The 288,358-nt window shown below is 38.6% G+C and overlaps 9 protein-coding genes across 14 annotated transcripts in view; 5 read left to right on the forward strand and 4 right to left on the reverse strand.

Annotated features, from left to right (window-relative positions):
• Positions 1–1,799: 1,799 nt before the first annotated feature.
• si:ch73-236j9.2 (solute carrier family 35 member E2A) lies at positions 1,800–16,475 on the reverse strand. Of its 2 annotated transcripts, none has more exons than XM_067395559.1 (9): positions 16,153–16,475; positions 13,007–13,382; positions 8,661–8,796; positions 8,319–8,446; positions 5,702–5,822; positions 5,572–5,625; positions 5,103–5,175; positions 3,484–3,629; positions 1,800–3,407 (listed from the first exon to the last, which is right to left on the reverse strand). In XM_067395559.1, the coding sequence occupies exons 2-9, from the start codon at positions 13,284–13,286 to the stop codon at positions 3,173–3,175; spliced, it is 1,173 nt and encodes a 390-aa protein (XP_067251660.1). In that variant the 5' UTR covers positions 13,287–13,382; positions 16,153–16,475; the 3' UTR covers positions 1,800–3,172. The 2 variants fall into 2 exon arrangements, with proteins under 2 accessions (XP_067251660.1, XP_067251659.1); XM_067395558.1 differs by having other exon boundaries at positions 1,801–3,407; positions 16,157–16,475.
• Positions 16,476–19,794: 3,319 nt separating this feature from the next.
• On the reverse strand, positions 19,795–108,194 carry LOC137027392 (serine/threonine-protein kinase WNK2-like). Of its 2 annotated transcripts, XM_067395543.1 has the most exons (30): positions 108,132–108,194; positions 106,416–106,471; positions 83,788–84,470; positions 69,453–69,625; positions 68,712–68,932; positions 67,413–67,570; positions 66,604–66,692; positions 64,992–65,211; positions 62,437–62,683; positions 62,187–62,293; positions 60,097–60,729; positions 58,481–59,035; positions 56,824–56,934; positions 55,200–55,598; positions 54,624–54,878; positions 54,104–54,153; positions 53,844–54,003; positions 52,475–52,591; positions 47,679–47,849; positions 46,024–46,075; positions 45,874–45,948; positions 45,093–45,685; positions 43,584–43,641; positions 42,036–42,109; positions 41,826–41,957; positions 39,961–40,334; positions 37,883–38,100; positions 35,206–35,400; positions 25,291–25,565; positions 19,795–21,951 (listed from the first exon to the last, which is right to left on the reverse strand). In XM_067395543.1, exons 3-30 carry the CDS (start codon positions 84,406–84,408, stop codon positions 21,610–21,612), a joined length of 6,675 nt encoding a protein of 2,224 aa, XP_067251644.1. In that variant the 5' UTR covers positions 84,409–84,470; positions 106,416–106,471; positions 108,132–108,194; the 3' UTR covers positions 19,795–21,609. The 2 variants fall into 2 exon arrangements, with proteins under 2 accessions (XP_067251644.1, XP_067251645.1); XM_067395544.1 differs by lacking the exon at positions 55,200–55,598.
• Positions 93,788–98,482, forward strand: LOC137026504 (ninjurin-1-like). The gene is made up of 2 exons (XM_067393858.1): positions 93,788–94,103; positions 98,334–98,482. Exons 1-2 carry the CDS (start codon positions 93,890–93,892, stop codon positions 98,480–98,482), a joined length of 363 nt encoding a protein of 120 aa, XP_067249959.1. The 5' UTR covers positions 93,788–93,889.
• On the reverse strand, positions 107,718–117,007 carry LOC137027400 (sushi domain-containing protein 3). The gene is made up of 5 exons (XM_067395564.1): positions 116,866–117,007; positions 114,175–114,363; positions 112,868–113,015; positions 112,348–112,542; positions 107,718–108,463 (listed from the first exon to the last, which is right to left on the reverse strand). Exons 1-5 carry the CDS (start codon positions 116,930–116,932, stop codon positions 108,244–108,246), a joined length of 819 nt encoding a protein of 272 aa, XP_067251665.1. The 5' UTR covers positions 116,933–117,007; the 3' UTR covers positions 107,718–108,243.
• Positions 117,008–124,032: 7,025 nt separating this feature from the next.
• fgd (faciogenital dysplasia) lies at positions 124,033–174,243 on the reverse strand. The gene is given in 20 exon segments (XM_067395565.1): positions 124,033–124,871; positions 125,692–125,785; positions 126,894–126,956; positions 126,958–127,019; positions 127,122–127,223; positions 127,333–127,386; positions 127,503–127,604; positions 130,909–130,939; positions 131,148–131,227; positions 131,313–131,405; positions 133,788–133,934; positions 134,173–134,231; positions 136,259–136,397; positions 136,486–136,642; positions 137,042–137,178; positions 137,734–137,829; positions 146,684–147,224; positions 150,873–151,005; positions 151,618–151,752; positions 174,090–174,243. Coding segments are annotated over 20 exon segments (2,556 nt in total). The 5' UTR covers positions 174,112–174,243; the 3' UTR covers positions 124,033–124,562.
• Positions 174,244–191,851: 17,608 nt separating this feature from the next.
• brpf1 (bromodomain and PHD finger containing, 1) lies at positions 191,852–217,737 on the forward strand. 3 transcript variants are annotated; one of them, XM_067394140.1, is made up of 16 exons: positions 191,852–192,020; positions 193,811–194,567; positions 197,436–197,625; positions 199,106–199,393; positions 199,498–200,012; positions 200,232–200,400; positions 202,805–202,936; positions 203,209–203,337; positions 203,492–203,867; positions 204,088–204,390; positions 207,021–207,293; positions 210,254–210,401; positions 210,486–210,619; positions 210,695–210,810; positions 214,116–214,270; positions 216,611–217,737. In XM_067394140.1, exons 2-16 carry the CDS (start codon positions 193,864–193,866, stop codon positions 216,792–216,794), a joined length of 3,816 nt encoding a protein of 1,271 aa, XP_067250241.1. In that variant the 5' UTR covers positions 191,852–192,020; positions 193,811–193,863; the 3' UTR covers positions 216,795–217,737. The 3 variants fall into 3 exon arrangements, with proteins under 3 accessions (XP_067250241.1, XP_067250240.1, XP_067250242.1); XM_067394139.1 differs by having other exon boundaries at positions 193,831–194,567; XM_067394141.1 differs by having other exon boundaries at positions 191,907–191,987.
• A 16,442-nt stretch (positions 217,738–234,179) lies between these two features.
• LOC137027402 (interleukin-17 receptor C) lies at positions 234,180–254,503 on the forward strand. Of its 2 annotated transcripts, none has more exons than XM_067395566.1 (17): positions 234,180–234,361; positions 237,581–237,596; positions 241,050–241,136; positions 241,223–241,320; positions 242,502–242,594; positions 245,008–245,119; positions 245,197–245,351; positions 245,467–245,535; positions 245,625–245,691; positions 246,026–246,201; positions 246,409–246,459; positions 246,542–246,587; positions 246,661–246,815; positions 249,357–249,425; positions 249,851–249,896; positions 249,978–250,082; positions 250,527–254,503. In XM_067395566.1, the coding sequence occupies exons 1-17, from the start codon at positions 234,257–234,259 to the stop codon at positions 251,411–251,413; spliced, it is 2,337 nt and encodes a 778-aa protein (XP_067251667.1). In that variant the 5' UTR covers positions 234,180–234,256; the 3' UTR covers positions 251,414–254,503. The 2 variants fall into 2 exon arrangements, with proteins under 2 accessions (XP_067251667.1, XP_067251668.1); XM_067395567.1 differs by having other exon boundaries at positions 245,200–245,351.
• Positions 254,504–259,868: 5,365 nt separating this feature from the next.
• Positions 259,869–271,044, forward strand: wu:fl23c11 (uncharacterized). Its single transcript, XM_067394142.1, is given in 12 exon segments — positions 259,869–259,973; positions 261,415–261,442; positions 261,530–261,658; positions 261,737–261,897; positions 263,558–263,666; positions 263,750–263,797; positions 264,096–264,235; positions 264,326–264,388; positions 264,647–264,698; positions 265,590–265,841; positions 267,337–267,375; positions 270,290–271,044. Coding segments are annotated over 12 exon segments (1,881 nt in total).
• A 1,706-nt stretch (positions 271,045–272,750) lies between these two features.
• Positions 272,751–288,358, forward strand: part of LOC137026707 (protein disulfide isomerase Creld1) — a 17,395-nt gene continuing 1,787 nt past the window's right edge. The window contains exons 1-10 of the mRNA XM_067394143.1: positions 272,751–272,889; positions 274,495–274,617; positions 276,905–276,987; positions 278,230–278,340; positions 278,799–278,890; positions 279,659–279,838; positions 279,965–280,060; positions 282,178–282,261; positions 282,330–282,425; positions 282,514–282,654. Of these exons, the coding sequence (XP_067250244.1) occupies positions 274,501–274,617; positions 276,905–276,987; positions 278,230–278,340; positions 278,799–278,890; positions 279,659–279,838; positions 279,965–280,060; positions 282,178–282,261; positions 282,330–282,425; positions 282,514–282,654 (1,000 nt within the window). The 5' untranslated portion in view covers positions 272,751–272,889; positions 274,495–274,500. The remainder of the gene's footprint in view (positions 272,890–274,494; positions 274,618–276,904; positions 276,988–278,229; positions 278,341–278,798; positions 278,891–279,658; positions 279,839–279,964; positions 280,061–282,177; positions 282,262–282,329; positions 282,426–282,513; positions 282,655–288,358) is intronic.

Consider the following 288,358-nt stretch of genomic DNA (forward strand, 5'->3'; position numbering starts at 1 on the left):
CTCACCAGCGCTGAGAAAATTAACATATACCACCTGACCACAGTTCGCGCGTCAGACACTTTTTGATCTTTATCATTTTTAATGTTTATTTCTTTAGTTACTTGTTTGAATTTCTTGTTTCTCAGATTATGTAAAACAATAATACATATTAATCATCATCATAAGACGGGGTCGATCAAAATGTAACTGGCCTAGCTAAAATATCACAATTATGGCCGTGTGTGAAAGTTATAATATATAGCCTATGGGCCATTCTACATGCCAACTGCTGTCCCACTACCAAAAAAAAAAAAAAAAAAACACATTTAAAAAGCATTTAAGTATTCAAATCCACAATATTTAAAATATCAGTAAGCTTTATATAAAATCATTATTTATTACTTTCAGTGAGGTGTCTGTCCTGAACATTAACCCCTAAATTTCAACCTGAGAAAATTATATTGAAATAATTGTTGTGATTTTTTTTCCATTGTTATATTTATTTTATTTTTAAATCATGAAACTTTATGTGGAAAAAAAGTGTGTCCCTCATGTTCATGTCATTACCGAAACAGAGTGTGTTTGAGTCTGAGACTGATTTTAACTCACTTCTACATTTCTGATCAGGAAATATTCCTCTCATATCCTCTCTTTCACAGCAGATAGATCATCATTCTGAGTTAAATGTGTTCAGAAGTCTGAAAATCTGTGCGGAGCTTTAAGGAACGTCACTAACAAACACCCTTTTCTGCAATTAAGCAAACTTTTTGGGGTGTTATTCCATTAAATGTAGTTTTTTATGTTTGTTCAGCTGTTCAGAACTGTGCTAGCTAACCATGTGCTGATTAGCATCTTTGAGCTAGACTCAAAAATGTCTAAAATTGTCACTACCGAAACGTCATCATTGTTTTTTGGGGGTTATTTGATAAAATGTAGTTTTTATGTGTGTACAACTGTTCAGAACTGTGCTAGCTAACCATGTGCTGATTAGCATCTTTGAGCTAGACTCAAAAGTGTCTAAAATTGTCACTACCGAAACGTCATCATTTTTTTTTTCTGTTCAGAACTGTGCTAGCTAACCATGCGAGCTAGGCTTAAAAGTATCTAAAATTGTCAGTACCGAAACTTCAGTCATGACTGTTTCGGTAGTGACTAAAAGGGAACACCTCATCGTTTATTTGCGGGAATACAGTTATGTAACTGTATTTTAGTACAGTTATACAAATCGTTACAATTTTAGTGTTTTATGATGCAAATCATTAGTGTTTTAGTATGAGAGTTAAAATTGTGTCATGTGATGTAGTCACTACCAACACATTATTAGCATGATCGACCGTGCAACTGCGTCTATGTCCAACTGCGTTCAGCACTCGGTTAGTGAGGTCTGATCGTGCTCTGACAACGGCAGTGATGTCTGACACTCATTGAAGTATAAGCACGAGACATCACTGCCGTTGTCAGAGCGCGATCAGACCTCACTAACCGAGTGCTGAACGCAGTTGGACATAGTGGTGTATTAGAGGTAAAAAATGATATAAAAACTGTTCGGTTTCTCACACAAACCGATCGTTTCGTGTCTTAGGACATCAATGTGTCGTCACGAGCCACAGGGTTTAATTTGGATTTGTCTTTGCATGTTTTTTTTACTCTTATTGTTCGAGTTCCCATTCACTCCCATTATTTGACTGACAGACGGCAACTGTTGGAGTTAAAAATCATCATTTGTGTTCTACTGAAGAAAAAGTCACCTAAATCCTGGATGCACTAGGGGTAAGCAGATAAACATCACATTTTCATTTTTGGGTGAACTACCCCTTTAATAGCTCAATGTAACCCTTCTTATTAAATTACTTCTGTTTCGGCATTGACAAATTTTGGAAGAGGAAAAATATTCCAAAACTTTCTGAAAATACAATATGAGAATTAACTGCACAATTACTAGAAATGTGTACCTTGAATATTATACAATTTGCATACATACAACATTTGTGGATAAAAACATTTCGCCCCACCAAGATGTTTTACAACTCCGTTTGCTCCAGTTCTGTAGAATGACCCGTATAACGTAATGAAACTGCATTATTTAAACCAGGCCGCTTGTGTTCAGCGATCATGTAAAAGCTTTTGACAGCTAAACAAAAGCATGAAAATGCACAAATGTTGCACTGTATACATTTAATAAAGAAATGCAAAATTCATTTGAATCAAAATGTTTTCAATGCACAAATAAACACCAAATTATACAAACAATTCCCATTAATGGTTATTGTACATTAAACGTACAGTACATCATTTTATATCAAGCCACCACAGTTTTTTAAACCAATGGTTAGACATACATACCTTGCCATTTCATCAAGTATTTGACAAATTAGTTTCTGCTGCTCAGTCACAATAACAGAGAAAATTCAAACAAACCACAAAGAGAACAAGTGGAATAATCCCTCTCAAGACCTCTGTAAGGCAGAAAAACACAGGGAAACTTCAAGTCATCTGATATTCTGGGCACAATCTTTAAAAGGTTCAAAAAAGTCAATCCTAGATCCAAAACAAGTGACAACAAGGGAAATAATTCTGTCAGTTTCTGTAACAAAACACAAACAAGATCAAACACAGGCTGGACGAAGATTGTGGTTTGCTACAATCATTGCATTTAGTGCACAAGAAATATACAAAACCTGCTTGTCTTTCCCTGTGAGGTTTGTGAAATGAGTGACCAGTACATGAACTCGGCCTTTGCAAAATACTCTCGAGGAATGTCCATCATGTCATATTTCATCCTAAAATCAAATTAATTAATCTTTTTTTTTTTTTTGGCGCAAAACTACATTGAAATATTTTCGCGACAATGTCACAAATCATAAATAATGGCCCTAAAAACAGGCTTTATTGTCTATTTTTTGATTTTAGGGTCATGATATTTGCTGGTGAGAGTCAGTCGCTCATGTAGAAACACCGTACAATATTGCAACACTTAAACGTTTCTTTAAGTCTCTTTTGGTTGTCAGTAAACCTACAAAAGCAGAATTATTGGGTCCCAAAACCACAGTTATATAAGGCATGATCCCTGTGAAACCTGACGCCCACATCACTGAGCTTTGATTATTTTCCGATTCTCACAGGATTACCCTGCGTTTGGACCCAAGGCTAGCGAACAGTGTTCAGCTTAAAGGAACGCAGATCCGGCGCGGTGTTATTTGGTAGACGTGACGTCACCGTCGTGAATCATGTGCTTCTGCTCGGCTTCGGCCGATTGGTTGAGAGCGTGCTGGACGAGAGTGTCCCTCTGCATCTGTTTGGCCTTGTTGTAGAGCAGAACTCCCACAAACACCAGGACCGTCCCGACCGCCGACACCACAGTGATGGGGTTACTGAACACGATGATGCTCAGCCAGATGGACAGCGCGTGTTTCACCGTGCTCGCGACACTAAACAGAGCGGACACACACCGTCAGAACACTCACAGCACAGCATCACAGACAGAAGAAGGAGGAGACGCGGCACCTGAACGTGACGGGCGAGATGCGGCCCATGAGCGCGTACGCCGTGACGCTCTGTAAGTGGAACAGGACGCCGTCGAACAGCAGCAGCAGAACCACGTCCTGAGACAGACTGAAGCTCCGTTCACTCTTCCCGATCACGGGTAAATCCTATGGGACACACCGTGACATCATCAGTCTGCCACATGTGATCGTCCTCGTGCGAGGATACATACTGACATGTATAAAGATTACTACTGTGAAAAAATGATTTTACAAATGTAAAAAGTATTCAGTTTGTATGACATTAGTGCGTTATTTATTTTAATCAAATTATTTCAATCGTGTATATTAAATTTAATTTAATCAAGTTTCATTTATTTTAGTCAATTTGTTTAGTTTCCTAATTTAATTTAATTTTTACACTGTTTTCTATTTATTTATTTTTATTTATTTATTTATTTTAATTAATTTAATTATTTTATTTAATTAATTATTTTAATTTAATTTTATATCTCTTTTTTAATTATTTATTTAATCTTTTTTTATTGAATAATTTTATTTATGTAGTTATTTTCTTTTGTATTTATTTTAATTAAATGTTTTTTAATTGTGTGGTTATTTATTTTGTATTTAAATCAAAATGTAATTAATTTAATCAAACGTATTAATGTATTACTTATTTTTAAATGGAATTTTATTTACTTGTATTATCTTACATTTATTTCATATTTTTACATATTTACACTGCTTTTGATGTATTTAAAATCAATACATTTTTTTACTTATTTAGTTTAATGAAAATGTTTTATTTATGTAAATCGAATTTGATTATTTTAATCATTTATTTATGTAGTTAAATGCAGTTATTTTTTATTTAAATCAAACCTTATTTAAATACTTTATTTTAATTAAATGTTTTTAAATGTGGCAATTTATCTTTTATTTAAATTAAATCGCATTTAATAATTTATTCAATCACATTAAATTTATTTTGATTGAAATCTAATTTATTTATTTATTCAATTTATTTTAGTCTATTGTATTAATTTATTATATATTAATTGAAATAAAAATATATAAATTTATTAATTTACTTTTTTGATCATATTTTTTAATACATACATTTTTTTTTACAAAGCTTCGAATTTTATACATTTAGTTTTATTAAATGTTTTTATTTTATTTATTTTAATAATTTATTTTAATTAAATGTTTTTATTTATATAGTTATATTTATTTTAATCAAATATTTATTTTAATTAATTTTTGTTTATTTTAATGAAATGTTATTTATGTGGTTATTTATTTTTATTTAAATCAAACTATTTAATTTATTTCAATTATATGCTATAATTATTTATTTTTATTGAAAATATTTAAATACATTTATGTAAATATTTATTTTAATCAATTTATTTTAGTCTGTTGTATTAATTTATTATTTTATTTTATATTTTTATATACACATTTAGTGTAATCTTATTTGTATTTATTTTTACATTTTACATTATTGCCATTTATCTGCTACTAAAGGGATAGTTTACAGGTTAATATTATACTGACAATGTGTGTTCTTATCATGTGATGTGGTCAGCGTTTCATAAACGCAGTATCTCAGATGGTGTGTTTTCACGGACTGACCATCAGGAAGATCCAGGCAGGAATGAGCATGATCACAGCGGCGGCACTGGTGTAAAACTGCAGCTCTGGAGGACTAGAAACAAACAGCAGAGCATCACAGTCTTACAACACTTCTATCGCTTGATTCTGCTTCTTCTTCACCTGTGTTTTGATCTGGAGTGTACTTTGATCTGTACTCAGAAGAGGCGTAACAGCGCCCCCTACCGTATAACAGTGAAAACATGGATTGCCAATAAATTCCGTCAATGGCGGAAAGAGTTAACAGCTTTATAAACACTTCAGAGGTTTTTTTCATTATTAGTTCATCTTATGTAGATAACTAATGGAACCTTACTGTAAAGTGTTAGCTTTTTTTTCTTATGCAATTTTGTTTAAAAAAGTATTCATATTTGAAAAACTTTGTCAAATTTAAGTACATTTAAGAACACAATCCGGGTTTGGACCAGGCAATGGAAGCGACAGCACTCACCTGAACTTATACTTGTCCCCACTTAAGAGCTTCTTGGAAAACACGTTCTGTAAGCTGAGACAGGGAAACTGAGCATTAGATCAGGGTTACGGAGAAGAGTCGGTGTGAAGCGTGTGTGTGAGAGCAGCACCAGTCCATGATGTTGGTGGAGAGCGCGGCGGAGAAGCCCAGCATGTTGAAGCTGATCTCAGTGGCGGTGCAGAGCGCCAGACCCGCCATCACGGGAATCAGAGACATGTTCACCCAGAAACCTGCCACACACACACACACACACACACTCTACATCAGCCATCTAGGTGATTAATTACTGGCTCAAGTCAAAGGAACACACCCTTAAGAAATGTCTGTCACAATATATTGTGTGTGACACATGATGTTTCACAACAGAAAAATGTCACAATAGGTATTGTGTATAGTTGACTCAAAATTAACTTTCAGACAGATATGGTAAACCCAGGAGGTCATGCATTTGAGCGTCCATGTTTATTAATAATTTATAATAAATTAAAAGGGTGATAGTTAACAGGTTAATAAAATCAATATTTAAAACTTTAAATGTATGTACAGTAGTGGCCAAAAGTGATTCCCAGGCTGGGAAAAATGACATTTCCATCCTTTATTCAAATATTATTAAAAACGTTTTAAAGAATTTGTAATCATATTGCGTAGTTGTGCTTTGACTTAATTTGTGATGATAATTTTGTGTTGTTTTTTTTTATACATTTGTTTATCATAGTTAAATCAAACCTGTAGCTGTAGTTTGCCTTTTTTTGTCAAATATATTTGTCAGATAAATACATTAACCAAGTTTAATGTTTTGTTCTTCCTTCATATTTAAAATATATATATTTTTAAAAAATCCATCCAAGTCCAATTCCAAGCCCATCATTCCTGATGTATTAGAAAATTTAGCTTTTTAATGAACTGTTCTTAGAAGTAAACATTTTTTTTCCAAATAGTACCATTTTAACTCTGTAGGGTTTGTTCAAAGTATGGTGAGATCAGTATTGTGTATTGATCGTGACATGAGTGTATCGTTACACCCCTGCTAGACTGACCCGAGAACGGACACTCGTTTCGCCACAGAATAAAATATAAAAGAGGTAACTGACTTTTTTCCTCACAATTCTGACATTTTTTACATTGCGTAATTCTTTAAAACTTGCAGTTTGTGTTTATGCTTTTCAATTCTGAGAAAAAAAGTTAGAACTGTGAGAAAGACAAATGCAAAAAAAGTAAATCAAGATAAAAGTCAGAATTGCGAGAAAAAAGAAACGCAGAAAAGTAAAATCGCAAGATATAAATTCAGAATTGCAAGGAAAAAAAATCTGAATTGCGAGAAAAGTCAGAACTTGAAATGGCAAGAAATAAATTTAGAATTTTCGAGAAAGAAAATCAGAATTGTGAAAAAAAAATCAGAATTGGGATAAAAAGTCAGAATTGCGAGAAAGAAAATCAGAATTGCGAGAAAAAAATCTGAAATGTGAGAGAAAAAAATCAGAATTGCGAGAAAAAAAATCTGAATTGCGAGAAAAAAATCTGAAATGTGAGAGAAAAAAATCAGAATTGCGAGAAAAAAAAAATCTGAATTGCGAGAAAAGTCAGAATTTGAAAAAAAAAATTGCAAAAAAAGTAAATAAGATATAAAAGAATTGCGAGAAAAAAATCTGAATTGCGAGAAAGAAAATCAGAATTGTGAGAAAAAAAAAATCTGAATTGCGAGAAAAGTCAGAATTTGAAAAAAAAAAGAATTGCAAAAAGAGTAAATAACGAGATATAAATTTAGAATTGCGAGAAAAAAGTCAGAATTGGGATAAAAAGTCAGAATTGCAAGAAAAGTCAGAATTTGAAAAAAAAAATTGCAAAAAAAGTAAATGGCAAGATATAAATTTAGAATTGCGAGAAAAAAAATCAGAATTGCGAGAAAGAAAATCAGAATTGCGAGAAAAAAAACTGAATTGCAAGAAAGAAAATCAGAATTGCGAGAAAAAAAAAAATCAGAATTGTGAGAAAAGTCAGAATTTGAAAAAAAAAGAAGATATTAATTTAGAATTGCGAGAAAAAAGCCAGAATTGGGATAAAAAGTCAGAATTGCAAGAAAAGTCAGAATTTGAGAAAAAAAATTGCAAAAAAAGTATATGGCAAGATATAAATTTAGAATTGGGAGAAAAAAGTCAGAATTGCGAGAAAAAAAATCAGAATTGCGAGAAAAGTTTGAAAATTTGAAAAAAAAAAAAAAAGAGTAAATAGCAAGATATAAATTTAGAATTGTGAGAAAAAAATCAGAATTGCGAGATCAAAAGTCAGAATTGGGATAAAAAGTCAGAAATGCGAGAAGTCAGAATTTGAAAAAAAAAAAAAAAAGTAAATCGCAAGATATAAATTCAGAATTGCAAGATAAAAAGTGAATTGCAAGAAACAAGAATTGCGCGATGCATCAGGGCTGAGAGAAAAATTTTAGAATTGCGAGAAAACTCATGATTGCGAGAAAGTCAGAATTGTGAGAAAGAAAAAAAATCTGAATTGTTAGTTTATATCAATTCTGACAGGGAAAAAAAGACAATTGCGATTAATAATAAATAATATATATTATACGAAATAATAAATTACGTTTTTATTTTATTTTTACAAGCTTCCATACTCTGGTCCATTCACTCAGACACACGTTACAGCAGCGGCATGTACAGTATTTGAGCTGTCATTCATGTGCATTAGTACGACAGGATCTTGTGAAATGCAGTCAGCACCTGTGTATTCTCCCAGTATGAGACGGGACATGATCACAGTGAAGATGGGCGCGGAGCTCTTCACCGTCTCGGCGAACGACACGGCCACATTCTTCAGACTGACCAATCCCAGCACCACAGTGGTGAACCTGACAGCACACAGAAAGAGCAGAAGAATGAGCCCACCGTGCCTGTAAAACCAGTTCCACCGCTTTCATGGCCTGAATTCATGGAGCGACAGCAGATCTGAAGCAGTTAGCTGTTGATCTACTTTCACCATTATTGAAACATGCTTTTGATTTGTGAAATTCTCCTTCATCCAATTTACAGTCAAACACTTTCATGTTATTTATGCAAACGCACCTCATCAGTCCCACGAACAGCATGATCATGAGGAAGTTGGAGGGGTATTCGGTGCGGGACTTGTGATGGTACAGCGGACACGGCACGAACATTTTAACACAGCCGATGATAGTCGTGGAAACCATCTGGACGGCACCTACACCACAGATACAAACACACACATGCATTCAGGACTAATAAATGATGTTTATTATGTGCACAAATAAAATGACGTCAATTAGGATCCCCCACTGTGATAAATTCTCATCACTGAAAAAGTCATTCTCATTATTGTAACATCTTAAGCATTTTTCAGCAACACTTTATTTTGATAGATCCCTTCAGACATTCTACTGATTATAAGTAACTTTGCAACTAGGGCTGGCAGTATATCGAGTTTGTACGATATATCAATATGTTAATAAATCATATAGGATGAGGCGATGCCATTTATAATGACAGTAGTTAGATATGACAAGTGCATGTGAAAAGGATTGTTAAAGCATTGAAACACACACCATCATACACACACAAATCAATGGGTGTGGCTGTAACAATATGGCAAATTTGAGCCAAAAGACTCAAATAAAAATAAAGCATTCCTGTTCATTTCTGTTGAACTTTGATGTGTAACAAAATCTCTTTGTGTTCAGGTTTGACTGTAGTAAAATTAATGCAAAAACTGACATTTCAAATCAACATTTAAATAGAAAAATGTAAAAAAGTAGTCTTTGAGAATGTATAAATATATAGCCAAATGCACAACTTAATAAAAATAAGTATTCATGTATAAAAAACAACCAGAGAATTTATAAGCCTCTTTATGTATAAGAATCTAATCGTCACACCACGGCATTAAGATTTTTCTTTTTTACTCCCACCAGATGGCAGTAATCTACCTTCAAAAATATGATTTTAAAGGCATTGTTCCTATTTTAACATGAAATACTGCTTTAATTTAAAAGTAATTAACAAAAAAATTAGAATTTTTTTTTTTTGTATTTTCAATAGGAAAAAATATTGATCGTAATTATTTTATAAATATTAATTAGTACCATGAAATTATCTCAAAATACAAAAGAAAAAAAGAAAACATTATAGAACAAAAATATATTACATTGATTTTACTGAAAATAAAATAAAAAGTTACATTTCAGGTGTTCAGTCAATTTTGACCGCAAACAACACAAGTGTGATTCCCAAATGAACAACACCAGAGGGTTAATGCGTTTTCCTCAGTGCATAACTTAGATTTCACAGGTATATTCTGCATCTGTAAATATTAGAAATATTTCTATTTTGCTGTCAAGAGCAGATAAACAAGCGAGTCTCTGCTAAACTTCAGTGAACAAACAGACGGAGCGCAGTATAATAGGAGCGCCATAATCCTGACTAAAATGTACATTTTGCTAAAATGTTTTGCTGTTGGATATTAAAAGTGCCATATGTAGAGTTTGAAGTGTACAAGCAGTGTTGGGCATAATGCATTACAAGTAACCAGAGTTACGAAATCAGATTACTTTTTCCAAGTACAGTGCACAGCATAAATGAGTACACCCCCTCTGAAACTTCTGAAAGTCAGCAATTACTCAATTACTCAGAAGACATGTTCGGGTTCTTTAGAGATATAATGTTCCAGCAAATCTGCTTAATCAATTACCAAAGAAGCATGTCAAAATTATTCAGGGAAATAAGATTTTCTTATCAAGGTGATAAAATGTTGTCTAGTAAAAATGAGTACACCCTCCTAAAAGTTACTAAATAAAACTAAATAAAAATGTTCTGGTGTAAGTTTAAGGCAATGTTTGATCAACAGGTAAGTATGTTGAACCAAAACATTTAACGAGAAGTCATTTCTTGATAATTAAAAGTGGTATATAGCCCACTGACTTAATGCTGACAACAATGGAAGCACTTGGGAGAGAACTGTCAGGAGAATAATTTCTTAGCACAGAAGAGGACAGTGCTACAAGAGGATTACCAAATCATTGTTTTAAGTGTGAAAATACAGCAAAAGTAACACAGAAATAAAAAAAAACAATGGACTTGTGACAATAATCAGGCCTTGATTTTAAGCTTTCATTTAGGGATGAGGGATTTTTTTTGCTAGACAAAGAGCAGGAGAAATACCAAGCGAGTGTCTCAGAGCCAGCAAAAGCTCTGAAAGAGTGACTGTTTATCTCACAGAGTAAGACTCAGCCTGCAGAAATGACATGCACTGGAACTTCCTACTGTAGCCAAAGCACAATAAAGTCAGTTAGCCATTTTCAAAGCCCATATTTACAAAAATATATCAATACTCTGGTCTCATGAGACTAAATCAATCATTTTGGATCTAACAGCATCCAGAATGTTGTGGTGTTGCTAGAGGAGGAGTACAGTGAGAAGTGCCTGGTTCCCACAGTAAAGTTCAGCGGTAGTAAAGCTCTTATATAGGGATGTGTGAGTGCTGAAGGAGTGAGGAAGTTGTGCTTTATCAATGCTGTCATGATGAATTCACACACCACTGTGTAATACACAAACTTGAAACAGAAGATGTTACCCTTTCCTCATTCCCTGCATTGTTGGGCATGACAATGAAGATATGCATTCTCCCAAGCGGACACTCTTGAGCGCCTGTGGGTGATTCTGTAGAGACGTGTTGAGCAACACGCCCCATTAAAGATCAGGGCATTTAAGGAGCTCATCGTCCAGGAGTTAAACAGGACAGATTTGTCATGAACTTGTTCACTCCGTGCCAAGAAGTGTCAGAGCGGTATATTCAAAATTATGGAGGGCATACTAAATGCTAGAATATTATACATTTGTTGAATTGAATCTCATTTCTGCAATCCTTCATTTAAACAAAATTGACTAATTTACTTAATTTATGGATATTAATGACATATATTTCTCAGTTTTTATTATGTATATGTTTAATACATACATTTAATACATTTTAGTTTTGCCATCTTTCCATGAATCGTGTTAATGATCATAAAGAAATACATCTATTTGTCTGTATCTGTATTTGTTCAGAGGGGTGTACTCATTTATGCTGTGCACTGTACCTAGTAAAGTAATGCATTACTTTTCAATTTACAACAAAATATCTAAGTTACTTTTTCACATGTATTGCCTGACAGCTCTCCTGTCCTCATGTTGAGAGAAATAAAGCTCAGAGTTGTTGTGTGCGCTGTGTGAACATGATGTCATAGTTCTAAATAGACTAAATGTGAACATGCATTTACTCATCGCACTTGCACGAAAACATTATATTTCTCAAAATGAATAAAAACGGTGAAATGCAATCTCAGAATTTTATGCAAACCTGTAATAATTAGCTATGTTTAATTACAGAATATACTTTATGTATTTAATCTCACTTTATTAACCAATGTCTTTGCTGCTGACCTTCAATGATCTAATTCAACCATAATAAGAAAAAAAAATCTAAGACTTTAGATTAGATTTAGAAATAAGAGCATTGAACTTCCTTCTCCTGTTTCCTATTTTTGTTTGAGCTGCGCCCTCTACTGTACAGACGTGAATTTGCATTTCCTACAGCCTGAGGCTTATTCATCTCACTTTGAGTGTAAAAGGGTCTTAACAATTGCCAAAAATATAACTTTTTTTTGTTGTTATTAAAAAACAAACAAGCAAGCCCAGGTGAGAAAACAATGCAAATGTAACTTTTACATTTAATAAAAAGTAACTAAAGCAAACTAATACAATTAGTTACTTTTTTTTTTTTTAGGGAGTAACGCAATATTGTAATGCATCACTTTTAGAAATAACTTTCCCCAACACTGCCTACAAGTGTATTTTTATGATAGCAGTACCTGTAAAGTACCTTAAAAAGCATTATTTTTCTTTTTAGATTATAGTGTTGTTACAATGTTAGAATGAAATGTGACTACATGGTTACATTCACTATATTTGTTTTCATAGCCTTCGTTGTTTGTAGGACAACACTGGGTAGGATGTGAAATTTTTTTTTTTTTTTTAATGATTACAGAAAAAAAAAAAAAAAAGAAAAAAATCAAATATAAAAAAAGTACAGAAATATCCCAGACAGCAAATTGGTATTGGGCTGAATCTTGCTGAATGTACTATCGTGTATATCGCCATTCAGCCAAAAAACAGATTTTTGATTTTCTGTCCATATGTATGGGAGTATGGGTGTAAAATATCATTAATATAATGTCATAGAAATATCATTTTTCTCTGTTTATTTATTTTATCATGTTCCTGGCAGGGTCACCCATCAGTGAAATGGAGGCCAATTTAACTTAATTCCTTTGTTTGCCAAGACAGTATTATATTGCTCTTATCTTTGTTTGAAAATCTATGTTAACAAACAGCCGGCTAAATCAGAGCACACCTACCCAGCATGCTCGGCTCTCCCTCCAGCAGAGAGAGGATGTACTTGTTGAGGAAGAGCGTGCAGAAGCTGAAGAAGTACCAGAGTGCCAGGAAGGTCAGAGCCCTGGAGTTCCACACGCCCGCGTCGGCCTCGATCACCGTGGTCTCGGTGATGGTGATCTTCAGGACCGGCTCTCCCGGCGTGCTCTCGCTGCGGGACAGCATCACCCGCTCCTGACGCGGCCTGAAGCTGCCGAACGAGGGCCAGAAGGAGGATTTCCCTGAGCGATCATTGCCGGTCATGGTGCAGGAAGACGGTGGCAGCGGGGCAAACTCCAGGAGTAATAAAGCAAAGAGACTTTACATGCTACAACACGCAGCAGGAGCACAGACAGATATCTGCAGATACAGGAAAATAAGACGAGTTTAAAAGGAGTCATGAATTGAGAAATCAACTTTTCCTTGAGCTTTTGATATATAAGAGATCATCGTACAATAAGAATATCCTGTAAGTTTCAATAAAAGCTTTTATTGACATGAGCCCCAGTGAATGACTCGTCCCGTCATAGATAAGTGAAACTCCGCCTCCGCAGAAGAAATCAACGCCCACTTCATCATTGCATCATTAGCCCCGCCCACTGGTGTGTTAGTGAGTGATACAGCATTAAAATAACATTACTTTTCAAAGGATCCTAATGCAGGAATATGGTTATTTATTCTCAACAATGTGAATGTCTCAGTTGAGCGTTATTTATTTGTATTCGGTTCATTTCACTGTGGATTCTTTGGTAAATCAATCACATTTTGGTGCAAAACATTAAAGGGATAGTTCACCCAAAAATGAAAATTTGATGTTTATCTGCTTACCCCCAGTGCATCCAAGATGAAGGTCACTTTGTTTCTTCAGTAGAACACAAATGATGATTTTTAACTCCAGCCGTTGCCGTCTATCAGTCGTATAATGCATGTCAATGGGAACTCCATCTATAAGAGTCAAAAAAACATGTACAGACAAATCCAAATTAAACCCTGCGGCTCGTGACGACACATTGATGTCCTAAGACACGAAACGATCGGTTTGTGCGAGAAACCGAACATTATCTATATAATTTTTTACCTCTAATACACCACTATGTCCAACTGCGTTCAGCACTCGGTTAGTGAGGTCTGATCGCGCTCTGACAGCGGCAGTGATGTCTCGCTCTCAATGAAGTATATGCGCGAGACATCACTGCCGCTGTCAGAGCGCGATCAGACCTCACTATGAGTAAAATACTGAACGCAGACATAGTGGTATAAGAGGTAAAAAATGATATAAATACCGTTCGGTTTCTTGCACAAACGATCGTTTCGTGTTTTAGGACATCAATGCGTCGTCACGAGCCGCAGGGTTTAATTTGGATTTGTCTGTGCATGTTTTTTTTTACTCTTATAGATTGTGTTCCCATTGACACACATTATAAGACTGACAGACGGCAACTGTTGGAGTTAAAAATCATCATTTGTGTTCTACTGAAGAAACAAAGTCACCTTCATCTTGGATGCACTGGGGGTAAGCAGATAAACATCACATTTTCATTTTCGGGTGAACTATCCCTAAAGCAGGTGTGTATGAATACAACAGCATGTGGATATATCATGTACGCCCATTAATAAAGACAGAAAGCATGCATTGTGTGTTCACAGAGACCTGTTTGTATCTAGAGTGTCATGTCAGGTATTCTTACAATGTAAAACATGTAGTTACACAATACAAATAGTGTGGCTTAAGTGTCCAATCACTTTTTAAAGTATTTATGAACGTTATATATTCAAGAATGTGTACTCTGTGTTGCTTTATTTACTTTTTGTTTTGTTTAATTGGGATTTTTTATTATTTAATGACCTAAAAGCCTATAATGTTTATGCTATTATGTCTTTAAAACAATAAATTACAAATAAAGAACTGTAATAAAGATCGGTTAATGATTACACATGACCATCTGCGGCATGCAGAATATCTGCTCATACAAGCAACACAGGAAAAGATATTGTTAGGGTCATTCTACAGAAACGTCCACTTTTGGTATGGCAAAATGTCTTAAAATGTATTTCTTTTTCTAACATTTAAACGTAGACGACATTATTATATTACACTTTGATTTTATGAATACACATAATTGACAGCTTAATGATTTTTTTATTTTTTTTGTGTGCATTTATTTAAAGACTGCATGTACCATGTTTTTGTCACTGGTGTTACCTTACTTCTCTGCCATTTTTAAACATCCATAAGTGACGTTAAAATCAGATACTTTAAGACTTTTACTCAAGTCATATTGGAATTGGTGACTTGTAACTTGTAATGGAGTCATTTTCACTGTAAGGTATCTGTACTTTTACTCAAGTATGGTTTTCAGGTACTCTTTACACCTCTGCCAAAGGAGGATTAACAATGAGAAAGAAAAGTTAGAATCATGTAATCTTAGTGCTATTTTATGCAAAATAACTTAATAGCTTTAAATAAAGTTTATCTATAAAGTTGATCAATTTTCATGAAAAATGCATTTTACAAAATGGCTGCTGCAAGATATCAATGCACATGTTGTCAATCATGATATATATTAACTAAATTAAGTAATTTAATCCATTTGTATTCTAGTTTTTTTTTAATTCCCTAAGAATAAAGTAGGTCACACCAGTGACTTCAACTAAAAGCTTCATATGAAATTATGATTTTCTAATTAAAATAGGAACTCACGTGATGTCATCAGTGTGATTTATTATTTCAAAATAAGAGACTTTTGTTAAAGGTAACACCAGTGACAACACCAAAGGACCACTACATTCATTATATATTTTATAATATTTATTCAGCATTTGATTTTGTTTTTTTATGTCACTTACATTATATATTTGATAGTTATGCATAAATTATTGTATTTTAAACGGTAGAAAAATCTGTTTGTGAGCTCAAAATAAAGCGCATTCCCTCTGTTCACGAGCACTTCTGTGGTGTTTGGCATTTAATTATAATGAATTAAAACACAAATAATGCCACATTGATGCTCAAGAAGGTTTTAATTGTTCAAATAACATTGTTTCATATTAAAATATAAAAAAATATATTTCTGTAAAGTCTAGGAGGTTTCTGTAGAATGACCCGTAAAATGAAAACGTGATGCTCTACCCACTGCGTTCATCCTCGGAGCTCTTTCACATGCTTTCGTGGAGGCAGCGGCTGAAGTTCAGGTGAAATCATGAGTGTGATCGGATCTGTTGACACGTCTTCACCGCGCTGATACTCCTCGATGCGCTGATTGTTTGTCTTTCGCGACTCTGCGCACTGTAGCAATTGTTTTCAGGCGCTCTGCGCAACTGCAGCGCAGCTTTGACTGGAAAAACTACATGAACGTGAAGTTGCGGAAGTTTAAAAAACACTAATATATAAAAAAACGTTGAAAGGTTCCCTGAAAAGGTGGAGTCTAGCGATGGGAGCTTGCTTCCTGAAGCTTCGAATCTTTTGTTTCGAATCAGTGATTCAGAGCGTGAATCAAACTGCGAAAGTCACGTGATTTCAGCAAACGAGGCTTTGTTACGTCATTACGTTTAGAAATTTCACTGGTTTTTACCTGATCTCTGATCAGTTTTATACATTTGTAGATGTTTTAATGAGACATTAGTATAATTAAAGGAATAATAGTAGTTAATAGTCTCTTATTGGCCTGTTTAGCTGAGCCATCCATGAAACAAACCCTGAAAATTGATAAAAGAACACGTATTATACAGACACTTGATATTTAATCTTATTAGATGATTGGTTAATTGCATTTAAAATATTTTACTTTTAATAAAAACATTTGCAATGTGTTTGTAAAAGGTGTTTTTATGCATGTGTTTGTAAATGGTTCTGACCAGCAGGGGTCACCGCTTTGAACGCTTCCAAACAGTGAATCATTTTGCAAAGCAATTGGTTCAATTGATTCGAAGCTTTGAAAAGATTCGTTTCTCCCATTGTTGCCCGGAAGCCCAGACACGTCACGTGATACACGTTACTTTTCTCATTTAAAATGTACAAACTCAAGTAGGGAACTTGCATATGAAAACACAACAAATACACATATGCACAAATAATTAATATATATATATATATATATATCATTAGTGTAGGCCTACACAGACTACAAGTGTTAGCTATTAAACAATATCAGTATTTCAGACATTTAAGAACAGGCTGAACTCGTCGTAGTCTATTTCTGTTCATTTGTCAGGTACATATTAGAGCACAGATGCCATCATTTACTGCAAGTGATGCAAGTGCTTTTCTCTAGATACATATAAATAAAAAGAAATGAAGAATGAAGAATCATGGATATACAGAGCTGGGTAGATTACTTATGAACTGTAATCAGTTACTTATTTTTGATAATGTAATCGGACTACTTTTGGATTACATTTAGATTACTTTTGTGCATATATTGTAGGATAATCTTATATTTTTTGACAGATACAAAGAAAAAATATATTCCAAAACATTTATTTTATTCACCAACAAGAGCCTAGATTGTTTTTAAAGTGCAATGTGTGGACAGTTAATACTTCAAAACACTACCACTGAATAAAACAAAATCACATCTTATGATTTTAAAACATACTTAAAATTAAATAAATTTAGTAAACAGCAACATTACAAAACACAAATATTGAAAAACATGAAATTCACAGCAATATCACTGCTACATCAATTATTTCATCTAGATTTCATATATATATTTTTTTCATCTATATTTCAAATACATATATTTCATCCATATTTCATATATTATTATTATTATTATTATTATTTCATATATATTTAATGTATATTTCATCTATATTTCCCCCTCACCACTGGAAAAACTCAAAGAATCATGAACATATATAAGCGGCAGATTTATTATGAAAAATAATATAAACGTAAAAAAAAAAAAGAAACATTAGGAGAATCAATGAATTGTGAACAACTTACTGCATTGTATAAATAATATGTAATCATGTAATCCATAAAAAAGTAACTGTACTCTAATTACAAGTACTTGATTTGTGAAATCTGATTACATAATCCAGATCGCATGTAATCTGTTACTACCCAGCTCTGGGTGTATATATATATATATATATATATATATATATATATATATATATATATATATATATATATATATATATATATATATATATATATATATATATATATATATATATATATATTAGACAACACATAACCTAATACAACAAATTCAAGTTTATTCAGTTTCATTCATTTTTTTATCCTCTTTATGAATTCTAGATTCTTTTTATGCCTTAAGTTGCATGATTATTATTTTACATGTTATTGATTTCTTTAATAATTTACATTATATTCTACCATATTCTCTGATATGTTTGATTATTCTGAAGTGTTTCTTTTCTCTCTCTGGTGGCCGGGTGTGTTTTACATCAGAGATGATCATGTGATATACCTTGGTATCACATGGTAATACAGGTAATATGTCTGTTTCCATCTCTGCAGACATGAGATAATGCAATATTCTCTTAAAGGTGTTAAAACCACAGCTGCTTATGAAGTTATTCTGTGTTTTACCAGGACCGTAGTGACTGAATCAGACCTGCTAGGGAACAGTTTGTGTTGAGTTCATCATTAAACGGCTGCAAAGAAACTCAAAGAACTTCAGCAGGTATTCCTCCGGTCACTGAGGCCCGGCGTATAAAGTGTGAGTTTCAGAAGACTCTCAGCTTCTTTCTTTTCTATCCTTTCATTCTGCACATCCATCTCTTATACTTCTTCTGGGTCTTTCTTTCTCTCTGATCTTCACAATCTTCATCTGTTAGAAACAATACTTTGGATATTAATAGTTAGATTTACTGTATTTCAAAACTTCTCACTGCATTGTTTTTTTTTATAATTTAATACAGTAACTCATTTATCCTAAAATGCTTATTTTAATATTTTTTTTTTATTTACATCATTTTATTTTTTATCATCAATTTATTAATTTTAATGAAATGTATTAATCATTTAAATAAAATTTCATTTTTAAAAATATATTTCAATCAAATTTAATTAGTTAGTTAAATCTTATTTTATTATAGATTAATTTTATAATGTTTCCGACACCTGCTCTAGTATGCTGTTCACGACATTTTACCAAAAGATCCATTTAAGACATTTTGATTAAAAAAACAAAAAAAAAAACAAAAAAAACACATACATGGATGAATCGTCAACAGTATGATCCATAACATGCATTCACAAAATTTTTATTCCATGACAAAAATGGACACAAAAGTCCAATTCCCTTTTCTTGTTCATTTTGTCAGGACAGTCCGATTGAAATAGGATCCAAATAACAATTTGTGCCATGTTTCAGTGAGGTTTAGAGTCCATTTTTAATGAAAATGCATATCTTGCATGCATGAATCTATTATATCAGGCAGCATATTGGTACGAGCCAATATTAGGGTTTATTCTGTTAATGATCGCCACCCGACTGATATTTTTCTGTTCCTATTCAAACAGTATAAATGTGTCTGTGGCCGATTTCACAAGTGTGAATCCATCCTTTCCACTGAAATGTGGTTTTCTCCACATCTTTCTCTTTACAGCTGTGACTTTAAGGTTTATATTAAACATACAAAACACATTCTTTTCTGTAAAAACATGATTTTTCCTCAAAATCACTGGCTATGCCTGTGAAAAACGACACAAGAACACAGTAGCTATTAAGCACAAAATATTTATTTATTCTTAATTAAACTTGAACACAGTCTTTGTGTTGTGAGTGCATTTCATTTGTATCTGAGCGGAGCAAAGTAACGCGAAGAGGATGAAGCAATCATTCACAGTCCATAACCAATGAAATCCACATCAGATCAGTGAGTCACAAACATGGCAAAGTGGAGTAATTATTGCCAGATATATCATCAGCAAGAACAGAATATCAGGAACCTCTCGGAAACGTTTCTCCTGCAGCAGATCATCGATTAACATCCTGTACAAATCCAGCCGAACGGATGGAAAACACATTACAGGACAGAAGCTGCATCAAAACAATTCTGAGAAAATAAATACTAGAGGACTGTACAGTTCACAGCTTGGCAGTTGCGTGAGTCAGGGTGAAATCAGGAAGAAATATAACCCTGACTAAAGTTTAACGACAGAACGGAAATATTAAATCATACAAACATACAAATAAAACCAGAGTTTATGTTGGGATGTCGATTTTGGATACAAGTGTATTTGTGTGAGCAAGAACTCAAATGGTTGAATCACTTTTATGAAAAACAACAATAAATATGAGTCACAACTAACAATTGCACTGCCCTCTAAAAAGAAATTAAAACTCATCATTAACACTGTGCAAGAAGGAATAAACTCAGCCACTATGCAAAGCAAATAAAATGATGCTTTTGATAAAATGGTCAAACGTAAAGTAGTTTTTCAACAATGGCTAGCGTTCACATTATGGGTTGGGCTGATGCAGCACGTAACAGGGAGGTCGAATCGCATGCAATGTCAATCTGACACACTGATTCAAAGTCAAACCTGCATTCAGTCCCTGCGTTACGCACTTTGAGCACATAAATGCACATTTAGGTTTCCGCGACGCTTCGATGGCATGCATCGTTCATCAGATCATCGCGATGTAAACCAGTCGTTCCTCAAATCCGTTTGAGACTCTGTGCTTAGTGCAGTATTGCTTATGAATCGACTATAACCGATCAGATCAACCGCATTCATTCATCAATCTGCGCAGACTAACTAGTAGTATATAATTCAAATGATTGTGTTTATTGAATGCAAACTCGCTTTAACTGAAAGCGGGCTGCAAAAAAAGGATTATGAAAATAATAAACCACACCATTGCAATAGGAACAGAAGAGGAATGTTTTTTTCTTCTTCTTTAGAACGGATTCATACCTTTCGAGGGAAAACTGGTGACCGATCAAGGCACTACATCATCCTGAATTGTGGGGATTTGGTCCTGTGGTCGCAGGATATTTCTGTAAACGGCCAATGAAAGACACTCAAAAGTGCTGCAAATGCATTTTAAACTGAGTATTATTGGAAAGCAGGACTTATTTCTGACCACAATCAATGCTGAGCACTGGGACTCTTTCATAAAACACGAGCGGAATTCAATTTCCATTTAGGTAAGAACAACTACCTTTATTCTGCTCGTGTTTCAATAATTAGGCCCAATATGCCCGTTCATGCGTCCCTAAGTTAGTCAATCAGCAAAACGATTCTTTATGGCAGTAGAATTGAAGGCCATTACTCTCTTAACACTAACACACCTCAATTCAGATTCAATTCAGACGTCAAAACAAACAAACGTGCAAGCGGTGCCCACAGGACTGATCTGAGATAAACACTCCTCATGCCCAAATTCACACACACAAACTCACACCTCATATTTACAGGCTCAGACGTGTGTACGTCCAACAGCGAACTAAAGCACACACACAGAGGGGAGATTGTGGTTTGATCCTGAAGCAGAGTTAAAAACATGTTGCAGAACTCGTCCAGAAGAAAACGTTTGCGTGATTATCCATCTGCATTGATTAGCCTTACGCAAAACAGTGTTCGAAGCGCAGGGCGCCGCTCTCATGCAGTCCTGGCTTTGCTGGGGCACATCGGGGCGTCTGGGCTTTTGACCACCAGAGGAAACGTCTGCAGTGCCGGGCTGGCCATGGTCGGATACGGGACCATCGTGGCCGTGCCAAACATGCCTACTGGACTGGGCAAACCGGACCACTGGTGTGGATACACAGGGGCGGGCATCATCCCAGCGAAGGGGGTGACGGGCATCAGATATCCGCCCCGCTGGAGGACGGGCGACGGGGTGCTGGTGATGCCGTGAGGCATGATAGGACCCAGAGCGGCTGACAGAGGACAGGACAGGGGTAGATGGAGCTTCACAGCCGCCGGAGGGATTGAGCCTTTTATCTAGAAGAGATGAGAGAGAGAGGTAGAAAGAGAGAAAATAACATTTAAAAAGGTGAGCCGATTAAAACTAGTTTATTCACTTTGCTTTGGACATCCGCATTTCACATCGTTATTCGTAGTGAAGGGCTCTTTCGAAACACTGATTCATGAAGCTACCATTACAAATCTTTTGTTTCGAATAAGTGGTTCAGAGCGCGTATTGGAACTGCAAAAGTCACATGATATCAGTAAAAGAGGCTTCATTACGTCATAACTTCACAAAACATTTTGAAATTTCAGTGGTTCACCACTGGGGGGCGATGATCTCTGTGAACCCATGAATCATGCGTCTATGGTTTTTACCTGATCTCTGGTCAGTTTATATATTTGTAGACGTTTTAATGAGACATTAGTATAATTAAAATGAATAATAGTAGTTAATAGTAGTTGATTGCATTTGATAAGATTTCACTTTCAATAAAACATTTGCAATGGGTTTGTAAAAGGTGTTTTTATGCATGTTTGGCCTAAGTTTCCCTTTCGAATGGGAACTCGCACTGCATTCTAGGATGCTAATAGGGAATGCCTCCGGCATGACTGGTGTCTGAAGTATGTGCAAAAACAACAATAGCATTGGTCGGTGACAGCCCATGACGTCACTACTGGGGTGACCAGAGTATAAATAGGGTGCCTGTAGTACAGGTCATCCTCTTTCTTGTCTTCAGGATCCGTTTGTTTATGTACATGTGAAGACGATCGCTCTGTTTTGATACTCTGTATCAAAGATGACACTACACGACCTGTGCTTTATGTGTTTGGGTAAGGAGCATGTGCATTCAGCTCTCCAGGGAACTGAATGCACTCATTGTGAGGTGTACTTTATGATGCATTCGTGAGACTTACTGAAAGAGACTGAAAGTTTTCTTCATTCTCACCTGAGGGACAGTAGTCTGTGTTTGCTTGAGCATGTTCGGCTCTCAAGGGAGTCAAAGGCACTCATAGTGATGTGTTTGTGACTGTTATATGCATGATTCCTGATTAGTGATAGAGTCTGGCTTTTGAACGGATAACATTCTGCTCGAGGGAATCGAACATGCTCTTTATGATATTCAAGAGAGGGATGAGAATAGAGTGCCTGCACCCCGCAGTTCGGGTCCTGCGACCGACATAGCAGTAGGTGGGTTCAATCACAGAGCAAAAGTGGGTGGAGCAAAAGGAGAGTCTTATGAGATTCCTTCCCTTTCTGTTCTGCTCTGGTGATCTCTGAAACCTGACAGGAAGTGTTTTTTGCCCTAGTTGTGAACCCTTCCTAGTTGTAGGCACCTTTGTGAGTGTTGGAGTCTAGAGAACTTGTTTACGCCTCGGGTTTGACTGAAGAGTAAAATCCTCCCCCTGAGTCAGGTCTTAAAACAGGGTCCTACAGTTCCTGGGATCAGCTCTTTCAATCTCGAGAACCCGATAGGAAGTCATTTTTTCACCCCAGTTTTGAAACCTTCTTTGTTGTAAGGCACCTTCGGGAGTGTGTGGACTTTTGAGATCCTAAAAAGACATTTGTTTCTGAGTGGTTGCAGCTAGCGCTTAGCTTTCCCCTTAATGGCAATGTTTTCATGGTTGAATATAAGTGGTACCCTTAGCTTGGTTTGTTGCTGGAGACTCAGTTGAGCATTTATAATGGCACTGTTAGCATTTTTGCCTAGCCCCCTTATACTTTCTTGTGATCTGCCGACCAAGGAAGGCTTGGAGCTCTTTTGGGCTCCAACAGGAAGTGGTCTGTTCACCTTTGACAAACACCTCATGTTGTACAGCACCTCTTGAGTGCTGAAGCCTAGAGACCAAATCATATTACAGGTTGTACAATGGATGTAGCTAGCCTTAGCTGGTACCTCCCATTGGTCATTTAGGATGAGCATGGAGTAGAACCTTCCTGGTTATGGGCAAGGTCCTCCACTCCCTGTAATGAGCTCGTTCTGACTTCAGCATCTTTCTGCTATAGACAGTGGTATGGCAACCAGTCTGTCCTCCTTGGCAGAAATCTCTTTGAGGTGGAGTGTTGTTAGTCTCTGGATCAGTTCTATTGAAGTCACGGACTTCCTTCAGCATGGTAGAATGGGCATTTGTTCCCCATTAGCATCCTAGTATGCAGTGCAAGTTCCCATTCAATAGGAAACATCTCGGATTACAAATGTAACCATGGTACCCTGAGAAAGGGAACGAGACACTGCTTTGATTTGCCATGCTGCAGGCCTGCCTGCCCACGTCTCCTTCAGACAAGTGGATGACGTACTAAAGGTGCCCTTTTTATACTCTGGTCACACCAGTAGTGAAGTCATAGGTTGTTGCTGACAAATGTTATTCACATGTTATTACACGTACTTCAGACACCAGTCATGTTGGAGGCATTCCCCATTGGCATCCTAGGATGCAGTGTCTCATTCCCCTTCTCAGGGAACCATGGTTACATTCGTAACCAGAGATGTTTTGTTGTATTTACACTGTTCTGATGAGCAGGGGTCACCAGCGTGTGGCCTTTTGAAAGCTTTTTTGCGAAACAACTGGTTCAATTGAAAAAAGGTCCACTGTCAATAGCTTAGAGATGTATGAAACACCAAGCAGCTTTCTCTTGGTCAGCGTGGCGAATTTGCATGACATGATTGAAATCGAAGTGGCAAACTCTTCCACCTTAACCCGAAATTCTGATTGGAATAACTGGATATCGGTTGTAAAATTTTGCAGAGAAACTTTAAAATTCTGACCACATTTTAAGAGCATGGTCCCCGTCTACCTGGAGTTAATGTTTGTAGTTAGCTGTCTCAATAACAACACATCTGGTTAATAAAACACAACATATACTAATTGTAAAAAATGATTTGTTGGCTTAATTTAAAGTAACCTGCAGCTCCTCTCTTCCCAGTTTCTCAGTAACACTCTGTTTAGATCCTGTCTCTATGAAGCCCCTCCTTCTGAAAAGCACAATGTGCTCTGATTGGTTGGCTAGACAAGTGTGATGTGATTGGTCAAACGCTCTGAGCGTGCTTGGGTAATATCCCGCCCCTTGCCATAAACGCTAGTTTCAACACACTACTAACTCAATCAGGCCCTGTCCCTTTATTTTGCATATGCCTTGGCCATGAATTATATAAATATTGTGACGTGTTCGTTCCTGAAAGAAAACTGGAGACTACAATGGAGGCATTTCTGGGAGCAGAAACAGTACGTCCTGATATAGAGAATAACTCCTGCTGGAAGGACTTTGAGCATTAAAAAGCCCTGCAAAGTTACAAAGCACAAACAGCAGAATTTCACACTAAAGAAAGATAATAATAGCATAATAGGTTCTGGATGACAAACAGAATATAGTACCTGATTGGGGACTCTGGCCATTGGAGTGTGGTTGGTGTGGAAATTGTGATGAGATCTCTGCGGTCTTATCTGACACACAGAGGGGCGGGGCTGAGGGGCTGAGGCAAGAGTCTCTTTCGCCCAATCATCAACCAGCTTGTGTAGGTCATCTGTAAATGTGCCAGTCTTATTGTTGCTGTTGTTGGCTTGAGCCTGAACGAGCGCAGTGATTGGCCGGGGCGATGAAGCCGGCATGACCGTGGATGATGATGATGAAGCACCAGGATTATGAGACCCTGAGAAAGAGACAGAGAAAGACCTTAAGCTCAGAAAATTCACCCCGAAGTTCTCTGTAACCAATCTGCTGCTCATTGACAGATGATGTGATTTGTCAATTTTATGCAGTTAAGTGTGGTTAATGTAATGGTCAACTGTTACTCATTACTAGAGGTGTAAATATTTGCTCAAAAATGACTTTATTCAATAATTTTAAAGTTAATTAAATTTTCAACATGTTTACACTATCTAAACGTTTGGGGTCAGACTTTTGAATAACACATGCACTTTAAGAGTCAAAACACCAATTAACCCAAATCAAGGTTTGTTCCCACCTCAGTAATGTACATGTAAGAACAGACACTGAGTATGTATTTGAAATGTGTGGATCTGATTGTATGTTTGTGTCTATTTCTTGTTGTGCACTTGTTTCTAGCCTAAAATCAAGCAGCCGGATGATTACAGAACCAAACAAAGAACAAAGCAAAACACATATGCACTTAAATGACCAGGAAAACAGAAATCATAAAAGTTTCAATAAGCACTTGACTGCATCAAACATGCACTAGAAAAAAAAACAAAAAACAATTCAAATGAATATAAAGAATCAAAATGGTGACACACATTTCACAATCTGCTGTTGCAAAAAGCTCTTATCACACAGGCGATTGCTCATGCCAACAAACGAAATTACAAGTAAAAAGAAAGAAAGAAAGGAGGAGGGACTAGGACCGAAGAAGAAAGGAGTGGGATATTTACTACTGCTGCGCTCTTTCCCTAGACATAGTCGTTTCAGAGTGGACCCTACAAGAGCAAAACAGCAAAGACAGAGACATTAGGAGGTGGGGAAAAGCACACGGCACAGCCCATTGGACAAGCTGCTGCACAGGAAAACATAGCGACCAATCAGTGAACAGATACAGAATCAGGTGCAGGGAGGCTTCATCTGTGATCTCATGAGATGTCAGTGGGTGATGTGTTTGAATGGCTCATGAGCTAAAAAGGCCTTTTGTATGAACAAACCAAGCATGGACTCTAAATGAGGCCAACACTCTTGTTTGACTAAAATGTTCTACTTTAAAGACCCCACGAACAGTCATGTGAAAAAGAAAGTACACCCTCTTTGAATTCTATGGTTTTACACATCAGGACAATAAAAAAAAACATCTGGTCTTTAAACGAGGTAAATAGAACCAATTTATTTAACCCATTTATTAATTTAACAAAAGATTAAATTAATTGAGAAGCCATGTGTGAAAAACTAAGTACACCCCACCATTCAATAGATTGTAGAACAACTTTAAACAGCAATAATTGTTATATGACTTAATCAGTCTCTCGCATTGATGGGGAGGAATATTGGCCCACTCTTCTTTACAATGTTTAATGAGTTTTGCAGGAATTCAAGGTCTCTTGAGGCCCCGGCACAGCATTTCAGTCGGGTTGAGGTCTGGACTTTGACTGGGCCATTGCAACACCTTGATTCTTTTCTTTTTCAGCCATTCTGTTGTAGATTTGCTGGTGTTCTTGGGATCACTGTCCTGTTGCGAGACCCAATTTCGTCCAAGCTTCAGTTGTCGGACAGATGGCCACACATTTGACTCTAGAATACTTTGGTATACAAAGGAGTTCATGGTTGACTCAGTGACTGAAGGTGCCCAGGTCCTGTGGCTGCAAAACAAGCCCAAATCATCATCCCTCCACCAGCGTGCTTGTGCTTACTTTTCTGTGTATTATGGCCATACATCTCCACTTTGGTCTTGTCTTGTTTCAGAAGTCTTCTGGTTTGTTCAGATGCAACTTTGCAAACCTAAGCCGTGCTGCTATGCTTTTTTTGCAACCCTTCCAAACATGCCATACTTGTCCCATCTTTTACCAATTGTATTATCATGAACTTTAACATTTAAATGAGGCCTGTAGAGTCTGAGGTGTTGCTGTTGGATGTTTTGTAGTTTCTCAGAGCATTGCACAGTCTGACCTTGGGGTGAATTGCTGAGATGTCCTCTCCTGGGAAGACTGGAAATAATGATACTGTGTAATGTGTTATGTGTTGTTGTTCATCTGAGGCAGTATTTACCTCATTTTAAGACCTGCTAAAGACAGGATGATACATAAAACCACTGAATTCAAAGAGGGTGTACTTTCTTTTTCACATGACTTTCACATAGAGCAAATAACCTCAGAGCTAAAAGATATGCACTAAAAGCCATGAAAATCTAATCTAATTTTGATCTCACAGGGTCTTTAAAAGTCAAGACTAACTAATTGAATCATTGCTCTGTTGCTTACAATCATATATAGTACACATTTGTGGCCGTGAGTGAAAATATTGAGCATGTAAGACTAAAACTGAACTGTTCTCCTCCTAAACCTCCACTTTTAACACTTTCCCCACCAATGATAAGTTTTTCTGAAAATTCGTTTTCACTGTTATATGGTAGGGGGCACTATTAAACAGCTTCTGAAAGGAGTACAGAATCTCCAGATCAAAACACAGATGAAGAAGCAGAAACAAGCAATAGAAGCATTGCTGACACAGATTTAAGATAATGCGATCATTAAACATTAAACAGATCTACTCCATCTGTGTTTCTGATCATCGTTCTGAATCCCATTCTGATGAAGTCTTTGACAAAGACTTGATTTTCTCAGCTTTTTGTTAAAAATGTTGCTTACACATATTCAACGTGTTGATAAAAAGAATCCCTGAATCTAGAATAAAATTGCTTTTTCATTTAAAAGCAGGAGTTCTGTTTTTTCTTTTGATATATTGCATGTTCATATATTCATACAACAAAATATAATGGGGGCCATGAAAGTTTTGTGAAAATGATCAAAAATGCTGCCGCTGGCTGGGAACTTTGGCTGGCGGGGAAAGAGTTAAATGCATCACCATTTAAAACCAAACAACAAACATCTGGATGCATAAAAAATACTTTATCCATCCCAGAGACGGCATGAGTTATTTATACAGTGGAATATTTTAAACAGAATTTCCATTAAGCTTTTTCAACAAAGGAAAACTACCGAAACATGAATACAACTAAAGTGCTGCATGCCGAATTTTAAATTTCACTAATAAATTACAAAAGCAGAAATAAAAGGAAATTTTCCACACAGTGAAGGTTAGAATAATGATTAAATCATAAGTTTGACAAGGAGGGAAACCAAGTATAAAAATAAACTGGCTTCCTAATCACAGCTATGATGTACTGGTGGGGAAATTCATGTTTTTGTCCAAAATGAACCCTCACCTAGAGGAACAAAACACTACAAGCCAAAAGTAACAGAAACACAGGGTAAATATAATATGCATCTGGGACAGTGTCATATTAGAATCATGCAGGTGACAGCCAAAGAACAGGAAGTGAGGTAAAAAATTCAAAATACAGCCCTGATGGTTTCCACAGCAACCTGCTTGTGCCCTTGGCATGCTCGTCTTCCGACTCCAAACATGAGACGGCACGTCAATCATCGTCTCATTGGGGTTTTACGTAGAGCGAAAGAAAAGAAGGCACATATACATAGAGACGATACAAAAGCTTTGGCAGACAAATCCATACACGCTCTCTGCTTTCAGTTAAATGTTGGGAATGGCCATGTTTGGGGGAAGACAGCTCACGTTATCGGTCAAAGCTGCAGCCCAGCACAAAGCGTTTGTAAAGAAGACAAATTGAAGGCCAGACGGGTAGACATCCAGCTCTTTCCAAGAATAGGATACACTTGGGTTGTAGAGGCACAAATTCCAAAATGGGAAATTTTTGACTTTTTATTAGTTGTGGTATATTGTACCATATTCATGGAAAGTGCCACCTGACATGAAGATGGAAATTAAATGGCTGAGAATGATCACTGAATGAGTGTGTGTTAGTGGATGGCAACATATGAGAAATGCAGTACAGAAAAACCAAAACAAATCACGAGAGAAGAGCAGAAAGAAACGGGGGAGAGGAATTATGAGTAATAGAAGAAAAGTAGAACAAATACAAACAGATGGACATAGACACGGGTCCACTGAGGAATCTAGTGCGCGGTTTGCTACTAGATTTATAGGTGATTCGCTCGGATGTTTGGTGGTAAACGGTCCAGCCTGTGGAGAAATGAATATAAGAGGGAGAGAGAGAAAGAGAGAAAGAGAGAGAGAGACAGGTGTAACAGCCGACACAGGCAGCGATCAGATCAGTACCCCATCAACAAGCATCATATCAGCAACACACCACAAAACGGGTCAAGCGTCTCAGAAAACAGTGGTTAATGTAGATGTGGAAGTGTGTACATGTGCCTGTGTGTTTCTAACAATGGGAATGCTTTTCTGGAATTGACATAAGTCTTATGTATCATTAGCCACTTTCACACATGAAACCCATTTACGTTTACAGAACTGTAAAATTGCCTCAATCACTCCAAGGGGTTTAGTTGGTTTAACTGGTAACTACATCAGTATGCTGGCAAAAGTTCGTTTTTTTTTTTTTTGTTTTTTTTTTGCATTGACAACCATTCCAAATAATCCATGTCTTTTGATGCAAATATTTCATTGGATGTTTTACCAACTGATATTTTCCCATCATTTCACTGCTCAAGAAAGACCCTGGTAAGAGCTGTGCATGTAAAACTCACTCCCTTGGCCTCAAGAGGAGCACTAGCGACTGTCGCTAGAGATTGCAGTCTTAGTATCCTTGTTAGCACACCCGCCTCCCATGCCGGAGACGGCATTTTGACTCCCGCTCGCACCGAGTCAAGTAGGATCAGTTACATAACACATTATGCGAACACCCTCCAAGTGTGCCGATTGTCTGAAACACATAGAATTACACCGATTCATTGGCTGATGGCACTACTGCTTCCCTCCATGGCGCGCATTGCTGGTGCCTCAAAAGGACGTGCCATCACCTCGCAGATTTCTCTTCTTCAAGATGCGATTTTTCTAGCGCAAGTTTGTTAGGAGTTTCGGACTGACGTTCTTCTCCAGAGTGGTCAGGAAGCCAGGCCCTCTTTGGCTTATTCTTAGCTTTGAGATGTGGTGACCACTGCAGCCCAGCCAGAAGCACAGTCTAAGTTAGAGGAATGCTTATTGGTCAGCCATAGTACGTGTCCGCCTTGCAGGTTGCTTCCATATTTCCAGGACCAGCAAAAGATTTTGAGGTCTTGGAAGCAGCCCATCACAAATCCGATCCCGACTTTACCAGTATCTCTGGTATGATGGAGAAGGGGTGTGTTGAAATGCCTGCGGTTGAAGAGGCACTTGCTACTCTTCTCTCACCGTCTTCGGCCCTATCTTGGAAATTGCGGCCATCTAAGCCCTGCAGGACTACATCAGCCCTTGATCGGTAATTCCTATATCACTGCCAGTCAGGCGGGTGAGGCATTGGATACCATGGTGGCTTTTCAGGCATACCAAGCTGATGTCTATAAGGATATGGATGAATTTGCTGACTTGACTCCAGAGACAGAGACAGTCAAGGAGCTCAGACGACCGACTGACTTGGTGCTTCAAGTATATGCCTCACACGATAAAGTCATTCTATGGCTTGGTTGGTGCCAACCGAGAGACATCCACGGTTCAACCTCATTGATGTACGTGAGAGAGAAGGTGGCTGGAATTCATAACCCATAAGCGCATCCGGAGCTGGCAACCAAGGCCTCCCAACCTGCTGTTCCTAATCGAGGGGTCCCCCTTCAGAGAATTGTGTCAAAACCGCTAAAGTTTATTTGACTTACTCCTCGTTGTTCTCGAGATGCTGTTCTGCTAGTTCCTCCACTCAGATGATGGCAGAAAAACACTGCGTCTTGATATATGATCTTCTCGCTTGTGTTACATGCAACAAAGCCTTTGGAGCACAGGAGTTGTGCCTCAAGTCACAGGTTCACGATGATGTGGTTAAATGGAGCATGCTGCTCAGCCACTTTAGGGTCCCCTTCAGGAAGGTCTACTACAGATAGAGGCACAGAACGATTCTATACCCCTCATATATCTTACACTGATCAGAGACATAGAAGGCTTTCATCGTTCTGCACACTGTCAAGGCAATTTGATCAGCTAATATGTGGCTAAATGGTCAACTGGTCAAGAAAGTCCTCTTTCACAGGCGTAAGTTTTAGAATTCCTGACTTGTCTTTCAGTTAATCTTAAAGGTTAGCAACTTCTGATAAGTGCGTTGAGATTAGTTCTGCGAACCATAGAAAAGGGGTATACCATCCTGCCATCATTTCAATGGACTACACCCCATAATGATAGGCATTGTGGTGGCTTTGATTTTATTGCAGGAAATGCACTCCCTGTTAGAGAAAGTAGCCATAGTGGAAATGCTTCAATCTCAGCGGGAATTCAGTATTTTCCAATGCCAAAAATGGACAGCTGTTTACAGCCAAACCTGGACCTGCATCTGCTGTGAACTTTATAATCAGAAAGTATAGTTTCAGGATGTTGATGCAGAGTCACAGGAACACAGGAAGTTCCTCAGGTTTGCATTTGGGGGCAAAGCTTAATATTTTCTGGGATCCTCCTTTCGGCCTGGCCCTCATACTTCCTCGTACATTCATGCATTAAATGGAATCTGCTCTGGAATCTGTTGCATCTTCAGGGCATACGCATTTTAAATTACCTCCACAATTGGCTGACTTTGAGTATTTGGTGAATTGGCATCTTGACATTATCCCTATGGGCAGATTCTGTCAGCACATGACTATTATGACATAATATAACACCTCATCAGTAGGTGGAACACATTTTACAAAGAACGTCAAGCTTATGGAGTCCTGAAGGGCAATCAACTCATGTGGCACTTAAATTGCCTGGAGATTAGAGGCATTCTCGCGTCCTAAAATCTGTACCCGACCCGAATCGCTTCTTTCCCGAACCCGACGTGCAAATTTTTTTTAAAGAAAAACCCAACCAGAGACAGACCCGATAAAATTAGACTCGAGTCCGACCCATCCAAAGGCATTTAGCCTTTTGAACCCGACTGGACCCGAACATAAACGGCATTGACGTGTCCACAGCCTGCAGCCCCGCAGTCAGTCACGAAAAACCCCGGTGTCCTGCTGACTGATTTGGCCGCTGCTCCATTACTTTCATTTATTTATTTACTGCCCAATGGATACTCATTATTTCTGAGTTTGGCTTTCAATTGTCACCAGTGGATTTGGATTTGTGTTTGTCTGCAACATTATTTACCTCATCTCTGGCGAAGGGCTTCTGCACACAAAGAAGAAAAGCCCTGCATGAACACACAGCGTAATGAAGCGAGTGGCTTCTCCTGATGGATCTCATAGCTATAAGATGGATTTCTGTGTGTGAGATTACAAACGTTTGTTCCTCTTCTACTGTATGTGCATTTCTCAAAAATGCACTTGATGTGAACACATCAATCATGTCAATCATTCATCACTGTAACCTCATTACATCCTATCACTTTAGGGCGTAATGTTATTTACCTGACCATAAGATGATTCAATTTTATTTTAATCCATGCTGACGCCACTCATTGAAATGGTAGGCAAAAATGTGGAGCTAAGTCTAAATGCGGATGCGTATGGAGCCCATTGCACGTAAGAGCACGGATTAAAAGAGAACTTAGAAAACTGTTGCCATAGAATTGTTTTAGATAAAAAAATAAAAAAAAAAACGTTAAATGCCTGACATAGTTTCTTGGATCCATTTGGAAAAAGCACATTTATTTTAAATTACCTGAGACCCCAGGCCACTGATACCGAATCCGATCCCTGTCCGAGACACTCAAAGTTTTGGACCCAAACCCCCTCGAGTCTTGGGTTTTCGGATCCAAGTGGACCCATGAAGACCTCTACTGGAGATGATGGCAGTTTTGCTACTTATAAACGATTTCTTTCCGGGCATTTGAGACTGTTATGTGATTGTCAGGACGGACAACATGTAAGTAGTTTCTTACATAAACCATCGGGGGAATGCGTTGGTGATCCATGTGGTGTTTAGTGGGCACATTCTTCTTTTGGCGCACTGAGGGCAGTGCATATCCCAGGTCAGTTGGGTGTGAGAGCAGGGTTAAGGCCAGAGAATGGAGGTTGCATTCTCATACCATGGGTCTGATTTGGCAAGACAGCCCAGTTCCCCTTTGGTTTGTCTCCTCCAACTCTTGGGATAAACACTCTGGCTCATGCGTGGTTCATGACCCACCTGTATGCCTTCCCACCGATAAGTCTGCTTCTGCCAGTTCTTATGAGAGTACGGGAACTGCGTCTTCTACTGGTGGCACCATTTTGGCCATTCTGCATATGATTGTTGGATCTGGTGTTTCTTCTGGATGAGAGTCCTTGGGAAAAGTCCGTTACAGATTTGAGTGGATTTACTTTCCCAGGCTAGGGGCATCCCCAGTTGGAAACTTGGAGTTTGGTTTTAGATAAAGGGCATCTAGGCTAACGGATCTTTTTCATTAGGTATTATAACAATAATTTGTTGGAAAATCTTTAACCAGCTACAATGGAAATATATAGAGCATTCACAAAATATACAGACTGCTTTGCATTTTACTCACTTTCTTGCACGGTATCCTGGTTTTACCAGGATACTTCCTCTATTTTTTCTCAATTTATTGAGAAATAAAATCCGTTAGATGTGTATTCAGACCCTATTCTCAGTCCTTGTTTTGATGCACATCTTGTTTTGAGGATTTTCTCCTATCCTTCTTTGTAGAACCTCTGAAGCTCTCAAGTTGAGAGTGTTGCTGTTCCACAATCATTCGGTCCTATGCAGACTCTTAGTGGGGTTAAAGTAATGGCACTGGTCAGGCCACTAAAGATCATCAGTTGGAAGGTGAACCTTCAACCCTACAGGAGGTCCTGAGCCCCGTTTCCTTAGTATCTTCCTTATATTTTATGAGTTACTTCAAGTGTAAAGGTGAAAGGAAACAATAGAGGAATCAGGAAATGACACCACCACAACATCAGAGTACAGTATGTGCAGTTTGTGCCACGTCTCTGGAACAAACTATTCATATGACAGATTTGTTCACACATAGCATCAATACAGAACTTTGTGTGGTAATAACTCCTTAATTTGGCAAAATACAAAAGATAATTTGCCGTCCCGCTCACAAGATTTCTAAATGGAGACATTTATGGCAAAGACCAAATGTGTGAAAGTGTCTACTGACCCGTAAGAATGTTTCATACACAGTTATGAGAATCATGCAATCTTTTAAACTTCCTTTGCTGTCCATGAAATCATGTGACAGAGCAATTAAGGAGCCGTTTAAATGTCACATTCTGGCTGACTCCATTTAAACGAAGTAAATGAGTTGAGCGCACATGAGACTGTGAAATAACCCCATGCGTGTGAGCGAGTGAGATATGTGACAAAAACAGAGAAGGAGAGAGATATGATAGTCACAGAGAGGCATCTCTGACACTTTTGTCTTCTGCATATCAGCTATAAATGACTGTCACGCTGCGTCTGAGCCAGGCGGTGTGCGTATCGAGTAATAAATCGTATGGTTTGGTTTCTGTGGGTTACTCCAAACACTAAAGTCCTGCTTCACATAATCTGTGATTGTTACTACATGTATTTTGCTGTCAGTGGGATGCTTGTTGCACCGTGGCTGGTTAAGGCAGACGCAGACGCATTTACAGCAAATATGCGCAGCAGCATATGATTGACAGGGCTAACAGCGGCGTGAGTGTGTTCACCTTGTCTGGATGGTGTGTGTGTGGTGGGGCCATAGATGTTGTCGGAGGACAGAGAGCCCTTGAGCGAGCAGGGCTGCTGAGTTTGGACCGGCTCCAGCGGTTCTGACACGGGACTGGCAGTGCTGGAACCCACAGAGCTGTTGCTCAGAACCGAGCTCTTGACCGGAGACCCCGACGCACTGGAGCCCGTCTCAGCTACAGGAGAACACAGATGGTTGATGGTGACAATCTGGGGTTTTACAGTGCGATAGTGAACGAATGGGTGGGAAATCCAACTAGGAGGAAGCTTTCAAAGTTAGGAAGAATCTAGACAAATTAAAAATTAAAGAAACTGGAATAGATATTGGAAAATGTTAATTTTGAAAATGTTACTATTTAAAGGGTTAGTTCACCCAAAACACCCAAAGTTAAGTATTAAACTTCAAAGTGCACCTCATGCTGTTTCAGATACGAATGATTCCACATGTCTTGTTGGGGAAAGTGTGCTGTTAATTTAAGCAATCAGATAAAACAATAAAACAGTTGACTGTGGTGCTGAGCTTTGCTGACCAAACTTGTACAATTTCTTTTGATTTGACACTTCACTGTCTTTGTCATTTGAGCCGAGCTAATAAATGGTCCGTGTGGCGCACGGTTCAAACGACTAGCACTGTTTTGTTCCACTTTTGACATTTAATTCATATTCTAATATGAAGTCTTCTTTCTGCCCTTCTGATGTTCGCATATTTTCAAAGAGGCTTTTCCAGCTTTAAATCTGGTCATTACCGCTATTATTAACGGCTCTCCAGTCAATGGGGAGGTTCCTGACACTTTTAAACATGCTATAGAACAACAACAAAAAAACAACAACATTATCTTGATCAGCAGGTCATGAATAATTACACACCCCTATCTTTTATTTGAAAAATCTTGAAAAAAAAGTTGTCTATTGTCAAAAAAAGTTGTCTATTGTGTTGTTGTTTTACGTCTGTCGTTATGAAATGATGTATGACCATCGTTACCAATCAAAATGCGTGTTCATTTAAATGCAATGCACCATCTGTCCTATTTTCATTTAGCAAAACTCATTTTTTATTAACGTTAGTTACCGTTAGTGATTTATAGTGCATATACACTATGAGCACATGCGTTCCCTGGGATCGAATCCACGATCGCACGATCACATGATTGCATATTGTTATATATTGCAATGCTCTGTCAATTGAGCTACGCAAAACCCGAAATATGACGCAGATAAAAGGGAACAATGCATTAAAATGAAAGTGTCCTGTTGTTGATAGGGGCGCACTCCTATGGGTCATATTTCAGGGAAGTGACAAACGACCTATATAGGCGTATTGGTTGGAGAACATGTTGCTTTATTATTATATTTAAGTGTAGACAGTAGATCATGATATCCTATACAAAGTCTCGATCATGTAGCTGGGTTTGTCTCTTATCTCAAGGAGAAAACCTTTTCTGTTAACGTAGGAAATCGTTTCTCATCCTGTGCTCAAATTTCCTATGGTGTTCCTCAGGGTTCCATTTTGGGTCCCCTTATTTTTTCTCTTTTAATAGGTTTCCTCAAGGTCATATTGTTGAAAGAAAATGTATCATATTTCTATGCCGATGACACTCAGCTTTATCTTCCCATTAAATATAATAGCTGTTCTGTGTCTAGTTTGTTTGATTGTCTGCATGACAAAAAATGCTGGATGGACATGAACTTTATACAGCTAAACAACGCTAAAACTGAAATAATCGCCTTTGGCCCAGCAGCTCTGACACTGTCAATCAGCTTGGTCTCCTCTCTACTAATGTGCACAACTGTGTCAAAAACCTTGGTGTCATTTTTATTCCACACTTTGTTTTGATAAGCAGATTAGAGCTGGTGTGAAAAACAGTTTCTTTCAGTTAAGATCCATTCCTAGAATCAAGATGATGCTTTCTAAGAAAGACCTTGAAACTGTTATTCATGCATTTATAACATCAAGGCTGGATTACTGGGATTCGCTCTATCTAGGTTTGCCTAAATCATCTGTAGATCGTTTGCAAATGGTACAAACATGGCAGCCAGATTACTGGCACTAGAAAACGTGAGCACATCACACCTTTAAAATTTTGCTTAAAGCTTTGCATGGACTTGCTCCTTAGTATATTTGTGATCTTCTCACCTCGTACACCGCTACAAAATCCCGTCGATCACCCAGTCAATTACTACTGTTGATGTTTTAAAGCTAGGGTTGTTCAGGCTTTCTCCTATAGTCTTCCTCTCCATATTAGATCTTCTCCTTCCGCTTCTATGTTTAAATCCTCTATTTGTTTTCAATGAGGGTGTAAATTTTCACTTGTGCATTTTGGTATTGTCTAATCTTTGAATTTGTTTAAATTTTGTTTTATATTTTCTTGTACAGCACTTTGGCTTCAACATCTGTATTTTTTAAATGTGCTTTATAAATCAAACGAAACTAAACAGAACGGCACGGCTGTGTACAACACGCATGCGCAGCATTATTTGCATAGTGTAAACATTATATCAAACATTTTTTTGTTATTTTGTCAAGAAAAATGATATTGTGATAATATCGTCTAATTGCCCAGCCATATTTACATTAAATGTAAATTGTTCTTTATCCAGAACAGCATTTTGTTGAGTATAAGCTTGTACTCCGACACACACACACGCCTGCATACATACTAGAGCTGTTGCTTCGGTTGCTCCTAAGCTGTTGCACCATGGGATTGAGCAGTCGGCTTCCCTTCAGCTTGTGTTTGGAGGCTCTGCGGCGGCGGCCTGAAGGCGGCACTGCATGCAGGAAGCCCACGCTGGGTGGAACAGGCCGACCTAACCGAGAATACAGCTGCTCGATCTCTCCTCTCTGAAGGGCCTGAAGCTCGGAGATCTCCTTCATGTGCCTGCAGGGAGAAAACATTGCGTTATGCGTTGCTTGTTTTCCACGAGGATGACTTTAGAGCGATGATTGCATGCAAGAAGAAACATGAAGAGTGATTCTGCTGGGTAATGCTCTGTTTGGCCGATGAAATTCACAGTTTCACAGGCTGGTGGGTGATAATTTTGATGTGAAAAACCTGCGTCAGAAACATCACTTCTGCTTATGTGTTTGTACGATAAAAGATGAAGCAAACTGCATTAACAAAAGGACACAAACCCAATTTATCTTGAACTTCAAAAGGCCGTTTGGTATGTTTAATAAGAGTTTAGTTTGAACAGATGCCGAAAGAGTTTTAATGCAATCAAGAGATGCTCATAGCTTACATTATAACTATGAGAATATCAATTTTGCAACAGTTTGCCATAACCATGTGTAACTGAACCAACTACATCAATAACGTGTGCATGTGTCAAACACGCTACAGAGAAATTAGCACAATCATTTATTTAGAGAAAACTATGCATTTTCATCAATCATAAAACTTATATTTATAACAGTAACTGTAATGGGGATTTAATTTAGGCCCTACAGGACAACTGCATTACAGCAATGCAAAAGCAAATTGTCTATATTTTCAGAGTTTTAATGTTAAAAGCATCTAATGTGAATTTTAATATATTGTGTGACCTTTATAGCTGTACTGAAAGTGATATTGGATAACTCGCTATTCAAACTGTTAACATAAAAGTGTGTTTTATGACTAGAGCTTGTTTCAGTCACTAAGTATGTATTTTTAATATTAAAATGGTGTAATATTTGTGAATTGATTATGTGCCCACACGCTTTTCTGATTGGTTGTGATTTGGGGTTGATTTGGTTGCGAGTGCAGCGCTCTTCAGAGAGACTCCGCCCACACGCTCTTCTGATTGGCTGTGATTATTGAGTGATTTGGTTGCGAGTGCAGTGCTCTTCAGAGAGACTCCGCCCACACGCTCTTCTGATTGGCTGTGATTTGGGATTGATTTGGTTGCGAGTGCAGCGCTCTTCAGAGAGACTCCGCCCACACACTCTTCTGATTGGCTGTGATTGAGTGATTTGGTTGCGAGTGCAGCGCTCTTCAGAGAGACTCCGCCCACACACTCTTCTGATTGGCTGTGATTATTGAGTGATTTGGTTGCGAGTGCAGCGCTCTTCAGAGAGACTCCGCCCACACACTCTTCTGATTGGCTGTGATTATTGAGTGATTTGGTTGCGAGTGCAGCGCTCTTCAGAGAGACTCCGCCCACACACTCTTCTGATTGGCTGTGATTATTGAGTGATTTGGTTACGAGTGCAGCGCTCTTCAGAGAGACTCCGCCCACACACTCTTCTGATTGGCTGTGATTTGGGATTGATTTGGTTGCGAGTGCAGCGCTCTTCAGAGAGACTCCGCCCACACGCTCTTCTGATTGGCTGTGATTTGGGATTGATTTGGTTGCGAGTGCAGTGCGCTTGCAAAGAGACTCCGCCCACACGCTCTTCTGATTGGCTGTGATTAGGGACAGATTTATTTGCTGCTTGTAGTCGTGTCGCATATCATTTTTACTTTAATATTAAAGTCAAGATGACACGCTGTTTGTTTTATGCAATATTTACCAGTTTAACGAGGGGGAAAAAAAGTAGGAGGGGACTTGATTTAAATAATTGGGAAATAAACATACGGTGAAAAGTGTTTCTATATGCTATGTGATGATGTTGTTGGCCAAAAAAGTCATTTCAGAAGTGAAGCAACTATTACAATGCGGTGAAAGATTACCAAGTTTAATTGTGTGCACTGATGAATTGTGCGTAAGACCAAGAACCTGTATTAAAAGTTTCCACTCTTCAATGTTTCTTTACTCACTTCTCTCTCAGCTTCTGTAGCTCTCGTTTCATGTCAGCGTCCTCAAATTCAGAGTCATTATCGCTGCTGACGTAAGCGGAGTGGGCGTGGCTGGTGACCGACGGGGCGTGTCCGTTCGCCACAGGACACGTGGGCGAATCGGAGCTCTGCACACTGCTGCTGTGACCCGAGCGCCGGAGGAAAGCCACCGCCCGCTTCATGAAGTCCGATGGGGCCGGAGCTGGAGACGAGGGCTTGGCGGACGGAGCCTCGCTCGGATCCTCCTCTCCTTCTCCTGTGTCTGAGGACAGGCACTGCATCGTCCCGTCAGCTGACAGAGAGCTCTGAGCGCAAGGCATTGTGGGTCTGGCCTCTGGAAAGGAAGCAGATGAGTCCTGAAAAAGAAACAAAAACAAATGTAAATGTGGGACATTGCTACGTTAGACTCCAAAACAAAGAACAACGTTTATGCAAATAACTCAAATTAAGTCTAAATAACCGAGAAAAAAAAAAAAAAAAAAAAATTACAGAAACTAAAGCAAGCAAACAAATAAATAAATGATGAATGAAGTAGTTATAAAAAATAAGACTAATAAATGAAGGAAAGAAAGAATGAATGAATGAATGAATTAATTAATTAATAAATATAACAACTACAAACATATACAATATACAAATAAATAAATAATGACAAATGAAGAAATGATAAAGGAATGAAGAATGAATGAATAAATATATAACTAAATAAAGATTAAAGGAATGAAGGAAACAATTAAATGAACAAATAAAACTAAGAATTCTAAATGAATGAACAAATATACATACAACTAAATAAATATACAAATAACTAAAGTAAATAAGTAAAAATGAGAATGAATGAAGGGATGATAAAGAAAGAAGGGATGAATTAATAAATTAATAAATAAATAAACATACAACTGAATAAATAAAAATAACAATGACAAATGAAGGAATAATAAATGAAGTAAAGAAGGAATGAATGGATGATGAATGAGCAAATAAATAAATAAATGATAAAGAATGAATGAATGAATGAATAAATAAATAAATATACATACAACTGAATGAATAAAAATACAAATAAGTATAGTAAATAAATAAAAATAAGTAATAATAATAATAAAAAAGTAATAAGTAATAATAATTAATTTATTAATTAAAAATAATTAATAAATAATGATAAATGAAGAAAAGAAGGAATAAATAAATAAATAAATAAATAAAATGAATGAATGAATGAATGAATGAATGAATGAATGAATGAAAAACTACATATACAAAAAATAAATAATGGTGAATGAAAGCATGATAAAGGAAAGAATGAATAGATGAATGAATAAATAAATAAAAAATAATGACAAATCAAGGAATGATAAATGAAGGAAAGGAATGAATGGATGGATGAATGAATAAATTACTGAATAAATAATGAAGAATGAATGAACAAATACATATACAACTAAATAAATATACAACTAAATAAAGTAAGAATGAATGAATGAATGAATGTGTTTGGGATTGAATAGCAAGCAGTGCATGTGAAACAGAGGCTAGTGTGCTACACTGCGGTCACATGACTTCATTATTCAGAGAGTGGATTACTATAAACACTTATTTTTCATTTATTCTCCAATTTCTGGCACAAACATCTAAACTTCTGACAGTTCGATCAAATAATGAGTCAAAAAAAGATATTAAGTCCCGACTACGGTTTCTCCCAGGTCACACTGGAAACGAGAGGTCAAGCGAGTTGCATTGTGGGATATTCTGTTGTGTACTACATATTCTGGCAGGCATGTGTACAGGTCATGAATGCCGTACACAATACACATCTCACACAAACATGACTCCAAACGCAGACGGACCTGAAATAAGTCCGGAGGGGCCGAGTAACGCTTGCTCGCCGACTTTGACCCGTGTCTGTTCTCAGATTCCAGATCCATCACATGATCTCCTCCGCCGTCACGAGCGGACGCGTCTGAATCGGTCGGCTCCGTCTACAGCACACAAACTCACAGCGTCAGTGAACTGAGCAGCAGAAGCACAGAAATAACAGTCGGGCACGGGCGGCTCACCTGGAAGTGGCTCTTGGACGCGTGTGTGCCTGACCCCGCGCCGGAGTCTGACCTGCTCAGGAGTCTTTTGAAGGCTGATGGAGAGAGAGAGAGACGTTTACAACTCTTTATTTAAACAATGTGCTCCAAAATACAAAAAAAAAAAAAAATTACAAACAAATTTAACACTGACAACACCAGGTGCACAATGTAGTCCCATCTTCACAGAGAGTCAATAAAGCAGCATTGAGCTCAAACTCAAGTAAACTCCTCGTGATTTGACTAGATTTATATTTCACTCTTCAGCTCTTCCACACGCTAATCTAGCATGGCCAGCTATAAAAGTACACTGTTCTCTGTGTTTTCCAATACTTGCATTTATCAATAAAAAGTGTTTATTAAAACCAAAAGCCAGATTTCCAAGTATTCTTTCCAATAAGTATGACATTTTCACGGTATGATAACAGTCTCAAATATCACGGTTTCATGGTATTAAACAATCAATTATTATTATTATTATTATTATTATTATCATCATCAGTTAAAATAACCAAAAAAAATTTATGAAAACATTCAGTTTTTTTATTTGTTTGTTTGTTTTTTGGGTTAAACAAATGCTTTATTATAACAAAGAAAAGCATTTGTTTGTTTTGTTTATTCAAATTTCAATAACCAAAAACATCTAATCAATTAAATTTAATAACTAATTATGGGTTAGATTAACTTATATTTATCATTAGTAATTTATTAAAATTCAGAAGAATTAAGTCAAACCAGAATTTCTGAATTTTATGATTTAATACAAATATACAATCAAAAATGGTGGTAATGAAATTAATGCATAAAACTTTAGCAATTGAATTAATGTTTTTTTTTTAATGTAATTAAACGAAAATGTAACTTTATCCTTTTACGTTTTGGAAAAGTGCTGCACAACAGATATTTACTAAATTAAAAATATATATTCCTTAAATAATGTTTAAATCAATTTTATTATTATTATTTTGAGAAGTACATTCTGTCAATCCCAAACTGGACTTTTATTTTGACAGGATGTGGTGAAGAGCTTTGAGTGTATGCTGAAATGCTCATTAAGCGTTCTCTCAGAGCAGCTCTGGATATTTTTGTGTATATTTTTGGATATTTTTGGGATATTTGTGTTTATGTGTTTGTGTCCTGCGATAGTGAGGCAGCAAACAGCATTGCGTGTATTGAGTGTGTAGTAGACCAAACGGCGGCACTCATTCACACAGAGACACAAAACAGATATTTCTACAGCAGTCTTTTAGCACTATAATATTCACAGACCCCAGACCATGTTGTGATTTGATCTATTGTACAGCTCTGTTTTAATTTGTTTCATAAATCCGTCAAATCGCACGGATGGTGTTCTAGAATACAGACGAACACATTCGATGTGTTTCCACCTTTTGCAGCTACTCTCTGCCCACATTTTTGGCAAACTGGATATCTGTCCTCGAGGACAACCACACGTTTGTTTTTTCTATATCCAAAGTACGGGTTGCAAGTCATTCAACCCCTAATACACACACACACACACACACTTACGGGCAACAGCAGAGTCACTCAAGGTCCCGAGACTGTCAGACCTCTCTGGAATCTGAGGCTAAAAGAGACACAATAACTGAAATTAAATCTGAGAAATACAACAAAAATACAACAAACAACATTTATACCAATCAGCTTAAAATAAAGGCTCATTGTTAAGAAAAGGCCTTATTTTTTAAGTGTATTAATTTAGCATTTGACTTTATCTAAAGCAAATAAAAATTGAGAACAAAAGCAAGTGATGATTTTGATGATGATTTTTATAGTTATGAAATGATCTGGCACACTGATCCGATGACTTTTTGTGAGCTATTAAGCTGTATTGTGCCATCAAGCAAAATGATTAAAAATTAAATATATATTATGTGCATATATAACTAATATGTACACTACCGGTCAAAACCTTGGAAACATTACTATTTTTTTTTATTTTTTATGTTTTTGAACAAAGTCTAAATTCTTCATAATATTTCATAATAAATACAGAAAAAACGCAATAATATTGTGAAATATTATTACAATTTAAAATAATGGTTTTCTATTATAATATACTTTAAAATAGAATTTATTCCTGTGATTAAAGCTGAATTTTCAGCATCATTACTCCAATCTTCAGTGTCACATGATCCTTCAGAAATCATGATGATTTATTATCAATGTTGGAAACAGTTGTGCTGCTTAATATTATTTTATAACCTGTGATGCTTTTTCATGATTCATTGATGAATAAATTGTTAAAAAGAATAGCATTTGTTCAAAATAGAAATGTTTTCTAACAATATAAATCTTTACTATCACTTTTTATCAATTGAACACATCCGTGCTGAATAAAAGTATTAATTTCTTTAAAAAAAAAAAAAGAAAAATTACTGACCCCAAACTTTTGAATGTTAGTGTATATCGTTACAAAAGATTTCTATTTTAAATAAATGCTGATATTTTTTAACTTTTTATTCATCAATGATCCTGAAAAAAGTATCACAGTTTCCAAAAAATATTTTCCAACATTGATAATAAATCATCATATTAGAATGATTTCTGAAGGATCATGTGACACTGAAGGCTGGAGTAATGATGCTGAAAATTCAGCTTTGATCACAGGAATAAATTATATTTTAAAGTATATTAAAATAGAAAACCATAATTTTAAATTGTAATAATATTTCACAATTTTACTGTTTTTTCTGTATTTATTATGAAATAAATGCACCCTTAATGAGCAGAAGAGACTTTGTTCAAAAACATAAAAAATAGTAATGTTTCCACACTTTTGACTGGTAGTGTGTATAACTAATAAATATGGAACTATTCCTTCAGAAAGTAACAGGATTGATGGGAACAGGATGACAGTTGTGCATTTCTACCCTTCATGACACGGACATATGAAATAAAATAAAAATTTGATTTTTCTGACTATTATTTTATTTTTTAAATCGCTCATATAGGATGATATAGTGAGAAAACAGGGGACCCTGTAAACAGAACTGTTGGTAGTGTTTTTGACGTTACCAGTTTCTCAGCTTTCCTCGCGGCCCCATCGCTGCCCTGGCTGTCTGACAGCGGCGGTGACCCGGGCGGCTCGGAGGCGGAGCTCGTGGTTTGCGAGGGGTGGTACTCCTGGTACAAAAGGTTTCGGAGTTTCTCGTCCAGAGTCTTTATGGTCCTGTCAGCGAACTCCAGCCGGGGCGGCCCCTCGCCGTCAGACTCGGCCGGCTGCACCTGCGCCGCTGTGGCGTGCTGCGGCTGATGGGTGGGGCTCTGAGGCTGTGATTGGCTGCTGCCGACGGCGGCTTGTGGAGTGGGCGTGGCAAAGGGCTGCTGCAGCACCACGGCTGCCGTCTGGCTGACGGGCGGCTCCGCGCTCGGGCTGCCGTCATGAGCCCCGGGCTGCTGAGGGGGTTCGTCGGCTTTCTGAGCCGTGACATCGAGAGAAGCAGGAGGCGCAATCGGGCAGCATGGGATATCAGAAACCATAGAAACACCCGGCGGACGGGCGGTCTGAGAGCTCTCAGAGAGACACACTTGTGGCATTGAGGGCTGTTTCTGCAGAGGTTTGGCACTCTTAACATCCTGCGCTTGAGATGAAGAGGAACTCTCTGGGTCTGGAGGAAAATAAGTAACCACATTGAATTTTTTTCTTGTTTGAATCATACATTTTAGTCATTTTGCTTCTCCAGTAAATGTGTCTTGATTTAAGAATGTTTAGATATCTGAACTAGAAATATCTAACATGATTTTTTGCAGTGACTATAACAGTGTGTGCAGTGTTAGTTGATGTGAGCTGTATTACTCGTCTCTTCTCGGTCAGGCGCGGCCGTCTCAGCCACAGGACAGATGATAAACCAGCGCTTTCCGGTGTGAAGCACTGTGAATCGAGGAAGACTGTGGGTTAAATACTCATACTACAGTCATTACAGAACATGACAAGTCTAAGTCTTACCGTTCTGTTTATAGACTAGCTGGTCAGACTGCGTGTGCTCAGGTTTTGACCCCTGAATACAGAAGACAACAAGTTCAGTTCTGTGTGTTGATGACAGAAATCACACACTTCATCTTTACATTTACACAGTAAAATACGACAGGGCTGAAGACACACCGAGGCAAAAGACAGATTTTATTCTCCTCTAAACCACTAGATGGCGATGGGAGAATTCGTTTTCAAAGTTTTTAATCAATTGCTTCGTAAAATGATTCACTGTTTGGAAGCGTTCGGAACGCCACACACTGTTGACCCCTGCTAGTCAGAACAGTGTAAATACAACAAACACATGCATAAAAACACCTTTTACAAACACATTGCACATGTTTTATTGAAAGTAAAATCTATCAAATGCATTTAAAGGGTTAGTTCACCCAAAAATGAAATTTCTGTCATTAATTACTCTCCCTCATGTCGTTCCACACCCTTAAGACCATTCATCTTCAGAACACAAATTAATGGCCGATTTCAAAACACTGTTTCAGGAAGCTTCGGAGCACAAATGAATCAGCGTGTCGAATCAGCAGTTCAAAGTCACGTGATTTCAGCAGTTTGGCGGGTTTGACACGCGATCCGAATCATGATTCGACACAAAGGATTCATAACGCTCCGAAGCTTCCTGAAGCAGTGTTTTGAAATCGGCATCACTATACAAGTCGTTATTTTGTTTTTTAGGCGCACCAAAAATATTCTCATGGCTTTATAATATTAATATTGAACCACTGTACTCACATGAACTGATTTAAATATGTTTTTAGTACATTAATGGATCTTGAGAGAGGAAGTGTCATTGCTGGCTATGCAGGCCTCACTGAGCCATCAGATTATCAAAAATATCTTAATTTATGTTCTGAAGATGAATAAAGGTCTTATGGGTGTGGAACGACATGAGGGAGAGTAATTAATGACATTATTTTCATTTCTGGGTGAACTAACCCTTTAACTATTAAGATTAAATATCATGTGTCTGTATAATACGTGTTCTTTTATCAATTTTCAGGGCTTGTTTCGATTGTTTCATGGATGGCTCACCTCAACAGGTCATTATTAAACTACTATTATTCCTTTAATTATACTAATGTCTCATTAAAGCATCTACAAATGTGTAAAACTGATCAGAGATCAGGTAAAAACCATAGACGCATGATTCATGGCTTCACAGAGATCATCGCCCCCCAGTGGTGAACCACTGAAATTTCTAAATGTTTAGAAACAGATATGACATAAAGTCTCATTTATTGAAATCATGTGACTTTTGCAGTTACACGCTCCGAACCACTGATTCGAAACAAAAGTTTCGTAAAGCTTCATGAGGCAGCGTTTCGAAAGCGCTCATCATAGCATCAGTCGACGCAGCGTTGAGTTCCCTCGAAAGGGAGCATATTACTTCAGCTGAAGTATTTGTGTTTTGCCTTTGCTTTCAAAGTCTCTCTCACCACCTCAAACACGTGATTTTTTAAACACACTTCAGAGATGTAGCAGTGAAAAGCACATTTTCCTTAAGGTGTGCCTTCAGCCCTGTTATGAGTGCAAATACAAGAACACAGTCGCGGTTTCCCCTTTAAAAGCTCTCAGTTAGGACAGGTGAGGAGAGAATCATATCTGTATTACTAAACCTGTGTGCCGGCGTCTGCGGTGACGGGCGTCTGACAGAGGGGTGATGTCTGGGCGTTGGCCTTCTCACCCTCAGCGTCCTCGCTCAGAATGTCCTCAGCTTTATCCATGATGTCCTTCAGCTGCTCGATGAACATCTCCCGCTCCAGCAACAGAATAAACTCATTCTCCACCTGGAGGAACATGAAGAACCAGCACTTTGAGCGCAGTCATCTGTGTTTCTCTCTTTAATAAAGTAATCAAATGTAAAATAACACTATAGTCTTCACTGTAAATTAAAAATACTTATTGATTAATCCTTATTAAAGTTACAAAAGTTATTCAGTCAAGAGCAGTGAGGGACTTTTTCTTTGTCATTTGTTGTTCGATTAACATTAAAAACACAGACAGCAGCAGGAATATTAGGCTGCTGTCACTTTAACCCTTAAATGCATGACTGTTTCGCCAATCATTCTTACATATTCGGGTCTTTATCGACCCGGATCAATATCTAACACGGAAGGATCTCTACCTGTCGCGACAATATAAAACTCCTCTGATATTAGAGTAACAATTACAGAAGAATAAAATAAAGCATATTTTGTTACCTTTTGAAGCTTGAAAGGGCTCATTCTGAGCAGATGTTTTATGCCATCATCACTGTCCTCATCAGAGCTCATTTCCCAGTACATTCAGCAAATAATGGGCTAGTTTTATGTTTGAGGTCACGAATATGAGCCCATTCGCGATCTCAAACATATTCTCAGAACTATATAATTTTCAACATTTTCAAAATCAATATTTCGATCGCTAACAGCTTCACCAGATCCATCCTGTAACAGTTACAGTCATATTTGATTGCGTTCAGTACTTGTTCTGCAGTAAATCGCTGAGCCATTTCATGTTTTGCTTATTATTTCGTTTTCTGTCTAAATGAGTCGTCACTTCAGCATTGTGTATCAGACATTGCCACCTTGTGGAATAAAAGTGAATTGCACTTATTCCGTCATCTAAGATTCAATTATTGTTGTGCAGAAAAAATATACGTATACTCATACACACCTCGGGTCGATAGCGACCCTATACAATTTTTACCAAAAAAAAAAAAAAAAATTCTTGTTATATTCCTTATAATGAATTGATTGAGGATTACCAAGAAGGTTAATGTCCAACTTTAAAAAATGAATGAGGAGGAGGGTAGTGAATGACATCCCGGGTCACTAAAGACCCGAGGTATGCATTTAAGGCAAGGCAAGGCAAGGCAAGGCAATTTTATTTGTATAGCACATTTCATACACAATGGTAATTCAAAGTGCTTTACATAAAGAAGAAGAATAAAAATAGAACATAAGGAATAGAAATAACAGTCTATTTGGATTTAAAATGCATTAAAAGTCAGAATCATGATGATACATAAAAGATATAAAAATACATTAAAAATGAAATAAAAACAGGAAAAAAATTTAAAGAATAAAAAGATAATACGTATAAAGTAAAGTGCAAACAGTTCGGACATAGCACAGTGCTCAATCAGCAAATGCATAGGTAAAAAGATGTGTTTTGAGTTTGGTTTTGAATGTGGCTACTGTTGGAGCACACCTGATCTCTTCTGGAAGCTGGTTCCAGCTGCGGCTGGCGTAACAGCTAAAAGCAGACTCTCCTTGCTTTGAGTGAACCCTGGGTATTTCTAAGTGACTTGATCCTGATGATCTGAGTGATCTGATCGGTTTATATTCTATGAGCATATCTGCAATGTATTGAGGTCCTAGGCCATTGAGTGATTTATAAACAAGTAACAGTACTTTAAAATCAATTCTAAATGCAACTGGAAGCCAGTGCAAGGACCTGAGGACTGGTGTGATGTGTTCATGTTTTCGGGTTCTGCTCAGAATCCTAGCAGCAGCGTTCTGTACGAGCTGCAGCTGTCTTATGGTCTTTTTGGGAAGACCAGTGAGGAGCCCATTACAATAATCCACCCGGCTGGTGATGAAAGCATGAACAAGTTTCTCTAAGTCTTGACTGGAGACAAAGCATCTAGTTCTTGCAATATTTTTGAGATCATAATATGCTGATTTAGTTATTGTCTTTACATGGCTACTGAAACTCAGGTCTGACTCCAAAATCACACCAAGATTCCTGACTTGATTTTTAGTTGTTTGACCCCTAGAGTTCATCTTTGTTTCCAAACACAAGGACTTCAGTTTTGTCTTTGTTTAACTGAAGGAAGTTTAGGCACATCCAATTTTTAATTTCATCAATGCATTGACACAGGGAGTCAATGGGGCTGTAGTCGTTAGGTGATAGGGCTAGGTAAATCTGGGTGTCATCTGCATAGCTGTGATATGCAATTTGGTTCTTTCTCATTATTTGGCTCAGTGGCAGCATATATAGGTTGAACAGGAGGGGTGCGAGTATTGAACCTTGAGGGACTCCGCATGTCATGGATGTCCACTTAGACTTATGGTCACCGATACTCACATAATAACCTCTCCCTTCTAAGTATGACCTGAACCATTTAAGGACCATCCCAGAAAGCCCAACCCAGTTTTCGAGCCTGTCAAGAAGAATGTTATGATCGACAGTGTCAAACGCAGCACTGAGGTCAAGTAGAACCAGCACTGATAATTTACCTGTATCTGTGTTAAGGCGAATATCATTTATTATCTTTATGAGTGCTGTCTCTGTGCTGTGATGCGGTCGGAAACCAGATTGAAAAGTTATCAAAGTATCCATTCAAGCTTAAGAACTTGTTCAGCTGATTGAAAACAACTTTTTCAATGATCTTGCCTATGAAAGGAAGATTTGAGATTGGTCTGTAGTTGCTCAATATGGTGTTATCCAGATTGCTCTTTTTCAGGAGGGGCTTAACAACTGCTGTTTTCAGGGATTTTGGAAAAGTCCCAGAGAGAAGGGAGGCATTTACCACTTCTAGGAGATCTGCTTCTAAACAGTTTAACACTCTTTTGAAAAAAGATGTGGGAAGTGTGTCAAGGGCGCATGTTGATGTTTTAAGGTGCTGTACTGTTTCTTCCAAAATGTTACCATCAATTGCTTCGAAATCAGACATAATAGCTACTTTCTGAGGTTGTGATCTGATCTGTTTTACCCCAGTGCAGCTCAAGGATGTGCTGATCGCCTTTCTGATATTATTAATTTTCTCAGAGAAGAAGGAAGCAAACTCACAGCATTTGCTGTCTGAGAGCATTTCACTGGGAATCTGACTTGGGGGGTTTGTTAGTCTCTCTACAGTAGCAAAAAGAGTGCGGGTGTTGTTTAAGTTTCTGTTTATAATATTTGAGAAGAAGGTCTGTCTAGCTTTGCCCAATTCCACATTGAAAGCATGAAGAATATCTTTATAGATGTTATAGTGGATTTCAAGTTTTGTCTTTCGCCACATGCGCTCAGCTTTTCTGCATTGTCTTTTCATATTTTGCACTGCTGTTGAGTTTCTCTATGGTGCTTTTTGTCTGCCACTTTTCTTCCTGACTTTCACAGGAGCAATGTTATCAATAACATTCTGTACTTTTGAGTTAAAAGAATCAAGGAGAAAATCAACAGCGTCTGCAGATATGCTTGGTGTTAAACATATAGCCTTCATAAACAGTGCACTAGTGTTCTCATTTAAGCATCGCTTTTTGACCGAGACAGATCTAGCTTCAACAGTCGGACAGATCAATATTTCAAAGGAAATACAGAAATGATCAGATAGCGCTGCATCCTTAATGACAATGGATGAAATGTTTAGACCCTTACTGATAATTAAATCTAGAGTGTGTCCACGATTGTGTGTAGGTCCATGTACATGCTAAGTCAGATCAAAAGTATTCAAAACAGTTATGATTTCTTTTGCCATATTGGATTCTGCATTTTCTATGTGGATGTTAAAGTCCCCAGTAATAGCAAAACAGTCAAACTCTGAGGAAATTGCTGATAACAGTTCTGTAAAGTCCTCCACAAAGGCTGGAGAGTATTTTGGAGGCCTGTAGATAACCATAAGTAGAATGCGAGGAGCACCTTTTAATACAATACCCAAGTATTCGAAAGACAAGAAATCACCAAATGACACTTGCTTGCATTGATAGACATCTTTAAATAGAGCAGCTACACCTCCACCTCTCCTAACAGCTCTGCAGACACTCATAAAAGTAAAGTTAGGAGGGGCTGTTTCATTCAGGATTGTTGCACTGCAGCTGTCTTCAAGCCATGTTTCATTTAGAAGCATAAAATCTAGGTTGTTTGTGGTTATTAAGTCATTGACTAGAAGTGATTTATTTTTAAGTGAGCGTATGTTTAGAAGTGCTAACTTAACAGTCTTACTTTCTGTCTCTACAGTAATCTTAGTTTGACGTGTAATAGGTAGCAGATTAAATGGGTTTGCCAAACGGTTTGAGAAGGCCTTAGGCTTTCTATAACGTAATAAAACAGAAACAGAGAAAGCTGCAGGCACACTGGGTTCCCACTTGTTCTGTAAACATTTGATAAAGTCACTGTTAAGGGTTAAGAGCGAACATACGGATCTAATATACTGATACTGAACACATGCGTTTACTTTCTCAACTGTTTATGTTCAAGACATAACCGACTATGCTTACTATGTGAAGACGACGTGAAAGAGCCTGTCTGAGACGTGGCTTTCTGGGCACGCAAGTAACAAAATGAGCTTCCTTTTGTGTAAATATTTAAATTGTCAGGGCATAAACTTTTTTGATGATGTGACACCTTTTCATATACTCACCAACGCAAGAGAAAAAAAAACGCTTCCAAAAAAGTTTAGCACAGGAGATTAACACACATCAGACAGCAAAGCTGAAGATCTCACCATATACGTGGCAATCTCCTCTGGAGCATCTCCATCAAGGTCGAATTTAAACGTCACCATCTTATGGTTATGAGTCTCCAGTTGGCATTCCACCATCTTGTCTCCTGTGTCACACACCTGTAACAGAGTTACGCAGAATATTTCAACAGGAACATCAAAAAAAACTATTTGCCTCTGAAAGAATATATTCACTGCCTAATAACCAATCAAATCCTGATAAAATCAAACAAGTCTGCATTTTCTCAGCTAAATACTCCATTTCACACAGAAATGTGTCAAATTATGTTAAGTTAAACATGTTTTCTAATGTCCAAACTGGTATGATGATGAGCTTTGACCCGTGAACCACTCAAAGGTTTGGATGTAATCGTCTCTCACAGGGATGTAAGGTATTTTCAACATTTACAGGAGTTAGTCAGTCCTTTTATTGCCCACAACCAGCATTAAAAAAATCTTATTCAAATTAACTACTGTTTATTTTGACGAACATGATGATTTAATTGCTGCCTGAGTCCACATTTCTGATTTTACAAGAAGGTTTCAATCCAAAATCATTGTGTGAATCCTTTTTGACCACTGCCGAGCACCATACCGTAACTATTGCGCTTCGTGATAATGTTTTAAACATGGACACTTATTACTGAAATGCTGGAAACTGTTTACAAAAATAATATTACAAATCAGAGTGAGAACTGTTAAGAAAAAAAAGGGAAAATCATGTAAACTTTTGATACTATTACTACTAATTACCTAATTTTTAAAAAGACCAGCCATCATTTTGAGAGATAAAATGCTACACAGAAAACCATTTAGTACATAATTTTTTCCATTTTTAACTTTAATATTTAAAGCTGACATATTATGCTCTTTCTCAAAGTCTTGATGTTGTTTTTGGGCTCTACTAGATTGAATGTAGATTATTTTCCTCATATTCTCCATTGTTGCAGCTCCTCTCTTCCCAGTCTGTCAGTAACGCTCTGTTTAGTTCCTGTCTCTATGAAGCCCCTCCTTCTGAAAAGCACAATGTGCTCTGATTGGTCGCCTGGAGCAGCGTGTTGTGATTGGTGTTTGGGAAATGACCCGCCAGTTTCAACACACTACTAACTAACTCAAGCAGGCCCCGCCCCTTTATTCTGTGTATGAATGATTTAAATGAGGAATATTGTGACGTGTTCATTCCTGAAGAACGCATGAGTTTATCACTGAGGTGCCGCGCAGATTTATTTTTTACAGACATGCCGATGAGCAACAATATCTGTCCAAACAGGTCTAAACCGTTCTTCACAAATCACTTTATATTTCTGAAAGCTACTATCTAAGCATCATGTCTGGACAGCTTCATTAGTTTGACAGCAAGCTCTGGACTCACTTTGATCATGGTGAGTTTGGGTCGGTTCATCTTGTCTTGTCGGGAGCGTGTGCGCGACGATTTGCGAAGGTTCTTTCGGACTCGTGATTCACTGCGAGCTCGGTTGGAGCCCTCGTTCCCATCACTCATCTCTTTACCGGACGTGGCGTCTGAGTTTATACTGCAAAAGAGCAGAGATCCAGTCATAGAGCTTCTGTAAGCACGAAGTTTGGAATTCAAAACATGCAAGATGAAATGATTTCTATGCCAATGATCTGCACCTGTCATAAGCGGATGCAGCCGGTGCTGCCTGTTTATCAGCAACATGATCCTAAAGTGCACAGAAGACAATGAAATCAATGCCAGTGACAATAGAGCTAAAAACTGCAAAACTTTAACAAGCATTAAAAACACACAATACAGTCTATTTATAAATTGAACCGAACCTTTTATGTGATTCTTTCTGGCTCTGAATGCATTTTATTTATAATCTACAATATCTCCCGGTGCACCCTACACAAATCCATGCATTACTGCACTTCATTTCAAAACAGAATATTACCTTAATAATGTACCATCAAAACAGTTTATAGCTGTAAAGATTAAATAAAACATCTGATAAAAAGGATCATTTCTGCTGATAGACCAATTGAGGGATTTCAAATCTCAAGAAAAATCTTCTCAGGTTTCACAATGTACTGTGAGAAAGCGCAATTTCGCAAGTGAAAACTGCATGTAGTGCACACGTCACTCCTATTCATGTGGTCACTGTACTGATGCACAGACTGTGGTTAGCATCACCTCAGTTAACACTTCAGCGGGACCCGGAGGAGCTGATCCACATACACTGCTGGCACCGGCTCCTGCACTGGGAACGGTGGGTAAAGACGCTTGGCTCATGTGGTGAGGAACCTGGCTTGGGTCCACAGGCACAGCAGAGCAGAACGTGTCGAGGATGGGTCTAAAAGTCGAGAGCTGTGGGATTGTGGGAGGCAGAGGTGCATTATGGGTGCTGGACGAGTTGGCATTGGTTTGGCATTGGCTGGTCAGGGATGCCTGAAAAATAAAGATTTTTCAAAAAACAAAAGAATGCATAAGTAAAATTCACTTCTACTAAGCTCAATGAAATTTCATAAAATTGTTTTTTTAATATAGTTTTTCAAAAAAACATTTGTTCTTGTTCCTGAAGCATTTCACTCGAATATACGACAATAGGTAAGAAAAGACCAGTTTCATACCAACTTTAAATGTATTGCCATATCAGCTTCACATGCTATTACGAGGTAGATACATGCGGGCGAGTAAATAATGAAAGAATTATAATTTTGGGGTGAACTATCCCTTTAAGACCTATCCAAACAAACTTATCTACTCTACCTGGATAGGCGGAGCTCCGACACACATAGAGGTGGGGTTTGGAGAGTGATGGTGCACTGTGGGTGTGGCCTGACTGTGGGAATGTTGGGAGAGAGTGGCCATGGAGTTTACAGTGGGCTGTTGAGCAACAGAATAGGTCTGCTGGTACTGGTGAACTGTGGGCACTGGAGCAGCGAAGGGTGGGACGGGACATTGTGAGGGAATAGGGGAGGTGGAGGACAGGTGCGGGTACTGGGTTAGCGCAGAACTCTCTATCTGTGAACACGACATTGGTGAGATGTCGGGGTGTGTTGGGACCGGCAGACTGAGGGACGACTGCACAGAGGGAAAGCAGGCAGGGTACGAGTCACATCCAGGAAGAGGAATCCCAGCTGACTGAGCTGTGTTAAGGGAAGGAAACTGGAGGAGGAGACAAAAGTGCATTGTAGCATGGGAGGAATTAACCACCATCAAGAACAGAAGGTCCTTTGTAGAGCGCACGGTTTTCATAATAATCAAGCATCTGAGGCTACTTCTACATTAATCCAGATTAGTGCTGTCAAAAATATTGATATTTTGATCTGTATTGATACAGAAATATCTGAAACTGTTCCAAAACTCCTTTTCTGCAGTATCGATTCACCGATCTCCTGTCACTCGTCTCATTCGCTCTGGTTGAATAGCGTATTCTTTTCAAGGCTTATTAACGGCACTTAAACGGACAAATACACACAAAATAATGTCAAAATGCCCGTATTGACGAGTATTCAGGTAAATACAGTCAGTTTTGGAACGTAAATAGTTGAGAAAACATGTTGTGTAACAGTATATTGGATCCGTGCATTTGCTCTTAAAGTGACAGCAGCCTAATAAACCTGTTGCTGTCTGTCATTATCTGTGTGTCGGTATATATGGCAGTTGTGGTATTGAAAATGGAATCGAATATCGATATTTTTCAAAAAGTATCGTATCGAATTTAGAAATTCCAGTATCATGACAACACTGACCGAGATACATTTGAAAGTGCCATTTTCACTTCAAAATGCTTTCAGTCTACACTAGCGTTTCAAGCTTATTCCAATAGTCCACACTGAAACGTCAGAAAATGCTAAAATCATCTCACTGCACATGTGTCAAACATAAAATCTCCCTGAGATACAGAGAGACCTGATATAATAAAAGTTCTCATGCTGTTCTTCTGGCACAATCTTTTTATTAGCAAAATGTTGCACCACTTTCTGGTGCATCCAGGTCACTACTCCAAATGGTTTAAAATGCAATCGCCCTCATGTTTTGCCACAGGACAACAATTGCAGTAAATTTTCTGACATCTTTGCAGGAATGTAATATGAAAAGTCTATCTTTAGCCACACTCTGAAAGTGCACAGCAGGTACTGTTATATCTACTGGTACAATATGAGTCACGCTTAAACATGCCTCGTTGTTTAATACCTCCATTTTCACAGTCTACACTACAAAAACGGCACTTTCAAATGTATCCACATGGGACAGCATCTTTAAAAAGCTCTGTTTTTGCACAGCTCAGTGTGGATGAAAGGGCAAAACTTAGAGAAAAAGAGTTTCAAATGTATCCGGATTTGTGTAGACGTAGCCTGAGAAGCAGAAGAGCCAGCAGTAGGTGTACCTGTGAGAGGTAAGCTGCCGCCTGTGGAGGGGGCGCGGGTTGTGTCAGGACACTGGAGGTGGACTGTCCTCCTTGCTGCCAGCTGTCCATTAGTTGTGTCTGAATGGTGAGCTAACATGATAGAAAGAGAGAGAAATACAAGTGTGCAAAGAGAGAAAACAAGATGTAGGTTATCATTTTGTCTTATTGTTGTCTTTTCATTGTCAGTCTATTCTACAGTAGAGGTGTCCAATCCTGCTCTTGGAGATCTACCTTCCTACAAAGTCCAGCTCAAACCCTAAACATCTATGCCTGCTAATTAAGATCTTCAGGAACACATAATTACCGACAGCCATGTTTTTTGCATGGTTGGGACTGAACTCCTGAAGGACAGAGATCTTCAACCCTGCTGCAAGGTTTATTCCCAACCTGCCTCGTCACATCTGCCAAGCGATCCTAAAGAACTTGATTAGAAGGTTTATGCATGTTTGATTAGAGTTTGAGCAGAACGCTGCAGGAAAGCGGGTCCCTCCGCTGTAGGAAGGTAGATCTCCAGGAACAGGATGTGTGCGGCAGAATAAACTTAAGACATTACTGAAATGAGCTTCCACATTGTTGCATGCTGGTTTAGTATTGTGGTGGCATTGGCTACGCAATCACCCAACCCTAAACATCAAGAAAATATGAAAAACTGTGGTTGGTTGATATACCCCTAGTGGTTCTCAACTCTGGCCCTCGAGGTCCAAGTTTAGAGGTCTTCACGGGTCCACTTGGATCTGAAAACCCATGGTCCAACCTTAGACCTGAGCGGGTTCAGGTCTGAAACTTCAATGAGTGCCTCGGACACTGGTCGGGTTTGGTATTAGTAGCTTCGGGTCTCGAGTAATTTAAAATAAATATGCTTTTTCCAAATGGACCCCGAGAAGACCCAAATTCTTTTAAACTATGTCAGGAATTTAACAAATTCTGTGTGCGATGGACTTCATATGCACGGTTGCTTCCGCATTTAGTCTCATAATTTATGTACACTGGGTTTGGGTAAGAAGTGATTCGAGTTGATCTGGGTCTATAACAGATTTTAGGACCAGAGAAGACCTCTAGTTCCAACCCTAATTAAACACACCTGATCAAACTAGTCATGGTCTTCAGGATTACTAGGAGTTACATGCAGGTGAGTTTAATCAAGGTTGATCCTTAACCAGAGATTGTCTTATTATTGGGAGATACAAGGGTCCATGGCTCTACCATCAGAAAAAGCGTAACAGCTAACTTGGATCAAGTGTGCCTTGATAACCAATCACATTACAACATTGACATCACTGAATTTTGTTCAGAGTTGACACCCGCTAAAAACTGTTCTCCTTCCCTGCATAACGCAGTGTTATGCTATTTTTCGATAAAGTGGCTTTGATTTAAGGTTTCCCCTAAAGCGGCTTTGACTAAACTCTGCAGGAAAGTGAATCTCAAGGGCCAGAGTTGAGAACCCCTAATTTATACAGTATGCCAATCATATTTCGCCAGAATAAGCTGCAATATACACTGCAACCCACATTAACAGATCCATGAGCTCAGTTAGCCAATATATAAATAAGCCAGTGTATAAACTGAATCAGCCATATTGCAAGTACACATTTGGTAGATAAGGTACCAGTTTTGCTGAAGGCTGAAACAAGTGTACCTGTTGGAAAGATGGTGCAGGGCCTGCCTGACTCAGATGCACAGGAGTAGTTTGCTGCATGTTTGAGAAGTCATGGAGTTGCCCATCCGTTTTGACATTCGCAGGTGTTTGCTGCAAATGGTGTAACGCAGGCGTTTGTTGAGCAGGTGCTGATGAGACATGCTGCATGCCAGAGGCTCCACTCTGAAAACTCTGATCCGCAGGCAGCGCAGCTTCTGTTTTAGATGGGATAACTGCGACTACAGGTGGAAATGTTTGGGCATTGGCTAGCTCTGCGGTAGGATGGTAACTCGGAGCTGTGGCACTCTTCGGCACTGATGCAGGCTGATACGACCCTGCAGGTTGCACATGGGTCTGCGTATTTGACTCTGCAGTCTGACTTGTGATTGGATTCATGGCTTGTGGTGCCTTCAATATGCCTTGCAGAAGTGCCAGTGGCTGGGAAGTGGACAGAACCTGTCCGGTGGGCTGTGCGGGGGTCTCGGAGGACGCAAGAGGGTACACGTGTTGAGCTGTGGAAGGTGCCACATGACTTTGGACTCTCAAAATGGCAGACTGCAGAAGAGTAAACAAACTAATGAAAACCAAATACACATTAATTCCATACACAAGCCCTGTTAATTAAGATGCGTTTTGGTCAGTCGGATCACAAGTGGACGACGTTAAATACAGGTGTAAATGAGTCTAAAATGTTTTGAGCTTGTCTACTTTTAACCACTTCCAGAGGTAGACGAAAACACATTCGACCAGATTGCTTTCGTAGTGTAGATGCTCATGTGTTCGAACAGCCACAGAAGACCCTCTACTCTCCATCTACTGACCTAATGCGTAAACATTATGGGAAGTGCTCTAGCCAGACGGGATTTAAACTTTGTTGAAGACCCAAGTTTGGTTTGAAGATGAAAAACATACCATTCCTGATTTCTAACACACACTCACAGCATTAGGCATGATCTTGTATCTGTCAGAGCAGAAACGAAAGCTGATGCTCTCCGTGTTTTATCCATTGTTTTCGGTTGCATTCATATGTAAATTGCGCATGCTTATTTTATCCATTAGATCAAAATTTCTGAAAAAACAAAAAACGGTACCTTTACCCACCCATAGACCCACCCCTCGAAGAAATCAGGACAGAAGTGGTTGAACGTGGACAAAAGAGACAGATTAAAACCCCATGTGTAATCGGGAATGTGTCTCCCTCATCCACTTGTAATCCAATCGACCAAAACGCATCTTAATATCAGGTGTAAACAAGGCCACAGACGCTGTTACAGTGAGTAATATGCAGACATGCAGTGCAGATCACAGGTTAAGTGATAATGAAAGCATGAAGCGATTTGGTTAGCAACATGACGTCAGGCACATTGTAAGCGTGGTTAATGGGAAGGTTTTGAGGGGGAAATGGACTGTTGGGTCTTCCTCCGTTAGAGAACAGCAGTACCCGCAGGACTTGGTGAGTATGGTTACAGAATTGGAGAGGAGAAGAGCGCATTAAGATTGGAGCATAGTTAGACTAAAGTCCTAGAGGCACCTGGGAGCAACAGCAGAGCCACTGCAAAGGACGGAGAAACCAGAGCATTTGCTCAACAAGCAGCAGCGGTAACGGAGTGACCTACCACATGAGCCCGAGAGTGTTCGCCAACACAAGAACTTGCTCTGCGACGTGATGCCACTTCATTGGCAGATGGCTCCACGGCCTGACCCTCATCGCTGTAGCTGCGAGTAGGCCGACAGGACCCTCTTTCTGGCTTGGTCAGTGGGGCTCTTAGAAAGCAAGAAGCAGGCTGGAGATTGTGGCCTGTGATGCTCTGCAGAGATTTGTTGAGCTGGGAGAGGTCAGAGGTCTCATTGACAGAGCCCCTGCTAGCCCCTGTGGCAGGAAGCATAAGTGAAGAATAGGGCGAATGTCTTCCATCTGCACAAGTCCCAAGTAGGAATAGCGACAGGCAGCAGGCCTGACAGGGGGACAGTGGCCGATGAGAGGTGTAGTTTAAAGAAAGGCGACGCTGTCTCACCGCTGAAACAGACTCCTCCCCCTTTGTCTCAGAGGATGGCTCCACTGATGTGTCGCTATAGCGGCGATTCGTAACAAGTGAAGGTACATGCAGCAAATTCTTAGAGCAAGAACTTTTAAATCCTCTTTCCGTCAACTCTGATTGGTCTGGTGGTATTTGAAGGAAGGAAGGACTTGTGGGTCGGAGATGCTCATGGCTTAAGTCATTTACAGAGGAGCTTGCATGACGCGCACCCTGGAAAAAAAAGCCACTTCTCCAAATGAAATGACAAACAAGAATCTCTAGCACTGCGCAAAGAATATACAACAAATAAAGGACACATCAAACATTTTTACATTGGTGTTTTTGTGCATTGTTAGGCATTTCTTTTCTTTAGCCATTTTATTACCAGCCAGGTACATCCGATTACTTATAAACACCTCCCCTCAACAAGCTGCATGATTAGAGGAATCATTCATGTCTGGAGCATAAACCAGTGTGTGCAACAATTAAAGGCCCGTTCACACCAATAACAAAAACTATAAAGATAATAATAAAGATATAGTTCTAAAAATCATTTTGAATATAAAAGAATAGCACAGAATCCACACCACAGCTATAATGATAATGATATAGAGAAATGATACACTTTCAGAACAATTTTTTCCAGCTGTTGAACAATAAAACACTGACAGCCAATCAGAATCCATTCTAATTTAAGGGCTTGTGCATTTAAAATGGAAGAAGACATTGCGGAGAAGTTAATCACAGGTGTCCAGAAAACAAGTTTGGGGTCAAGTCAAACCCCCTTTTCAAGGATATATGGAAAACAATTGGTCAAACCCTCTGAATAAATGCTGAGAAGTATTAACGATGAGATCATTATGCCAGGCTAGCAAACAGTGCAACATATTACCTCAGTTTCAACAACATTGTCTTGTTTTCTTTGAAGTTGCAATGAAAGACTAGTCGTTGATTTTATTCCACTATATCGACTTCATCAGCTAAATTCATGGTTAGATTAGATCGATTACACTAGCTATTCACTCAAAACACTTCAACACTGTTGCTGCTGGTTGTTTTTCATGTCCGCAGGTTGAAGCAACCCCAAGTAACATAATATTTTACCAATAAAATTTTACCAAGGGAATCCCACCAAAAACATGGACTTTAACCCCCGGAAACATGATTTTTACTGGGGCACCCCCCCGAAACACGATTGGGGTAGTTTTGAGTAGCAATTGGGCAGGTTTTGTTGTGAAAACCTGGCGACTCTAATGTTGAGGACATCTCCTGGTTAAAGCCGTGTAAATGCAATAAGAACAGCAAACACATGTATACAATTTGAAACCGCAGAATAAACAGACTGTTATCGTTAGTTGGTGTGGACGCAAATATAGTTAACATTATTAGTGTGAACGGACCTAGCAAACACCACTAACAGAATAGATAAATGAACAACAGGCAATGAAAACGCAAGTTATGCATGCTATGCAATGAGTGCTACTTCTAGGCAAACATGAACTGGTTGAGATGAAAACACGGTCAAGTTACAAAGCTGCACAACAGTGTGTCATTATGGTCTACATTTAGAATACTTCCTCTGTATAACATCTATTCAAGTACAAGCATGCATGGGTATGTGATAGCAGAGGAATGAAATCTTTATACATCACCAGTATATCATCATCAGATGGGCAAGTGATACGAACCTCCTGGGTTGCGGTGGAGACAGAGTCCTGTAATGACTGGTATATGACACTGTGCAGACCGCTGCCGTGAGAGTCAGAGTACACGGTTGAACCGATGCCACTGTCAGCTAGAGGAAGACAGAGAGGAATCATGGACTAACATCCCAGACAATCAATGCCACTTGTCCCTCGGGTCACGTGCTAGATAAAAGATTGCATATAAGTTTGTAAGTGAGCCTGTGACAAGTGTAGGTTGGGTTCACAGGCTTACATGTGGTGGATGTGGTCCTGGCACTAAGTGGGCACACATGCTGGTCCACCTCTGGCTCTTCGGGCTCCACCAGACAAGGTGGTTCGCAGAGGACGGGCACTGTCCCGGCTGGCACGGTCGGGGCAGCGGCACCCTGCGAGGCCCTCGGCACCGTCCGCTCCCTGCGCCATTTGATCAGAGCCACCCGGTCACGGATAGACTTGCCCACAATCTTTGCATCGCTCTCATGGAAGAAACCAGACTCAACCTGACAGAAGGACAAGAGGGGGCTGGTGTGAACACACATTCATGCAGCAGAGAGGAAGAAGTGAGGGCTCTATTTTTGGAACTGAGGAATGCATCTTGCAGAATTGAAAGAAAATTTCACAAAGACAAGCTAAGTGTCTGTGGAGGAAAGCTCTAACTAGACACACACACACACACACACACACAGGAAAACAACTAATGAGAACAAGAATAATTGTTTAAAAAAATGAAAAGAAAAAAGGAAACTTTTGTGCATAAGTTTAAATATTTAATATATGCTATTTTTAGTTCTATAGTTTATTAAAAAAAAAGTAATTGAATTATTTAACAATTTTAATAGATAATCAGCAATGAAAATAACCAGAATTTTATTAAATAAATAAATGTAAAAAAAAAAAAGAAATCATGTCAGCTTTTGGTGTGATGTCTTAAATTAATACATTTAAATAAATAATAAGTTGAAATATAACATTTATTATATATTATTTTAAAAGTTACAAGGTTTTTATTTACATAAATCATCATTGTATTAATACATAATTAAAAATATATGAATTACCAGAATTAAAGAAAAAAGGAAATTCATTTAAAATAAATAATAAATACAATTAAAAACAAATAAGCTGAAATAACATTTAATATGTATTATTTTGAAAGTCAGTTTTTATTTAAATAAAAAATTAATTACACTGTATTATTGTCATACATAATTAGCAAAATTAATTACTTAGAATTCAGTAAAATTAAAAGAATTTTAAAAGAAAAAAGAAAGAAAGAAATCATGGTTGCTTTTGTTGTGTTCAAATAAAAAATACATAATTAGTAATGAAAATTACCAAAATTACCAAAATTAAAAATAAATAAATAAATAAATAAATAAATAGGAAATCATAGTTGCTTTTATTGTGCCATCTCTAATGAATGATAAAAAACGAGCTAAAATAATTCAATTTATATAAGTTTTAAAAGTTATAGTAACAAAAATCTGTGAATTGTCCTTTAATACACAACCAGCAATGAGAATTTGACAAGAATTTGATATAATATAATATAATATAATATAATATAATATAATATAATATAATATAATATAATATAATATAATATAATATAATATAATATAATATAATATAATATAATATAATATAATATAATATAATATAATATAATATATAGGGCAATGAACAATGAATTTATTATTACAGAGAATTATTGTGGAAAATGTACTTAACGGTCATAAAAAAATAAACAAATAAATAAATAAATAAAAGTACTAAATGGCCATTTTGTTTTTTTGTGAGAATCCGTACGCTTAAATCCATTAAGGGTTGTGTGTAAAAGGGCAAAATGGAAAGATCAATGTCTGTCTGCTAAACAAGTCTGACAGGGTGAAGCGAGGAAACATTTGTGCCGATTGGTGTAAATATCTGCTGACTCATTTTCCCTTCAGCAAACATTCACACACACACACACACACACACACATTACAATGCTCAGATTATATAACGTGATCACGGCAATAGGATTTTCCAATCCAAGTCGGGTCCAGGAGGCCACATACTGTACGTAAGACCAAGCTTAAATATATAACCTGCACAAGAGGCTTTGACTGCTTGACGAACGTATCTCATGTTAAGATCTGAAAACAGGTTTGGTCGTAACTGAAGCAGGAGATCCAGAGTTCCACAGAAAGTGAGGGAGGCTGTTATGAATCTCGAACACTGGATGATCCCAGATCAAATCTGACCAGGAAAATGTCATCGCAGGCAGAGGTTATGAGAGGATAGAAGGGGGTTTGTTAAGGGAATAAACTTCCAAATCTGGCCTGAACATTATTCCATTCAAGACCTTTCAACTGTGACTTATTCTGTTGTGTTTCATAACAGAGACGTGAAATATCTCTAGATCAGTTTACTGGATGAGATACAATAGAAACAGGAAGACATCAGATTTAATGATCCATGAAACTCAATCGGTTGTTTTTGTAGTGTTCACATACCACCGTTAAATCTGGCTTGAAAGGTTATCTTTTTAAATGAACAGCCAAAAATAAACACTCTGAACTGGGTTGAAAATATAGATTCTCATTTTGATGAACCCATATTGAAATTGATGTGCTGTATCCAAATCAATCGACATTAAATCGAGATCAGAATTGATTCACAATCCAGTAAATCAGAATCGAATCGTGTCCAGCTCTATTAGGAAGCTGGATTCAGATCAGATAAGCACGACGCACAACAAATGCAATTATTTGCCTTCTATCTTATTGCGCGGGTAACAGCTGGTGGAGTCACTATAACACGCACCATCTCCTGCGCCACGGCTTCAGGAACCTCTTTCTCCAGGTCAAAGGCGAACTCGATGGCGCCTCCGTCCCTGTACTTGCCCTTCAGCCTGCGAGGATCCTCCACCCACATCTTCAGCGCGATTGACGTCTTCATCCCGTCATCTTCCTCGGCCAGCTCCACCCTCACACCCGTGTCCTCGGCGAAGAAGGCGTGATTCAGCAGGTCCTTGATGGAGTACCTGTGGACAGAGCGTTGATGTGACGGTTACCGGACAGACGAGGACACGGTACAGCGAATCAATCATAGGTGCTTAACCTTCAGGAAATTATTTATATATAATTATATAAGTGCTTTTAGTTTCCATTTTAATTTAATATGTAATTTTGAACCCTATTAATGACATTTTAGATACACCTGATCAGTTTAAATGTGGTTTGCTTATTTTGAAGCAAAACTTTTGTGCGTTTAGAGAGTCTTTTCTGCTCGCCAAGGTTGCATTTATTTGATCAAATACAGCAAAAATTGTGAAATATTACTACAATTTTAAACAGCGGTTTTCTATGTCAATTTATAGTAAATTGTCATTTATTCCTGTGATCAAAGCTGAATTTTCAGCATCATTACTCCAGTGTCACGTGATCCTTCACATTTATGATTATCATCAATGTTGAAAACAGTTGTGCTGCTTCATATTTCACATTTTTAAATGTGTAAATGTAATTCATTCCAAAAAGTATTCATATCAACAGCTTACAGATAAAATGTGGCGCATTTTTATTCTTAACCCTCTGGTGTCCTTTGGACAAAATTATGTTTTGATTTTTTTAATACATCAGAATAACTTGCTATGTGAACATACACATACACACACACACACACACACACACACACACACACACACACACACACACACACACACACACACACACACACACACACACACACAAATCATGGACATGATTTCAAATGGCACAAATGCCAATTCTCTGGCGCTTAATGAATGGCATAAATATAGCGGTTACCCCAGTTATCTCTGTATCCAAATGGAATATGCATTTCACAATCTACAAATCAGCCATGATGTAGAAAAAAAAGCACACAGCAATAAAGGGGTTAATTGTAAAATAGTTTTAAAAACTTGGGAAGAAAAAAAAATATGGATTAATTGTATTTATATTGTAAAAATTACGGAAACAAATGGATCATAATGATTGCATAAATATTACTTCATACCATAAAATTCCCTCAAAATACAAAATATTCAAGGGGACCTATAATGCCCCTTTTAGATGTGATATAAGTCTCTGGTGTCTCCAGAATGTGTCTGTGAAGTTTCAGCTCAAAATCCCCCACAGATCATTTATTATAGCTTGTCAAATTTGCCCCTATTTGGGTGTGAGCAAAAACACGCCGTTTTTGTGTGTGTCCCTTTAAATGCAAATGAGTTGCGAGTGTGAGCACCGGAGGGTTAAGAGTATTGCGTTGTCAGTTTATCAACATGCTAGAGTGTTAAAACATACATTATATTCACATCATGTGCTGTTGTTGTCTATGTAGACTGTACCAGATCAGTCACTTATGAGGGTGTTTCAGGTGGGCTGTTTTGGTGCAGATGGTGTCAGTAACTCACCGCTCCTCCTTATTCTGACAGATACACTCGCCAATGATCTCTTTCACCTCAGGATCCATCACCTTATTATAACTGGCAGGCTTCACTCCCTGAGAGAGACACGCACAGACAGACAGAGACATTAAGAGCCTGTAACTGTCGGACCAGAACATTTAGGACAATCGCATGTTTCTGTGAGGAACGGACCGAAACTGATGCTCTTCACTGTTAATCTTCCCCTCCAGTGAGCCGAGACTCAAAAACCTGCTGCAAACATGAGCTGAACTCTGATTCAGGAACTAATTTAGTCCGATTTGTGAACCGCAGTGATTCTCAGGTTATCAGTTCAGAGTTTCAGAGCTTCATTATGAACTATTGCTGTATGAAAACGATTTTTTTTTTGTGCTCCATAGAAAAACTGAGACAGGTTTGAAAGTATATGAAGATGAGAAAATGTCTGATTTTTTTGAATTGTCATTAAAAAACAAGAAGTCTAAATATTTCTAAATATTTTGATTTTTGGGTGCACTGCAAAAAAGAAAACAAAAATTATGTTCTTCCTCTGTCTTGTTTTCCAGTACAAATATTTAAATATTCTTAAATCAAGATACATTTACTGGAGAAGCAAAATGACTGAAGATATTAAGACTTTTTTCTGAAAAATGTATCCTGAGTTTATTCTTTAAAACAAGAAAAAATATCTGTTAGTGTCCGCTGGAGCGACTTTGTGCTTTGAACAGGGTCTGTGTAAAAACATTCTTCCTTTAGTGCAATGAAAGGATCGCAGCAGTAAAAGCACTAGAAAGTGTTAAAGCGCAGGTATGACTTACACTGGTGACTTTGCGGTAGATCTGAGCAGCGTTCTGACACTCTGAATACGGGTATTCAGACGTGGCCATCTCCAACATGCACATGCCAAACGCGTAGACATCCACGGACTCGTCGTAATGCTCCTCGTACATCTCTGGGGCCATGAACTCCGGCGTACCTGAGGAAATGAAAGGATGAAATGATCTTATGATTCACAGAGAAACATACACTATCTAAAAACGGGACTCAATTTAGCCGCCTCTCGGTTCTGCAATGAAAATGACAAAGTGCTGAAGAAGATCTTGGAATCTATGGATGTTTATGTTTGCACTGATCACTGCACAGATCTGTGTAACGGATTTAATCTGGTTTTTAATATCAAATTCAAGGCTTTTTAAGATCTGCAGAAGTAAAATTTAATTAATAAAATAAGCATTTATAATGTTATACACACACACACAGCTTATTATTCTAATTGTTTAGATATTTAGATTGAACATTAGCTTCTTGTTGATCTACAATAGCATTTATAACTCAGTGTATGTGCTGTGTAAAAATATGGGTTGATTTTTGCATTGTCTGAACAAAAAAAAGCACAAAAAAATGCCAATTTGCTGGCGCTTAATGAATGGCATAAATATAGCGGTTACCCCAGTTATCACTGTTTCCAAAGCTACTCTAGTAGGCATTATAAGGAGTTAAGATGAATTTAAGAAAATGCATTCGAAACTTTTCAGCACTTACATTCATTTCATCAAATCATCTTCTTTTGAAGATGAATAGCAGAAATATAGCGGTTACCCTGGGTTACCTCTGTATACAAAGGTACTTTAGTAGGCATTATATGAAGGTAAGATGAAAAGAAAATGCAATCGAATCTCTCCTAAAGACAGTCTGGACAAACATAAAAACAACAGCACCATGTTTTTAGTTTTTTATGGTTCATGTTGGTATTTATGGTATTTTTATGGTATTATTTAAAATACACAGCACTTACGTTAATTTCATCAAATCATCGCCTTCTGAATTTTCACATTAAGCCATATCGCAATTCCTGTTTCTCTGTCCCCAAATTTAAGACCTCTTGCATTGATCATTAAGACATTTCTTATACCATTTAAAACATTTTATGGTACTGAATTTGATTAACTGAATTTTTAAGGACCTGTGAGGACCATGTAAACATGGTAAAATGTGTTTAAAATGTAATAAAATGTAAGGAGCTCCAATACACTGAAAGCAAAATCAAATAAACCCAAATAAATTAATAAAAGAACCCTGGGCATGCATCCAAAAAAGTTGGATAAAAATGGACTCACCAATCACACTCTTAGCAAAGGAGGTTCTTTTGAGCGTAGCCAGACCCAGATCCCCGATCTTGACGCTGCCCGTGGGGCCCGTGATGAAGATGTTATCACACTTCAGGTCCCGGTGGATGATGGGAGGAGTGCGTGTGTGCAAGAAATGCAGACCTTTGAGAATCTGACGGCACCAGCTGCGCAAAACTTTAGGTTTCATCACCTTAAAGCGTTTCAGATACCTGGAGAAAATGAGTAGCGTTTATTATTGATAATCAGCATTATTTGTATTGTAATCATTACATCATTCATTATGTCTGTTTAACTGAATACACGACGTTATATCTGTATATCACAGCCATATGATATCTTTGTATGAGGAACTATCCAAAGAAAGTGTTCCTTTCTCTTTCTCCATGCATTTCAAACGGTGTGCAAATATGATGCGAGAACCTTAAAAATGCAGAGCGGTCATAGGACTTCAGAAATAAATACAGTGTGTATGTGTTTATGTTGTACTAATAGTATAACATATATATAAGTGTTTTGCAATACTGTGCATTAGTGCCCGCCCACTTTTTCAGCTGTGTTGTTCCAGAAGTATTTTTTTAAATAAAATTAAATTAAAAATAAATCAAATAATAATAAAATAAAAAAATACAAGAAAATAAACTTGCACACTTGATTCCCGATCTGAATGTGACTCAAAAGTCCTGCACTGGATCAGTGTCATGCTGAAACGCTCTGTGGAAATGTTCTCACGTTTTCAGCGTTCCTGACGTCATGAGCTCTGTGACCAACACAATGCATTTCTTCCCCTTCAGCGGCGACTCCCAGAAATCATAGAAGCGCACTATGTTTGGGTGCTGAAGACCCTTCAACATCTCGGCCTCCTCTTTAAAGCGCTGCCGCTCCGCCTTCGACAGCTTACGGTCCTGACACACACAAACAGACACAATTAAACACTCGATCGGACACAAGCGGTCACTCTCAGGAGAACAGGTTCCAAACAGAAGATTCCGTCAGGCTCTTCATATGTAGAATATTTTAGGGGTTCCATCATGGGATCATTTTACGGATTCATTTTTAATTTTGATTAAATTTGATCAATTAATCAAATAAGCTTGATATTAAATCACACTAAACAAAATGAGCTCAGTGATACTGTAATGAAAAACATGCAGACAGAAAGAAATTGAGAGACTTTTTCCAAATTCATAAAGTCTTGTGATGTCTTCTATATATTGTCTCTTTTTTTCCAAGCAAGTGAGATCTTCCTCTATCATCTTGTGCCAATTAACATCACATTTAATCATATATGTAGAGACACTTTTCACAACCCAATCAATTCCTGATGGAGAACCACATTACACTTATATTATGGCAGTAAAATGTGCATGTTGTTTCGTGCTGACTTTAAACCACGGAGTAGCTGAAAGTGTAAAGTAGTCGTTTTTAGGTTCTGATGAATGTGTGTGTGTGTGTGTGTGTGTGTGTGGTTTTTCCAGCTCCAGCAGCCTCATGCATTATGCAGTGGTTCAGTGAGTCTTTCTGTCCCTACATGCACCAAACAGCAGCAGGATCTCTGCTTCACCTACATCGCAGTGCAGCACTGCCAAAAAAAGCTTTCAAACTTACAATTATCACATTGTTTTACACTAGTAGTCAAATGTTTGGAGGCAGGTAGGTATTATAGTTTTTTAAGGGTTAGTTCACCCAAAAATGAAATTTCTGTCATTAATTACTCACCCTCATGTCGTTCCACACCCTTCAGAACACAAATTAAGATATTTTTGATGAAATCAGAGAGGTTTATGACTCGTCCATAGACTGCAATATAACCGACACTTTCAAGGCCCAGAAAGGTACTAAAGACAACGTTAAAACAGTCATGTGACTGCAGTGGATCAACCTTAATGTGATGAAGAGACAGAATACTTTTTGTAATGACTTTATTCAACAACATCTTAATTTGTGTTCTGAAGATGAACAAAGGTCTTACGGGTTTGGAACGGCATGAGGGGGGAGTAATAAATGACATTATTTTCATTTTTGGGCTCTTCCAACTCTTTAATTACATTTCAGTAGCTGAGAATATTTCAGCAGCAACAACAACAGCAGCAGCTGGAATAACCGCAGCAGGGGCCTGTACCATGAAGCCGGATTAGCTGACTAGCCAGGTAAGTTTCAGATTAGTTTGCGCCAATCCTGGGTTTTAGGTACCATTAAAGTAACTTGAGTTTTAGCGGTGTTCATCACCATAACTTACGCTTCATGGATAACCTGCTCCGGGGCAGGTTATGTTCTAGGTTAGGGATCTCAAACTGAAATTGGACCAATCAGATGTGAGCTAAGTGACAATGACACACTCAACACAATGAAGTCACTCCCCCAGTTTCTCTTCCTCCAAATTAAAGGTCATTATATAGTAAAAACAAATATTTAACTATGAAATTGTCTGGTTTTAATGATAATATAATTTATATGATTTGTATAATTATATGATCTATATTTTTATTAATCCATTACACACACACTTTAAGTTTAGTGTAATAGTAGTTATTAAGCACTTAGTTTCACTGAATATTAATATATATAGATCATATGTAATATTGGCCTAAATAAGGAGTAAATATACTCTTTAAAAATGTGACCTTGTATGTTTAAGTCTCTATCGCTATACATTATCAACTATATAAACTAACTTCACAACTTTCACTTGCACTGATAGAGAAAGATCATTTCTTTTATTTGTCCTCTTTCACAGACTAGTATTTTCCATCAGTGTAAATGCATTTAAATTCTTCATTTTCAGCACAAGAATCGCGCTGGCTCTCTCGCGAGAAGTGAATCAAAGTTTATCTCTGTTGCAAGGCATGTGATTGGCTGTTCACCACTGATGTCACGCATTCATGTGCACGCGCTCCACAAACTCAGGATCAAAGCCTGAGTTGACAGAGAAAGTTGATGATCAGCATCATGGTACCAACAAAGCCGGATTGGAGTGGTTTGGTTTCGTCAACTTGAACTAATCCTATAACCCTGAGTTTGTTCATCTACCATCATGGTACAGGCCCCTGGAATAACAGCAGCAGCAGGAATAACAACACCTGTTTCAAACGGCAAGCTTGAGCATCGCGTGAGCGTAACTACATCGTCAGAGACGCACAATTATTCACACTGGAAGCGTTTGTACAGCGTCACAGCAGCGGCTTGAAGCTACATGTAAAGTGAGGATTTCTTTACAAAGACAACTATGAATTTGTTTTAGAAGTTGGTCATTTATAAAATCGATAGTCTTGAAAGTTTGTTAACATGGGAGGTGTACAAGATTTGCATATAAATGTGAAAAATAAATAAAAGCCTTGTGTCATCCATTGCTGCACACGAATGAAGTAAGCTTTGTTTTTTACATCATCTGCCGCCTGCACGTTTACAGGACAGCAAACTCGGTGAAAAAAAGACAGCAAACTAGGGTTTGATTTGGATATGCTGCAGTCTACTCTATATATCTGTCTGTGTAAAAACTAAAAGAATGTTTATATATCATATTTTCTGGCTAGTTTACTTTAGTTTGTTTTTAAAATACATCATATTTGAACCCAAACTGAATAATTAAAAACAAGTTTTAATGGGTAAATCTTCTATAAATATTTTTGATTCTTAAATTTTCTTTTCTGACATAAGCATTTCTAGTGTGTTTTAACAAGAATTTGAGTATTTTGTGCATTTTGAACTCTTTTTGTGTGAAATTATATTTATTTTGTCCATCAAAAGTGTGCTTTCATTTTAATTGAGCGTCAGCAGCGCAGCAAAAACAGACTCGGCGCTGAAACCCCCACTTCATTGATGAACATGCATGCCAAAATAATATGCGCTGCTCACGCGCTGCAGTGTGAAACAGCAACAACAGCAGCAGCAGCGTAGCAGATCTATTCCGCCAATACCAAATATATATATATATATCAACATTCATACCAATTACCATGCCAAACACTCAAGAGTTGTCATGACAGAAATACAACTGCCAAACCCTGCCTGCCAGTATAAAGTTATTTCTAATCTTTCAAATCATGCAAGTTGTTCATTTGTCTCGGCATGAGGACAGCAAGAAGGCACAGAAGTGATGATGCAAGTGCTGTTCATATTTTCAGTTGATGTGTGAATTTCTCTAATAAAAAAATAAAAAAAAAATCCCTAAACATTATTTATAGCTTCTGCCAACCAATAATCACAATAATCTTTGTGCGTTGTTACTTCTGATATGAAACAGTCTCAGGTTTCAAATTCTGTCACTCAATTCAGTCAATAAATAAAAGATACAGAACAACTTACTGAAATGAATCATGTCTCATGTAATCAAGTGTTTCAATTGCAGAAAGATGTCAGTAAAACAGCTGGAGAACAATATGATCCAATAACGTCACATTTACCTCATTCAGTGACCATAAACTTGATAGTCAGCTAGAGAAATAACTCTAGAGGAGCGTTTTGATTATTATATTACATGTTCAATATTTGTCAATATTTAATGTAGCAATAATGTAATGTAGCCTATTTGAATAAATCAGTCATGAAAAAAACTTGACAACCACAGTTTAAATGTTTATATTTCAACAATGAATAAGAGTAAAAATATAATTGTCATTAAAAGTTACTGACTAATTTAAATGTTTAAATCAGTTGTTAATTGTAACCTGTAATATTAATGTAGCGACTGACAGGGTTCCTGCATAGTTTACAGAATTAGTTGAGAGATTAATTGACGTGTACTGTATCTGATATATATATACACTCAAATGAATCTAAATCAAATCTAATTCAATCAAGATTGGAAATGAATCACGTCAAGCTTGTGAATCGAAATTGTATCGAATCATTAAATTTTAATGTCGATGCACAGTCCTGTAGTTAAAGGGATAGTTCACCCAAAAATGAAAATTTGATGTTTATCTGCTTACCCCCAGCTCATGCTCAAGGCAGTTGGACATAGTGGTGTATTAGAGGTAAAAAATGATATAAATACTGTTTGGTTTCTCAAAGGACATCAATGTGTCGTCACGAGCCGCAGGGTTTAATTTGGATTTGTCTGTGCATGTTTTTTTGACTCTTATAGACGAAGTTCCCATTGACACGCATTATACGACTGACAGACGGCAACGATTGGAGTTAAAAATCATCATTTGTGTTCTACTGAAGAAACAAAGTCACCTACATCTTGGATGCGCTGGGGGTAAGCAGATAAACATCACATTTTCATTTTCGGATGAACTATCCCTTTAAGTCCTCCCTCATGTCTTCATTCTTTGACATCTGATGGATGAGCTGTCATTCATGTCTATAGTGCAATGATGTGAACAAACAACTAACCCTGAGTACTAAACTTTGGCTAATAAAGTTTGAGCAAATACAGCGGCGATGGTTTAATCGTCAAGCACAGCTATTAGAGCTGCACCATTAACTGTTAAAAGGCGATCTGGATTTAAACACCCTCTCGATCTTATTCCTAAACGCTAATTTTTTTTGTGATAGCATACTATTTTCATTCAGTTATTCGGTGAGACTGGAGCAGGTTGAGACAGACACATCTAAATACGGGTTGCTCTACTCACAGGAGTGAATCAATGCAATTCAGTTTCAGCCCTGAACAGCTCTATTAGCACAACCGCTGACTGACACACACTCCCTGAAGACATTTATTGATAGAGCTATAATTTGTGCAGACGTACTCACAGCTGAGCGCACAGAGTAAATCTGTAAGTACACTAGCATTTCCATTCCCAGAGCAAATGACAAACCAAAAGTTACATCACAAAATCTGTTGTGTGAAGCATGACTGCAGACCCTTCACTGCAGCTGCAGTATTTGGTGTAACATCATGAACAAAAAACTGCAATCACATCCTCTGAGTCATACTCTGCTCTTTCCTCCGTCAACTGAGGCCTTTTCACATGTTCTACCTGGTTAGTTAGCTAGCTAGATATTTGAGGAGTTTGAAGCGTCTTTCTGTGCTTGTCATGAACTCGGTGGTGTTTAGAGCACTTCCACAGAGTAAACTACTGACTTCAGCCCTCTACTACAGCCCTGAATGCGCGTGTTGTGTTTGTATTGAATCTGACCACAGCCCTGACTGACCCAAACATCCCTGTGAATGCACAGGTCATCAGGTCAGGGGTCACGGCACGACCCTGCACTTGAGAAGAGTCTCTGTGACACTCGCTGACGGTGGAGTTTTGCCGCAATAGAGGACGCTTCCAGAGATATGATGCATGTACATCTGAAGACATAAGGAGCCATGAACCAGACAAATAAGAGCTTCTGTTATCGGTCACAAACATTGGTGCGACTAAAGATTCTCTCTGTAAAATGATTTTAATCAGCTTTGTATGAGGGTTAGTTCACCCAAAAATGGAAATTATCCCATAATTTACTCACTCTCAAGCTATCCTAGGTGTTTATGACTTTCTTCTTTCAGCAGAACACATCTGGAGTTACTCAAACTCCATTGTTTCCTCCTTCTTATATAAATCTCATTTGTTTAAAAGACCTCAGAAGAACAGGCGAATCTCAACATAACACCGACTGTGACGTAACAGTCGGGATCATTAATATGTACGCCCCAATATTTGCATATGCCAGCTCATGTTCAAGGCATTACACAAGGGCAGCCAGTATTAACGTCTGGATCTGTGCACAGCTGAATCATCAGACTAGGTAAGCAAGCAAGAACAACAGAGAAAAATGGCAGATGGAGCAATAATAACTGACATGATCCATGATAGCATGATATTTTTACTGATATTTGTAAATTGTCTTTCTAAAAGTTTCGTTAGCATGTTGCTAATGTACTGTTAAATGCGGTTAAAGTTACCATCGTTTCTTACTGTATTCACGGAGACAAGAGCCGTCGCTATTTTCATTATTAAACACTTGCAGTCTGTATAATTCATAAACACAACTTCATTCTTTATAAATCTCTCCAACAGTGTAGCATTAGCCGTTAGCCACAGAGCACTATCAAACTCATTCAGAATCAAACTTAAACACCCATATAAATACTATACTCACATGATCCGACGCATGCATGCAGCATACATGACGAACACTTTGGTAAAGATCCATTTGAGGGTTATATTAGCTGTGTGAACTTTGTAAATGCGCTGTATTATACGAGACCTCGTGGGGCACAGAGCACGAGGATTTAAAGGGGCCGCACACGCTTAATCGGAGCATATTTAATGATGCTTCAAAGTAAAAAAAAAAAAAAAAAAAAAATGAACTAAAAAAAAATCTATGGGGTATTTTGAGCTGAAACTTCACAGACACATTCAGGGGACACCTTAGACTTATATTACATCTTGTAAAAACTGGTTCTAGGGCACCTTTAATATAACTCTGACTGACTATATGCACGGAGCGTTCTTTAGAACTTCTGCAATAATATAAGCCAGCTGGAAAACTTCAGGTGAGAGTCATTTGCTGGTCTGTTGAGCGTCAATAGTGTAATACTTAGTTTATAATCAGAATATAGTCACTTAAATAGTCTGTCACAGTATTAATTTAGTTATTCAAACGCAAGACTTAAAAAAAAAAGATAAAGATGTTCCTTAGTGTTCAATTCAACCATCAGTTTTTACACTTTCGTGTGGAAAAAAAAAGCATCAAAAATTAAATATTTACTGTGCACTTTAGTTAGATTCATTGTATAAAATGTGTTTTTTCATAAATGTGCTGAAATCATTGCTCTTGCGCTGCACTGACTGACAGCTTCAAGTGAAAGCACCGTGCTCGCTTTCTGTGTAATTCATTCAGAAGAAAAGTTATTGTTTTTCATGAGATTGAGTACTTCATACTCACATTGACAAAATGTATTTTTAAACCTAGTTATTTTATAATGTTTAATATTTATTCAAAAGCGAAACTAAGTGAAAAACTATTCGAGGAAATGGCTGATATATGCGCAAATAAATGCTACTCTGCCGCCACCTGCTGTTTTTTTTTTAAATAAGTGTTTTCTATCAAATGTTGAATTTCCTGCAATTTGAATCGTTCGGTTTTACAAATAGGGACAAACTCAGAAGGATGAACAAATAATGTTTGTGGTCGTCACATTAAAAATACCATTTGAAGTGCTGAGAAAAAAAAAAAGGTGTATGCGCGTGTCTTAAAAGGTCCCAATAGCTTCATCTTTATTGCAATCAATAAAACTAATTAGGTAAATGTGATAACTGCATTAAAATATTAATACAACATTAAAAAGCCATTGATGGTTTTGTGTTGATGTACAACGAGTACAGAATGAACAGATAACAGTTCACCAGAAATGCCAGAGCTGGCTTAACGACAAACAGGAAGTAACTGTGCATATATACAGAGACCAATTACAGCAAATACAGCAGAAGAGTATACTGAACCAACGCGAAAGGCCAAACAGAACTAAACAAAATGAGCAGATATGGATAAAGGAGGAGGAAAAGAGGTCAGAGGGAACCAGACACAGAATGCTTTAGTGGTTTTGTAAGTCAAAGTTAAACTAAACGAAATGAGAAATGTTGCCTTGGAAACTAGCTGAAAAAAACAAAAGTAAATCTGGTTGCAAATGTAGAGAGTCTGAAGAGCTCTCTCGCTGCATGTCCAAAATACTGCGATTGTCAATGTCTCTGAAGCACAAGTGTCTTCCAGACCTCACACTCGAGCCGTGACGAGTTAACAGTGTTAATGTTTAGCCTGTTTCATGGACGGGTGGTGTTGTCGAGACCCGTTGTGTTGCGCTCGCTCCAGCTATTTTTGGACACGGGAACGCCTCCTCTCGTCTCCTGCAGCACTCACAACCGCAGCATCCTTATTCCTCATCCTTCAGCAGACACTAGATTAATATTTCCTCTCAGAACAGTCTTGTTTCATTGGTGGGATAGTTAAACAAAGGTTTCATTTTTATTCATCGGTCTTCAAACTATCATTTTTTAATTTCACGTGAATGAAAATTACATCTTAATTATTATTTAAAAGCTCTGCAACCACACAAATCTATTTGTTGATTTTGGTCAATAAATACAATTTTTTTAAAAAAAAAAATGCAAAAATCTATTTATTATTAGTTTAAGGGAATATATTTTAGGATTTAAGCCACAATTTAGGCCACAAGGGTTCACAACCTTTCTAGCACTGCTGCCATTTTTCAGTAATGTTTTTCACATTTTGGAGAGATGAAATCCTCATTATCTGGCGTATATAAGGCAAACACAGCAGTTTAAAGTGCCCTATTATGATTTTTCGAATATTATCTTTCATGCAGTGTGTAATAAAGGCGTTTGTCAATGTAAAAGGTTTGCAAAGATCAAACTGCCTGAAACGAGTCGTCAGTAATTCACTCTCACTTCCGTAACATATCAAGGCAGGTTTGTATCTAATTTGCATAATGCTAGCCTGTGGTTTAATTGGCTGAACAGCATCTCTTTGCCCCGCCCTCAATCACTGTAGTTGTATCTGAGACTGGAAGAGTTTGGTTTGTGTTGTTCATGTAAAGAAGACGCTGTTTTCTGCTGCCAAAGCAAATCCACTTTGATGAGATTGATCAACGCCATCGTTACTGATTGAACCACTGTGAATCAAGAGCTGCGCTGATCCAGAGAGAGACATGAGAGCTATATAGATATGAAACAGCTTCACAAACAGTCTTTTCAACCACACAGTATCATTATTTCTGTCTTAAAATAATTAAGATTATCACAGAAGTACAGGATAAAAGTTTATAGTTCAAATATAAACACTGATGTCTACAGCAGAAATCAAAATAGAGTAAATCTCCTTCTGAAAGTAACGTGATGCTTCAAAAAAAGATTGAATTAATTACATCATTACACCAGTAGGTGGAGACAAGTGACAAATGTATGTAATTTGAGTCATTCATTCAAGAGATTAATTCAAAAACACGTATTCATCCAGTAATGAAACAAGTGTAGATTTGAGTGAGTCACTGAATCATTTATTCAATCAATCAATCTTGATGTTGTTTTTGGGCTCTACTAGATGTAATGTTGATTATTCTCCTCATAATCTCCATTGTTCAGCTCGTCTCTTCCCAGTCTGTCAGTAACGCTCCGTTTAGTTCCTGTCTCTATGAAGCCCCTCCTTCTGAAAAGCACAATGTGCTCTGATTGGTCAGCTGGAGCAGTGTGTTGTGATTGGTGTTTGGGAAATGTCCCGCCCCTTACCATAACTGCCAGTTTCAACACACTACTAACTAACTCAAGCAGGCCCCGCCCCTTTATTCTGCATATTAATGATTTAAATGAGGAATATTGTGAAGAAACTCAAGATGGAGTTCAGAAACACTGACACTGATATAGAGAAGAACTCCTGCTGGAGGAACTTTTTCATGATCAACACACTAAAGAGAGATGAAAAAGCATAATAGGACATTTTTAACAATGATTCCACAAGTGATTCACAGTTTGGTTCTGCTCTCGTTCATGTCCGTATCTCTATGTTCATCCTCAGCTGGCAGCAGGTTGTGTGAAGCACATTTCCCATGTGAGCGCGGCACCATTGACACGGCACAAATCCACCTGATGTGGCTTCATCTGTCAGGCAGGACGCCAGATGCACATTAACAGATTTGACTGAAGCAGGACTCCACAATCAACTCCATAAAACGCTTTTTGGCATCCCACACGAGAACACACGATCAACGCTGAGATCTATGACGAGGAGCTTTAATTATTCCACACACTGTCCGGACACAGACCGGATTTATATCAGCTAGGGATCCAGGCTGTGCTGAGCTTATGTATGCTACAGTATGTTATCCAATCATCTTCCTGAATCGCAGCTGCTGTAATCGAGTGCGGTCACTATCGAGCACCAAACAGAGACAGTGATAGACGAGGACAGCCAACATCTCAATAATATTATCAACAATCTGTCACCAGCCAAAAGATCTCATGTTTAAATCAAAGGAAGTTCCATGCAATGGATCTGAAACAAATGTATCAAACAAACGGTCAACCTCTAATGACCTGCTGAAGTAAATGAACAACAGCACTGACCCACTTGGCAGCGCTTCTGCTTATTTACCTCCAATCCGCTCAAACACGTGAGCAGGCAAACCCTGACATGACTTGAATGTGTGGGTATATGATCACCATCAGCAACGCCACATTCCAGCTCGAGATGCTTATCGACAGAGCGCTGAGAAACACACACAGAAGACAATTGTTAAACCGCAGCTCAAATGTTGTGAATCAAGGCCTATGCCTTCGAATGCATTTGAAAGTCGCGTTTACAGGGCTCAACAATACAGACGCTCCATGGCCGGTCACCTGACTCATCAGCCCGCTGCATCTCACATTTCTTTATAATGTACATGTGATTTTAAGCCTTATTTATTTGCTTTTCTGATACATGTAGAGCTGCAATCACTCATTAAAAGGTCGTGATCCTGATTCAAACACCCACATGATCTTCTTTTTCCTAAATGACAGTGATTCAGCTATATCTATTAAAGTGCGAACATTCAGATTCATGTCACAGAAGTACTGAGAAAAGTTCAGATATAAACACTGATGTCTATTGTAGAAATCAAAACCTGACGCTTGAATTTAAGATTGGATCATTACATCATTACACCAGTAGGTGGAGACAAGTGACTTTTAAATGTATTTGTCATTGAATCATTCATTCGAGAGATTCGTTCAGAAATGCTGATTCAGCCAGTAATGAAAGTGCAGTTTTTAAAAAAAAAAAGTACAAAAAAGATTCCAATTAATGACTGCAGCAATTAACATTTTATCTATTAAATTGCATTATATTTTATTTAGTTGTCTATTTCGAAACATGGGAGAGTCATGATCTCTGTTTTAAACAAAACAAAACAAAAAATTCTCAATTTATCCAGAATCATGCAGCTTTAGATGCATATAAAGAGTAAAAAAAGGATCACTAAATGCCTGCATGCCACTGATTTACACGTTTCAAACTGTAATAAAATTTGTCATGCACATCAAAATTTGTTTGAAATTGTGTGTAAATTTGTATTGATTGAACTACACAGCCTAAAGAAGATTCCTGTGGAGTACTTCATTATAACCAATGAATCCTTAGTATCTAAACAAAGCCACTGCTTATTTATTTGAGTTCAAATAGAAGAGCTCATTTGAAGCTTAACACTAGATTTATTTCCTATTTCTATTTGACAGACAATCGCCTGCTTGCACAACACACAGCAGTGGCATAAGTGACGTCCGAGGGGATATTTGTTTTTAATGACCCTACAAGTTGGATTAAACCATCAAAATATGAGGAAAATACTTTATATTTTTTGTAATATTTTTAAATACGAGAGTAGAACAGAACACTAAAATGGGTTAATGTACAACATTTATCTTACAAAATTATTTGGCAAACACTACAGCTGCAGGTTTGATTTTACTATGATAAACAAATGCATAGAAAAACAAAAAGGCTGGCAGGAAAAAGCAAACATTGACTACAACAATCAGTTTTTGTTGGTTATCTTGCTTTCATAATTTCTTTGTATGTCAGCCTCTTTATTTTTACCACCATAGAAACAGATGTAATCTTTGTGTCAGCACCACACATCACCATCACACTAAACACTTCTGATCCCTTCGGATCTGACGAGACACGGTTATAGTTATCAAATACCAAAAGCCACCATGAAATGACACTTTGTTATTCAATTTGTAATAATGAATAACAGCCTACATTAACATTTTGAAACAAATTGCATGTTTCCAAGGCCGCCGGGAATCTGGTATTCTTGCATTTGTGGTTTCAGTTGGTCATTGTAGAATCATACAGGGTTTACGCACAAGCGCTGCATTTAATGATATGGCATTTACAGCTATGAAAGTATAAACACTGGAATATCCAGGAATCTGTAAAGAACGCAGACGATCTCATGATGGCTGTCGTTTACATTCACTGACTGCTGTTATCTTAATTATACATCTTTCAGAATGTCGCAAGACTCAAGTTTCACCATCTGACCACTCTTTCACAGTAAATGTGTTACAGTGAGGGTCATCTCTTCATTTGTGTCGGGAACGAACAGCAACACTGTATGGCTGTAATGACCTCCATCAGACAGACAGAGAGAGTGTAAATCACTGGTGCTCAGCCTGAACACTAGTGCAGCAGGTCAAAAAGACACACATTTGCATGCACTAATGTCAGTCAAACTAAATTAATCCAATCTGATTTCAGATTCTGAAAGTTCTGTTAATATGAACCCTAAACGTTGTAATTCACATGTTCGTTAACGTGTGCATTCATGCATTCTGATCCTTTCAGACCCGAAGAAAAACGCCACGATAATGTCACGAGATCTACAGCCAGTATAATAATTTTTGCCTTGATGCCATCAAAAAAGAAAAATATTTTTAGCAAATATTTAGTAAATATTCAGCCTCATCCACTGACTGACAGTTATAAAGAAACACATGCATGTTCATAAGAAGTCAAACACATGTGAACTTAAAGATCTTATCATAAAGGCTCTGGTGAACACGTGCATCACGGCACTGTATGTGTGTGTAAGGCATTTCTGAACCTGATTGAGAAGATACTCATATTCAAGAGTGGTGAAAATGTACGTCCGATATGGGTTTCAGAATTAGGTGTGGCAAAATGGCTCGATAGCACCACCTATAAAATTTCAATTAAGCGCGCTATGTTTCACGTACAAGTATGAAATTCAGTAGACAGATGTAACAGCCCAATACCTACAAAAAAAGCCCTGGTGCAAAAACTGAAAACCCAACAGGAAGTGAAATATTTTGAATTATGAGACTGGAATTTTTGCCATTTCCAGATGTACTTTAGCAAACTCCTCCTAGAGCTTTAATCAGATGAACATCATATTTGGTCAGTCTAATCAAAAGGCCTTTGAGAAGTTAAATTGCGAAGATTTAGAGTTTTCGCTGAAGGGCGTGTCCTTGGCGGCCTGACACATTTTGTGGTGGTGAGGGCCCTTTCATCGCTGCTTGCAGCTTTAATATTCAAATTACATTTGAATTGAATAATTTCAGTAAAAAAAGCTTTTGTCTTGTTTTCTGAGGCCACAAGAGGGCGAAATGAGCAAAATATTAATACGTTGCATTAAATTATTCAAAGCAATGAAATAACATGACGGTCTTTAAATGTTATGCACTTTTTTTGTACACTAACATTTATAAATCAAATATAAATTTGAAAATTGCATAAACTATTATAAACAAAACAGCTTCATGCATTTATGCATAGTTTAATATAAAGAGCCAATAACAACGGGAAAAAACCCCACGCGAGTGCAATGGTCAAAGATATCTGAAAACAATGGAAAAGCAGAGAGGAAAATGCATTCTGTGTGAACGGCTTGGTTGCGGTTTTGACGTAACCAAGATCTTCTCCTCACTGAGCTTCTCCATTTCTGCAATGTTGGGTTCAAGTTCAACTGGATAGGCTAACAAAAACATTAAAATGCAACATTCAGACGTGGATTTTTATTTTCAATGCATCAAATATTCGAAATTCTAATTTTAATTTGACAGCTCTGAATTGAACCAATCGCTTTGCAAAATGATTCACTGTTTGGAAGCGTTCAAAGCGGTGACCCCTGCTGGTCAGAACAGTGTAAATACAACAAACACATGCATAAAAACACCTTTTACAAACACATTGCACATGTTTTATTGAAAGTAAAATCTTTCGGATGCAATTAACTAATCATCTAATGAGATCAAATATCAAGAGTCTGTATAATACGTGTTCTTTTATCAATTTTCAGGGTTTGTTTCATGGATGGCTCAGCTAAACAGGCCAATAAGAGACTATTAACTACTATTATTCCTTTAATTATACTAATGTCTCATTAAAGCATCTACAAATGTATAAAACTGATCAGAGATCAGGTAAAAACCATAGACGCATGATTCATGGCTTCACAGAGATCAGAGACTTTGGCAGTTTGATACGAGCTCTGAACCACTGATTCAAAACACAAGATTCGTAAGGTTTTCAATCTTCATGAAGCAGTGTTTGAAAGCTCCCATCATTAAAAGTAGTTTCAGCATCACTGCACAAAACAGAAACGCACCTGAAGCTCACACCAGGCCACCTCCACCCAGGTGTCCGTGTCCAGGCCCTTGTAGACGGTCTTGAAGGACCCGCGGCCGATCTCGATGTCAAACTTGAGGAAGCGTCCGCCCGGAGAGGTGGCGACGGCCTTCATCTCAGCCTCCTCCTCGTTCTCCTCACTGGCCGCCTTTATGTTCATCTTAACGCCATCCGTCAAGTCCATTTTGGGATCTGTTCTCTCCTTCTCATCTACGCTGGCGCCGTCAAGGTCTTTCTGTCCCTTCTGGCTCTCCGTGCTAGATCCTTCCTGTAAACCAGACCGGACGGCCAGAGTTCGATCCACTATGGTGCACAGGTTGATGCTGAGCATCTTCTTCTGCTCCTCACTCTCCGGAGCGCAGTCATCCGGCTGGTGCTCGTCATTGTCCGTGAACCACAGGCTCCTGCGGATGAACCTCTGCCGGGCGCCGGGCGGGTGTTTGGGCGGCGGGTAGGGGCTGGGGTCGCTGCCCGCACGCACCAGCGCCGAGCCCTCCAGCTTATTCACATTGCCCTCGCTGATGGTCTCGTAGATATTGAGCTTCAGCTCACACTGGGAGTTTGGCACAGATGAAGCGCAGCAGTCGAGTTTGGGCTCCATGATTTAAATCAATCACACGCTGCAGCACTGACGCATTTCCACAAACATCAGTGATGTCATATCTGTGGGAATACAACATATTCATCACCAATGCATAATTATTTTTAGATTTAGGATACACCACAACAACTAATCTTTATATCTCTAATAAAAACATGCACAATTTCTGTAAGAATGGAATATACAGTCCTGCCTCAGTTGCCTCCATGTGCACAAAGGTGTCCCCCTGTAGCCTCATTAAAACTCATCTTTGATCATCAAAATGACATATTTAAACATTTTTCCTGTGAAAAAAAAAAATTCATCATGCCTTAAAATAGCTTGAATGTAACTCTACACCCTTGCTTCATTTAAAGCAATGTGTAAGTTTTAGTAGGATCTATTGACATCAATGCAATATAGTAAACATAACTATGTTTTCAGTGGTGTATAAAGACCTTAGAATGAGCCATTTCTATCTCATACACATCAAATTCGTCATTTTGCTCTGCCATGTTTCTACAGCAGCCCTAAACGGACAAACTGCTCTACAGAGTGTGTTTGCTTGACTGCCGTCTCAGACATTAACATTTTTGTCCTGTGTTGGCCACCATAGCTTCTCTATATTGCATTTCGCAACCTCACTGCTAGATGCCGCTAAAATTCACAATATACACGATCTATAAATATGCTAATTAGCCCCGCCTCCACTCATACGCAAGAGCTCAGAGATCCACTCGCTCAACTTACTGAGGTAAACGCTGCACAATGTCATCGCTTTTACACCGTCAGACACATTAGGGCTGGGCGATAATATCGCATGAGATTGTCACGCGCATTTCGTCATTAAAGCCGGTTCCCTGATTGCTGCTAAATCGCCTGCTTTCAAATGGATCGGCATTTAATAGACAGAGCCGTAGATCACTGACAAGCCACGCAATATCGCGTTCATTATCGAAGGCGATTCATCTGCGATATGAACGCGATATTGTGTAGCATGTCAGTGAACAACGGCTCTGTCTATTAAATGCCGCTGCATTTGAAAGCAGGCGATGGCGATTCAGCGGTAATCAGGGAACCGGCTTTACTGACGAAATGCGCGTGACAATCTCATGCGATATATCGCCCAGCCCTAAGACACATAACGGTAATTAATATGATTAGCCTTTTGCTTGACTACATTATCAAACAGCTGCTAATAATGTGTAGCTAATGTTACACAATGCTAATGTTCGCCATGTCAGAGTCAAAAGAGATGCCTTGTAACAATCAGTATCCTTATAGAAATGCTAAGGCAATACTCAAAACTTAAATAAAACTCATCATAACTTCATAATACACCCGCCAAACATATTGCTAAATATACCCGATTTTTCATACCAACAGAAAAATATTCCAGGATAGCCTGGCTTCTCGAGACTCCCCTGCTTCGCAGCACAGTTAATAATATGCTATAAACACATTGACATGATTGGTTACAAGGTAGTTTGTGACGTCAGAAACAGCAGCGATTTCAAACTGCGTTTTTGAGACTCTATAAATCACTGCAGCTTTAAGAAGAAAATACTCAGCAATGCTGTTGACTGATGAATTTGCACATGGTTTGTCTTAAAGCATATTAAAAACACTACATAGACATATAAACAACATTAAAACCTTGATTTTTTACCACAGGGGGACTTTAACACTAGTGCAAATGCTTTAGTTTAGCGCTTCTTTTGTGGACATGTTTATTTAATACTAATATTACATACATACACATATATATATACATATATATATACATATATATATATATATATATATATACACACATATATATATAACATTTTTTTTAAAATGTGCACGTAAATTATCATGTTTTTTGCCCTGTTTAAGATAAAACAAACCATACATTTCCAAGAAAAGAAAAAAAAAAACATTCTCAAAATAGAGAGAAAATTCAAACTTGTTTGAATTACTACCAGACAGTAATTGCTAGGCTATAGTTTTCTCTTTAATCTGAAGCTGTTACATTTTTGTAAGCAAAAAAAGGCGACATATCATTAAATATGCATATTTTTGCGTATTAGAAGCGATACTGCACAAAAGGCACATTTTTCTTAATTTGATGAAGCTCAAAAGGTTCCGAAGTAATAAAATAAAACTTTTATCATTTCGTGCATATAAAAAAGATCACGTTTTTACCTAGTTTTAGCATAAAACATTCCATAAAAAAAGCCGCACTTACCATTAATATGACTGAATATGATTCTAATCGAGCGGCTGTGGAACATGAGATGATTTACCGCATGGGCAAATGTCACTTTAAGAGCGTGGCCTTTAAATGCTACCAATGCTAATCGACGAAGACTTAATCATAACAATTAGATGTGCATTTGAATCATGCAAAATACCGAGGTGAAATCAACACTGTTAAACGCCTCAAAATCCCTCGTTGTATCTATGCGCGAGCGCTTTGCAAATGAATGACGCTTGAAACGAGCTCGAGCTCTGCAGGTGCGACACATATTCAGCTCCAAAATCCTCCATCATATGAAACCAACATGAAGCAGCGATGCGAACTCACATGTGCTGGTGCTGTACGGCGGAACCTCCCGTGGGTTTGATGATGGAGGAAGATCATTGGCGGTGGAGATGAAGCAGACCGCAATAAATCACGCGTGTGACCAGGACACTCTGCGGTAGAGTCGTGTCGAGTCCAGTCGGGCTTTAAACACACGCTATCGTCGCGCTCGCGTCTCACTCACCTCGGCATCCCTGGAAATTTCTCCGTGTGAAAAGGACTGCTGAATCCTGCTTTAGTGCATCTGCTCCTCCACGCCCATCTGAGACCGACATGGAACATTCCAAACATTCCTCTGCCTCCTCATTAATACACCATCTTACCTTTCACATCATCATCATCATCAGGGCAACCCTTGCTCATGGTTTGACAGCCACATTTCACCAAACATGTTGCCAAAAAAGTCAAATGGGTTTGGAACCAGATGAGGGCCAGTAAATGGTTCTTTTTTGGGAGAGCGATTCCTCATTTAGTCACATTTAATGTGGGAAGGAAGAGGAATCTTCAGAAAGTTCAAAACAGCATTCCAAAAGTTCTTTCATTTCAGACAGATAACACAAGAATAGCATTTCAATCCTCATGTTTTATAACCTGTGATGAAGGTGTGTGTTATTGAATTTCCTCCATGAGTAACACAAGCCCGGTTTGGCTCGGATATTCACTGTGAAATTTGAGTCACGCCACTTTCTGTTTCTCCACATGATCTACAGACACAGTTTATGCTTTAAAAATAAACAAGTATCAGACGGAGTGCTTTTGTTAAGCTGTAATTTGCATATGTGAATATAAGTTATGTTTATTGTAATTATTCTGTTTACAGGACAAATTTAAATCAAGAAGTAGGAATTATAACAAAGAGTTAGTAAGCGGTCTGATTCAGGGTGATTGGGACACTTTTAGCCAGTGAGATGAACTGGAAAGAGTCTCCCAATCAACCTGAATTCACCTTAAACTCCATGTAGAGTTCAGACAGTGACTGAGCGACGGCGTAAATACTGGATGAGTGTAAACGAGACATCAGCCGATGGATCATATACTGAACCAGCCCCAAGAACACAGGCCCGGATCCGCTGAGGAATATTGCTCTTGTCCTGTCTCGGAAATCCAGTGAAACTGGAGACTCGGACACTGATGGCGGCACACACTATTGAGTTAAACAGAGCCGCTGGACTGGAGGTACGTCAAAATGACACAGTATCTGAGCCATCTAAACTCTTTCATACACTGTAAGATGAAATGAACTGTAATAGATTGTAAAAACACTAGTGTAAAAGTCAAAAGGTACTAATTGTGACGTTAAGGGTGATTGAGCGCAGAATGTGATGTCATCAAGTACAACATGTTCCTGCATCAACCAATCAGATTTGAGGGACAGGTTTACCGTTTATGTCAAGTTTAAGCTAATGTCAAGGGTCAGGTGCTTCTGCATCAGTGTAATTCACCTGTCATTCCCCTCTGATTTTAGGGATAATAATTCAGGGTTAGGTTTAGGGATAGGGATATGGTAAGGACTACATTTTTGGACAGGAATGTTGTTCAAGGATCTACAAAGTATGTTGACGCATCTAACTCTGCAATAACAAGGCGTGCGCAATGAGCACAGAAACCTGAGGAATAACACAAATAGTCTTTATAAACAGAAACAGGTGCGTAATTAAATAGGAACTATGGAAACTAATAGGGAACACAGACAGGCAAACAGGAAAACCAAAACATGATATTAAAACAGAACATAACTATTACACTAATATGTACGCTTTAGGTAATAATATGTTGCTAATAACTAATATGCACCCTTCAGGGGTATTAATTAAATGTAACAGTATTAAATGTTAAATGTACAGTTTTTGGAAGTAAAAAAGAAGTCATCTAACAATTTACAGTGAAATCCATGGATTTATATTCCAACCAAGGTTCTAAAGAGAATATTAAAGGGTTCCGTCAGGTGCTTCAGGGTTCCCATCATGGATTTAGTTTTAATTAATTAATTTTCTTTAAATTATATGAATTAATCAGCTCGCAAACATTCTTTATCACTAGAAAAAATGAAATAAACCATTAAACATGAAAGTATTATGCAATCATTTAATACATTTCTCTTTATTTAGAAGCTTAAATTGAATCAAGAAGCCTACATTCTATAAAGAACCCCACTTGTCCTTTTTTTTTCTAAGAGTGCACAATTCAGCTCACATTTGATGGTTTTTCATTGAAATAAGTATTAGTTATGTACATTAGGATTTTATGTTCCATCTTCCGTCCCAGGTGAAAAAAAGTACATTTCTATAATATACTTATAGTGTTCTATTTTCATGCACTAATTTTGTACTTAATATACTAAAAATTCTTCTTTAGTACTTCTTAGGATCATGTACTCAGCTGTGCTATTTTGAGAAATATGCATGAAATATGAACTAAAATGTGCTTTTAATAGTGTACTACAAGTGGTAACTAAATATATTTTTGTAATACAGAGATTATTAAAAGCACATTTTAGGTCATATTTCATGCTGTCTCAAAATAGCACAGTTGAGCACACTTACATGTTTTTAAGATGATCCTAAGAAGTACTAAAGAAGTATATTAAATAAAAAATGAGTGCATGAAAAATAGCGCATTATAGAAGTGTACTTGTTTTTCACCTGGGGTTATTAAATGAATGTTTATTGCATTATTTTAGTGATGTGTTTTATGTTTATGACACTGTGCATCTTTCATTAATATTTATCTCGTCTTCGGGAAAAGCTGCTCGTTTTCTTTTAAGGTGATTGTCAGTATATGTTAAAGTTTAAAAAAAACACATTTTAGTACTTCATTAGGTTGGAATTTCAACATTAAATCAGTTAATGAATCTTTTTTACTGTCAGTTTAAGTTAACAGAGTGTCTATTTACACTAGCTCCACACAGCGGTAGTGAACAAGGCTCACAGATCTGGCTATTAATGCGATCGATGCGGGTTTGAGTCTGCCTTTTGCAGAGCTCGCATTTATTTTCAATAAAAATGAAAATAATGTTCTAAAAGTGGAAATAAACTGCGAATGTGTTTAATAATATTAAAAGTGTTTATAGGGTAGGGTTAGGGGAAGGTGTAGGGAGGGTTTTTATTCTCCCAATAAGGCGGCATCCAATTAATAATTTTAATAGATATAATCATTTACACTCTATGATATTATTGCATCTTGTTAATGTACTAAAATACTGAGGTGTAAATAGTATTTGCCAGCATAAAGTATAGATAGCATCTTTACTCTTATTGCAAAGAAATGATACTTTTACACGGTGTAAATAAAATCTGTCGCTATTTTCAGCTAGTGTAATGCTGCTATTGTCACTTAGTGTAAATAGAATATAATGCTATTATTACTTAGTGCATACAGCCGCTGCCTTAAGTTAAGTCCTAAAATTGTGCTGTCATATTATTTACAGTAAAGTTGTGGCAACCACATTTGCCATTTTGTTTCACCATAAATTGTGCAGATTTTGAGAGTTTATACAGTATTTCTAGAGCCGGTATCTGAACACAGACCAATCAGGACTAAAAACTGCTGTTTCACAAGCTTTTCATTTTGATCAAAAGAGTAAAAAGTCCCATAGACCACCAGAGTGACCCGAGCCTAAAGACCAGAAACAGACCAACAAATGGCAATAAGTGCAGAACCAGAAATGAGAAAATGAGTTCTCACAGGATTTCTCTCATGATATTCATATATTCCAGTATGTCCCCCATATAAAGACGATACTAGATTGAATGTTGATTATTTTCCTCATATTCTCCATTGTTGCAGCTCCTCTCTTCCCAGTCTGTCAGTAACGCTCTGTTTAGTTCCTGTCTCTATGAAGCCCCTCCTTCTGAAAAGCACAATGTGCTCTGATTGGTCAGCTGGAGCAGTGTGTTGTGATTGGTGTTTGGGAAATGCCCCGCCCCTTACCATAACCGCCAGTTTCAACACACTACTAACTAACTCAAGCAGGCCCCGCCCCTTTATTCTGCGCATGAATTATTTAAATGAGGAATATTGTGAAGAAACTCAAGATGGAGTTCAGAAACACTGACACTGATATAGAGAAGAACAGCAACATTACACACTAAAGAGAGATGAACATGGAGAAAAGCAGAATAGTAGCTCTTTAATACTAAAAATATTTTTTATCATACTTGTAATACAGGCAGGGAAATTAAAAGGTTACTATGTAAAATAGCTTTAGTGAGTAAACACAAGGAGGAAGTGAAGTTCCTTTATGAAATGGCATTTAAAGTCATATGAGTTTGAGCTGTGTGTGTGTGTGTGTGTGTGTGTGTGGGTGGGTGTGTGTGTGTGTGTGTAGGTGTGTGTATGTGTGTGTGTGTGTGTGTGAACTGGATTAAACTGAATTTTTCCAATTGTTATGAGCTGTTGGTGTCTGTCTGTGGACAGAGTCAATACAACACCGGAAGTGTGTGTGTGTGTGTGTGTGTGTGTGTGTGTGTGTGTGTGTGTGTGTGTGTGTGTGTGTGTGTGTGTGTGTGTGTGTGTTTAAGCAGTGTAACTAAAAGCTCTGTAGAGGATCAGGGAAATGTAATTTCCCTCTGGTGGATCGATCAGCCGCTGGAGCGCAGCCAGAGAGAGCGAGGAGAGCGTCGTGTCATTGCGATTGCACAGTCAGCAGAGGAATACTGATGGGAAGCATGAATGAAAGAGAGGAATAAAAATGGACAGAAGGATGGAATGGAGAGATCTATTTAAAGAGAGTCAGAAAGATCCTTAAAAGCAGAACAATTGGTGCTCTTGTTTTTTTTTTTTTTTTTCTTCCATATCACATATTTTAGTAATCATCATGAATTAGGTATCATTCAAAAGCTTAAACACTCAAAATTTTGAAATTGGATATTGCGTTACCATGGAAACAGCTCCTCTTCTAGTGGGTGGTGTCAGATTTCAAATTGTACAAAATGTATTGCTCTACTTTATAATCTAATCTTTTTCTAATCTTGACAAAACACATATCTTTGGAAATGTCTGAGAGGCTCCATATTTGGCCACTGTTTTGTGAAAGAAGTACTGATTTGTTACTGGAGAACTATTTTTGGTACGGTGCCTAAATGAAATCTCACAAGAACCTCTATTTTTTCTAAATTTGGAACATAATTTGGTCAGACACTGTTGGTCATGCTGTATATGATCCTCTCTGAAACTGTTACACATGCCTTCGTCACATCATCTCACCTTGATTACTCACTTCTTTATGACCTTTTAGCTAAAAACATCAAATGATTACAATATGTTTTAAACGCACCTGATTGATCACTCGCACAAGTAAGAATGAGCATATTACTCCAATTGTTCATCACCTTCACTGGCTTCCAGTTTCCTTTAGTATAAACTTACTTAACCCTTATGTGTTGTTGGGGATGTTTTCATCCACTATGGGGTGATTTTGAGTCTTAATTTGGCCACAACTTTCTCTGTTTCAGCAAATGGAATGATTTTTGGTGACAGATCTTATTTTGATATATATTTTGGGAAAATGCTTTGAAAATTTTCAAAACCTCAAAAATACACTGTGGGCAAATTCACTACCCTTTCATTATGTCCGTGGCTGAAAACATCCACTAAATTAAACTGCTGTAAAAATGTATCAGATAAATATTTTTTTCACATTTTTTTGCATAAATCTGTTAATCAACCTCAGTCCTGATCAAAACTACTAAATGTTTTTTAAAAAATCCAAGATTTTTACTTTTTTATTGCCAAGTTTATAAATGATGTCACTGATTTGGGTGAAAAAAACACAAAAAATGTCTTATTTTCAATATAAAAAGTGATTTTTTTTTTTACCTTTTATCACAGTGTTGGACATGTCAAAGATTAGTAACAACATTGGTTTTGATGCATTGTTAGTTTTTGTGCAGCATCAGATTTTAATTTTTTCTTCCATTATAATGACATTTTTTGATTGCAAAGCCTTGACACCATATAATCATGCATTCTTGATTGATGGTGGTTTTCCCTGTTGGGAAGAGGTAAAATTTCTCATTTTTACAGTTGATCACCAAGTGGCGCCATTAACACTTTAGATAGGCCTGTGCAAAAAAAAGCTTAGTTACTGGCTTTTATATGGAATTATATGGAGTATAACAGCATATTATAGCGTGTGTGTGTGTGTGTGTGTGTGTGTGTGTGTGTGTGTGTGTGTGTGTGTGTGTGTGTGTGTGTGTGTGTGTGTGAGTAAGACCTTTGCGCACTTACCTTGAAAATATGACTCAAAATATGCACCTCAGCTCTCAGAACTACATGGAGTAAACAAAAACAAAGTAAGTGTATTCATACACCTGTTGCCTGTTACTAATGTTGTTACTAATCTTTGACATGTCCAAGACTGTGATAAAAGGTAAAAAAAAATCCAGTCCACAATCACTTTTTATATTGAAAATAAGTCATTTTGTGTGTTTTTTTCCCCCAAATCAGTGACATCATTTATAAACTTGGCAATAAAAAAGGACAGAGGTTGGATTTTTTTTAAACATTTAGCAGTTTTGATCAGGACAGAGGTTGATTAACAGATTTATGCAAAAAAAAATTGAAAAAAAATATTTATCTGATACATTTTTACAGCAGTTTAATTTAGTGGATGTTTTCAGCCACAAACACAACGAAAGGGTAGAAAGGGTAAAATTTGAACAATGCACAAGGGTTAAGTACTGACCCTCACTTACAAAGCTCTTCATAACCTTGGTACTTCATATTTATCTGATTTACTTCAACATCATGACCCATTGGTTCCTTAAGATCTGGTCACTATCGCTGCCAGGTCTTTAGTGTTGCAGGTTATGAAATGCTCTTACGACATCCGTCAAGCATCATCCTTTCTTGTGATATTGCTGTTCAGTAGTTGGTAGGATTAAGGTGTACTAATATTATCCATCTTTCTCTCGCCAGGCTTCTCACAGTCTGGGTATGTCGCCCGCCCCTCTGAACATGAACCATTATGCCAATAAGAAGAGCGCGGCGGAGAGCATGCTGGATGTGGCCCTGCTGATGGCTAACGCGTCTCAGCTGAAGGCCGTGCTGGAGCAGGGGCCCGAATTCACCCTGTACACGTCCCTCATCACGCTCATCAGCCTGTCGCTCTGTCTGCAAGTGTTAGTGGGGATCTTGCTCATCTTCATAGGTGAATGAGAACACACATAAAATAAACAATGGAGTTTGTTGAAAATTGATCGTAGTCGTATGCTCTCCAAATGCTCTTGCGGTACTTTGATGTCATACACCGGTCAGTCTGTGCAGTGCCGAACGTCCAGTTTCATTCTAAAAGTTGTAACTTCTTCCTGAGTCTCTCCATCAGTGTCGACTCCGGTTTGAACAATGTAAGGCTGAACACTTTCCTCATTTTGTCTCGTTCTGAGAACATTATTAAAGGCCAGATAACTTTGAATAAACATTCTATTAATGTTACCGGAAGAACGTTTGTTTATAACTTTCCAAGAACGTTCTGAGAATGTTCCCTGTCAGCTGAGAAGTGGTTAATTTGAGTGGGTTAATGGGGATTTTTTGAATTACAGCTCAAAATCAGAGCAGAACAACATACTGTACCAGTTTAATCTTATATCCAAATAAGATGACCAACATCTCTATCTCTGCACACAGATTCCCAAGAGGGTTTCTTATTTTGTCTTATATTCGCACATGTGGTGAAACTGCGGTGCCGGAGAACTGCTGAGTGAATCTCTGTTGACACTCGTTCATTCAGTATATTGAAGCTGTAAGCAGAGCTCTGCTTCAGGAACGCTCTGTGAAACTGAATTTGAATTTGGGATTAAAGAGCAACACATGACAATGGCCTCACAATACGCTCTCCCCTGCTCTCTTGTTCTGTTTGACCTACATATCAGCAGATCCTTTCTGCCTGTCTTTCCCTTTCTGTGACCCTCCAGAGCTTCCATTCTGAACCCGCTGACCTCACGTATCTCTCTCTCTCTCTCTCTCTCTCTCTCTCTCAACCAGTTGAGCGTGATGTGAGCGCCTTTCATTTTCAGTCTTTCAATCACACACACAGTAACAATGAATTATGAAATGTGATTTTTGTTGATTAAAAGGCTGTTTGCAGCGAGTGCTCTGGTGGATAATGCATCTCTCATCATCAGAGAGCACTTTCATTCAGTCAGACTGTAACTAATCTGTGATGATCAGACCGATCTGAACCAGCTAGCAAGGTAGTCTGGGTCACAACCGATGTATCGCCAGAAACAGTTACAAGTCAATAACCGTGAGCCTGGCCGACACGAAGCTCATCAGAAGAGTCTAGTGTGAAGAAAACGGCCAGCTCACACTGAACTATATGATATTTTGCATTGGTTCTGACGGTCAAAAACCTTAAAGAACAATGTGTTGAATGTCTACTGCTATTGCTTGAACCTCAAACTCTGAGTTTTTGAAGATTTGTGGCATTAGTTATTAGGGCTGCCCTATTGTTTTTCTTGGGTAAATATTTTCTCATCAGCCGAACAACTTTTGTGCTCATAGTTAGACGCCAGCCCAACAGAAAGTCAGCTATTTATGGTTGTTTGAAAAATGCACGCTCCTGAATTCCTCCTAGGACATTCATCCGATCACCATTATACTCGGTCAGCATGAAGTCAAGACATTGAGGATGCTAAATTGCAAGAAGATTTTTGATATCTCAAATGGTTTGGCCGTGGCATTGAAGTAAATTCATGGTGAGAAAAGGGAAACAGGAAGTGTGATTTTGATGAAACTTCAGCTGTGTGTTTGTTGTAGGAGGCCGATCACATGGATGCGACTATTGTGAGTCAAAGTCATAGACTTTTACTTACAGTCACCAAACCTGGTATATATGTTGTTCTCAGCCGGACAACTTTCTAATTTACAGTCATTTGTTCCAACGAACAGGAAGTCAGCTATATTTCTTTGAATGTGGATTTTTTTTTTTAACTACTGCTCCAAAGGCCATCATACAATCCACACCAAACTTTCTCAACATGAAGTCAAGACATTAAGGATGCTAAATTGCTGACGGATTTCGGGTATCTCAAACGGTTTGGCCGTGGCGAGGCAACGTATTTATGGTGAAAAAAGAGAAACAGGAAGTGTGTTATAACTTCTACAAACATGGACTGATATGGATGACACTTCAGCTGTGTGCTCACTGTAGGAGTTCGATCACATGGATGTGACTATTAAAAGTCAAAGACATAAAACCACCAACTGGCAACAGGAAGTGTGTCACTTTCAAAATGCTTTGAAATCGCCCTCTTATTTTTACCCGATTTGTGTTTAAACTTCGTCAGAATAATGTCAACACAAGTCAGATGTAAACCTGTGAAAGGATTCTTGATATCTTAAACACTGTTGCCATGACAATGCATCAAATTTTGCCATTTTTCTGGTGTTTCTGAGGCTCTTAGCATGCTTCATATTGCATGAAACTCAACACACGTCAGGATTGTCATCCAGCAGACATGGGCAATGCCTTTGAAACGGGCATGGTGGAGGGGCTCACTAGCGCCACCTTCTGACAAAAGTAGGAGGGTTAATTTTACCTACAGTCACCAAACTCAGTACACATATTGTTCTCATCAAGCCATACAACTTTCTGATTTACAGTCATTAGCTCTGACCAACAGGACGTCGGCTATTTTGGTTTGAATGTGGATTTTCTTTTTCTTTTTTCTTTTTTTCAATCAAGTCTCTGAATTTTAAACTTTTATATGATACGCATCAAACTTTTTAACATGATGCCAAAACACTGAAGGTACTAAATTGTGAATGGTTATCAAACGGTGTTGCCATGGTGAGGGATTAAAGTAATGTGGAAAAAGGAAAACAGGAAGAGTCTCATACAGGGTTCCCACACCTTGGTTAACTTCAAATTCAAGGACCTTTCAAGGACTTTACAGGTCCAATACCCTCAAATTCAAGGACTTAATGTGGAGACACATTTCAAGTAAGAGCAAGGTTACATTGTTACAGTTTTCATGTGTCTAACACAACTATGCAAAAAAGCATTTTTTTTATTTATTTTTTTATTTATTTTTGCCCATATGACAGAGATCTGATATTCTATTTGTCGTATTTCTGTAGGTACATCCTATGCTGTATTCTAAAATGATCTGATATTAGATCTGAGCTTAGGCTCATGTAACCAGAAGTTTAAGATATATAAATATGCTTTTAAGTTTTTCTTGCCTCATGGTTTTACATCTGTGAAATGTTGAGGTACCATCGTAGTAGATTTGTGCGTGCGTGAGTAGTCTGTCGTCTCCCTTAAGGCTGATTTATACTTCTGCATCGAGTGTATGCCGTAGCTGCGACGTAGGCTGTGTGTACCACGCGTAGCCTATGACGTGGCCATGACGTGCACCTCTTCAAAAATGTAACAACGCGTCAATTCTACGCGGACCGCAAGCGCTGTGATTGGTCTGCTAGAACCCCTCCCTCAGGTCAAAAAACTGGCGCGGCGCAATTGGAGAAGAGCGAGCATTTTCAACGTCCATAGAAATGAAAAACACTCTGTTTCAGGGGACAGCTGTTTCTTCTTCGGCTTTTGCCTTGATCCTCAACATGACTGCGGACACTGCCCACTAGTGGTCTGCATGCACGTCGACGCGGACAACGACGCAGAAGTATAAATGAAAACAGACGCATAGCCTAAGGTGCAGAGGCTCCGGTGTAGGTCCGACGCAGAAGTATAAATCAGCCTTAAAGCCTCCGTGGTAGTGGTGGTTGTGGTGCCGGAGCTTGGGCCCGTCATCGCTGCTTGCAGCTATATTTCAAATGGATTTTTTTCATTCATTTGAAACAAACCTGTGTTTATATGCAGATAAAATAATGCACAACCAAATATTAGAATAATTTTTATATTTTGAGAGTGAAAGGACGTTGAAGACAAAGTTGGACAGCAAAACTGATGTTGATGTTAGTTAACAAGCTAACAAAAATATATTATAACAACGTTTCACTTACGTTCCCATTACGTTATGATAATGTAGTTTCTGAATGTTCAGAACATCCAGTTTTTTAAATGATTTACAAACGCTTTTTCTTGGTTATGCGAACGTTAAAGGGAACATTCCATTTGATCATTCTGCAGACATTATAAGAACGTTACTTACATTTAAAAAATGAATGTCCAACTGAAACATTTCAGGAAAAACTCTCCATGAATGATGTATTAATAATGTTTTTGTGTTTAATGTTTTTAGAACATTATTAAAGACCAAATAACTTTGAATGAACGTTCTATTAATGTTACTGGAAGAACGTTTGTTCATAACTTTGAGAAAACCTTGCCAGAACGTTCCCTGTCAGCTGAGATGCTGGATTACTGTGTTTGTTCAGAGCTCATCTGAAGTGTGACTATGTTTCTCGTTGCTGATTGCAGTGAAGTGGAACCTGAACGATGAGCAGAAACACCTCCGGCTGAATGTCTTAGAGAACGTCACAACAGGCTGTATCTTCATCATCGTCGTCATTAACGTCTTCATCACTGCGTTTGGAGTTCAGCGGCCCAATCCAGGCCTGCGACAGTAGCTCAAACACTGGTATATTACAGAATACACTCAAAACACATCAAAACTGGAGAAACACACTCTCCTCGCTTTACAAGAACTTACATTTCAATCGCATTTATGAACTTTGCAGCATGGCATTATTGTATTGATCTCATGAATAATTGTAACCACAGTTATAATACATTAAAATACTTCTATTTTCATTGAACACACCTTAATGCATTATGTAAGATTTTTGCAGTAAAATGTCATAAAACCACTAGGCCAGTGTTACATATTTTGTTCACTTGAGTACTTACAATATCCCAAATGTTTCCAACTATTTGTAAATTGTGAGAAAATTGCAGTTTTAACCAAGGCTCCGGGACGTGTGAGGAGTCGCCTGTCGATTGTGTCATACCCACGTTACCCTCGGTTACCGGTTTATTTTGTAGAAACCATGGAAACACCAAAGACGCTTTAATATTTACATGTTGTAATAGACAAGGGAACAACTGTTTTGATATATTTATAGACAGAAAACTAATTATTGTTATATAGCTCAACACGTTTAATCTTATTGTTTAAATCTAATTTTCTTGATGTTTTGCGAGTCTCATGCTTTACCATGCCTCAGAGAAAAACACCATTTTGTCAAGTAGCTAACATAGCATAATCAGATGCAGCTTTATTTTTAGTAACAGTAATACAGCATTTGCTCCATCATACAATACGTTCTAAAATGAATTGCATGTCATTTATCAACACAATCATCCAGTATTTAATATGATATTGTAAAATCAATCTATCTTACTGCAGTGTGTAACAGTGTCTCACAGCAGCCGCCGAGCGAACGCACAGAGTAACGTTATAACATCATTTTCAACACTCTCAAATGTGTCTAATATGATAAACAGAGCTGTGTTTCCTCATACTCATGACCGGAAAAGCGGCAGCGGCGCCGGCGACTGTGTCATAATAAAAGTCCCGCTGCTCGTGAGGCGTGTGTTGATCAATCGCTCCAGCTCCTCGTTCAGCTCCACAACACTCGCTCCTGCTCTGCTTCATACTACAGTAACGTTAATAATCTCATCCATGAACATGATTTCTTCCCGAGTCCAATCCTTATTCTTTTGCACCGTCTGTTGAGATGATTTCACAAGATTCTGTGCTCAAACTTGGCGTCATCAAGCTACGCCTTTGTTTTGAATAGATCTCTAGCGGACAAAATTATACATATTGCACCTTGAAAAACTAATGACAAACAACCAGTTTCAGATGGAACAAGGAATCTGCAAATATTATAATGCATTTTAACTCTTTACAATTATTTAAGATATAATGCAATAGAATACCTTAATACATGCCTTAAGTAAAGAGTTACAAAATTTGTTTATGAAACCAATAAAAAAAACAAGATAAGATTAATTTGTCGCAATGCTGCAACTTACAATGTATTTCAACAAATTATTATATTTCATGATGCTGTTTTCAAGGCAGCGAATTAAGTACTTTTATAAGCACTTCATACAACTTTTTAAAAGTTGAAAGTGGCTGATTACATCACAATTGATCATAGCCCAGAACACAGGCCTGTCATGATATCTTGTGCTGTATTCACACATGCTCTTTTACTCACTTTTGTGATAATTCAGCTTGACAGTAATTAAATGAACTGGAATTAAAGCGTTTGACATGCATCACTGATACTGTGTTTCAGATATTGCTCCTTCATATAAAGACACATTTGTGGCACTGCTTTCCATGAATATGGTAGGCCTACAAAAAAAGAGCCAAGGAAAGATGGAGGTCATGAGAGCAGCTGACGGAAGTGGTGAAATGACATAAACTCTCTTTTCCAGCCGTAGCCTGAGACTGAAACATGGCTGTCCTGTTGTGTTACACTTCTCTGGATGGATGGATGAAAACAGGGAGCTGTGAAGGCATTTTATAAAGTCTTTTATACAGCAGATGATCTGCATGCAGAGCTCAATATCTATTTCATTTTCATTGCGCTCATCTCTATCAATGTCACTTTCAGTTATTGTGTCCATCATCTCTTAAGGGCCGTTCACACAGAGCACACTAGTTGAACTTTGTTTAATTTGTGCGCTGCGCTTGTTTAGATCTGTGTCACGTGCGAGACACTGCAAAAGATGAAAGACACGAGTGCAGCAGTCAAAGATGTTCATCTATCACACGTTTACAAAGACAATAAAAACAGAAAAGCAGCGCATTGTAATGTGTGGACAGCCCTTTATTCTGCTCTCCTCTCAGCTTACAGCCACTGAGCAAGAAAGTTAGGAAAGTTTTACCCCTGTCACATGACCAGATGAATACTACTTTATTTTGGTTGCAGAATAAATAAATCATGGGTGACAAATACTGTATGCATCAGTAACTGTAACTTGAAGCTGTATTCATGCTGATATATTTTCTCAGTATTAAAGAGGCCATATTATGCTCTTTCAAAGTCTTGATGTTGTTTTTGTGCTCAACTAGAACAGGTTTTCAGAACACACACACACACACACACACACACACACACACACACACACACACACACACACACACACACACACACACACACACAAGCTACTGCTATAGCACATATTTAGTCTGATGATCTGATGCTGACCTCTGGTGGCACATTAGTGCATTAACACAGACGGTTGTACATGCAGTGTGAATCTATTGTTGCGTCCCCCTTTTGTCTAGAGGTGAGGGGAGAGTAACATATAGAAAAAAGCTGCAAGCAGCGATGAAAGGGCCCTCGCACCCGGCCTCATCGCCACCCGTTGGCCTCAGGAAAACTGTGAAGAGTGGCAGACATGCATGTAAGCGAGAAAATACAGGAGAATTATGGCAAAGTCATTTAAAAGTGCCACACTTTCTGCTGCCAACAGGTGGCGCTTTGACCATAACCAAATATTGTGATATAGATGTTTTCAAGCTAGAAATATTATCAAATGAAGTTTGGAGCAGATCGGGCATCAAATAAGAGGCATGAACAAGGAATGTGTTTTCACTTCATTGGGCTTTATCTTTTGATTTTGTTTTAATATATACACTTTGACAAATACCATTTAATAACATTTTCTATATACATGTAGGTATTATATATAACATCTGATGATATATGACTTCAACCTACTTTTTTCTTCATGTGATGTTTAGACTTTAGAGAGTTAAAAGTATGGAAGGGCTTCCACATCTCCACCACAAAAAACATGCTTTTGTAAAACATAATTATTATTAAAATAAATGACATGCTTGCTGTGTCCACTAGAGGGTGGAAAAGAGAAAAAGAGAGACTGTTCTGTGATCACAATGCATGTCTGATTGTTATGCGTGATTGGTTCTGTCTAGTTTGTGTGTGATAAGAGGAGATTGGAGAGAGTAAACAGAGTTGTTCACTATATTTCTTGCCCGGTTGTTTGTTTTTTTACACCACAATGCTAAATCATAATTATGAGATTAAACCTCAAAATTATGAGATGAAATTCTAAATTATTACATATTAAGTTCAAAATCATGAAATTATGACTTAAAAAGTCATAAGGTTATGAATAATTTGGTGTGTTCCTACCAACTTGTGTGTTAGCAACTTTGTGTCGGCCCAGATCCGGACCACATCTGGCACATGCGGAATGATGATCTGGGCCACATGTGGCGGGAATGGCGGCACACATAACCTGATATAGTTCAATGTGTTCCTGGGTCAACATTTTTGTTGATCCTGGAATAACATTCAAATCAACCGATCAGATTTGAGGGACATGAATTGGTGCTTCTACATCAGTGTTATTCATTTATCATTTCCCTCTGATTTTTGGGATAACTTATGGGTAGGGTTAGGTTTAACGATAGGAATGGGGTTAAGACTACATTTTCAGACTAGAATGTTGTTCCAGGATCAACAAAATATATTGACCCAGGAACGCATCTAACTCAGCAATATCAGGACGTGCTTAATGGCACTTGTGCGGACCGCTACCATTTGCCAGATCTGGGCCACAAGCAGGCCATAGAAATGCCACATGTCAGCCAAGACAGCAAAGAAATAAACCAGAACTGGACCTTATCTGAGCCACAAAATTTTTATATATTATTTATAGAATCATCTCAGAATTAACAATCCTGTTATCAAGCAAAATCACTGAAGGAAAGAAGAAAAAAGAGATGAGCAGAAACACAAGAACTACAACTGACTTCAGTCCCAGTCTTAGAGCAAACCATCTCTTACTGCATATATGCAGTATTGACTCAGTTACTCTTGAATGCAATGTCATATACTGTATGCACGCATCAAATGAAACCATTTCACTGCAGTGTTTTGGAGTTATGGACATTTTTTGACAAAGGCCTATCTGGGCCTGTATTTATCAAGCTTCTGAGAATTACTCAGAAGAACACTGCTAAGAATTGACTTAAGAGTAACAAATTCTTTGCTCAAATCTGCACTTAAAAGTTAGTTATCAAGCATCTCTGATAAATTCACATTTCACATTGAATGGTGAAATTCCTAAGAGGAGTTTACATTCAACACATTTGACAATAAAGAATTTTCAAGAGAATGAAAGGGAACTCGCACTGTGTTCTGAGACACTAATGGGGAACACCTCTGTGTGACTGGGATCTGATTCAACTGTCAAATCACGGCAATTGTATCGGTCAGCGACAGCCTACGATGAACTACCAGTGTGACCAGAAAGTATATAAGGGGCATTTAGAAAACGTCATCCTCTTTTTGTCTTTTGTTTGAAGCATTGTACAAACCCGATTCCAAAAAAGTTGGGACACTGTACAAATTGTGAAAAAAAAGGAATGCAATAATTTACAAATCTCATAATCTTATATTTTATTCACAATAGAATATAGATAACATATCAAATGTTGAAAGTGAGACATATTGGCTCATTTTGGATTTCACGAGAGCTACACATTCCAAAAAAGTTGGGACAGGTAGCGATAAGAGGCCGGAAAAGTTAAATGTACATATAAGGAACAGCTGGAGGACCAATTTGCAACTTATTAGGTCAATTGGCAACATGATTGGGTATAAAAAGAGCCTCTCAGAGTGGCAGTGTCTCTCAGAAGTCAAGATGGGCAGAGGATCACCAATTCCCCCAATGCTGCGGCCAAAAATAGTGGAGCAATATCAGAAAGGAGTTTCTCAGAGAAAAACTGCAAAGAGTTTGAAGTTATCATCATCTACAGTGCATAATATCATCTAAAGATTCAGAGAATCTGGAACTATCTCTGTGCGTAAGGGTCAAGGCCGGAAAACCATACTGGATGCCCGTGATCTTCGGGCCCTTAGACGGCACTGCATCACATACAGGAATGCTACTGTAATGGAAATCACAACATGGGCTCGGGAATACTTCCAGAAAACATTGTCGGTGAACACAATCCACCGTGCCATTCGCCGTTGCCGGCTAAAACTCTATAGGTCAAAAAAGAAGCCATATCTAAACATGATCCAGAAGCGCAGGCGTTTTATCTGGGCCAAGACTCATTTAAAATGGACTGTGGCAAAGTGGAAAACTGTTCTGTGGTCAGACGAATTAAATATTTGAGGTTCTTTTTGGAAAACTAGAACTCCATGCCATCCGGACTAAAGAGGACAAGGACAACCCAAGTTGTTATCAGCGCTCAGTTCAGAAGCCTGCATCTCTGATGGTATGGGGTTGCATGAGTGCGTGTGGCATGGGCAGCTTACACATCTGGAAAGGCACCATCAATGCTGAAAGGTATATCCAAGTTCTAGAACAACATATGCTCCCATCCAGACGTCGTCTCTTTCAGGAAGACCTTGCATTTTCCAACATGACAATGCCAGACCACATACTGCATCAAGTACAACATAATGGCTGTGTAGAAGAAGGATCCGGGTACTGAAATGGCCAGCCTGCAGTCCAGATCTTTCACCCATAGAAAACATTTGGTGCATCATAAAGAGGAAGATGTGACAAAGAAGACCTAAGACAGTTGAGCAACTAGAAGCCTGTATTAGACAAGAATGGGACAACATTCCTATTCCTAAACTTGAGCAACTTGTCTCCTCAGTCCCCAGACGTTTGCAGACTGTTATAAAAAGAAGAGGGGATGCCACACAGTGGGAAACATGGCCTTGTCCCAACTTTTTGGAGATGTGTTGATGCCATGAAATTTAAAATCAACTTATTTTTCCCTTAAAATGATACAAGGAACAACCAGTGTATTTCCGGTTTAACAACTGTCAGTCAGAAACTGCTGATGAAGAATTTGATGAAGATGAGGAAGACTGTGAATTCTCACATTCTGACATTCTCATTTCCTGAGAATGAATAAAAGTCAAAGCAGCTTGCCATAAAGTAGCACACTAAGAGGAAATCTGAAACATGATCCTGAAATTGTGTCCATATCTATCATCACACTTGCTTGTATTTTCCTCATTTATAAGTTTTTTTGGATAAATGCATCTGCTAAATTAACAAATGCAAAATACTATTTGATTACTGCAATTCTTTTCTTGCTATATATTTTTTCAAGGAATAATTATTGCTCAAATTAAGAGCAACATTTAAACAGTTTTTTATTGTAAGATACTGATAATATTATAATAAATAACAAATAGCCAAAACATGAATATTTATTGAAAAATAATGTGAATGTGCACAGTCACTAAGGGGCTGTTTAGGGCTGATTATTGTATTATTAAGCACTGCCACCTAGAGGCCATGCAGAAAATGCTGTGTATCATCCTCAAGGAAAATAAAATGAAACATTTATGACATAAAAAATTACTCTGCTCTATTATATATCTGTACTGATCATCCATTACATTTTTGTAGCCTTTGCTTCTGTTTGAAATCATACTACAGTTGACTGATATTATCACCGTTTCAAATTGACCATTGCATAAATAAATAAATAAATAAAAAAATCACACATGAACAGAAACAGACCTGTGCGTTCTAACAATGATAAAAGAGAGATGATGCTCTTCTGCTTCATTCACATTAAAACACAACAGAATATTTTGCAAGACATTGAAAATGGAATCATGTGGTATGGTATGGAAAAAGGTAACTTTCTCTGACACTTTGAGCTTAGTGGAGTTGCACAGGAATATGAGTATCTCTGCATCACAAGTGCACTGCTGTACCAACTGAGCAAAGCATTTTTGTTGCATCAGAAAAGAAAAAACGTATAAAGAGTTATGTATATAATGGAAATATTAAAATCAATTTGCTTGCACGTCATGCAGTATGAAAGAGTGCTTTGAGGTCGTAATATTGTGTGCAGGGAAAAGTTCTGCAAAAATTCTAACATTTTGCAGTGAGCCATGGGTTACAATAAGCAATAGAGCAAAAAATTTGGAGTCCTAAAAAAGGAATAACATGCCCATTATTTTTAAGAGTTTCTCCTAAATCAGCAAGTTAGGAGCTGCTTGTGAGTATGGCCCCAGGGCCCGTATTTATCAAGTTTCTCAAAGTGCTGAGAATTCATGAAATTGAATCCTACTTTCAAACTTAAGGTTAAAAGCAAGTTATCAGATTTCTTAAGCTAAAATCCCTCTTACTCTCCCAGTTATTTAAGACAGCTCGAGAGGTGTCACAAGTGTTAGGAGTTGCCAGTAGGGGCTTGTGATGGCACTGAGGAGACAGATGTGCGCACATCTTTCAGGGGAGTAAGAATGTTTTTGAAATGTTTGACGGCGAGCAGTTCATCTTTGTCAGTGCTGATTAATGTTGGGCTGAATTGTTTGACTAATTCAGCAAGCAGCAATCATCTGGCAAACAGGAGCAGTCTGCCCAAGTGCCTTCATTCCCACTGCATGTGGCCCAGATCATCATTCCATGTGCCAGATGTGGGCCGACACAAACACTCAAAGAATGAACTTTGTCCTTCACAAATATAGTACATACTTTTAGGGCATATTGTAAACAGGCGAATTTGGATCCAGCAATATTCAAAATAAGTACCTTAATTGAGTTCCGGATGCAGTTAATAATGTCTTCTGTTTCGCTCTCCTTCATTTCTACAGAAATGATCAAAGTTCACCAAAGTGTAAGGAGAAAGACAACAAATATTTGCATTCAATTCGGGGATCTAACTGAATAAAATGACATACATGATTAATAATATATTATTTAGAGCTTTATAAAACAGATGCAGACAGAAGGTAGATAACACGTGCATGTATTTATAAAGACCCACAGGTGGCGCTGTCGGCCAATGAATCCATTTGAAAAGAAAGACCAAAAAGCTGTATTAGCATATAATATCTGCACAACATTTGAAAGAAACTCGAAGTGCAACATTAGCATTACATTCATGTTTATTATTCGCTCATTATATCCAGAGGCATCAACACTAGCAACAGAACAAAAAGTACCAAAAGAGCGTTTTGGACTGTAAAATTGTTTTAAATGCTGCTTTTGTATAGGGATATTTACACAGTATAGAGTACAGCCAAAACACTTGCTCAAAAAGTCATAGGATAATTTCCACATTTTCAATCTTTGGCTTTGGTTTTTAGTTTTTGAGTACAACAGAACTGTTTTTACAAACTTGTTCACTTAAAGTTTATAAAAATGTAGGCTGTTTGACTTTTTTTCTCCATTAGGTTATATTATTTCAAGTGTGCATCCAGAAAGACCATTTGATGCATTTGATTTTTTGCTATCCGGAGTAAACTGAGAATTCTGTGTTGGTTATTCTGAATATTTTTGTAGTAAAACACAAGTAAAAAGAATAACTTTTAAAAAGTCTGACTTATGGAGGGTAATAAAACAGTAATGTCTTTCACAGCAGTGTTGTCGTACATCAATCTGTCTTTGTTTGGATTATTCTCAACTCATATGAGCCCCGCAATATCTACATTCTTAAATTTAATGGGGCTCTATGAAAGACTTTACATGTATTAATTATATTTTTATTGGCAACGTGTGGACTGCTTGTAACGAAACTTAAAAATGTCTATGAAAGCCTGAAGACTGGTTTTTATGTTAAGGAAAAATCAAAAGGACATGACGGTTACGCGCACTTCCAAGAGACTCTTTTCCGTTCAATCGCACATTAACAAATGAATGCTTATACAATGTTCAGGATAATGCTGAAAGAGCAATTCTGTACTGTAATGTAAATCTGTCTTGCATAGTCAGATATTGTCTATAGTCTCCAATATACTTTATAACCAAACTATCAAAACTGTGTAATTTTAACAGCAACATAGGGTCGGCCCAGATCTGGTCCGCCTGTAATCCACATGCACCAGATCTGGGCCGACCCTATGTTGGTGTCTGGGTCATCTGTCGACATGATGCCGGTGAATCTCAGAGCTGCTGCAAACATATCCACATCGTTATGATCAGATGATTTCTTAACGCTGTTTCAGGGCCTTGAATCACATTCAGTCGCGTGTGCACGAGTGCGAGCACGAGCAATAAGTTGCTGGCTGCAATTCACTTAACAGCCATTAGTGTCGCTAATAACAAGGGTTTCTGAATTCTTCATATAGCCCCTTTAAGGGAAAGAGGCATATTAGAAACAGTAAACATCCAGTAATGTGGCAGGTAATGGTGTTATGCTATAATATTTTAGTATGCATCTAATTAAAACATGGCCAGAGTCAAGTGCAATAACAATTCAATACAGTGTACAACATGCTTATTTTAAAAAACAACAACATACACCACCTGAGAAAAAGTTCAGATTCTCAGCTGAGGACTCGTCTCTTTCACGATTAGTCCCAGTTTGCATCATTAGTCCACAAAGTCCTCCATAGTCTCCAGCACGTGGAGCACGTCCTCATATGATGTGGACCGGTGGGTTAAACAGGTGCTGTCTGCTCCAGACCGGATCTTGCAGAAGCGGCCTGCAGAAGTGTGTGTCCCCCGCAGCGCCGTCGCAGTGTGCTTCTACAGGGCCGATGTGTGTGTTCATCAGGCAGTCAGTGGGAGGATTGAGGATCAGAGAGAACTGAGACGGATGGATGATCTGAGGATAGGGCTTCCCTTGATGAAGACACCTGTCACAAATACACACATTCATAGTAAAGTACGTAACCGCACCTTATTTTAAATGTGCTACTGTATTTCACATGCATAAATGAGACGGATGGATAAATGCATGGAGTTTTGATGTTGGCTTGACAAAGTGTTGCACTTTCTGAATGTATGAGTTCACACCAAGAATTATAACGATAATAACTATTATAATTATAAAACTATAATGATGTTTTGTTTTATCTCACGATTCAGACTTTTTTTTCTCAGAACTGCATGTTATAAAGTCCAAATTGCATGATATAAAGTCAGAATTGGGAGTTATAAAGTCAGAATTGTGTGATATAAAGTCAGAATTGCAAGTTGTAAAGTCAGAATTGTGTGATATAAAGTCAGAATTGCAAGTTGTAAAGTCAGAATTGTGTGATATAAAGTCAGAATTGCAAGTTGTAAAGTCGGAATTGTGTGATATAAAATCAGAATTGCAAGTTGTAAAGTCGGAATTGTGAGATATAAAGTCAGAATTGGGAGTTATAAAGTCAGAATTGTGTGATATAAAGTCAGAATTGCGTGATATAAAGTCAGAATTGTGAGTTAAAGTCAGAATTACATGATATAAAGTCAGAATTGAGTGATATAAAGTCAGAATTGTGAGTTAAAGTCAGAATTACATGATATAAAGTCAGAATTGCGTGATATAAAGTCAGAATTGGGAGTTATAGAGTCGGAATTGCGAGATAAAGTCAGAATTGCGAGTTAAAGTCAGAATTGCAAGTTGTAAAGTCGGAATTGCGAGTTATAAAGTCAGAATTGTGTGATATAAAGTCAGAATTGCAAGTTGTAAAGTCAGAATTGTGTGATATAAAATCAGAATTGCAAGTTGTAAAGTCGGAATTGTGTGATATAAAATCAGAATTGCAAGTTGTAAAGTTGAAATTGTGAGATATAAAGTCAGAATTGTGAGTTAAAGTCAGAATTGGGAGTTATAAAGTCAGAATTGTGTGATATAAAGTCAGAATTGCAAGTTGTAAAGTCAGAATTGTGTGATATAAAGTAAGAATTGCAAGTTGTAAAGTCAGAATTGTGTGATATAAAGTCAGAATTGCAAGTTGTAAAGTCGGAATTGTGTGATATAAAATCAGAATTGCAAGTTGTAAAGTCGGAATTGTGAGATATAAAGTCAGAATTGGGAGTTATAAAGTCAGAATTGTGTGATATAAAGTCAGAATTGCGTGATATAAAGTCAGAATTGTGAGTTAAAGTCAGAATTACATGATATAAAGTCAGAATTGCGTGATATAAAGTCAGAATTGGGAGTTATAGAGTCGGAATTGCGAGATAAAGTCAGAATTGCGAGTTAAAGTCAGAATTGCAAGTTGTAAAGTCGGAATTGCGAGTTATAAAGTCAGAATTGTGTGATATAAAGTCAGAATTGCAAGTTGTAAAGTCAGAATTGTGTGATATAAAATCAGAATTGCAAGTTGTAAAGTCGGAATTGTGTGATATAAAATCAGAATTGCAAGTTGTAAAGTCGGAATTGTGAGATATAAAGTCAGAATTGGGAGTTATAAAGTCAGAATTGTGTGATATAAAGTCAGAATTGCGTGATATAAAGTCAGAATTGTGAGTTAAAGTCAGAATTACATGATATAAAGTCAGAATTGAGTGATATAAAGTCAGAATTGTGAGTTAAAGTCAGAATTACATGATATAAAGTCAGAATTGCGTGATATAAAGTCAGAATTGGGAGTTATAGAGTCGGAATTGCGAGATAAAGTCAGAATTGCGAGTTAAAGTCAGAATTGCAAGTTGTAAAGTCGGAATTGCGAGTTATAAAGTCAGAATTGTGTGATATAAAGTCAGAATTGCAAGTTGTAAAGTCAGAATTGTGTGATATAAAATCAGAATTGCAAGTTGTAAAGTCGGAATTGTGTGATATAAAATCAGAATTGCAAGTTGTAAAGTTGAAATTGTGAGATATAAAGTCAGAATTGTGAGTTAAAGTCAGAATTGGGAGTTATAAAGTCAGAATTGTGTGATATAAAGTCAGAATTGCAAGTTGTAAAGTCAGAATTGTGTGATATAAAGTCAGAATTGCAAGTTGTAAAGTCAGAATTGTGTGATATAAAGTCAGAATTGCAAGTTGTAAAGTCGGAATTGTGTGATATAAAATCAGAATTGCAAGTTGTAAAGTCGGAATTGTGAGATATAAAGTCAGAATTGGGAGTTATAAAGTCAGAATTGTGTGATATAAAGTCAGAATTGCGTGATATAAAGTCAGAATTGTGAGTTAAAGTCAGAATTACATGATATAAAGTCAGAATTGCGTGATATAAAGTCAGAATTGGGAGTTATAGAGTCGGAATTGCGAGATAAAGTCAGAATTGCGAGTTAAAGTCAGAATTGCAAGTTGTAAAGTCGGAATTGCGAGTTATAAAGTCAGAATTGTGTGATATAAAGTCAGAATTGCAAGTTGTAAAGTCAGAATTGTGTGATATAAAGTCAGAATTGCAAGTTGTAAAGTCAGAATTGTGTGATATAAAGTCAGAATTGCAAGTTGTAAAGTCGGAATTGTGTGATATAAAATCAGAATTGCAAGTTGTAAAGTCGGAATTGTGAGATATAAAGTCAGAATTGGGAGTTATAAAGTCAGAATTGTGTGATATAAAGTCAGAATTGCGTGATATAAAGTCAGAATTGTGAGTTAAAGTCAGAATTACATGATATAAAGTCAGAATTGCGTGATATAAAGTCAGAATTGGGAGTTATAGAGTCGGAATTGCGAGATAAAGTCAGAATTGCGAGTTAAAGTCAGAATTGCAAGTTGTAAAGTCGGAATTGCGAGTTATAAAGTCAGAATTGTGTGATATAAAGTCAGAATTGCAAGTTGTAAAGTCAGAATTGTGTGATATAAAATCAGAATTGCAAGTTGTAAAGTTGAAATTGTGAGATATAAAGTCAGAATTGTGAGTTAAAGTCAGAATTGCGTGATATAAAGTCAGAATTGTGTGATAAAGTCAGAATTGTGAGATATAAAGTCAGAATTGTGAGATAAAGTCAGAATTGGGAGTTATAGAGTCGGAATTGCATGATACAAAGTCGGAATTGTGAGATAAAGTCAGAATTGCAAGTTGTAAAGTCGGAATTGCGAGTTATAAAGTCAGAATTGTGTGATAAAGTCAGAATTGTGTGATATAAAGTCAGAATTGCGAGATATAAAGTCAGAATTGTGTGATAAAGTCAGAATTGTGTGATATAAAGTCAGAATTGTGAGATAAAGTCAGAATTGTGAGATAAAGTCAGAATTGTGTGATAAAGTCAGAATTGTGTGATACAAAGTCGGAATTGTGAGATAAAGTCAGAATTGCAAGTTGTAAAGTCGGAATTGCGAGTTATAAAGTCAGAATTGTGTGATATAAAGTCCGAATTGCAAGTTGTAAACTCGGAATTGTGAGATATAAAGTCAGAATTGGGAGTTATAAAGTTGAAATTGTGAGATACAAATTCGGAATTGTGAGATAAAGTCAGAATTGCAAGTTGTAAAGTCGGAATTGCGAGTTATAAAGTCGGAATTGCAAGTTGTAAAGTCGGAATTGTGAGATGTAAAGTCGGAATTGCAAGTTGTTAAGTCGGAATTGTGAGATGTAAAGTCGGAATTGTGAGATGTAAAGTCGGAATTGCAAGTTGTAAAGTCAGAATTGTGAGTTATAAAGTCAGAAGTATCTTTTTATTTTTTATTCAGTGGAGGAAACAAGCTGCCATAATTCTTTTATATTCAGAAAGATTTTTCAAACTTCATCTTTAGTGTTACTGTAATAGTTACGTGTGAACAGGCCTTAACAGTAAGTCTCAGGTCAGGAGTTTGGTACAGTAACTGTATTTTAACTTTGTGATGAGCATGAAGTACCTGCAGGGAGTGCACGGGTCACCGCCGATGTAGAACTGGTTGTCTGTGGTTCTGTGTGTGTCTGTGTGCTGTGTGTAGTTGTTGTTGTTGTTGTTTGTGGTTTTGTGGTTGTGTAATGCCTCTCTCTGCAGCTCCACTCGCTCAACGTCAACGTCTACTGGTTGCCAAAACTCAGATGCCCCATTTTTTCTTGCCCTACACATGCACACAAGACACACACATCAGCGTCAGTGCTGCTGAACTCACTTCCTCTCACAGAGACGGCGCTTCCGTCTCTGCCTGACAATCATGTTGTGCTTTGGTTTTGCTGGTAACATCTGAAGACAGAACCTCTAAGTGACCTTTTATGACATTAATATTACATTATCTGCAAGTAGAGTTTTTTAAAACATAATTTTAAGATTTGAGGTACACTACACGTGTATAGCTGAGCACACTTCTTTTGCACAAGGGAATAAAGACGTGATGGTTTATAACAACACGAGACTGAAGAGCTCTGTGTATTTCCAGATTCTCTCACCTCTCCATCTTTCTCCTCTCCTCACGCTTCACGTGTTTCACCAGACAGGAAGTGATGAAGATGATGCTCATCAAGAGAATGATGGCGGCACTGATGAAGGACATGAGAAGAGCTAAACGAAAGCCCTCGTCCTCGAACCGAGACAAAGCTGCAAAACACACAGTGAGAGGGTGAAGGGAACAGATGCAAAACAGACACGATTCATTAGGAATTTACTTTGATGAGTTTTGAAAGCGTGTGACACTGTATATTTTCCACAGTATATTCAATTCACAGATCTGAACTTTTATATCACTGGTGGTTTGGAGTAAGAATGTTTGATGGTTTTCACAGAAATATGAACTTTTCAGCATTGATAATAATCATAAATGTTTCTTGAGCAGCAAATCATCATATTAGAATGATTTCTGAAGGATCATGTGACACTGAAGATGCTGAAAATTCAGCTTTGATCACAGAAATAAATGACAGTTTATAATATATTAAAATAGAAAACAGCTACTTTTCCTAATGCAAATCTATTATTATATCTTTAATATTTTTAATATTATAGTAAAATGAGAACAGTTTCATATTCATGTCATTACATTATAACTGTTAAAACACATTTGTGACGATAAGTTTGTCTAAATATCTTCACAAATTACTTAAAGTGAATCTTTAACAAACATTTTTACAGTTTCACATCTAAAAGGCAATAACTATAAAGATAATCATAACTATATTAGCATCCACACCAGCAGATTATATCATTCTGTTTATTGTGGTTATAGATGTGGTGTTAACTCTATTATATTTCTACTCTTTATGCAACAGTTCTTTCTGGTTCTCGAATCTGATATTCTAGTGATAACAGCACTCCTACCTTTTCACCGTTTGTATCACTCCGCTTAAAGCGACTAATGGTGGTTGAGCAAATCCACTGTGTTTTTTACAAATACTAGACTACTAAACTGTAGTTTTAAGAGTTTTTAGGCGAGAATGTAGTTGTTTAGACCTGAAATACCTGACTCGTATTTAATCAAATTTTATAATTTTATTTTAATGTTCTCAGAGATGCGAGCTCCAGGCTGTCAGCGGCCGTTCAGTGCTCGAGTACAGCTTCATCTCAGCCAGTGTTTGGATGATTTGCCACTGGATAAACATTTTGGGTACATAAAACGGGCAATCTTTGGTCTTAATAATCTATTACATGTTCCTGAGCAAATTAAATTGGGCTATGTTAAATTTAATAATTTAATATTTACGATATATTTAACTTACAGTACAAAAATGGTTTAATATCAGTGTTCTTGTAAGAGTCTTACGTCTGCACTCGGGTGTTCCTCCGCTCCAGCGGGTGTCGTTACTGCTCCACACGCAGGCCATCTGAGCGCCGCTGACCGCGCGGTGTCGGCTCGGGCACTGCAGGCTCATCACGCTGCCCACGCTCGTGCCGTCGCCGGACACCAGCTTCAGAGTCCCGATGACCGGAGACAGCGGCGGGGCGCACTGACCTGTGCGGAGCAATCAGACCAAACCTAATTCATGAGCTAAGAGCAAAGATGTACCTCAACCAAAATGCCACAGATTCATTTATGTGTGCGAAATCTCATGTTTCTCTGCTGCGCCCCACAAAGTTGTTTAAGTGTTCATCTGTAAACGCCTACAGAACTGTACACCAGATCTCTCCCACACTGCTTTGTTTTGTTTTTGTGCAGGTGAGAAGTGAAACTCTAATGAGGGTGTGCCTGTTAAATTTCACACTCATACTGTAAATCGGTGTCAAACAAATAACATGAACCAAATACGATTTTAGGTTAAATTTTAAGTATTTACTCCAGTGAATATTTCTCAGAATACAATAGGTTTATTAAATAAACATTAATTTAATAAAGACCTCATCCAGGGTTGCGTTAAATATGTTGTTTGACAGAATAGAAAAAGGTAGTGAGAGACAGAAGTATGTTTAGTTCTGTAGTTTAACTCGACATGACAATTGTTCAGCTGAAATCTGTAGACAAAACAGTTCAGTTTTGAAAATTACATGATCTAGTAGTCTTCCTTTATACAAGACTATAGTCTATCCATCACAGCCTCGTTTTCATTCGCATAAAGTTCAATATGGCATCTGCGCTGACTGTCATTAAGGTCTATTATTGGCTTTTGAGCAAAAACAAACAGACAAAAAAAACATGAAATTAAATGAAACATCGTTATTTCAGTCATGTGGAGCAGGAGAAAATTTCTTCCTTTAAAAGGATGTTTGATTATGATTTCACTTTTTTAGCTTTAGTTAGTGTGTAATGTTGCTGTTTGATCATAAACAACATCTGCAAAGTTACGACGCTCAAAGTTCAATGCAAAGGGAGATATTTACTTTTATAGACGGCTGGCTACAACGAGCTTCTTCCCGGGTTAGTGACATCACAAACCCCAAAGTTTACATAAACCCCGCCCCCGAGAACACACAACAAAAGGGGGCGGGGCCATGTTGGGCTGCTTTAGAGAAGAGGAAGAGTTGTTGTAGTCGAGTGTTGTTGTCATGCCGTCATTTAACGCCGGACTGCTTCACAAACGAGGGTCAATTCAACACAAAAGATGAACATGACGACACATGCTAGTGGATGAGTTGATCAACTCCACAGCAACTACATCAATTTATCCACTAACCATTCAGAAACGTCTAAAAGTTGTAACTTCTTCCTGAGTCTCTCCATCAGTGTCGACTCCGGTTTGAACAATGTAAGGCTGAACACTTTCCTCATTTTGTCTGCGTGAGATTCTCCAGCTTTGTTGTTGTTGAGCTGTTAAAGCTCCGCCCTCTTCTGGAAAGGGGGCGGGAGCAGCAGCTCATTTGCATTTAAAGGGACACACACAAAAACGGCGTGTTTTTGCTCACACTCAAATAGGGGCAAATTTAACAAGCTATAATAAATGATCTGTGGGGGATTTTGAGCTGAAACTTCACAGACACATTCTGGAGACACCAGAGACTTATATTACATCTTGTGGAAGGAGCGTTATAGGTCCCCTTTAAACTTGCTCAAGCTTGACGGACAAGTTTTAAATAAACAAATTAAAATGTTAGTTTGTCAGTAGTTGCCGTATCATGTCACATATGACCAGGTTTGCCACTTGCCTTTCGTGTGACAAAATGTCACTTAAACATTTTTCATGACTGGAAATGTAAAGAAAGCGCACATAATCTCAGATTTTTAAAGGTATTGGTGATTTTATGAGGGGCAGAGAGACACCGGAACAGAAAAATACAGTATAAATAAAATAAGCTTTAGCCAGCAGAATCTAATTAATAACATATAGCATAGAAACACATTGCCTGTGTTTATTTTAACTGCATGCAGCTGGTTTTCAATGAACAATTACTCAATTTTTTCACACTTGGAATAGGCCTATAGTTTCAAACAGACTACTTTTATGGTACATTATATGTAGTTTTTTTTATGTTTTATCACCATGAATTGTCCTTTTATGGAAAGAGCAAGAAAATGTTCCACTGACACAACAGCAGAATATACTACAGGATTAGCTCGACATGAGTAAACCTCACATAGAAACAACAGAAAACACAAGATGAAGAAAGACAGGAAAATGGAGCGCGTTTCCGATCAGAGAACTGCTGTCATTTACAAAAGACGCGTTTCCTGCTCTCTCTCTCTCTCACACACACACACACACACACACACACACACACCCATCCTGGCTACTGTTAATACACATGAAAAACTCTGTCACACACACACTTCGTCAAAAACCCGCTATGTTGTAGTAGCAAATATATGATTATTAATAGAAAAATTGGTTACACTTCATTTCAAGGTGTCTCTTATGCACAAATAAGTACTGACTAACAACATGTAGGCTACTGAGTGGTACATGTGTAACGAACACTGTCAAATAAAGTGTCAGCGAGCAATCTTGTTTGATAAAACACCTCAAATCTCTAAGCAAATAACATTTCCAGAGCTCACATGTTGGTGTGAGGAGGATGAATGTACCTGTGCGGTTCTGAGCGCTGCTCCAGTCTCCCATCACTGACTCTGATGCGCGGATCACGGATGCCATTCAAACTGTTGCACGAACGCTTCCACCGCACTCCACACAGCCGGAGGACCCGCGCATGCGCAGAGCAAGCCACACACAGACAGACAGACAGACAGACAGTGCTGCTCAGTCTGGAGCGAGTATTTAGGATTTATGATGAGGACACACTGTCTCACAGCTTTAACTCCAGATGACAGTCTATGAACTGGTCAAGGATTCACCATAGCCTAGTTCTTTTCTCTCAACATATAGAATTAAGAAAAAATAACAAGAGAATAAGATATCAGAGGGTTTCATTATAGTTTAAGGGGCCCCATAGTGTGAGGGACCCCATTCTAACATTTAAAAAGCATATATATTTCATTAACACAGAAAAATGAATTAATTGAGTAATAATAAATAATTGAGTTTTAAAAAAAATATTTTTTCTACTCATGGTAATCTACTGTTAAATATATTTATTTATTTGTTTCTTTAATTTACTTTTCATATAATTAAATTTTTTTATATTAATCAAAATGTGTATTTATTTATTTATTTTTACATTTTTTCATCTATTTAATAGATCAATATTTAGTCTAATAAATAACAAAATTTTATTTTAATCACATTTATATTTATTTTAATCTAATTTTATTATTACTTATTTATTTTAATCTTTTTATTTATTTGTTTTACTTTTTCACTAGACTTTTTAAAGAAACATGTCACACTTGTAGCCTAATTTAGTTTAGGGTTAGAGCTTCATCTCGTGCATGACATGCTTATCTAAAATAGCAGCGCTCGAGTTAAAAGAAGTGCAGCTTTTGTGCTTTTTTCGTTCTGTGGGCCTACTGTCCTGCGTCACAGCAAACACTTTGGTCAAAGTCCCTCTCAGACGAGTCATTTGGCCTTCCACCAACAAGCTCTTCTGTACTGTAACCTAATGTTTAAACACCTCTGTGGAACAACAGATATATTCTGAGTAATAGGAAATCATTGTTTTTCGGTATTTGGATGGAAAAAGGTATATGGGCAGTTAGTCATTTGATGGATAATTTTAGTAATTTGCTATATTACAGTGACTTCTGTGATAAATTTAGTTTTAAGTGCCCAATCAGAGAATACAATAGAGTGATAAAGGCCATCCCAGCACCCCTGAAAACAATGATTCAGCAGTTTGTAAAATACTCTCAATCAGAAATGAGATCACTTTGTATCGAAGGTATTAATTTAAATAGCAAACAGTTTATTAGAAATGTCTTATCTAAACAGTATTATCCTAATCAGTTGAAAAGAAAATATGTTCGGCAAGACTTCAGTGGGGAAGAAGCGAAAAAATAAATAAATAAGGAAATTATATTTATCAATTCTTCCCAAGGCCAAAGAAGTGACATTCATTTATTCATCCAACTCCTTTTACATTAGAGATTTAATTGGGAAAATAATTCATGTGGATTTTATGAGAAAGATGGTAGAACATCTTTCAGTGTGAATTTGTAAATGAATTTTGGCTTTCATTTCAAAATCAGATGCAATCTAAAGTTGATACATCCTTTGAATATGACCTCAATTAAAGTTGGAGTGTTTATAAATGATAAAAATATAGAATTTTTGATAACCTGAAAAACACTTTATCCACAGATGTAAGTATTTGAAGGTCAAACCCCATTTCACTGGATGGAAGAATGATTTGAAGTTATTTGCAAAATCCCTTCAGTGTATGATGGACAGAAATGCCCTGAAACTTCTTTTTTGTTTGTTTTTTCTGTTTTTCTTTAAATGCTGTATCAACACGAAAAAATGATTTATGATTTATTGTTAAATATGTCCTAAATGTTTGTATTTGAATAATGTCTTGAATTTTTTTTTTTTTTTTAACTCGGCGGCCATCTTTGAAACGCAGCTGTTTCTCTTTGAATGGGGAAACATCAAATTCTCCAAGGCTGTTCACCAAGCTGTTAAAATTCATATCACCATTGAAATATGATAACAACTGTGTCAGAAATTTAGTTTCTAAATGCTCAAATCATGACCAAAAAAATTTTTTTCAGGCGGGACCAAACAATGCGCATGTGCAGTCATACGCGCGCGTCTCAGAACACTGTTTCTATAGCAACCGGAGATTCTAACGGCAGCTGCAGTGACGCGTGACTTTATCAATCAGCGATTGGCTCTTTTATTTAGAAGGCGGGAGTTATTCTGCCATATTACAATCTTCCTGTAAGTTCGTGTTTATGAGGTGGATAGTCGTGTTTTCGACGGCAGGTTCGTTTAAGTCACTTTCGTTGGAGTAAAATGGCGGTGCACCTTCTCTAAAGTACACAAAATACAGCACTTTTACTCAGAGAAAATGAAGAACAAAGAATTTGCATAAGTTGTGTTTTGCTTTTTTATGTTTTTAGTTAATTTATGAATCTAATGTAAACTTTATCATTACATGTTGTTATATTATAATGCTACCATATTTTGAGCAGGCATTTAGCTTAATTCGTTGTAAAAAGAAAAGCCGGACTATGTCACTGCTAATGGTGCTTTCAAGTCCTCCTGGGAAGTTCGTATTTACGAGGTGGGAAGTCGTGTGTACGACGGTAGGTGCGTTCAAGTCACTTTCGTCGGAGTATGATGGCGGTGTGCCTTCTCTAAATTAATTACACAAAATAACAACACTTCTGCTTCTAGAAAATGTAGAGCAAAGAATGTGCATTAGTTGTATGTTGCTTTTTTATGTTTTTTAATTAATTTATGAAGCCATTGTAAATTTTATTGTTACATATTACATTTTTACATTGTGATGCTATCGAATTTTTGCTGGGAATCAGCTTACTTCGATGTAAATAGAAAAGCCTGACAATGTTACTGCTAAATACCTGTAAGTATTGTGGTATTTCACTATGTTTCTGACTGACATGCCCCCAACTCGTACAGATTAGCTTAAAGAAAATTACGAGCTTCCCACTGGTATTTACAACATTGTGGTGGCGTTCATGTCGGTTCTGCTCGTAAATACGCTCTTTCCGACATGACTTGAACGCACCATAAACCTATAAGTCTTGTTGTTTTCCGCCATGTTTCTCACTGACACGCCCCCAACTCGTAGTTACGACATTGGTGGCATTATGGTGCGTTCAAGTCTTCCTGGGAAGTTCGTATTTACGAGGTGGGAAATCGTGTGTACGACGGTAGGTGCGTTCAAGTCACTTTCGTCGGAGTATGATGGCGGTGTGCCTTCTCTAAATTAATTACACAAAATTACAACACTTCTGCTTCTAGAAAATGTAGAGCAAATAATGTACATTAGTTGTATGTTGCTTTTTTATGTTTTTTAATTAATTTATGAAGCTGTTGTAAACTTTATTGTTGCATATTACATTTTTATACTGTGATGCTATTGTATTTTTTGCTGGGAATCAGCTTACTTTGTTGTAAATAGAAAAGCCTGACAATTCACTGCTAAATACCTGTAATATTGTGGTATTTCGCCATGTTTCTGACTGACACGCCCCCAACTCGTACAGATCGGAGCTTAAAGAAAATTACGAGCTTCCCACTGGTATTTACGACATTGTGGTGGCGTTCATGTCAGTTCTGCTCGTAAATACGATCTTTCCAAAATGACTCGAATGCACTATTTCTTCATTATGTGTGCCATGTGTCTGTAGTCTTTGGCCCTGCCCAGCCCTTGAAATGAGTAGGATGTTTAAGCACTGGCCTAAAGTTAAGAGATTTTGCTTGTCAGATTACGTTATGTTAAAGTAGGCTACAGATTGAAGAGTTATCAGGCCTCGTCTCCATGAGCTCATGACTTGTTGATGTTGTCTTACAAGAAAAATGGGTTTCAAGAAGTGAAAGTTAAACTAGGGTTTGAGTGAATGTTACTAGATCTAAGAGCATCCTGAGACCAGATGTAGAGGCTCAGAAACAAGAAAGAGGAAGTACTGAAGGTCAGGTGACACACCGAGAGCTTAACAGGAAGACCAATGAGATGTGATGACAACTCAACCAAAACCACTGGAAATCAAGCCTGCAGGGTTAGCAAAAACAGCTGCTAGTACCGTGTATGCAGAGAAACACCAGAGGCCGTTCTTTTAATGGATGTCAATGGAGGAGAGGCTTCACTACGCTGAATAAACCGCTTTTGTGAGGAAATAGCTTTAATGAATCGACAGTCCATCTGCTAACCTAAACATGTTTGCTCGTACACGTTAGTTTTTGACTGATCCATTTTACAAAGAAAAACATGCTTTTTTATAAGTCAACTGTGCGAGAGCTGTGATTCAGTTTACGGCACTTCTCATTAGCCATGTTTCCATCCAAAGTTGCGAATTTAACTTGTGTGCAAATTTGGAATATCACATAAAACATTTGCATTTGTGAATTCGGTAAGCAAACCAAGTAGATCGATTTAATGTTTGTTATTTTAATTCTATAACGTCGTTTCAATCTGAAAATTAACATGGTTTCAACGTTAGGTGAGCAAACCAATCGCGTTGATTTTCAGTTTTGAATGGCATGTCTGATTCATTACCCTGATGAGCAAAACTATGCTGGATCAACATCAGAGATCAATGTTTCGATGCGATGGTTTCTACGCTGATTCTATATCAGTTTGCTCTAGAGCTACAACAATAAATAAAGGCATCGCCAATCGAGAAATGATTCTGGATCAATTCTGTGCTTTTCTGAATGCATCACGATTCTCTCTCTCGAATCGATTCTGAGCTTAGTTTTCAACAGCACATTAGAAACAGACATACTCTCTTTGCTTCCAATTCCTTACACATCAATTGAACCTTCTCTAAAATAATCATTCATAAAGTTCGAAAAGGTTGAAGTGAATTACAGGGGTGTTTGCAGTGGTCTGTTTACATTAATCTCACGTCACAAAAGCATTCTGAGGTGCAAGTACATTCTCAGACTCAGCCGAACGCACGAGCACTCTTCTTCATGAGCATTTGAGTATGTGGATAAAACTAGCCTAGAGCGCCCTCTGCTGTTAAAAACTAATCTCTGAATCGATTCGAAAGAGAATTGGTATGCGTTCGGAAAATCTCAGAAGCGATCCACAAATCGAGATGCATCGATTTATTGTGCAACGGAAAGACTGATGCTTTTGCATAGTTTGTGTTTGCTGTTTAATAATCACTTGAAACTTTGGAAACTGCAGCTCCAGTAGTAAGACGGAAATATTTATCTTGAACTCTGTCTGTATAAACCTTAATTAAACTATTTAATAATCAGTTATAAAGGAATGTATACCTGTGATATTACGCTGTACCCACATTGGACCAGCGGTTTGGAAAATGGATGGATGGATGATTCAGCTGCGGCGCCATCCTCTGGTCAGACGCGGGAATTCATTCAGTGCGCGGCTCTCATAGTGCATTATGGGTATTCTCTAGTCGTTGAGCGTACATCAGTTGTACACTCGTTATTATGGTGCATTGTGGGATTGAAAGAGTCCACTGTGATTTTGGACACCTCTACAAATGGATGTATTTAAGAGTTTTTTGAACACAGCCATTCATTTCTATGGTGTCCGCAAACTGATTGACTGTCGCAGGACTCTGAACGAAATTCGATGATGTCGATGCTGTAATGTGATTAGTTATCAAGGCATACGTGATCCAAGTTAACCATTACACTTTCTCCAATGGTAGAGCCACGGACCCTCGTATCTCCTAATAACTACTAGCTGTACACCTCGGTAGAGGTAGTTGTGATGAAACATGGGTTTAACTGGTCTAAACCAGTCATCTTCCAGTCTCTTGACTACCTTTTACAGGTACAACCACCTGAGTTTGTTGCTGGTCCAAGATGATTTACCAGCATTGGGGGTGTGACAGTGAGAAAATGTTAACACCGGTTAACCGACACGTGACAACACCGGTAATACACCAGGGGCGGGTCGGGGTTTCCCTCTTTTGCACCTCACTTTAAATTGCTAATTCAAAAGCGAATGTAAAATGTGCGCAGCCATTCATAACAGTGCAGAGCAGAGCGAGCGTTTTCAGTTCATTCCTATGGAAGTTGAGCATCAATAGGAGTGAACTGAAAACACTCCGTCCAGTGAACACACACCGTCACGAATGCCTGTGCGAATTTTACTTTCGCTTTCAAATTAGCACCAATTCAAGGGCAGCAATTGCTTGAATGGTTGGTGGATTGTTATTCTTAATGAAAAACACAACTAATCCTTTGCAGGTTCCCTATCAGCACTGGGTTTAAATCCAAAATACTGACAAATAGGTGCTTTTACATTTCGCTTTGAAACCAAATCTTCCATGGTCTTGTCAGTCAGCTCCTCACTCAATCCTCCTGCTGCTGATCTGTGCTGAAACTCTCGTTCGGCTCACGCTGCATTGAGCAGACACGTTCAATTATTAATTGTGTTTTTAAACTGAAATAAATGATTTTTATTATTATAAATATCTAAATGACGGAGGGGGGCGGTGCCGCGGTGGGCAAGTGATGATACCATGCTGCGGATGAACACCGGTAACACTGACTATTGCGGCAAGCCTAACCAGTTTATCATACGCTTCTCATACATTTTGCGAAAATGGTCATATAAAAATCACCATCTAAGAGGCCATTTACACAACATTTATATCAACTAAAAGCGGAAAGCTTTATGCATTTGGATGGTGCTTTGAAAGGGCCTGACTTTTCAAACTTTTGGAAACTGGTTGCATAGTTCATGTGTAAACTACAAACATGTGAATTTGTGAAAAAGGGTGACATCGCCATCTACTGTCCTGACAGCAGAATGCAGTGTTTTTAGGCATTTCATGGATACCTGAGAACGGGGATCAAATTGACAACGTTGTCATCTGTACACAGAAAATGCAAAGGAAAAATGACCCTGAAATCCCTGTTAAACTCTACCGAAAGATTTTGTCATAAAAGTGATGAAATAGAGAAACGCAGTTTCAACACATCACAGCATACGCTTTCACAATCCATCCATAAATATCACTGAATAAGACTCTGCAAACAGGAAGTCAGTACCACCCTATTCCAAGAACATCTTTGTCTCAATCACACCTTTCATATTTACAAGAATATTTCGTCTCTCGTGAAGAAGAAATGTATCCATTTGTTGTGGGGAAGCACGCCAAAGTTAAAATAATGCACATTGATTTCTGTGAAGATAAAGTCTCACATAAACACCAGTGACCAGATACTCTTTTATTAATTGATATGCTATAAGACAGCTTTTGTACACATAAAATGCTTTTTATAATACTGGTTCTGTTTCAAGGGTTCAAACTCTATTAAAAGGGAAGCAGGTGACCATGATCCACCTGTGTTCAGCGTACAGAACGTCTGCTGCGCTCGTGGTACTGCGCCTGGAGAACAGGGAAGTGTGCCGTCTGCGAAAGAGCATGAAGAGGAAGGTGACGCGGGAGAAGAGCGGCTTTGTGCTCGTTCTTGAACCTGTTTCTCTCAGCCAAACCTTTACCTTCACAGTCACATGACAGTTTGTGTCCAGTAGTCCAGTGTAATATTCAGTGGCCTGCCACAGGTTTCTGCATTAAACTGTAAAACTGGGCATCGTGAAGCAGGAGAAAACTGAACAGTGACTTAATGCTTTATCTAATAACATATCTGAAAGGCAACAAATGAAAAAGAAAAAAATAAACCAACATTTCATAGACAGAAGAAAGGATCAGTGCATCGACAAACAGCCGTGAACCGCACGTGTGCGAGCGCTGGAGAAAGAGCCGTGATCCCGTGAAGGAGGGCCAAAATCATCTTCAAAAGAAAGATTAAAAAAGTGCTGAGGGTAAAGTGATTTCAAGTAACAGGAGTTCTTTATAAAAGGGGACGGACCAAAGGCGAGGGAAAGCGCCCTATTGGCTGGCATCTTGTTGGCTCCTCCCTTTACAGCATGTGACAGGAGCTCTGTCCAATCCAGGATTGAGAATCTGAATGCACACTTGACCGTTACTTCTTCTCGTGTCACAGCCGGAGAGTCCTGAGAATGAAAACACACAGTGCTGAAGATACAGCGGAAGTCTTTACAGAAATCCTCTTATTTCACTCCAAAATATAACAAAAAAATAATGGACCATTACAACTTTTCTCATTATTTTCATGACAGTTGCAATAAAGTCTGTAATCTGTAGTGTCTAGATGTTGAGGTTTGATGTGTGAAGATAATAAATCTCCCAGTTTCCCAGCGTCAGAATTCATTTACAACTAAAGTCATCATGAGATGGAAGTTGTTCTCTATCGTGTCGTATATCCGAGTGAAACGCTTCAGGAACAAGAACAGATGTAGGGCGGGGCTTGATTTTGTCTGTGGGGAATTGATTGGATGGTCGTGGTTTGCTATTGGTGGATCTCATGTGAGTGACAGGTTGCCCCGCCCTCATCATCAGAGAAGAGATGCTGATTCAAGATTACAGGGAACATGAATTTAAAAAAATCATGATAAAATAATAATGATGATGTGTAATATTGCATGAAAAAAGTGTCAATCACGATTTCATGGTGACTTTTAAAGTGGATTTTAAAAACAAGAATTAGCTTTTTGGTCATTAAATGGGCTTCATTTTCTTCATGCAAAATATAATTTCTTGTTTTTTCCTCTTGATGTTGGGGTGAAATATGAGCTGAACCTGTTAGTGAGAATGACAGTCACAAGACGAACAGAAAGAGTTCAGAGACAGACACTCATTATCCCGAGTGTCACTGGCTGCAGACCGGCTCTCTGAGGTCACCACAGGGTCACGGAAATCCATCTGACCTTAATCTCACAGGTGACACTCACACACACACACACACACACACACCTGAGGTTGTGCTTTAGTGATGGCCGCTTGGCTCTTGTTCCAAGTCTTCAGATTTTCCTGTGCGTTGAGAAGATGGAGCTGCTGACAACTGCTTCTGAAACACACACACACACACACACACAGGAAGAGGACACATGTTAAACAGACTCCAGCGACAGCAGTCTAAACACAGCCTTCATCTGAAGAAATCTGCTCTAAAGCAGGCACTCCACGAACATTATCATGTGATATAAAGACCAAATGAAAACTGAGAGAAACTAACACAATTTGGAAAATATTCATCTTCTATAATGGCTGCATTGTTTTCTCCTCGCTGTAGTACTGTACTGTTAGATATATTGTTTACTTCACATTTTATGGTAACACTTTATTTTAATGGCTTTGTTACACGTTACGTGTAGTTACTATAGTAATAACTGTGCATAATTACATGCAACTAACCTTAACCCAAACCCTAACCCTATAGTAAGAACATGTAGTTAATGTTACTCAGTACTTAAATGTGTAATTACAGTGTAACACGGACACCTTAAAATAAAGTGCAACCCTTTATCTATTTTAATAAATCTCTTTATTTAAGTCAAATGTATTAGTTTATTATTTATTTAAATCAATATTTTAATTTTTATTTTAATCAAATGTATTTATTTGAATTTATTTTAATCAAATGTTTTTGTTTATTATTATTTATTTACATCAAATTTAATCAAATGTATTAATTTATTATTTTTAATTAATTTTAATATTAAAAATTTAATATAAAATTAATGCATTCATTAAAAATTATGATTTGTTTATTTTAATCAAATGCTTTTTTCACATCATACATTCATTTTAAATCACATGTATTAATGTGTTATTTAGATAAATTTGTATTTTTTATTTTAATAAAATCACATTCTATTTGTTTCTATTATATTGCATTCTACTTACAATAGTACAATACTGTTAAATGTATTATTTATTCTTTTAAATTAAATGTTTTTTTATCAATTTATCAAATTCTATTTATCATCAATTTATTAATTTTAATTAAACTTAATTTATTTAAAACTATTATTGATGTTAGTTCAATCTTTAATCTAAATAAATATGGATATTGATTTGCAGTGAATGTAAGCAGACAGGAAGACAAACACTGAAGATGTGATCATGTGTCATTATGATGGTAAAACAGTGTAAACAGAGTCAAAGATTCTCACCTCCAGTCTTTTCTTGGGCTCAGTGGCGCCCCCTGCCGTCCCTTCAGCGCCCTGCTGGCCGTCACACTGCTTACACACGCGGATGTTCCTGCTCTCCGACACCTTCGAACACTTCCCACAGACGGCCTGCAGCAAGACAGACGGCATCTTGCATCAGACGCACAGCTGTGAGTGTGTGTGTGTGTGTGTGTGTGTGTGTGTGTGTGTGTGAGAGGTGAACTCACGTACCGCGCCGCAGGTCTTGCAGTGGTGCTTGCGTTTGGTGAAATTGAAGGTCTCACTACAGCCTTTGCATGTCTCTCGTTCCTTCTCTCGCTTCTTTGAGCTCTTCTACACACACACACACACACACACACACACACACACACACACACACACAGGTGAACAAAGGGTCGTGGAGCTCAGATTCAGATCTGCAGTGTGTCAGTGTGTGTCTCACCCGCTCGTGTGGAGCTCCGTCCGTCTCACATGTGCTCAAGCTGCTCCACGAGCCCTGCCATCAGACCACACAAACATCAGCTTCTGTCTTACAGTTAGTGTGTGTGTGTGTGTGTGTGTGTGTGTATTTCCACAGCTCTTTATACAACACTCGACAGCAGACTCAGTTACCGCTGCGTCAGGCGGGTGCTCGTCGTCACGGCTGAAGGAGATGTTGAACGCTTTGAACGTCTCGCTGTTCTGCTTGTGCTTCTCGATCGTCGCCAGGATCACCTACAAACACACACAGAGCGAACAACCCTGATGATGAAGATTCACACAGAAAACAAGGTTCTGCTAACATTTGATCACTGAGTTTATATCCAAAGATGAGAAGTTAACTTGTGTGCAAAAGCAGCATGTGTTCCAGAGAACAAAATCATCACTTCCTGTGAAATTGGCTCAAAATATCGGTAATAAAAGTGTAAGTTTCTTCAATCAGGCTCTTTTCTCCTCCATCATAAATGAGTTTGTCTCAGAGCGTCAGACGAAACACAATAAACGCTGTCATGTGATCTTGTGTTCGGATGCTGGTGTTCGGGAACACAACCGTGTGAGACGCTTCTGGAGGAATTAAACCAAATCATTCTGATGACAGACTTTGATTCAGACGTTTCAGATCCACCAGACCAACATTTGAGATGCTGCGATGTGATTGGTCCACTGGTTAGTCCAATTATCCAATCACAGCCTCTGCTGAGGCAAAGTCACATGAGGGTTTGAAGGGTTAGTTCACCCAAAAATGAAAATACTGTCATTAATTACTCTCCCTCATGTCGTTCCACACCCGTAAAACCTTTGTTCATCTTCGGAACACAAATTAAGATATTTTTGATGAATTCGTCCATAGCCAGCAATGACATTTCCTCTCTCAAGATCCATTAATGTACTAAAAACATATTTAAATCAGTTCATGTGAGTACAGTGGTTCAATATTAATATTATAAAGCCATGAGAATATTTTTGGTGCACCAAAAGATTTAGAGCACAAATGAATCTTTTGTGTCGAATCAGCTGTTCGGAGCACCAAAGTCATGTGATTTCAGCCGTTGGCAGTTTGACATGTGATTCGAATCACTGATTCGACACAAAAGATTCATAACGCTCTGAAGCAGTGTTTCGAAATCGGCCCATATAGATATTGTTGAAAAGTCGTTATTTTGTTTTTTTTGGTGCACCAAAAATTTTCTCATGGCTTTATAATATTAATATTGAACCACTGTACTCACATGAACTGATTTAAATATGTTTTTAGTACATTAATGGATCTTGAGAGAGGAAATGTCATTGCTGGCTATGGACGAATTCATCAAAAATATCTTAATTTGTGTTCTGAAGATGAACGAAGGTCTTACGGGTGTGGAACGGCATGAGGGAGAGTAATTAATGACATTATTTTCATTTTTGGGTGAACTAACCCTTTAAGGGATTTATTCAGTAAACGTGTTTCCATCGTAGTTTATGCACACGTGTTTTTATTGGATAAAAACATTAGCTGCCTTGATAAAATGCTTACGTTTTTTTACACACATTTTGAGAATTTATACTCATCTTGATGTTTCTAACCAGTGTTTCTTATGCAATATCCCAAAATTTGCATAAAAATAGGTGGATGGAAACAGTTTATGAGCCACAGTGAACTGAATCAAACGATTCACTGAAAAGAGCCATTTGTTCATGAATCAGAAGTTGCAGCTTCTCTCCTTAACGTGCCGATCAAAACTTAATGTCACTGTCAAGATTTTTCATAAACTTCTTTCTGTTATTTTTCAAACAAAGTGTATAAACTCCTTCAGAGGACCTGAAATACACTGGACTTCTCTTCTGATGCATACACGTCCCTCTTCATTGTCTTCCATGCTATTATGCGCATTTAGAGTAAGTTTAAACGCATGTTTCGGATTTGATCGTCATCAAAATTCGGATTTTTTGGGTATTTAGATTTTTTTGATTTTGTCAACTAGTCCTATTTTTATTTTTTTCACACAATCAGAACCAAACCAGTGCAGAAAGATTCTCCAGAGTCTGATCATCGATAATTATCAAAAAAAAAGTAGAAATTTCGATTCACGTCCGCGTCAGGACGCCAAAACATCCAGAGTGAGCGTGGCCACTTTTACTAAAACAGCTATAAAGGCAGGAACACACCAAGCTGACGGTCGCACTGTCGGCTGAAGTTGGTCCTCATTGGCTTTTTTTTGGCTGGATCAGATACTGCCACCTGCTGGTATGGAAAGGCATTTCATCTTGCACAGGCGCAGAACAGACGTGCTACTTGGCCGTCAGGTGTTTAGCATTGGTTTGGTGTGTCAGGCCAACTTTGGACACAGACGCTGCCGATGTGAACCAACCCTACAGTCTGCTTTCATCGCCACTAGTTCGTCGGCGTTGGCTTGGTGTATTCTGGCCTTAACTCTGTGAGAGATTAGAAAGAAGTCAGCCACCGGGGGGCGCCTTTGCGATTTTCAGGTGCGTAAATCATTGTATATTATGCGATTTTTCACACATGTACATGATATTCATACCATATAAACATTATTCCTCATTCTGAACAACTTCTAGGAACTTCTCTGGGACCACTGCTGTCAATCAAACGTTCGTTAAATATTGGAGATTATTTGAAAAACCTACTTTCGTGAACTAGTCCTAGGTTTTTCACTCAATAAAACCAATCAGCACAATTCTCGGGACTCTCTAGGTCAATGATTTAAAAAAAGTTGAACTTTGGCATCTGGATAGCTATAATAGGGTCATTTAGAAAAAGGGTGTGGCCAAGTGTACCCAAAAGCATTTCAAAAACGAAAACTCAGACATTAGGGTGAGCACATGTGGCACATGATTCTGAAGAAGTGTCCACACTTTTATGGAGATTGGGCCATAGGTGGCGCTATAACTGTTAAAAAGCTTTAAAACCATATAATTCCTCAGTAAACTACCTGTTAGTGGTCTATTCCATCTCTGATCAAGGCTTGCTAAATAAAATATAACACCTTTTTACACATGTGCTCGTAGACCTTAAAGCGCTTGAAGCCCGATAACTGCTGCTCGCACTATATTTACTCAATGCAGAGTCATTTTAATGTGGAATTGATCCATAAAAATATTAAAAACAGCAATAATTCTGTGTGTTTAAGTGCTTTTAAAAAGTCTCAAATTAAGTTTTACTTTAAAAGTACATTTTTAATCATTATGTTTTAATAATCTTTTGTCATGGTTTAAAGAAGTAGACTTGTTTTGATGTGTGTTGACACTAAAGGATTATTTGATATTAGATTTAAGGTAGTGCTGTCATTTATCATAAATGCTTGTCAGTACATTCGGCATACAAATAAATGATGAAATGACATATAAAGAACTGAAACCCTAGTTAAAAGGGTCAAAAGCAGTAGGGTTATTATAGATAACTAAAATTAAAACAGAAACTAAAACCATAAAAAAATAATTCCTTAAATGAAATAAAACATGACATTCAGTTCTAACTTGAGTATAGAGCTGTCTTTCTATGACATTCATCATTTGTGTAAAGAGAGTGACGCACCTTTATCCAGTCCTCCTTCTCCTCAGCCGTCCTGAGACAAAAACACATCAGAGTTCACACACTTTGTATTTGGACATTGATTTTGCTAAAGATCATGTCTTCTCAAGCCCCGCTGCTCGTGACTATCCATTTAAAGATGTCTGAAAATGATCTCTGATTCCAAACATTACAGCCATTTAAGCTCAGATCTCTGATCAGTGGGGCGACAGCTAACAGGTTAGGTTCTATGGGTCAATCACCTGGCCTGCAGATCGAGTGAGCGCTGTTTGCCGATGATGGTGAAGGCGTGAGGGACGTTCTGCTTGACGTTTTCCTGAACCTTCAAGCAATGTGAGAAAATCAGCAAATGATAAGATGAGGACATAAAAATAAACATGCAGCTGAACGAACGGCTGAAGTCGTACCTCCATCCCGGCAATGTCGATCCGCTCTCTGACGCTGAACTTCTGTCCCATCAGCCTCAGTTTGGGCACACAGTACAGCACCATGTTATTGAACTGTCAAAACATAAACAATCTTCAGCATCATCTTTCTGTATATTTATCATATAGTAAATGTGTTCAGCTGTAATAAATGAGCAGATTCACAATTATTTGTTTAAAAGAACATACAGCTAAACAAAATAATTTACTGGAGGTTCTGACAAAATGATAACTGCAGTCTATTTAAAAAATATTTAAATCATTTTAATGATTTAAAAATCATAAATCATAAATACTCCCTCATAAAGACTTCACTTGTTTCATTACTGGATAAATCTGCATTTTTGAACAAATCTCTTGAATGAATGATTCAATGACTCACTCATAAAGACTTGTGTCATTACTGGATGAATTAGTGTTTTTGAACAAATCTCATGAATGAATGATTCAATGACTCACTCATAAAGACTTCACTTGTTTCATTACCGAATGAATCAGTGTTTTTGAACAAATCTCTTAAATGAATGATTCAATGACTCACTCATAAACACTTCACTTATTTCATTACTGGTTGAATCACCGTTTTTGAACGAATCTCTTGAATGAATGATTCAATAACTCATAAAGACTTCACTTGTTTCATTACTGGTTGAATTAGCGTTTTTGAACAAATCTCTTGAATGAATGACTCAATGACTCATAAAGACTTCACTTGTTTCATTACTGGTTGAATCAGCGATTTTGAACAAATCTCTTGAATGAATGACTCAATGACTCATAAAGACTTCACTTGTTTCATTACTGGTTGAATCAGCGTTTTTGAACGAATCTCTTGAATGAATGATTCAATAACTCACTCATAAAGACTTGTTTCATTACTGGATGAATCAACATTTTTGAACAAATCTCATGAATGAATGATTCAATGACTCACTCATAAAGACTTCACTTGTTTCATTACCGAATGAATCAGTGTTTTTGAACAAATCTCTTAAATGAATGATTCAATGACTCACTCATAAACACTTCACTTATTTCATTACTGGTTGAATCAGTGTTTTTGAACGAATCTCTTGAATGAATGATTCAATAACTCACTCATAAAGACTTGTTTCATTACTGGATGAATTAGTGTTTTTGAACAAATCTCTTGAATGAATGACTCAATGACTCATAAAGACTTCACTTGTTTCATTACTGGTTAAATCAGTGTTTTTGAACAAATCTCATGAATGAATGATTCAATGACTCACTCATAAAGACTTCACTTGTTTCATTACCGAGTGAATCAGTGTTTTTGAACAAATCTCTTAAATGAATGATTCAATGACTCACTCATAAACACTTCACTTATTTCATTACTGGTTGAATCAGTGTTTTTGAACGAATCTCTTGAATGAATGATTCAATAACTCACTCATAAAGACTTGTTTCATTACTGGATGAATTAGTGTTTTTGAACAAATCTCTTGAATGAATGACTCAATTACTCATAAAGACTTCACTTGTTTCATTACTGGTTGAATCAGCGATTTTGAACAAATCTCTTGAATGAATGACTCAATGACTCATAAAGACTTCACTTGTTTCATTACTGGTTGAATCAGCGTTTTTGAACGAATCTCTTGAATGAATGATTCAATGACTCACTCATAAACACTTCACTTATTTCATTACTGGTTGAATCAGTGTTTTTGAACGAATCTCTTGAATGAATGATTCAATAACTCATAAAGACTTCACTTGTTTCATTACTGGTTGAATCAGTGTTTTTGAACAAATCTCATGAATGAATGATTCAATGACTCACTCATAAAGACTTCACTTGTTTCATTACTGGATGAATTAGTGTTTTTGAACAAATCTCATGAATGAATGATTCAATGACTCACTCATAAACACTTCACTTGTTTCATTACTGGATGAATCAGTGCCTTTGAACAAATCTCTTGAATGAATGATTCAATGACTCACTCATATCAGTATTTGAAGCATCAAGTTACTCTCAAAAGGTGATTTACTCTATTTTGATTTCTACTGTAGACATCAGTGTTTAAATCTGAACTATAAACTTTTATCCCAGTACTTCTGTGATGATATGAATTATGGAATTATAGAAGTCTGGTTATGAAGCTGTTTTATACCTATACATGACAAAGTCTCTCTCTGAATCAGAACAGATCTGAATGTTCGCTGTGATTGTACTTGTCAAAGGTTTAATGGACAGAGCAGAATCGCTGTCATTTAGGAATAAGATCATGTCACTGTTTGAAACAAGATTAATCATGCAGCTCTATTTCATACTATGAGAAAAGAGCATCATCAGCTTCATTTTCGGGTGAACCATCCATTCTTATTTTCTTTCAACAACTCACAAACCATGATAACTGTAGATGCAAGAACAACTTTGATATATAGATAACTGATAAGAAGTGTTAACGGAGCAAACAGACGCACCAGATAGAGGTATCGGTCCTGTGCTGTGCCGTTCTTAGCCGACATCTTCTTTATGTGACCTTCCTTAATGAATTCATTAGCTGGATTAACAATGTCCTCCTCTCCACCCAACCGCTCATACACCTCCAACAGCTTGTGCATCTTCTCCTGCGCGCACACACACACACACACACACACACACACACACACACACACACAAAATGATTTGCATTCACAAACTCATTAAATGAAAAGAAGAACTGTGATTAGCTGCATGACAGCATTAGAAAGAGACAGTTAGAGAAGTGAGAGTGATATAGAGCACTTCTACCCAAGTCACCCTGCTCAGACAGGAAATGGAAACAGTATATCCTGTATGTGAAATGAAATCAAGGAAGACTCTAACCATTTTCCTGATGGCAGCGTTGGAGTGGTTTGCAGCGGTGGAGATGAGCTCCAGAGCATCTGACACACACAAACACATTTACAGATTAGAATTCATTTAAACATCAGTGTTGTGTCACATGCTTCTCTTCAATGCAAAACAGACACAAATATACTCAAAATGGAAGGATTAACAGGCTAAACCGCCTTTTCCTCCGTCACATAATAATCAAGCTTAAACACTCAAAAGTTTGAAACCTCAATTTTTCAACTTCAAATTTGGAACAAAACTTGTTTAGATGTCCGTCTTTGATTTTCTAGCAGTTTTAGAGTTATTTTGTAAAATATATATTTTAGATAAAATACAAAATGTGTAGTTCAGCACATTAGCATATTGTACAGTAAACAAAAACATTTTTTACACTTTCATTTTTTGAACTTCTGCAATAATCTGCTGAGGTTGTTTAGAGAGAGACCACACTTTATTACAAAATGTTCATGAACCACAACCATTTATCTTCACATCTACACTCAAAGAGAGAGCTGACATATAAATAAATGATAAGAATGTATAATCATTTATGGTGTAAACTGTAAAGGGATGTGAAGTATCACGTGAAATACAGCTTAAAATAACCCTGTCTGCACCGGACGCGAGCGGCGGAAGAAGCGCGTACGTCAGAAATAGAGCGAGGCGTTAGTCTACTGTCACAACATGTCGAGACATCATCGATTATAATGAACATGATAAAGCAAGCACTTCAAACACATCAACGGATGTGGACGCAAATATTCAGATCATCTTTTATTGCAACTTTAACTTCAGTAAATGACCCTAGAAAGCACCGATCAGGAACCAAAGACTCTCGCAGTTTAGTTTAAGGTACACTAACGATCAAAAGTTTGAGGTCAGTAATACTTTTATTCAGCAAGGTCGCATTAAATTGATCGAAAGTGACAGTAAAGTCATTTATAATGTGACAAAAGATGCTTTCTGTTCATTAAAAAATCCTGAAAAATAAAATGCATGAAGCTGTTTTCAACACTGATAATAATCAGAAATGTTTCTCGAGCAGCAAATCAGGATTTGGTCTACTTTAACACTGCAGCTGTGGGTTGTTTTTCATGTCTGTGGATTGAAGTGACTCCAAATAACATGATATTCAGCCCCTGCCAAAAATGCAGATTTTACCCTCCAGAATGTGACTGGGTTAGTTTTGGGATAGTTTTGTGTAGCAATTGGCCGGTTTTGTTGTGAAAACCTGGCAACCCTAAAATCATCATATCAGAATGATTTCTGAAGGATCATGTGACTCTGAAGACTGGAGTAATGATGCTGAAAATCACAGGAATAAATTACACTTTACTATATATTCACATAGAAAACAGCTGATTTACATTGTAAAAATATTTAACTTTTTTTACTGTATATTTTTTATTTTACATAAATGAATTAGGGCTGTCAAACAATTAATCGCGATTAATTGCATACAAAATAAAAGTTTGAGTTTGCCTAATATATGTGGGTGTACTGTGTGTAATTATTATGTATATATAAATACAAACACGTTCATGTATATATTTGAGAAATATTTACAAGAATATTTATTTATTTATATTTTTATATAATTTATATTATACATAAAAATATTTTGTACATAAATAATATATTTCTCATAAAAATATACATTAATTTGTGCGTATTTCTATATACATATTAATTACACACATTAATTACACATATATTAGGCAAACTCAAACTTTTATTTTGTATGCGATTAATCGCGATTAATCATTTGACAGCCCTAAAATAAATAAATAAATAAATAATCACCTCATCATTTATTTGTAATCCCTTTTCATTATTTACTGACTGCAACATATCATTATGTATTTAATTCGTTATGTATTTCTTTGTGTCATATTTCATGAAGTTTTAGTTTTTATTTATTTCCAGTTAATAATTATAGCGCTTCAGTTTAAACTTATTTCAGTTTATTGCCAAGGCAACATTTCTATTCTTCATTTAGTTCAAGTTTTTCATCTAGTATTTCTATTTAATTCTATATTTGAGCTTGATTTCAGCTAACATGAAGTCAGTCACTCACTCTCGGCGTCTCTCCTGTCCGCGGCTCCGTCCGGCAGTTTCTTCAGGTAGTCCTTCAGCAGGAGCTCGTAACGGGGAATACGCTGCACCGGCTCCAGCATGTGATGCTGCAGCGTCAGATTCCCGCACACCTCCTGCTTCTGCTCACACACACACACACACGGGGTTCATCACACATCTGTCATTATACATAAGATTGCATCAGGGCATCTGGATCTGTCCTCTGACCTGGATGCTATGCACCACACCCTTGAAGTTGGTGGAGCGATGCATCCACGTGTTGACCAGCTCCATGGCCCGATCGAAGTTCTTCACGTACTCGCCGTACATCTTCAGGAACGGCGCTAACTTCTGCAGGATGTCCCCTATGCGAGGATTACAGCTCCTGACACACACACACACACACACACACACACACACACACACACACACACACACACAGTCTGTTTACTCATCATACGGCTGGATTCTGAACAGTGTGAGTGTTTGATTCACTAGATCTGGTTCATAAGAGTCATTTGGCATAGAGTAAAAGATCCATCCATCAGTATCCGGATAGTTCTCATGCAAATTTGAATTAATCAGAAAGTTATTATGTTTATCCATTCTATTCACTATACACTTTCACAATTCTGCAAATTGTCAACCAGCTTTATATTGCTACAATGTTGGAAGGAGCCTATAGACAGAGATGATCTGTGTGATTCACTTCACCTGTCCTGCTCATAATGTTATGCCTGATCGGTGTATAAATGATCAGTGTGTGTGTGTGTGTGTGTCTTACCACTCCTTTGTGATGCGCGTCTGTAGTTCCGGCAGTAGGAACTGCTGGTGAAAGAGACGGATGCAGGAGATGTTGGAGAAAATTCCTGTGATGACGTCAGCTGGGATGGCAGCCTCTGTCAGACGGGCACAGAAGACCTAAACACACACACACACACACACACACACACACAGAGTGATGTATATATAAAGTGATGTGACTGAAGAGATGAATCTGAATCAACAGTTTCTCACCATCAGTTCAAATATTCTTTAATGCAAATTAAATCAGGATTTTTTGACATCTGCTGCAGTGGGTTGACTTGCTTAGTTGGGTGTTAACTGCACTGAGACTATCAGATCAAAACATGATCATAACTGAGCTGAATTATGACATTATTGTACATTAATGTAACATAACACTAATACTCCTATTTTCCTGTTTATTACAGTGTTATCTGTATTGTGTGACTTCACTTGAGTTATCAGTGGGTTGAAGTTTGTTGTGTGTTTATGGATTTTGCCTGAAGGAATCAGTTTGACATAAGATCAAAAACCAGAGATTAGAGAAAGAGGAAGCATCGGAAACAGGAAGTAGTATGAACACAAAAAAAGCACAATACATCTCAATGTAAATAAAGAGAAACTCCAATAACTGAATGCTCAAACAGATGCAGATGAAACGGGAAACGGAGGGCCGATGATCTGCGTTACCTGGTCCAGCAGGTTGAGTCTTTTCACATACGCTTCTTCTGTCTGAAGCAACTCTTTAGCGATGTTCAACAGCTTCTGAGAGTCAGACGGCAAACCCTGAGAGAGAGGAAGACACGTCAGCTTCAGTCATCAAACTAAAAAACACAAAAACACACTCTAACTTCCTTCAGCCAGTGTTTTACCACTGAAACAGCTGCAGGAAAGAGGAGCGGTAAATGTGTCCATCGGAGAGGAAATGTGACTGCGCGACTTTATTAAAACACGTCTACTGGCTTCAGCAGATTATGAATCATATCTTAAACTTTATTTAGCAAATATGGCTGATAACCACAGAAATAACTTTGACGCATCTTTCTTTGCAGCAATAAGCCGAGTGAGTGTTTACGGTAATATAGTCTACGGAGCAAATGTACCAGAGAAGTGGAGCTTCTATTTTTCACAAAAAACTTAAATGAATTATTTTAAAATTCAAGCTGTCTAAATCATCACTTCTGCTGATTAAAAATTGCTTTTTGAAAACATTAAAAATGGTATATTTAGCTGAAAATATTATAAGAGATGATAAGAAAGACGTATGTGGTTATCTAAAGAAATCTACATATGTTATTTAATCTATTTCAAGTCAAATTCAAGTTTGTTACATGTACTTAATGTAGTAATAACAGTAAACTAGATAAAAAAGTTTGAGGACAAACTTTAAGTTGGCTTGAAAAAGCATAGCCAGAAAGTTTGAAGAAGTTTTAAAAGTTTGAAGTTTGAAAGTTTAAGTTTTATTAGATAGATAGATAGATTGGTAATTGTCACAGATGGATACTATGGAGTTTTTATAGAGTTATTAGCATGTTCTTAGCCCACTTTAGCACTTAGCTAATCACTATTAGCATGTAGCTATTCACTGCTAGCATGTTGAAGTCCAGATTGCTAGCATGAGTCAAAAGAGCCAACCGCCATGTCTCTACGATGTACTGATGCAGAGATATAGATTTTGCAAAACGGTTGCTAGGGTACTCTGTTTGGTTGCTAGGGAGTGGCTTGGCAGCTACCAGTGATGATACTCCAAAGGCTGCTTGACAATATAAACCAACCCCCATGTCTGGAAGATGTTCTGATGCAGAGATATAGATTTTGCAAATTGGTTGCTAGGGCACTCTGTTTGGTTGCTATGGTGTTGCTATGCAGTTGCTAGGGTACTCGGGGTGGTTGCTAAGGTGTTGCTATGCAGTTGCTAGGGTACTCGGGGTGGTTGCTAAGGTGTTGCTATGCGGTTGCTAGGGTGTTGCTATGCAGTTGCTAGGGTACTCGGGGTGGTTGCTAAGGTGTTGCTATGCGGTTGCTATGGTACTCGGGGTGGTTGCTAAGGTGTTGCTATGCGGTTGCTATGGTACTCGGGTGGTTGCTAGGGTGTTGCTATGCGGTTGCTAGGGTACTCGGGGTGGTTGCTAAGGTGTTGCTAGGGTACTCGGGGTGGTTGCTAAGGTGTTGCTATGCGGTTGCTAGGGTACTCGGGGTGGTTGCTAGGGTGTTGCTATGCGGTTGCTATAGTACTCGGGGTGGTTGCTAAGGTGTTGCTATGCGGTTGCTAGGGTACTCGGGTGGTTGCTAGGGTGTTGCTATGCGGTTGCTAGGGTACTTGGGGTGGTTGTTAGGGTGTTGCTAGGGTACTCGGGGTGGTTGCTAAGGTGTTGCTAGGGTACTCGGGGTGGTTGCTAAGGTGTTGCTATGCTGTTGCTAGGGTACTCGGGGTGGTTGCTAGGGTGTTGCTATGCGGTTGCTAGGGTACTCGGGGTGGTTGCTAGGGTGTTGCTATGCGGTTGCTATAGTACTCGGGGTGGTTGCTAAGGTGTTGCTATGCGGTTGCTAGGGTACTCGGGTGGTTGCTAGGGTGTTGCTATGCGGTTGCTAGGGTACTTGGGGTGGTTGTTAGGGTGTTGCTAGGGTACTCGGGGTGGTTGCTAAGGTGTTGCTAGGGTACTCGGGGTGGTTGCTAAGGTGTTGCTATGCTGTTGCTAGGGTACTCGGGGTGGTTGCTAGGGTGTTGCTATGCGGTTGCTAGGGTACTCGGGGCGGTTGCTAGGGTGTTGCTATGCGGTTGCTAGGGTACTCGGGGTGGTTGCCATGGTGTTGCTATGTGGTTGCTATTGTATCCAGGCTGGTTGCTAGGATGATGCCAGGGTGATTTGTGTGGTTGCTATGCAGTTGCCATGGTGTTCTGGGTGGTTGCTAGGTTGGTTTGGGTGGTTGCTATGAGAGTTGATCATAGATAGATAGATAGATAGATAGAGAGATAGATAGAGAGATAGATGAGAAGTGATAGATGAGAAGAGAGATAGATGAGAAGTGATAGATGAGAAGAGAGATAGATGAGAAGTGATAGATGAGAAGATAGATAGATAGATAGATTGATAGATGAGTGATAGATGAGAAGAAAGATAGATTGATAGATAGATGAGAAGGGATAGATATATAGATAGATAGATAGATAGATAGATAGATAGATTTAGTTTGATAGATAGATAGAGATAGATAGATTAAAAAGAGAAATAGATAGATAGATAGATTTAGTTTGATAGATAGATAGATAGATAGATAGATAGATAGATTAGAAAGAGAAATAGATAGATGATAGATAGATAGATAGATAGATAGATAGATAGATAGATAGATAGATAGATTAGAAAGAGAAATAGATAGATAGATAGATAGATAGATAGATAGATAGATAGATATAGTTTGATAGATTTAGATTTAGATAGATAGATAGATTTAGTTTGATAGAGTTAGATTTAGATAGATAGATAGATAGATAGATAGATAGATAGATTTAGTTTGATAGAGTTAGATTTAGATAGATAGATAGATAGATAGAATGAGTTTGAATGAGTTTGAATGAGTTTAAATGGCTTGGAAATAGGAATGGCAGTTTAATTGAGTCTGTGTGTTTGAATTTGAATTTTGACAGTTGGACGGAATGTTCAGATCAGCCAAGGCAGTTCAATGAAAGTCAATGGGAGTTTTTTCCAGGTTTAATCAGCATTTTTAGGAAAACCGTAAGTCGGATCAGTCTGAAAAGATATAGCACACTAAGTCAGAACAGTCTGAAGGTCTAGTCCGAGTTTGGTGGTTGTAGCTTGAACAGTCTAGGAGGAGATGCATTTAGAAATTTAGTCTAAGAAGAATAATAATAAGCTTAAGACGTAGATCAGTAAGTTGGCTTTTTCAAGCCAACTTAATTATGCAGTTACATCATGCAACTAACCATCATTATATAGTAAGCAGTACATGATGTTAATTAATATTATCCAGAACTTATTACACTGTAACAAAACTGCCTTAAAATAAAAGGTTACACTGAAAAAGTGGGTTACACTTTACTTTAAGGTGTCTGTTACACTGTAATTATATATTTAAGTACTGAGTAATATTAATATTACATGTACTTACTATAGGGTTAGGGTTTGGATTGGTTTAGGGTAAATTGCATGTAACTAGTCATAATTTAAAGTTATTACTATACAGTAACTACATGTAACATACATAACAACACTGTAAAATAAAGTGTTATCAAATAAAGTTTAACCCGTTTAATCATGTAATATGCATTTTAGAAGGCATATTTTATAACTTTATAGTATATGGATGAATCTTAACTCATAAAGAACCCGTCCAGGTCATATTTCACCCTCAAAAACGTGTTTTGATTATTTTCATCACCAAATTCAAAGATAAAACCATGCAAAACATCTTAAATTGGCCTAAAAATGCTTCACTTCTTAGTTTAAAGTATAATGTCTTTTGATTTTGGGATGAAATGTTTAAGCATATGGTCTGCCACACCACATGACAGTTCAACCATGCAAAAATGTGGCATATTAGATCAATTATGTTGAACAGATCTGAACAGACAAGACTGTGTGCAACACAACAGAGTTCATGCATTAATGTGGAGCACACACACACACACACACAACACACAGTATGCGTCTGTTCTCGCAGCTCATCCCACATCCTGTGACAGCATGTCTATTAAAAACACATCAACATGTCAGCTGTCCACCAAACACACACCTTTCCTATGAGCAGATGTGCGGCTCACTCCGGGAAACACAGGAAAGACCAGAGGAGTGTGTGGCGGTTTGCGGTGTGTATGGAGGTATCAGGGCGTGTGTGTGTTTGTGAGCGCTGTGGGTGTGTAGGGCGACTCCTGCTGAGCGGACACAAAGATCCATTCCTGTCACACCCAACCGGCACTAAACACTCCTGCTGACTGACTAACTGCTGCGTCATGTGACGGACGGACATTACGGTTTCATTTGGGAGGTTCGTTTTGGTCGTATTTGTGATGAATAGCACCGATGTGTGAGAGAGAAGAAAAGAGAGATCCTCTCATCCACGTGTTGGGAAGCAGGTGAACCTGTCGAGCGAGGGATCGTCACACGCTTACGGGCCGCACCCTCAGCGGGATACGGGACAGATTTAACCCTTCGCAAACACAATCTGATCAGTGAACTTAAATTAAACAGTTCACTGAACAATGAAATGAAATTTACAAGCCATCCTAGGTGTATATGACTTTCTTCTTTCAGAATCAGAGTTATATAAATAAATATCCTGGTTCTTCCGAGCTTTATAATGGGATTCGAGAATTTGAAACCCAAAAAAGCTCATCCATCCATTATAACAGTAATCCATACGACTCCAGGGGGTTAATAAAGGCCTTCTGAAGAGAAGTGATGAGTTTTTGCAAGAAAAATATCCATATCACTAAATATGTCACTGACCATAATATGTAATAATTCTTATCTTCTTCTTTTTATTATTATTATTTTTAGGCCTATATGTACATAGTAACACTCTTAAAAATAAAGCTTCTAAAAGGGGGATGTGACCATTTCTGGTTCCCCAAATAAACTGATAGTGATTTCAAAGAAACATTTGTTTAGTGTGAAGAACATTATGATGATCTAAAGCAGCTTTTGTGAGATGGAAAGATTCTGTGGATGTTAAAGGAGCTTAAAGGATCTTCTTCACCTTTATTTTAAGAGTGTACAAGCGCAATGGTAACCACACAACTAACAGAAACTGTGAATTTTCAACACAAAACTCAAAAATAGCACTGTGTGTGTGTGTGTGTGTGTGTGTGTGTGTGTGTGTGTGTGTGTGTGTGTGTGTGTGTGTGTGTGTGTGTGTGTGTGTGGACAGAGAAAATTATGTTGGCAAATGAGCAGCATGATAATACATTGTTGAAGACTTAGAATTCTATAAATGTTCTAAGAATTGATACATTATAAGAAAACGCCATTAATGTAAATATAAACTACCGGTCAAAATTAATATTTTTAATGTTTTTGAAAGAGTATCTTCTGCTCATCAAGCCTGCATTTATTTCATCATAAATACAGAAAAAAACACTAATATTGTAAAATATTTTTACAATTTAAAATAATGGTTTTCTATTATAATATACTTTAACATATAATTTATATCCTGTGATCAAAGCTGAATTTTCAGCATCATTACTCCAGTCTTCAGTGTCACATGATCCTTCAGAAATCATTCAGATATGATGATTTATTATCAATGTTGTGCTTTTTCAGGATTCTTTGATGAATAAATAGTTTAAAAAAAGAAGGCAGCATTTATTTAAATGAAATCTTTTGTAACAATATACACTACCGTTCAAAAGTTTGGGGTCAGTATTTTTTTTCTTTCTTTCTTTTTTTTTGGAAGAAATTTTTTATTCAGCACGGATGTGTTAAATTGATAAAGTGATAGAAAAGATTTATATTTTTTGAAAATATTTATATTTTGAATAAATTCTGTTCTTTTTGACTATTTGTTGATCAATGAATCCTGAAAAAAGTATAACAGTTTCCAAAAAATATTTTCCAACATTGATAATAAATCATCATATCAGAATGATTTCTGAAGGATCATGTGACACTGAAGACTGGAGTAATGATGCTGAAAATTCAGCTTTGATCACAGGAATAAATTATATTTTAAAGTATATTATAACAGAAAACCAAATTTAAATTGTAATAATATTTCACAATATTACTGATTTTTTCTGTATTTTTGATCAAATAAATGCAGCCTTAATGAGCAGAAGAAACTGTTTCAAAAACATTAAAAATAGTAATGTTTGCACACTTTTGAATGGTAGTGTAGATTGTGTGTGAACGCAGTGAGTTTCAAGCGAGTTTTATCTTGTTCTTGCAGCTACTGAGTTTAAAAAAAGTGTGCTGTGTGTCGAAGTCAAACACGTTCATATTAATAAACACTCACAACCAGCAGCGGTTTCCATTGTCTTTGGTCAATTAAACCATGCATTAGTGCACACACAAACACACACACACACACACACAGTGTTGAAACAACATATTCAGAAAGTGTAACCCCCACACAGTGCGATGCACGCTTAAACTGTTCACTTCCTCAGGACTCAGAAGTGATGCATGTTGATAGCGTGTTCTCACACCGCGCTCACGGACAGATGCACTGGTGAAGGCCGGAGAGAAACATCACACTGCTCTTTAAGGTCCTCCAGCAGGACTCAATCAAGATAGCTGCTGATAAAAGACTGTTTTACAAGCTCCAGGACCCGTTGCTCAACACTTCAGCTTCACCACAGCCAATTTCACATTCAAACAATGCACTAAACCGTCATTCATGTCTCAAATCATCTCGTTCTCCCACAACACTTGCACAAGTTTCACACAGCAAACGCACTTTATCACTCAGGAAACAAGCTAAAAATACTAACTCAGGCAGCATTATATAAAGATTTCACTGGTAGGATATCTTTACAAAACAAGAATGACGTTTATAACTCACTGCAGTTTGTTACAAGATCAATGTTTACAGCACAAAATCATTCCTAAGTTTCCACTTTTGTATAAATGCTTCAGAACTGAAGGACTAAGACTTGTGTAGGTGTTCATCTGATTGTTTTGATTGCGTTTCAGAATATATATTTCAATTACTGTAGAAATGTAGTTTGTATGAAGTGTAACAGTTGTGTAAACTGGTCTGTAGGTTCATAGATGGTGTTGTGTTTGAGTGTGAAATGAATTTGAAAGAAGTCGATGTTGGATGTATTTTGTCAAAGCAATGATGAATGACGCTCAGGTCAGCTCTCAGACTGATGTTGTGTTCACATTAGAGTGTTTTAGTGAGTATAAAACTGTACAAACGCTTCACTTTAACTCGGTGCGTCACTTATCAGCTGACGTCATCAGAAGTGACTCTACTGTACGTGTGTGTGTGTGTGTGTGTGTGTGTTCAAGGTCATCCACTGTAAAAAAAAACATGACACAGCATACAGTATTAAAATGAAGAAATTTTCCGTATTGATTTTTTTGTAGGTGTTTTAACTGTATTTTTAATTATGCACTGTGTCACGTTTTAAGGGTTACCGGAAATACAGTCAAACCAAAATGAATTCAGACACCGTGAACATTTCATTCATTTATACAGTTTATTCACTATAGCTTAAAAAATGGTAATAAAATATGAGAAGATCTCAGAGTTAAACTGTGTCAGAAAACATTAATCTTAATTATGTCAGATAACATGGTCAGGTCAAAGTGTCTGAATCATTTCTGGTTCCACATGTTTATCAGTTTTACTGATAGTCCACTGTATTTGTGGGTATAATATAATCACAGTTCACTTTATTTTGCCATCCTCACTTACAGAAATGATCTATAGTGTCCTGAACACACTAGTAAAAATATATCAAAAATGTCTGAATAATGTTTGGTTTGACCGTATGTGTAAAATTAATGGATAATGTTCTGGAAGAAGTTTTTCTTCTTCTTCTTCAGTGTCTGATGTCAGACCAGTATCATTTTAGGTTTATTAATATTTTGAATTAGCTTTATTTTCAGGTTTTATGTTAATTTTTATTTGATTTATATTTAGCTTAAATGTATTTTTATTTCGGTTTTAGTTATTTTTTTTGTTTTTATGTATTTCCAGTTAATAATTTCAGTGCTTCAAATTAAACTTATTTCAGTTTTTTGCCAAAGTTCATTCAGTTAAACGTTTAAACTAATATTTATATTTTATTTCAGCTTTATTGCAATCGGAAACACTTTATAATAAGGTCTCATTAGTTAATGCATCAGTCAACGCGAACTAACTATGAAAAATATATTTTTACAGCATCTATTAACTAATTAATACAAATTTATTATATATATTTAATTAATAAAACTACAAATATTCATTGTTTGCTCATGTTAGTTTAGTGCATTAACTTTTAACAGATACAACTTTGGATTTTAATAATGTATTAGTACATGTAGAAATCAACATTACCTCAGATTATTAAATGATGTATTAAATTAAATTAAATGACATTAATATGAATTAAACGCTGTATAATTATTGTTTGTTTATCATTAGTTCATGTTAACTAATGAAACCTTATTGTAAATTCTTGTTCTGAATAATTTTAGTTAACGATAATAACCGTTTCAGGCTCAGGAGTGTTTAAAGCATCATTAGCCAAATATGTTCCATAATTAACAACATAGTTAATGGTTTATCATTTCCTGAAAGCATATTCGTGAATTTAGCTCTCTAGCTGTGATGAGAAGAAGTTTCAGTAACACTTTATTTTAGGATCTTTTAACTAGTTGCTCATTATCATGCATATTACTAGAATATGGGCTGTTTATTAGTACTTATTAAGCACATATTAATGCCTTATTCTGCATGACTCTATTCTACATCCCTTAATCCGACCCAATACCTGATCTCAACAACTACCTTACTAACTATTGATAATCAGTAAATTAGGAGTTTATTGAGGGAAAAGTCAGAGTTTGTAGTTTATATGTTTTCCCCATACTAAAGTGTTACCGAAGTTTCTTCAAGTGTCGTCTCGACGAATCGAACATCACATGATCCCTCAGAAAGCGCGTGTGTGTGCGTGTGCTCTTACTCTGAGTTCCAGGCTCTCGGGATCTTCTCCGCTCCCTTCCTCCAGGTCGCTGTCTTCATCCTGCGTCGAGTCCCGCTTGTTGCCAGCGGCGGCGCACGACATGCTCTCGGTTTCCGTGGCGATGCTGTCGTTCCTGTCCTCCTCCTCGATGGGGTCCTCGTTGGGGAAGCCCTCGCCATCCGCCCCGCATGAGGGACTGTCGATGCCGCTGTCCCGATTCGGGATCTTCCCGCTGGCTTCGGTGCCCTCGTGACTCTGCGGCGGCTCCACCACATCACTGCACTCACCGCGATCATCCTCCTGTCCATCGCCGGAATGTTTTTTATGCTCTTTTTGAAGTCCTTCTGCAATTTCTACATCCTTCGCAGAGTCCGTTTGGAAGGAGTTTGAGCCGGAGAATCCCAAAAGCTCTGAGATTTCACTAGTTTTAAACGTCAGTCCATCCGCTGAGCCAAAGTTCCCAGAATCCTGCGCAGCCGGAGGCTGATCTGTGGCTGGAGAATCCATGTCGTTCCTTCGCTGGAGACCCAGAATCGGAAACCTTAAAAGATGATCACAAAATTTGACATCTTAAACATTTTTAACTGATAAAGAACAAACAATATTGTTTGAATCTCTTTCAGGATGATTCTTTTTCCAGCTCATGAATGATAAAAACATTGACAGCCAATCAGAATCCATCCTGCTTTAATGAGCTCCAGCATTTAAAGAGACGGACACAAAACTGCAGCGTGAGATTATAATAAACAGAAGGATATCGTGTCTGGTGTGGATGATAATCAGGGGTTACACTTTATTTTAAGTGTATCCTTGTTACAGTGTAATTAAACTAATAAGTATTGAGTAACTACACAACTTAATATGTAATTAGGGTAAGGGTTTGGTTGAGGGTTATTTGCTTGTTATTATGCATAATTTACTGTTTTTACTATAGTGGAGAACAAAATTAGAGAACAACATACAATTTCCTAAATTTCAAGGTCACTACTTAGTGAAGTTATCCTAACAAAAGTAGAAGGGCAGTTTATTTTTATCATATTTCATAAGTTAAATATATTTTGAAGCATAGTACTGTATATAAAACTTAAAGGGTTAGTTCACCCAAAAATGAAGTTTCTGTCATTAATTACTCTCCCTCATGTCGTTCCACACCCGTAAGACCTTCATTCATCTTCAGAACACAAATTAAGATATTTTTGATGAAATCCGAGAGACTCGTCCATAGACAGCAATATAATCAACAGTTTCAAGGTCCAGAAAGGAACTAGAGACATCAAACAGTCATGTGACTGCAGTGGATCAGACTTAATGTCATGAAGAGATGAGAATACTTTTTGTGCACAAAAACAAAACAAAAATAACCACTTTATTCAACAATATCTAGTGATGGGCCATTTCAAAACACTGCTTCATGAAGCTTTACGAATCTTTTGTTTCGAATCAGTGGTTCGGAGCGTGTATAACGCTGTCAAAGTCACATGATTTCAGTAAACGAGGCTTCGTTATGTCATAAGTGTTTCAAAACATTTCGAAATTTCAATATTTCACGTGACTTTGGCCGTTTGATACGTGCTCTGAACCACTGATTCGAAACAAAAGATTCGTAAAGCTTCCTGAAGCAGTGTTTGAAATCACGCATCACTAGATATTGATGAATAAAGTCGTTATTTTTGTTTTGTTTTTGTGCACAAAAAGTATTCTCGTCTCTTCATAACATTAAGGTTGAACCACTGCAGTCACATGACTGTTTTAACGATGTCTTTAGTTCCTTTCTGGACCTTGAAAGTGTTGATTATATTGCTGTCTATGGACGATTTCATCAAAAATATCTTAATTTGTGTTCTGAAGATGAACAAAGGTCTTTTGGGTGTGTAACGACATGAGGGAGAGTAATTAATGACAGAAAATTCATTTTTGGGTGAACTAACCCTTTAAACGAGACAACTGAAAAATTACTCTGGTCAAAATTAGTGAACACTTTCAGATTCCTCTTAAGTTATTGGTGTTAATCTGTCACCTGGTGCTAATTTCCTCAATTATCTGGCAAACCCCATTTAACTGGCAGCAAACTTTCCAGTTCTCACAGACTTTGGCGAGCCGTTCTTCTAGATGATGGAAACCCTATGGCAGCAGGTCCTCCAGATTTTCAGCGATTGCAAGAGAAGTCAGTCGTTCCAAATCTGTGATTTCTAGAACTTTACAAAGACACTAATTCATTATGTCCCCTAAAAAGGCTGGTCGTCCACGTAAGGCAAATGCACGAGAGGACAGACACTTTCAATCGGTTCAACACTGCAGCAGGAATTTCTGGCCAGTTCAGAGCCGAACATGGGAAGGATCTGTCTCGCCTCTCATCAAAAGTCCAGACTAAAGGAGCATGTTGTGTGTACTTTCAAGTTCACTTTAGTGATGAAAGCAAGTTTAATTCATTTATTTGGTGTCAAACTGGGCAAAAACAGAACCCAAAGTGTGTAAAGACGTCAGTGATAGGTGGAGGAGGAAGTTTCGTGGTTTAGAGGATGTTTCTGCTGCAGGAGCTGCTTTTCGTACACAGAGACACGTCTGAGCGAATGTTATCAGAACCTCCTTCAGCAACACGCGGTTCGGCCTGCAGTTTTCATTCAGGACAAAACGAGTAAAGCAGTTCCTTGAAGCTTTCCTTTTAGACTGCTGTAAGCCTCGAATTTGAGTTGAAATGTTCTTTTGTGCTACAATGGTTTAATTTTGATCACAAAATAAAGGTTTTTGTTGAAGTTCCTTGTAAAGCATGCTAATAAAACAACGGTTCACCCACTGATTATATTTCTCCAAATTTCAAGCAATGATGATTTTAAATGAGTGTTTTCTCTAATTTTGATCTCCACTGTACATGTAAGATGTGCAACTGTGAAATAAACTGTTACCTAATACAGCTATAGTTATCATTATTGGTGTGAACGGGCCGTAACACTTTACAATAAGATCCCATTCGTTACTGTTGATTAATGAATTAACAAACAATGATCTAACAATGAGCAAAACATTTGTTTTTTATTAATATTTGTTATTGTTATAAATAATACAACTGTTCATTGTTAGCTCAGGTCCATTAAATAATATTAATTTTGATGTTAATTAGTAAATCTTGAAATGAACATTTTTCAATGCAAGTTCACTTTAACTAATATAGTTACAACAAACATGCAAAAACTTTTCAATTAAAATGCAAGTAGTTTGATTGTGTAAAAGGAGACAAAAATGCCCCCAAATTCAAGATAAGGGGCAATGATGCGGCTGCACAATCAGACTAAATTAATTACGACTGTGAAATGTGAGAATGAATGAAAGGTGTCGATTGCTCATGTTGCATCAACGTTTTTTTTCAGCGTTGATCATTCCAACCAATCAGTGCATGAGCGTATGACGGCACTGACCAATCAGAGGCCTTTAGATTCGTCACCAGAGTTTATATTCAGTGCGTGACTAACTTATTGAAAACATTTAATGTACTCCATTTATCGACATTATTACAATATGAAGAATCAACAATAATGATTTGTCTCAATACCCTGTAACCAGTTCCTTTATAACGGCATTTACATAGTAATACAAAACCGTCATGTTAATACATGCATGCAGCTTCTGTTCCACCTTTACACTATAAAGATGGCTTTTGTTGATGTTTTTTACAGTCTACAGAATTCTGATTGATCAAATTGGTTAAATTTAAGTATTTGACAATACGGTGCTTTAAAATAGTTTCAAAGCAACATGAAAACTTCATCAAATACGAGACAAACTCAAACTCTGATGTAAAGGACAATGGTGTTGTTATTCAGTTCAGTGACTGTGTAAAGTTCATCAACCATGAAACGAGTTCAATTCAGCAGCAGAGGACAATAGATTCGTTATCTGTTCAGTTCAAACAGCAGACATTTATATTTAATAAGCTAATGGAAATGACCCCACACAGTTTAATATGTACAGTTAAGACACACTTTATATTGGGTGACTTTAACTACTATGTATGTGTCTATTATTAATGTGTCTATTAGGACAGGTTTGGAAGCTAATTATACATGATAATTACAGAAATGCAGGTGTTTTGAAAATACAAGTGCAACATAAACACATGTATGTGCACAATAAGTTGATTAATTTAAACATCAGCACATAGTAGTTAAAGACAGTTGATATAAGGATCACGTACCTGGAGCTGTGGAAGCTCTGGATGAGCCGGCCCACACTCGGCCCTGCAGACGGGACTCCGCGTCTCAGGGGAGGAAGGGGGCGGCAGGGCGCGGGAGGGACGCGAGCCCGCAGGTGCACAGGCTTAGGGGGCACTGAGAGACACACAGAGAGAGAAGACGCTCAGACAGACTCGATCACACTCCAGGACCTTCGCTCGCACCCGAGAGATTCCCCTCCATTCCCATCGCTCCGCAGGAGAGCCGCATGCAAACAAGCAATCAAAAGCCAGTTAAGAGTAAGAAAGTAAGATGGAGACACTTCAGCTGTCCGAGAAACTGACTTCCTGAAGCGAGAACAGGAAGTGGAGATGAGCGTGCGAAAAGTGCTGCGGTTATACAACGAGATACAAAAACACACACACAACAAAAAGTCAAGTCAAGAAGATGAAGAGTGTGTGTGCATGAGCGGATAAACTGCTGTGTAAAGATGTGAAGTGTTCATTAGACGAGATGCATAAGTGCGTTAGGACTGAGTGAAATATAACATTAATGATGCAATTTACAAAGTCAAGCTGAATTCAGGAAGCAGAAACGAGTCTGAGCTGTCTGCACTTCCTTCCTCTGTCTGTTTTGCACTATATGTGAAAGCCACAGGAATAGTTCACACATGTTGCAAACACACACTTATGCTGGAAAACCAGAAACAGGACAAATAAAATCATTGATGCGTTGCATGACTGAACAACAGTGAACTGTGTTTAATACCGTGTGGTTTTGGCTTCTGGGGCGTGGCTGGGGGGTGGGGGCGTGGCCTCTCTGTGAGCTGGGCGGGGCATTGCCTGAGAGGGGGCGGGGTCTTCTTTTTCTGAGGCTGTTCTACAGAGCCACAGGGATACAAATCTACAGAAAGAAGCAGAAAAAACACTATCATCAATGTGTATGTGATGTCACAGATCTTTAACCCCTTAACTGTCACCGTCCCACAGGTGGGACGTTTGCCATTACATATTTAAAACCGTAATATTCTATACTAAACCTAAACTAATCTTGACAAAAAATATATAGATTTGAAAGCTTAGAATCTTTTGTTTACATATTATGTGACTGATTTTCAAAATACAGAGGAGCAGTAATTTATCAATTTGCAACAAGCATATTTTCATACTCATAAGGCATGTTCAGACCTTTATTTTGAAATAGTGATGAACATGAAAAATCATTAAAGATTGGTTGAAACATGTTTGTTTTCATGCCAACAGTTCAAAAGATGACATCCATTCAATTATTTGAGAAAAAAAGGTCTAAAAATGTTTTTAATAGAAAAAAAAACACATTTATGATTGTGGCGGCGATCTGTAACCCACATACATGTTATTTTTATGTTTATTAGAGGCTGAATTCATATCAAATTCTGCCAAACTTCCCATACTACTTCTATATAGGATGTCTACTTCATAAATTGTATGAAAATTATGGAAATATGTGGTTCAGATCACTCAAACCATATATGGAAATGGAGGCGCCCTTATATGGTCAGTAATGGAGCTTGGGTGTCATCTAGTGAAAAAGTGTGGTACTGCGCCCAAACAAAATCTTACTGAAAGCTAATTTTTTGAGATATCAACCTGAAATTTGGAACACAACTTGGCTTTGATTTCCTTTCAGCTTTAGAGTAAAACTTGTTTTGTAAAATATATATTTTATATTTTATATAAAATATTATATTTTTACATTTTCATAAACTTAAACTTCTATAACTTTTTTTCTGTTTCACTTACATAAGTTATTTGATCACATCTACAATAATCTGCCAAATTTCATCTTTAAAACAAGACCAGCCTTATGTCTATACTCCAAAGTATTCTTGAATTACAACCATTTAAGTTTGGATAGTGCATTTTCTTGTCTAAAACAAAAAGTGGGGGTGACAGTTAAAGGGTTAAAGAACTGATATTAAATCCCCAAAACTGATATTTTAGTCTATGCTGTTTTCAGTTGATGAATGGACATAACTTTGTAGCTCCTCCCATCCAATAAATGGAAATAATCTTTGTGCGTTGTTACTTCTGATATGAAACAAAGTTTCATCTTTCAAATTCTGTCACTAAATTCAGTCAATATGTGTTTTTGTGACTCTTTAATGTGTGGTGACAGATCACTGTAGTTGAACTGATCATCTCTTCCTCTTTACTACATGTTACAGCACCAAATAAACATGAATGAACATCAGAAGATACAGAACATCTTACTGAAATGAATCATGTCTCATGATCAATCAGTGTTTCAATTGCAGAAAGACGTCGATAAAGCTGGAGAACAATATGATCCGATAACGTCACATTTACCTCAGAAAAGACATTCATTATAGCTAGAAAAATAATTGTACAGAGAAACGTTTTGATAAAATACATGCACTATATTACGTTTATATTTTTACTCAATCTGTTCAACATTTTAAGGAGTCATGAATTGAGAAATCAACTTTTCCTTAAGCTTCTATTATATAAGAGATCATCGTACTAGAAGAATATCTGAAAACTTTCTTGTAAGTCCAATAAAAGCTTTTATTGACACCAGACCCAGCGAATGACTCGTCATAGATCGGTGAAACTCCGCCTCCGCAGAAGAAATCAACGCCTACTTCATCATTGCATCATTAGCCCCGCCTACTGGTGTGTTATTGAGATGAGAAGAGCGATACAGGACTAAAATAACATTATCTTTCAAAGGATCCTAATGCAGGAATATGATTATTTATTCTCATCAATGTGAATGTCTCAGTTGAGCGTTATTTATTTGTATTTGTTATATTTCATTGTGGATTCTTTGGTAAATCAATCAAACACATTTCGGCGATTGCAAACAGACTTTTACGATATGGACTCGACAGTAATGCAACAACATGTCAGTAACTGTGTTCATTTTAATGCCTGATCTGATATTAATGATTCATGTACAGTCACATGATCTTTGTTTGTGTGTTAGTAAATCAAACCTGGGACTAAACGCTCAACTTCACCTTGTTTCTCTTAGCAGGATGAAAATAATCTGTTACTTAAACTGTTATTTAAATTATATATAGAAAGTGATCAAAGAAAGTTCCCTTTACAATCGCTGGAGCTGTCAATCAAACAGTGCGAGTTTATCATTGACTCCTGTTTTATTCAACAAATCTCTTATTTATATGGCGTTTGCACTGTTAGTTATGATGAAAGCATTTGTTAGTGTGCAGAAATTGAGTTTCAATGACGAGATCACTGCTTTCATGAGCTCAACGTGTCTGTGATCGACTACAGTGTTCGACTGCAACCTTTCATGCCACGATCTGAATATAATGCAGTAGATATAAATGTGATGCAGCACTTTTCATGATTAGTTAACCTTGTGAGCTGTAATAGTGCTGTAAAAACGTGCTAAAAGTTTTCGAGAGAGTAATACTATTAGCTATTTCATATGGAAAGATCAGCCAATCACAGCAGTGGGCGTTTACACTGAAGTCTCACACAGACACGCCCCTTAAAACAGAGCGCTCAAACCAGGGTAGGAAAAATGCCTTTTATTTCTAAAATATCATAATAATTTCTGATGTAAAAAGCATACTAACATTATAAAAGCACCCCAGGAAACATTATAAAAGAATAAAATAACGCAGTTCATGACCACTTTAATGTGTTTGAATAAATCCTTGATGTTTTTATGACACTACAGCCACCATTTAAATGTTTATGTAAAAAAACGAGTAGAGACATAGGCTTATTATGTCATTCAAAATGTAATATTATAATGTCATTATTATAATTTAAATGTAAGTAGCCTACACATCAGTTCATTTTAATCTCTAATATTAGTGTGATGTACCAGCTGGGGTTCCTGTAAAGTTTACAGCATTATCCTTTGGGTATATTTACATCTGTCTGAACGTTGATTAATGTAAACAGTCCTTTTCGCCTAAAAAAAAAAAAAAATTCCTTGAGGAAATTTGCCACATACTGTATCTGATAGGCCCCAATTAATCTATATTGAATCAAACTGAATAGAAATCAAATTGAATCGTGAAATTTGTGTCAATCTACCAGCAGCTTAAAGCTTTCTGAAGCAGTGCCACTTCTCTTATAAACTGATGAACTTTTGATGAGAAGAGTACCATATGGTTTAATGGTTTAACATGAATTAGATCTGGTTGTGTTTTAAAAGTCTTGTGGTTGTACTTTCAAAACTGTGTGCGTTAGAGTATTGTCATGATTCACTGTGTCTCTTGTTTTGATAATCTGTTGTCTTGATGTAGTTTAGTTCCTGTTTCCTTGTTTCTATTGTCATCTTGTTAGTTTCCATAGATACCCTTGTTTGTTATCATGTATATCATCATCATCATCATGTATCATGTGTATTTAAACCCTCAGTCATCTTCAGTTCATTGTCTTGTGCTGGCGTTTCTCTGTATGGTTTCCAGTGGTTATTAAATAAACTCATATCATCCTTCTGTGTCATGCACCTTTGTTGTGGATCATCAAGTCAAGTCAGTATGTGACGAACATTTTCCCAACATTTACATCTGAACCCTTAGACTCCCACTGTAAGTGTATTACTGAACACATGACTTCATTTTTACAAACGGAGGGATGTGTGTGAATTATTTTCTGTGGTAACTGACAGCATGTTGTAGCCCAAAGACATTACACCACAGAGGCTGTAATGAACCCAGAAAACAACACAAAAATAAAGACATATGCCAGACATTTCACACAGTCTAATTACCATTCTGCTGTTTCATCTCATTATAATCACACATTCATTCCAGAGACTCGACCTTCATCACAAGCAGAACGACCGCAGCCATCGACTGAAGCATCAGTACATCTCAATCTACCGATCGCTCTTCACTACAGACCACAGAAGTGATTCAGCATTTGCATGAACGTTTGTCTTGACAGTCTTGATGACAAATACATGTAGATAACACATACCCTAAATCTGAACACTTCACCAAAGTCAGTCCACTGAGGTCAATACATACATCAATCTACTGCCCACAGGAAAGAAAAACATGTACTAACAATAGTTTCTCCTAAATGATCTTAAAAACTTCAGTCAGATAATCTCAGAAAAGACCTCAACAATCTCTCAAACTTTGCTTACTTTGACCAAGATAAAGTCTGCCATCAAAACTAAGAGATCTTGAACTCAAAAGTCTTCAAATAAAAAATAATACTCTATACTGGTACTAGAAGTCCGTTCTAGAGTCTACTGGAGAATAAAAACAAGTTTAGGAGAAACATCAGAGAAGATGATTAGAACAAAATGATTATGATTGTTGATATCTCCACGTCTTACGAGCTGTGAAAGAGCAACCTTCGAGAAATAATGTCAGAGAAAGAAAGAAAAACATGCAAGACTTACTGCTCTGATAGTCCAATAAGTCTCTCTCCTCAGGACTGACTCAAACTGTTTGGTTTGTGTCTGTAGCCGCCTCCCTGTGAGCTCATGAATATGTAAAGCACACACACACACACACACACACACACACACACACACACACACACACACACACACACACACACACACACACACACACACACACACACACACACACACACCTGTGACAGGTGAGTAAAACTGCAACTGCTGTTTTTAGCAGCGGAGAACTACACCTGCCAAACCAGCTTTACCCACAACCCTGTGTGTGTGTGTGTGTGTGTGTGTGTGTGTGTGTGTGTGTGTGTGTGTGTGTGTGTGTGTGTGTGTGTGTGTGTGTGTGTGTGTGTGTGTGTGTGTGTGTGTGTGTGTGTGTGTGTGTGTGTGTGTGTGTGTGTGTGTGTGTGTGTGTGTGAGAGTGAGTGAGTGAGTGAGTGAGTGAGCTTAACTATAATTTAGAGACACAAATGAGCTAAATCCGTCTAAATCTGCCTTTGGGAACATTCAGGAGCTTCCTTAATTATAGCACACAGGTTTAATAAAGCAAATTTGACCCTTCAAATTTTATCCAAACGCATGTTTCCGGCTTTAATATGATCAAGTCATGAATACACATTATTCCAAATAATAGAAAAGCGGATTCAAAATCTTTCAAATAATAAAAAAAAAAACCCTGGTTGCAGAAATGACTTTCCTTTTCCGTTGATTCCGTCATTAATCCCTCTTATTGTTCAACCGTCTGTCATACAGAGACACGCCAATCTACTCCTCATCCTACATTTGTTTATTTGACACTGAATATCCTGCTTCACTGTGACATCATACTATGTATTTAAAAAGAGTGTGAATGATTCTTAAGGGTACGCTGATTTTAAATGATTAAACAACTGAACTAATTAAGAGAAAAGAAATGGGAGAAATCCAAATAACTCTGAGTTATTTCCTCTTTGAATTAATAATTCATATAAACAGCTCTGTTTTGTGGCTTATTGAGAGACGCTCCTAAATCTAAGCAGCTGCAACACTGATACTTCATGCTCTTCACACACACACACACACACACACACACACACACACACACACACACACACACACACACACACACACACACACACACTCTCACACACACACACACACACACACACACACACACACACACACACACACACACACACACACACACACACACACACACACACACACACACACACACACACACACACACACACACACACACACAACCATATAAATGGGGACATTCCATAGACTTCTGTTATTTTTGTATACTTCAATTTATAAATACTGTAACCTAACCATAACAGAAAACTCTCTTATTCTACCTTTTTTTTTTTTTTTTTTTTACAAATGAGAATATCCCCAAAGGTTTTGTCAGATTTAGCTCACTTATGAGTACATTTTTCCCTAAGATAACTTTAAGTAGGTACGAACAAACACATGATTCAGATGAAGGTCAGGAGACGTGTTAGTATGTCTCTGGGTCAGTCTTGGATTTCTCCTGCAGCTGAGCTCTCAAGATACTAGCTGTGTCCCAATTCAGAGGCTGCATCCTTCGAAGACCGTGAAGGGCGAACCGAGCGTTGTTAAATGGGACGGCCTATGGAGGATTGCTCTTGTCGCCTAGCAACTGTGACAGCTACTGTTGATGAGCAGCAGTAATGTTTGCACAACTTGCTACTGGAGTGCCTCAGGGCTCGGTGCTTGGACCACTTCTCTTCTCCATCTACATGTCATCACTAGGATCTGTCATTCAGATGTGGTTTTCCTTTCACTGCTACGCTGATGACACACAACTCTACCTCTCATTTCAGCCAGATGATCTTATGGCAGCTGCTTACATCTCAGCCTGCCTGACAGACATTTCTTGCTGGATGAAGGACCACCAACTTCAACTCAACTGCTTGTGGTCTCAACCCAACACTTCATCACAACTTCTCCATTCAGATAACCATAACTCCATCCAGGACAGCCAGAAACCTTGGAGTTGTGATGGATGATCAGTTGAGCTTTACAGACCACATTGCTAGAACTGCCCGGTCCTGAAGATTTGCCTGATACAACATTAGGGAGATCAGTCCCTTCATATCAGAGCATGCTACACAACTCCTTGACCAAGCTCTTGTTCTACCCAGACTGGACTTTAATGCTGTCAAGCCTCTGCGTCTGATCCAGAATGAGGCAGCAAGAGCGATCTTTAACAAGCCAAAGGGTGGCTCATGCACTGATTGCCAATAGCCGCTGGCATCAAATTCAAGGCTCTGATGTTTGCCTACAGAGCCACCACTGGCTCTGCACCACTATATCTAAACTCTACTTCAGACTTATGCGTCCTCCAGAAGTTTGCATTATGCAAGTGAAGGGCACCTTGTGATGCCATCCCAAAGAGGCACAGAATCACCTTCACGGACCTTTACCTGGACTGTTTCCTGCTGGTGGAATGATCTGTCTAAGGGCAGGGACACACCAAACTGACGCCAAAGAACTAGTGCCGATGAAAGCTGACAGTGATGTCTCCTCGCTTTGCCTCATGTCGGGGCAATAAAGCTGCACTTAAACACTCCGAAAGGACTACAGCCGACTGTCAACTGGCACATGCGTGCCTGCATGTGAAGGAGACAACTGCCCATTTCATATTCGTCTATATTCATCATCAAAAAAGGGAGACTGGCACTGCAGGCTGCAGATGCACAAACCATAAACAAAGCGGTGCATGATTACCATTTTGAATAGCAATCATGCTGATCACTTTCTATATTCCACGCCGCTCATGTTAATATTAAAATATTCAACCAGGAACACTCAGGTAAGATCTAAAATTAGAACAGCCTTCTGTCTGTACCGTCTTGACTTCCGTATTTTGCTTTTATGCTCTTATTCAGCCAATCAGAGTTCTCTCTCCCACCGACAGCCAGACACCACTTCTACAAGTTGAATCGGCCCAAAAAAACCTGATGCCGTCCGACTAGAGCCAACTGTGCAGAACACACTGAAAAAACTAAGTTGGCTGAAGCTCAAAAACAACCAGACATTGCCTGACAGCCGATCGTTGGCCTGGTGTGCTGTGCTCACCCGAGCTGCTGAGTCTTTAGGGTTCAGGCATGCCATTCCCTCAGTCTGACTGCCTGGTTCTATATCTGTGTTTCAAAGTCCAGATTGTCCTCCCTCCTCAACACCTTGATGGCCTGTTTTCGGCCGGTCTTCAATGGAGCATGACCTCCAGAGGGCAGACAGATCTGACTTTGACTGGGACCAAGCAACCCTACCTGGGCTGGAGGACATCTCATAACCCTCTGCCTATGTATACAGTTCTTCTGCCCTGTCTCCACTGGCTCCCTTCAGCCCTTGCTCCACTTATCAGCTCAGACCTGACTTGGGATTACAGTTCGCCAGCTCCGCCCTGGTGTGCAGACCTCCTGGCTCCACCTTGAACCGACACCTTGACCACTCGTTCCCTCAACTCCACCTGGGACCGTCATCCCTCTGGCTCTGCTTGGTCAACCATGCCTCCACCAGGGACTTCTGGGCCTTCATCTGCACCTTGTCCCTCAACCCATTCAGCTCCGTCAGGTTCCTTCCTCCCTCCAGCTCTGCCTCAGGCCTCCAGTCTACTACCTCGGCCGCTAGTCCCTGTGGCTCCACCTTGGCCTCCAGGTCCGATTTCTTCGACTCTTCGGTTCCACCTGGATCTCCATCGGCTCTGCCTCTGTCAGTCGTCTCCCTGGTTCCGGCTGGCCTCCACACCACGGCTCCACCATGGCCCATTTATTGTGTTTTTGTTTCCTGAGAACCCTGAGAAGTGTGTACCTAAAGATACTGCTTCCTTTTTGCCTCAACCGCCGGTGACAACTACATTTACATTTATGCATTTAGCAGACACTTTTATCTAAAGCGACTTACATAGCATAAATTTTATCAGTTGATGCATTTCCTGGGAATCAAACCAAGGACCTTGGCATTGCCTGTGGCATGATCTACTGTTTGAACTACAGGAATGGTGAAATCACATAAAACATGGGTGTTGACACATTTAATTGAAATTATTTTACATACTTTGTGTGTGATATTCTTTATAGCTGCCCATCCAGAGCAGGCCGAGAACTGCTGGATATCTCACTGCTGTTTTACATGAGTACGTCGAGACAGTGGCATAACGGTCAACTTCACATGGCCAACAAAACATATTCAGAGTCTCCATAATTTGCACACACGCAGCAGGATGTGGATAGTGAGAGAGGAAGAGGAAAAGGCAGAAATGCTGCGGATTCTCCAGGGAAGAGCGGCTGTAAGCCGTCATGCACAATATGCCACTCGATAATGAGCAGCTCATAACCCCATAATCCACACCAACATCTACCAGCACATGAAGCGTGTGTGCGTGTGTGTGTGTGTGTGTGTTTGTTTCCGACGGTAAGGCGTGGAAACAGACCACCATCAGCTGCCACATGCATATACTGAACGAACACAGAGGGAAATGGGTCAGCAGTGAGATGAAGAGAGATATAGAGCCATCTGTCAGTCCCAGTGAGTGTGTGTGTGTGTGTGTGTCCTGGCTACACCTCTATGATGAATACAGGAGAGATACATTGCACAACGCCCCGGGACACACACACACACACAGCCCATGAAGGTCACTACATCATTACCGCACTCCTCTTACAAATGTCATGTGTGAATGTAATAAATATACACATCATTTTAAGGCCAGTCAATTTTTCTCTCTCATATTTTCTTTAGATAGTAAAGAACACAGATTTAGCTAGTCAACATATACGCCATTACAGAGAAGTATTGACTTTTGACTATTAGATATATTGGCAAGATCAAGGTGAGGTCTATTTTTACAAATAGCTTTACATTCAGCCCTAAAATTACAGATCCTAGAACATACACTTTTCTTTATACAATCATTTACATGTATTTTCACATCCATGATTTCTGTCAAATTATAACTTGAACAAATGCACTGGACTCTAGAGAGCTGTGTCAATGTAAATATGACACATATGAGACGCTTACAAGACTGTCAACACTGTAAAATAAAACAGTCAAGTTTTATACAGTTTTAAATTTATACAGTTTTAAATAATTTATACAGTAATAAATTATACAGTTTTGTAGCATTTAGTGGTTTCATTTTCTTTCAAGCAGTCAAAAGTGTCAAAACACACATGCACATTCACAGAGAGAGTGTGTGTGCATTTCAGAGTAAGTCCATGTTCGCACTGAGCCACGGCCAACATGGCTGTTGCTATGACAACAGATCGATCACAGCCGGAATCTGTGATATCCTTCAAAACTGCATGTGTTACGATCAGTATCAGTGAAGTCACTCAAAAAAGAGCTGCCATCAGGGTTATTACAGTTACAGAAAAAGAAAAAAAAAAAACATTTTTGTAGGGAAGCACCGAAATTGCGGTTTTTGGCCAAAAAAGAAAAAAGACAGAAAATACGAGATGAAAAGATATGCAAACTCCGTATATATCTTATATATTTCAGCGTGTTCAGCGCTCAGGTTTCACTCTCACGCAGTATGTTTTGTAACTTTGCAAGTGACTCTGGAAGAGCAGGTGCGTCTGTACCGGCACTCAGTTCGCCCCACTCATGTGCCGCTCACGCTCACCGGAAAACCAAAGTCCTCTCAAATAACGTGCTGACATGAAATTTCTCTTTAGCAGACTTGTTTCTGTTCTGTTAGCTGGTAAAATGACGCTGCCCTCTCGTTCACTGATCCACTCGCTCCGCTCTGATAGGACTATACTTTATTTTAATAATTGGTCAAAAAAGAAATCTAGTAAATCTGATTCTGTTGAATACTGAATGAAGAATATTACATTTATATTTAATTTTATTTTAATATTTTTATGTCCAATTTTGGCATGTTATTTTAAATAAAAGTGTGGTTATTCTATTTTATTGGCTTGTATTTTTTAAATTCAGATTCAATAAAATTGAGAACCCACCCACAGAATTAGCTGTTCACTGTAAATCGCTGAAATGTCTGACCATATTTTTTTTTTTTTTCAAATGTTCTTTTTTCCTTCAATGAGATCCGAGTCCACTGATCTTGAGTGGGACTGTGTGCTGTCAGATGACAGGACGTCCTGCACGTATATGAGTCTGTACTAATCTACCTGTCCCAAACAACAGCATGTTCCCAAAGCATTAATTACACATGATAAACACAGGTAGAAGGAATGTCCAGTGTGATAAAGCCTTGAGCCTGCAGAAATCTAGTGTTATTTTCTTCTTAAGAAACAGCTCAATGTGAGCTAAAGCACTGACAACATTTAACTGATGATTTGTCCGACTGCATCTGTGGCCTTTGGAAATATACAGTAGGTACGGAAAGTATTCAGACCCCCTTAAATTTTTCACTCTTTGTTATATTGCAGCCATTTGCTAAAATCATAAGTTAATTTTTTTTCCTCATTAATGTACACACAGCACCCCATATTGACAGAAAAACACAGAATTGTTGACATTTTTGCAGATTTATTAAAAAAGAAAAACTGAAATATCACATGGTCCTAAGTATTCAGACCCTTTGCTGTGACATTCATATATTTAACTCAGGTGCTGTCCATTTCTTCTGATCATCCTTGAGATGGTTCAACACCTTCATTTGAGTCCAGCTGTGTTTGATTATACTGATTGGACTTGATTAGGAAAGCCACACACCTGTCTATATAAGACCTTACAGCCCACAGTGCATGTCAGAGCAAATGAGAATCATGAGGTCAAAGGAACTGCCTGAAGAGCTCAGAGACAGAATTGTGGCAAGGCACAGATCTGGCCAAGGTTACAAAAGGTTGCTGCACTTACGGTTCCTAAGAGCACAGTGGCCTCCATAATCCTTAAATGGAAGACGTTTGGGACGACCAGAACCCTTCCTAGAGCTGGCCGTCCAGCCAAACTGAGCTATCGGGGGAGAAGAGCCTTGGTGAGAGAGGTAAAGAAGAACCCAAAGATCACTGTGGCTGAGCTCCAGAGAAGCAGTTGGGAGATGGGAGAAAGTTGTAGAAAGTCAACCATCACTGCAGCCCTCCACCAGTCGGGGCTTTATGGCAGAGTGGCCCGACGGAAGCCTCTTCTCAGTGCAAGACACATGAAAGCCCGCATGGAGTTTGCCAAGATGGTGATAAATAAGATTCTCTGGTATGATGAGACCAAGATAGAACTTTTTAGCCTTAATTCTAAGTGGTATGTGTGGACAAAACCAGGCACTGCTCATCATCTGTCCAATACAGTCCCAACAGTGAAGCATGGTGGTGGCAGCATCATGCTGTGGGGGTGTTTTTCAGCTGCAGGGACAGGACGACTGGTTGCAATCAAGGGAAAGATGAATGCGGCCAAGTACAGGGATATCCTGGACGAAAACCTTCTCCAGAGTGCTCAGGACCTCAGACTGAGCCGAAGGTTTACCTTCCAACAAGACAATGACCATAAGCACACAGCTAAAATAACGAAGGAGTGGCTTCACAACAACTCTGTGACTGTTCTTGAATGGCCCAGCCAGAGCCCTGACTTAAACCCAATTGAGCATCTCTGGAGAGACCTAAAAATGGCTGTCCACCAACGTTTAGTGAAAAACTTGTTGCATCTTTCCCAAAAAGACTCATGGCTGTATTAGATCAAAGGGTGCTTCTACTAAATACTGAGCAAAGGGTCTGAATACTTAGGACCATGTGATATTTCAGTTTTTCTTTTTTAATAAATCTGCAAAAATCTCAACAATTCTGTGTTTTTCTGTCAATATGGGGTGCTGTGTGTACATTAATGAGGAAAAAAGTTTACAGGTATGATATAAACACCATAAGAGAAACACTGTCATAATTCATAAACAGTAGATCAAAGCACTATTTTGGCATATGTATTCATTGATTGTGAACCGCTCTGAAACCAAGAGCCTGCAGAATGCTCACAATTAAATCATCATGTATTGTTTAATAATGACATTATTCCTATTTTTCTGTCCTCAAATTTAAGACCTCTTGAAATGATAGTTAAGACTTTTCTTATTCTAGGGATGCACTGATCGTGATTTTTCGTGGCCAATTGAGCTTCAAAATCTCAAGCCCAGTTCACTACCATTATAAAGCTTGGAAGAGACAGGATATTTTTTTTAATATAAATCCGATTGTTTTCAGCTGAAAGAAGGAAGTCACATACACCTAGAACGGCTTGAGGGTGAGTAAATTGTTGGATAATTTTCATTTTTGGGTGAACTATCCCGTTAATGTCCTGTTTACAGACTTTGTCATATTTTCACACAAATGACATGTTGGGAAATAATCGCAATGCAGTTTGTGCACAGGTCCGGAATAGAGGTTGGCCCAAAAAAAACAAACAAAAAAAACCCCTTAAACCCGGCAAGTTCTTATTTATGGCCAGTCAACTGGTGCATCTCTGTCCTATACAATTATTTAAGACTTTTCATGGATGCTACACACAACAGGATTTCCCTACATTTTCTGTAGTAAAACAGAGTGGTTTTGCCAGTGCAAAAGTTGCTGCCACAACACAAGGGCATATGTGGTTGCTAAGGTGCTCTGAGGTCACTAGAATTTTTGTGTGGTTGCTAGGGCGTCACTAGGGAGTTTTGGGTGGTCAAAAGAGCTCATGCACCCTCAAATCTCAGTGATATTCTAGACCGAGTTGAAAAAAAAAAACCTACAGTTACATGGAAGGGTGAAACTTCAAACTCCTTCAAAATGGTTTGGGCACCATAAAAAACAAAACAAAAAAGTAAGTCTGATCAGACAGTGTTATATCATGTCTGAAGCACGAACAGCGCGAGTTGTTTAATAGGGTTAGGGGTTCGCTCCAATCACAAGTGTGTGGAATCAAGCATCATTACATTACCACTTAAGGCAGTATGAGCATTATATAGCATATAAACCTAAAAGTGTGTAACAAAAGGTGTCAGAACTTATTAAAACTGCTGAAAAAGACAGAAAAAAATCCTCCAGGATGCAGCAGCATAACATCAGCCTGGCACAAATCTCTCAATAAAACATGAAAGGTGAGCATGTATATTTCAACAGGCTTGAGCGCTGTTACTGCACATTCCACAGACAGACACAGAGCATCAGATGTAACGTCTGCTGCCCATCAGAACACAAACACATCACAAGCACATAAACGTTTAGAAAACGAGCAGCACTCACCAGCTGTGCTCTCCGCGCGGCTCTATCTCTCACACACTCGGCACAATGCAACACGTCCGAAGAGTCTCATCCGCTCCCCTCCTCCAGCCGCCGCTCTCCTCCCCCTCTCTGTCCCCAAATCCCCCTCCGTGAACAATATACACCCACCGCTCCACAATAACGCCATGGAGACGTCTCCATGGCAACTAATGACAGCGGGAGCGGGGGAAAATGAAGGGAGGTAGAGGAAGAGAGAATGGAAAAATCGGTCAGGAAGGACAGATTGAGAGACAGAGAGAGTCTGCCGCTCAATAGATCAATAAACGCTATTTTGAGCTTGTCAGCATTCAGAGATAAACGTGTCGGCTGTTTCTCGTGATCTTAGAAAGCAGGCTGCAGATGTTTAAGGGCTTTTGTTGACAAATAAAGTGCATGTATTTGTTTAATGCATAAGTGGGAAAAACTTCAAGTGCCCAGCAAAATTATAATTGCAATTATTAATCTCAATTATTTTTATATTTACAGAGAAAGGGAAGAGATGGAAAAGTTAATGACACACACACACACACACACTACCAATCAGAAGTTTGGGGTTGGATAGATTTTTTAATGTTTTTTAAAGAAGTCTCTTCTGCTCATCAAGGCTGAATTTATTTGATCAAAAATACAGTAAAAATGTGAAATATTATTCCAATGTAAATCATCTGTTTTCTATGTGAATATATAGTAAAGTGTAATTTATATCCCGTGATCAAAGCTGAATTTTCAGCATCATTACTCCAGTCTTCAGTGTCACATGATCCTTCAGAAATCATTCTAATATGATGAAACATTTATGATTATTATCAATGATTATTTTGAGTGTGTGTGTTTTCAGTGACTCTCTCTGGGAAAAGTGATGGTGGTTTTGTGGCGTGATGTTTGAGAAAGTGGAATTAGGAACCGGGTGAAAACAAAACCAGTAGATTTTAATAAGAGAGGAAGCAGAATTTTGAGAAAAATCCATAGAGGTTTGGAAGGACATTAGGGCGAGTAAATGATGATTAAGTGAATTAAACGTTTAAGTCAGTGTCCTTTATTGGTTTGACAGTAAAGAAGACTGGCATCGTTGACTCATCAGTTATTTAAAATAATACTAAACCATTCACTTCCTCGCTGCAATAGTTCACTGTATTTGTTCCTCATAAATTGAAAATATGAGGAAACACATATTTCAAAAAGACGCTCTAGAGAAACGGATTTCAAACAAATACTCAGATGTAGAACACACACACACACACACACACACACACACACACACACACACACACACACACACACACACACACACACACACACACACACACACACACACACACACAGATTTAAAACAGCATTAGCAACTGGTTGTACATACCACAGATTTTATTCATGACTGAAGTTTTTCTGTAGTACATTTGTTTTTTAGGAAGCGGTTGTTTGGAAATGACTGAAGTGTTTGTGTCAGAACGAGATGAAGAGGAGTGACATTTATCTGCAGTGTATGAGACAAAGTCAACTCAAATTCACTATTATTTATTTAAAGCAAACCCATGATGTTTTTTTACGTTCATCTTTCTTTAGCGTGCAATGTTGCTGTTTGAGCATGAAAAAGCTCTGCAAATCACAAAGTCCCTCCAGCAGGAGTTATATATATCAGTGTGACACCGTTTCTGAACTCCAAGAAACGCCTCCATTGTAGTCTTGAGCTTTCTTCCAGGAATGAACATATCACAATATGGGTAAAACTCCTGTTTTCTCAGAATCCTGAGGCCTTATTGGTTCATATCTGTGAGTTTCACAGACAAATGACATTTCAGCCGCCAAAACAGATGGGGTTGGCTGCCTATAAAAGCCACAGAAATGCCAGATCTCGTCAGAATCTTTTGACTGAGGAGCAAGTAGCAAGGCAAGCTATGCAATGCTCGTTCCCGTTCTCTCAGGGAACCATGGTTATGTTAGTAACCTTAAACGTTCCGTTTTGATATGGTTCACTTGCATTGCATCGGCTTTTTAAGCTGACGCTTATGGGGAACTTAATCCAATAGCGCCATGCTACAAGCACAGAAAGGAAGCTGCTCAGTGAGCCGACAGCTAGGGGGCGCTCAGTTGAGGGCCCCTAACCAGCTGCATAGTAGGAGGTTCAGACCGTAGTCGGAGCCTGCTACACAGTCCACAAGCGTCTTGACAACACCCGTGCCTGAAGAGCAGAATCGAGGACCCAGGGGAGGTCCGCTGCGTGACACTCCTATGTTCAAGGAGCCTGGCAGGTGAATCACTGAGTGGAGGTTCCTCTGTGCCGTAGGAGAAGATGGCTCGCCAATCTGTACAGAGGGTGAGACCTGAGACCTCCCTGGTGGTTTATGAAAGCAACCAGCGTCCTGTTGTCTGAGTGGACGAGGACACGATGACCTCTGAGCTCCTGCTGGAACTCCTTGAAGACCAGAACTACTGCCATCATTTCCAGGTGGTTGATGTGCTAATCTGACATCGGGGTTGTCCACGAGCCAAAGGCTATCCTGCTGTCGCTCAGGGTGCCCCAGCCCATCTTGAAGGCATCTATCATAACTACCTTCCTCCTTGGAACTGAACCCAGCAACACCTCGTTTTGGTAAAAGCAGGGTGCTTTCCAAGGGACCAGCGCTCTGACACAGCCATGGGTGACCTTGAGAATGTGTCGACCTCTGCGCCACGCTTGAGTTGGGACAAGGCCCTTCAACCAGAGCTGGAGTGAATGTATGTGGAGCAATCCTAGCAGAATGACGGATGAAGCTGCCATGAGGCAGAGCAGCTTCTGAAACCTCTTGAGGGGGTTGTAGGAACCCGCCCTGAATGAGGCCGCCATGCTCCTGATGTTTAAGGCGTGCTCCTGAGAGAGCCAAGCCATCATTGGGCTGAGCTGAAGACTGCGCATCTCCTTAAAGCCGGTTCAGGTCCAGACCAGAGGTCTTCACGGGTCCGAAAAATTCATACCCGAACCCAAAGAGATCCGTAAATGTGCTACACGGAACCGACCCGGGCCTGACTATTATTTTGAAAGTTGGACCCGAACCCGTGCAGAACCGAGAAATGCCATAAATGTACTACCCGGATCCAACACGGACACGTCTATTATTTGAAAGCTGCAACCGAACCCAGACGGGAAGACACAGACCCAACTGGACCCGATCGGCACATAGGTCTATTCCACAGCAAATTGCTATTAGTAAGTCAATAAACAAGTTACAAAAATAAAACGTTTTGTCTTACCTAATGTTAGTAGCCTTCTCCCTTGTACCTGACTGTGATGCACTTGCAAAGAAAGTTCATCCGTTATTCCTCTCTTGCCGATTGAAATGCTTAATCCACTCTTTATTCTAGCTTTAAAAGTCCACTTGCTGTCACGATGACAAAATGCAACTTGAAGTTTTGCATTTTGTTGTATCTCGAGTCAACTCAAATAATAAAATAACTTTGACTGTTGCCCTTTTGAACTATAATAACGATTGCTTGTTCAGTGATATGGCCGCTGACGTTAGCATTACTTATTTGCGGTCATTTCTGTGCTTTCTGAGCAGAGTCTGATCAAAACTTTAGATATAACAAGACGGTTCATTCATAATATTATTATAAAAATAGGAGAAAGAGAGTGCGCTTGCATGAGACTGCACATTTGCGTTAGCTGGAGCAACCTGAAACAAGCTTTTAAACGCATTTTGAGCGTCATAGAAAACATTCATGAGATAGTTTATCTCAGTTTTTGTTAATGATTTGAAATATGTTATTTAAATGCGAGTGTGCGAGGTTGAGATTTTAAGTTTGTTTGCATTACTGTTGCACACAATAGGAAAAGGAAAACTCGATGATCACCGTTTGCTTGCATTAACTCCGCCCGCTCTGCTTCTGATTGCTGGGGTCGCTCGTGTTTTTCTTCACCTTATTTCCCGGCTCATACTTTGCAAGTTACAAGCGCTGACTGACTCTCAACACGGCCGGGTGATCTCTGAATCAAGATTGGTTCGGGTATACACAATGTTTAACAGACCCGGGAACCGAAGTAATAGATTGGGACCTGACCCGGACCCATCTGACCATTTAAAATATAGACAAAAAAAAATATATAGAAATATAGGTCAGGTCCCGGGTCCTCGGGTCTCGGGTTCTCTTTGTAGACCTCTAGTCCAAACTCATCCATACGGTGGAGAAGTTTGGCCTGGTACACTTGAAGGACGGCTAAGATGTGCATCGCTGAGGTGGCCTGGCCATCTAGAGGCGAGCGCTGACATGGAAATTTACTTATATATATATATATATATATATATATATATATATATCGGTAAGGGGCAGGACATTTCCCAAACACGCTCGCAGCGCTAGATCAATCACAACACACTGCTCCAGCCGACCAATCAGAGCACATTGTGCTTTTCAGAAGGAGGGGCTTCATAGAGACAGGAACTAAACAGAGTGTTACTGACAGACTGGGAAGAGAGGAGCTGCAACAATGGAGAATATGAGGAAAATAATCAACATTACATCTAGTAGAGCCCAAAAACAACATCAAGACTTTGAAAGATGCCGTAATATGGGCCTGTAATGCATCAGTCTATGCTTTTCCAAAAATAAAAACTTTGTTTTTGTAATCTTTCTTCAAAACATAATGAACTTGCTCCACCTTTGAAACAATGTCACAGTGTCCAGACACGTCTTTTCTCCATTTAATAGCATGTTATCGTTCCACACAGACACACAAACACCTCCTGTGGCCATCTGAAACCAAAAGCAGCCCCTCAGAGGAGAGGGACAAGAACACCATCAATATTTCACTCAGATGTGCAGCCTTTTAATTCATAATTAATTTTTGCACTGATCTGGTCTGTCGAGGCCGTCGCTGCATTCACACGGGAGCTCTGATACAGTAAGTTTGCCCGCACAAACCATCAGCCAAACCAGCGCAAACCATCAGAGTTTTTAACTTGACCATATAACCACAGCGCCCCCTGTTGAGCGATTTCAAAAACACCAAACTGTAGTGTAGGGTTGTGGACAATGAGTGGGTTTGCATGCACATTCTTAACCCCATTACGCTTAAGCAGTTCATGTGAACTCGTTAACCCATTTTTCTTTATCAGAGTAAACACAGATTTATCATTGAGGTGTCCATGTCCGATTATGTGACAGAAAATTCTATTGAATTCCTTTTGAAATGACAGTATTTTGCTGTGAAATTTCTATAAGCTGATTTTTGTGAGTTATCGGGGTATTGGTGTGAATGTAAACATGCTCAATGATGATCTCAAATTATTTCAAAAATGTTAATCATATCTGAATTCTAAAGATTATTGTAGATTATTTTAGTTATTGGGAAACAAGATTTTAAATCAACTGTCCACAAGAGGTGGTTTAGTGTTCAGACACAACGATCTCATGAGAAAACGTAACTATTTTATAAGGAGGCGAATTTGTATGATGTTTCATCCCTCACTGAAATAATGTTTTTATGATAAAAATATCAAATGCATTTTCAGCTCTGTTGACAGCACTACTAGAAATACTGGCATCCAAACTGCACTGTTAACAGATTAAGTGTGCATATGGTGGAATATTCCTCTTGGAAGAAATGTGTGCAGTAGTGTTTTTCCTCATACATGTCTGGAATTAATTCTACATGTGTGACTGAATGGCAGAATGCAGAAGTGATCTGTGTGTACAGCATGAGTGATATGTGTGTCGATGGGCTTCTGTCCCACAGTGACCCAGATGGCAGTAATTCTACATGATCACTGGATTACAGTGAGGAGGAGGAGGGTGATTATTACACAATGATCGTTTCATGGGGTCTGTTCCTCACTGACCGCCGTTCTCAAGAAGCCTGGACAAACATGAATGTCATATATGCATCAAGGCCATATTGACAGAATTCTTATGGAGCTCTAATGGATTTTTATGTGTGAACCTCACAAATTTCTGGGTCACATTTCATGCCAAAACATAAATAAATAATATAATTTTGCTTTTTTGGACATTTTTATTACCTAGTGGCCTTAAAATAGACTTTCTCCTTATCTTTATGCTAAATATAATGTCTTATCTTATAAATATTTATCTCTTTTGGTTTTGGAGTGAAATATGACCTGGATCAGGGTTATTATAAGAAACTGAAGCTAAAAACATAAAAAACATTTTTGTTGCTTTCAATAATTTTTGTTGATTTACATAAATCACTTTCTAAATAAAATAAATGTTAACTGAAATAAAAGTTGCCAAGGAACATTTTAAATTGGTTTAACTTGATGTACTAAAATAACTAAAACTAAAATTGAAAAAAACAAACAAACAAAAAAAACAACAACAAATAAAAAAAACAACAACAAAATGGCTAAAACTTTAAAATTGAAATGAAAATGGATATAAAAAAACTAATTCAAAATATTAATAATAACTATAATAGTAAATGAATGATATTAAAATAACCTTACATGAGACACATATATGACACAAGAGTTTTGCTTAAAATATGTTCACCGATACACACACACTCTTACAGACACACACACACCCTGATTGATCATGTTTAGCTATATAATGCAGGTGGACAAAGTGCAGGCCTGTAGTCATGACAACCTGACAGGCCATAAAACACACAGCAGCATCACATTTGCACATATTCACACTCAGCTTCTCCTTATACGGCAATCACACCGACACATCTGCAGACCTGAACAACATCTGAATGACTGCAAGAACACCAACAGCTTCACATGAGGCAGTCACAGCAGCCAACTAAAGCACACCATTACCTTTCTGATAGTGATCAAGCTCTTCCAAAAAGTGACAATCGGATCATTCACAGATTCATCTGAGGTTTGCAAACTTTGTTAAAGATTTGAACAAACCTAAAAAAGACTAGCAAAAGCAAAGAGGACAACTGACAAACCCTTTGAATTCTCATGAGAGAGATCACATGATCAAACCTTCATGATATGGTTCAGAGGTCGACTGACAGAGGATGTGTGTGGAGGAGACGCTCTCTAGTGGCCGAACACACACACAACACAAACCTTCTGATAAAACCTCAGAGACTAACAACATACACTCACATTTACTGCACAATTACATTTATATAAAGACACAACAACAATCTGTTCTTCTGTTTTGAAAACATGCATTAGTGCTGCACGGTACAAACTCACTATTACTTGAGGTTTGAGAGCCTATTAAAGCTCAAGAAAGGGAAGTTGAGCTTGTCTTTTCTTCTATTGTGTCGTGTATCCGAGTAAATCGCTTCAGGAACGAGAACAAATGTAGGGCGGGGCTTGATTTTGTCTGAGGGGAATTGATTGGATGGTTGTGGTTTGCTATTGGTGGATCTCATGTGAGTGACAGGTTGCCCCGCCCTCGTCATCAGAGAAGAGAAGAGATGCTGCAAGAGGAAGATATTCTGATTCAAGATCATGAGGAACATGAATTTAAAACAATAATGATGTGCACCGATAAATTATTCATAATAAACACTGTGATATAACATTAAAAAAATGGTCAATTTTGATTTCATGGTGACTTTAAGCTTATGCACACAACCCTTCTAGAGTGGACTGTGGTTCAGACATCTCTCTCTCTCTCTCTCTCTCTCTCTCTCTCTATTTATTTATTTATTTATTTTCGCTTGCTACTGTTCTCCCCATACCAGTTTTCCACAAAAACCCCACAGGAAGTTACTGAAATGAAAGAAACTGACAGAAAGGGAGATTTGATGATGATGAAAGAAGGGACGAACAAAGCCTGCAGTGTGTTTTTGCAGAGGAAAACAGATGAAGAGCATGAAAGAGGAACAGAATGGAGGGATGAATCAAACAGACTCATGAAATCAAACTAAACCCAGAGAGAGAAGATGAAGTCACGATAAAGTAGAGCTGGTCAGATGATAAACTGGCTTAAAACGATGAATACTTGATGTACAACTTTCAGAACTCAAAACTTCATAAAGAGCTTTTACAGTAATGAAAATGAGCTTTTCCTATAATAAGAATGACCTTTTTAATCAAAATTGAAATGTGCATACACAAAAATAAAATTTTATTTATTTAAAAAAAAAAAATTCTTTTGATTTTAGGATGAAATATGAGCTGGACTTGTTTTCATGAGATTCAACCACTGTCCTCAAAAACAAAAAATCATCAGGATGAACAGCTGCTCATGCAACAGGCCATAAAACTGTCCAGTTTCCCCTCACAGCTTTAAGAGAAAACATAAAAACACAGTGACCAGAGGCTCAGACACATGCTCTACACGAGCAGCAGAAGACAAGAGCAAACATCTCAAAGCAGATCATCTCTCAAGCCTTCCTGGACAACAATGATATTAAACTGAGAGCAAATAAGGCTACTTCTCAGATTTCTCCCAAGAAAAATGCCCATATCTCTTCTAGAAGAGACCTCAGCAATGTCTGCATTCATTCACAAGTCAAAGATCTCAGAAACTCCAACATTTCAGAGCAGATGTCCACATTCATCTCACAGAGCACTGCATGTTACATTTGTGTCTGTTTTTATAATCATAAACCTCACACATCTGAAGAAGGAGAGCAAACCCTTCCTCGCACTCTCATTCACTGTTATCTTCACACACACATTCAGTCTGAATGAGAAAGAGAGAAACACTGACCGCTCGCGCTGATTCCTCGCATCGTGTGAAACTTTCTCCGACTTTATATGTTGAAGAGATGCGAGCCGTTTCCCCCTTCATTTGTGCTGATTTGTCGATCCATCTTTCTGTTCTCCGTCTCTAGAATGGCTTTCTGGAAGCAGCTGCGTTTCTCCACCGACAACTGACTGAACTGACTCTGGTAATGTTGTCCGATCAGCAAACGAATCGTTCTTTTGAGTCGATTCTTTTTGATGATTCAGTGGTGTTTTGAGGGTGGGATTGGGGATAACTGATATTAATATACTGAAACATAAAAGCAATACTTTAAAATAACCATAACTGACCAGAAGTCGTGAAGTGTAAACAATGCCAGAGTCATGGGTCTGTGTATGTTCTCCCTCAGGAGCCTCATGTACCACGAGCATCATATGACACACTGGGTGGAGAAGGAGTCTTTGTGTTTCTTTCTTCTCTATGGAAGCACATTTTTGCCACATAAGAAAAAAACATACTTAATTCTGACATAAAAAAAGTCATTATGACAAGTAATACAAATGAAAAAAAGGTTGTGGTCCCAACTTCATTCTCAATCAGAAGCTATCAGGGCCCGTTTTTGGAAATAGTTGTTTAAAAGGGTGATTTTTTTTTTTAATTATTATTTTAATATGTTGAGGTTTGCTTATAAGTTTTTTGCACAAAAAACAAATGTAGGAGAACCATAATTTTCTACCCTCTGTCTGAACTGATATGTTTTTAAGGCGCAGCTCCCTTAAGGCTTGTCAGTAAACGCCCACTGTTATGATTGGTTAACGTCATTGCGTAAGAAAACAGTATCACTCACTATTGCACATGAGTAAGTGTTTTGAAATCATTATCCATATAAAACCATAATCAGACAAAGCATTTTGAAATCATTTACTTGTGGTTTGTGATGCAGCTGCTGTCAGATCCAATACAGTTACTGCTTCATCTGTCAACAAAAGTTTCTTTGCAACGTTTCTTTGCTGGTATCCTTCTGACGTCTACCAAAGCGAACATTTAAACGCTTTTATTTACTCCATTTGTCCTGTTTTCGACAGACTCAAGTGCGTGAAGTGAATGTGCACATGTATACTGTATCAGCGTAGACAGCGTCAGTCATTATAATGACTTCAGAAACTGAACACACATCTGTATACTGTATCAGTGTAGACAGCGTCAGTGATTATAATGACTTCAGAAACTGAACACATCTGTATACTGTATCAGCGTAGACAGCGTCAGTCATTATAATGACTTCAGAAACTGAACACATCTGTATACTGTATCAGTGTAGACAGCGTCAGTGATTAAAATGACTTCAGAAACTGAACGCACATCTGGATACTGTATCAGTGTAGACAGCGTCAGTCATTATAATGACTTCAGAAACTGAACACATCTGTATACTGTATCAGTGTAGACAGCGTCAGTCATTATAATGACTTCAGAAACTGAACACATCTGTATACTGTATCAGTGTAGACAGCGTCAGTCATTATAATGACTTCAGAAACTGAACGCACATCTGGATACTGTATCAGTGTAGACAGCGTCAGTCATTATAATGACTTCAGAAACTGAACACATCTGTATACTGTATCAGCGTAGACAGCGTCAGTCATTATAATGACTTCAGAAACTGAACACATCTGTATACTGTATCAGTGTAGACAGCGTCAGTGATTAAAATGACTTCAGAAACTGAACGCACATCTGGATACTGTATCAGTGTAGACAGCGTCAGTCATTATAATGACTTCAGAAACTGAACACATCTGTATACTGTATCAGTGTAGACAGCGTCAGTCATTATAATGACTTCAGAAACTGAACGCACATCTGGATACTGTATCAGTGTAGACAGCGTCAGTCATTATAATGACTTCAGAAACTGAACACATCTGTATACTGTATCAGTGTAGACAGCGTCAGTCATTATAATGACTTCAGAAACTGAACGCACATCTGTATACTGTATCAGTGTAGACAGCGTCAGTGATTATAATGACTTCAGAAACTGAACGCACATCTGGATACTGTATCAGTGTAGACAGCGTCAGTGATTATAATGACTTCAGAAACTGAACACATCTGTATACTGTATCAGTGTAGACAGCGTCAGTCATTATAATGACTTCAGAAACTGAACGCACATCTGGATACTGTATCAGTGTAGACAGCGTCAGTGATTATAATGACTTCAGAAACTGAACACATCTGTATACTGTATCAGTGTAGACAGCGTCAGTCATTATAATGACTTCAGAAACTGAACGCACATCTGTATACTGTATCAGTGTAGACAGCGTCAGTGATTATAATGACTTCAGAAACTGAACGCACATCTGGATACTGTATCAGTGTAGACAGCGTCAGTCATTATAATGACTTCAGAAACTGAACACATCTGTATACTGTATCAGTGTAGACAGCGTCAGTCATTATAATGACTTCAGAAACTGAACGCACATCTGTATACTGTATCAGTGTAGACAGCGTCAGTGATTATAATGACTTCAGAAACTGAACGCACATCTGGATACTGTATCAGTGTAGACAGCGTCAGTGATTATAATGACTTCAGAAACTGAACACATCTGTATACTGTATCAGTGTAGACAGCGTCAGTCATTATAATGACTTCAGAAACTGAACGCACATCTGGATACTGTATCAGTGTAGACAGCGTCAGTCATTATAATGACTTCAGAAACTGAACACATCTGTATACTGTATCAGTGTAGACAGCGTCAGTCATTATAATGACTTCAGAAACTGAACGCACATCTGTATACTGTATCAGTGTAGACAGCGTCAGTGATTATAATGACTTCAGAAACTGAACGCACATCTGGATACTGTATCAGTGTAGACAGCGTCAGTGATTATAATGACTTCAGAAACTGAACACACATCTGTATACTGTATCAGTGTAGACAGCGTCAGTCATAATGACTTCAGAAACTGAACGCACATCTGGATACTGTATCAGTGTAGACAGCGTCAGTCATTATAATGACTTCAGAAACTGAACACATCTGTATACTGTATCAGTGTAGACAGCGTCAGTGATTAAAATGACTTCAGAAACTGAACGCACATCTGGATACTGTATCAGTGTAGACAGCGTCAGTGATTAAAATGACTTCAGAAACTGAACACATCTGTATACTGTATCAGTGTAGACAGCGTCAGTGATTATAATGACTTCAGAAACTGAACGCACATCTGGATACTGTATCAGTGTAGACAGCGTCAGTGATTATAATGACTTCAGAAACTGAACACACATCTGTATACTGTATCAGTGTAGACAGCGTCAGTCATAATGACTTCAGAAACTGAACGCACATCTGGATACTGTATCAGTGTAGACAGCGTCAGTCATTATAATGACTTCAGAAACTGAACACATCTGTATACTGTATCAGCGTAGACAGCGTCAGTGATTATAATGACTTCAGAAACTGAACACATCTGTATACTGTATCAGTGTAGACAGCGTCAGTCATTATAATGACTTCAGAAACTGAACGCACATCTGGATACTGTATCAGTGTAGACAGCGTCAGTCATTATAATGACTTCAGAAACTGAACACACATCTGTATACTGTATCAGTGTAGACAGCGTCAGTCATAATGACTTCAGAAACTGAACGCACATCTGTATACTGTATCAGTGTAGACAGCGTCAGTGATTATAATGACTTCAGAAACTGAACACATCTGTATACTGTATCAGTGTAGACAGCGTCAGTGATTATAATGACTTCAGAAACTGAACACATCTGTATACTGTATCAGTGTAGACAGCGTCAGTCATTATAATGACTTCAGAAACTGAACGCACATCTGGATACTGTATCAGTGTAGACAGCGTCAGTGATTATAATGACTTCAGAAACTGAACACATCTGTATACTGTATCAGTGTAGACAGCGTCAGTGATTATAATGACTTCAGAAACTGAACACATCTGTATACTGTATCAGTGTAGACAGTGTCAGTCATTATAATGACTTCAGAAACTGAACACATCTGTATACTGTATCAGTGTAGACAGCGTCAGTGATTATAATGACTTCAGAAACTGAACACATCTGTATACTGTATCAGTGTAGACAGCGTCAGTCATTATAATGACTTCAGAAACTGAACGCACATCTGTATACTGTATCAGTGTAGACAGCGTCAGTGATTATAATGACTTCAGAAACTGAACGCACATCTGGATACTGTATCAGTGTAGACAGCGTCAGTGATTATAATGACTTCAGAAACTGAACACATCTGTATACTGTATCAGTGTAGACAGCGTCAGTCATTATAATGACTTCAGAAACTGAACGCACATCTGGATACTGTATCAGTGTAGACAGCGTCAGTCATTATAATGACTTCAGAAACTGAACACATCTGTATACTGTATCAGTGTAGACAGCGTCAGTCATTATAATGACTTCAGAAACTGAACGCACATCTGTATACTGTATCAGTGTAGACAGCGTCAGTGATTATAATGACTTCAGAAACTGAACGCACATCTGGATACTGTATCAGTGTAGACAGCGTCAGTGATTATAATGACTTCAGAAACTGAACACACATCTGTATACTGTATCAGTGTAGACAGCGTCAGTCATAATGACTTCAGAAACTGAACGCACATCTGGATACTGTATCAGTGTAGACAGCGTCAGTCATTATAATGACTTCAGAAACTGAACACATCTGTATACTGTATCAGTGTAGACAGCGTCAGTGATTAAAATGACTTCAGAAACTGAACGCACATCTGGATACTGTATCAGTGTAGACAGCGTCAGTGATTATAATGACTTCAGAAACTGAACACATCTGTATACTGTATCAGTGTAGACAGCGTCAGTGATTAAAATGACTTCAGAAACTGAACACATCTGTATACTGTATCAGTGTAGACAGCGTCAGTGATTATAATGACTTCAGAAACTGAACGCACATCTGGATACTGTATCAGTGTAGACAGCGTCAGTGATTATAATGACTTCAGAAACTGAACACACATCTGTATACTGTATCAGTGTAGACAGCGTCAGTCATAATGACTTCAGAAACTGAACGCACATCTGGATACTGTATCAGTGTAGACAGCGTCAGTGATTATAATGACTTCAGAAACTGAACACATCTGTATACTGTATCAGTGTAGACAGCGTCAGTGATTATAATGACTTCAGAAACTGAACACATCTGTATACTGTATCAGTGTAGACAGTGTCAGTCATTATAATGACTTCAGAAACTGAACACACATCTGTATACTGTATCAGTGTAGACAGCGTCAGTCATAATGACTTCAGAAACTGAACGCACATCTGGATACTGTATCAGTGTAGACAGCGTCAGTGATTATAATGACTTCAGAAACTGAACACATCTGTATACTGTATCAGTGTAGACAGCGTCAGTGATTATAATGACTTCAGAAACTGAACACATCTGTATACTGTATCAGTGTAGACAGTGTCAGTCATTATAATGACTTCAGAAACTGAACACATCTGTATACTGTATCAGTGTAGACAGCGTCAGTGATTATAATGACTTCAGAAACTGAACACATCTGTATACTGTATCAGTGTAGACAGCGTCAGTCATTATAATGACTTCAGAAACTGAACGCACATCTGGATACTGTATCAGTGTAGACAGCGTCAGTGATTATAATGACTTCAGAAACTGAACACACATCTGTATACTGTATCAGTGTAGACAGCGTCAGTGATTATAATGACTTCAGAAACTGAACACATCTGTATACTGTATCAGTGTAGACAGTGTCAGTCATTATAATGACTTCAGAACTGTATCAGCGTAGACAGCGTCAGTGATTATAATGACTTCAGAAACTGAACACATCTGTATACTTTATCAGCGTAGACAGTGTCAGTCATTATAATGACTTCAGAAACTGAACGCACATCTGTATACTGTATCAGTGTAGACAGCGTCAGTGATTATAATGACTTCAGAAACTGAACACATCTGTATACTGTATCAGTGTAGACAGCGTCAGTCATTATAATGACTTCAGAAACTGAACGCACATCTGTATACTGTATCAGTGTAGACAGCGTCAGTGATTATAATGACTTCAGAAACTGAACACATCTGTATACTGTATCAGTGTAGACAGCGTCAGTCATTATAATGAGTTCAGAAACTGAACACATCTGTATACTTTATCAGCGTAGACAGTGTCAGTCATTATAATGACTTCAGAAACTGAACGCACATCTGTATACTGTATCAGTGTAGACAGCGTCAGTGATTATAATGACTTCAGAAACTGAACACATCTGTATACTGTATCAGTGTAGACAGCGTCAGTCATTATAATGACTTCAGAAACTGAACGCACATCTGTATACTGTATCAGTGTAGACAGCGTCAGTGATTATAATGACTTCAGAAACTGAACACACATCTGTATACTGTATCAGCGTAGACAGCGTCAGTGATTATAATGACTTCAGAAACTGAACACATCTGTATACTTTATCAGCGTAGACAGTGTCAGTCATTATAATGACTTCAGAAACTGAACGCACATCTGTATACTGTATCAGTGTAGACAGCGTCAGTGATTATAATGACTTCAGAAACTGAACACATCTGTATACTGTATCAGTGTAGACAGCGTCAGTCATTATAATGACTTCAGAAACTGAACGCACATCTGTATACTGTATCAGTGTAGACAGCGTCAGTGATTATAATGACTTCAGAAACTGAACACACATCTGTATACTGTATCAGCGTAGACAGCGTCAGTGATTATAATGACTTCAGAAACTGAACACATCTGTATACTGTATCAGCGTAGACAGCGTCAGTGATTATAATGACTTCAGAAACTGAACGCACATCTGGATACTGTATCAGTGTAGACAGCGTCAGTCATTATAATGACTTCAGAAACTGAACACACATCTGTATACTGTATCAGTGTAGACAGTGTCAGTCATTATAATGACTTCAGAAACTGAACACACATCTGGATACTGTATCAGTGTAGACAGTGTCAGTCATTATAATGACTTCAGAAACTGAACACATCTGTATACTGTATCAGCGTAGACAGCGTCAGTGATTATAATGACTTCAGAAACTGAACACATCTGTATACTGTATCAGTGTAGACAGCGTCAGTGATTATAATGACTTCAGAAACTGAACACATCTGTATACTGTATCAGCGTAGACAGCGTCAGTCATTATAATGACTTCAGAAACTGAACACACATCTGTATACTGTATCAGTGTAGACAGCGTCAGTGATTATAATGACTTCAGAAACTGAACGCACATCTGGATACTGTATCAGTGTAGACAGTGTCAGTCATTATAATGACTTCAGAAACTGAACACATCTGTATACTGTATCAGCGTAGACAGCGTCAGTGATTATAATGACTTCAGAAACTGAACGCACATCTGGATACTGTATCAGTGTAGACAGTGTCAGTCATTATAATGACTTCAGAAACTGAACACATCTGTATACTGTATCAGTGTAGACAGCGTCAGTGATTATAATGACTTCAGAAACTGAACACACATCTGTATACTGTATCAGCGTAGACAGCGTCAGTCATTATAATGACTTCAGAAACTGAACGCACATCTGTATACTGTATCAGTGTAGACAGCGTCAGTGATTATAATGACTTCAGAAACTGAACACATCTGTATACTGTATCAGTGTAGACAGCGTCAGTGATTATAATGACTTCAGAAACTGAACACATCTGTATACTGTATCAGTGTAGACAGCGTCAGTGATTATAATGACTTCAGAAACTGAACACATCTGTATACTGTATCAGCGTAGACAGCGTCAGTGATTATAATGACTTCAGAAACTATTGGTTGATGTCTTGCTCTGGAGGCAGGCATATGCAAATGTATTTGCCCGTGTGATGTCACAAGTCCCCCAATATCCAGTCACTTTTGGAGCTTTATTAAATAAATGCTTTGTTTGTGATGAGGAGGACGTTTTAAGCTATGTAACTTGCAGGATGTTTCTTTGGAACTGCCCTATCCTGCTTCACTTCCTACCTGTCTGATCATCAGCATTACATCTCTCTCCACCAGGCTAAGTCCACTGCTGCCCTTGTCTCTCACAGTGTTCCCCAGGGTTCTGTCCTTGGGCCTTTTTACATTTCATCATCTTCATGCTTCCATTAGGTAACATTATTCATTATCATGGCTTTAACTTCCATCGCTATTCCACACACATGACATTGCAGTTCTTCATTATCATGAAAGTTTATTATCTGCATGCATTTTAAAGCCATAACAGTCTAAACTTCTGATATATGGTTTTCTAAGCGCACATATCTAAACCACACACACAAAAAGCTGTCTGTCAGATGCATCCTGTGAGTGTTAAACTATGTTCTCTTTCAGTTTCTGTCAAATACACACAAGGTTATGTCAAAAACGCACAAAGTTCACATAAACGCAGTTGGTTATGTCTGTAATGAGGGGTCAGCAGAGAGTGGATCCATTTGCAGCTTTATTAAAACACAGCAGTGTACAGACAAGGGCAAGGCAATACCGTAAAGAGGGACAGGCAAAGGTCGAGGCTGGCAGAAGAGAATCAGAGTCGGGTCACAGGCAATGATCAGGACAGGCGGCAAACAAACACAGTTCAGAGTACAGGCAAGGATCAGGGCAGGCGGCAAAGGGTCAAGAGTAATAAACAGTCCAGGTAACAACGATATATCAGTCCACAGAATAACGCTCAGAAATGACCACCGTAGCAAGTAGCAAGTGTGTGTCTTAAGTAGTGTGTGTGTGATGCAGTGCAGGTGTGTGTGCAATCAGTCCCAGGAATGAGGGCCTATGGGAAATGGAGTCCGAATGGTAGTGAATCAATATTCTTGTCATGGCTCCCTCCAGCGGTCCGGAGGATGAACCGTGGGAGCCACATTCATGACAGAGCCCCCACCCTGCGAGCAGCTCCAGATGCGAGGAGGCGGATTCCGGGGTCTACCACAAGGTCGAGGGGCCGGTCTCTCTGGGTGCATCCGATGGAATTCCTCCATGAGAGCAGGGTCCAGGATATCATCCGCGTCGAGCCAGGATCGCTCCTCCGGTCCGTACCCCTCCCAGTCGACCAGATATTATAGCTTCCGACCCCGACACCTGGAATCGAGCAGTTCTCGAACTTGATAGGCCTCCTCGCCTTCGATCAGCAATGGTGGAGTATGACGGCCCTCGGCTCCCTCCGGTTCCCCTCCCGGACCCCCGGAGGGTTTCAGCAACGAAACATGGAAAGTGGGAGAAACACGATAATTAGCAGGCAAATTTAAACGGAAAAACACAGGAGTTATTTGTTTAGTAATTTGGAAAGGCCCTACAAACCTGGGGGTTGGTAACCTAGGACACATTGGAATGGTGTGATACCAGTGGCAGGTTTCCACAGAGAATTCTGGGCGTATTCAGCCCACATCAAATAACGTCTCCACTCAGACTGCTTGTGCTGACAGTAGGTGCGTAGAAATCGTGTGAGTTCCTGGTTTAGATGTTCCGTTTGACTGTTAGATTCTGGATGGCAGCCCGAAGTGAGACTGATATTGACATTTAGATTCTTGAAGAAAGTGGACCAGACCCGGGAGGTGAATTGTGGCCCTTTGTCTGATACGATGTCATCAGGTAATCCATAAAGTCTGAAGACAAAGTTACATAACAACTCAGCAGTTTCAAATGCAGTGGGAAGTTTAGGGAGAAGTATGAGGCGACAGGCTTTGGAAAAGCGATCGACGACGGTGAGGATGGTAGTGTTGCCTTGTGATACTGGGTGGTCGGTGATGAAGTCAATTGCAATGTGTGACCAGGGGTGTTGTGGAATGGGTAATGGTTGAAGCAAACCGGCAGGAGATTGATGAGAGGTTTTGGATGTTTGGCAGGCTGTGCAGTTGTGGATGAATTGGGTCACGTCGTGGAGCATGGAATCCCACCAGAATCGATTTTGAAGAAGATTGTGAGTGGCAGTGATACCTGGATGACCGGAGCTGGGAAGGTCGTGAACATGGTGTAGGATTTTGTCTCTCAGATGGGCTGGCACGAAGGTACGGTTTGGTGGGCATCTGGCTGGTGGAGCGGACTGTTTGTTGGCCTGAGTTATTTTGGTCATTATGTCCCATTTGGAATGGTGCAAGGAGAATGGTGTCAGGGATTATATGTTCTTCAGTCTTAGGTTGTTCGATCTGTTCTGTTTGCCGAGATAATGCGCCGGCCTTGGTGTTTTTGGAACCGGGTCTGTAAGTTACTTTAAACTGGAAACAGGTAAAGAACATAGCCCATCTGGCCTGACGTGGATTTAGCCGCTTGGCAGAGCGAAGGTATTCTAAATTTCATTGCTAGAAGTTCACAATCACCCACATCATGATTACGTTCTGCTGCTGATAACTTTCTGGAGTAGAAGGCGCAAGGGAACATTTTCTCTGGGGTACCTTGTCGTTGAGAAAGAATGGCTCCGATGCCTGTGTTGGATGCGTTCACCTCCACAATGAAAGGCCGTTCCGGGTCTGGGTGTCGGAGAATGGGTGCAGTCGTGAATTGTTCCTTTAGCTCTTTGAATGCTTTGTCAGCTTCTGGGGACCAGAGTAGATGGGACATTTGGGGTCTAGTCATGGAGGTCAGAGGCGCTGCAACACTGCTGAAGTTTTGTATGAACCGCATGTAGAAGTTAGCAAAGCCCAGGAATCTCTGCAGTTCTTTTAGAGTGCGTGGTTTTGGCCATTCAAGCATGGCTTTCTCCTTGCTGTCGTCCATGGCAACACCGTCACGGCTGATAACATACCCCAGGAAGGAAGTAGAGGTCTGATGGAATTCACACTTTTCGGCTTTTGCATATAGTTGGTGCTGTATGAGTCTCTGTAAGACGGCTCGGACATGTTGGATGGGTTTTTCAAGTGAATTGGAGTATATGAGGATGTCATCGATGTACACTATGACCCAGCAATTCAGCATATCTCTAAATACATCATTAATGTAAGACTGGAACACTGCTGGACTGTTGGATAGCCTGAACGGCATAACAAGGGTCTCATAGTGGCCGGTGGTTGTAGAGAATGCGGTCTTCCATTCATCCCCCTCTCGTATGCGAATGAGGTTGTATGCACAGCGGAGATCAAGCTTGGTGAAATATTCAGCCTGACGTAACTGCTCGAGAGCAGCGAGTACCAGTGGCAGGGGATAGCGAAACTTGACAGTGATATTGTTCAAACCTCGGTAGTTGATACAGGTCTCAGTCCTCCGTCTTTCTTCTTGACAAAGAAAAAGCCTGCTGAGGCTGGTGACGTGGATGGCCGAATGAAACCCTTGGCTAGTTCCTCCTCGATGTATGCTTTCATGCTTTTCATGCTTTCTCGGGCTGAGATAGGGGAAAAGTTCTGCCTTTGGGAGGCGTAGTACCTGGTAACAAGTCAATAGCGCAGTCTCCGGGTCTATGAGGAGGTAATTCAGTAGACTTTTGCTTGCTAAATGCCATGGCCAAATCAACGTAGTTGGCAGGGATGTTGAGTTTCCCAGGGTCGAATTTGTGCACCTCAGCAGTTTGAAGTGGCAAGGGAATGACGTGCTGTAAACAGTTTTTATGGCAGAGGGCATCCCATTGTAATATTTGTCCATCCTTCCAGGTTATGGGTTCGAAGCCATGGCAGACCAAGGATAATAGGGTTGTTAGGTGAGTGAATGACATAGAAGCGGATGGTTTCATGGTGAAGAATTCCTACTTGGAGCCTGAGCTCATCAGTGATGTGTGCCACCCTTCCTCCTCCAATGGGTTTTTCCGTCTAACGGAGATGTTGTGTTCTTTAATGAAAGTGTCAGACATGAAGTTCCCTGCAGCTTCAGAGTCCAGAAGAGTGTGATTGGTAATGTTCTGTTCGTTAATAGTGAGTTGGACGGGAATTTTAAGGCAGTTGGATGAATAATTATGTTGAGTAAGGGAACTCACCGCTTTGGAATTGGTTGAAATGGGACGAACCGGGCAGTTGAGCTTGAAATGACCAGCCTGGCCCAACACACATGTCTGTAATCATCAAGCAAACTTGAACACCTTGCTTAGCTGGTTCAGGTGTGGAAATCTGCAGGATGGTAGCTCTCCAGGAGCAGGGTTGGACACCCCTGTTTTAGCTAGTCGTTAAGTGTGTGCCCGGCTTAATTAGGAGAGTAAAGGATTTAACTGATAATGAACAGGTGAAACGATAACAAGGAAAGGAATGGAATAACAAGGGGCAGGAATAAGACACTGCAATGACACTCCATGGAGTTAGGGATGACATATCCCCCTCATGTTGAGCCAAGGCCGTGACCATGTCTTGAACGATGGGGGGACCTTTTTTCTGTTTAAAGAAATTAAATAAAGGATCAAAGAGATTTTAAGGCACAATATGTAATATTTTTGGATTAAAATATCCATAAACCACTAGAACAGTGTTATATATTTTGTTGACTTGTGTACTTACATTATCCCAAATGTTTCCAAGAATGTTTAAATGTTTAAGAGATGGAGATGTTTCACTCAGAAATGCATCACAACACTGGAGAAAAGTCGTTTGAAACTTCCAGTTCACGGGGACTTTAAGCAAAGACTATAGAATAACACAAGACCCGTCACTCGTATTGTTTTGAATGGGAGAAAGTGAAACGCGCAATATGGTGGAATAAGTCCCGCCTTCTAAGTGTCACGATCACCGTTTGCTCCTGTCAGTTCCCGGACTACACTTCCCACAATCCTCCCTGTCAGTCACACGTTCACATCACACCAATCACCTGTTGCCACATCCACCGTAGCACACCACACTGATCACCACACCCAGCTGCTGTTCATTATCAGGACTATAAAGGACTTCCACTCACACCACCTCACCGCGAAGTATTGTTAACACTGTTGCAATTTCTGAGCGTGTATTCCCTGTTTGCCTGTCTGTTCTCCACCTTGTCTGTTCCTGTTTATTGACCCGTTGCTGCCTGTCCAGACCCTTGCCTCGTATACTGTTCTGTGAGTGATATCCGCCTGCCTTTTGATCTACCGCCTGTACCCTGTAGCGTTTCCAGTCTCAGCATGGACCCAGCATGGTGTCTCATCAACCTACATCAAGGTAGCTGTACCCTCGATGCCCATATTCAAAAGTTCCTGGAGATTGCTCACCTGTCTGATCTGCCAGACTATGCCCTCATTGACTTTTTTGTTTATGGATTAAACAAACCACTTAAGGACTATGTACTCACCAATGGTCCCCGAGGGTCATTCGTGGAATTCCTGGACTTTGCCCTGCTCACAGTTGGTTCAACTTTTACTGTGGGGGTCGCGGAGGAACGCGACGCCACGCTGAACCACATAATGGCGGCCGCTACAGACTGCGCACATAAAATGGCGGATGCTACAACGCCCCATCATATCTCCGCTGATCGCCCAGAGCAACGTCACGTCTCTGGATCAATCAGAGAACGGCAAGGATTACGTTCCAGTGTGGTTGACCCACCGCTGATGTCAGCGCGAGCGGCTGGCATTCCCAAGCATCAGCCGGACACTTCGCCCTCAAGCTCGGTGGCCGCTTCGCTCTCAAGCCCGGTGGCCGCTACGCTCTCAAGCCCGGTGGCCGCTACGCTCTCAAGCCCGGTGGCCGCGTCACACTCAATCCAGCCGGACGCTTCACTCTCAAGCCCGCTGGACGCTTCGCACGTGAGCTCGCTGGTAGCAACACATTCAAATTCACCGGTCGCAATGCACTCAAGCGCCCTGTATGCGATGGACAAGATGGCCGCCCCTGCAGTGTCAGTGAACAAAGGCGCCGCTCCTGCCGTTGAGTCAGCTCCAGTCAGTGAGTCTGCCCCAGAGCCTGCTCCAGCCAGTGAGTCCGCTCCAGAATCTGCTCCAGCCAGTGAGTCCGCTCCAGAGTCGCACACTTTTCCGGTCAGTCCAGCCATGGCCCAGAAGACTGTCTTCACCTTCTACGCCTTGATTGTCTTGCGCACTTCGAGGATGTATTCAGGGTCCGTCGACCATAGTCCAGTCTGCCAGCCCGAGCCCGCTGCCATCCCGGAGCAGTCCAAGCCCGCTGCAGTCCCGGAGCAGCTCGAGCCCGCTGCCGTCCCAGAGTTGTCCGCTCTCCCTGACACGGCCACGGAGGCCGTCACCAAGCTGCCTGCTCTCCCTGATATGGCCACAGAGCACCCTTGGTCGGCCCTACCTCCACCGCCCAGGCAATTTGTCCTGCCAGCGCCACCCAAATGCCTTGCTCTGCCGGCGCCACCCGAGCTCCTTGCCCATGAACCCGCCAAGGCCCCTGTTGATTTCCCCAAGAACTTTTTTGGGGAGGGCAGTATACCTAGGGGTGGGGAGCTGGTGGGTGGGGACCCTGCCCAGCCACTGCTGTCAGGGCCATTTATGGACTGTTACCCACTATGGTCATCTATGGACTCATTGCTGTGGCTGCCCAAGCCGCCTAACCTGCCATGGTTGCTCAAGCCACCTGACCTGCCGTGGCTACCCAAGCCACCTGACCTGCCGCGGTTGCTCAAGCCACCTGACCTGCCGTGGTTGCTCAAGCCACCTGACCTGCCGTGGTTGCTCAAGCCACCTGACCTGCTGTGGCTACCCAAGCCACCTGACCTGCCGTGGCTACCCAAGCCACCTGACTTGCCGTGGTTGCTCAAGTCACCTGACCTGTCGAGGTTACCCAAGCCACCTGATCCCCTGTGGCCTTCTGACACTCCGGACTCACCATGGCTGCCCGTAGCCCCTGACCCGCCATGGCGGCCCTGGAACCTGTTCCTGTCCACTACTAGAGCTCCAATGCACCCATCCCCCCTCCCTATTGGTGTCATCTACGCCGCGAGGACGCGCCTTCCGGGAGGGCGGCGTTATGTCACAATCACCGTTTGCTCCTGTCAGTTCCTGGACTACACTTCCCACAATCATCCCTGTTAGTCACATGTTCACATCACACCAATCACCTGTTGCCACATCCAGCCTAGCACACCACACCCAGCTGCTGCTCATTATCAGGACTATAAAGGACTTCCACTCACACCACCTCACCGCGAAGTATTGTTAACACTGTTACAATAAGAGCCAATCGCCGATTGGTAAAATCATGTCACTGCAGCGGCCATGAGAAGCTCCAGTTCCTATAGAAACAGTTAGACATGCGCCTCCGAAATGAGACCCAAGAGAAGCGCATTTAGGACTGCGCATGCGCATTAGCTTGATCCAGCCTGAAAAATAAAGTTTTTTTGTCATGATTTGAGCGTTTAGAAACAAAATTCATGAGACAGTTGTTGTCAGATTTCATTGGTGATTTCAAATATGAAATTTAATCGAAAGCTTGGCAAACAGCTTTGGAGAATTTGATGTTTCCCCAGTCAGAGAGATAGGAGCTGCACTTGGATGCCCGAGAGGTGTTTCCAAGATGGCCACCGAGTGAAATGACTCGTCTAAAAGGGACTTTGCTTTAAGGGAATAAAGAACAAATTAAAATGGTAAAAGGTGTTGCCTATATTGTGAAGTAATCCATTTAAACTCTTTGGAAATAATATTGTATTTAAAAATATGCACACATTCACTCTGGTTTGTATGTGTAATATGTCAAATGTAAAAAAAAGTTTCTTGTCTTGTCACATTCAGTTATGAATGACATAATTTAAATGATAGCATACTTTAAATTCAAAATGGCGAAATTAAATTTAAAAAGTTGAGTATTTTGTATCTCTGTATGTTAGGGTACAACAGGGCTAAAGGTGCCTTTGATTTAATTTTCCTCTAAACCACTAGATGGCACAAAAACTTGCCGCAGCACATTCCTAAATATCCGCTTTTCAAAATGCATGTGCAAATTTGTCTGATCCTCGATGCCATCGCGAGCAGCAACACAAAGTTGATTCTGAGGTAGTTTGATCTAATGTTTGATGTTTTTTAAAATGTTGTTGAAGTAGCAAATAAGAATCCATTAAATTAATGTTTGTATTTTCAGACAAAGGTCTTCTTAATGATTTTCAGTTTTGTTCAAGGTAATTCAAGCAACAGTTTTTCAATAATGAAAGAATATGTAAAGGTTTGGTATTTGGGGTAAAAAGCACCGCTGCTGTTGGGGCAAAAGGCACAATAATTAACATGATAATGAATAGCTGGCTTGACTGTTCCATTTGCTGACTTGGTTAGATTCACATAGCAAATATCATAAATCAAATTTTAATTGAGGTGTGTCTTTAGCCCCGTTGTACCCGTGGGACGTTAAACATGTCCATCATAAAACAGCTGTCAAATATTAAATGTTTAGCTACTTATATCTTACCACGCAAGCGTTGAATAGTAAGCCCCGCCTTCTTTGATCTGATTGGCCATCATTTTGACATTGACAAGTGCTATCAAAATTCAAACACAATTCGAAATGAGGACAAAACGTCATAATTATGACGTACTAAGCTATAATTATGAGATAAAAAAGCTAAAATTATGAGATAAAAAGTCATAATTATGACTAAAGTTAATAAGTTCGATAAAAAGTCATAATTATGACTAAAGTTAATAATTTTAACTTTTTAGTTGGACGTCTTTTTTTTATTATTTTGTATGGCTTGTGTTGATAAATAGCATGCAATTCATTTTAAAACGTATCGTATGATGGAGAAAATGCTGTATTACCTTTGCCATATCGCGTCCGATTTTATCGCGATAAATCGTGCAGCCCTAGTTACTATAAATAAAGCTGCATCTGATTATATGTTAGCTACTTGACAAAATAGTGTTTTCCTCTGAGGCATGGTAAAGCATGGTACTCTCAAAAAATCAAGAACATTAAATTTAAACAATGAGACTAAACATGTTGAGCTATATAACAACAATAATTAGTTTTCTGTCTATAAATATATCAAAACAGTTGTTCCCTTGTCTATTAAAACATGTAAATATTAAAGCGTCTTTGGTGTTTCCATGGTTTCTACAAAACAAACCGGAAACCGAGGGTAACGCGGGTATGACGCCATTGACAGGCGACTCCTCACACGTCCCGGAGCCTTGGTTAAAACTGCAATTTTCTCACGATTTACAAATAGTTGCAAACATTTGGGATATTGTAAGTACCCAAGTGAACAAAATATATAACACTGGCCTGGTGGTTTTTGGATATTTTACTGCAAAAATATTACATATTGCACCTTTAATAAGAATAACTTGAATTTTAATTTCTGTGTGAACTTTCCCTTTAAGCAAACAGCGGTAAACATGTTTATTTGTTACTGTAGGTGAAGCGGCGCCCTCTGCAGGTCTGCACCAGCCACTGCACTCCTGCGACGCATTCAAATATCTGATGCAAAGCGTTCACACACCCATATTCATATTCGCTCCGCTGTAATGCCCATGAATCGGAGCCAATATGCGTTATTCTATATAAACAATCCAAATATTACAGCTAAATTAGCAGTAGTCCAATATTACTTGCAGCATTATTTGTTTTCTACTCGCATACTAAATGGTCAGACGCAGCGGGCAACCGCGTGTCGACCGACGGCTGATTCGTCATTATAGAGAGAAGCAGAAAAATAATCAAGGACATATGAAGAGTTCTGATTGATTTTTTTCAAGTATCTGCGTTAACCGACTGTATGTTACGAATGAGAACTATTATCGCCAAAATACGTTTAAAATCGCGGGTTGTAGTGTGGAGGATTGGTGAATGTGCGGACACGGGTCGCGCGGTAGCCCCTTTGTTCGTAGCTTCAGTTCCTGGTGTTATTCAGTGTGATGATCAGAATTCATAAAGCATCTTTTAATTCTGCTCAAACTCTCCTGCTGTGAATTAAACTCATCTCGGTGTGAATTCTCATTCTCGGAGTGAGCGTGAAATCCGCCGCGGACTCTGGAGTAGTAAGTGTTTACGACAAAACACTTTCACCTGTTAGAGATGTGTTTGTGTGTAAAATTATCATGTATAAACTCATATTTCACATTATCATATTTATATACTCTGCACATTGGCATAGGAAAGGCGCGGTTGCATTCAGTCAGCCGCTAACACAAACTACCACGGATTTACCATGTTTTTGAACCTTTACCATGGTACATTGTGTGAAGTTTTCTAATGTAAATACATTGTAAATGACTGTGGTAATCACGGTAAATGTCAAAATATGATGGGAACATGTCAGTAGTTTTTTTGTGATTGAGTTACATTGAATTTCAGTGCAGGTTTTGTAGTAAACAGACTGAGATCAGATGGAGGGAAATAGAGCTTCACTTCACTCAGTTCAGGGCTGCTGTTTCTGGTGTAGAAATCAATGAAATTACTAGTAATTTTGAGTCACCAAGTAACATTGAATTAAAGGTGCAATGTGTAAGATTTTTGCAGTAAAATATCCAAAAACCACTAGGCCAGTGTCATATATTTTGTTCACTTGAGTACTTACAATATCCCAAATGTTTGCAACTATTTGTAAATCGTGAGAAAATTGCAGTTTTACCCAAGGCTCCGGGACGTGTGAGGAGTCGCCTGTCAATGGCGTCATACCCGCGTTACCCTCGGTTTCCGGTTTATTTTGTAGAAACCATGGAAACACCAAAGACGCTTAAATATTTACATGTTTTCATAGACAAGGGAACAACTGTTTTGATATATTTATAAACTAATTATTGTTATATAGCTCAACACGTTTAGTCTTATTGTTTAAATCTAATTTTCTTGATTTTTTGCGAATCTCATGCTTTACCATGCCTCAGAGAAAAACACTATTTTGTGAAGTCGCTAATATAGCATAATCAGATGCAGCTTTATTTTTAGTAACTAGGGCTGCACGATTTATCACGGTAAAAACACGCGATATGGCAAAGGCTGCGATTATTTAATGCGTGTCTTGTCAGAGCTGTGCATAAAAAACAATCGCAGCCTTTGCATTTTTATAATCGCACTAAGAATCGCGTTTAAGCGATAATCGCGTTGAAGTTCAATGTTATTTTTCGTATTGTGCGATATATCGTGCAGCCCTAATAGTAACAGTAATACAGCATTTTCTACATCATACTATACGTTTTAAAATTAATTGCATGCATTTATCAACACAATCATCCAGCATTTAATGTGATATTGTAAAATCAATCTATCTTACTGCAGTGTGTAACAGTGTCTCACAGCAGCCGCCGAGTGAACGCACAGAGTAACGTTATAACATCATTTTCAACACTCTCAAATGTATCTAATATGATAAACAGAGCTGTGTTTCCTCATACTCATGACCGGAAAAGCGGCAGCAGCGCCGGCGACTGTGTCATAATAAAAGTCCCGCTGCTCGTGAGGCGTGTGTTGATCAATCGCTCCAGCTCCTTGTTCAGCTCCACAACACTCGCTCCTGCTCTGCTTCACACTACAGTAACGTTAATAATCTCATCCATGAACATGATTTCTGCCCGACTCCAATCCCTATTCTTTTGCACCGTCCGTTGAGATAATGTCCCAAGATTCTGTGCACAAACTTAGCGTCATCAAGCTACGCCTTTGTTTTGAATAGATCTCTAGCGGACAGAAATCTTACATACTGCACCTTTAAAGGTGAAGTTTTGAAGTAGAATGTTCTTACAATCTTTGTTTCATTTACAACTTTACAGTGTAATTTAATAGCCAACTGTTTTGTTCTGTGAAAAGCTCTATACTAAAGTAATTGCAGTGTTTTCGTCGTCCTCACAGATGTAAGCCGGACCTGTCGTGAGCATTGACGGCATGGGGCTGGACTTTGACGTGAAGACATTCTGCCACAACCTCCGGGCGACCAAACCCCCCTACGAGTGTCCGGTGGAGAGCTGCCGTAAGGTCTACAAGAGCTACAGCGGCATCGAGTACCACCTGTACCATTATGACCACGACAACCCGCCTCCGCCGCAGGGCAGCCCGCAGAAGAAGCGCAAGGGCCGTCCTCCGCGCTCCAGTTTGCCCGGCTCCGCCGAAGGCCCTGACTCCAGCACGGGATCTGGGGCTCCCGGGCAAGCGGCGACGCCGGGCAGCCCGGCCGAACGCTCGGAGCGCTCGCACTCGCCCGTCAGAGAGACCATGACCTACGCCGAAGCGCAGCGGATGGTGGAGCTGGAGATCCGCGGGCGGGTTCACCGCATCAGCATCTTTGACAACCTGGATGTGGTCTCGGAGGAGGACAGCGGCGCCGAAGAGCCTCCGTCGGCGGGAATGGGCGCGTGTAACGGCGGAGAGGCCGGGGGAATCGGCAAGGACAGACTGGACGGTTCTGCAGCCAATGGGGAGAAAGGGCCTCAGAAAACTGGAAAGCACAAGAGCAAAGAGAAGAAGAAGGACAGCGGCTCACACCATCACATGAACCCGCCCGGGCCGGCCGTCAAGCTGCCTGAGGTGGTGTTTCGAGAGCTGGATCAGGAGAGACCGGACGCGCCCCCTCGACCCATGTCTTACTACAGGTAGAGTTCAACAACATCGAAATCATGTGTGTGTGATTATATTACTTTAGGTGTGAGATGTGATGAGGTTTGGAGCATGTTTACGTCAACATGAAATGAGAAGTGACCCAACTTACTTTCTTTAAAAGGGTCTTTGATTATGATTTCACTTTTTTAGCTTTAGTTAGTGTGTAATGTTGAGCATAAACAACATCTGCAAAGTTACGACGCTCAAAGTTCAATGCAAAGGGAGATATTTTATTTTTTTAATGGCTGGCTACAACAAGCTTCTTCCCAGGTTAGTGAGTGACATCACTAACCCTAACATTTGCATAAACCCCGCCCCTGAGAACACACAACAAAGGGGGCGGGGCCATGTTGGGCTGCTTTAGAGAAGAGGAAGAGTTGTTGTAGTCGAGTGTTGTTGTCATGCCGTCATTTTACGCCGGACTGCTTCACAAACGAGGGTCAATTCAACACAAAAGATGAACATGACGACACATGCTAGTGGATGAGTTGAATCAACTCCACAGCAACTACATCAATTTATCCACTAACCATTCAGAAACGTCTAAAAGTTGTAACTTCTTCCTGAGTCTCTCCATCAGTGTCGACTCCGGTTTGAACAATGTAAGGCTGAACACTTTCCTCATTTTGGCTGCGTGAGATTCTCCAGCTTTGTTGTTGTTGAGCTGTTAAAGCTCCGCCCTCTTCTGGAGCAGCAGCTCATTTGCATTTAAAGGGACACACACAAAAATGACATGTTTTTGCTCACACCCAAATAGGGGCAAATTTGACAAGCTATAATAAATGATCTGTGGGGGATTTTGAGCTGAAACTTCACACACACATTCTGGAGACACCAGAGACTTATTTTACATCTTGTAAATGGGGCATTATAGGTCCCCTTGAATATGTGTTCCTGGTCTTACTGTGAACAGTCCCGCAGTGCTCGTTACTCCAAAAATAGTTTGCTCTTATAATCTTTTATCTAAACTCTAGGAATGCACTAATACAAAATTTAAAGTCTTCATGAAAGTGAAATTTTGTTTGTCTTTCATCTCTATTGTGTCGTATATCCGAGTGAAACGCTTCTCAAACAAGAACAAATGTAGGGCGGGGCTTGATTTTGTCTGAGGGGAATTGATTGGATGGTTGTGGTTTGCTATTGGTGGATCTCATGTGAGTGACAGGTTGCCCTGCCCTCATCATCAGAGAAGAGAAGAGATGCTGCAAAAGGGAGGAGAAGATATTCTGATTCAAGATTATGAGGAACATGAATTTAAAACAATGATGTGCAGTGAAAAATAATTTTTACCTGCAATTTTCCATAAACAAAAACAGTAATTGTTAATTTTGCTTTCACACAGACTTTATTTTTTATTATATTGCTTTTATTTGCAATAATTATTTTTGTGTTGATTAGTAATTACACAGCTTCAAAAGAAAATCCATGACGTTTTCCACATTCAACCTTCTTTGTTTTGATTGTTGCAGCTCTCATTTGCAATGTAGTCAGCACCCAGTATATACTGCGATTAGACTACATGACAAAACTAGACCGCTGCCATAATAAACAAAATACTCACACACAGTGTAAATGCAGGATTTCTTGTGCAGTGTGAACAGTGTGATTGATTGTGAGTGTGCAGATCTCTGTCAGTGAGGTTGTGCTGCAGCGCTGTGAGCGACGGCTTCACTGATATAATGGGATCATGGGAGCGCTGCACGGCTGGGCGATGGAGCTAAAAATTAACATCTCAATATTTTTCCAAATTTTACACATTTTAATGATTTTGCATACTCTGAAAAATGTTTAAAAAAATTGCCCCTGATGAAAAAAGAAAAAAAAAAAATCTGTATTTACAAATTGTTTACTGCACAATTAAACTTTTTTTTTAAGATAATTTAGACATACTGCTTTTTACTAAATTAACACACCGATGTGTCTGCCAATAATCAGTATTGGCCGATAAAAGCATTTACTTTCACTATCGTCTTCGGCCGATTGTTTAAAAACAGCCAATGATCAGGACTCATTACATCCTGTCAATCAAAGGGGGGCAGAAAAACGTGTCAGACTGCGACTCATACTGTGTGAAGAAAATCTCTCGTGTGTTGAATTTAAGGCTGTCAAAGTTAACGCGATAATAATGCATTGACAGTTTAAAAATTAGTGACGTTGTTGGCGCCAGTAGCCTAGCTCAACTGCACCTCCGGCGACCCATTACCCTTTCTCCACCCTGCACTTTCCCATAGTTCAGGCCAGGGTTGCCAGGTCTGCGTTTTTGTTACTTGTGTTGTGAAAAAAGCAGTCTCAGCTTTCAGATTCTGTCCATTTTATCACAAAAGTCAAACAATAAATGTTGTTTTGAAGTGCAGTCTTCCTACAAACAAAGCAAGTTCTTTGAAGAACAGAAACGCATTGCATGGATCAAGTGGCAGGTCTGTTAGATTGCAAGAGTTAACGCACAGATCTGACATCAGATGTTTTGTCCCGTCTGTTGCTATGGTTATATCACTGTCAATCATTTTCCGATCCACTCCTGCATTTAATTACAGTTGTCAATCCAGAAATGTTGCAGTGTGTGGCTAGTAGCATGAGAAATTAAACTTTTATTCAAAGTGTGTATGGCTTATAAACAAAGCGAGTAAAGAGTGCTGTCAATCACTCCAGAGCGAGTTCACTGAGATTTATTATAAACACTCCAGTTTTACTGCACTTCGTTATTCTTCTAGTTATTAACCTATAGTGGCTAATGAATTGAAAGTCTCACACATTTGCAGAAAACAAACTTCATCACTCCAGATGATGACACACGTGTGTTGAGTGTTTGTGGAAACAGCAGTGAGGTTTGATGTAAAACCCTGTCCTTCTCCTCCTCTCAGGTACATTGATAAGTCTGCAGAGGAGCTGGATGAAGAGGTGGAGTATGATATAGACGAGGAAGACTACATCTGGCTGGACATCATGAATGACAGGCGTCGTGCTGATGGCGTGGCGCCCATCCCTCAGGAAGTGTTCGAGTATCTGATGGACCGGCTGGAGAAGGAGTCTTACTTTGAGAGCCACAACAAGGTGAGATGAGCTGCCTCACATTGATGAGATTGATAGGGTAAAACCAACGCCATCTTTACTGTTCGTATCGCTGTGAATCAAGAGCTGAGATTCAGATATGCAAATGAGCGTTTGGTTTTCAAGCAATCACAACAGACTGGTTCATCTGACCAATCGGAGCAGAGCAGCTCTCAGAAAGGCGGGGTTTAGAGAGACTGAATCCTTGATTGAACCGTGATTTTCAGACACAAATTAGTGTTTTTCAACTTTGGATGCATGTAAATCTTCTCTAGGAGACTCTAAAACAACATTAGGAAGCTTTAAAATATCATAATAGAGGCACTTTAAAGTTGAGCATGTGTGTTGTCTGCAAGCATCACATCATGTGTTGTTGAGGAGAGCGTGTTGTTACTTTTACTAACTGATCAGACGCCCTATTTTTACCTGCTGGAGCAGAAAACGGTTGAAGAAACCCACAGATGCTCAATGAAAGAGGAACTTGAGACGCATCTACAGACCAGAAGATCACAGGGTGGTTTAGCAGCATCTTGACTGTAACACCCGAGCTCAGTGGAATGCTGCACACGCCATTTTATTTGAGTTTTCAGAAAATGTTAAAACCTAGTTTTAAATGGATAAAAATAGGATATTGTTAAATGAAGTTAAATCTGATTTTGTGTAAAACAGCTCTGTTTTATATGTTTTTAAAACTTTATTATAAAAATAATCATACTGACAGTAACTGGCATACACAAAACAATTGCTAAAATCAACAGATTTCGATGACAACTTTTTTCTTTTTCAGCTCACATATAGAGGAACACCATCAAAAAAGAATGAACCTGCTACCATATTTCCTTCATGAGATATTCCATTTTAAATTAGAAAGATATGTAAATTTTCCCCTTTTTTTTACTGTTTATTTGCAGTTTCTCAGCATGAGAATGTCCAAATTTAAAAAGAAAGAAAAAAAAACTTTCAAACGATACCAACCTTTTGACTCTCCCTGATATATTTTTGGAGTTACGAGTCTTTACTTTTTTGTGTGTCACTCAGAAAAACAAACTCTGAGAATACCCTCAGGGCTTAAGGGGTTAAACTAAAGTCCTCTCTCTCATAATCTTCTCACACAAGTGCTTGTCAATGCGGGCGTCTGTTGTTGTTGCAGTCACCAGTGTTTTGTTGATGATCCGTCTCTTTAGTTTCCTTTTGTACTGTGAAAAAATGGCTTGGACATGCTTATTTTGTGGATTCAAGTGGATAAAGATCTCAAAAAGCCCATAGATTTACCTGCCACAGACCCTCGCATTGAAGAAATCAGGACAGAAGTGGTCGAAAGTGGACACCTGACCTGACCACTTGCAGAATGAATGAAAAAATTTGCTAGATACCTTTGTTATATTTCTATTTAATGGTGGAACTAAGCTTCCATACGTCACTGTTAGCATTTGGAGTGTCTCATTGATTCTCTCTCACACACGCTGTTCTGACACTCCTGCAGGGCGACCCCAGCTCTCTGATCGATGAAGATGCCGTGTGCTGTATCTGTAATGACGGCGAGTGTCAGAACAGCAACGTCATCCTGTTCTGTGACATGTGTAACCTGGCAGTGCATCAGGAGTGCTACGGCGTTCCCTATATCCCAGAGGGCCAGTGGTTGTGTCGCCGCTGCCTGCAGTCGCCCTCCAGAGCCGTGGACTGCGCCCTCTGCCCCAACAAGGGTGGCGCTTTCAAGCAGACGGACGACGCGCGCTGGGCACATGTAGTATGTGCACTCTGGATCCCAGAGGTGAGCATGTCGGTGTAAAACAGATCGATTTATCAAGAAAATGTTTTGCATTGTGACACATTCAGGCTTTGTTTCCCCTCTCACAATGTCCCGCTTTCCTACAGGTGTGTTTTGCGAATACGGTCTTCCTGGAGCCCATCGACAGCATCGAGCACATTCCTCCTGCCCGCTGGAAGCTGACCTGCTACATCTGCAAACAGCGCGGCTCTGGCGCCTGCATCCAGTGCCACAAAGCCAACTGCTACACCGCCTTCCACGTCACCTGCGCCCAACAGGCCGGCCTCTACATGAAGATGGAGCCTGTGCGTGAAACCGGCGCAAACGGGACTTCATTTAGCGTGCGCAAAACGGCCTACTGTGACATTCATACACCGCCTGGCTCCGCCCGGCCGCTAGGAGGTGTGGGCGTGGCCAGCGTGGGCTCCTCCCACAGCGAGGGCGAGGCAGAGGATGAGGAGGATACTGCAGGTGGCGAGGAGGACGGGAAGGGCTGGAGCTCAGAGCGGGCGAAGAGGGCCAAAGCAAAATCACGGCTGAAGATGAAAAGGGCCAGAAAGATCCTGGCCGAGAGGAGAGCGGCCGCACCGGTGGTGTCAGTGCCGTGTATTCCACCACACAAGTACGCAAGATATTTGCTTTTATCAGAAAATTATTTATTTATATATCACTTGGAAGGGGTCGACCGATATAACTGCAAAATTTGGAATTGTTTAATCATCGACTTCGGACGTCACGTTTTTTCGGGACTTAATTGCTTACTAAGAAATGTAATGGTCAAATGAAATGTGCAAAGTGAAGGTATCCTAGAGCATTAGTGATGTTGTGTCTTCTGGTTTAGGTTGAGTAAGATCACCAGTAACCTGACGGTGCAGAGGAAGAGTCAGTTCATGCAGAGACTGCACAGCTACTGGACGCTGAAGAGGCAGAGCCGCAACGGCGTTCCTCTCCTGCGACGTCTGCAGACGCACCTGCAGTCCCAGCGCAATGCCGAGCCACTCCCCCCCACGGTCAGTACATGCAGACTCCCCGCAGGGCCTTTAAAAGTTGTGTTGTATCAAATGTCATACCTGCAAACTTGTCGCATTATTAAAAACCACAGCGACTTTGTGGTTTACCAGGGTAACCGCTATATTTCTGCTGTTCCGTAAGAGCCACATGCTGCCAGAGAGTGAACTATATAGATGGCAAAAAAAAACCTAAACCAACTGTCTTGACCTGACTGCATATGCTACAGTACATGGATCTATTCAGATTTACTGCACGCAGAAATATACACATGACGAATACAAACATTATCCTGACTCTGCATAATACAATGTGCGATCAGTGCATCGAGAGCGCACATACACGGTTTGTTTGTGCATCAATATAACAGACTAACGTGTGTTTACTGTACGACTCCTGTACTTCACCGCAGTCATCTTTACTTTGATTAAAATCCCCATCCATTAAAACTTTACTAGCGAGACGCTGGTTTGCTTTAGCTAGCTCAGAAATGTAGTTTGCAAATCTTCTGGCCATGATGTAAATTACGTTAATGATGCAGTTTCACATGCTTCAGTAATTTATTTGCTTTAAATTATTTTAACACTTTAAGGATATTTTAATTAATCGCATACGTTAACACAGGCCAAGTGCCTTAGGTAATCACAGTGCTGATATACAGCCATATCGCACAGCTATTCGTGTGATATCGCGTTTATACAACAGATTGATGGCAAAAATGTGTAAATAAATAAGAAATAACAACTGAGTGTCTTTAAAACCCTCTTTCATGCAGCACTTCTTCCTTCCGCCATGGATTCAAATCTCAAGTTGACAGTTTGACCAAGCCTCGGTTACTAATTCTAAAACGTCACGTTTAGAGCTAATAATGAAGGAACGTAGAGTTGCTTCATTGAAACTCTTTGTATTCTGTATTGGAGAGAGAGAGAGATTGCCTGATTCTGATACAACAGATAATTCTTCAGGTTGATGTCCATAATATTATATCCGTTATAAAAATCTGTTTGAATGTCCGCTGAGGAAAGCGATCTTTGTGTTTGTCCTTTTTACAGCTAAGGGAATTTTCCATAACATGCAGCGCTAAAACAACTTTACAAAAGTCCCTGTTAATTTAAAAGTCTCTTGAGACTGACTAATTCACTCATAAAGTTTGCTGCCATCTAATGGTGTATTAATGTAACTTTCACTCAATCCATATTATGCACTAATGGACCCTTTCCCAATACCAAATATAACATATTTATATAAAATAATATTTATTGAGCAACAATATTGAAATATTATATTTGTAATATGATATTTTATTATTATTTCATTATAAATGACAGTAGGAAATAAATACAATTGTACAATTCAGTCAAACGTACAAAAGCAGTGCTCTACAGGATGTGAGTTAAATACAGACTTAAGATAAAATTATTAGATTTAACATAGCCAATTCGATTTGCTCAGGAACAAGTAATAAATTGACAAGACTAAAGATTGCCTGTTTTATGAACTCAAAATGAATTATATCTCGTTTAACCACCAAATCCCTGAAGCACTGGCCGAGATGAAGCTGTTCTCGGCGGGTACACGAGCTCTCAACAGCTGCTGACAGCGGCTCGCATCTCCCAAAACAAATTGTAAATATATATATTTCAGCCTTTTAACAGTCAAAATTATAAATGATTATGTATATTATATATACTTGAATGAATAAGAGTATAATCATTTATAATTTTGACTGTCAAAAGGCTGAAATGTGAGGTTCAAAATCTGTTTTTGTTAACTGTAAAGTTGTTTAAATCATCATTTTATGGTTTGGATGTTACCATAAACCATTGGTTACCAACCTTTTAAGCCCAAGATCCCTGACCTCGACCTTTTTGAAAGACAAGATCTACTTCATAGAAAAAGACAGCCCAGATTGTATTTAGTATTTTTTTCGTGGTCACTGTAGTTTCTGATTTATTTAGCCTATTTATTTATTTTTTTTACAAGCAAATTGGCAGATTCTGATACTGGTTGCAGATATTTATTATTAATATTATTATAATAAACAAAAATATATAGCCATTTCAAATTAGAAGGAACCACTGCTTTTTAATCACAATGGTCTCCTAACCTGGTCATAGCTGGTTTTAGAGGGGTTTTGACTTTTGACCAGCTTAAACCAGCTGAACACCTGCTAACCCAGGCTGGGAGACAAGCTTAAACCAGCTACTTCCAGCTTAAACCAGCTAAGGGTTGACGGGTTGGCGACCACTGCCATAAACATTGCTTTACCCCATCCATATGGTATGAATTTTAGGGTCTTAAAAAATCTTACATTTAATTTTAAAAACTGATACCCTTGACATGACCATGCTGATTGGTTGTGGAGAATGCGAGGATGACAGTGTGTGTTTGTGTGTGTTCACACAGAGGGACGGTGAGGAAAAGCACTCGGTGTTGAAGGAGCAGCTGAAAGCGTGGCAGAGACTCCGGCACGACCTGGAACGAGCCCGACTGCTGGTGGAGCTCATCCGCAAGAGAGAGAAGATCAAGAGAGAGGCTGTGAGATTTAGCTCTGTCATCTCATAAAATAAAAAGAAAGAATATGGTTTAATTCTATAAACCAGACACTTCAGAAACATACCTTTTGTTTTTTATGGTTTTAGTTTGAGTTAAATATGATAACCCTGACTTTAATAAGAATTGTCTATTTTGATTTCATGGCATTGACCAGTGAGGGAATTAAACTTGAAATGCATTTGTACTATGTTTTGACTCAGTTTTACTTGCATGCTGTGTTATTTTGACTAACGAGCACCTCTGTGTCGGTTCAGATCAAGGTGCAGGAGTTGGCGTTAGAGATGCAGTTGACTCCATTCCTGGTGTTGATGCGCAGCACTCTGGAGCAACTGCAGGAGCGAGACACCAGTAACTTCTTCACTGAGCCTGTACCTTTAAGTGAGGTACACTTCACTACACACACACACTCACACACTACACACAATTTTTTTGTGTAGTTGTTCTAAATAAATAAATCTAAATAACATGAAGAGACTTTCCAACCATTATGTAGTTCTCTGACAACACCTCTTCTGTGTTTGTGTGTGTCTTCTCCAGGTCCCAGATTACCTGGACCACATCGAGCGTCCGATGGATTTCCAGACCATGTGGAAGTGTTTGGAGTCGCACCGCTATCTCAGCTTTGAAGCTTTCGAGGCTGACTTTCTGTTGATCGTCAACAACTGTTTGAAGTACAACGCCAAAGACACTGTTTTCTACCGCGCCGCGCTGCGATTGCGAGAAGCGGGCAGCTCTGTTTTAAGGCAAGCGCGCAGACACGCGGAGAGAATCGGCCTGGATTATGAGACGGGCATGCATCTTCCTCGAGAGCCGAGCCCGGATTCACCGCACGAGCGAGAGAGAGATCGAGAAAGAGAACGAGAGCGAGACAAAGAGAGAGAGCGAGAGAGATCAGCGTCACTCCTCGATGACGGCGAGTTGACTTTCTCTCATTTGATTCATTCATTACCTGAATGTTGCTGTTAGACCTTACAGCACTCTGAGCTCTTTGTTCTGTTGTATTTATTTGTTCTCATCTCATTACTGACTGGTTTTCTAAAGGTTAAGCAGCTCCTTTCACTGACTATTTCCAGGTCATTTTTTGTACCTTTTTACACATAAAGTTAATGTCCCGTTCTCTCCCGCTCTCACAGATTTCCTGTCGGACAGTCGGCGGCGTTTGCCTCTGGAGGAGCAGCTGCAGATCCTACAGGTGCGTTATGATGAGGTCATGTCAGGGAAGCACAGCATCGGTCAGTCGCGGCGAGCCAAAGCCCTGAAGAAAGAGATGACGGTCCTGAAGCGTAAGCTGGCGCACCAGCGCGAGGGCATCTGCGGCCTGGGCGGCCACGAGTCGGGTCTGTCGCTGGAGCGCGGCTCTGTCCTCGCACATCACGCCTCGGGAGGAGCCCGTCACGATGAAGGAGAGAGCAGCAGCCACGAGATCAGTGGGAAAGGTCAGAAAATGCCTCAAATAGCTTTGAACCAACCTCCGATAGCACTTAGACGTGTCCTAACCAGACAATAATTATTTTATTACGAATTAATTGACAACCCTAATTATTACTCAATATTATATTCATTTACTTTACTATAATTATACCTTATCCACTCCTGGAGAGAAGATAAATATTTACAAAGAATATAACATTTTATAATGCTAATTTAAATGCTAATGTTTTCAAGGTTCATAACATTTAATCAGCCATCAACATATGAAAATTAGTCAAACCTTGAAACACCATTGCAAAAATGTAACTAGTGTTCTCAAGTTTTTTTTTTTTCTGCAGAAATGTAATTTAAGTAAAAGTGCAAGTATTGAGATTTAAATTGCACTCAAGTAAAGTGCAAATTACCCAAAATAATACTTTAGCAATCAAGTAAATTTACTCAAGTATCTTACACCCCTAGTAACTGTCCCACACAGACCTAGGGTCTTATGAAATCAGTTTTATTTTTCCCAAATTCAGTTTTTTCCATTTTAATTTTTCTGGATTCCGGGTTGTTTTTTTTAGTTTTTTGGGAATTTTAGTAATCAACAAAAAATTTAGGGCCCTATGATATACATTTTATTATTTCCTCTCAAATAGTTTTTTATTTTTACCAAATTCTGTTTTCTGTTTTAACTTAATGGGCCCTATAATACACCCGGCGCAATGCGACGCAAGGCGCAGCGCAAGTGTGTTTGCTAGTTTGCGTCCGGCGCCGTTCGCGTTTTCCCGTTCAGCGCCACGTCCTTAAATTAGTAAATGCATTTGCACCAGTTAGTGCGCCCATGGGTGTGCTGGTCTATAAAAGAGGTGTGTTCAGCCGCATTGCTATTTTAAGGAGCTGAAAATAGACTGCGCCATAGACCAACTCAAACCTGGTCTAAAGTCTAAAGTCAGTGGCGCAATATTTTTTTGTTAGAGCGCGTTGTTGGAAGCTGCGCCTCTGGGCACGTCCACAGTGCGCGTTGACTTTGCTTATTACACACAGGGATACGCATCACACAAATATGCCAAATATTAAAAACAAAAGGATTACAGTGAAAAAGAATATTATTGTGTAGGCTGCATAAATATAAAAATGTAATGATGAATAGTCATTGCGTGTATTAGAATTAGGATACCTATTTTCAATTCAGCCTATTACTACTTATAATGATGAACGAAACTGGCTAATTAATTGAATAATCGTGCCAATACACACACATATTAACTGACTGATCGCGCGGAGCTATTTGAAAGCCTGCATCCAACGCAGAAGACTGAAAGATTGACTGGCCACTTAACCGGTAATTTCAGCAAAACATTACTCGTTGAACTCCTCAGTTGAATCGGTGTGTTTAATAAGTCAGTGTATTTTATAATGTTATATGTTATATAATATATAATTATATAATATATATAATGTTATATCCTGCTTGTCCCGTAGATGATCTGCTCGTGCGCGAAGTTAAAGCGCGCGAGCAGATCATCTATAATTATATTTTATATCAGTTTCTTCGCTTGAAAAGCGTTCAGCTTTTCCGCCAACAAATTCCGGCATGTAAATAGCAATCCGCCATGGCGCGAGTGCATCTCGCTCTTAAAGGGAAGGGGAGATGACACTCTGATTGGTTTATTGAACGTTACGCCCATTACTCATTAAGAGAATAGGGACGCACACTTTCCCACTTTGCGTTTAGATCGTTAAAATAGGGCCCAATGGTTTCATTACATTTTAATAATCAAAAAGCATGTCTAATTAATTGAATTCTTAAAAACAACAATTTATTAATTAAAAAATGTATTTTTAATTAAATGTTTTGTTTTTCCATAAATTCTGTTTTTCTGGCAATCAAATGAACGCATACCATTTAATTTATCTTTTAATCATGGAATTAAACTTTTTGGTCAAACAATGTGCTGCACAACAGAGCTTTACTGTAAAAAAAATTAAAACATGGAAGAAAAAATATAAAATATAGTTTTAATAATTTATTATTAAATTTATTTAAATTTCTACTGTACAACCCTGTGTTTCTTTCAAGTTAAATCAAACCTTTATTTTGACGGGTTGCCTAGAGCTTTGAGTTTCTCTGTGTTTATGATGGTTGTTTTCTCAAACGAAGCGGTTAAATGTTCAGAGAGGCTCTGGAGATGAATTTCATGCATTCATTTCCTCATATAATGAGGCGACAGAGGATGAAAACATCGCAAGCATCGCACATGCTTCAGTGTCTGTGAGGTAAATGAAACTGCACACTTCTGCGTCATTCATTTCAGAGGCATGCAGGATTCATATTTAAAAAGTCTTTTTGCGGTTTAATATTCACGGACACTAGTCTATGTTAGATTTGACCTGCTTGGCTCAAATTTGGGTCGATTTGACCTGCTTTTTATTCATTCATCAAAAATGTGACAAATTCCGTGTTATATTCTAAATTCTGTTTTTATGACTGGATTCCACGATTCCGTCCGCTTTTTCTGCATCGTGGAAATCATAGGGCCCTACAGACCACACCGTTTACTGTCACATTATTTCACATGTGAAATCAGTCACCCTCCAAAGGTTTTGTCTTTTTTAAATGGACTAATAACCCGGCTTGTCTTTGTCTCCGTAGATCTGAGCACGTCGTCTTCTGCGCTGGCCCCTGAGGTCGGCCGGCGCACCTCTGTCCTCTTCTCCAAGAAGAACCCTAAAGCCACCGGACCTCCCAAGCGCCCCGGTCGACCCCCGAAGAACCGCGAAAGCCTGCATGGGCCGGGAGTGTTGAGCTCCAGTGCCATCGGCCCACCGCAGCTTCCCTCGCTCACCCCGTCACGCAAGAGACCCCACAGTCCTCAGTCCAGCTCCAGCTCGGAGTCCGACAGCGAACACGATCACCTCATACTGGGTACGTCTGCGGCTCCGACCTCTGTTACACACCACACTGTCTACAGAAGCGCTCCTCATATGAAGTGTAGAATTGATTCTGATGATAGCATGTTGCCAAACCATACTCTAGTAAACATCTTATACACAGGAACCACAAATAATGAACAGCAATGTCCATATTCAATTAGATTTAACTATTTTTAATGAAAATGAAATGAGTTTTCTTAGACCGCATTTACACTGCAGGTCTTGATGCCCAATTCTGATTTGTTGATTATATCTGATTCTAAAATACCCCTTATATTTCTATATGATATGGTTAAGCAATATCATGTGAGTAAGTGTGCTGTTATATTTATAAGGTAATATTTTTTGTTATATTTTAGGCACAATATTTTGTTTGCATTCTATTTCACCAACAAAACTGCAACAGCACTGTCGTGCATCTCTTAGAAACACACAGCTGTGTTTCATTTCCAAATGAATCATCTGTTTGAACAAATCAATGATTCAGTGATCCATTCATAAAGATGTTAGTTGCACCTGAAATAGAATACTCTTAATTACTTCACAGTTGTTAAGAAAGTACTTTCTATATAGTGTGAGTGTGTGCAGTATGAAGGTGATCTGGACGTACTACATCCACCATGTTGTCATGTTCATGTGACCTACCAGCATCAGTTGCATCGCTTCACTGCCATTCATAAATCCTCTCCTGTGGCCTCATGGGATAGTAAAGTGTCCATCAGATGCACAGTTCAGAATCCCGCCAGAGGTAGTAGGTCAGCTGGGTCATTTTTGTCTGCTCTTTTATGAGTGCTGTGAATTCAGACATACTTCTTTTGTCACATACGTTTTTTCTATATAGTAGGGAAGTATGAGATTTCAGATGCAGCCAGTCACTTGCTTCGTTCCTAAATGAATCAACCAATTGAATGATTCAATGACTCACTCATTAAAGAGTTAGTTCACCCAAAAATTTAAATTCTGTCATTAATTACTCTCCCTCATGCCGCTCCACACCCGTAAGACCTTCGTTCATCTTCAGAACACAAATAAAGATATTTTTGATGAAATCCGAAGTCGTTATTTTGGGGGTTTTTTGACGCACAAAAAGTATTGTAGTCGCTTTATAATATTAAGGTTGAACCACTGCAGTCACATGAACTCATTTAAATATGTTTTTAGTAGCTTTCTGGGCATTGAAAAAATTAGTTATTGCTGGCGATGAAGGCCTCACTGAGCCATCGGATTTCATCAAAAATATCTTAATTTGTGTTCTGAAGATGAACGAAGGTCTTATGGCTGTAGAACGAAATAATGACCTTTTTTTGGGGTTGAACTAACCCTTTAAGATCTTTTTGGTGAAATCTGTAAGATTTCTGGGTCCCACTTTATATTAGGTGACCTTAACTACTATGTACTTACGTCAAAAAAATAAGTACAGTGTACTTATGGGGTTCATATTGAATTGCAAAACACTTTTGCTGCTATTGAGGTGGATACGGATAAGGTTAGGGACAGGTTTGGTGGTATGGGTTAAGGGATTGGTCAATAGTGTAATTATAAATGTAATTACAGATTTAATTACGTGCAGGTGTTTTTAAATATAAGTACAATGTAAAAACAGGTATACACAATAAGTGCATTGTATCACTGATTCATTTAAATAGTAAGGCCACTTAACTTAAAGTGGGACCGATTTCTGTCCCTCCATTGACAGTTGCGCAACTGAAACTCTGAAGATTCAAAAAGTTCATGAAGAGATTGTAAAACTAATCTATATGTATTTAACTGTTTAGTCTAAATTTTGATGAACAGATGCAAATGCATAGTGCAAATTAGTTATAAACCTATGTAGGTATGTAACAGGAAGTAAGACTGGAATTGGTGAGAAACGATTCTTTCTTTTAGGAGACAATAACTTTATTTGTCAATGCACTTTCATCTTTAAAACATTGCAGACCTTTTACATTCACAAACAGCTTTAATACACACTACATCAGAAAAAGCCAAATAGGGGCACTTTAATGAAAATGTTTGTTTCTGTCACTGATGTCAAGTGACCAGCACACAGAATATGAAACGCTTTGGGAGTCAGCTGACACGACAGCACAAAACTCACTCAAAAAGCTAAATATTGTCTAATTATTATTATCGACAAAATCATTTTTCACTCCTCAACAAAATCATCAGTTTCTCCCAGTCAGTGGTCCGTTTCTGTTCAATCACTGACTCCAGTTGGATCAGATCGCCAGCTAAAATTCACATATGAAGGATCAATATCAGTTAGATGTTCAAGAGTTCAAGTCTGGTCCACAATTCAGTGTAAACATGTTCAGGGCTCAGTAAATCTGATCCATGATATTATCTGTTGTTTCAGTTACGCTGCAGCGTCTCAAATCTCCACATTATCTGATGACCGTTTGTTTCAGCAGAATTCATCATTTGTTTTGCTGCTGGAAGCCTTCATTGAATTCTGCGGTTTTAACTGGATATGTCAACGTTTCTATCATCGCTACTCATATTCACACACTGACTATGAAGAAACTCCCACACTTCTCTGTGAGTCAGATGTTTTCTGTAAAGAGGCTTGAATGCTGGGAAGTCCCCACCACCGGACGACTCACGAAGACACAAGGATCCGAAAACAAAGCCGCTGGTGGTGTTTTCTTTTTCCGTGGAATACCATGCGGGTCTTTTCTATATGGCGGCTATATGACATTGATGCAATCGATTTTTAACCCTGTCATTCATATGCATCACTTGACCGCGGCAGACACGCATCACCAAATAGTAATTAGGCTTGACGTAAAGTATATAACACTAGATCTGACTTGACTGGATATAAAGTACCATAATCTGACATATGGAGAATGTGAAGATTCCTCAGAAACTCACTGTTTTTCCCTGTGGAAATGAGCTCAGGCAAACACGTCAGTGTAACGGACTCTGTTTCTTCTTCTGCGCTCCTCTCAGATCTTCACAGTAATGGTTTCGGTGGAAGCGGTCAGCCGAAGACGGAGAGTTTTCTGGTGTACAGGAACGAACGCAGTCTGCCACGCTCCAGCTCCGACTCGGAGTCCACCAGCAGCAGCAGCAGCAGCGCTGCGTCCGACCGGACCAGGTACACACACTCACACACACTCTCTCACACACACTCACACATCACACACACTCACAGTCATGGCTGTGGTTTTTCTCCTGGCAGCACCACTCCCTCTAAACAGGGTCGTGGGAAGGCCTCGTTCTCACGCTCTGCGTTTCAGGAGGACAGCAGCGAGGAGACGTCCGGCACGGAGAACGACTCCTACTCCATTGGAGGATCCCGAGGAGTGTCTCACTGTGAGTGCAGCAGTCACACACACATTAGATATGTGTGCTGTTCTTGTCCTGACCCGTGTGTGTGTGTGTGTGCAGTGGTTCGAGGCAGGGGCCGATCGGGATGCTGGATGAGTTCAGATGACTACAGCTCTTTGGATGCTCTCGATCTGGTGTGGGCCAAGTGCAGAGGATACCCATCATACCCGGCTCTGGTGAGTGTCACACCTAACGCAGACTTGAAGGCTCAGCTTTCACTACATTTTATTTTGCGCTTTACGAAACCTGCCAAAGCATGTTTGGGTTATATTTGATCACTAAACCATAAGACAGAAGGAAGAAATTGTTTTGCATGTATTTTGAAGCATTAAAGGTAAAGTATGTAGTTTCTGTGGCACTAGCAGAATTATGAAAACGCAGCATATTTTGCAAAAAGTCCCTTTTGCGTGTCGTGCCTCCCTCAACTCAAATATCACAAACACAGCTCTTATGGTTGCTTGTGAAGACATGTCTCAACAGGTACAGTAGCCCCACCCTAAACTCTCAACCAGCCACAGTAGCCACACCCCAATCTCTCGCTATAGGCTGAGCTAACAGTGATTGACAGATTTTAGAGGACTGTAAAATACTATAATATGGAGTCAAATTAATGCCTTAAAGTTTTGCACAAAAATAAAGTTTTGTAAAACACAAAAAAGAATTGAGCAATAAAAAAATGTTTTGCAAACAAAAATAAAGAATTGCAAAGGAAAATAAAATATTGAGTGGAAAAAAAATAAGTTTTGCAAACAAAAATAATAAATTGCAAAATAAAATAAAAAATAAAATGCAAAAATAAAAATATAATCAATTACAAAAATCAATGACAGCTGTAATCCTATTTTATCTTTGCCACATATTTTTCATGCTCAAACCCACTAAATCATTTGCAACGCTCATTTTATTCTGTGTTTCAGTCAAGCGTGCGCTCACGATGCGAGTTTTCTTTTACGCTGCACTTTTCTGTGCGGATCTCTTTATGGCACTGGTTTGATGTGGGGGTGGAGTCAAGAAACGGGGCACGCCCCCGCGAAACACGTCATCGGCAGGAGAATCAGATCGCAACAGAACAGGGCAGCGTTTCCCAAAAGCATCATAAGCTTTTGGAAACCAGTGGAGCTACGATCAACATACGATGCTTTTGGGAAACGCTACCCAGATTAGATCAAGCATAGAGACCGAACGCATTTATTATAATCTGAAAACCACGCCCACCGGGGGAAAAACAACCCAACAGTCTCCATTGACTTTGTATTGCGTGAGACTGCCTTCTTGTCTTTTCTGACTCATTACAATAAACAGAACAATGCCTAAAAGCTGCTACGTGACAAGGTGTACAGCTAACAAGCTAAAAAAAAAACAGAAATACGTTTTTATAAGCAGTCGACCCCAAAAAACGAATGTTTAAGGACACAAAAGTGGATACAGGCAGTGAGACAGAGCGCAACGGGTCATATTACTATAAGAAATGCATTGGAGGGGAACGTAATCGGTGACAACATGCTAAACGAACCAACAAAAACAAACCATTCATTATTTTTCACCATGTCAAAGAATTATTTCACCTGTCGCCGATTACGTTCCCCTCCAATGTGTTTCGTGGGGGCGTGCCCCCGTTTCTTGACTCCACCCCCACGTCAAACCAGTGCCATAAAGAGATCCGCACAGAACAGTGCAGCGCAAAAGAAAACCGGTATCGTGATCGCACGCTTGACTGAAACGCAGAATTAAATGAGCGTTGCAAATGATTTAGTAGGTTTGAGCATGAAAATTATGTGGCAAAGATAAAATAGCATTACAGCTGTCATTGATTTTTGTAATTGATTATATTTTTATTGTTGCACTACTTTATTTTATTTTGCAATTTATTATTTTTGTTTGCAAAACTTATTTTTTTTCCGCTCAATATTTTATTTTCCTTTGCAATTCTTTATTTTTGTTTGCAAAACATTTTTTTATAGCTCAATTCTTTTTTGTGTTTTGCAAAACTTTATTTTTGTGCAAAACTTTAAGGCATTAATTTGACTCCATACTATAACACTCTCGTTGTTTTGGTATCTGGGCGGCTCATTGTTTACAGTTTTGGGAGAGAGAAGCCCATGAATGACATACTAATAGTAGTCAGTGAACAATAAACTAGGTTAAGAGAATCCATTTTAACATTTAAAAAAAATCTTACATCACCTTTAATATTTCTTTTGATGCCATGATGGATGCCATGAACAATTCTATTTTCTTCTTTATTGAGCATTACTAACACTCTCTCTGATATTAGTAGCTCTTGCCAATAAATGAAATAAAGTTGTAAAATGTCAGCTGCTACTTAGAGAGACGGTTAAAATAAAGGGCTGATCAACAGAGAAAACATTGCAGCAGCACACAGGGATTTCATGACCCTGAAACCTTATTTATAGTATCAGTGAATGAAGTAATATGCCAGCTTAAAGGGTTAGTTCACCCAAAAATGAAATTTCTGTCATTAATTACTCTCCCTCATGTCGTTCCACACCCGTAAGATCTTCATTAATCTTCAGAACACAAATTAAGATATTTTTGATGAAATCTGATGGTAAAAATATCTTAATTTGTGTTCTGAAGATTAATGAAGGTCTTATGGGTGTGGAACGACATGAGGGAGAGTAATTAATGACATTAGTGAACTAACCCTTTAAGTTATTAAAAAACAACTGGATGATTGGTGGATTGACCGTCTCTGCTCTTGACGGCTGCCGGCACAATGTGCTTTCATTTTAATTTTTATTTGTCCTGATGACACACCCACTGTTTCTGCCTTTGTTCAATCAGCCACATATTTTAATTGTAGGTGCACTTTAATTTATTTAATCCTCCTCACCTGAAAATTTAAAGTTAATCCCTAATTGAGATTTAAATCTGAGTTTAAAGTTATGGAGCAACAGGATTAATGTAAAAAGTTGCATTAAAGAGCTATATTTATAGTTTGAATGATATCAGTTGAAAGATGAGTTCCCTCAATGCGCAACAAACCCATGTGACTTTCCCTCAGCAGAGGCTGTGATTGGATAACTGGACTAACCAGTGGACCAATCACATCGCAGCATGTCAAATGTTGGTTTGGTGGTTCTGAATCAGTCTGTCATGAGAATGATTTGGTTTAATTCCTCCAGGAGCATCTCACCAAACACCAGCATCTGAACGCAAGATCACATGACAACGTTTATTGTTTCGTCTGACGCTCTGAGACCAACTCATTTATGATGGAGGAGAAAAGAGCATTTTTATTACTGATAATTTGAGCCAGTTTCTCAGGAAGTGATGATTTTGTTCTCTTGAACACATGGGAGGGAAACGCAGCTTTATTCACAAATGTTTTATGCACAAGTTAAATTCACAACTTAACAGTCAATAAAGGCCAAGAGTTCTGCAGTTGCTGTGTGTGTCCAGCAGAGGGCAGCTTCACGCCACTTTTCTCATTATGAGACGTGTCATATCCTTCCCTCAGATCATTGATCCCAAGATGCCTCGAGAGGGCGTGTTCCACCGGGGCGTCCCGATCCCAGTCCCGCCTCTGGAGGTGCTGAAGCTGGGAGAGCAGATGACGCAGGAGGCTCGGGAACATCTCTTCCTCGTGCTCTTCTTCGACAACAAGAGGACCTGGTTAGTCACATGCTGCTGCTCTTCCTCATGCGCCTGTGCTTTGATAGGACAGAGAACACTGTGTCTCTGCTTAGAGGTGTGAGTCATATGTTTAAGAGTATGCAGTCTTGGAGAGCAGAAGAGACTCATTATATATTAAAAAGTCTTGCCGACCCCAAACTTTTAATGGTGGTCTATATAAAATACATTGTAAATATTTGCTAACATTATTATTATTGTGTTTTGCTTCAGTTCTTTAAGTAGTTGAATTGAGGTGACTGTATTTTGCAGTGTTTTTACTCAAATATATTTTGTTCCTGTGACAGTGGAAACTGCACTTGGTTAGAAAATAAGAAAACACAGTGATTTCGGTCCATGTTTTGATGAGAGAAATGTTCCACATGCGTCGCAGCGTAGAAATCTCTGTTGGTAATTTTCCATGGTTAGACATGTAGGTCGCGTCCGATGTTTTCTGTCTTTGATTTGAATCCGCTCGTCACTTACATCAGTCTGTTTGTTCAGTAACACTTTACAGTTAACATCAACTAACGATGAACAGTACTTCTAAAGCATTTATTATATTTAGCTGATCTTCATGTAAAGATTTACTAATACTTTATTCAAACCAAAAGTTGATATTAATATTGTTTAATGGACCTGAGCTGACATGAACTAACAATCAACAGCTGTTTTTTATTAAATAATGTTAACAAAGATTAATAAATAGAACACTTTTTTTTTTTTTGCTCATTGTAAAAGTTTGTTAATGCAATAATTTGAAAACATTACATCATTTTATATATTTTACAACTAAGTGCATTTTGCTATAATTAGGGTCATATTTCAGAAACTTCCCCCAGCTAAAATGTTTGATATTATTGTAAATTTTTATTTTTATTTTTTGAAGGAAACCTAACATAAATAGTGATGAAAGCCAAAATATTAAAATTACAGAAGTGTAAAAATGACTTTAGAAAGATGGCAGCATCATTATTTTATTTTTTCACAGAGGTCTGTTAGTAAAATCTGTTGACTTTAGCGATCTTTGTTTCATTATATGCCAACAGTGACAGTTCAAAAATGGGAAAAAGCCATGCCTGTAACTCAAGAAGTATTAAAGATATCTTAATATCCTTTTAGATTCTGGTTATAAAACAAACTTTTCTTTTGGTATCTTCATTTTAAAGGCTCTCGATGCTTCAGTCCCAGAGATAAGGAGATCTAAATGCAGCTCCATGAGAATTTGAATTGTTGAAATTGTTGCATTTTCAATGGCCAAAAACCAAACTTATTGATAGTTAAGAATGTCTGAAGAACAAATAATGTTGAAATTAGAAATGTATCTCGTTTCCCTCTATCAAAACATCTGCAATTTTAAGAATATTTCGGTGCCAAAAATACGCTGAAATGTTAAAGTTGAGGCACATTAAGTTACTCTCAATAGTTTATTCATAAAATTCTATATTTTAATCAGTTTCAGGGACATTTGGAAGAAGCAATTTTGTTCATTTTAACTATTTCTGGAGCTAACCAGAGTTAATAGAGCTGATGAGAGCAGCCACACTGCCATAAGACGCATGAAACGTAGATCTGTCTGTTAATTGGTATCTCCAGAAAGGTTTAAGAAGCAGAATTTAAAAGTATATTAAGATATCTTTAATAGTTAAAGTCATGCAAACTTTGGAAAAAAACACAAGAAGTCACTGACTGGCCTATAATGAATCAAAGATTGATAAAGTCAACAGATTTTACTAATATACTGACAAATCTCTGTGAAAATAAAATAATGATGCTGCCATCTTTCTAAAGTCATTTTTACACTCCTCTAATTTGGTGAAAATCTATTGTGAAAATTGACATTTTGACCCTCCTATGCAAAATAGTGGACATTTAATATTTTGGCTTTCATCATTATTAATGTATTTCTTTCACCAGAAAAAAAAAAAGATCAAAATTAGAAATTGGAGCCGGGGACCTCTGGTTGAGTTGACACGAACTGACCCTGTACGCTCTCATTCTCCATACTGTAATGTTTTCTTGTGTAATTAATGGTCACACAATCATTACTGTAGCTCAGGCATTTCCTTAAATCATCGGCAGGGGTTAATGAGTCTAAAAAACAATCTCACAGTGCAAAAACTCTTAATGCGCTTTGTCATTAAAAGAGGCTCTGTAATGAGAGTTGATGTTTATCTGCTTTAAACTTCTCATGAGAGACGTGAACCCCGTCAGCATCTCTGAACATCCGCTGCAGGCAAACAGAGAGAAATAGGCCAGAGGAAATGAACATGAAAATGCTGAGAAAAGAGAACGTGACACAAGACACTAAATGAGTGTGTGTGTGTGTGTGTGTGTGTGTAGGCAGTGGCTGCCACGCTCCAAACTGGTTCCTCTGGGCGTCAATCAGGATCTGGACAAAGAGAAGATGCTGGAAGGCAGAAAGTCGAACATCAGGAAGTCGGTTCAGGTGGCGTATCACCGCGCCATGCAGCACCGCAACAAAGTCCAGGGCGACCCCAGCAGCGACACCAGCGACAGCGACTGAACGCACACGGGTCACGACTGAAACACACTCTAATCTCTACTCTGGTGCTAAAGTGCTTCACGTGTCATCAGGACGAGTGTTTTAATGTTAGATGTGGCTGTGTGTGACTTCTCCCAGGTGCAGTCATGGACACACAGTCCGTTTACCTCACACTACAGCCAGTATTCAAGATTTGATCAAAACACTTTTGCGTACGGCAGAAAAAACTGCGATTCTAAAATGCGAATGAAAACGCAACCCCAAGCACTGCAAAAAAAGATGTTCTTCCTCAGTGTTTCTGTCTCGTTTTCCATTTAAACATTCTTAAATCAAGATGCATTTACTGGAGAAGAGAAATGACTGAAGATATTAAGGCTAAAATTGTCAAAATGAAGTTTATGGTTACAATAGGAACAAATATCTGCTGGTGGGCTCAGAAAAACAAACTTCATTCAGAGGGATTTTTTTAGTTAAATTTGACACATTTTTCAAAAAACAAGACTTAACATCTTCAGTCATTTTGCTTCTCCGGTAAATGTATCTTGATTTAAGAATGTTCAGATGGAAAGCCAGACAGAAATACTGAGGAAGAACAGCATTTTTTCAGTGAATTTAGCACACCTGAACTGTGATCTGCTGTCGAGAATTCATGTAAATGTTGGTAAATGAGGCTGACATGAAGAGCATGCTACACATTTATGGAGAGGATGCAGAAAAGTCAAATGTGGTAATGTATTTATTTGTTCTTCCAAACGCCCCTGATCATCCCATGAAGTCCCCACACACCCTCAGCTCGTGAAATGGTGAATCTGTCGGTGTTTGTTGTGTAAATCTCTTGTGCTCTGTATTTTCATTGAGAATGAATGAAAGAATCCATGACTAACTGTTGTCTGATCATGTGCCAGTTCTGTCACTGTAGATCTTTTATATATATATATATAAATAATACATGCGATAGACTTTAATAAAAAAAGGTTTGAGTTTTGTACATCGGTTTCTTTTTTGAAGAAGAAGCATTGATGAGAATATGTAGAAATGAGAGCGCTCAAATCTGTGATGATGATTAATAACATGACGGGTTACTCAAGTAATCTGAATGCGCTTTACTTGCCGAGGACTTTGTTGTGGTTTCCAGGAGCTCTGGGTACATACATGTGTATATACAACACGAGAGAATAGAAAGAACATTTAAATAAGTGAGATTAAGAAAAATTTAAATTTAAAAACAACAAAGTAATATACATCTAGATCAGAAGATGTGTACGTTGTGAACTGTATACAACTGTTAAAAAAAAAAAAATGCATCTATCGATTGCCTAAATCTCAGGTGGCATAAACGCATAAGAGTACTGAATCATAAAAACGGATATTAATTGGATTGCCATTTAAGGTGGAGATAGCCTGGGGGAAAAACTGCTTTTAGATGTTCTCGTGCACGGAGATCTGTAGCGTACAAACAGACTGTGGTCTGTGATGATGTTACCTGCTTGTTTCTTCACTCTGGAGTTGTACAAGTCCAGAAGGTTGGGCACGCTCCAGTGCTGATGTGAGTTTCCCAGCCTCACTAGCTGCTGCCCGTCTGTCAGGACGCTGGTGATCCACTGACAGATGGAGGAGGCACAGAGAGCTGGGTTAGTTTAGTCAGTAGGATATCTGGGATGATGGTGTTGAAGTCCACAAATAAGATCCTTGCATAAGGCCCTGGTTTGTCCAGATGTTGCAGGATGTAATGCAGACCCATGTTTGACTGCAGCATCCATGGATCTGTTTGCATGGTAAGAGGACAGAGGACAGAATTTAACGTTTAAAACCCACTGTTAATGTTTCTCTTTGTGAGGTTTGGTTTGGAGTGTCTAAAATGCATCTTTACGCACAACTGCCAGCCATCATGGAGAGCTTCTTGAGACTCCAGAGACTCCAGCAGCTTCAAATACCTGTTTGCTGCTCAACACTGGCTTTTTTATAGCTGCCCTTTTAATACAATTATTTTTTGGATAGGAACTTTCATTAATAAGCCTTTATCTGACCGAGTTCTGCTGTGCTCTAAATCACTCACAAATCTTATGATAATTCGATAATCTCCATTCAGTTTCACACAATATTAGTTGTTTTCATGCCTTTTGCACATCATTGCACAATTTCACGCTTTCCATCTTCAGAAAGATCTTTCTTCCTCCCCATATTGCATGAGAACTGTGACTTGCTTAATAATAAGTAGGGTTTCCATAGATCTGGCAAATTATTTTGTCTGAGATTGATACCAGTTATCTAAAAAGACATGGATAAATAAACAACAACATTTTCTTAGAAAAACTAAAATCTGAATGTTTATTGTACTGAAATCTTACTGATATGTCACTTGCATAATAATTTGGAACGCAGTGTAATGAGGTTCAATTCAATTCACATTTATTTGTATAGCGCTTTTCACGATACATATCATTTGAAAGCAGCTTTACAGAGAATGCATTTCAACATTACAATTTAAAGAATGCAGTTAGCAAATAATGTAATAATTTAGGCAATTAATTTACAATCACTGTTAGCAGTTTAAAGGTGCCCAAGAACGTTCTTTCACAAGATGTAATATAAGTCTAAGGTGTCCCCTGAATGTGTCGGTGAAGTTTCAGCTCAAAATACCCCATAGATTTTTTTAAATTAATTTTTTTAACTGCCTATTTTGGGGCACCATTAACAATGCACTGATTTATACTCAGCGCTGCCCCTTTAAGACGCGAGCTTCCTGCCACACGAGCTCTCGACTATATTACAGCGCATTTACAAAGTTCACACAGCTAATATAACCCTCAAATGGATCTTTACAAGATGTTCGTCATGCATACTGCATGCATGCTTCGAATTATGTGAGTAAAGTATTTAATTGGATGTTAAAAGTTTGATTCTGAACGAGTTTGATAGTGCTCCGTGGCTAAAGCTAACATTACACACTGTTGGAGAGATTTATAAAGAATGAAGTTGTGTTTATGAATTATACAGACTGCAAGTGTTTAATAATGAAAATAGCGACGGCTCTTGTCTCCGTGAATACAGTAAGAAACGATGGTAACTTTAACCACATTTAACAGTACATTAGCAACATGCTAACGAAACATTTAGAAAGACAATTTACAAATATCACTAAAAATATCATGATATCATGGATCATGTCAGTTATTATCGCTCCATCTGCCATTTTTCACTATTGTTCTTGCTTGCTTACCTAGTCTGATGATTCAGCTGTGCACAGATCCAGACGTTAATACTGCCTGCCCTTGTCTAATGCCTTGAACATGAGCTGGCATATGCAAATATTGGGGCGTACATATTAATGATCCCGACTGTTACGTAACAGTCAGTGTTATGTTGAGATTCGCCTGTTCTTCTGAGGTCTTTTAAACAAATGAGATTTATATAAGAAGGAGGAAACAATGGAGTTTGAATAACTGAATGTTTCCTCCCACCTCTCAGCCTACCAGGCCAAGCTGATGGTGGATCTGGAGATAGGCTCCCCATCATCTACGCTTTGGAAGAGAATGTCCTTGCTCTTTGCAATGCTCTCCAGGTTGTCCAAGCCGGCGGCTGCTGTATGGCCCTTTCTGAACATGCTCTTTGGCATAATGCCTGACAGTGAGAAAAGGTGTAGCAGGAGCCCCAGTGGAACCTGACAAGGCTCTTTTTGACCCTACTGTCGCCCTCACATGACAGCGTTGTGATGATAAGGAGAATGAGGACCTGATGTTCACGTTCAGGGGTTTCTGGCTCCAGGTTTCTGGACACAATTTTGATATATTTTCCCCTCTTTGCCCAAGAAGAGAAAGTTCTCAACCCAAGGGCCCCCAACTCAGTTTGGACAAACCACCTCTTACACACTCAATAAAGGTTAAGACCAAGAAAAAAAAGAAAAGCGGCAAACAAACACTGAGAGCAAATACTCTACAAAGAACTGTTACTTCTCTGAAATCCCCCATGTTGCCCCTTAGCCACCCAGTAGGGCAGAACAGTGAGTGGCGTGTGTGCAAAGCTCTGAAATATTTTCTGCCCGGGGCATCATGTGCTGGTATGCTGAGACAATATTACAGCTGTAGCACATATCAACCGCCAAGGAGGAATGCGCTCCTCCAAGCTTTATGCTGTAGCTCGCAAGCTTGTGCCATAGAGTAGGCATCACTTTCTGTTATTGCATGAAACCCATGTCCCAGGCACTCTGCTGTGGGGGAGATTCGGCCAGGTAGCCATTGATCTCTTTGCCTCGCTTTGCCCATTGTCCTATGTTCTTCTCGCTAGGGACTCTCTGTTCATTCCTTGTGCACTAAATTCTCTCTCAGTGGAGATTTCTCTCAGGCCTAACCCAGCCTTTATGTGAAATGCTTCACATGTGAGGTAATGGAGGTTTCCTCTTTTCACCCACTCTCTTTCTCCTCTACGGAGGACTAGAGGTTGAATTTTCTGCGTCCTGTACATGCCTTACAGGTTTACATGGACAAGAACAACTCTTTCAGGGGGAATGATCATTTTTTATTTCCTGGTCCACCCCGCACACAGGGATTCACATCACAACAGCTCTCTCATCGGCTTGTGGAAGCTATATCTTTGACATATGAATCTAAGGGAGTGCATCCTCCTGGGGGCATCAGAGCACACTCCACTAGCGACATGGCTCCCTCTTCGGCTCTGTTTAGGAGAATCTCCCTGAGCTTTCAAGCTTTGCTCATTTCATGTCACCGATCATGTTTCCATACCCTTGCCTGGCACTATTCTAATTTTGCATGCTTTGCCAGGTTTCATTATGTATGGATATTACTACTTCCCATCTACATCTCTGCCCATGTAGCACACCCACCTTTGTGAGGTGTTACCAGGCTCATTATTGTGGGATGCGTCCTCTGGATTGTATTGGGCAACTAGGGAGTTGTCCATATCTCCTATAGGTGGATCTCGAACACGGCATGATGAAAGAGAACAATAGGTTACTGTTGTACCCCCAGTTTTCTGAAACATCGAGTGGAGAGATTCATCATGCTGCACAAGAAGCAAATATGTTCACTGAGGAAAGGTGGTGCGTGCAGCTCCTTTATACACTCAGGTAAGCGGCTGTCCTTTACCTGCCCTTGGGCATGTCTGTCAAACTAGACTTGGTGCAATTGGATGCTTCTACAGATGTCGGAGGTGTATGCCCTACTCATAGGTGGATCTTTTTACTCTGTTTTAAAGAACCGGGGTTATGACCGTAACCTATTCTTTCCATCCAAAGTTGTTTGAATTTTAAATGTTAAATTATGCGGAGAATTGTAATAATGCATAAAACATTTGCAAATAAAGCACAATTTCCATTCCATGTTCAAGAAAACAAAATCATCACTTCCTAGGAAATTGGTGCAAAATATCAGTGATGAAAATGAAAGTTGCTGCAATCAGGGAAAAAAAAACTGTGGTCCTTTTTCCTCCATCATAAATGACAAACAAAATGTGATCTTGCGTTCGGATGCTGGTGTTTGGGAACACAATCGTGTGAGACGCTTCTGGAGGAATTAAACCACATTTGAGATGCTGTGATGTGATTGGTCCACTGGTTAGTCCAGTTATCCAATCATAGCCTCTGCTGAGGGAAAGTCACATGAGGGATTTATTCAATGTGTTTCCATCGTAGTTTATGTGCATATCTTCTTATTGGATAAAAAAGTATCCTCCTCAATTGAGTGCAAAAGTTTTTTTTTTATGCACATTTTTACAATTAACGCTTATTTTGTCATTTCCATCCAGCGTTTTTTTAATGAGAGAACCATAAATTTGTATAAAATAGGTAGATGGTTCTGGTGATTTTTTGCCGCACAGAATGTTTGCTGAATTCACTGTACCACACACTTCTCCTCAACAAGCAGCAAGATTTGATCATTACGAGTTACATGCTAATACTTCCGGATTGAGCAATAGTGATCGCAAACACCGCTAAAAATAGTGGAAAACAGCGTCTTCATGTTAGAACAGTGAATAACAGTAATGAGAGAAATAAATAGGAGGAGACGAAGCAGAACTCGTTTTTGACACACACCCGTCAGACAGGTTATTTAGATTGTCTTTCACACCTGTTCTTCTCAGAAACCTCACACACCCTCAGGCACCTGAGTGAAACACAAGCTCTGTGTGTCTTCCCTGTTCGTGTGTTTACATTCCTCAAGAATTATGGGGAGGATTTGTTCTAAAACACTAACCCTGAGTAAACGGCAGTTACTGTCTGAACTGCTTAACATACAGACTCCATCAACTCTTACTGATACTGAACTGTGAACGCTCTGCAAATGTTTAACTATTTATAGCTGTTTTCCTTTACATGTTTTCCTGACCATTCAGGATGGTATATTAACACTGTTACAGTGTACACATACAACTCTTTTTTTTGAATGTGGAACAGTATGCATTATGCATTTATTATTTTGTTTACTTTTGTGTAAAAAAAACAAAAAAATGTAATGAATATTTAAAGAAGTTTTGTATGCTATTCTGATCATGTCTTCATTCTTGAATGCAGCATCCTGGGCACAAGAAATGAACTGATGCAGCATTTAATTTTCACACAAATAAAGCTTAAAACCTCCATTTACACTCTTTCACAAACACTGCTGTTTCCTTCAGCTACTGCAAATCTAGTTTTACGCAGAAAGAGCATAAATCTCCTTCTCTTGTGGTGATAGTGATCTCTTGGGCACAGTTGTTATGTTATCTAGGTGTCATCTCAAAGAGAAATCTTTGTGGGTGAGGCTTGTGTGAATAATATCCTGACAGAAGCCTGACCAACTCTCTCATATACCTGCTATTTCAGCTTGTTAGTAAACACATGTTTGCACATTTCTCTAGGCATGCAGTGACTCATTGAGAACATGCATGAATGTTCATTAACGGATTTTGGGTCATTGATGTTACCCTTTTTGGTTACACTTCAATTAAAGCCTTTATGTATAATGCATTATAAAAGTATTCATAATGTATGTTATAACGCATTATGTCTCTTCATAAATAATTGTAACCAAAGTTAAATACATTATAATATTTTCAGACACCTTGATCCCTCTGAAAATGGTTGTTTGTCAAGTGTTTTAATGCATTATACTTTCTAAAGGCATAACAATGAATAGTGACCCGTCGAGGCGTGGACTCCTGCAGGTGTGCTGTGGAATCTGACACCAAGATGTTAACAGCAGATCCTTTAAGTCCTGTAAGTTGCGAGGTGGAGCCTCCATGGATCAGACTTGTTTGTTCAGCACATCCCACAGATGCTCGATTGGATTGAGATCTGGGGAATTTGGAGGACAAGTCAACACCTCAAACTCGTTGTTGTGCTCCTCAACCCATTCCTCAACCATTTTTGCTTTGTGGCAGGAGCATTATCCTGCTGAAAGAGTCCACAGCCACCAGGGAATACCGTTTCCATGATTTACAATGTTTAGGTAGGTGGTACATGGTACTTCTTCCCATAGTGCATCCTGGTGCCATGTGTTCCCCAGGTAAGAGACGCACACGTACCCGGCCATCCACGAGACGTAAACGTGATTCATCAGACCAGACCACCTTCTTCCATTGCTCCGTGGTCCAGTTCTGATGCTCACATGTCCACTGTTGGCTCTTTCGGTGGTGGACAGGGGTCAGCATGGGCACCCTGACATGATTTTGCATTTACTGTCATGTTTGATCAAAAGAATGCATCTTTGCTGAATAAAATGAATTTCTTTTTAAAAAAAAGTCTTAGCCCAAACTTTTGAATGAGATAGTGTCGATACACCAACTTGTTGCCTCATTCCCTCAAGCAAAACCAATTATTTGTATGTTAAGGATAACAGACTTAATGTATGATATTTTATAGAAGTCATTGATGATAAAATCTAATGGTCTAACCAAGATTATATATATAACAGTGGTGTTTTCACACTGTAGTTGTGGTGAGATAATCACTGCTGATGCCTTTCTGGTCTGTTATCTGTGTTTTTGTTGCAGTTCTCATATTTATGTATATATGTGAGACAGTGCATCTTCACCTCAGAAAGATCTGATGATAAACTGCAGGAAACCTTGTGCTTGCAGCACAGCTCTTTTCCTGTCGTACCCTACTTTGAAGTTCAACGCTTCACCTGCAGAACTGCTGACTGTCACGTCTTCAAAGTCTTTCCGATGAACATACTCCTAACTGCACAAACATCCAGCATATGCATGAAAACGCATGGGTGTCTTGCCAGTCATTAATATGTCCCTTGTACAGCCTATCTCTGGTCTATCTCTGGCCAAATAGTGTGAAATCTGTAGTCTAGGTGTGGATCTGTTGAAGTGTTGAATTTCTCTCTGCAGGATCACTGAGAAATATAGTCCACTCTTTTGTTCTGATTTGAGCACTTGAAGGTTTTGTTTCCATTTGGTTTGGTTTCTGAATTCTGTTTTAAACGAACTTGGAAAGTTTGCAGCTGCCTACACTGAAAAAAATGGCAACAACATCTAAATTAACTGGTCAAAAATATTATTTAATATTGCTCAATCAACCTACATTAATTTATACCAACAAACTTAATTTAAACTTATGGGTTAACTTAAACATTAACCATGGTAACAGATGAGTGACGGAAACAAGGGAAAGCAAACTAAGAGTCCATGAAAACACTAGCGCTGGTCTGATGATTAATCCAGTAAAGTGTGTCTGTCTAAACCTGAGACTATCAGAATCAGATCTTTAATGCCTTTTAAATGCTTAATAATGGCCTTATCGTCTTGTTGATGGGAGTTTCCAGTGTACAGACATACTACATGGGGATAAAAAGGAATATAACAGAATAATAATAATAATAAATAGCCAATAGAATTTAATATAATACAATATAATGCTGTAATAAAAATATAGAAAATGCACCGTAGAAAGAATTATGTATGTACTGGTATGCTATAGTTGTTAGTTCCCTTGTTTTCCGGACTCCATTTCCCAAGATCCTCCTCTCTTCACACCTGCACTCACTTCCCTCGTCATCTCCCCATCATCATGGATTACCTGCACCTGTTCCTGATCATCTGCACGACCTTTATAATGGACTCACTCCCTTCACTCCCTGTCGGATCTTGTTGTTGTTTAGTGTATGTATACTGTGTGTTATCTCCTGCATTTCTGATTAAATACCCTGACTTTGGATATCCGTATACGTCTTGACTCTTCCACACCAGCATGCTGTAACAGAAGATCCGACCGATACCGCTGGATATCCACAAGGTCAAATATGGGTTATTTAGGATTTCTGTACCCCCAACGGCTCGTCAAGCAGAGGACCGGCTTTGCCGACTGCAGCAGAAGGGAAGACCGTTGGAGAGGTATGTGGAGGAGTTTCTGGAGGTTTCTTATCTGGCGAGTTGGCCGGATGCCTCCCTCAGTGCTGTTTTCCTGATGGGACTGGACAGGGACATTATTCTCTATAGCAAACCTGCCTGTTATTTCACTTTAGTCGAGTCTATAAATCTGATTCTCCTTTTAAACGGTTCCTACTTCGAAGTAGATGAAGTTAAAAAAGATAAGCATCCTCCCTGTCCAGCCCCATCAGAAATTCACCAGGCCTCACCAGCTCACCACACCCCGGAGCCCTGCACATACCGCTTCATCAGTCCCGTCCCTTCCCGGAAGCCAGCGTTTCCCTGGGGTAGGAAGTGGATCTCTGACAGCGCTGACCTGGTAGCCCTCGAGTCGGCTCCTGCGGCCCTCGAGTCGGCTCCTGCGGCCCTCGAGTCGGCTCCTGCGGCCCTCGAGTCGGCTCCTGCGGCCCTCGAGTCGGCTCCTGCGGCCCTCGAGTCGGCTCCTGCGGCCCTCGAGTCGGCTCCTGCGGCCCTCGAGTCGGCTCCTGCGGCCCTCGAGTCGGCTCCTGCAGCCCTCGAGTCGGCTCCTGCAGCACCATGGGTGGGGAACTCCTGGGTGGGGTCTCGGTGTCACCAGAGCCTGCTAAGGCTCCAGACCCGCCATGGCATGCCGAGACTCCTGATCCACCATGGTCATCCACAGCTCCAGACCCTCCATGGCCGCCCACGGCCTCTGACCCGCCATGGCGGGGGCCAGATTCAATGTCGTGGACACATCTGGGGGCTGGTTCCTTTTCTATTAAAAAAAAAATTATAATTAAAAAAAAAAATATATATATATATATATATATATATATATATATATAATATATTAGGCCTACATGTTTTGTTTCTTGAAAACAACCTGTTTGAAAAGCTTGAGCTGACAGTACAGTTGTTTGAGATAGGACACAGATTCAAATTTAATACACAAACAATATCTATAAAACTTAACCTCATTTTTAAAGAGTGAAATTTAAATATTACTACTGAGTTGGAACTCTATTCTTATTTAAATTAAAAGTACTCTAATTAGATCAACGCAGGTAAAACCACACATGGCACCTCACTACATGGTAAAAAGTAAAAATATTGTTTCTATATCTAGAATGGTTTTAAGGTAGCCTATTTAGTATATAAACACATTTAATATAAATATGAATGCACAAAACTGCAAGTTTATGACAAAAATAGTCTGTAATGTGGCCTTATTGGCATTCAATACAAGTCTACATTAAAAATGAAATAAAATATTAACCTTCATTTCTGACAATATACCATGGTTACAGTTAGTGTTACCACAGTAAATACATGATAAATGAGCTTCATATAGAATCATCCCATGAAATTAGTGTTTAATAATAATTTAATTTGAATTACATTTCATGGATTAAGTAGCTCATAAACAAAGAAAAAAATGAAATAACCCCTTAAACATGAAAGTATTATGCGATCATTTAAGACATTTCTCCTCATGTGGAACCATCAGTCAAGAACTTGGTTCTTTGTAGAACCTCATTGAACCTTTTTCTCTAAGAGTGACTAGAGCAGGACGTTATATTCAGTGTTGGGGAAACGCATTACAAGTGATGTAATCAGATTACTGTTCCCTAGAAACTATTAAAACATTACTTTTAAATTTACAAAACATCAGAGTCGCTTTTTCAAATAAGTAACACAAGTTACTTTGTTTTCCCATTCATTTACTGACAGTTCTCCTGTCCTCATGTTGAGAGAATAGTAAGTTCAGAGGTGTTTTGTGTGAACATGATGGGGATCTGGACTAATGTGAGCATTTACTCATCTCACAATAACACACTCATTATTCCTCAATATGAATAATAGGGAAATGCAAACTCAGAATATGACCAAACCTGCAACAGTTAAATATATTAAAATACGCAAATATACTTTATGTATTTAATCTCACTTTATTAACCAATATTGTTCCTGCTGACCTTCGATAATCCAATTCAACCATACTAATAAGCAAAATGACTTTTGTTAAACACCTTTTTGTCTCATTTTGTTGATTTTATTGCTGAAGTAAGAGTGTTGAACTTTCCTCTGCATTTGTTCGATGAGCTGCACCCTCTACTGTACAGGTGTGAATCTGCATTTCCTTCAGCCTGAGGCTTATTCATTTCACTTACAGTGTAAAAGGATTTTACATTTGTTAAAAATAGAACTTTTACAAATAAGCCCAGTCCAGGTGAGAAAAAGTAATGCAAAATTAATGTAATGCATTACTTTCAATAAAAAGTAAATGAGAAGCGCAATTAGTTACTTTTAGGGAGTAACTTTGTCCAACACTTGTTATATCCCCATGATAGAAGGTATTCTGAGATAGAAAAGGAATGTCTAGCATTAAAATGGGCTCTTGATATTATTTGCTCGGTCGTAGCTTTGCACTTGAGACGGATCGTAAAGCACTGAAATTGATGTACGTGTAACCCCCTTTTCAGGTTCTTTCTTTCGACCCTTCTGGAAAGGACCACACGTAGGCTGAGCTCACTCATCTCGTTTACTGGAATATATAAAATGACACCAAAAAGACGTGATATAGAGCTCATCCCGTAACATTCTCCTCAACAGCTTACATGCGACTGAGGAGAAAATGGCCGACTCAAATCATAGTCGCCTGTAGGTGTCCCATATCCCTTTCTTTAAGATGCACTTAATACATTCTATTCAATTCATATTTTAGAATTATTTTACAAAATGAGCAAACATTTTGGCACAATTCATTATAATTTTCTTTTCCCCGTTACATTCTCCCCCACTGAATTTGCCAAAATGTGGTTAACATTAAAACCACATTTCTGGGTTTTTTTTTTTTTTTGAAAACACAGAAACAAACTGGAATTGCCATTCTTAGCATAATGCTTTTGATCAGTAATAAACATATAAAGAACTGACAGGAAAAAGTGCTGCGCATATATCACTCCTCCTTAATCATGACCCAAATAAAGTGCCTTTTACATTTCATCTTAGCAATTCCTACACACACACAGATTGACATCACACACTGAATACTTCAATACTTCAGACTAAGAACTGAAATAGACCATTTACCCAGAGTTTGCTTTCTGTTTTGAAACAAAGTGTGTTGATTCATAGCAGAAATAAGGCGATTCACTGGTTTCAACAATCTGCCAAACTTTGACCCGGTAACTCTGTACCATCAACTATACCATCAACATCAGAATTACAGACAATACTTTCTTCAGGACTTCCCTGACAGACCAGATGATCTGGAGAAACATTTCCAGGGACCACACTTTGTGATGGAACATCAACAACTGCAGCTGAGTCGTGAGCATTACCTGACTCAACCTTCTGAGGTTCATCATCAGCCACGACTGGGCCTACACCATCAGGTACACAATCATCAGAGATACAGAACAGTTATCGGAAATATCATCATCTACAGAAAATACACTCTCCTCATCATTTTTTCTCATCAAATTTACACACCTTTAACTGACCAGATACAGGGTGTTAAATCTTGTAAATGTGGGTTTTAGGATCACAAAAAACTACAGTATATACCACATTTTCCCACTTGTCTGAAAGTTTGCATGTGCCTCGTTCACTTTTATTGGCTAATAGGACCCTGTTGCCAACTACAATTTTCACACCCTTATTTTTGCATTTGTACATGTGGGCTTGATGAGACTGTTCTTTTGAAGTGTCAGACTCTGCAACAGCAAGAGCATCCCTCAAATCTTTACTCAGGGACTCTATGTACTTGGGAAGGGAGTCGTTCGAATCATTCCACAGTACACTCTTGAAAATAACATTGGGGTGTGTCCGAACATTAGATAGAAGGAAGGGTACCCCGTAGTCTTGTGCACCATGCAGTTGTACACGAATGTTAATGTATGGAGCATCCAAGGCCAATCTTGCTTTGGTCGTGGTTCAAGGACTCTGATCATGTTTCCCAATGTTCAATTAAATCTTTCTGCGATTCCGTTGTCCATAGGATGATATATTGTCGTTTGTGACTTCGTAACACCAGAAAAATCAAGCAAATGCCTAATGAGATCACTACAGAAATTAGCCCCCTGATCAGAATGAATACGGTCCTGGAAAACAATTAAGACGACGTCTGTATCTTCTTCATTAACAGTATCCAAAGCACCATGTTCCCTTAGTTTACTGACAACTGAATGATTTAATGTACAGGCCATAGAGTCGGTGTCCAACATTGCACTGACAGTAAGTGAATCATTAATATGAACTGGTGTGTTGAAAAGAGTATTTGAGCATTCAACGTGTTGTGAATTTTGAAAGACGACTTTCTGGGAGTCAGGACATATGTTCTTAAAGGTGCTGAACAAAGCTGTATCAACTTTGAGGGAATTTTCAACATCACAAACATACCCCCTCGCCAAATGTGTTTCCCTGGAAACTGTCAAGAAGTTCTTGAACATCTTTCGCAGTCCAGCATTCTAACAGCCGTACTTTAAAAGTGCGTGCTAGATCATGGTCTGGGCAATTTCTCACAAACATCATTGCAACTTCAGAATTTAAATTGTCCATTCTTCTGCCCTGCCCTCTGAGACACTCCCCAGCTATATCTGTTTATTTATTAAGGCGAAGCCAGTAGTAAACAGGATTTAGGCAATGTACTGTAAAAGTCTGCGAGTGGCAGGTTGGAGTAGGACACCTGTATGCTGTATATAATCTCAGGGTGATTCGTGCAGTCAACCACAGGGTTGCTGCATAGGGCTACTTTCACAATGTCTTTGGCCCTGCCCATCAGATGACTAAAAATCTCATCAGCCTGTACAGTAATTTTGACATTTCTCTTTTGCAGGTAAACTTGCATCATATCAACCCATTCTTGAATGTCACATCACCATCAAACCGCAAACCACTCCCCCTAAACACTGGAGGGTCTTTTTCATCTGATTTCAGAATGACATTCAACTGTGACAAATCAAGATAAGCACACTGAGAGCCTGTGGCGATATTACCATTATTGGTTCTGGAAAATTCACCCCCTGACAAAAGTCTGGCTGTAACTGAGTCATCAATTTGTCGACCCAATTCTTTAACTAAAGCAGCAAATTCACTGATATCTTGATCGCTAGAACTTTCCGCATTGCATGGCTTCAGAGTAGAAGAGGGAGAGTCTTGTGTACATCATGAGCCATATAATTTCCCCCATTACCAGCATGAATGTCAGTCTTATAGCTGAATTCACCCAACCCTGGCTTGTTATCAGAAAACTGCATCAGGTATTTACCCCGTCCAATCCCAAGAAAAGAATGATCTGAACCACCCTCAGCCATTTTTTTCAAATGTAAAATACTCCAAACATTCTAGAACTAAACTCAAAAATCAGATTAATCAAAACAAAACTGTTGTTCAATTTTCTTTACTCATTTGCAGTCCAACGTTTTTTTCTTTTCCCTTCCCAAAGTTCCTCTGGGAAAAAAGTGTCTTTAACTGGAGAATATGGCAACCGCAGTCCACTCGGACGAATGAAGCACGTGATGTCCTCACTGCTCTCCGCTGTAGGCCTCGCCGTCTCCCCAGAGATCAGCTTAGCGTTGATCACAAACGGGAATCACAGCACCAATGTAACCCCATTTTCTGATTCTTTCTTTTGACCCTTCCGGAAAGGACCACACATAGGCTAAGCTCACTCAACGCGTTTACTGGAATATATGAAATGACTCCAAAAAGACGTGATATACAGCTCATCCTGTAACATTCTCCTCAATGGCTTACATGCAACTGAAGAGAAAATGGCCGACTCAAATCATAGTTTACCCTAGTCGCCTGTAGGTGTCCCCATATCTATAAGTGTCCCATATCCCTTTCATTTCCAATAGGGGCTGGCTGCAGCGGTGTGTGGATCTCCACTCAAGGGCAGAAATACGTCTCCTCCACTAGTGGAGCTAGCTACAGCTATGACCACTGGGCATGCACACATCAATACTGCATCATTTAATTACTGTAATTGCATTATTGTAAGCGTAGGTTTAGGGTTGGGGTAGGTGTAGGCGATAGTAAAACACAATCTGATAAGTAGTAATTTTATTATACGGAATGAAAGACACAAATTCAGTCTTCGTTTTACAGTCAAGGATCATCCTGGGACTGAAAATATGACTGCTGTTTTTCTTTCTCACTAACCTTGAGGGAATTTGGAGTGAAAATGTGATGTTTAAGCCTGCACATGATTGGTGTGATAAGTTATAAAATGCCAATTCAGATATTTGTATTTGTTTTTTCCAGTCATTTAAGGATTGGTAAATTTTAATATGTCCTCTTGTGAGCTTATTTATATTCTAAAGTAATTTGTGTGGATAGTGTTACAGAGTTGCTCTGTTGTTTCTTTTGTGGCTCACAAAATGCAAAAAGTACCTCATTATCCCTGTGTCTTTCTCCCTATATAACCCAGTTCAGTTGTTTGTCTCATTGCGAAGTCTTGTCTTGTACAGAATTACTGAGTGTTTCCCCTGTTTTCCATGTTCCTGGTTTTTGATATCTGCCTGTATCCTGGTTTTCTTGTTCCTGTCTCACCCTGTTTGTTTGATTGGACTGATTTACTGTGCTCTGCCCTTTTGCCTGTTTAACAGATTATGACTTTGGATTGTGCTACCAATAAACTGCATTTGGATCTTCTATCGTTGTCGCTCAGTGCTTCCAACAACTAACACCAGCAAATCATTACATCTGTAGAACGGCCTGTACTCGTTCATTTAGGAATTATGGGTAATGTAGGATTTAGTGTTAAGAGAGGAAACTCACTTTTGTTAAATTGTATAGTTTTGTACATTTTTTTCATTTAACTGATGTTTCATTGCATATTTGATTGGAATATTTTCTTTTCTTTAAAGGATTAGTTCAGTTTGAAATGAAAATTAGCCCTTTCTTCTTTCTGATGAGCATAATTGAAGAAATGTTAATAAATATCCCGACGCGCCCGAGCTTTATAACGGCAGTGAACAGGGTTCATGAGTAGGGCTGGGCGATATATCGCATGCGATTGTCACGCGCATTTCGTCAGTAAAGCCGGTTCCCTGATTGCCGCTAAATCGCCATCACCTGCTTTCAAATGAAGCGGCATTTAATAGACAGAGCCGTAGATCACTGATAAGCCACGCAATATCGCGCTCAATATCGACGGCTCTGTCTATTAAATGCTGCAAAAAGCATTCGATATATCGCCCAGCCCTATTCATGAGTATGAGATGAAGAACATGTCTCCATCCATCATAAATCCACCTGGCTCCGGGGAGTTAATAAAGGCCTTTTGAAGTGAAGCGATGCGTTTGTGTAAGAAAAAATATCCATATTTAACAAGTTGAAAATCGAGCTTCCGCCAGACTGCCTTCTGTATTCAACGTTGGCAGAAAGTGTAAACCTCTTGCAGTTCTTAAAGCTTACGCTACATCATGCGCCTTCCCTATTCAACTTATGGAATAAAACTAAACTGGCACCGCATTCGTTCCGTAAGTAGAATAGGGAAGGTGTAGGACATAAAGCGTAAGCTTTTTGAAGAATACGGAAAGCGGAAGCACGTGCAAGCCGATCATTTGTGTTTATAAAGCATATACAGTTGTATTTTTTTCTGAAAATGACTTCTCGTTTCTCTAGATAAGACCCTTATTCCTCGTCTGGTATTGTTTAAAGCTCTTTGAAGCTGCACTGAAACTGTAATTTTGACCTTCAACCGTTTGGAGTCCATTGAGGTCCATTATAAGGAGAATAATTCTGGAATATTTTCATTAATGAAGGTCTTACAGGTGTGGAACGACATGAGGGAGTGTAATTTAATTTTTAGGAGAACTAACCATTTAAATCTCAGTCTTCACAGTTGAATGCAGTCGAGTTCAGGAATGTTAATGTATAGCCTGAGTGTGCTTTGGGTAAAAGCATCAGTTAAATGCATATATGCAAATGAATTTTAATTAACGCGGAAGTCGGTGACCTTTTGAACGAGGCGCCGGAATTCCGGTGATTTGCGTCACCAAATCCCGTCCGCCCACCGCGCGCTCACACACACACACACACACACACACACACACACCAGAAGTCTCACGCGCTTCTGCCTCTCCTAAGCGGTGGATAATGTACACATTAAAATAGGTTAATGTTTTTAATCTGCGGCCATGTACAGACCGTCATTTCTAGCTCATGTCGTGTTGCTGTTTGTTGTGTTTAAATGGTCGATGTGCGTAAAGATCGTCCGTCGGGATATTCTCAGAGTCCGAGAGGTGAGTGATTTCTCCTGAACTTACAGTACAGTGACTTACAGTTTTCAGCATTAAAGTGTTATTATAGTCAGTCTGTGGTAAGAGCCCGTGTGTTTACAGGTAAATGAATAATACACAACAACTGTTGTTCCACATTAAACTATTCAACTTTTTAAGGATTTAACGCCTGAGTGTGCCTAAATCAACACAAACCTGTTTCTATATAAATATTTCTTATCTATATTTATACTTACAGTCAAACTTTGGACAAAATCACCTTTAAATCTGAAATTTTGATGACTACTTTTCTGAAATCATTGAGCTGGAGCAGTGATGGCACACATGAGACTTTTGATTTATCTGACTTTTTTTAGTCACTGTACATAATTTGCAATATTTCACAGGTTTTATGATGATTATATTTAAAACTAGCAATGATGCTTTTGTTCAGACACAGACCCAAATATTTTGTACTATTACTCTGTTAAACTGGATCTTCAGAGGAGCTTCAGTCAGCGATTGAACATGAACTTCACATATGAAAGCATTTAAATATAATCTCATATTATCAGAGCTGTTTCTAGTCACTCAGGGCGAGTCAACATGAGTAAATCCGAGAGGAAAATGAAGGGGAGGTTTTGATCTTCAAATTCCCCCTTTACTTTCTGGCTGAATTCGTATAGAGCTGAATGTAAATGAACGTAGGCTATGCTACAGATTAAAAGATTTAAAATATGAATGCTGCATAAAACAAACAAACAACTTTGTCTATAGTTTGAAAGCAGAGAGATTGTGTAAATCACTAAATTATAAATAGCATATAACAGGTAAGAGCATTCATTCTGAAAGTAGAAACGCATTACTGTCCTTTATTTTCACAATGAATGTTCGAGACCTCGTAAACACATCATGTGTTAAAATACTTTTACACTAATTAAATATCTGTTGGACATGTTCATGCGCTTTCATCCGGATCAGCCTTTTACAAAACACCAACACTAACTTCAATTTGCAACATTTGAAGATGAAAATATAACCTCAGCAAACACACGGTGCACAAATCATGTTATTATTGATTATTATTAATCTGAACTTGACTTTGTAATGCTCTCTTTATGTTGATTTAGAGTGTTTTCACACTGATGGTCGGATTGCATGTTTCCAACCCGAGTTCAGTTCCTCCATGCCCGTCTCTTCACACTTTCACGTAGTTTTTGGTCAGAACCGCGGTCGGTTTGCGTCTAACTAACGACTGAGAATGAGAACATGTTTCCTGTTTCGTTGCATTTGATTTAGAGACACAATGTTCATTGCACATTTGTCTGGTTTGGATCAACATCCAGAGGTCATATGAACCGAACCCCAGTCAAATCAAATCAAATCAAATCAACCTCACTATGTGATGTATGTGATGCCCGTAAACTGTGTGAAAACAGCGTGAAGCTCACTAAATGTTTTATATGAACACAGCGTCAGTAGAATCAGCCGTTTCTGCTTCTCTCTATATGAACACAGTATAATTCATCTCTTTCTGAACAAGAGCACATTCACTCTTAAAAATCACAGTGATGCCAGAGAAGAAGCATTTCTGCTTCCCCAAACAACCTTTCAGTGATCAGAAACATTTTAATCATCTAAAGAACCTCGGAATGATTCTGTGGATGTTAAAGGATCTTCATGAAATATCAGTGCATCAATAACCATCAATAAGGAACCTTTATTATTAAGAGTGTACAAGCTCAGTATTTTTTCCGTGTCCTTGGGGAAAGTCTTTGGCTGTATTTATGCTTTGGTACCCTCATGTGATCTCGTTGCATAGATTAGCTGTAAATGACGCATTCGACACCGAGAGCAATCCATCTCCAACACTAACTGCCCTATCATGGAAATTGAATTTGCATGTGCTGTAGACATTGCAGATCAAATTTATATCTGTTTATTTGTCCATGTGTAAACGTGTCGTGTTTGCAGTGAGCTCGATCTGCTGTCGTTGTGAGTTTGGAGAGGCCGAACGCTGCGGCTCTGTTTGCGTCTGTGTTCGTTCAGAGTGAACTGTGGTTCCTGTTCCGTCATGGATCCAACTTCTGCTGAGATAAATGATGATCTGACGCCGCTGTCTGTGTGAAACCCTTTCATTCAGGCCGACGGAGAGACTTTAGCCTTGATAAAAACCATCGAATCAGTCATGAAAGTGCTTTATTGTGATCATACGCTGAAACCGTTCACACAGTTTAAGACGCTTTTAAATTGTTTGTTCATTGTCAAAATATTAGGCAAGACAACTATATACCATTCAAAAGTTTGGACTAAAAATAAATTACAATATATTCACATAGAAAACAGCTATTTAAAATTGCAATAATATTTCACAATATTTACTGTATCAAATAAATGCAGCCGTAGTGAGAAGAAGAGACTCTTTCAAAAACATTAACAAAATCTGACAAAAGCACATTTGACATTTTCTGGTGTGTCGTCCGACACTTTAGAGCGATTATTGTTAATTTGAGGAGGATTGTGTTGTACGTGTGTCTCATTCTCAGCTCTGCTGTTTTTATTTAAATCTCTTGTTTGTGTTGGGAAGAAAACTGGCAAACGTAAAGATAAAATAATAAACCCTTTGAAATGTCAGTTCAGAGCAACATTCATGACTTATTTTCACAGTTCATATTGTTTCAGTGCAGCTTTATATCGTTCATGTCTGTCTTCAAGCTTCATGAATGTGTTTCATTATATTTTAGCATGAATTAATAAACGCAATAAGGCGTTAAATGTTAAGCTGTATTGTGAATATATAATAGCCTGAATGTAGATGCGCTGTGTTAGATGTCTTTCCCATCAGAAGATCTCAGCTTCATCTGATGTGCCAAAATCTGTCACCATAAAATGAAAAGGAAACAGTTGATGAATGAGAAAGGACAAAATGGAAACAAAAGAGATAAATGAAATGGCGCAGATGTACATTTGATCTCTTGACGTCACACACATGGTGCTGTTAACTTGATGCACACACATTGTTCAGCTGACATTGATGTTTCTCTGTAAAGATGCTTGTGTGTTTAGATATCTGAGACTGAACACACTAAAACTCTCTCTCTCTCTCTCTCTCTCTCTCTCTCTCTCTCTCTCTCTCTCTCTCTCTCTCTCTCTCTCTCTCTCTCTCTCTCTCTCTCTCTCTCTCTCTCTCTCTCTCTCTCTCTCTCTCTCTCTCTCTCTCTCTCTCTCTCTCTCTCTCTGAAGGAATGGCGTGGTGCTGGTGAGTAATTACACAATACATCATTTCACAACATCTACATTGTTGATTTAGTTGTGTTCGGGGCTGTAGTGTGGGACATTCAGAGAAGTATTTTGTGTTTCAACACGTTCTACATTAATTTTTAACCTGTTAACTGTCACTGCCTTTTTGAACGTATTCATGATTTTATACAAAATAAATAGCCACATGTCGTGTTGTGGAGTTATCTTGATGTCACAAAAATTGAGCCGCTAAAGGGTTCAAGGTGCCGTTTCCATTGTTACACAATGTCCAATTTCAAAACTGTTTTTCCCAGGATGAATTTTGAGTGTTTCAGTTTATGAATGACACTGTGTTACTAAAATATGGCTACACTGACAGTTAACAGGTTAAATACAAGTTCCTGGTTTTATTTTGAACTATCTTCTGATATTGACACAATGTTTTGGCTGACTGACTTCACCCAGGTCTGTGGATTTTAAGTTTTTGACACTAAAGACCCCCAAAGAATCAGCTTTTAAATCATCATCATCATCATCATCATCATACTAATGTCAAAATAAGTTACTGCAGAATTTTTACTTGAAAGTATCTTTAATCGTTTTGTCTTTCTTTCCACTCTTAGATTTCTGCTAAATGAACTAGGGCTGTCAAAAGAGTATAATAATTGTGATTAATCTTATGATTTCTGACTCCTGATTGATGATTTATGAAACAGTAATAATATCAAAGTCAGTATTTGCTGTTGAATGTGGTGCATTCATCAGATTTCTGAAATCCTGCAATTTCATGTTGACTTTGAATGTGGGTTTCTCCTTCATTGGCCACTTCACAAACATGCATGTGTTTAGTTGACATTAAATGTGAACAGTATAATTGTGATCATTACAGATTAGGGGTGTGACGATCAGTTCACGAGACGAGACGATACACAATACCGGGTTCATGAGATGAGACGATATTTTAATACTCTTTTTAACCCTTATAGGGTTTTTGGGGTCTGCGCAGACCCCAAACGATGTTTGCTCAAATAAAATTTAAAAAAAAGTTCTCTTTGTCCAAATGGCATGAAACTTTGTACAGTTGTTAACACTTTCTAGATCTACAAAGAAAAAACAAATTGGAGTGATATCTTGTTTATATGTTATTGTAAAAAAAGGGTCACACTCAGGGTCTTTAGGGTCTCCACAGACCCCAGGCAACAAAATGTAATTTTGTAACAAAATAATTGTTTTTTAAAAAAACAAATGTAATTTTACTCTGTTTATTAATGTTTTTACTTCATATTTGTGCAGTTTTTGGAGGATTTCTTCATATCTTTTAAATTTATATAAATAAATAAATATTTTTTTATACAAAAACAGCTCTTTATGTAAAATTCACTTTATAAAAGACCCACATTTCTAACTTTCATTCATGGGGATAACATGGATAATTTGACATGGTTTAGTGTGAGATTTTTGCCCATGTTTTGGAAAATACAGTTTTAAAAGTAAAAAAAAATATCACTTTTACCAGTAGATGGCAGCAGAGCTCCACTATTTGCTATGTGTTATTTGACTGACTGAAAGACTCTTTTCACAAGAATTTTTCAGTTGGATTCATATCTAAATATTCTGAAATTACAGTTATGACAATTAAAGACAATAAAAATTACTTTTTGTTTTTTTCAAAGTTTAGCATTTTTTTTTGTACTGAAAAAAATAAGTTTTTCAAAAATTGAGGATGAATTTTGTTCATTTTCTAAGTGGGGTCTCATCATAATGTAACAATATTGAAAAACTGATTTTTTTCATTACAATAAATATTAAACTTTGACAAAAAGTAGCCTTATTGTTATAATTGTGATTTCAGAATATTTAGATATGAATCCAACTGAAGAATACTTGTGAAAAGAGTCTTTCAGTCAGTCAAATAACACATAGCAAATAGTGGAGCTCTGCTGCCATCTACTGGTATAAATGATATTTTTTTTACTTTTAAAACTGCATTTTCAAAAGATGGGCAAAAATCTCACACTAAACCATGTCAAATTATCCATGTTATCCCCATGAATGAAATTTAGAAATGTGGGTCTTTTATAAAATGAATTTTACATAAAAAGCTGTTTTTGCATAACCTATTTAAAAAAATATTTTTTAATTTATTTATATACATTTAAAAAAAATATGATAAATCCTCCAAAAACTGCACAAACATGGAGTAAAAACATTAATAAACAGAATAAAATTACATTTGTTTTAAAAAAAAAACCAAAACAAGAATTTTGTTAAAAAATTGCATTTTGTTGCCTGGGGTCTGTGGAGACCCCGAAGACCCTGAGTGTACTTCCCAAAGGAAGACCGCACAAGGGTTAAGAAAACTTTAATGACAAAATATATTACAGGTAAACTAGTCTTTTATTTGACTGAAAGTCACAAAATGCAAAAAATGCAGGTGCATTTCAAAATGTTTGAATGTTTTTGTTGTAATCTAGAGCTGCGACTAACGATTCTTTTGGTAATCAGTCGATTATTTTGATGATTAATCATATTTTTATTTTCTATAATAAAAATAGACCTAAGTGAACAATAGCCTTTAAAATGACATATATCATAACAATAAGACAATATTAATTGGTTCAAATAAATTATCAAAAGCAAGTAATCTGGTTTTATTGAACAACACTGTTAAAACAGCTAATGCAGTGGACATAAAATAAACATAATCAACTGCATGATGTGTTATAACTAATGCCTGCAGAGGGCGCTGGTGATTGTTGTTGTTGTTACACTTTACAGCAGATCAAATCCTTGTTTAATACTGGCCAAACGACATTTATCATCCGACAACGACATCCACATCTTTAATATTAGGCCACTTCTTTATGATAGAAACGCTACAGTCACTGTAATTTCTTGAACAAGAACATTTGGACATCAAAAAACTCAGAGCGAGGGTTTAAACTTTTATTTTGAAATCGTGATGAATAATATTTAGAAACATTGACGTATTCTCCTGCGTTGGCATGGGAAATGCCACATGTTTTGTTCCCAGATGAACGTTATAAGCAACCCAAACTCACAGCATATGCAGAGATGAGTTTGTTGAGTGTAAATGATAACAGTTCAACTATATAACACAGATCGCGTCAGACTTCATATGCGTTCCCAAATGCACTTTATTGGAAACCCGAACAAACAGCACACGCAGACACTGAGTTTGTGTGTGAACGGAGCCACCGGAACAGTTGACCGTAAATAAGCATCACGGTTCACTCTGAAACCTGCAGCGCATGTATATTTTATTGACAGAACAATATAATGCAAGCACTGACACTGAAAGGTTTTCCCATGAACTCAACCCCATCATGATGATATCGCGAGACGGATTTCACCTCAATGACAAATGTCACGTTTCGAGATCTTGTCACACCTCTGCTAGAGATCACTATCTGTCATGTGAACTCTCTGTTTCTCATGTGTTGTCCTGAAGATCGGCACCTGCCTCAGCTCAGACTCCACACCGCTCCCCTCCAGCAGGACGCGTGTGTCCGCCTGCGGCTGTGTGTCCGTCCTCTGAGTACGTACACGTCCACGGTTAGCCTCACCGGTGATTACAGCTCCTCATAACTGACTGACTTCATCTGTTCTGTCCTCTGTTTGAAGTGGGAAATGAAACCCTGACGATCGACTTCAGTGACTCTGAAACCGGAGACTCCTACACGCTGCTCCTACTCGTGTGGAAACGGAGCAGTGTTCTCTGGGTAAGTCTCACCTTTCTTCATGAGGTTTAGTTTGGGTCTGCGAGACTAGACCAGAGGAAAGACTGGGTTTGATTCAGGGCCTGGATATCAGGTCTTCTCATTTGAATCATGTAAGGAGTAGAAACTTAGAGCTGCTCGCTCAAACATTAACCTAGATAAATGTGCGCTATTATTAGACACGCATCCAAGTGTTTGTGCGGAACATGGCGTGATATGGTACTAAAGATGACAGCAGAAACAACTTAAAATACTCTGTCACAGATAAGAGTAATACATCATTCAAAACTTTATTTTATTAAACTCACAATAACTACAAAACACTGTGCTTTTGCAAAATAAAGAAAACAAACAGGATGCGCTTTCTGCCGTCTCGGTCTCCCTGAACTTGAGCGCGTCACAAAAATGAACCAAAACTCAGTGTTTACTTGCCTCACAGACATGAGGAATATTTCTATAGAAAACTTGAAATGTCAAGTGATTGTCAACAAATATTCTCAGGTTATGTAATCCATATGGAAACATGATCAATAAATTATTCAAATGTACATTCATAATCATGACGTGTGCGGGTGTGCTGTGGCAAGCTTTATATGTGTGTTTGAGTGCTTAAATATAGGTGATTAAAGACTCATTATTATAATTTATTGATTTTGATATTCTAGGTATCATCAGCTGGCCTGACGTGAAGGACTATAATGTGTTAAGAACTCAACATTTTGTTGTAAATTTGTTTGCAAGAGATTCGCTTCACAAAAAGCACTAACCACGTGTTATTTTTGCTAGTGGAGCTGGTCTTTATGTAATCTGATGCACACTTCCTTTCACTTTGTGTGTTTTGTTCATGAGTTTGAAGGCTGAACGGTGCAGATTTGCCTCAGAAACGGCTGAGACTGATGATTAATGTTCTGCAGAACACACCAGAAAAGTGTCTGCTTTTGTTGATAAACCTGTGTTTTGCTTGACTAGATGTGTAGCTGTATGGTTAGCTGTGTTCTGTTATTTGCGATAGTCATTGTTTTCGTCTGCAATTAGACCTGTGACTTATGTGTGAATCACATGGATGCTGTTGATTGGTTTATAGCAGGGGTCCAGGGCACGTCTAGAGGAAAAACTGTATAAAATAAATAATACATTTAACAGATTTTATGTCTTTATAATGATTGTGTTTTCTTCTTCACCAGTGTATCAACAGCTGCAGCGATGATCTGCTGTTTCAGCGTCACAAAGCAAGAATTCAGACGCGTGAAATGAACATGACGTCCCATCAGGCCTTTGTGAGTGAATGCGTGCGTTTCTTTATCTGTGTTTAATGACATTTATCCTTGAGCTTCTCAGACTGAACGAGTGCAACTTCACATTTATTTTATCGGGGCAAAATTTCTAAATAGATAAATAAATTCTGGGCCTTCCGATCCACCTTTTTCCTGATGAGCCGACTGTGTTAGGTTATGGAAGGCCCTTCTGGTTTCAGGAAGTTTCACTCATAAAGACTGACACCAGTCATAAAGTTGCACTACAATCCATTAGTTTGACTGAATGAGTGTAAATTTCCTCCATGAGAATAACGTAACGCTTGGTATTTTCCTGTGATGTGGTGTAAGAGGAATATCTGTGGCACTCTCTGCTTTCTTTTCCATGATTACATTCTTTTCCCTCTGTATTCTGCTGAAAAAATACATCCTATACTGCACATTTGTGGTCTATACATAAGATTTGATTTACAATATACACCAGCGCTCAAAAGTTTGGAACCACTAAGATTTTTAATGTTTTTAAAAGAAGTTTCGTCTGCTCACCAAGGCTACATTTATTTAATTAAAAATACAGTAAAAACAGTAATATTGTGAAATATTATTACAATTTAAAATTACTGTTTTCTATTTGAATATATTTGACAAAGTAATTTATTTCTGTGATCAAAGCTGAATTTTCAGCATCATTACTCCAGTCTTCAGTGTCACATGATCCTTCAGAAATCATTCTAATATGATGATCTGCTGCTCAAGAAACATTTAATGTGTACAATTGTACAAAATATTTGTGTGCAATATTTTTTTTCAGGATTATTTGATGAATAGAAAGTTCAAAAGAACAGTGTTTATCTGAAATCTAATCTTTTGTAATATTATAAATGTCTTTACTGCCACTTTTGATTGATTTAATGCATCCTTGCTGAATAAAAGTATTCATTTCTTTAATTTCTTTTCAAAAAAATAAAAATAAAAATTCTTACTGACCCCAAACTTTTGAACGGTAGTGTATAATGCTACAGAAGCTTTGTATTTCAGATAAATGCTGTTCTTTTCAACTTTCTATTCATCAAGGAATCCTGAAAAAAACTGTTTTTAACATTAATAATAATAATGAATGTTTCTTGAGCAGCAGATCATCATATTAGAATGATTTCTGAAGGATCATGTGACACTGAAGACTGGAGTAATGATGCTGAAAATTCAGCTTTGATCACAGGAATAAATTACTTTGTCAAATATATTCAAATAGAAAACAGTTATTTTAAATTGTAATAATATTTCACAATATTACTGTTTTTACTGTATTTTTAATTAAATAAATGTAGCCTTGGTGAGCAGATGAAACTTCTTTTAAAAACATTAAAAATCTTACCGATCCCAAACTTTTGAGCGCTGGTGTATATCCCATGAATAATTCACTGGAATGCACTGAGAATCTCTCATTTTTCTCCTCAAATCCTCACGTCTCTTTCCAGGTTTGTTTTCACAGAGGCTTTAAAATGTAATTTTGTTTTTAAAATGTAACTCTTTTCACTCCTAATCATATTAGCAGTGTTTACTGGAGTTATTCTAGAGCAGGTAAATATAATATTTATTGTCTGTCAAAATGACAGAAATCACTTTAAAATATTATCGATCAATATTCATTAATAAACATTTTTGATTAAGTCAGTGTGTTACATGATACAGTGATATTTAACACGTCAGTGATATTGGGTAACACTTTATTTTACAGTGTCATTGTTACATATGTTACATGTAGTTAATATAGTAATAACTATAAATTATGCATAATTACATGCAACAAACCCTAAAACAAATCAAATCCTAAACATATAGTAAGTACATGTAGTTACTTAATATTACTCAGTACTTGGATATATAATTACAGTGTAACAAAGACACCTTAAAGTAAAGTGTAACTAAATATTGCATGGGTTGGAAATATTCAAAGGTTATTCATGGTCTGCTGTAGTAATTTATTAATGCTTTTACACTTCTAATGTTCAATAGTTGAAGGGTGAGTAGAATAAGCCAGTTTTTGAAAATTACACCGTGTTCACAGAGCAAACCTTTCACTAATTACTTACAGTTTAAAGGAAATTACACCCATAATTCATGCAAAGCGTCATGGGGTGTAGGGAAAAGGTGGATAACATATGGCTTTCACTCTGAATTTGGATGTTTTTAGTTAATAATACTGCAGTTTTGGCCAACCATTTATTACACAAACGCAGATTTTGTTTTAAATCCTCCTACTTTTCCAAAAGGAATTGATGGTGTTCTCCAAATCCGAGAACAAAAAGCTTTGTAAACGTTTAAAGTCCTTGCCACTTTCTCTCTTTGTTGGATTTATTGTAATTGCATTAAGTTTTCTTTGTATTTCACTCAAGCTGTTTTCAGTGTTTGTAAGTGTGTCTCTGTCGCCCTCCAGTGGATCCTGCGGTACGACTGTTTCCCGGCGCGGTCCGGCTCCACCGTCACAGCGCGTGTTCACAGAGACGGTCACCTGCTGATCAGTGGATCTCACATGGTCCAGCTCACAGGTGTCTCTCTCTCTATAAATGACCAACATCTGCACCATAACACCAGAGAGTGTGTATTTACATCTGCTGTGTTTCAGCAGGCGATGAGGATCCAGTGCCGGAAGCCAGAGTCAGCGTGGACGAGCGTGAGAAACGCCTCACTGTACGCATGAACACGGGTCAGATGGTGAAGATCAGCCTGTGCTACAAACATTCATTCCCAGAGTGTGTTCAGCTGAGATATTTTGGAAAGGTACAGTTTTTTTTGTCAAACAAAACAGAGTTTAGTTTACAAAACCATTTTAACAAATGATCTACAGGTCTGAAAATGCCCTAAATCTTACTATAACATTGTGTTTGTGTTGCAGATTAACACGACTGTCAATCAAACCGTTGATCTGAGCTTCCCGCACCTGATTCCTTGTGTCTGTGTGCAGGTGTGCGTGACTGCTGGATTCACTTTTTTTGTTTTGTTTTATTTCTGACCTTGGTGATGTATAACATCTGCATTATTCTGTGTTCACAGTTGTGGTTTACAGGCATTGATGTAAGAAGAAACACACAGTGTCCCTTAAAGAAGAGAATACTGCCACGTGAGTCAGTTAATACGTGTGTGTGTGTGTGTGTGTGTGTTTTCATGATTTACGAGGACACATGTGTATAATGTCATGGGTATTACACTGGTATTACGACGTAAACATGTTTTATGAGGAAAACATTGAAACAACAAACATACTAAACAATGTTTTATTAAATGTAAAAATGCAGAAAGTTTGCTGTGATGGGTAGGATTATGGGTAGGGTTGGTGTAGGGCAATAGAAAATATGGTTTGTACAGTATAAAAACCATTACGCCTGTGGAATGAGAGATTTTCTTCTAGTCTAGGTAGTTTGCATGTGTTTGACAGTTTCATCTCCTTCCTGCAGATGGCGGTGACGTCTTGTCCTCCAGCTCAGCGAGAGTTCTCGGCTCTGTTCTGCAGTGGGAGCCTCTCTGTCCCGATGACCAATCCGATCCCTCTGTCTCTCTGTGCTGGCGAATCCACACGCAGAACTCCTACTGTGTCCCCGCCCCCAACGCCACCCTCTATGGGGCAAAACGGGTATGTGACGATCACATTTTAACTATAGATCACAACTATGAACTCTAAAATTTAAACTTTTTTTGTAAAATTTTGTGTAAAAATGACTTTTAACAGTTGGAGCGATTCAACATAATTCAAGCATGACACATAGAAGTAGGAAACACGACAAATGCATTTATAATACCGTGTATTGAACGCTGTTCTCAATGCGCTTTGCTTTTTCAGCTGGAGTATAATGTGTCTGCTGTAGATAAACACCCTCAGATGTGTGTGAAGGTAATGCACGCTCGAGCGCACATTAATGCCTGATTAATGTGTGTTTGTGTTTCTCATGTGTGCGTACCTTTTTGCATTGCAGTTTTCTTTAAATGGCAGTCACCGAGTCTTCTGTCCCTTCGAGTCAGGTGAGAACCTGTTATATAGCAGCATATGGCTGCTGTCTTCCTGTCTGTCTCTGATGTGTGCCGTCTCTCTCAGAGGGCCGGTCCGAGTGGAGCGTGACGCTCGTCCCTGGATCTCTGCATCTGCATCTGCACCTGACATCTAATGTCGCCGCGTCGTTTGCTGCTCAGCTGTGCGACAGACATAAAGAGACGTGTGCGTCTCGAGGACACGTCATCTCACGTCAGCTGGTTAGTAATAGATTTCCTGTCCTGTGTGTGTTCTTTTGCTCAAAGACATTGAAATGTTGCATGTGCATGGGGTGGCCATTCAATATTAGTGGTTGACCGATATATATCAACCATTATTATATATATACAGTACAGTCCAAAAGTTTAAGATTTTTAATGTTTTTAAAAGAAGTTTCATCTGCTCACCAAGGCTACATTTATTTAATTAAAAATACAGTAAAAACAGTAATATTGTGAAATATTATTACAATTTAAAATTACTGTTTTCTATTTGAATATATTTGACAAAGTAATTTATTCCTGTGATCAAAGCTGAATTTTCAGCATCATTACTCCAGTCTTCAGTGTCACATGATCCTTCAGAAATCATTCTGATATGCTGATCTGCTGCTCAAGAAACATTTAATGTGTACAATTGTACAAAATATTTGTGTACAATATTTTTTTTATTTATAACATTATAAATGTCTTTACTGCCACTTTTGGTTGATTTAATGCATCCTTGCTGAATAAAAGTATTCATTTCTTTAATTTCTTTTCAAAAAAATAAAAATAAAAATTCTTACTGACCCCAAACTTTTGAACGGTAGTGTATAATGCTACAGAAGCTTTGTATTTCAGATAAATGCTGTTCTTTTCAACTTTCTATTCATCAAGGAATCCTGAAAAAAACTGTTTTTAACATTAATAATAATAATAATAAATGTTTCTTGAGCAGCAGATCATCATATCAGAATGATTTCTGAAGGATCATGTGACACTGAAGACTGGAGTAATGATGCTGAAAATTCAGCTTTGATCACAGGAATAAATTACTTTGTCAAATATATTTAAATAGTACACAGTTATTTTAAATTGTAATAATATTTCACAATATTACTGTTTTTACTGTATTTTTAATTAAATAAATGTAGCCTTGGTGAGCAGACCAAACTTCTTTTAAAAACATTAAAAATCTTAGTGGTTCCAAACTCTTGGACTGGACTTATATATATATATATATATATATATATATATATATATATATATATATATATATATATATATATATATATATATATATATATAATATATATATAATATATATATAATATATATATAATATATATAATATATATATAATATATATATAATATATATATAATATATATATATAATATATATATATAATATATATATATATATACACATAATGTCGGCATTGACCAATGTGTCATAAGTGGGACTTTGATTTTAACAGTTCATGGAAAGGCATCCCGATATTAGAGTTTGACCTCAGTGTTGGCCGATATCTGCCGATATTGGGCTTTTTTTTAAAAATATCGGCATTGGCCAATGTGTTGGAAGTGGGGCTTTTGTTTTGACAGTGCATGGAAAGGCCATTTGATATCAGTGGTTAATCATTAAATTGGCCGATATCTGCCGAAATTAGACTTTTTTTAAATATCGGCATTGGCTGATGGGTCACAAGTAGGACTTTTATTTTGACAGTGCATGGAAAGGTCATTCGATATTAGTGGTTGGCTGATATCTGCCGATATTTAGCTTTTTTAAATATCAACATTGGCTAAAATGTAATGTAATTGTGACTTTTATTTTCACAGTGCATTGAAAGGCCATTTGATTTCAGTGGTTGATTGTTATATTGGCCGATATAGGCCGATATTGGGCTTGTTTTAAATATCGGCATTGGAAAGGCCATTCGATATGTTTTAAAGTCTTGTACGTTTATACAGAATGCTGTGTTTAAAGTCTGTAGATGCTCATAAAAATAGCTTATGGACACATACTGCAGTACAAATTAAAAAGCAATTGGAGATTCAGGTAGTATTTGCATTTAGTACATGAGAAAAGAAATTGTATCGTATGTGAAAAGTTGGCCAGCCACATTTGTGCTTTGTCGTGTATTATAGGGAAAAAATTTGCTTACATTAATGTTTTCACATCTCTGAAATATTTTAAATATATTATCCAATATTTTAAAAGTTGAAATGTTTTAGTAGCAATACCATATGAAGGTAGAGCAAATGTAATCCCAAATATTGTAATAGTTATTCCTAACAAAGTCTAAAATAATATTTAATTTCTGTGCATCGTTACAGTGAAGTTTTTATAACAAAACTCAATGCATTGATGATAATTTTGCACACACCAAGTTTATACGTTTTTAAATAGTAGATATTAGAATAATATGTCAAATTTTACGAGGTCATACAAGTCAACAATGTGCATTTTTATGCATTTTCAATTGGCTCCATTAATTTTCAATAACAGTCAAATATTTTTGTAAAAGTGCTAAACTGTATCATATATTTTAACTGTATATTTTATTTACATAGCTGTGCTAAATTCACATCTCTCAGATTAGTCTGTTCTTTTCCTCTCACATGATGATAATTTAAATAATCAAATTTGATGAGTAGCTGTGTAATAAACATTATAATGTACAGTGAGTCTGTCAGGATGGGAAAATAAACCTGCAGTGTGACGATCATCCTGGTAAAGTACATTACTCAAACCCTGCAATGCTCCTCTCCTCAGGAAGGGGGCGCCACAGAGGCGGAGCTGAGCCTGCCCTTCCCCTTCCTCTCATCAGGACTGTGTGTGCAGGTAATGCATCATTCCCAGCCAGTTTCAAGTGTATCATTTGATTTCTGTTCGCACTTTGTCACTATGTTAATCTATGTTAAAAGTAAAATGTATGACAGTTTCCAGAGAAATCTGAAGCAGCACAACTGTTTTCAACATTGATAATAATCAGAAATGAGCAGCAAATGATTTCTGAAGGATCATGTGACACTGAAGACTGGAGTAATGATGCTGAAAATTCAGCTTTGATCACAGGATATAAATTTTACATGGGAATAATATTTCAAAGTTTTTACTTTTTTATCAAATAAATGGTGAAAACTTTAAAAAAATCTCACCGACCCCCAAACTTTTGAACAATAGCTTACATTATGCAGTATGTGGTAAACATATATCATGTGAGTCTGTTTGAGCGTGTCAGCTGACCTGCTCCTGTCCGTCTGTAGGTGTGGCGCTTGGATCTCCATGGAAGACGAATCATTTGCCCTGACTGTAAGTACAAGCATCCATCATCATTAGTGCACACTTGCTGACAGATGGACATAAAGTCACGCTCATCCTGAACCTCCACAGTGACGCACAGGCGATGGGGGCTCATCATCGGCGCTGCACTGACTCTTCTGGCTGCAGTCGCGCTTCTGCTCTGCTTCACACGCTGGCTGTTCAAAAGAAAATTAGGTCAGTCTGGACACATCTCTTACTGATTTTAGGCCAGAAACATGCTATATTAAAATACTTGAACCAGATGTGTTTGTTACTCAGGTAGTTAGCTATGAACCTGTCACCAGTTTAAAGGATTAGTTCACTTTTAAAAAACATTTTCCTGATAATTTACTCACCCCCATGTCATCCGAGATGTTCTTTCTTCAGTCGAAAATAAATGAAGGTTTTTGAGGAAAACATTCCAGGATTTTTCTCCACATAGTGGACCTCAATGGACTCCAAATGGTTAACCAATTGACCTTCAACCGTTTGGAGGCCATTGAAGTCCACTATAAGGAGAATAATCCTTCTGGCTGTAGACAGCAGTGTCAGAAATGAACTTGTCAATATGTTATAAAATGCTTTTACGACCCTGGTTGATTTCTGTTCGGAAGACTAAAGATGTCTTTGTTTCTGCAGTGTGGTGGAGCGCTGAAAGACGGCCCGTGCTGCTCGTGTGCTCGTCTAATGATACGGCGCACATCGCCGCCGTGTGCAGTTTGGCCTCTGGCCTGCAGGGGGAGCTCTGCATGGACGTGAGGCTGGCGCAGTGGATGCAGTGCCACCCTGAGTGCTCTCTGGCTCAGCTGGGACCCGTGCCGTGGCTGTACGGTCAGTGTCAGGCCGTGCAGAAGGCCGGCGGTCTCGTCCTGATCGCCTGGAGCCCTGACGCCCATCGGGCTTATCTGAGATGGAGGAAGAGCGAAAGACTCTGTAAGACTGGGCTGTACAGTGCTGTTGAAGAAGAAGAAGAAGAGGAGCAGATGTGCTGTGAGGAAGAATGCATGGAGAAACCAATGGATTCGTCTTCGATCACAGCTCCCGTGTTCAACGCGGCGCTCTCCTGTCTGTGGACGGGAATACGCGGCGATTGCCACGGCCGGGGATTTGGACTGCTTTGCTTCCCGAGTCTTAACAACAACATCACGTGCATCCCGAAACGACTCCGGTGCGTCCGAAAGTACTGTCTCCCGAAGGACCTGCCCTCTTTAATAAACGACCTGACCGGCTCGCAGGACGCAACTGGAAAGACCGGAGGGCGATGTTGGCCCCGTCTCCTGTCCAAAGCGCTGTCGCTGTGTGTGTCGCGTCAGCTCGCGCCCAGACTAGAGGCGAAACTTCCCCTGCCGACGGACAGCCCTAAATTCATTCCCAGCTTCTCGCAGAAATTGTTAACGAGCAGGACAAAGCGAAAGACGTGGGGGCAAAAGAAGCGGCGAAGTAAAGCTGTATCGTCGTGCTCGTCCAGAAAGAGCTGTTCGAAGAAAAAGACTGTGCCGGAGCTACAGACGCCGCTGGATTTGTAGCCGCATGCTGGTCAGATGAGGCCGTACTGCAGTCCTGTTGATGCACAGACGGAAACTGACGTCGGACTGATCAAAGCATTACAGTCCGTCCAGCAGGGGGAAGAGACACTAAACTACGGCCCTGATATTCTCACAGCACAGTTATGTTTGGATCTTCCTTTGCTTCTGATCATAGCGATGTGGATGTTTGAGATTCAGCTCTTCAGTCACGTCACGTTTATTTCTACAGCACTTTATACAGTAGATTGCTTTAAAGCAGCAGCTTTACAGTATTAAACATGAACAACAGTGTCAGTGTCGCTTTAAATTGGAGTTACAGCTTCAGTTTCATCTATAAAGCGGCTCTCCGGTGTTCATGTTTTCACTCGCATCTGACCTCGACCGACTGAACTGATTCAATCACACCTCAAAGAAGGCGGAGCCTCAGAGCCACACCCACCTGGTACATCATCGCCACAGAGCAGTAGTAGTTCAAGGCGCAGGTGCACTTAGGGCTTGTCCGAATCCTCTTTTGCTAGTTTAAGGATGGGAAAAATGGTTGGTGCGCCCGCCGCATGATCCAAAAGGGCTGTCCCTATTCTCTTAACCCCTTAACTGTCACCGTCCCACAGGTGGGACGTTTGCCATTACATATTTAAAACAGTAATATTCTATACTAAACCTAAACTAATTTTGACAAACTATATATCATTTTAAAGCTTAGAATCTCTAGTTTACATATTATGTGACTGATTTTCAAAATACAGAGGAGCAGTAATTTATCAATTTGCAACAAGCATATTTTCATACTCATAAGGCATGTTCAGACCTTTATTTTGAAATAGTGATGAACATGAAAAATCATTAAAGATTGGTTGAAACATGTTTGTTTCAAAAGATGACATCCATTCAATTTTTTTGAGAAAAAAAGGTCTGAAAATGTTTTTAATAGAAAAAAAAAAAACATTTATGATTGTGGCGGTGATCTATAACCCACATACATGTTATTTTTATGTTTATTAGAGGCTGAATTCATATCAAATTCTGCCAAACTTCCCATACTACTTCTATATAGGATGTCTACTTCATAAATTGTATGAAAATTATGGAAATATGTGGTTCAGATCACTCAAACCATATATGGAAATGGAGGCGCCCTTATATGGTCAGTAATGGAGCTTGGTTGTCATCTAGTGAAAAAGTGTGGTACTGCGCCCAAACAAAATCTTACTGAAAGCTCATTTTTTGAAATTTGGAACACAACTGTTCAGATTTTTGGCTTGGATTTCCTTTCAGCTTTAGAGTAAAACTTGTTTTGTAAAATATATATTTTATATAAAATATAAAATATTATATTTTTACATTTTACATTTTCATAAACTTAAACTACTGTAACTTTTTTTCTGCTTCACTTACATAAGTTATCATCATAGTTCACATCTACAATAATCTGCCAATTATGTCTATACTCCAAAGTATTCTTGAATTACAACCATTTAAGTTTGGATAGTGCATTTTCTTGTCTAAAAAAAAAAGTGGGGGTGACAGTTAAAGGGTTAATGAGTAATGGCCATGTTTTGGGCGTATTGTGCAATAAACCAATCAGAGTCTCATCTTCCAGTGCCTTTAAAAGCCAGTTGCGCTCGCACCATGGCGGCTTGCTGTTTACATGCTGGAATTTCTCGTGCGCGTGCGAACAGACCATCTACGGGACAAGCCGGATTCCACCAAAGCATTTTTATCTGTATGCACACAATAATAATCTTTTACATTGTAATCCTTTTAACAATATTTGCTTGTTTGTGTGCTGCTGCACCTCCCTCTGTGTGTTTAACAAGCAGAGTGCACGCGCATTCTCATTCTCATATTACTAACATGCTCCTTAAATAACAAAAATATTGCACCGCAGTCGTTTTCAGGTGCCTCAAAATAGCAACACGCCAACAATGCACCAGGGGCCGGTTGCATAAAGCACTTAGACTAGTCTTAAAAGTTAAGACAGTTTTTTTTTTTTTTTTGAAGAGTGGTTCTAATTTCTTAAAGTCCATTGCATAAAAAGGTATATTGGTGTAATGGAATTGGAAAAATAACATTGATTAACTGCAAGCTGGTCAAACTCGTTCTTAACACACAGTCTTAATATAGTTACTAAGTTTATGCAACTCAGTCATCACCCTTTATGATGTTGTGCATGCACATTTTTTAAATACATTTTGTAAATACGATCATCCAACTGGCTGAACACGCCTCGTTTTCAGATGGGCGTGAGTGCATGTACTGTTTAAACGATGTGGTGCAGGGCGTGAAAATGATAACTGCGTTCGTTGGGCTGAAACTTGCGTTGCGCCTGGTGTATGATAGATCCCCAAAGGTGTTCACCAGCTGGAGTGAACTTTTCCAAGCTGTTTTCACACGAACTTCCTTTTCACCTGATTTAGTTTGAAATGACATCACTCCAGTTCATTCTTCAATCTCACTTGAAGTACATCAGGACCTTTACATGCAAAACCTGTATAATTGAAAGAAAAAAAACAAGTTGACCAAAAGATTGAATCCAATAATTGGTGATAATATTATAGTATAAAGAGAGATTTACAAGCAGTTTAATAGGCTGGTCATTTTTGACTGGGAATACCAAAATAAGTAAAGGATTTCAGTCTAATGTATTGTTATTCCTTCTCATGTTATTACCTGCTTGAGATGAATCGCTTGTTGAATTTCCTCATTTGTAATTTACTTTGGATGAAAGCATCTGCTAAAAATGAATGCATGTGAAGAATGAAACTCCCTACAATGACTGGATGTAGCACTAGTGCAGCTAGGGAAATGAAGAGCATGTAATTATTTAAAAAATGAAAATCCTCCAATCTGGAAAGTCTGGTCTCAAAGAAAATCTAGTTTCCCACTTCATGATGTTGTGCATGCACATTTTGTAAATGCGATCATCCTGACATGTGAAGGCAGCTTTAAGTGCACTCTCTCAAGAGAACAACAGTACTGTCTCAAGAAACATTTGAAATGTTATATTTTTGTATAAAGACCTGCATCATCACACTTTGTATTTGTTCATCATCATCAGTGTAAATAAATGCCTCAAACGTCCATATTTTTTCCACAGCCCAGTTGTTTCAATATTTCTTTTCTGTCTTTGTAAAACAAATGAATCAACTTGATGAAGATGTAAAAGTTTTCATGTGGTCACAATGATGATATCTTTCTTGTTTTGACTGGATCAGGAACCATTTTGGACCAATTTGACCAACAGTAAAATATATGCAAATGTGTCCATATGTTTACGTTTCATAAAATGCAAGCTACAAGGAATCATGTTCCTAGTGACATGAAACCACAGTTGTGTTCTAGCTGTTGTCGGAAAGCCATGTTCCCCTGGAGCTGTGCTGTAATCAGAATCGAGTTGGTGAAATGCTGCCGAACAAGTTTTCTCAACGGCTCTGGTGTCTTCCAGTCCGCGGTTTCCAGAGCGTTACTGCAGCAGCTGTCCGACACACACCGAGATCACACCGATAACGGGAATCTGGTGGTTATGCAAAATATCCCGAAACCCTCATTTAACAAGCGTTAAACATGCGTTAGCTGAGAACAAAAACTGCTGAAAGACTTGATGACAGAACAAGTGTTCTTCTCAATAATCGATTTGCTCCGCACAATCCTGAACACATTTCCCTCAGCTACTGCAACAAACTCATCTGCATTCTTCAAAAAATCTGCATTTATGAATGAAGCAATTAGCCAAAATCAAAATATTAACCAACATCACAATTCCGAAAAAAAGACATATTTCACAGTTTTAAAATCAAAGTCAGGTATTACATACTTCGAACTTAACCAAACATAGAGGTATTTTTCAGATAATTTGCATGAATAAAACAATGTTCCAATGACTCTGCTTCACGAAAGGTGCACTCATTACAATCCAGAGTGAATCTGAATCTGAGGAACTCCTTACAGGGATAAATATCATTTTGAATTACATTTTATTTACCTTTGGTAGAAGTGGAAAAAAAGAAATCTTGTTCCAATTCAAACCACTTTATCTTCTGGAAAAGCAAAAACAAAAACAAGAGGTCTCTTCTTTACTTTAGAAGGGAAAATGTGTGTTACTAATGTTCTTTAAACCTTACTTCTACAGCTTTGCTCTGTAAAATTAATACCAGAGATGATTAGATAACCTAATGTTGGTCAATAACACAGTGCAGCTTTAACCAGCTGAACCAAAACTGCTTTCATCAAAGACATATAATTCCTGAGAACAAGTTATATTGTATTTAAAAAAAAAAAAAAACATCAAGGAAATTTCCATTTCCATCCATAATAAGTGCAATGGACCAGGCGCCTTTGTCCATCCAGTCCTGAAAAACACACATTTCCTCTTAATAAGGATAAACCTATTATTCCACAAAGAACAACTGTGCCGAACAATTGTGTTTGTACGTTAATTTCCAATATAATAATACCTGACAATGAAAGATGATCATTTACACTTTAATTTTCATGGCTCAAAATAACACTTTAAAAGGAAATCAATGCCTCAAAAAAAAAAAAAAATTAAAAAAAAAATTTTTAGAAGAAAAGCTAAAACAGAAAGTTTATTTCTGAGGAAATTTTGAAGCTCAACTGAAGGGTGCCGTTCATTACATCGAAATCAATTACATTCAAACCTCCCTCACTAACCGGCATCTGACTTTCTTACGGTGCTTGTTTTCCAGATCAATTTATACTGACTTTGATTATTGTCCCTTATCCATCTATCAGATATACTCAAAGAAAATTCTGAGTAAATCAACCTGGAACACGATTCTGACTTCTGTATAAGAATTCTCCCGTTGTAACCACATATTTAAAACATTTTGACTTTTTTTTCATATTATTAATCAAATTTGAATTCCTCTAATTCTTTTATGACGGTTGAGAGAACACTATGTGGGCTACTAAAAACCCTCCACATGTAGTCTTTAGTTCACCCAAAATGAAAATTACCCCATGATTTACTCACCCTCAAGCCATCCAAGGTGTATCACCATCTTCTTTCATATTTAAAAATATCCTTAGTCCTCCAAGTTTGTGAATGGGGGTCGTGTTTTGAAGTCAAAAATAATGCATCCATCCATAAAAAGAAAGACTCCAAGGGGTTAATAAAGGCTTTCTGAAGCGAAGCGATGCAGTTTTGTAAGAAAAATATACATATTTATAAATAACTAGCTTCCGACGCAGCCCCCCATTCACAACCATTATAAACCTTGGAGGACTAAAGATATTTTTAAATATATCTCCGACTGTGTTCGTCTCAAAGAAGATTTTTGGGTGAACTATCCTTTCAGTCCGGTTTATTATCTTGTTTAAATGTGTTGAACACTCTTAGCCTACTGTTGGATCTTTAAGAAAATCTTCAGTGAACTCCCAAAACTTTATTCATCAAGCTATAAGTTGCAGTCTTTCATTGTCATATCCTTTGTTTACACTTTATTAAAACATGCTCGACTGTTTCAGGAAGATCACAATCTCCAGATTCATGTTTTCCAATGATAGCGACTGGTTTAGAGAGCCCAATTCTGAGATGAGATATTACGCTCTCTTCCCTTCTATTCCCAAAACTTGCGTTTCTGGTTCCTGCATTCGCATGAATGGAAGTCAGTGGAGTGAAATGTGTAGTGTAACAACCCTTTTATGCAGAACGGCTCTGTCCCAAATGGAACACTTCATGTGCACTTGCGGTCTTGTGGACTTAGAATGGCTACTGCATGTCCGTTAAATCCACGAGACTTTCGGGACTTCAGTCAAAGAGGCGTTACGTCACAAAAAGCGTGGATTTAGAGGAAGATTGTGATGATTCCATTTGGGACAGCGCCTAATTCATTTGTTTTTCTTGAGAAGCACTTTCAGTGTTAAAGCCAACATGAAACGACGTTCACAACATTTAAGTTCTGTAAACGAAATTGAATCTGCAATGAGAAAAAATGTCAGGAATCTTATTGAAGTAAACAGATGTGTTTGACGTCAAATCTGACCTATACTGTATCTCAAAGTAAACATGAAATACCATTTCCAACCCACTGCACTTCAATAACGTGACTTATTCCTGAGTTTATCAGGGTATTGAACTGGAAGACATGTGTTTGTTGAAGGAGAATCACAAACATTGTGTTGATGATGTACTGCAGCTTTCAGTTGGTGTAAACAAATGTTTGTTCATGCAGACACATGGTGCCTTGAACAACACAAACACTGGAAAGACAAGTTCAGCTTCAGATCATTTGTGCTCAAATGTGTCACGGCAGCTTTTAAGATGTAATATGAGTGCTTTGGGTTTAGTTGGTATATTTGCATAAGGCCCATATAACTCTGTGCGTGACAAACTAACGCACATGCAAAGCACAGGACACGGTACACGATAAACAACCTGATCTCCCTGCGCAGGCATGTTAAAAACAGTCATTTAGCTTCACGCTCGTGCAAAGAACCATTGCGTGTCTTTACTCTGTTCTGAGGACGTTTGCTCGTATCAAAGGTCACATCGTTCGGAGCAAGCCTTCCTATGAATTAGGCTAATGAGTGACCGTGTTTCCCAAATAATATTCTTTAAATAGCCTATAACCTGTAAGACAAAAATATCCTGTATTTTGAGCATCGACATTTAAAAGCATTTGGTCTAATAACAGCTCTTGCTGTATCGACTATTTTTACAACTGCTGTTATAACAGTTACATCACAAATTTAAAACATTAAAAATAAAGTTTCTTTATGGTTCCATGAAGAACTTTTAACATCTATGTGAAGGTTCTTAAGGTTCCCTCTAAAAAATGCTGAGTTAAAAACAACCCAAATTGGGTTGAAAGATGACAAACCCAACAGTTGGGTTAAATGTTTGACCAACTATTGTTTAAAAATCACTATATGTCTGGCTTAAAATGAACCCAAAATATGTTGGAAATTAAAAATCAGACACAAAAAATTAGTAGAGGCAACAATAATAATCAAAAGGTGAACATTTATTAATAAGCAAATAGAATAAATGTTTATTTTTTAATTATTATTCATTAAACGTATTAATGTTCATTTCCAACATATTTGGGGTTCATTTCAAGCTAGTTGAGTTCAATAAAATTACCTAATTGCTGGTTAAAAACAACCCAATGGCTTGGTTTGTCCATTTTCAACCCAACTAACCCAGAGTTCAAAGTTCTTTAGATGATTTAAAATGTTCTTCACTCAAAGTGATAAAATGGTTCTTTTAAGAACTCTTTACTGAAAGGTTCTTTGGGGAGCGAAAATATTTCTTCAGTGGCATCGCTGAGAAATAACCCTTTCAATCTTTATTTTTCAACATGTAGCAACAGTCTATTAATTTAAATGTCTGGCAACCCTGCGGCAAGAAATTAGCCTAACTGTAATTAAGTTAATTGGAGCTTTTTCTGTTCATCAGCATCAATCAGACATTGTCACTTGATAAAGTGTGTTAAGTAGGCTATTTTATGGCATTGCTGGTCATATAAGTGCAGTTATGAACATGTACAGAGAGTGTGATCTGATCTGATCTGATGTGCAGGTCTGGGTGGAGTGGGAGGATATTTGTTATTCTAAGTAGTTCTCTGTAAAACAGCTGTACTGTCCCGCCCCATCCCACTCACTCCGGGGAACCGCTGGAAGTCGTTTCACTTTTTCTATAAGCCACAAAACAGGTAAACCTCAATATTCACTTACTAATTTACAACTTGTATAAATCATGTATCTATACATTTAGAGTTTCATCTATCTATAAGAGCTTTCATTTGAGAGGACTTATCTCTCCTTTCAAGAAACCACGCTTTAAATGGGATTATCCTAGATACAGGGAACGTTCTTCCAGTAACATCAATAGAACATTCCTTCGAAGTTATCTGGTCTTTAATAATGTTCATGTATTATTTATACATCATTCATGGAAGTTTCTTTTAGTTGGACATTCGTCTAACATGTTTTGAGTGTTCAGAAAGTTGTTAGAATGTTCAAAAGTAACCTTCCCACAATTTTTGCGGAATGATAAAATGGAATTCCTTAATGTTCGCAGAACCATGAAAAAATGTAACATCCAGAAGTAACATTTTAATAACTTAATTGGAATTTTCTTAGAACATATGTTTGTTAGCTGGAAAGCACACACACAATAAATATAGCTTAATATTTTTCAATATCAGGTTTGTATATTTTTATATAGTTTATTTATTTCACTTGACTATTTCCGTATCATTCATTAGGATTCAGATAATTTTGAAGTATTGATGCTACAAAATAATATTTAGCAGAATCATGAGACCAATAAACTCTCTCTCTCTCTCTCTCAGTGTGAATGAACTTGTCACGGGGTTTCTGCGAGCGCTTTCAGACTCTTGTGAATCGATGAGTGGCAGTTGTTGAGTTACAGTGTGAATCCAGACAGGGATCCAGTGTGTGTGTGTGTGTGTGTGTGTGTGTGTGTGTCATGAGTGTGTGGGCTCTGCTGCTGGTCTCTCTCCTGCTGTGGGTCTTCACACAGGCGCTGGAGAGAATCGAGCTCAAAGAGGATCAGGCGCTCACCTGTGGACAGGTACAGTAGACCAGCGTCTGTCTGTTTACATAACTTCAGTAATAAGCTAGCATATCATGCATAAAATAGCCTCAAATAATGAAAACATACGGTTTCAGACCTATTCTCTAGTCGTTTTCAGTTGGCAGTGCAGTTGTTTCGCTGAAGTTCAGCTCAGACATGTTTCTACTTGGATACATTTACTAGGAATTTGGCTGTTTGCAGAGGCGCAGTGTGTGTGTGTGTACGTGCGTGCGTGTGTTTGTGTGTACCTGTGTGTGTGTGTACGTGCGTGCATGTGTTTGCGTGTACCTGTGTGTGTGTGTGTGTGTGTGTGTGTGTGTGTTATAGAGTGGGCGTGAGTTTTCTTGTTTGCTGTGGAGAGTTGCGTGCGTGTTTGTTGTTGTTCTGCGCGCTCAGTCTGTTCTCATGCAAAACCAACAGAGCACATCATCACTTACATTTGCATCCATACAGAACTGTAATACAGTGTTGCTTTTTTAATCAGTTGAAATTAAAGCCATCAACAGAAATAGGTGCTACTGTGACACACAAATAGTAAAAAAGTATTTTTATTGTATACATTATTTTCTCTAAAAGTGTTAGTTCATCCAAAAAGGAAGTTTCAGTCATTAATTGCTCTCCCTCATGTCGTTCCACACCCGTAAGACCTTCAGAACACAAATTAAGATATTTTTGATGAAATCCGAGAGACTCGTCCATAGACAGCAATATAATCAACACTTTCAAGGTCCAGAAAGGAACTAAAGACGTCGTTAAAACAGTCATGTGACTGCAGTGGTTCAACCTTAATGTTATGAAGAGACGAGAATACTTTTGTGCGCAAAAACAAAACAAAAACATCTTTATTCAACAATCGCTTCTCTTCTGTCATTATCTTACGCAGGTGACGCAGTAACAGTGAAGCTTCTGTGTTTACGTCTGAATGCCGGCTCAGTATTGGCCAAAACTGATCACGTGATCAGCTGACGCAGGAGCCGGCCAATAATGAGTCGGCGTTCTGACAATGAACCAGGAAGCGCTGGACGTAAACAACGTATGAGAATGACACAGAAGAGAAGAGATTGTTGAATAAAGTTGTTATTTTTGTTTTGTTTTTGCACACAAAAGTATTCTCGTCTCTTCATAACATTAAGGTTGAACCACTGCAGTCACATGACTGTTTTAACAATGTCTTTAGTTCCTTTCTGGACCTTGAAAGTGTTGATTATATTGCTGTCTATGGACGATTTCATCAAAAATATCTTAATTTGGGTTCTAAAGATGTGGAACGACATGAGGGGGAGTAATTACATTTTGGGGGGGGGGGGGGGGGGGTGTCAAATATGACCTGTTCATGTTTTTGAGAGAATCGTTATACTCATGTATGTTATGAATATTATTTGATTTCTGTTAGTGTGTTAATTTGACTGAATTTTTGTTAATTGTCTTGTCTCTGTAGGGTATAATTCACTGTGAAGTCAAATCAGGTAATAAAACCTTGACTAAAGTGTGATATTTCAGCATGACCAGCTGAACTGTGCAGTGGCTTCATTTGTCTCATTGTCTTGTCTTAGTTGGCCATACTTGCATTTGGGATGACGAGCATGTCTATGTGAGCAGTCTAGACACCTACTTTGTTCATTGCCAAAAGCAGGAGACCTGGAGCTTGTGCCTGAAGATCCTGGTGAACGTCATAGTCAGAGGTACTGTACTGAACACAGTGGGTTTGGGGGGCTGAGCATCTCTCCAGCTGACCGACAGGATTGTTTCTTGACTCTCAGACGCAGATCAAGCTGTTATAGCGGATGGCAGTGGAGAGGAAGAGGAAATGTATAGAAGTGCCGACGTTCAAGTGTGCTACACGTACCCTTCTAAGCGGCACACCACAACTGTCCATTTCACTTTCCGTTCCTCAGCATTTGATCACAGCACTACACTGAAGGTCATCTATCTATCTATCTATCTATCTATCTATCTATCTATCTATCTATCTATCTATCTATCTATCTATCTATCTATCTATCTATCTATCTATCTATCTATCTATCTATCTATCTATCTATCTATCTATCTATCTTCCTGATTTTTAATTTTTTTGCATGTTTGTCACACTTTAATGTTTCAGATCATCAAACTAATTTAAATTTGAATCAAAGATAACACAAGATAACACAACATGCAGTTTTTATTATGAATGGAAAACAAAACCCACATGGCCCCGTGTGAAAAGTGTTTGCCCCCTAAACCTAATCACTGGTTGGGCCACCCTTAGCAGCAACAACTGCAATCAAGCGTTTGCGGTAACTTGCAGTGAGTCTGTTACAGCGCTGTGGAGGAATTTTGGTCCACTCATCTTTGCAGAATTAATGTAATTCAGCCACACTGGAGGGTTTTCGAGCATGAACCGCCTTTTTAAGGTCATGCCACAGCATCTCAATAGGACTGAGGTCAGGACTTTGACTAGGCCACTCCAAAGTCTTCATTTTGTTTTTCTTCAGCCATTCAGAGGTGGACTTGCTGGTGTGTTTTGGATCATTGTCCTGCTGCAGAACTCAAGTTCGCTTCAGCTTGAGGTCATGAGCAGATGGCCGGACATTGTCCTTCAGGATTTATTGGTAGACAGCAGAATTCATGTTCCATTTATCACAGCAAGTCTTCCAGGTCCTGAAGCAGCAAAGCAGCCCCAGACCATCACACTACCACCACCACCATATTTTACTGTCGGTATGATGGTCTTTTTCTGAAATGCTGTCTTACTTTTACACCAGACGTAATGGGACACACACCTTCCAAAAAGTTCAATTTTTGTCTCGTCAGTCCACAGTATTTTCCCAAAAGTCTTGGGGATCTTCAAGATGTTTTCTGGCAAAACTGAGAGGAGCCTTTATGTTCTTTTTGCTCAGCAGCGGTTTTCATCTTGAAACTCTGCCATGCAGGCCATTTTTGCCCCGTCTCTTTCTTATGGTGGAGTCATGAACACTGACCTTAACTGAGGCAAGTGAGGCCTGCAGTTCTTTGGATGTTGTTGTGGGGTCTTTTGTGACCTCGTGGATGAGTCGCCGCTGCGCTCTTGGGGTAATTTTGGTCAGCCGGCCACTCCTGGGAAAGTTCACCACTGTTCCATGTTTTCGCCATTTGTGGATAATGGCTCTCACTGTGGTTTGCTGGAGTCCCAAAGCTTTAGAAATGGCTTTATGATATTTTCCAGACTGATAGATCTCAATTACTTTCTTTCTCATTTGTTCCTGGATTTCTTTGGATCTCAACATGATGTGTAGCTTTTGAGGATCTTTTGGGCTGCTTCACTTTGTCAGGCAGGTCATATTTAAGTGATTTCTTGATTGTGAACAGGTGTGGCAGTAATCAGGCCTGGGTGTGGCTCAGGTGTGATAAACCACAGTTCTGTTTTAACAGCACTTTTTCACACAGGACCATGTGGGTTTGGATTTTGTTTTCCCTTCATAATAAAAACCTTCATTTAAAACTGCATGTTGTGTGTACTTGTGTTATCTTTGATTCATATTTAAATTTGTGCGTGACAAACATGCATTTATAATAATTGTATTGAATTGTGAAGTGGCTCATGGATGTATGTGTTGTAGGTGTGGATGTCTTTAGTGGTGAAGATACCAGAGGCAAAGCTCGGCAGTACCGTCACAGTCCATTCTCCATACACAAACTCCACTAAACAAATTCCTTCAAAAAAGGAAGGTAAATATGCTGTAAATCAAGCACATACGCCTCTTTCACTTATCATATCTGAGACAAATAAATGACAAGTTTGTCTCTTTCAGCGTGTTCAAAGGGTCTAGATGCCATCTTCTGTAAACGTAAGTGAATCTGTGTTCAGTTTACACATCTAGTTTAGTTAATTGGTAGAGTGTGACATCAGCAAAGCTGCAGATCATGGGTTCACTGTATAGACTGAATGCACTGTAAAGACATGTTCACGACTTCACACTGCCAACAAACCGCTACCCTGAACTCAAACTCTAATGGCAGAATAGCAGCTAAAATAAGTTACCAGTGATCCATTATGGAAAAGTTTACTCAAAAGTGTCAATTCATTAATGCAGTGCAGGTCAGGTGTCACTGGATCTGTCATGTATCTGTAGTCCATCTATGACCTTTGGTTTCCAGCACCCAGGCTGCACAGAAAAACTGACCATGTGACAGGAGCAATAAAACTGTATGCGGCCGATGCAGATAAATGGAAATCCCAAAAGTTTTACGCATGCCAGAGGCTGGACAGGAATGGGCGCTGTGTTAAGGTGGAATGGGTATGTCACCCTGATCAATAATACAGTTGCATTTAATTGGTCAATTGAATTAGTTTTAACTTCTCTTTCTGTCTCTTCCTTAATGTAAAGAACAACGCTAGCCATGAGTTTGAGATTTCACTGAGCTCTGTCGCCCCCTGTCTGTGCTTTGAGGTAATGGCAACAAATGTATTTCTCTTATTGAATTATTAAACAAATAAATAGAAAAGCAGCATATATTAAAGTCATGCATACAAAGACACATAATAAATAGGTTAAAGCTATTAGCCAATACAGTGATGCTCACATATAAATGTGAAAACTACGTAAAAACTGTCTAGCAAGAAAATAAATATATACGTAAAATGGGAAGCTAGTCATATTATTGTTGTTGCATTTTATCCTGATGCTTATCTTTCTACCTTTGCATAGATATGGGGGAACTTTCTTCGAACAGAGTATTGTCCGTTTTTGAATGAAACAGGTACGGCATTCACTTCCTACTTTGAATACATGTTTTAAAGGAATATTCAGGGAATTTTCAGAATATTCAGCCACAACTTGGTATAGTTAAAGAGTTTTCAGGCTGGAAGTGGCTTTTCATATTCTTCACCTGGGAACAATACACCATTATAACACCATTATAACTCAAAGTTTGCCAAGAAGTATTTCCTACTAAAGCAAGGCAGTATTTGACTCTCTAAATGTATTCATAGCAGACTGGTGGGCGTGGCCTTGGATTGTAATGTGCCCAGTGCATTATGGGTGCTATTTGGCAAAAGGGAAGAAAACAGCCTTTTTTTCTCCGTTTTCTTTAGTCAGGTAGCATCAATTTCATTTTATTTCTGCCTGTCTAGTGCAGCCATGTTTTATTGAATGTTCTGAAACAATTAGTAACATTTTAAAAAAATTTATGTTCAATGAATGCCCAATTCAAGCATTCCAGAAAAAAAAAAAAAAACATTCCACGAATAATGTATAAATAATGTTTTTAAAACATTATTAAAGATGTTCTATTAACGGTACTGGAAGAATGTTTGATAATTTGAGGCGTTTTTCCAAAACTACTACGTGCATAAGCAATGCTTTCATCACTTGTTTCTGCTCCTTTTTTGCCCGGGTTTTGATCCGGAGATTCGGTACTCTTTCAGAAGTTGTGAATCAGTGCCCCCTACCATATAACAGTGAAAACATGGCAAGCCTGAACATTTCATCAATGTTAGGGACAGAGTTAATAACATTGAGAGAACCTTGCCAGAACGTTCTGAGAACATTCCCTGTTAGCCGGGTCAGTAAATAACAATGCAGTCAGTGCAAACGCTGCTGACTTAATCTGCACTGTATGAAAGTTACACTCTGTTTTCATTCTCGGCAGTCTCAGGCTCCAGCGTGTCAGTGTCTTTGGCAGAGACTGTAACTTATCATAAGCGGGCCGCTCTGGTCTGGAACCTCACCGCGCCCTGCAGGCTGGAGGCTGAACTGTGGCTGTGTAGGAAGGGCTCAGGGCTGGACAGCAGCTGCCATGCAGTGAACACCAGCTCTCATGTCCACACCCACCAGAACGACAACTGGACCCAGGCCGACCACAGAAACTGGGTGGGAAACTGTGCTTGAGATATCCAATATGGTGTGGGACAAGTTACATGATGAAGTTTAATATTTTGGGTTAGGGGTTTGTTCAGATGTAACTGTAAGCAGTAGTAATAGTGAGCAAACACAGCTTACAGTACAAGTAAGAGAAAATTGATCACATTTTATGGTATCACTGTATTTTACAGTGTCCTTGTTACATATGTTACATGTACTTACCGTAGTAATTATGCATAATTATATGCAAATAACCCTCAACCAAACCCTAACTCTATAGTAAGGACATGTTGTTAATTAGTATTACTCAGTACTTAAATATATAATTACACTGTAACAATGACACCTTAAAATAAAGTTTATTTTAGTGACTTTGTTACACTTTAATTACACAAATAGGTACAGAGTAAAATTAATTAACTACATGTACTGACTGTAGTATAGTTATGCATTTAAGTACTGAGTCATATGAATTAAAATTTTTACGGTATCATTTTATTTTACAGTCCTGTTTCGCATGTACATACTATATACTTAATAATTAATAACTGGCTAATATCTAGATACTAGTCCTGAACCTACCCCTAAACCTAAACTTAACGCATGCATTGGTTTAAAGTTAGTTGCTTGTAATTATGCATAATTTATAGTTATTACTATAGTAACTATATGTAACATGCGTAACATAAAATAAAGTGTTACCAGGTTTAGATTATGGTTTGCACGATTTATAGTTTTAATTACTATAGTGAAACGTGTAAAAGACACTGTATAAAAATAGTCTTACCATATTTAGGGTTTGGTGTAGTTGCTTGTAATGTATATGCATATTTTACTGTTATTACATACAATAAAGTGTTACGTTATGTTTACTTCACTAACACTTATCTTTTCTTTCATCCATTGCAGCAGTTTCATGGAGAGTTTCTACAAGTGGAACGTCATCCTTTATTATGTGTGCAGGTACTGAATACATTTTTTGCACAATCTTTACAGTTCACTTCTGATATCTGTGTGTTTTGGGAAACTGGCAGTGTTTTGTCTCTTGTCCAGGTTAAAGTGGCGGGAATGGAAGGTTACGTGGGACCAGTGTGTCCTTTTGAAGGCAAGCACTCACATCCGTTAGTTCTGATGAGAGAACAGAATTAATGTGCCATAATACTTTAGTACTACAACATAACGCATTGCAGATTGTGATGTAATTTAATAACGGCTCTCTCTCCGTGTTCTTGTCTCTGTCACTGCTGCAGTGAAGAGGGCTCACTGGAGCTTCCCGCTGGTGCTGTGTGTGCTGCTGGTGTGCCTGTCAGTGCTGGGAGCCTATGCAGTGCAGGGAACACTGAAGAGTGAGCATCACACACACACACACACACACACAGACCAGAGCTCAACAATAAGGATCTTTTTCTGTTGCAGTAGTTCTGAACCTTCTATTCATCAAAGAATCCTGAAAAAAATGTTATTGTTCTGATTTTTGGGTGAAATGAGTATCTTTGTGAGCTGAAGTGTTAATCACTCCTCTCTCTTTATAACAGGTTGGGTGTTCAGATGGCTGAAGGTGGATGATGTGAACTGTGAGTTTTCTTTGTGATCTCACCTCGCCACTCGCTCCTTATACAATCATAAAAATAAATCTTTATTGGCCTTTCTATAAATCTTTATAGAACCTTTAACATCCATGGATTTTTTTTATTTCACAAAAGATTCTTTATAGTGATAAAGGTTCTTAAGTTTATTAAAATGTTCTTGACCCTAAGAAAAAAATATTTTAAGAACCGTTCACCGATATCGCTTTTCCATCAAGAGTGAGTGCTGGTTCAGAGCCAGAGCCTAGTTTCAAATCATTTCTTCATCTTTTGACACCCAAAGAACCAGCTCTGAACCAGGGGTGAGTTTCCCATACAATGATGTAACTCGCTGCTTCACGACCATAGTAAATTGAACAAATGAACTAGCTAGTCACCACTGTTTCTCGAAACCGTACTTTTGCAAACCTGTCATTCAGCCATGTTGGTTAATGATGTCACACAGGTAATAACTTCTTTAAAGGTGCCCTAGAACTTTTTTTAAAAAGATGTAATATAAGTCTAAGGTGTCCCCTGAATGTGTCTGTAAAGTTTCAGCTCAAAATACCCCATAGATTTTTTTTTAATTAATTTTTTTAACTGCCTATTTTGGGGCATCATTATAAATGAGCCGATTCAGGGCTACTGGCCCTTTAATTCTCGTGCTCCATGCCCACGGAGCTCGCGCTTGCCTTAAACAGTGCATGAAAAAAGTTCATACAGCTAATATAAACCTCAAATGGATCATTGCAAAGTGTTCGTCATGCATGCGTCGGATTATGTGAGTATTGTATACTGTTATATTGTTTATATTTGATTCTGAATGAGTTTGATAGCGCTCCGTGGCTAAAGCTAACATTACACACTGTTGGAGAGATTTATAAAGAATGAAGTTGTGTTTATGAATTATACAGACTGCAAGTGTTTAAAAATGAAAATAGCGACGGCTCTTGTCTCCGTGAATACAGTAAGAAACGATGGTAACTTTAACCACATTTAACAGTACATTAGCAACATGCTAACGAAACATTTAGAAAGACAATTCACAAATATCACTAAAAATATCATGTTATCATGGATCATGTCAGTTATTATTGCTCCATCTGCCATTTTTCGCTGTTGTTCTTGCTTGCTTACCTAGTCTGATGATTCAGCTGTGCACAGATCCAGACGTTAAAACTGGCTGCCCTTGTCTAATGCCTTGAACATGAGCTGGCATATGCAAATATTGGGGGCGTACATATTAATGATCCCGACTGTTACGTAACAGTCTGTGTTATGTTGAGATCCGCCTGTTCTTCGGAGGTCTTTTAAACAAATGAGATTTATATACGAAGGAGGAAACAATGGAGTTTGAGACTCACTGTATGTCATTTCCATGTACTGAACTCTTGTTATTCGACTATGCCGAGGTAAATTCAAATTTTAATTCGAGGGCACCTTTAAATGAATCTGTTTGAGATTTAATTAATGCTAGTTTTTTTTTGCAATACATTACAGACATGGCATCTGAGGACTAATTCTTATTTTTCTCAGTTATTTTGCTTTATTTCCGGATTAAATCATAGGCTCGTTCTTACATACTAGAGCACGTATGCACATGTGTACTCTTCAAAAACTGTGCTTTAAATCTGTTGACATTTGTATATACTCTAAATAAAAGATATATTATTATTGACCAAAGATATATATTGTACTTAATGTCAGCTTGCTTATTTTGTTTAAGATAATTATTTATCAAGTTGTTCCAACCACAATGTTCGTTTGAATGATGGTTTCGGGAAACACCAAATCATTCAACTATGTTAGTAATGACGGAACTTGTGATGTTAGTTGGCTAATGATGCTTTTGGGAAACACACCCCAGGAAAAGTGGTTCGTAAGCAGTGTTGGGGAACGTTACTTTTAAAAGTAATGCATTACAGTATTCCGTTACTCCCTAAAAAAGTAGCTAATTGCGTTACTTAGTTACTTTTTATGAAAAGTAATGCATTACATTACTTGTTACATTACTTTTGGATTACTTTTTCTCACCTGGGCTGGGCTTGCTTGTTTGTTTTTTAATAACAAATTTAAAGACCCTTCCACACCAAAAGTGAAATGAATAAGCCTCAGGCTGAAGGAAATGCAAATTCAGAACTGCAATAACATCATGTTCACACAGCGCACACAACACCTCTGAGCTTTATTTCTCTCCACATGAGGACAGGAGAGCTGTCAGTCAATACATGTGAAAAAGTAACTCAGATATTCTGTTAAAAAAGTAATGCGTTACTTTACTAGTTACTTGAAAAAGTAATCTGATTACGTAACTCAAGTTATTTGTAATGCGTGACCCCAACACTGTTCATAAGTAGCACCAAAACATTGCTGGTCTAGAAGTAAGAACCGTTTGCGTCAGGGGCTGGGGGCGGGGTCACCGTGACCAACAAGAATCTTGTGACTGCCATTTTTTAAATAGCAGCTAATCTAGCTAATAGCAGCTTGATTGTAATCTCCATCTATACAAATTACAGCGAGCTGCAGGAACGTGTTGGATTCACCGTGTTTGGATGCCGCCGATGTAGGTCTGCAAAGTCATGAACATCAGTAGTAACGCAATGTCCGCCGTTGCTGATGGAAGGCTTGTTCGAGATGCATTGAAGCTGTGCATGCCGATCAGTATATGACATCAAAGTACCGCGTTTGGAGATCGGTTCTTAGAAGGCTCATCAGTCGAACCATCTCCGAACCAGCAATAAATAGCACCAGCTCTGAACTACTGTAGTACCCGGTTCATGCTGGTGGAAAAGCGGTATGAGAGGTTCTTTGGGGAACCAAAAATGGTTCTTTTTAATGGCATCACTGCGAAAACCCCCTTTTATTTTTAAGAGTGTAGTTGAAGTGGTTTGTCTGCTGACGTTGATGTGTGTTGTTGTTTCAGCTGCGGTGGCGGCTGGTGTGGAGCTGCTTCTGGTGTGTCCTCCTGATGCAGACGCCACCGTCATTCAGCTGCTGTGCCGTCTGTGCTCAAGTCTCTCCGCTCTCGGCTTCACCGTGTCTCTGGACTTGTGGAACCGCTCCGAGATCAACGCACTGGGTCCCGTGCCCTGGCTGCACTCCTGTCTGGAGCAGGTGCGGCGGTGCGGAGGCAAGGCGGTGATGGTTCTGACCCCGGAGGCCTGCGAGCGGGCCAAGCGATGGAGCTGTCGAGGAACGAAGCATGAAACGGAAGAAGAAAATGAGACCAACAGTGGTGTCCAATCATTGTCGTGCTCCGAGGTCTTCGATGCATTGCTGAGCTGCATTCTGGGTGACTATCTGCTGGGTCGTGCGGGAGAGCGGTTCGTGCTGGCGCAGTTTGACGGGCGGAGCACTGCCACGGCCCTGCCGGAGTTCTTTCGGGGACTGCCGTTGTTCAGCTTGCCTTCCCAGAGTCTTGACTTCATAACGGAGCTCACACAGGGGGCTCGTACGGGAAGAAGAGTGTGTGAGCGGTGGGAACGAGCGGGGGCGTTGAGGGTAGCGTCACGGTCCATATCAGGGGCGCTCCGAGAGATCACAGGAGGCACCGGACACACGTGTGCAACACTCTCTGAGGACTCTGGGATGGAGAATGACTATGAAACTGTCCCAATACAGGCAGAACAGTCAAGCCTTGCTCTCGACACCAAAACAAGCACTGTAGGTTGGGTCTAAACTAGTCTTAGACTGACCTACGAGTAAACGTCATGAGGTCTGGTCCACGCCGAGCCTCATTCTGGCCAGATGCAAGAACCTTGTAAGGTACCGTTGCTCGCCGAAATCATTTCAATGGGCATTTCGCATAAGGGGGAAAAAGTTCCCTATGCAGATTTTGCTCACGTTCAGGTTGTTCACATGGATTCATCGCCAACTTAAACCAACAAAAAAGCTGCTTTGTTTGGAAGTGACTTCTTTTGACACGATTAATAATTCACCGCCCTGCGTTGTATTTGCTGAATGAAATCCAATACTTGTTTCTTACTAATTTTGGGGTGCTGATTCCAAAAATAGTGCCTGTTTTGCATAAGCACATCACACTTTCTCACAAAATATGATGTGCATTTTGTTGCATTTCTGCTTTCGATAACCATTTGTAAGGTGAAGAAGGCTTGCATTATCGCATAATCACCAGAAAAACTACCTCAAAGACATGATTCCCAGCTTACAACTGTTTGTTAAATTCTCAGCCGATTTTCACGTTTGACATTATTTTTGATTTCAAGGTTAGAATTAGGGCCACTGACAGAAGAAAATGCAAACACGAACCCAGATGTTTTCTGTGACATCTCTGAGTGTTTTACTGCATCCAAAAAGCGACAGAAAATTTTGTGAAAAAATCTAATTTATAAACTTTATTTATGTAAATGTTTATGCTTATAGACAATGGAGGTTTTTTGCTTGCAAAATCTCAGCTAAATGTTGTGGCCACACCTTTATACATGTAAATGAATGTTGATTAGGGGCGTGTTCATCTAAAAATCGATTGTTCATAACATTCACTGATCAGAAGAGCTGGGAGAGTTTAGGTGGCGGTTTCAGATCTGACACTGATGTAAATATGTATATTGTATGATATGGAAATATGCCTTATCTCAAGCTCAGAATAGAAGAAACACAAGGAAAACCACAACGGACTAGCTGAAGACAGATGTTTGCACACCTACACATGGAATTGTGAAGACAAATGTAGGAGAAGGGCAAGATTGTGAGAGAAGTCACTTTCTTCTTTTGACTAGTGCACAATAACATTTCCATGCCATAAGCTGTGAAGGCGCAAAGGCTATATCTGAGTAACTCAGAAGGTAATAAGCTCTCTTATATAAGCTGTAACTGTAAGATTTTCAGTCAGATGTCCGGATGCATGAATGATTTGTCTTTTTTTTCAATAGCAAAGTTGTGTGTCTGTGCAGTAAAAAAGTGTGACAACTTGCCCCTAATTGTTTTTGTACACTAACATTAAACATATTGTGATTTTTTCATTTTTATGAATTAAACTGCATGACTAGTGTTAAAATTGCACTGTCTAAATAATACAGTTATGAAAAGGAGTTATCAATTTTATAATAATAAAAATAAAATAAAATACAAGACCAGCCACAGACTTCGTTATAACAATGTAAAAATGTCATTTAAGTAACTTTGAATATTATTATTACTCAATTATTATTAATAATGTTACTCAAGCACAATTCAATTTCTTTAAAATTATGTTAGATGTGGTTTTGTAGTCTGACATGATTAAGGCGGGGCTATGACGACACGCGATCCGCACCTTTCATTTTGGCACACGGCGGTCTGTGATTGGCGCACCTGAATCCTCCTTCAATAAGGATTGGCTGTTCGCTGGAGGAGGCGGGGCTTGAGCGATCAGCTGCAGCACGCACAGAATGAACTAGAAGAGCGAGCGCTACAGCGGAGAGGTTTAATGCAGCGATATAACTGCTCCTGAAACGCACCCGAAGACCTGTTTCTGTCGAGAAGCTTTGGAGGAGGTTTATCAACCAAACGCACCCTTGTGAAGTGAGTATACAGAACAGAAAAACAAAGCATCTTGCGTCAGTGTTCACATGAAAGAGCTGGAGAATGCAACAATGTTTCAGTCCGGCGTCACGTCACAGCTGTCGCGAGAGAAACATTGTTGCAGTTTCATTAATCGAGTGTAGATGAGCAGCGCGATGTGTTTCAAGTCTCGAGCTGTGATGTTGCATGAATGCATGAGCTCCAGCAGTCAGTCAGTGGCCTACATACATGCAGCATCAGCATCACTCACTGGAGATGATCTCAGATCAGTGCTGCACACAAACAACCAGCATCACACAGGAAGAGGAACTGATGCTTCAGTCAAAGAGGCGTTTGAGTCAGGTTGACTGCCTTGCACAACTGCACAATAACAAAAAATTAATACTATTTTTTTTTTTTTTTTGAACAAATTATATTGTTAACATTACAGTGAAAGTCACAAAAATGTATCTGATCATATTATTTCCCACAATCATTAATAATTGGGAAATATGATTTCATTGTTAAATGGTGAATGCCAGGCATAAAAATTAATAAATTCTTGCATATTGCATTAGTAAATATATTTTTATACTCAAAAATATTTAATCAGCAAGATCTTTGTGAGTGCAGAGCCTGTATAAAATGATTTTTAAAAGTCTTTTTCCAGTAATCACATACTCATGGAAGTGTGATGTGTTGATGAAAGGCGCCAGAAACCTCCTGTGTAAAACATTAAAGGGTTAGTTCACCCAAAAATGTGATTTCAGTCATTAATTCCTCTCCCTCATGTCGTTACACACCCATAAGACCTTCGTTCATCTTCAGAACACAAATTAAGATATTTTTCTGAGAGACTCGTCCATAGACAGCAATATAATCAACACTTTCAAGGTCCAGAAAGGAACTAAAGACATCGTTAAAACAGTCATGTGACTGCAGTGGTTCAACCTTAATGTTATGAAGAGACGAGAATACTTTTGTGTGCAAAAACAAAACAAAAACAACAACTTTATTCATCCATCGCTTCTCTTCTGTCATTATCTTACGCAGGTGACGCAGTAACAGTGAAGCTTCCGTGTTTACGTCTGAATGCCGGCTCAGTATTGGCCAAAACTGATCACGTGATCAGCTGACGCAGGAGCCGGCCAATAATGAGTCGGTGTTCAGACGATGAACCAGGAAGCTCTGGATGTAAACAACATATGAGAATGACACAGAAGAGAAGAGATTGTTGAATAAAGTTGTTATTTTTGTTTTGTTTTTGCGCACAAAAGTATTCTCGTCTCTTCATAACATTAAGGTTGATCCACTGCAGTCACATGACTGTTTTAACAATGTCTTTAGTTCCTTTCTGGACCTTGAAAGTGTTGATTATATTGCTGTCTATGGACGATTTCATCAAAAATATCTTAATTTGTGTTCTGAAAATGAATGAAGGTCTTACGGGTGTGGAACGACATGAGGGAGAGGAATTAATATCAGAAATCTCATTTTTGGGTGAACTAACCCTCTAAAACGAAGTACCATGACAAACTCTTATCAGCCCACGGCAGGAGTGAGATGAATGACTCTTTTCATAAAGCCCTTGAAGAGCTTTCCTCCTGAAGCTGTTGTGTTGTGCAGGGCGGGATGTGGTGGTCCTGGCCCCTGGTGTCTGTGCTGGTGCTCTGCTCTCTGCTGTCGGTGGGGACCGTGAGAACCGCACCCTGTCAGACCTGCCGCAAACTCACTGACCGCTTCCTCCAGGTGTGTGGGACTGCTTTCACTGTCATGTGACTGTAACTTACTTCAGACACAGAGAAACAGAACAGGCATTCACTGAGCTTCACTTTATAGGAATAGGTGTGCACATCCAAAACATGAATGTAAAAGATACAGTAGTTTTGACATCTTCACCCTTTATTCAAATATTATGAATAATTCATTAATGATTTTGTAAGCATATAGAGCAGCTGGGTTCAGGAAGTAAAAACTCCATAGGCAAAATGATTTTTGAGGATAACTTATAAACTGTTAAAGACAGTGAGCTGTGAGGTTGTTCATCAATGATGAAGCCGTCAGCCAGCATTATTTCAGCTTAGTTTTAAAATTATAGTTTTTATCAGTGGAATTGGTGGAAAAACTACATTACCCATGATGCTGTACAGAAAATTCCACCAATCAGAGTCGTAAATGCACCAAAAGATCTCGTTAGCTCCGCCCACTCCCATGAAGCACAGTTAATGATGTCATTGATTTGGTCTCCATACGCTCTCAAAATACTTAAATATTAGAATTTTGCAATAAACTTAAAATATGTTGTTTTTATATATAATCAACATTTGTAAATGAGTCGTTTTATATTTCTCTATCGTTTTAAATTTGATCATGCTGTTTGCAATGCTTCATGGGATTGTAGTTCTTTCTTCACTAAAGCCGTTACGTTCTTGTGCGTTTTGTGTTATTTTGTCCATTTTCAAATAACTTTTTAGCTTCAAATTAGAGCTGCACATTTGTGGATAAAAAGAGAATCACGATTTTTTGGTTTTAAATAAAGATCACAATTCTCCCACGAACATGTAATTTACTAGAAGTTTTGACAAAATATGAATTGCTGGAAAAATGTTTAATTAATTAGAATGAATTCAGTGACTCATTAATAAATGTTTCATTACTGGATGAATCAGTGTTTTTGAACGAATCTTTTGAATGAATGATTCAATGATAAATACATTTTTAACAGTCACTTGTCATGTTATTTGAAGTTAGTTTCAAAGGTGATTCGCTCTATTTTCATTGCTATCATAGACATCAGTGTTTATATCTGAACAATAAACTTTTATCCAGTACTTCTGTGATCATCTGAATATTTGTAAGTCTGTTTCGAAGCTGCTCTCTCTCTGGCTCGGCAGAATGAACACAGATTTGAATATTCCCGTATGATTTTGTCAAAGGTTTAATAGACACAGGCGAATCGTTGTCAATAATAAAATAAGAATCGAGATCGCAATCTTTTTATGATTAATCGTGCGGCTCTACTTCAAATCAAAATGTGTAGAGTTGTGATTCTCCTCATAGCTGGTTGGATTGCTTTATGGTTTGTAACGCTTTAACAAAGACATTAAGAAATTATGAAGAGAAATATTAATAACTGATTATGTTGTAGATTATGTTTCCTGTCAGCCTTTTGTTTTTCTGTGCATTTGTTTTTCATAGTAAAATCAAACCTGTAGCTGTTTGTCAGATAAATACATTAACCCAATTTAGTGTTTTGTTCTTCTCCATATTCAAATTATTTTAAAATGTTTAATTGAACTTGTAGGGTCATTCAAATCTAATATCCCTCCGGATGTCTCTTTTGGGATGTCTGTGTGCTGAAAGTACAGAAAGTTTGTTTACAAAATCAATGCAAGGATTTGACCAGGTTTCATTCAGACTCAATCCCCAGACCTGAATAACTTATTTTTGAATTTTTGTACTCATGTTCTTTTACATGCACAAATAAATTTTAAATAGTAATAAAACTCTCATATTTGTGAGTCCAGAGACAAGAAAGGATTGTGAATCTAATGATGCGGTCTTAATTTCACATGTAAAATCTTTGCAAATATATTTTCCAGCCTGATTGAGCACATGTGTAATTTATGCATCATTTTCTAAACCTAGTGATAAGTTCACATCAAGAACAATAACTGTAAAGATAATAATAACTAAATCAGCGTTCACACCAACAGACGATATCGTATCATTATCAGCGCTGCAGTTTTGTGTCCGTCTCTTTAAATGCTGGAGCTCATTAAAGCAGGATGGATTCTGATTGGCTGTCAGAGTTTTTATCATTCATGAGTTGGAATATAAATAATTCTGAATGTGATTCCAACGATATCCTTATCCTGTCGTTATCATTATAGTTCTGCTGTGAACTCTGATATTCTTTTGGAAAGATATATATCTTTATGTGTATCATTATAGTTGTGGCTCTTGTGTGTTGGCGAGAGCGCTGTCATGTTCAGATGATGTGCTTCTTCTGTATGAAGTGTAATGACTGTTTCAGGGCTTGGAGAGAACGGCCAATAAGAATTTTGGAGGAGGGAACACGGCTTGGGAAGAGGAGAAACTGGCGAAATATTCCCGCAGGTAAAGATGTTTTTAGTCCAGCTGTAAGAGTAACATGTCCGTGTGTGCAGTGTTCAGTTCCTTAATGAATAATTTGCATCGGAATAACTTTTTTTCACTGACAAAAATGAGATGACAAAAAAAAAAAAAAAAAACAGTTTTGAATGACAAAAATCTTTTGACATTTTCATCAACGAATAAAAAGGATACAAAAATGTTAGGGTAGATGGACACATAACTGACGGGACTTAAGCTGGCATACACTTGCTGCATGTCAGTCCTTCAGAAATGTAAACGTCTGGGAGAAAGAAGAGCAGACATATGGATAGAACTGAAAAAGCATGACGACGTGAAGTTTCTCTTGTTTTCTTAACTCTCCTGTGCACACAGAAAGCCGCCTCTAGAAAGCGTGCAAGAACTGAACTGAGCTCTCTTTCACAGCTTTGAACAGACAAATACAGAAAATTATGTTAAAATATCCGTTTTGGCGAGTATTCACGTAAACACAGTCAGTTCTGTCTGAAGTGAACGTAAACAGTTGGGAGGATATCGGATGTGTATCAGTATATTGGATCCGTGCGTCCGGCCTTAAAGTGACAGTAGTCTAATAAACCTGCCGCTGCCCGTCATTAATAAAATAAAATTAAATTAATAAAAGAAAAGAAAAAGAGAAAATCACTCATTGTTCTTGAATCAATAACTTTAATAGCTTTAAGGATTCATCTATATTTAATTTATACAAATAAATATGTCTGCTTGAAAGAATGAAGAATGTTATATGCAAGTTGTTATAAAGAGTGCATCATTTATTAAAAAGAATGTTCTTGTTTCTTTCATTTTAAGATAAAGACATGTTATATATCAGCAGTTAAATCTGAGTCTGTATTGCATGTTCAAACATTATATCTGTCATTTTAACAGCTTGATAGACGTTTTCTCCGGGAGTATAGAATGAGGTTGGACATTTTAGAGAAATTCTTAATTGAAGCATTACAATTTAACTAAACACATTTGACTTTAGTTGACTAAAACTAGATGAAAACTAAAACAATTCAGATGACTAAAATATGATTAAAACCAAATGGCATTTTAATGCAAAGACTTTGACTAAAACTAAATCTTAATTTGCTGTCAGAATTAACACTGCATGTGTGGTTGTTTCAGAACAGAGGTTTGTCTTCTTCATATATATGGTCAAAATGTTGATTCTGCAGCCTTTGATGAAAGCTTGTGGTGTGTGTGTGTGTGTGTGTGTGTGTGCAGTGAAACGCGTCTGTTAGAGATTGTAGAGGCGGCGTGTGACAAATCCGACTTTGATTGCAACCGTCTGCTGGAGCAGATCGAGGATCAGGTGGAGACGTGGTGGTTTCACAGGTGAGAGCGCAGGTGTTTGCACACATCAGGAACACAGGGTTAACTTACCGTCACATAAAGCCCTGACTCTGGACTAACGCAAACCTTGTTCACTCGTGGATTTTGGTTCCAGTCACACTCAAAGATGTTCTCAACAGAGCGCCGAATCCAGGAGTCACTAAGGGTCTGTCCCAGTATTCACACATGACCACTTGTCTACTTACATGACATATTTGCATGATGTATTTCTGGAGTGAGAATGTGAAAAACACAAGATTTTTTATTACTCAATAAAACAAATCTAGGAGAATTTTCCTCTAGATTTTCCATAGAGCCCCTGTCGTTCCCTTGTGGAGCTCAGTTTGAGAACCCTGTAGACCACAATCATTATGATGGAAGCCGTTGAGTAAAACATCTTGTAGCTGTGAGTCGTGGAAAGTGTTCTTGTGTCTGTGAGAAAGTGTTGTGTGAGGTTACAGACAGCAGGAGTCTCCAGACCTGTTTGAGTGGCTGTGCATCGAGGAGCTCCGACTGTGCTGCCCACCTGGACACTACGGGCCTGACTGCGCAGGTGAACGCACACACACACACACACACACACACACACACACACACACTCATGCACTCAACATGTCTGTGATCGACTACAGTGTTCATCACTGCAACCTTCCATGCCACGATCTAAATATAATGCCATAATCAGCACTTTTCACAATTAGTTATCCTTGAGAGCTGTAATAGTAAAAATGTGCTAGAAGAGAGAGTAATACTCAGCTATTTCATATGCAAAGATGTCAGCCAATCACAGCAGTGGGCGTTTACACTGAAGTCTCACAGCAGACACGCCCGTTAAAACAGAGCGCTCAAATCAGAGGGTAAAATCAGGGTAGAAAAAATGCCTTTTTTTTCCTAAATTTTGACCATTTTGATGTTAAAATCATTCTAACATTATAAGAGCACCCCAAGAAACATTGTAAAACAATAAAACGACACAGTTCATGACCCCTTTAATACTTATTTGTCCTGTTTATCACTGTGAAGCTGCTTTGAATCAATCAAAGCACTGTGAGAATAAATGTTTCTTGACTCTTGTAAAATTGGCCCCAAGCTATGAAATTTGAGTATCTGTGCCTTACAGCAGCTCAAATAATATAATATATTCATTCAGATGCACCAAACCAGCTGATCAGCTTTCCCATACTTTCCACAGAAACAGAGGATGGGCTCTGTTGACTCCTAAAGATAGTTACGCTTCACCCTTTCATGTGCCTGTATCATATTTATCACTGTTCTTATACTTCCTGTGTGTGTGTGTGTGTGTGTGTGTGTGCGCGCGCAGAGTGTCCCTCCGGCCCTGCAGGAGTGTGTGGAGGTCTGGGCCGCTGTGAGGGTGAAGGCACACGTCTGGGAGACGGAGACTGTGTTTGTGACCCGGGATACTCCGGCGTTCTGTGTCAGGACTGTGCCGACGGATACTTCAGAGAAAAGAGCTCCAATCACACACAGCCGCCCTGCTCAGGTCAGTCTCATGAGTGGACGGGAAAAAAACGGAATTAGGGAAAAATTAAATATCCACTGTTGACCTTCTCAATGACCGTCATTCATAAAGCGGATATTCATTGTATGATCTGTCTTTTGTTTTTAGCTTGCCATCATTCCTGTAAAAGGTGCAGCGGTCCTCAGGACAACAGATGTCAGGACTGTAAGCCGGGATGGATCCTGCACAGCAACAAGTGTGTGGGTGAGTTACACATGACGGCCTCATCAGCCATCATGAAGCTCCTCCGGAAACACAAAATGATTTGGGAGAAGGTTTAAACAAAAGTCGTATTTGTAAAAACGGGTTTGACTCTGATTTAAAGCAGTAGTTCTCCTTCATTATTCACTTTCATGCTGATCTGAACCCATATACTCTCACATTTATATCAAACGATATAGTTCAGTAATATCACATGAGCAAGTGTGCTGTTTTCCCTGAAGATCCACCTTGTAGCTTGCATTTTAGACACAATATTGTCCAAATCAAACCCTGAGTAACTGAGCAACACGCGTTACTGAATAAATACATTTTGAACAAATCAGTTTAATGAATGATTGAGGGGGCGTATACATGACACCGTTTTCAACTATAAACTGACACGTTTTATGCATTTTGGACATTAATTTACACTACAATGGTGTTTTGGAGGACTGAAAATGAAAACTTGAAAACTTTCGGTTTCAAAGTGCAAGTTTTTGAAAATGATACCATTATGTAAACTTCAAAAACGCAAATTTGTGGAAACGGTGACGTCACGTGTATTACGTGTTCAGTCTATAGCTGCATAGTGTTTCTTTACACAGTGACATCGCCATCTACTGGCCTGACAGCAGAATACAGTGATTTTAGTTCTTTTCTCAGATCTGTGTGAACGCGATCGATTTAACAACATTGTTGTCTGTACGTGAACGTTTTTGGTACATTATTGCTTTTTACCAAGTATAATTAAATAATTTATAAATTATTATTAAATATTCAAATACTTGCAAAACACAAAAAAATAACTATTGACTGGTAACAGTGTCTTTATATTGTAACTGAATTTGATTAAGTGTATGCATTATCTTTTATGACAGATTCATTTAATGAGGTTAGACAAATTGCCCTTACAAAGGTAAAAAATTACCCTGGGAAATGAATTTAAAGGCACAATATGTAAGATTTTTGGATTAAAATATCCAAAAACCACTAGAACAGTGTTATATATTTTGTTGATTTGTGTACTTACATTATTCCAAATGTTTCCAACAATGTTTAAATCCGATAATTCAGCTGTTTTAACCAGTTTAACGGCCCGTGTCATCACGTCACCTGTCAATGATGTCATATCCGCATTACCCTCGATTTCCGGTTCCGTAGAAACCATGAAACACCAAAGACGCTTTCATATATTCGGTGTTTTATTAGACAGATGAGCAACTGTTTGGATACGTTCATCGACAGGAAACGAATCATTGTTATAACTCAACACGTTCAGTCTTATTGTTTAAATCTCGTTTTCTTGATTCACAGCGAGTAAAATGTTTGTACCTCCGAGACGACATTATTCCGTCGAGAGACTAACATCATAATCAGAAAGAGCTTTATCTGTACTAACACGAATACAACTTTTTCTCCAACATGCAATATATTTAAAACTATTTCATACCATTTATCAACACAAGAGATCCAGCTTTTATTAATATGATAATCTAGTTTACTGCAGCGTGAAAAACACACAATCTTAATTCATCAGATAAAGTGAGCTGTATTAGTTCTTCAGCAGCTGTTTCATTAGAATGAGATCAAATAACGTGAAGTGAAGTGATCAAACGTGACGGTAACAAAGTTCAAGTTCAGGGAAGAAGGAGGCTGATGTTAAAAGTGACTTTAATCAGAAAATAAACAAACAACAAAGCGAAAGGAGCGTCAGCGGCGAATCAGCGTAATAAAAACAGAAACGTAAAATGTCCCAGGCTCTCGCTCCGTCCTGCTTCACTCCACAGTAACGTTAATAAAACTTTAATACATGAACATGAGTCCTGCCCGAGTCCCGTCAGATTGATTTCCATCGGCTGCGGAGATGAAGACGACAACTCCCATGATTCCACACTCATTCACAGCTTCACCTTTGTTATTGTTTTGAATGGGCGACCTCTAGTGGAGAAACCTACACACTGTGCCTTTAAGGAGCAAATGTTCCCCTTGATGGAAAAATGAATTTCTGTCACTGCTGTGAAGGACCACAAGAATATGAAAAGATCAAAATCACACTCAAAATACCATCTAATTATCATTCTTGACAAAATCCCAGAAAGTGTCTTTTGTCAATATTGCAGATGTGGATGAGTGCGGCACTGAGCTGGCTCGCTGTCCTTCCAACACGTACTGCTTCAACACCGACGGCTCCTACGAATGCAGAGGTCAGTCTCACACTCATCCTCAGTAATGCAGAGGTGTGTTTGCGTGTCACTGATGCGCTTGTGTGTAGGGTGTGATCAGGCGTGTGTGGGCTGTATGGGCAGCGGACCGGCTCGCTGTAAGAAGTGCGCTCGAGGCTTCAGACTCACTGGGGCCAAGTGTCTAGGTAAGACTTTCACCAGGATTATTTAGAGAAGACCGCTGTTGATATGATGTTTGCTCAGATTATGAAAATCTCTCGCTGCCTTCGTCAGACATCGATGAGTGTGCGGAGAGAGCCATCGCCTGCCCCGGACTCAATGAAGCATGCGTTAATGAGGAGGGCTCGTTCCGCTGCGAGTGCGCGGAGGGATTCATCCGGCGGGACAGCATCTGTGTGGAGAATCTGCCGCCGAGTGAGTGCAACACATACTTCACCCGAAGTATTTACTCATTTACTCACCCTCAAGTTGTCCCAAACCTGTAAGAATGTTCTGCTGAACACAAAGGAAGATCTTTTGAAGAATGTTGGTGTGGCACCATTGACTTCTGTAGTATTTTTTTCCCATACTATGGAAGTCAATGGCCATGTACACTGCAACTAAATTCGGTTAACCCTGTTGTGTTCACACACAGTTCAGTCATTTACAGCAGTGACAACTGCATTTACAAAATTCTGCTCAGTGTGAACTGAACAGCTGGTTAACAGTGATGGAAGAAACAAAGCTTTCTAAAACTTTAAATCAGTTGAACCAATCGCTGTGCAAAACGGTTCAAAACGCCACTAACTGGTGACGCCTGTTGGTCAGAACAGTGTAAATACAACAAAAACTAGATTTGAAATAAAATTTGAAAATAAAATCTATCAAATGCAATTAACTAATCATCTAAGAGTCTGTATAATACGTGTTCTTTTATCAATTTTCAGGGTTTGTTTCATGGATGGCTCAGCTAAACAGGTCAATGAGAGACTATTAACTACTATTATTCCTTTAATTATACTAATGTCTCATTAAAACATCTACAAATGTGTAAAACTGATCAGAGATCAGGTAAAAACCATAGACGCATGATTCCCCCCCCACCCCCCAGTGGTAAACCAGTGAATTTTGAAACATTTCGAAACAGTTATGACATAACGAAGCCTCGTTTAGTGAAATCACGTGACTTTGGCAGTTTGATACGAGCTCCGAACCACTGATTCAAAACACAAGACTCGTAAAGTTTTCAAAGCTTCATGAGGCAGTGTTTCGAAAGCGTACTAGTTGTTAATGACATATTTTAATGTGCATCTCTCTTCTGTGTGTGCGTTAGTGTCAGAAATCATAAGCCTTGGCCCATTTGTGTTGCCAGATCTTGCAAGAAAAATAGCGAACAAAAACATGCCCACAATAAACTGAAATAAATCCAAAAGATTTATACACTGTGCAGAATTATTAGGTTGATTGAAGTTGATTTTCTGATCATATTTTTTTTCCAAGCACATTTTACCAATTCCAATCCACATCAATCTTAATAACTACTATTAATATTGTTTTTAATCATTTATAAGTGATATATAATTGTTCATGAAGGCTGGAAATGAAAAATGCCCTATATTCAGGTGTGCAGAATTATTAGGCAGGTTTTCTTTTACAGATAAAATGAGCCAAAAAAGAGATTTAACTCAGACTGAAAAGTCACTGTCCAATGGTCATGCTTTAACTTTGCAATTTCTAGTATTACATTAGTATTGCGTCCTTCTCATGAGTATTTAATAATTTTTGACTTTTCAGTCTGAGTTAAATCTCTTTTTTGGCTCATTTTATCTGTAAAAGAAAACCTGCCTAATAATTCTGCACACCTGAATATAGGGCATTTTTCATTTCCAGCCTTCATGAACAATTATATATCACTTATAAATGATTAAAAACAATATTAATAGTAGTTATTAAGATTGATGTGGATTGGAATTGGTAAAATGTGCTTGGAAAAAAAATATGATCAGAAAATCAACTTGCCTAATAATTCTGCACACAGTGTACTGAAAATAAGACCAAAATATTGTGCCCACACTGGTTCATTTTAATAACTACTTGATAGCTGTATGAGCCAATTAAACAACAAGCCCAAAACCGTGTATAATAAGTGGACATGGCAACACTGTTAGCGCATTCTGTACCAGATATTTTCCACCCCTTTGCATTCATGTTGCCAGATCTACGGAAGAAGATTAGGGCCAAGCAATAATAAAAAAATAGAGATAAAAGTTGTTAAATTTAAAAAAAAAAACTCGTTAAATTTCGAGAAAAAGGTCGAGATAAAATGTTGAGAATAAAGTCATTAAATTATGAGAAAAAAGTTGTAAAATTATGAGAATTTAACGTCATTTTTCTCATAATTTAACAAATTTGTTTATTCAACATTTTATCTTGACTTTTTTCTCAAAATTTAACAATTTTTTTCTCATAATTTAACGAGTTTATTCTCAACATTTTATTTCAACTTTTTTTCTCGAAATTTAACAAGTTTATTCTCAACATTTTATTTAGACTTTTTTTTCGAAATGTAACGAGTTTTTTTTTTCCGTAATATGAGTTTATTCTCAACATTTTATTTAGACTTTTTTTTCGAAATGTAACGAGTTTTTTTTTTTCCGTAATATGAGTTTATTCTCAACATTTTATCTCAACTTTTTTTCTCGTAATTTAACAACTTTAATCTCGAGATGGTTTTATTTTTAGGGCCCAAGCGAAAATTCGCGCAGGGCCCTCTTGTTCTTCTAAGGATTATTATTATTATTTTTTTTTTTTTTTTTTTTTTTTTTTTTTCCGTCTTCCGGGGCTTTTTGGGGGCCTTAACATGCTCAAAAACTCTTGAAAATTGGCACACACATTGGAATCCGCGGCCATTAGGACGCCGGAGAGGCTGGTACCCGGGCGTGGCAGGGGGGCTCGACAGCGCCCCCTTGAAAAAAGTCTGAAAATTTGGTCCATATATTAAACATGCTTGCACGTATTAGTATGAAACTCGGTACACATATAGACCTCATCGGGCCGAACAACTTTCGCGCTCTAAGTTAAACACCACGCCAACAGGAAGTCAGCTATTAAGGGTTGTTTGAAAAAGGCATGCTCTGGAATTTGATATACTCCTCCTAGACGATTAATCCGATCGCCACCAAACTCGGTCAGCATGAAGTCAAGACACTGATGATTAAAAATTGCCAGGGGATTTTTGATATCTCGAACGGTTTGGCCGTGGCGAGGCAACGAATTTATGGCGAGAAAAAGGAAACAGGAAATGTGTTATAACGTCTTAATACATATATTGATCTTTATGAAACTTCACGAGTGTGTTCGTTATAGGAGTCTGATCACATGGATGTGACTATTGTGAGTCAAAGTTATAGCGCCACCAACTGGCAGCAGGAAGTGTATCACTTTTTGAAATGTTTTGAGATCACCCTCTTATTTTTACCTGATTTGCTTCAAACTTCATCAGTGTAATGTCAATACACAGCAGATGTAGACCTATGACAGGATTTTTGATATTTGAAATATTGTTGCCATGGCAACAGGTCAAACTGTAATAATATTCTTGAGTGTTTTTGAGGCTCTTAACATGCTTCAAATTGCATGAAACTCGACACACACATCAATATTGTCAACCAGTAGACATGGACAAAGCCATAGAAATGGGCGTGGTGGAGGGGCTCAGTAGCGCCACCTTTTGACAAAAGTGGGGGGTTAGTTTTTCCTACAGTCACCAAACTCGGTACACATATTATTCTCATCAAGCCGGACAATTTTCTAATTTACATTCATTAGCTCCGACCAACAGGAAGTCAGCTATTTTGGTTTGAATGTTAATTTTTTGAAAAAACAGGCTATGAATTTTATACTACTACTCTTACAGGGTTTATCCAATTTACACCAAGCTTTTTTTAACTTGTTGCGAACACATTGAAGTTGTTTAATTGCAAACGGATTTTGGATATCTCAAACGGTTTGGCCGTGGCGAGGCAACGAATTTATGGCGAGAAAAGGGAAACAGGAAATGTGTTATAACTTCTGCATACATTGATTGATGTTTATGAAACTTCAGGAGTGTGTTGGTTGTAGTAGTCTGATCACATGGATGTAACTATTGTGAGTCAAAGTTATAGCGCCACCAAATGGCAGCAAGAAGTGTATCACTTTTAAAATGCTTTGAGATCACCCTCTTATTTTTACCTGATTTGCTTCAAACTTCATCAGTGTAATGTCAATACACAGCAGATGTAGACCTATGACAGGATTTTTGATATTTGAAATATTGTTGCCATGGCAACAGGTCAAACTGTAATAATATTCTTGAGTGTTTTTGAGGCTCTTAACATGCTTCAAATTGCATGAAACTCGACACACACATCAATATTGTCAACCAGTAGACATGGACAAAGCCATAGAAATGGGCGTGGTGGAGGGGCTCAGTAGCGCCACCTTTTGACAAAAGTGGGGGTTAGTTTTTCCTACAGTCACCAAACTCGGTACACATATTATTCTCATCAAGCCGGACAATTTTCTCATTTACATTCATTAGCTCCGACCAACAGGAAGTCAGCTATTTTGGTTTGAATGTTAACTTTTTGAAAAAACAGGCTATGAATTTTATACTACTACTCCTACAGGGTTTATCCAATTTACACCAAGCTTTTTTTAACTTGTTGCGAACACATTGAAGTTGTTTAATTGCAAACGGATTTTGGATATCTCAAACGGTTTGGCCGTGGCGAGGCAACGAATTTATGGCAAGAAAAGGGAAACAAAGTGTTATAACTTCTGCATACATTAATTGATTTTGATGAAACTTTGGCTTAGTCTTCGTTGTACAAGGCTGATCACATGGATTTGACTATTGTGATTCAAAGTCATAGCGCCACCAACTGGAAGCAGAAAATGTGTCACTTTCAGCATACATTGAGATCACCCTCTTATTTTTACCTGATTTGCTTCAAAATTCATCAGAATAATGTTAAAACTTGGCACATGTAATCCTTTGAAAATGGGCAGGGAGGAGGGGCTCTATAACGGCACCTTGTAGTACAGTAAATGTGGAGTGAATTTGACATAGTCCTTTGATGTTTAACCGTTTTAAGTGCCTATTGCCCGCTGTGCACAGTTGCCCTGAAGCCACCGGGGTGGCGGTGCCACCGGGCTTGGGCCCGCCATCGCTGCTCGCAGCTATATTTTTATTATTGCTTGTCCCTAATCCTCTTCCGTACAGATCTTACTAGAAAAACATAATAAACCAAAATAAATCCAAATGCTTCATACTGAAGCCAGCCAAGACCAGAATATAACACCTGTCTGCTTTAATAGCTCCTTAAACTTGATCGCTTTATGAGCAAATCATTTCCTTCACAAGAGTCCGTTTAGTTGGTGCTTGTTTAGTGCTAAAATAATACTTATCTCAGTTCATCTCGTTTGTGGGACAGAACCACATTTGTGACCCTGGACCACAAAACCAGTCATAAGGTCAGTTTTTTAAATTGAGATTTATCAATCATCTGAAATCTGAAAAAATAGCTTTCCATTAATTTATGGTTTGTTAGAATCGGACAATATTTGGTCGAACTATTTGAAAATCTGCAATCTGAGGGTGCAAAAAAATCAAAATATTGAGGAAAGTCGCCTTTAAAGTTGTCTAAATGAAGTCCTTAGCAATGCATATCCACTCACAAAAATACATTTTTGATATATTTATGGCAGGAAATTTACAAAATACCTTCATGGAACGTGATCTGAATATCCTAATGATTTTTGGCCTAAAAGAAAAATGGATAATTGTGACCCATAAAATGTATTGTTGGCTATTGCTACACATATACCCATGTGACTTATGAGTGGTTTTGTGCTCCAGGGTCACGTTTGTCATCATAGTCTGATTCTGTCATCATACACGGGTAAAGCATCGATTACACATTCTGTGCTCTTCATTTAGTAATGCTAAACTCCTGCATTCCTGAATCAGTCAGGAAGTGAAAAACAGGTGAAGGAATATGAAATTGTGTATGACATGACAAGCACAATCCTAATTTACCTGCTATATAGGATGACTAGTGCCAGTTTGTGAAGAGTGTCCCTGAACTGAAAGACG

Source organism: Chanodichthys erythropterus, chromosome 9 (assembly GCF_024489055.1).
Source record: "Chanodichthys erythropterus isolate Z2021 chromosome 9, ASM2448905v1, whole genome shotgun sequence".
In the NCBI taxonomy this organism is placed as follows: Eukaryota; Metazoa; Chordata; class Actinopteri; order Cypriniformes; family Xenocyprididae; genus Chanodichthys; species Chanodichthys erythropterus.

What these genes read in the sequence shown, in the direction of transcription:
- si:ch73-236j9.2 (XM_067395559.1), bottom strand. Translation starts at nt 13,286, where the DNA reads ATGACCGGCAATGATCGCTCAGGGAAATCCTCCTTCTGGCCCTCGTTC. An exon ending in TCCACCAACATCATGGACTG is followed by an intron (nt 5,626 to 5,701) that starts GTGCTGCTCTCA and finishes TCCCTGTCTCAG; the next exon opens with CTTACAGAACGTGTTTTCCA. An exon ending in GGGGACAAGTATAAGTTCAG is followed by an intron (nt 5,176 to 5,571) that starts GTGAGTGCTGTC and finishes GTTTGTTTCTAG; the next exon opens with TCCTCCAGAGCTGCAGTTTT.
- LOC137027392 (XM_067395543.1), bottom strand. Translation starts at nt 84,408, where the DNA reads ATGGAGCCCAAACTCGACTGCTGCGCTTCATCTGTGCCAAACTCCCAG. An exon ending in CGAGGAAAGCTGAGAAACTG is followed by an intron (nt 43,642 to 45,092) that starts GTAACGTCAAAA and finishes TGTCTCTTTTAG; the next exon opens with CCTCAGATTCCAGAGAGGTC. An exon ending in ACACACACCATCCAGACAAG is followed by an intron (nt 25,566 to 35,205) that starts GTGAACACACTC and finishes TCTCTTTCTCAG; the next exon opens with GGTCTCATAATCCTGGTGCT.
- LOC137026504 (XM_067393858.1), top strand. Translation starts at nt 93,890, where the DNA reads ATGTCGCCCGCCCCTCTGAACATGAACCATTATGCCAATAAGAAGAGC. An exon ending in GATCTTGCTCATCTTCATAG is followed by an intron (nt 94,104 to 98,333) that starts GTGAATGAGAAC and finishes TGCTGATTGCAG; the next exon opens with TGAAGTGGAACCTGAACGAT.
- LOC137027400 (XM_067395564.1), bottom strand. Translation starts at nt 116,932, where the DNA reads ATGGCATCCGTGATCCGCGCATCAGAGTCAGTGATGGGAGACTGGAGC. An exon ending in CAGCGCTCAGAACCGCACAG is followed by an intron (nt 114,364 to 116,865) that starts GTACATTCATCC and finishes TGCTCCGCACAG; the next exon opens with GTCAGTGCGCCCCGCCGCTG. An exon ending in GACCCGTGCACTCCCTGCAG is followed by an intron (nt 108,464 to 112,347) that starts GTACTTCATGCT and finishes TATTTGTGACAG; the next exon opens with GTGTCTTCATCAAGGGAAGC.
- brpf1 (XM_067394140.1), top strand. Translation starts at nt 193,864, where the DNA reads ATGGGGCTGGACTTTGACGTGAAGACATTCTGCCACAACCTCCGGGCG. An exon ending in AGAAGATCAAGAGAGAGGCT is followed by an intron (nt 202,937 to 203,208) that starts GTGAGATTTAGC and finishes GTGTCGGTTCAG; the next exon opens with ATCAAGGTGCAGGAGTTGGC. An exon ending in TTCGACAACAAGAGGACCTG is followed by an intron (nt 214,271 to 216,610) that starts GTTAGTCACATG and finishes GTGTGTGTGTAG; the next exon opens with GCAGTGGCTGCCACGCTCCA.
- LOC137027402 (XM_067395566.1), top strand. Translation starts at nt 234,257, where the DNA reads ATGTACAGACCGTCATTTCTAGCTCATGTCGTGTTGCTGTTTGTTGTG. An exon ending in CTTCTGTCCCTTCGAGTCAG is followed by an intron (nt 246,588 to 246,660) that starts GTGAGAACCTGT and finishes CGTCTCTCTCAG; the next exon opens with AGGGCCGGTCCGAGTGGAGC. An exon ending in GCTGTTCAAAAGAAAATTAG is followed by an intron (nt 250,083 to 250,526) that starts GTCAGTCTGGAC and finishes TTGTTTCTGCAG; the next exon opens with TGTGGTGGAGCGCTGAAAGA.